This window comes from Falco punctatus (genome assembly GCF_963210335.1).
Source record: "Falco punctatus genome assembly, chromosome: 13".
Taxonomy (NCBI): Eukaryota; Metazoa; Chordata; class Aves; order Falconiformes; family Falconidae; genus Falco; species Falco punctatus.
This window is the reverse complement of record NC_137593.1, coordinates 28658542-28940354: the sequence shown is the minus strand read 5'-3', so window position 1 is coordinate 28940354 and position 281813 is coordinate 28658542. Positions and strand designations below refer to the sequence as shown.

The window sequence follows — 281813 nt, the reverse complement described above, 5'->3', positions numbered from 1 at the left end:
ATGGCTGCTCCTCCCTTTCGGTGAAGTCCAACAGGTGACGTGCAGCTGCGAGGGTGTCAGTTGCTGGAGCCCCCCGACACTGTCTGTGATGCTGCTGGCGGTTTCCCAGGAGCCTGGAGATCATGATGTTTCTGGAGGTATTTACCTAAGGCTCCCAGGCTTGTTTCCCAGTGCAGCTGGTTCTTCTCCCAGTCTCTTTCCCTTTGCAGGGGTGCTCTCTGCGTTCTCTCCTTGTCGGGCAAAATGCTGGAGACAGGGCAGAGCCCGGCGTCAGTCTGGGGGTGCTTTGTGCTCTCACCCCTCGCGGAACAACTTGTTTAATTCTCTCCAGTTCTCCGTCGCAACGGGAGTGGAGGAAGCTCGTGGGAAAACATTTCTCTCTTGCTTTGCCCTGACCCGTCCGAGGCTGTGGTCCGGCTGGCGTGTGAACCGTGAGTGACCTTTCCCTTGGTGCTTCCACCCTGGAAGGAACCGCGTTTCCTGCAGGAAAACAGGGCACGCCGAGGCGCAGCCGTGGGGTCACGGTGTCTCCCGTGCCACGGGCTCCGGTGCCGGTGCCGCAGGCCGGGGCGGCCGGGAGGCTGCTCTCTTGTTGCAGCTTTTCTTTTGGTTTGTGCTTGAGACTTTGAGAGCTGTTCAGGGGGAAAAAGTGGTTTGGAGGGAACAGGAGGAGGGAGGGATGGAGGAAGCTCACTGGGTGCGAAACCCTGTGGGGATTCCCAGTCCTGTCCTACAGCCGCAGGAGCTGCAGCTGCCTGGTGGACACAGCTCCTCGTGGCTGCGTCTCCAGTTTAATCCAGGCGTGTTGCCGAGCTGGGGTGGAGCTTGGTGAGGAGCTGGAGCTTGGTGAGGAGCTGGTCAGACCAGCAGCTCCCGGCAGCTCAGTCCCTATCCCGTTACCCTACTGTTCTTAAAGCATAAATAAAAAGCCCTCAAAGCACACATCCAGTCCTTACTGGGAGGGCTGGGTGGGGGCGTGATGCTGCTTGAGAGGAAGAGGAGGGGAGCAAGCAGCAGCTTTAGGATGTTTTCAAACCCCTCTGGCTGCAGGATGTGGGGCAAGTGTGAAATGCAGGGCGCTGCCAGCTGCCCGGCGCGGGAGCAGCCCTGACGTGCGGCTGCTTTCCGGGGAGGACAGGGTGGGCCAAACACGCCAGGTGGCGCGGGGGCCCCCCTGCCCCACGGTGCCCTACCAGCGAGCGCCTTGGCTGCTGGGGAGAGGGGGTCGCGCTGGCCAGGCTTTGGTCACCCAGAGTAGCGGGCTGGGGGTGACGTGCTGTTTTCTCTGCCAGCTGCTCCTGGGCTGCAGGGAGGGAGCCAGTTCGACCCACGGGGGGCCACTCTGGTGGCACCACGTGGAGGCATCACATCAGAAGGTCTCCTGAGGCCTCCAGACCATCCAGAGCAGATATTGCCCCAGGTGAGGACACCAGAGTTCTATGGCTTCAGGACTTCCCAGCCCAGGGCAAATCTCCGCTGGCTCCAAGCATCAGATGAGTGGGTTTTGTTGGGGTTGGGCTCACGGCAGGGTTTTGGGGATGAGGAGCGGGTTTGTAATCCTTGGCCAGTCTCAGCCCTTCATGTGACCTTGAGCAACGCCATGGGAATTTTGCCCTGGTGCGGAGCTTCTGCCATCTGCTCTGGTTCACTTGGATGAGGAGTGTTTCTTTCTTTTCCTTCTTGATTTTTGTACTTAAAACTTCCTTGAAAATGGAGGAAATGAAACCACAGGGCTTTTTTGTGAGTGATATGGGAGAGTTCAGCTTCTTTCCAGAGAAGAAATGAAATTTAAGGTGAAGTCAGAAAAAACATCTCCCCAGCCATTTGTACGGGCTGGCAGGGGTCTGGGGGCCGCTTGGTCGGGCGGGTGGGGGTGACCCAGGCCGTGACGGCCCTTGGTGGGGTGCTTGGGGTGCCACAGTAACACGGTTCATCTCTTGATTGCTGCAGAAGGTCCCATTGGTGCCGGTGCCTGGGATGTGGAGCACGGACATCGCAGGGTGGTACCTGCTGATCCCACCGGACAGGTTCCTGTGGTGGGGCTCAATCTTTTCTCTGTGTTTTTTGAACCCTTTCCCAGCTAGGTAAATCCAGGCAAACATTTTTGCCCCTCAGCAGCTGGATTTGTTGAGGGTTTGGGGGTGCATGGGGACCCTGGGGGGTTACGGGACACACAGGGGGTGGAAGGGAGGTGGAGAGGAGGGGTAGGTGGTGGTGAAGGGGAAGGGGGCCTCCCTGTCCTTATTGCCTCGGAAATGTGGGTTTTTGTCCGTCTCTTCCTTAGCAGTTGTGGGAGAAGCCATTTGTGCCGACTTTTGCGTAGGGATTGGCATCGGGCAGGTCCCTGTATCCAGACTTGCACCCCAGGTGCTGGGTCTGCCGAAATCCCAAGCAGCAGCAGGAGACCCAGAGGTCTGCGGGCGGTGGGATCTGAGCGCCCTGAGTCTGTCCTAGGCAACAAGGGGCTGGGTGCCGGTGTCCCGAAGCAGGGACTGGGGACATGAGCCAAGGTCCAGGATACAACGGGAAATAACGGCACCTTCTCCTTCCTCTGCGGGAAGCTCGTCCCCTGGCTCCTGTCAAAGCCCCCGTGCCACGTGCTGGAGGCCGGCGGGGGACTTGAGGGACGCGGTGGGGACAGGTGCCGTGAGGGCAGCGCCAGCCGGCCGGTGGCCTTTCTGCGGCCCTGGCGGGGTCGGTGGCGTGGCTGCGCGAGTGAGAGCCGCCCCAGGTCACTGGCCGTGCTGCCTGAAACCCTGCGGGGGCTTCGCTGCCCGAGCTGTGCCGAGCAGTCATGGTGCCAGGGTTGTCCCCAGCGCTGGCTTGTCCCCGGGAGCAGTGGGAAGGCCAGGAGCGGCGTGACCCTTGGCGCGGGCTGCTTGCCCCGGCACCCCCCGCCTCGCCTGGCCAGCCCCCGCGGTTCCTCCTTGCTGGGGAGCTGCTGGTGAGTGCATGACCCTGGGTGCAAGTGCTGAGATCAGTAAGCGAAGTGCCTGGCTGCGCTCTCTGCCTCCATGTGACTGCCGTTTCCGTTAGCTCCTTCCGCAGAGGCTATATCGGGGCTGTACACCCGGAGGGGGTGGGAGAGAAACCAGGCGGCTCGCACCTACCCCTGGCCCCGAGGGTCCCCTGAGGTCCCCCGAGCGCAGCCGGAGGGGCTGCCGGCCGCAGGATGAGTTGCAGCAAACCCTGCGCGCCGCCCCACACGGTGAGTAACTGCCCCCCGATACCTTTGCCACGGGAAAACCCCGCCGGGGGGTTTTGGGGAGCCCCGTTTGCCAGCTTGAAGATCTGTGGTGGCCCCTGAGTTGCTAATGCCCACGCTCGCAGGAGCTGCGGCTGTGTGGGCCCGTGCCAGGGCTGGCGTGCGCCGTGGGGAGCACCCTGGGCACCCCCAGATCTCTGCATGTGGAGTCCTCCGCGGGGCTGCGGGCAGGGTGCTGCTGCCCGCGCTGCTGCCCGCGCTCCTGCCCATGCTGCCGCCAGCCCTGCAGCTGCAGGGAGCAGGGTGGAAGGATGGAGGTGCTTCTGCTGGTGGAGGCGGCCAACACTGGGCAGCAAAGGAAGGCTGAGCTGAGTGGAGGAAAGCGTGAGCTTCATCGGAGGGGCTCAGGGGCTGAAGGCCAGCCGAGGCCGCTGGATTTTGGGTGCAGTGAGGATGCAGCAGGGTCCTTCTCCTGCCGCCGTGCGTGCAGGGTGCTGCTGGAGAAAGAAGCTTGGGAGGACATAAACTGCCATGTGTCAGCTCCAGCCCAGGGAAGGGAGGCCTTATCCCCACAGATTAATAAATGCTTTTTTGATAAGACACCGGCTTATCGCTTTTGGCTCTCCCAAGGAAGGAGACAAGCCAGGAGGTTGTCCCCTGCTCCCTCTGCTGCGAGGCTCTGGCTACCTGGGTTGCCAAAAATAACCCCCAGCTTTCTTCTTCAAGCGCTGGCAGTTATGAAAACGCCGCTTGCTGAGACCTCACTGAGACCTGCTCATTTGCCTGAGGTTCAGCTTTTCCCCAGATGCAAATGCCGTCAGCTCCAGTTCCACCAAGTTAGTAATGGGGCATCTCACGCTGGGGAGCCCCCGCTCCCCCAGGACCTCTGCCAGGGACGGGTGCTGGAGGGGACTCGGTGGTGGCTGGTCAGTGTCCCTGGGGGAGGAGCGGTGTGGAGAGGAGGGATGTGAGCCCTGGTGGGGGGGAAGCCTCTGCGCAAGAGTTGCAGTTCAGGGGCGTTTGCGAGCAGCTGTGCAGCGGTGATGGTGCCTTTCCCACATGTGGGGACCGGGCTGTCACCTCCTCGTCCCTTCTCCACCCCTCCAGGTTCTCCTTGGTGGACCCCACAAGGGCTCCTGCTGGGGTGGGTGGGCTCGGTGCCAGGGCTCTACGCTGTTTCTCCATGGGCAGCTTGCAGTGGGCCAGGTCTTGTGGGGCCTGGTGGCCACCGCTATGGTATGTTGGGAGCCCAGTGCCTCTGGGGGCAACAACGGGAGCTGGGCGCTGCCCGCAGGCAGCAGCTGTGGGCAGGGGGCTGGCCATGCACAAGGGTCACCGTTGCGGTGATGGGCTCCCTGGGAAAGCCTGGCCCTTTTGGGATGAGTGATCTGCAGCTTTTGACCTTCTCACCTCTGTCTCTGTCTCCACAGGAGTGCCACCGCTGAGATGGAGGCCCTGCTCCCTGGTGTCTCCCTGCTCCTGGTCCTCCTGGCAGCGGGATGGGGAAGCGAGGCAGTCACAGCCTGGGCACCATCTCCGGGTGGCTGCGAGCTCGTAAGTCCTCTCTTGCAAACCCTGGCTCATCTTGACTGCTTGGTCCAGCCCAGCAGAGCCCGGCCGTGTCAGCATCCCCAAAGCTTCCCCCCACCCCAGCTACCAGCTTAGCTAAGGAGTGGACTGGGGTGCCAAGGCTCTAACTGTAAAGCCACCTCCTCCATCCTTACTCTGCTCCCCAAACTTCTCCCTCCTCATCTTGCCCCAGCTCCTACCTCTCAGAGCGGTGTTACATATCCACGTCTCCCTTTAGGTGTGGAGCACCATGGACTGCACTGGGAGGTGGCTGAGCTCCATCCCAGGAAATCTTCGAGGTGACACTGAGGAGCTGTTGCTTGATGACAACACTATCCAGGTTCTGGGCAATGCCTCTCTGCTCTCGTACCCCCAGCTGTGGCATCTCAGCTTGACCAGGAACCGGCTGGAGCTCATTGAGCCCGGTGCCTTCCTCAGCAGCCAAGGCCTCTGTGTGCTCTCCTTGGCAGACAACCTCCTCTTCACCAACTACTCGCTGACAGCGGCTGCTCTTTCTGCTCTGCCAGCCTTGAGGACACTGGACCTAGCTGGAAACCGCCTCACTGAGGACATGGTATCGGTTTTGGTCTGGAACCTGTCTTCCTTGGAGTCCTTGTCTGTGGCCAGGAACATCATCATGAGGCTGGACTCATCCATCTTCATGAACCTGACACAGCTGTTGGAGCTGAACTTGGAGAAGAACTACATCTTTGAGATTGACCAAGCTTTTGAAGGGCTGCAGAGGCTGCAGAGGCTCAATGTAGCTTACAACTACCTCCCGTGCGTGGTGGAGTTTGGCCTGACCCAGCTCAGGGTGCTCAATGTCAGCAACAATGTCATCGAGTGGTTTCTGGCCCTGGAAAGTGATGACTTCTTCGAGCTGGAAGTGCTGGACCTGTCCCACAACCACCTCCTTTTCTTCCCTGTGTTGCCCCGGCAGAGCAAGCTGCGCTCCTTGCTGCTGAAGAACAATGAGATGAGCTTCTACCAGCGCCTTCCCAATGGCACATCCCTGGAGAATGTTACGGTGCAGTTCCTGCTCATTGATGGCAACTCCACCAATGTCACAACGGTCAGTCTCTGGGATGAGATCTGCCACAGCAATCTCTCCTCCCTGCGCCTCCTGGACATGAGCCAGAACCAGGTCTGGTACCTGCCAGAGGGTTTCCTGGCCCAGATGCCCTCCCTTACCCACTTGAAGCTCAACCAGAACTGCCTGGAGTCATTTCACCTGTCAGAGGGGGACCCCTTAGCCACGTTGACGGAGCTGGACCTCAGCCAGAACCGGCTGGAGGAGCTGGGGGTGGAGGTGGGAAATGGGGGCATCCTGCCCAACCTGCAGCTCTTCAACCTCAGCACCAACAGGCTGAAGGTGCTTCCTCCTGGGGTTTTCACCTACACCAGGAAGATCACTACCGTGGACCTCAGCCGCAACCGAGTTGACCTCTGTCCCCAGCCAGCTGTTGCAGGCGAAGTGGAGAGCCCCCCCTGCGTGGACATCAGGGGTGTTCAGACCTTGACTCATCTCTCTTTGGCCAGCTGTGGTCTGCGGGGACTGGGTGGCCACCCTTTCCAGGGGACGTCGCTGATGCATTTGGACCTCTCTGACAACCACCAGGCACTCTCCGGGGACCTGGGGTGGCTGCAGGACCTCACTCTGACACTGCAGGTGCTGTCTCTGAGGAACACCACCCTCTCCTCCACTGCGGTGGACTTCTCTGCCTTTAACAGCCTCGTGCACTTGGACCTCTCAGGGAATTCCTTGACTGTCTTCCCCACCTCGCTGGGCATCCTGAAACTGCGCAGCCTGGACCTGCGGGACAACTGCCTCCCGGCCCTGCCGACGGACGTTGTGCAGACGCCGCTGGGGAAGAGCCTGCGGGAGGTCTACCTCAGCCGAAACCCCTACAACTGCTGCACGCTGGGCTGGTGGGACTCGCTGCAGCACGTCAAGGGGTTGCACGTCCCGGACGGACAGGAGGTGACCTGCAGCTATGCCTCCCGCACGCTGAGCCCCAGGGCACTGCCCGAGCCTGTCCGGTGGAGCTGCCGCTGGCAGACGGCTGACCTGGCGCTCCTCTACCTGGTGCTGGCTCTGCCCACCTGCCTGACGCTCCTGGTGGCCTTCGCTCTCATCTTCCTCACACTTAAGCAAAAGCTGCTGAAAATGGTGAAAAGCCGGTGTGGGGTGTCCAGCCCTTACTGATGGCTGAGGAGGAAGAAGGGCTCGCGAGTGGTGAACGCGAGCGGGTTGTCAGGATTGCAGGGTACAACCCCTCCAAGGTGGGTGAGATGGAGACTCGACGGATGGAGGACAAGGGGGTGCTGGCAGAGCTGCCGTTCCTGCTATGGATGCCCTAAGGGTACCCAAAGAGTGCAGGACCGTGTCCGGTGATGGAGCCTGGGGCTGTGGTGGGCACGCTCAGAGGACACTTCTTCAGCAGAAACCTTCAGCTGAAGCTGTCGAGAGCCGAGCAGACACAATACCAAACACCTCTCAGCCAAAGGGGCACAGACAGTTTCCCCCACCACATTTTTCCCTCTGCTTCAGGCTGTTCCTTTTATTTATTCAGCCCCGTAGCCAAGTCTCCGCCGCACAGCATTGTCTGGGGCTGCAGCCAGCCTCCGCGGGTTGCCCCGTGCTGGAGCAAGCATTGCCCGGGCGCTGCCGGGAAGGGGCTCTGCGGCTGCAGCCTCCCACCCTGCTCTTGCCAGCACGGCAGCCCCGGGAGCACCCATGTGCCTGTGCTAAGGCAGGCGCGGCCAGCGGGGCTGAAGGGCACGTTGTTGCTTGGTTAAGTCACAATCTGATTAGAAAAGACCATTAAAAACAGCCCGAGCTGCAACGATGTGAAATGATTGAAAGGCAGAGGAGAATAAATTATATCGCTGGTGATATTTTATCACTGATTTCCTTTTCTCCAGCAACTGCTGGATTAAACAGATGTAAAGGAGATAAAATACGAGCAAGCCTTCTCACTGTTGCGCAAGCCGTGCCCCGGTGGCCATGGCTCCTCGGGCCAGCCCCGCTGGCAGCACGTCCTGGCTCTGCCGCGCCAGCACTGTGCTACCTGGGGAAGTGCCGCGCTGGTCCTGGGAGGGTTTCCGTGGGTGGAAATGAGAAGTGGTGGTGGGTTGTGCCAACTCAAAAGCCCCGCTGAGAACCAGAGCACCTTTATTCCTGTGGCACTGTCAGGATTTTTCCAGTGAAACCGGTGTCTGAGTTTAACGGGAACACAGGGTGCGGGGAAGCGCGCGGCAGTGCCTGTGTGGGCACACCGACGGCTTGTCCTTGCTTGGGCTCGGAGGAGCGCGGTGCGGCGATGTGGGGTGCGCCGGGGGCTTGAGCAAAAAGGAAAAGAAACAGCATAGCTCAGACCATGCTGGACCAGCTGGCAGCACCGCTGGGGCCAAGTACTGGCTCTGGCAAGGCTCTGGAAACCCGCTGTCAAATCTGTCCCAGAAAAGGGGCTGCTCTTTGGCCCTGTTTTAGACCAAAATAGCCAAACCCAAACCGGGCCCCAGCTGGGGAATCCCTCGGCCTATTTCAGCAGTTCTTTTGCCCGTAAGCTGCGCACCCGAGGGACAAGTGACCTGTAAATACCTCCCTGCGATACCTCCCATCGGGTCTGCGCCGGCACCAGGTTCCGCAGCCGCGTTTCAATGCCTCCCTGCTGGCAGGGTGAGCAGGGTGCCCCTGTAAGCACCCCCTCCCCGGGGCTGTTTCCCCCTGCTTTGGGTGCTGGGTCCAGCCTCAGAGGGTGGATGTGTGCGCTTCCTCCACCGCCCCGGCCGCTGCTGCTTCTTCTCCTTTTGGTGGGGGGATGTGGGGTGCAGCTGTGGGTGTGCCATGTAGGTGGGAACCTGGGGGACTGGCGCTGCCTGGGGTGTGGATAAAAAGTGGGTGCTATTGCTCGTGTTGAGCCGATGTGGGGGATGCTCAATGTTCCTCCATCATGGGAGGTGTTAGTATCTTGGCATGGGGGGATGGTGCCCGGAAAGCTGAGGCTCACCTGGAGCTGGGACATGCAAGGGATGTCAGGGCAACAAGGCAAGCTTCCGCTCTCAGGGTGGCTGACGTCCCTACCAAGCTGCTCTTCATCATCTTCGCAAGGTCATGGAGATCGGGGGAGGGTCTCGGTGACTGGAGTAAGGCAAACGTTGCACCCATCCTCAGTAACGGGCAGAAGGACATCCTGGGGAGCAACAGGATGGTCACCCTCATGTTGGGAAAGCCATGGAGTATGCTTTCTTGGAGCACGTTTCTAGAAGATGGTGGCTGGGGGCAGGCAGCGTGGATTGACCAAGGGTGAGTCACGCTTGGCCAACCCGCCTGCCTCTCAGGATGACATGGATGGGTTTGTAGGCAAGGGGAGAGCAGTGGGTCCATTTACCGCAACTTCAGCCGGGCTTTCAATACTGCGTCCGACGACGGTCTGGCAGCCAAGTGAGGATGTCGCGGCCTGGATGGGTGGGCCCCCGGGTAGGTAAAAATCAGTTGGATGATCAAGCACAGAGGGTAGCAGTTAGCAGGACGCTCTACCAGGAGGCTGATGAGAAGACACGAGGGGTCTGCTCTGGGATCTGTCCTGCTGGATGTCTTTGTCCATGATCTGGAGGCGGCCGTGGAGTGCCTTTGTGTCAAGTTCACAGGTAAGTCAAATTGGGACGACCAGTTGGCACTGGGTATGGCTGCTGTCCTAAAGGACCGGGGTGGGCTCGAGGAACGGGCCAGCAGGAACCTCACGATCCAGGGAGGCGATCACCTCCCTCAGCCTGGCCTTCATTAGACCTCACGCGGTGGGGACAGCCGTGCCGGGGGAGGGGGGTGCAGGCCCCGCCAGGACGAAGCTGGGTGCGGGCTGGATGGGGAGGAGAGGTCCCTGTGGGTCCCCTCCCACCCAAGTGGGAGGTTGTTACATGCTGTTATGTTGCAATTTTTGACTGGAAGCAGAGCAAGGCACGTGCTGGAGCCCTACACACCCTTTCCGTTCCTGGGAAAGCTGAGTCAGGCTTTGTATTTTTTTAATTTTTGGCAAGCAAGGCATCAGCTTCCACTTATTTTCTGAGGACTCCCTTGGACAAACGTAAGGTCACTCATCTCCAGTGATGACAGAGTACAGCAGTTTAATTGACACCCCTTTCAGATTTTTCACAGACCTGACTCTATAATTTCAGTGTGTAGGAGAGCTCGTCCAGCCCCCAGCTTCTCTGCTATGGCATGATGTCTTATTGATAAAATGGACGTGTTTTAATTAATTTGTGGTTTCGCAAAGGAAGCCAGGAACTAAACTAGTCTCAGAAGCAATTTTCAACTCCTCTTAAGTCACCTCAGCCATCGGTTTGTTGAGGCCACTCAGCTGGGGATGAAGGCCCATCCCACTCACAGCCACCCAGGTTCAGAAAGCCAAAACCTGGGAAGCTTTTGGAGTTGCATGATTTTCTAAAGAATCCTGGACTTAGTCCTCCAGCTCTTACAAGAGGGCAGGATTCGGTTAGTACGAAGCGGTAGACAGTGGGATTAAAAACTTCAGTGGGATAAGTAAAATCTTTATTTGCAGAGATGAATTTCCCACTAACCATCAAACCTCCATTACCTGGAGGACCTTTTTGCTGTAGCTTTGCTTGTCACATCAGGTTGTCCCTTAGAATGATTCCAAGCGAGCCAGGAACTAAGCCCTGATGAGGCAGCAGGCATAAAGGTTTTGTTCTGCTCTAAAACAACCCCCAGCCTTTGTGACCTGCCCCCCTATCTGGTTTTTTTTGGCTAGTTTAAGCACATTTTTCCTGAGCTGAGCACTAACTGAGAAAGCATCGTCTAGTAAGAAGGAAGCAAAACACCTCACTTCAGCAGTCTGAAATCACTGTATTTTCAAAAGTACTTTCAAGACTAATTTTGTTTTGGTAGACATTCCATTTTTTAAATATAAGGATTTATATTTGTAAAGCTGAAGCTGGAGATTTACACATCGCTCAGGAAATGTCAGAGTAATATTCTAAATGCAATGTTGATTTATCCAGAAAGATTAAGATATATTTAACATTCCAGCAAGCAATAACAAATACCGTACTTAGACAATAAAGCTTTAACACTGCTTTCGAGACATAAATATTTAACACTTCGTTTTCTGAGAAAGCTAAATAGAAATCACAGCAAGGCAGGCTGGTGAGGTTTTCAGCCAAAGCTGACTGAAATGTAAACAAAAGAAAGATTAAATAATTCAAAATTATTTTAGGCACTCATCCATAGGAAAAGACTAAAAACACTCAATAAGTTCAGTTTCCATTTCATCAAGTTTGGCTTCTTAAACAAAGTTCACTTAAACCTGGAAGCGCTGCAGCACCTTAGGCCTTGGGTTCCCCGCAGCCAACGTAATGCGCATCAATTGCAGCAGCTGGAAACGGCGTGGAACAACATGTACGCTGGGAGGACTGTGAGACTGGTCTCTGAACTGCCCACCCAAGACATCTGTCCAGAATCAGATTTCTTCACCTGACTCCACGTCCCAGCCACAGGACTCCAGCTGTTCATCCTGTGGAAACTCAACCTCAATGTCGTAGATGAAATCCGGATCATCCTTCTTCTTTCTGTTCTTTTCAAAGAGCTCGTCCATGATGGTCTTCCTTTTGGCTAGTTCCTTGTCATCTAGTTTGTTCATATCCTCTTCTGGGTCAATGGTCGTTTCCTGCCGCAGCTTTTCCAAGCTCTCAGCCAGGCTCTCTCCTCCCAAATGGCCTTTCAGCAATCTGTACAGCTTCTGCAGCTGACGCAGCGAGACTCCTTCCAGGTAAGCCTTGTGCCGAGGGTTATTCTTCAGCTGCTCAGCAGCCATGCTGCAGTCTAAAGAGAAAGCCACTGTGAAGACTTACAGCTGCAAGCAAATCTCTTCCCAGAAACCCATCCCCTTCTCCCAAACCCTCAAAAGCGAGACCTCCAGACTTAGCAGAGCCACTCCTTGGGTTAAGATGTAGCCTTGGGCTCCTCAGGGGAGACGGTGTTGCCTCAAACCACCCCTCTCTGCAATCCCGGTGTGCTGGTAAGCAGCTAAAAATGCTGTTACCAACCAGCTGTTCCTCTCACTGTGTCTGGAGGGGTCTTGGGGAACACTGCAAGTAAATGCACCACACCTGAGAACTTGGAGAAATTCCTGACGGGCATGATACGCTGGCGAGTCTTATCCTTGCCGTCTTCTTTGTAGATCAGGATAATGGACAGGGGCTGAAAGCAGATGCCGCACTTCTTTGCAGTGTAAGTCATTACAGTTCTCGCTGCTGGCTGAAGTGCGGTCAGCTTTATCAGAGAGGTCCCCAGCAATGTCAAAGCTCGCTGAAAAACAGGAAAAGAAAAAAGGGAAAGAAAGTGTGAGTGTCTCTCAGTGCTGTTCTGTTTATCAGAATTAGAGTGATACAAGTTCAGCAAAAACACGCAGCCAGGCTGCAAGTCTCCCTGATTTCAGTGGAAGCTGAATGTGTCCCCGCACGCTCCGTGAGCTGGCTGCTGGGGCACAGTGACGCCCAGCTGCTGCTTTACATCTTTGTCACTACTCGTCCGGGAGTACATACCACACACATATTTTTTGTCCACCAGCTCAGTATCGTACTATACTAATGACACTAATAATGCTACTACTAAATGATACCTAAAAGACTTTTTGTTACATTTATTCCTTTTTTAAAGTGAAAAATGTCATAAAATAGTAAATCAATGTATTACAGTTTCTTCACAAGCAACTTTTACTGCGTATTATATCCATTGCTCTGAAAAGCCAGGAATTGCTTACCTACCAAACCCTTTTCTACTCTAACCCAGGCTTTTAACTTTATATCACCTGATAGCTCATACGAAAGCTCCAGGTGTGGCTTCAGGGAGAATCTGATTTTTCAGTAAAGATATGATGATGTGTTTTTGCTGTAAGATTATTTGAGCATATCTGGGAAAAAAAATATTCAGAAAAATGCAGATAAAATGAAAATTTGAAATGTCTTGGAACCCCACTGAAAGAGTTTCCACAAAATTAAACCTGAATGTTGCAAGAGATGCAACAAGGACAAAATTCTATTATACATACCTGTCTATTATACATATTTGCTTTGAAAGGATACAAAGTGTCCTTTATCTGTCTCTGTTGCTGTCACAAACCTGGGGATAGCGTACCCTTATTTAATATGGTAAGGGAGAACCTTGCATACATAATGTTGATGCACGTAACACTGAATTCCCCTTTTTAAAAGAAAATAAACTTAAAAGGAAGGGTACCTATTCAGTTTTTATAAAGCTTCTTTACAGTTTCAGAGTGATGTCAATACAGCACCATATCTGTAACCTACGTCATATGGGCCAAGGAGAGAGATGAGATCCAGAAATGAAGATCAAAAATAATTAAACTCCTTATTATGCAATGAAGAAAATATTAATTTTAAAGAGAGGAGATGATGTTCAACCATTTACTCCTTATCAAACTAAAATACACCATCCACCAAACTGAAAATCTGAGAATTTACAAGTGACAAATGGAAATACTCTTTACATAACACATTACCACTGGTAGAGCTTCAGCTATAAAACATTCATGAGGGCCAAGGGTGTCTTAAGATTTGAAAATGCTGAGCTGCCGCATGTGTGTGCTGAGGAACCGAGAACTTTTGCCTTACTGAAAAGGTGGAGAATGGGGATGAGCGAGGAGGAAACACTGACTGACCCACTAAACATATGGCTTTATCTATACAGACAGCAAGAACAGACCGTATAAACTAGAATTTCATCTTAAAGTAAGGACTAGTAAACTCCCAAGTATCAGCACGTCATCAGCTACTACATGAATGAGCTTAGGAAGTTAATCCATAATTATCCTTTTTACTCTTCCCTGCAGAATTCTGTCCTGCAGCAGGAGAGGAGGATGTCAGCCTGCCTGGCAGCAGCAACTTCTCTTTTCCTGCCTTAGTGCATTGAAAAATTGCATCAACCTTCAAAAGCTACTTTTAAGTTGGATTGCAAGGCCCTCCTTCTTTGTTAGAAAGATTCTCACGTAGGAAGGAGTTCAGATTTACAGTGATGTTCTCAATACTGAAAATTAACCACAACCTTTGGCTTTTAAACAGCTCTAGGAGTTGGGCAGAAAAGCAGAAGTCTCTCAAGAGCCACTTTCACTATTTTAAAACGAGAAACGATGCTTCAAACGGCACCGAAATGGCTTTTTGAAGGGTCACTGACGATCAGAGCGAGACCCGCTCCGGAGCAGCGAAGAAACCCTCGGGTAGGCGAGACAAACGCGGGAGGACGCCGCTGGGGCCGCGCACAGGAGGGGCAAGGCCTGTGTCCCCGGTAACGGCGGCTGCGGCCGGCGGCCCCGAGCGCGCAGGTGGGGCTGTGCCCCGCCACCCGGCGCCGTTAAACCCGCGTTCCTAGCGCTTGTGTCCGCCGGACGAGCCAGCCCCGGGGCCGTACGCGGCCGAGGCCCAAGCGCTGGCGGCGAGAAGGGAAGGGAGCTGAGCCCGCCCGCCCCGCACCCCCACCTCAGCTCAGCGGCGGCGCTCTCCCTCGGGGCGTTGCCACGGCGACGGCCGCGCGGCGGGCTCTGGCGCCGAAGGCCCCCGCGGGCTGCCCGCTCTGGCGCCTGCGGGACGCGGCTGCCCGGGCCCTGCCGCCGCGCACCGGGCGGGACCGGGCGGGACAGCGGCGGCGGGGCCGGGGCGGCGGGGCCCGGCGGGGCGGGTGTCGGACGTGCCCCGCGGGGTCGGGCGGCCCAGCGCCAGCCCGTGCGGAGCGGGCCCGGCATGGCGGGCGGCCCGCGGCGGGGCCGAGCGCTGCTCCGCGCCGGGCTGGCCGCGCTGCTCTGCGTCCTCCGTAAGTGCCGCGGGGGAGCTGCTCCCCGGTGGCCCGGCGGGGAAAGCGGGCCTGGGCCGCGGCGGGGGTGGCGGGGGCCCGTGCCCAGGGTGCGGCGGGCAGCTTCACCGAGCACCGGCCCCGGGGCGGCCGCACCAACGGCGACCGGCTCGGCCTGGCGCTGCGGGCCTTCGCCCCGGGAAGGCCCCGCCGTAGGTGTGCAGGGCCGGGCGCCGAGGGTCTGGGGCAGAGCCCGAGGACCCGCTCCCTGCCGCCTGCCGTGCGCGGACTGTGTGTGCGGGTTCTCTGGTGTTGCTCGGGGCTGCCCGCACGTGGGGTCCTCACCTGCTGCTCTGTAACCGCCGCCGTGTGTTCTGTGTCACCGCAGATGCTCAGGCGGCCTGTCAGGGTGCCGGCGTCACGCAGGAGCTCCTGAACGAGGGGTTTCACAGGTGAGCTGGCATCCCGGCGTGGCTTTACCTGTGAAGGACGTTCTCTTTGCATTTGTGCACAGTTGTATCAGCTCGCTGAGCTGTGATCCGCAGGGAGCTGTGATCGCTAGGCATGGCCAGGCACTAGGAATGTGTTAGCATGATGAAGGAATTAATTCTGCAAGCTATAGCAGCAGAAGAACAGGAGGCCCCTTTATAAGATCTGTGTGGAGGCCGTTGGTAGTTCTGAGAAGTTACCAAAGACATGAGACTTCATTTTGGTTGTGGATGTGGAGTCAGCGTGAGCTACATCATCCTAACCGGAGAAGGACAGCATGGCCCAACAGGGAACTGTGTTCCGAATTTGTCACACGTAGTAGGCGAGAGCTGCATCTCATCTCTGTGCACTTCAGCATATGTCTCTTGGGTTTTTGTTCCAATCTTTTGAAGTGCAGGTATGAACGTTTTCCTTTTGTTACTTGTTTGTAGGGACCTGCTGGTGAAGGTAGAACTTGGTGTGGTGGGGGAGGATGCAGGAAGATGCACAGTGGCAGCTAGAACTCGTCTTCCAGCAGGAATCTATGTGGATCCCTATGAGCTGGCATCACTGCAGCAGCACAACCTAACAAAGGTAACAACCCAGACGCTAAGACATCTGGCAGTTACTCAGATAAGGATGAATATGCTCAGCGAGTTGCAATCTGTGTTCATTATCTTGGTCGTTGAACAAAGGTGATTAATTTCTTTTCCTGGAAGGAGATGCCACACTGTATTTTCTTCTTGACATTTCATCTTATCTCTCCACTTGATCAGCATCGCTGAGTCAGGGCATTTTGTGGCATATGCTGGTGCTAGTTCTACATGTAGGCATGTGTACTGGGGAGCTGCTGCTGCTCTGCTTAGCCCTGGATGAGCAGTGATGGTGAAAGGCTGGGAAGCTGGAAGGTTAACCTCCACAGAAGAGGTGCTGCTGAGTTCTAAGTAGCGTGCTATGCATTTGGACTGAGTAGCTTTGCAGCTTTATTTTCACCACAGCTTTCCATGCTGCATTCCAGTCTTTGCTTTGCATTTTTGGTGGAGAGAAGAGAATGTGGCTTTAAGGTAATCTCCTTAGGTACTTAATGCAGTTAAAACATACGGATGCAAAGACGCTAGGCGACTTCTGCGGTTGAGATGCTTGCGGGTGCTCGTATGGCTTTGCTTATACGCATCACTAAGCCACTGCCTCTTAGGTTTGGCTGCAGGTATGGTTGCACTGTAAACTTCTCACATGTAGAAATCACTCATTGGCATTGGAGAGGGACTTGAAAAGTTATTTTGGTAAAACTTAAGGACAAAATTTCCAACTTGAGCCTCCAGCCCACAAAATTAGAAAACAGAATGAGGAATATTATTTTCCCTTATGATGCTGCAGTAGGTTACCGCAGCAGTGGCCTCTTAAATCCCAGAACCATGCACAAAATGTTCATACTTTTTTTCTCCCACATCCCTCCCTTTTTCTCTGTTTACAGGCGGTGTTAATTCCTGATGTCATTGATGTGGAGGCTCCAGAGTACTTAGCCACAGATTTTCTTCTTCTCTTGTACATGGAACCCGACCCTCGGTGTTCTCACTGTTTCAGAGCTGCCTTGCCTGTGCACGGGCGGTACCACTGGCCAGCAGAAGAGACCAGTGAAGTGCTGGTTGTTCTGAAGAGCCCAGAAGTGTTGGTCTGCTGCTGTGACAGTGAGATTCTTGTTACGTGCTCTTTTGGGGAGAAAGGAATAACTGCAGGCAATCCAGAGCTTGGAATCTAGTTCTTTATTTGTCTTCCGGAGACGGAGCTCTCAGTAGACATGTGAACATGAGGGGAAGATAGTGGCCCTGATAAAGACCATGTTGTCTTCCTCTTTGAATGCTGCTGCTGCTGCCTGACCAAAGGCAGATTATTTGTCAACAGATCTCTTGGTGTTGCACTGCTGCCATTGTACCGTTGTACTGTGGCAGGCTGTTTGGGCTCTTTCGCCTGAAAGCACTGGCAGTTGGTCTGTTTGTCACAGTCCTGGCAAGCCCTGGTTTGTTTTTTTTTTTGTTTGCTCAGGCTGCGTTTTTGCAGTGTTTCTCTTGGCAGCTGAAGCTATGCAGGACGTATTTAATATTCACAGTCATGTATTTACAGTAATCAAAGTATTCTGATGGTTTCTAACACTTTCTTTCTGCATTTCTTTTTTTAAGGGGAGAATGCAGAAAACTGTGTGCCTGAAGGTTAGAATGGCTGGAGTCTTAGACTCCTGTGAAACCAGAACCTGATGTCCGCTGACAGTATTTCAAATTACATGAACAATGAAATCCTACAACTTTGCTACAAATTGTGTTTCCTTTCACAAAACCATTCTTGCTAGCTGCCAAGTCAAATGTGCCAATGATTCTCAGCTCCTTTATCTTTGCTTGCACATTAATTGAGAGATGATTTTCTGGGGTAAACTTGGGGGCAGGGAAGACTGCCTGGTCAATTAAAAAAGGGGTGTGAAATCTTTCAGTTTTCCTGGCATGTTTACTACTTATGAGCAGGAAGACATTTTTATTAGTAGTATGAAAGCATTTAGTCCATTGGAGGGGAGTTCTTGCATGGGCTAAGAGGAGGCCAACAAACAGAAATGGAAGAATGACTTTTCTCTTCCCCCAAAACAATAATAACTGCATGGCTAAAGGTGAGGAGTCTACAGGCCAGTGATGAATTCTTTGCCCTGTTTAGGACAGAAGTGTCAGGATACCACACAGGTGAGATTCTTTCTTGGGTACCTACTGTATCAGGAAGGGAAGAGTTGCAAAGTTCGTGAAGAGCACTGTCCAGCACCACTTTGACCGTGCAGGTTAGCTGGCATGTTTTTGTCCGTGCTGTTTCACCTGTTGGCTTTCAGGGAGTGGATTCTGTCAAGCTGTTGTGGAGGAAGGATGCCTCATTTGGCAGACTCTTGCAGGCCATATGGCTTCATCCCATCTGGGTCCTGCTGATGCATTAACGTCTTCCGTAGATTCCCTGTCAGCAGAGTGTTGGAAGCCGGCTGAAGTGGAAGCTCCCTGTTCAGGCAGAGGTGTCGGGCCCTGTCAGTGGTACAGCGTAATGCACAAACCTGTGAGTTCTTATTTCTGGTGGGAATCCTAGGTTCTCTTTGAACAATTGCTGCCTTTTTTTCATTAGCAATTTGCATAGTACAGGAACTAATCAGTAAAAGACTAGTTGTGTGATTCCCCATTAGAGAGACTCCCCTCTTCCTTTCTGACAGCTTTTAATGCGGGTCATCCTGCCCTTCTGACATGCTTGTAGTCACTCTGTGTGCTCTTCCAGCCCTTTGTGATGGCTGCTCTCCACACCTTTTTTTTTCCTTAACAGTTTACTTGGAATTCTAGGATATAATTGGCACTGATCAAATTGGGAAAAGTCTACAACACAGGTGCTTCAGAGGAGTAGCAAACTGGAAAACTACTTTATGATCTAAGGGAGTGGTAAAACTGTAAAGATTGAAGGAATAACATCTTAAAAAAAAAAAAAAAGGCCACTTCTATTTGTTTGGCTGTTATCTGATTGGCTAAGTATTTTGGAAAAGGTGAAGTTTCTTTATTCTGTGTTCAAAACCAAAGAAAGTTGGATCTTTAGTGTGGTCAGCAACTGCCTTTGATACTTGAATGGGGTGCAGCAGCACAGAGATTCAGAAATAAGCTTAATTCATCTCATAACAAATCTGTTGTTTTAGTAACACACTTGCCTTCCTACATTTAAGATACCTGCAGATGCCTGGGATGCCTGCAGGTCTTGTCCAAAAACCTTTTGGAGCTTCCTGACTAACAGATGAACCAAATAGTTCTCCTTGGAGAAAACTGGCTTCTTGGTGATCTGTGGAACGCTCATTCTGACAGCTTCTTTCTTCCATGCTGTATTACATGCATATCCTCAATGGGAAGCCTATTTTAAGAGCAAAGATACAGAGGATATAAATGGCTACCATTTAAAAAGGGTAGGAGATAAATTTATTGAGCTTTGCACTGCATGGGTGGCTGGTGCTCCAGTTGCTGTGAATGGAAGGGTGATGTCACGCCTTGGTTTTGATTTCAAATCCCAGAAGAAGCCCTAGTAAAGGGCTAATTAAGTAGTAGTATGGTACCTAATCCTCTAAGTTGCAGTCAAGAAGAAATAGCTTGCTAAATGCCTGTAATCCATTTATTTTTCTTTGTAGGCCTCTGAGGAATCGATTCTGCAGGTTCCAGTGGGGCTCAGGCAACATAGCTCCTTAGTGTGTGTCGCGACTCTTCTTGCCACAGTGCTCTGTTCCAGTCTGATTCTCACAGCTGTATGCAAATATGGATACTTCTCCCCGGTGACCTCCTGAGGATAAAGAAATAGAGAATGACTGACCTCCATCGAGCAAAAATGACTGAATATTACATCAGCGTCCTAAATGAATCCTATTATACTGTTATTTATATCTTAGTAACATGCAAGGGTGCCATAATGGGTTATAGTTCCCTTGATCTAATTCTTACAAACACCTTTCATGCACCAGGAGACTGTTTTGGTGCAGTGACAATAGACAAAGCGGACGGGGGGTAGGAACAGCGCTTCAGAAAGCTGCAAGGACTGCCATGGGCAGTGTGGCAACAGTCAGGAGTGGAGCGTCTGCCTCAGATTGCCTCCCCCTGCTCCAGAGCCTGCTTTAACTACTGTGCTGCCTCTTGTACAGGTGTTTGTATTTCTTGAATTTAAAATAACGGACTCGGGGATTGGTTATTAAGGGTATGGAAAACATCTAGTCATTAAAGTTTCTGAATTTTAAGTTTGTTGTTTGGATGGGTTATGTATGAATTTGTGAAGAGACATTCTGTGTTTACCTGGGGCAGGAGAAGGCTTAAGTAATCTCTCGTGTTCTAAGTAACTGGGAGGAATTAGCTGCTCTTGGTCAAATTAGTTGAAAAGAGTTTAGAAAATCTGAAGGAAACTTTGTTCTGTTAGAAGCAGAAAGAGTAACCCTTGGAAGATGAAAGCTGTGAAAAGAGCAACTAGAAGCAAATATTTAGAAGACTTGCATTCAGCCATCAGAGCAGTTGATAAATACAAGGAAATGGAGAGGAAATTACTTAATGGAAAACCTGAGTTGCTCTGGATTGACTGGCGAGATCGGTTGCTCTTGCTAGTTGTCAGTAGGTGGCATTGTGAGTTTATGGCAACTCCTGGAGACCATTGCTGGAGAAAATAGATTTTATTTCCTATAAGCTGAGAGTAAGTTAGTAAAAGCAGGTGATTTTGGGGAGTGCGTGTGTGAGAGGGATGAATCAGAATTCTGGTGTTCATATTCTGCCCTCCTTTTGAGGGCTCTGCGTGCAGCCAAGACTTCTCATCCGCAGAGTCGGCCTTTCATCACTGTCCAGCTGTAGCTTCAGGATCCCTTGGGCATCTTTCTTCTGCTTCTGCTGGAATTCAATAGAGAGCTCATCTTGTGACTTCGCCCACGACAGGTTGGCAAGTGCTCTGACACTAGGCTCTTGTTTTCCCTGCACTGTGCTGAATGATGATGGCTGCGCCAGTACTTCATCCACTACCTCAGAGGAGTCATACGCTGCATCTGCTTGGGGGAAGGGAGAAATTACAGAGAACAATTGCAGGGCGATTTGGCGGCCTGTTTAACCACATCGGTGCAGCAGGGCCGTGGACTAGTATTGTAATGCTTGTCTCCGAGTGGGATTTTTAATTCCTGGAGTTGTTTGTTCTAGTGCTTGGTCTCTCTTACACAGGTAAGTAATTCTATGTTGCAATCTGATCCCTGGAATGGCAACGTTCCAGATTGTCTCTTGGCTCTGGCAGGTCTTTATCACTTGAAAGCTCACTTTTGGTTTTTTAACATCATTTAAGATAATACCATTTGGAAATCACAGATTGAGTTCCTTACTGAAGACAAGCTGCTTGATAGCATAGCCTAGTGAAAGGAGATGGCAATGTCCTTCGGACAAAGGAGAAAAAATATTGCAAGTGGCAAAAATACGTAAGTGGATGATTTGGAAATCTGTCCAAGTGGAGATGTGAGAAGGGAAACCCACGTTAGCAGTAAGATGCTGTAGGAGAAATGGAGGCAGGAGGGGCTTGAATTATAGGGGGCTTAGCACTGTCAGTACTGAACAGTGACTTCAGTTTAAATGCGCACTAGTCAGTTTGGCTGGCGCATGGCTCACTAAGTGTATCTAAAATTCATCAAGATCCCACTAATAAGCTTTTCAGCTGAACTTGAGTAATACTAATTAATGTAAAATATGAGAGAAATTGCAGTACTTCTCAACGGATCTTTTTAAATGGCAAATAGTGAATATTCGCTGTTTTTAAATCCATAGCACTTGTATTATAAATATAGTAGACATGTTTTTCTTTAAAAGCTGTAAATAAGTCTAATAACTATTGTAGTGTTAAGTATGAAGTGATTTGCCAGTGAACTTTCTCTCCCATACCAGAAACTACTGCTGTTAATCAAGCACTGCATTTAGCAGGCATGCCCCGATGATGTGCCAGACGCAGGGGGATGCAGCTGCCCTGGCAGGTTCAAAAGATGAGCTGTAAGGCAATCATTTCCCCGTGGAAAAATTCTGGCAGCTTTGGAGACAGAAATGAGGTGGCTGTGAGTTCTTAGCAAGAAGACATAGATGTAAGGGTTGGACACAAATATGTCCATCATTAATGTGTGCAAGGACTGAATCAGAGCATTACAAGAAAAGGGGAAGCTGCAGGCGTGTTAAAGGCCATGTTAGGAGTTGAGACTTTCTGAGTCGTGAATGAATGGGTGAACAAACCCAAATCAAAACAAAAAAACCCCACCCTAGTTTGCCTGGGGAGGGAGACAGAAGAATGGGACGGGGGATAAGGATTCTGAAAACAGCTTGGAGCAGGAGCCAAGTGGGTTTAGGGGTACAAGGCTGAAGCAGCGAGGAGAGGCAAGGTTACCTTACAGGGAAGGAAGGTAGAGCTGAGGGAATTGTGAAGGATAGAAATCTGCAGTGTTTCTTGAGAGGTACATGCAGAGATGTATTTGCAAAAGCTTGATCCTAGAAGGATTTAATAGACTTGAGTCAGAGTAGGAAAGTAACAAAGCAATATGCGAAGAGAAGCAAAGGCTATGGCCTTGGCTGCAGTAGGAAGCGGACCAGAGCAGTTTCCAGTAGCCACAGCAGGGTCACTTTGAGGTACTGGTCCTGGCAGAAAGGGGCTGAAACAAGGCAGGTCCATGGGGGCAAGTTTTCTGTGGCCATTGGCTCTGCAGTAATTCCGTGGAGAGTAAGAGACGAGACAGCCAGCAAACGCTGGCTGGAAGGTTTGATTTGTACTCCTCGTGCCAGGACCTGCACAGAGGTCTGGAGCCTTCGTGGAAGCCTGCTGCTTTCCCCCAAGGCCTTCATGAAGAGGAGCTGCCTGGTGCACATCCTTCTCCTGAAAGAAAAATCAGGTGTTGCTTCAGGCCTGGACTGGGAGGTGGGGTCCAAGGCTGCAGGACAGGTGGGTGCTTGGGGAAGTCATCTGGAAGATTAAACATGTCACAGGAATTTTGGCAAAGAGGTCTCGAGGGCACATACGCTGCTTTCTCAGCTGTGTTACTACTGCATCTCTTGGGACCTGGCGGCATCAGAGCAGTGGCTTAGGTCGCCGAGGGTAGGAGAGGCAACGTGGGAAGCGGCTGCGTGTCCAACGCATGCTGGTTGCACCGGCAGGGCCCAGCCCTGAGCCCTGTGGACTTTTGGACCTGGAAGTTGGTGGGAGAAGGGTTAATTTGTCATCAGCTGTTTTGATACAAAAAATGAGCCCCTTCCAGTACCTTCAGGGCAAGAGGAAGAGCGAGCACAGCACCGAGGAGGAACACGAAGGCGATCACCCTGGTGTGCTCACCCTTCCCCAGCCGGCTGCAGAGCGGGTAGGCTGCCCCCGCGCCACCACCTCAGGGAGCTGGGGGGGGCCTCGGGAGACCCCAGGCACCGCCTGAAGCCCCTGTGCCGTGCGAAACCGGTTTTCCTCATGAAACGAAGCGCTGAGGAAATAATCTCAGATTTAAACGCCAGAAGATGGAAGCGAGGCGGGAAGAAGAGCCAGTTCAGCCTTGGCCCCCTCTGTTGCCCTGGGGCTGCGAGCTTCTGGCCCTGCAGCTCGGTGCAGCCCACCGCCCCCCAGCAAAAGAAATCGTGCATAAAGCTCGGGCGGCGCGACCGGCAGGCAGCACGGCTGTGCCTCGGGCGGGGGGCGCGGGGGGGCCTCGGGGGAGGGGCGAAGGGCGGGGGGGGCGGAGCCCCCCGCCCCGCCGCGCTCCCCTCGGCGCAGCCGCCCACGCGCCCCCGGCGCGGCCCTTCCTGCGCGGGCGCGCTGCCCGCCGGGAGTTGTAGTCGCGTGGGCGGCGCCCCGCCCCCGCCCGCCCTCGCGGGCTGTGGCCACGCGCGGCGGTTCCGCTTCCCCCTCCGGCTCCTGCCGCCGCCGCCTCGGTGGGTCCCGCCGCCGCCGCCATTGCAGAGGCGCCGTGTGGCGGCCGCGCCCCGCTCAGCCCGCCCGTCCCCCCGAGGCGGCCGGCGCCTCCCCAGCCCGGTGAGTCCGCTCCCACCTGCCCGTCCTTTGTGGGGCCCGCCGGGCCGGGCCGGGCCTGCGGCGGGCGCGGGGCGGCGGCTCCTCACGGCGCTTCCGGCAGCGCGGGCCCGCTGGCTCCGCCGCCTCGGGCACCCAGGGCGGCCGGGCCGGCTGCGGGAGGGCGGCGCGGCGGGGCCTGAGCTCGGCCCCGGCTTTCTGCGGGCCGCGGCGGGCCCCGCCTCGCTGCCCCGCCGCCGGGAGCCCCTGCGAGGGGCCGCCGCCGCCCGCGGGCTCTCCGAGTCCTTGGGGAGCCGGTTAGAACCTCGGTAACCTCGGCGGGCGGGGAACGTCGGCGTGGATGTGGCTCTTAACGTGGGTTTTCCCGTGAGGATTTGCAGGCGCGGAAGCCGAGCGGGTGCGGGCGGCGCAGGTATCTCGGCAGGCGGGGGGCGCGCCCATGCCGTGGCTGCCGTGCCCGGGGTGCCCGTAGCCCCCCGCCTGCCGCGCCGGCTGAAAACCGTGGCTCTTCGTGCCCCTCACCTGCTTGGTTTCTTCTCCTCTCTGTGTTTTCTGCTGTAGTTTTGCTCCTGCTTTCTGTGTTTGCTCTGCCAAAGCCCTGCATTGTCTGGTTGCTTAGTGGTAAGCGGCTCGGGGAGCAGGGCGAGTGAAGGCTGTTTTAGCCCGGTATGTGCGAGCAGCTGCCCAAAAGTTGGTTTGGGAGCAGAGTGCATCAGCTGGCCTTCAAGGAGCAATGTCGTGCTTTGCCGGCAGCCAAAATACCTCGGTTCATGGGCTGCCACGGGGTGAGCAAAGTTGGTTCAGATATTGCAGTATTTTAATCATCATTATTTTGAAGGTCTTGCAACAATAGCAATGTTAGACGCAATTCAAACGCAGCGTATCATGGGTTTTTTTATCGTGTTACTTCAGTCTTTCTCTGGTTTTGCCAGTCTTTTTTTTTGGGGGGTGTGTTTTTTTATACTTAAAAAAGCAGGCATGTTCTTGTGAAAGTTTCAGATCTACTTTGCACCATGGAGTATCCTCATAATATGAGCCCTGGAGTGGTACCTCCCTAAAAAACCAGGGAATTAACTACTTTGTGATTCAGTTTCTTCATTTAGGAGATGGAGGTAATTTAACTCACGCGGACATTGTGGAGGCGGGTTGAGAAATATCCGTATGTAACCAAATGAGTTGTTCCAGTTTTATGTTACCAGAGAACTGACAAATCAGACATTTCATTATTACAGACTAATAGACTGAGATAGAAGCAACATTAGAACTATAAAAATGCAAAGCCTTTGTGTTATGAGTTTTTGAGTGGAATCATTAAGATAAGAGAAGCACTTTAAAACATTACTCAGTGAATATTTTGTAGAGGAAGGAAAAGCCTGTTCTGCAGTTCACTGGTTGGGCGTTTCAGTTCTTGAGGCCAGAACAGAAATACTTGAGAAAGACAACACAGAAGATCTGAGTTACTCCAAGTTGTATGTGAAATTTGACTTGGCTTTGTGCAGACATAGTTGTTAAAGGAAAAAAATGTTGGGCTATTAAATGGGCGATAATGCCTCTGTCTGTCTTAAACTTTTTAACACTGTGCAATGTTTTGGTGCATCCGAGGCGTGTGCTCTCTGAGCTGCTGTGTGGCAGCTTGTCAGAGGCTGATGTACTGAAATGAAATTTGTACCGAGTTACAACCTGGATGTTTGGCCAAGTTGGGGGAGTTTCTTTCCGGAGGCACCTGCTTATGTTCACCCACCTCTCTGGGATGGGTGCTGGGGAGGATGGGTGAATGCTTTGACCATGTATGGTAGGTCTAATCTTGTGCTTGTTTTAAAAGGTATCCTTTTAAAAACTCATGCAAGCTTGCACAGTTTGAGTCAGCCTTTTGGTTATGCTTAAGAGAGAAAATTACTCAAGCACCTTTGGTTTCTAAATAACTTTATAATATGTGTAAAGGGTATTATTGATGCTGCAGATTTTGTCCTTGTGGTGGTGTGGAAAGCTGTAGGGATCCAAATCTAGGTCTGTGTGTTTTATTAAGAAGAGAGAGTTCTGCTTCAGAGCTCTTGTATCAGTCTTGGGGTTTTGGTTTAGATTTGCCCCCACCTGTTCTCTGTTTTCTGCATTAGGAGGTTTCTGAGGCACTGAGAGCTTCCCTGTGAGTTTTGTGCCAGTATATTCTTGTTTCTTACAACACACACATTTATTGACATGTCTGTGCAGCAGCCACGACAATGAAAAAGCTACTTTGTTCTGAAAACAACCCCTAGTTATAGAGACGCTATTCTAGATGGCAGGGCCCAGCGATAATGCCAGCAGTGATGGAAGTCCTGGGGTCAGAAACCAGGATGCAGGCAGAAAGCTTTGAAAGCAAGTTGACTTGCCAAAGCATGCAGGAGGGAAAGGTAGCGGAGGTATCTTGGTGGGGGGAGCAAGAGGAAGGAGAGATCTTCAGCAGCCAGGCACCAGGTATTAGCATGCGTCCTATTCAACTGCATTTCTGCTGGCAGCTGAGAAAAAGCAACCGAGTTGCCAAGAGAAGGTGGTTGTTGGAGCTTTGCCTTCTTTTTCCAGAAATGCAGTAGTTGTGATCACTTCTGCTCTGTTCTTGTCAAAGCAGAGGCGCTCTCTTGGACGAGGAGAGAGACTCAGAAAGGCTGCACCAAGCTCAATTGTTATTTTGCAAGGAGACACCTCCTTCCTCAGTCTAAATCGGATTTGACTGTCCAGCCCAAGACTTTGAGAGTGTAATTGCACAATGTCCTCTTGGAGAGGTTTCTGCACCTGCTGTGGTAGTAACAGTAACTGAATGTACCTTTTGAGTTCAGTTCAACATTGCAAACACTGAGGTTACCCCTTGCCCTGTGAAGTGCAGCGCTGGTAAAGGTAACTAATGACTCGAAGCCCTTGGGTGCCAGGCTCAGCTACCGGGTTGCCTCTTGGAAACGATACAGTCCTCTTAATGCAGCGCTTGGCCCGTGCTGTGTTGATTCTGCCTCTCTGCAAGGTCAGTTTGACTGGGGAAGCGCCATGGAGGAGGCTGCATCTCCTGCAAGCTTTCCACATTCGCAGGACTTTGTTAGGCAGAAATCAGCGTGTTCTCCAGCCTTCTGGCCTAGCAAGGCCATGGGGGAAGGGGTGTAGGCATGTGTGAGCAAGAGGGGGAAGCTCTGGACTCCTGCCGTGGTGTGAGAGCAGCCGTGCTTGTGGTAGGCAGCAGCTGGGAAAGAGGGAAGGATTCCTGGGTACTTGCCTTACGGCAAAGTGCAAGAAACCCCTGGGCAAGGCACCGGTTTTGAAGGCAGTTTCCTTTTAGCAAGGAAACACTGCGGCATTCCCTGAAGGCCTAAAGATTCTTCCTGTGCTTTGCTGTTTGGAATTAGGGTGTCTTGAGACTGCCGTCCTGTAAGATTTTAGAAAGCTCTCACCTGCATTTAAATGCAGGCGGTAAGAGGTAGCGGATGGTTTCAGGTGAGAATAAGAGATCTAGTGACCTACCAAACAGGGGCCAGATGGTGAGGTGTACATTGAGCTCAAGACTTGTGAGATCTCAGAGCATGATTTTACCTAAAGTTGTGCCTTACTTTATTGGGAAAATACACACTTTAATGCTTGTATTTTGACTGATGTAGTGGACAGTGTCACTGAGAGCTGGAAACACTGGTTTTGGTCCCAGTTCTGTATCTGACTTGCCATTTTTTTAAGTTGATCATTTTTTCTGTTTTCTCAGCTGGGAATGGGGTTTAATCGGGCTTTGAAAATGTCTCACCTGGCAGGCAGGCAGAGATGTGTTAGGAACAAGCCTTAAAATTGACAAGTTTCATTTTGCTGTTTAGATACACTTTGGGTGATTAATGCTATCTGTCAATTCACAAAAAGAATTCCTTATGCTTTTGAAAGGCTGAGGTTGCAGTATACTGAAACACTTGAGAAATTGGTGAGGCTTCTTTTTTTCTTCAGGCAAGACAAGTGAATTTTGAAATTCTCTAATTCATGTATCTAATTTTTGTTCATGAATTTCAAAATGCTTTTTCAAAAATCTTTGCTTCAGCTGCTAATGATGTACTGGTGCTTAGAATTGTTTTAATGAACACACCTTACTAGGGGGAAATACAGTATTTTTAAGACTCCCAGAAAGTACTGGGTATAATAGATAGATTGTTGTTGTTTCCCTAAGATCTGTGCCCAGCGCTGGTGCAGCAATGGCAATGACAAGTTTGCTCAAAGCTGAATGCTTAAACAGCATGAGTTTGTACTGAAATACTGGATGTTGTCCTGGAAGATACATGGTTACCTGTTGCCAATAACTATACTATATTTGAATTTTTGGTCAGGGCTGTTCTCTCTGCCAATTAGCAAAAATTGTTTCCTATCTTTAAAGGAGTTATTTTGATAAGACAGGTTTAATACTCTGTAATTCTGTACTTTCATTTCGAAGAAAAGTAGCTGTAGGAAGGAACTAACATGTTAGGGCAATGGTGGCTATGATTTAGAAGTGGTGTACAATGTTAAGAAAGGGATTTAACGTCATGTGAACCAGAATGAGAGCAGCTGGCAGGTGTGTTAAGGAATGGAAATGTACTAAAAAGTGTCTCCAATTCAACTTCTAGCTTTTTTTTTCTGAGGTTTTCTGCTTCCTGTGATAGGTGCTGGTGCTGGATTATTGGGTGTGTACCCATGGGACTTTGTCAGTGTTTGTAGGGTTTCCAATTATCCAATTGCATAGGGTTTATTTTAGAAACAATTCTAATACTTTCTGCTCTGTTGTATTTGTTCTTCACTTACAATCGTTCTAGAACTGCTTTGACTAACAGAGGTATCTCTTGGGCAAGAGCAAGAAAAGGCTGTTTCTGGAAGATGCTTTTTAAAATCACCTTTGCATGTTTAAGCCCCTTTCCTCTTGAAAATGTCTCCGATAAAGTCAGAATGTGGAGGAATGAAAATATCTTTCCCCTAAGTCTGTCTATTTTAAAAGGCCCTCCTCTTATAAAGTGGTCTTCTGGGGATTTGGGCTTCAGACAGAAGCTGCCTGGGCAGTTTCTTGTGGAAATAGCTCATTGGAAGGGGCTGAATTGAAAGTACACTTCAGCTTGTGTGGTACCTGCTTTAGGGTGTAAAATAAAAACTGTGTAATAAGTTATGTTAACAATTCAAAGTGAGCAACTTTTATAATTCCAAAACATTGCTCAAAAGGTAAAAGGAGAAGAAATGTAAGAGTCTTTCAACCTTTTCTTCTGTTTTAAACAGTTTGACCAATCAGGAATTCCTAAGACAAAGAATTACACTGAATCCAGGCAAAATGTTCAAAAATGTTTATCGTAATTGAGGAAAAAAAATTCTGGCCAAATTCCAGGTGCTCTTGAAAAGGGCCTCTTTGGAATTTAGGAGGTAATGGAAAGGATCTCCCTCTCTTGCTACAGGCAGGTCACATCAGTCCCACAGCCTGGAGGCTGCCTAAAATGCCAGCAGCAAACAGTCCCTGAAGGTGTTGGAGGATGAAGGACCAAAGGGTGAGGACAGTCATCCACAGAGTCCCAGCTATGTGTCCATAAGCTCTTTTTGGCCGACTTACATGGAAACATTGGTCTAAATGCTCATGCTAAGGCAGTTCTCCCACTGCTGTGTTGGTGTGCTGTGAGTGTGCAGAGAGATGCTTCCTCGTTCAACAGCGGCTACTTGGTGGCATAAAAAGATGCAATTTTAGTTTTGCAGCTCATGTAGCATGGGAATACAGAATGTAGCAATGGCGTTAATGCTCAGCTTGGGCAGCTGCAAAACATTTGGATCTTGGTTGAGTCTTCTGAGCCTGGCTGACTTCCTGCATGGTCTCAGATGGCTGGTACTGTGTGTGCTTGCTTTGGGCCAGCAGGTTAATTGCAGTTCATTAAATACTTGATGTTTTATACTAGTGTTAAATAAGCTGAGTGCTCGAGATTTTCCCCAGGACATTAAGTCCACCTGCTGTGCCTGATTTAGACCAGAAATACCTGACTGTGAGGGATGCTGCTTGATTTTACACCTAGGTAGGTATGGGAGCCAGCCATTTGGGTTGGAAGGGGAGAGGAGAAGGTCATCCTCTCCCCAGACCCTGACTCCAGTGAGCTTGTGCTGTGGCATCCCTGAGCGTGGTGATCTGTGTCAGGGAACTGAACTGATGGAAAAGGAATCACTGATGTTAAACTTGGCTTGAAAATTTTGCTCAGTGATCGGACACGAGTGGCCCAGTTTATAGCTGCTGGAGAGTTGCGTGCCTGGCTTTCTGCTCCTGCTTTTTTCGCAGGTGTTTCTGAGATTTTGGAAATGTTACTTCAGGTCAAATGCAAAGCAAACAAATGGGTGTTTATTTGTAGATCTTGTCACAAAATACTAGCATTGTTTTCTGTGGCATAGAAAGTAGATTTCTGATGTTGTTAAATGATTTATTACTTAAAAAATGCCTTTTTTTTCAGTGTGTGAAACGCTAGCTGTAACTTACGAAAATGAATTGTGAGAAATGTTTGATTTTCAGAGTTGGGACATTATCACTAAGTGTGAAATACTTAGTAAAGTCTTTTCTGCTTGTCTCTGTTGTGAAGTCCAGGATTTTCAAAGCTATTTAGCAATAAGAAGAGTTAATTTTAATCTGGTGCTAACAAGCTAAGGCACTTTGATACAAATGTCCAAGCTTACAAAGTAATCTGCTGTGGTAAAGTTGGCCTTGACTGCTGCGCTCAGGAAATTCATGCGAGTACCTTCTGCATTTTGTTTCTGGCATGTTGCAAAGTGGACGGCAGAGCGGTGGGTTGAGGACAGTTTCGCAGTAACCGAAGTAGTGTTGGCAGTGCTGGCGAGTCAGTGCTGCTGTGAATGCTGCTGCTTCTGTCCAGCCCTTCTAGACCTATTTGCGGGGTTTTTATATGTGTGGTATAGTACTGGTTTGGGTTTGTTTTGGTTTTTTTGTTTGGTTGGTTTTTGGGTGGTTTGTTTTTTTTTTTTGAGGAGATTGGTGTTGAGGGTTTTGGATACAGATTATTTTTCTAGGTAGCTGTTGGAAATGGAAAATAAAAATTTAAGAGTAGTTCAGTATAGCTGGTTTGGATACTTTCATCACAAGTAGGGCTGTGTGTTTTACTGTGTGGTTGTGATGTATTTTATTTTTTTATTTATTAATAATTATTCCACTGTAAATTATTTTACTTCTAAGAGGAAAAATTCTCATTCTCCTTGGCTTGTTGTGTGTATGCTGGAAAGTCTTACAGTCTTTTTGCAGCACAAGTAAATGTACTTATGCTTGGTGAAACTGGACTGAGTATTACTTGTGGAAGAAATTAAGACACCTGGTAAACCTATATAATAGCCTGCCCACAGCAGTATTACTAGAGCTTGGAGTATCTAATGTAATAATGTTTCAGTGTCTTAAAAAAATAAATTGGAAAGAGGGTTGGAGAAAAAACTAAAAGAATGAAGGATAAGTGAAAATACCAAGAGGGAATGATTTTTATTTTTTCTTTAATTCATAGTAGTGATGCATTTCTTTTGCATTTCCAGCAAAAGAAAATTTGTATTGACACCAACAGGGTTGAAACAATATTTTTTTCCATTCCCTCATTGCTGCTAAGAGATACTTATTGGATGCATGGTTGGCACTGACTTTTATCTTGTAACACTTCAAGCATGAGTTGTTGGGGATCCTCCTTGCCCTGGATTGAAAATCAGTAGTACTTTTCTAACAGGTCTTATTTGGCTGGGTGACTGGTGATGGTTGTACTTTACTTTCTTAGCCCTTCCAAAGCCCACAGGCCAAAGTGAGATGCCAGCTTTCTAAATTTAAAACTGCACCTTCACTGGAGAAATGTCTTTCTTTCGAGGATCTTGGTCACGATTGAAAATAGATGTAAATCTTGTTCTGTGTCACTCTGATTAAATGAGCATGATTGTGTTTCCTATGCTGCTGAAATAGCTTTCTCTTCCTAACCCTTAATGGTTTTGCCATTTTGTCAAATAACTTGTCAGTAATTCTCAACATTTGGGGTCATAATTGTCCCTTTCTCTTGTTTATGTTTTTAATTTCCTAAAGGAGGTTTGGGTATCATCAGTGCTTTCTTTTTGGCTTCACGTGTGCTGCCTATGTGCTCATACATACCTGGTCAACGGAGGATGATGGGCCATTTTTCAGTGAGCAGCATGGTGATAAGACTGGTGGCAAGTGACTGCTCAGACTGATATTTTGTGGACTCTCTCTTTGTTGCCAAGTTTATTAGAGATTTTTATCTCTGTTTCACTCCGTGGAAATGGCTTACTGAAATTCACTTCCTGTTTTCTTAACAGAATTGAAAGGACCTGAGAAAATTTTCCCGTAGATGACAAGCTCTTGGAAAGTTGACCACTTCTAAAGGTATTATATTAGGGTTAACTTCTTCCATAGTTACAATAAATTTTATAAGAGGACAGTCTTCTTTTGTGTATTACAATAAAAGTGTGTTTGAATTTTCATAATCACAGAACTTGTAAGTCTTCCATGCTCATTTGTTGCAACAAAAAAGGTTTTATGCCCTCGTGCGTATGTTCAGACTTCCTGGTACCAGCAGCTAATAGTATTGTAAATTAAAAAGCAGAAGACTTGGAAGGCATAAAATTGAGCTGGGTCAGGCTATCGCTGTGTCTCACCCAAGGTACTGATTGCAGTCTGTTCTTGATGGATATCGGCTTCAGTGTAAGGACTCTCTTAAATGGCTTTTTGGAGCTGGGGTGTAGTGCAAGCCTTGCTTCAGCAGCTGTCTGCAGTACCCTGGTTTTGCAGTAGCTCCAGAGGAAGGAGTAGATTATCACAGAGTGACGCCTCCCTGATAGGTCCTTCATCGTCCTGTGATTCAGGGCTTGGCTAGGGCTGAAGATGAAGGTAACGCTGTAATGCGAGTCTTCAGTTCTTGTGTTGATGGCACAGCATGAGCAATGTCTCCCCTGACAGATTACTATCACGCATCTCTTGCAATGGAATTGGAGCCCCTCAGGTAAGTGGGGTATCTCTTATTTCTGTTGGAGTGAATAGCTTTAATTTTTTATTGGGGTGGTGTGGATGGACCTCATGGACAGAAGCCTGCATTTCACGTATGAGTTTTTGTGTCCTGTAAATCTGGTAGACTTTAGTCTTTGAGGTCTGGTCTATGTGAGTTCTGTCTCATCCTCTCAGACATCTTCAGCTGCTTTATAATTGCACAACTGTTACTGGAGGCAAGATGATAAGGTAGAATTGGGTTAGAAAACTGCATCCTTTCATATGTAAATGCCTGAGCCTCATCAGAAAAATGCATTTTCTGAAGCTTTACTCTTGTTCTGTAACATTTCACTGGAATCTTAGAATTCTGCCCATAATCTAACTCGTTCTTTACTGAACCAGTTGGTACGTAGTTATTACAGGTAGAGCTGGCAGGGAAAATGAAGTTTAAACTTCCGCAAGTGCTGCAGTACTGCAGCATCCTTGCCTAGACAGCTCAGGCCTTACAGCTTAGCTGTGATAGCTGAAATGCTAGTAGTATGAAATACCCTAAGGAAACACTTTGAGTAATAGCTTCAATAGGATCACATTTACAGTTGCTTAACATCTTGTATAAATTTAGCAATGTGATAGATGCCAAAAGACAACCTGTCACCAGTCATAGAGACCTTCACACAAATTGGCTCTCGTATGTGCTTGTGTTAAACTCCTGTCATAATTTGTACAATTACATGAGGTTTTTAAAGTCTTTTGCAACTTTAAGTTCAGTATTATGTTTTGTCAGCTGTTTAAATATTTTAACTTGACAGCTTCCTTTGGAAGCTGTTCTGCTTCAGAGGGTGCTGGTTATCATGTGTTATAATTTTTACAATCTCTTTGTCTATTCAGTTGGTAACTGTTCTTAATTTTGTATTTTTAGTTTTTAAAAAGTATTTTATTCTTGATCTATAAAATCAATTTTTGTGGTCCTGGTGCTGCAGCATAATGTATAAACAGTTGTAGACGGCTAGAGATAATTTGTGTCTAGTTTTCCATCAGTAAAGCTGGGGTAAAATAGTAAATTCTGTGAAGTATGCTAACATAAAATGGTAGGATGTATTACTTCACTTTGAAAATTTGATAAATTTGTTTAACCATTTACAGTTGGTGTTTAAACCATTGTAAATTTATTTACATGCATGTATTTTCAGGATATTTTTACCATACATTTGATTTGTGAACTGCAAGAAGTGTATGTAGTAGTACTAATAAATGGAAGTAGTCGGGGCTTTTTATCTTTTTTTTTTTTTTTTTCCCCCTCCTCCTGCTTACTGGCTTCTATAGTTGCTGTGTAGGCTTGGCAAAAACTAGTTTCCACATGAGGATATGAGGAATAAAGATGTGTTGTTTTTGACTTATGATACAATATTAAGCTTTTTTTGGCTGATTTTCTTTTTTAATATATTTTCATTTGTAGCCTGTGCACCGGTTCTAGTTGGTTTGGAATAGTTTCTTCAAGCATTTTAGATAGAAACCCATTTGAGTGCGAAGAGTGAGAGTAGTTTTACTAGGAATGACTTAAAAAAGAAAAATGAGAGCATTAATTTAAAAAACTCATTCTGGCAGCAAGTTTTTTGAATGCAAATTTTTCTTTCCAGCTTCCAAATAAGTGCCAGGCTTCCTGAAAGATATGCAGAGCATCTGCCCAAATTTCAGGGAATTTCTGCATTAAACTGTATATTCATGTGTTGCTTGTATGTGTGCAAGTAATTTTAAAGTAGAAAATCTGTAACAGCATACCAGGCAAACCAGGGTAGTATCACAAAAAAAGAGTTCTGGAGTGTGAATACGGCTGAATGATTTGCGGAGCCAGTTTCCCTCACTTGCTTTTTCCCTGAGTTGTTCTAGGTATTAGTTTGCTGTTTTTCTGTTGATGAACACAGGTCTTTGTGTCCAAAATTTTACGTGTGTTGATACCTTGAATTCATGTTGATTTGAGTTGTGACAGCTGGAGCTTGTGCTTTTCATACTGTTTATTGCTGTTTGAAATAATGGGGAAGGGATTGTCTGTGGATGCGATGACTGCAGAATTTGGTTGCATGCCCGATCTTTACCTCTCCTCATAGAGTTAAATATGCCAAGAAAATATAGACTAATCACTTGTCTCTCTTTGTATAAAATTTTAAAATCAGCAGTGTATTGAAGTTCTCTCTGAATGTGACAATATTGAAACATTTGTACAAACTAGCTGTGGGCAGAAGTTGTGAGGTTTTGTTGCGGAGCTCTGGGGTGTATTTTACTAAGATCCAATGCCATCTTACCGTCCTGAGCTGCTGTTGGTAGAGAAACACTGGGTTGACCCTTCCTGTGTTGCTTTCGCTTGGATTTTTCTTGTTTTAATAAACTGACAGCCTCATTTCCAGACTCATAGGATGCCCTGCTTCCCCCACGAGATCTATGGCTGGCTCCTGCTAACGCCTTGCAAGGAAACTAGTTTGCTGTTGTCTCCTTTTCCCAGTTTTCCTCCAAGTAACTGCAGCACTAAACACTGCTTTGTACTTTCCTGTTACCAAAAGCAGTCTGGCCATGGTGGGGGCGTTACCAGTTTGCTGATGTGGGCAGGACCCTGGTTGGGGTCGAGGGAGCCAGACCTTGCTGAACTTGCTGGTGGCAGCAGTGCTATCTACAGCTTTGGAGACGGCCGCACCTATTTATACTTTTAGGTTATTCTGGCAACAGTGAGGCCTAGAAGCTGTGTGTGTTTCTGAAAGGGCTTAAGGCTTGTACAATTTGTGCATAGTAGCCACAAACAGCTTTTTCAGCTAGTGGCAAGTGAACTTGCCTGGTGCAGAAATGGGATGCTTCAGGGAATTCCGCTCATGTAGGCGTTTGAGTGTGAAGAAATCATTGTACTTGTCTGTCATGGCACAAATGAAATACAATTTTCCCAGGTGAAATGATCTCTAGTCTTCTGTATGATGCTGCTAGAATATGCTTAGGAAATGAGTTATGTCCACTCAAGCCATCTCCGTGGGTTTTTTTTGAAAGGCCTGTTGCCATGCTCAGGTGCTGCTTGTATTTACAGGTACTGCATTTGATTTCCTGTAGACGTTGCTCTTTCTGGCTGAATTTATGTTCGGTGTGAGCATGAAGAAGTAAGCATCTCGGGCTTGGGGCTGCTCACATAGGGGTTTTGGCAAACTGTTCCAAGTGGTTGCAATCATTTAGCAGCTCGCTGTACTGGTATCCACTGGTGTGCACCATGGCTGGGAAAACCAACTTGGAAGAGGCAGAATTTCACATTTGTGACGTTTTATGCCAGGCCAGCACTGTTTGACAGCGCTGTGTGAAGAGTCAAGTGTTTGGCCCCCAGGGCTGATGAGCAGAGATGCAGTTACCATTACCGGCTAGCAGTAGCTGCAGCTGAAGCAAGCCTTGCCAGCCACTAGAGAGAAAGAAAGAGCTCTATTCTGCCCGCTTATGAAAAAGATAGCTTTTCTTGGGGAAACTATTTTTCTCTTGTTTCCCCTTCATATTTTCTCTTATTACTCCTTTTTTCCATAGCTGACACTTGACAGCTCTACCAGTGTGATGAGGGAGTGATGGATCCCTTAATCTTGGATGCTTGGCTTTTTTTTTTTTTTTTTGCCACCCTGGTACACACTGCATGTTTCCTCTTCTCTTTCCAGTTAGCCCTGGACCTCTAATCTGGATGAGTAAGCCATGGCCTTGTTTTACCATTGCCCAGTAATATTTCCGGAGGTTAAAAAAGCCTTTGCTTTCTGTTAGACTTACTGGTGATTGCTCCGCACAGCATCAGTAGCCTGGTGGTTTTAGAACTATATTGCCTTACTGAGTGGTGGTTAGCTAGGTTAAATGGCTGTGAACGCTGTTAGAAATATAAAAGTGCACCAAGCTGTATAGGTACCTCATGCAGAGTAGCCTTTATTCAAATAACTTTTGCTCTGGAATGCGTGATCCCGCCCTGCCTGTAAATGCCAAGTTTAATTAAGAGAGAATCTCAATGATGAAATGCAGACTTAATTTTTTTCTTCTTGTACACTTTCCCTACTTGCCCTTTTTTTCCCATTCTCCTTTGATCTTTAGAAAACCTCAGCTCATGAAAATAAAGGCTGAAAAGTGTCTTCTAAGTTGGTGAAATATGAGTAAGCACAAACACCTTGAATCATGGATTTGCATGTGATGTGCACGCTGCGGGCTGTCTCGTCTGTCTTTAGTTGAGTCAGATTTTTAAGTAGGTAGTGCAGGGGTAAGTAATTTCCTTGTTGAGGGTTGAATAGGCTTTTTTAAACACCTTTGAGTACGTTATCATTATGCAGCCTTGCACAATGGTTCGTTGAGGGAAAGCTGTGGCTGTGGGCTGCATAAAATGAAGCGTGGCCTGGGTTCAGCTGGTAGGCGGTAACTACCCATCCCTGCAGCGGAGGGTGGAAATGGGTCCCGCTTCATTTAATTCCTCCTCCACTGCGCTCTGCAGCCCTGCCAGGGCTGCCTCTTGGAACAAGGTGGGAATGGGCATTGCGGCTGTTGGCTCGGCTGGCTGGCTCGTTTCTGTGTGCTGCTGTCGTCAGCTGGCAATAATGACGTCATAACCTTGTCGAGTAAGTTTTCCTGCCAACCTTAGGGGAAATGGGAAATAAAGGCAGTTGGGAGGTTACTTCTGAGGCCTCTCTGCTACTGTCGTCAGTGGTGTTTGAGCTGTTTCAGAGGCGATAAAGCAGAGAAGAGGTTTCTAGTTCATTGGTGGTACAATATGCCAACACAGTTCAATAGTGCCAAATACATTTAGTGAAGCAGAGATGAATATTCAGGTGGGAGTTGATTGCTGTGAATGCTTTAAAGGGAGGAAGCGGGGATGTATCACAAGACTTGCAGGTGGCAGCAGTATATAGTGAAGCCAAGTATCAATTTGCTTGTATTTTCAATGAACTAATGTTTTTTTTATCAGGACTCTTGCGCACCTTGCTCTGGTCTGTGCCTCTTCTGATTTTTCCCTGTTGATAGTTTTTTCAGTAAGAAAAGTAGCTGATAATTGAGAAATTATCACCCTTTCCCCAATTCAAATAATAAAAAAGTTGAAAATTTGGGAGAAGTCCTTACCAGGATTTCTGGTATTGCTGATTTGGTTTGTGTGGGTTTTTTTTGCTATATATACAGACTTTGTGAATCTGATCTGCCACTTTGGAAGGCTGCCAGAACCTTAGAATTGTAACCTGCTTCACTTGTCTTGTCAATGACTATATGGAAGATGTACCCTGCATTGAGGGGTGAGGCTGGATTACCTGCAAGTATTGCGTGGTGAAGAAGCACTAGCTGGAACGTGCTTATTTGTGTTAGCTGTCCAGGGGATGACAAAATGATGCCTACCACTGGTCGCTTCTTAGACTGGGATCTGTTTTTATTTAAAAAAATGACATTTTTGCAGACTGGTTGCTCATTTTCAGTGCAAGAATTTGCACATCTGCCGAGTGCCTTAAGGAGTAAATAGTTGAATCGCTTTAGGTTGTAACGTATTTTGGCAATGGTTTTGAAGAATATTTTTCTTTAGGCAGCCCTAGCAACCCTTTCAAATACCCCATGAATATTTGCCTGCCATAAATTGGCTGATGGTAAGCACACCTCATTACAGTTTTCGAGAGATTATTCCTTCTAGTGAACAAAAGGTAGTTTCCGTTCTGGTTTTTTTTCTTCTGTTCAACCATGCTCCCACCCCCCCACTTCACTTGGCAGTTAAATGGCTGTTCTTTTTCTCTGTGCTATGTTCTCCCTTCTATTTGCATGACTCGGCAAAAATCAAAAGGCAATTGAAGGCTCGGAAAAAGGCAAATTGGAAAGAATTTAACTGGGTATGTTATATGTGTCATCCAGTCTGGTTTTGCAGAAGACTGAGGTTCTCCTATACTGTTGTTAGAGTGGGAGCATTATGCATCGCTTCTGTCACATGCAGTGGTAAAAGGAAGACAGCAAGAGAGGACCTGTTTAGAAACTTCACGGTTGTAGCCCTGCTGCTTGAAAGAGGCAAATTGGTGCTTGGTGGCTGTTAATTTTGAAAAAAAAAAAGATGCTGGCAATTTACTGGCTCCAGTAGTGGGTCAGGCTTGTGCCGAGCAGTCCGTTTGGTTAGTATGTGACCCTTTGTATATCTTTGTGAGAAATTTATGTGATCACGTATTTTTTATTGGTGTTTTCTCAACTGCATCATTTGAAGGGGGTATTTTGCTTGTTTGTGCTTGTAAATTAGGGAGATCTGTGCTTGTTGGAGTATTTTGGGTTAGTCTAGTTTCCTCTCCCCTCCCTGTAAGGGAAAGTTAAATAAAAATAACTGGTGGCTTTTGCAGGTATGTGGTTTGGCATTGACCAAACACTTTTATCTGGGATCCCCTAAAGCTGGAAAAGGGATGTTTCAGCAAGTCCCGTGGAGATTGATGCCTGCCTTTTAAGAGGTGGAAAGGCTTTGACAGCTGCATGTTGCATTAGAGCATCTGTGTGTGTTTTTAATAACTGTAGGTGGAACAGATTATACTGCTGGCTCTTGCTGGCCATTATTAAGGTTACTCTTGTTCTTGCTTTTGCACAAGTCCTTTTCTGGCAGGCAGAAGATCTCTGACTGTGTTTGCCCAGTCTGTGAGAAAGTAATTCTTCACCTGCCACTGCTGGTTTTTTTTGTGCAACTTTTCTGAGTTGAAATGAAGAGATAAGTATTTTGTCTCTGAAGGTAATCTCATACTGTTCCAGAAAACTCCTTTTTGGATTGGATTAAAAAAAATCTCATGGATCCAAATGCTTCAAGTTGGAAAGTTTTGCTTTTTGTGGAGAAGACAGCCTGAGATTTGCTGGTTCTGTGAATTTTTCAGCAGTGGTGAAATAATTTCAAGTTGATGAGCTGCTGAACTAACATGCTGTTAGGATGGGGCAGGAAGTAAGCTGTGGCTAGGTAGCACCATCTGAATAAAAAGTTGTCAGAAAGCTGCTTTCAGCTAATCCCTGGGAGGAAGTGAGCTATAATCAGTACTAAGTGAGCTAATCACAGGAAATCTATTGCTCAACAGGAGCCTGTTTAAAAAAAAAAAAAAAAAAAAGGTGAGGGGGGCGGGGAGAAAGGGGGGAAAAGAAAAATACTCAGGCAGTTGTTTAATTCTGCTTTTAGACTCCAAATCTTTTTGATCCAAGAAAATGGAATATCTGATGAAACGAGCAGCCTTGGATCACCACTTTAAAACTGCATGATACATAGATCTGTTTGCCCTCTTTTCCAGAATAATGAAGCATCAAGTCTCATCTCCTCCAGTAGAGTGTTTTTCCAGGTATTAAAAGGTGGTGGTATGGGGAGGCTGCAGACCAGCTGGCTAGCAAAACCACTGGGGGGTCAACGGACTGGGAATGAGTCAGCAGACATTTTCAACAAGAGTTTTTATAATTCAAACCCAGTGTGGCACATGACTGTTTTAAATGTCTTGTCACATGGGTCTTTTCTTGGAGCATCACACACTAGCTCTTTTATTGTATTGTTTTTAATTACTTTGTGCTTCCTTTCACTTGACATCTTCTGCCTCGGAGATTTGTTTGTGAGACACCTATTATGCTATTTTCCTCTGCTGTGGACCTGGCTGTCCCGGATGCTGCTCTTTGTGTGTGACAGATGTTGCCAGCAACACCCTACAGGGCTCCATAGGAAGACAGCAAATGACAGCTGCTGCCATACAGATTGCTGTAAGGGTAACTTTTCTCAACCCGGGTGCCCTCTGCTACAGCAGGGACAGGGAAGTGCACTTTACCATCAGGGTTTTTTTCACTTTTGATATGTTAATTTTTCTTCCTCTGTTCCTTCGGTTGGACACCAGATGCTTTTGCTGCATTGCTTTCAAGCACTGTGCCCGCTGCCCGTGTCTGGCCCAAATGTTGTGCCATTCTCTTTGCAGCAGTTCAGGTGGTGTCTCAATAAGCTTCTGCAAATGTAATGGCACATCAAGGACTATGATTTCAAAAGCAAAGTGGTTATGTTTCTTAATGCATTGTTAGCCTGAAATTACTTACTTCTGCTTTTTTAGTCAACCCTGCAAAACAGACTTAAATTTGATGTTTGTGTTGCCCCTTTGATAGTGAATGACCCGAGTAATTTTTACCTGCAGTAAACAGAACTGAGTTCAGTTTGCAGCTTTGTGAGCCCCCTGTCAGGGTATGCTCATGCAGAGGATTTGATTTATTTCACTGATGTAGTTCTGGCTCCTCGGAGGTCTGTTGCTTAAATGCAGTGCAAAGCCAGGATGTTGTATGCCAAGAGTAGGAATTTACGTATGTGTTATCACACAGCTCAGAGCTTCATGTGTTTTGTTTTGTTTTTTTTTTTTTTTTTTTCCTAAGCTGTAGTCCAATTTACTTTTGCTTTGGATCCCAGGCAGTGCAATACAGATACAGACGCAGCCTCGGCTCCTGAAATACATTAGTATCAACATCTTAAGAAGACAAATTCAACTCATTGTGATATGAGGGCTTTCTCACCAGCTGTTTAATTTGATGCACTTTCCTACCCCTGCTCTGGGCCTTACAGTACTACGCTGTGAGATTGATGTGTATGCATGCATAATGCGTATTTAAAACTGAATCTGTTCGAGTGCTCCAGGGAAAATGTGACTGTGCACTGTAGCAGATAGGAAAATTGTCTTCAGTTTAATTTTATTTCCTTTTAGTCATTCTGCAAACCAGTTTGAGAAGAAAAATGTTCATCCTTTTTTAGAAGTCAGAGGAACTAAATAGCAGCCCTGCGGTTGAGAGGGGCCTCCATGGCGAGCCCGCTGCCGAGCCAGCACACCAGCACACCGCTTCAGCTGGGACCGGAGTGCCTGGCAGCCTTGGTGTGCCGATCACGAGGGCGGTCGAGGGAGCTAGGAATGGCACACGAGCTGTACTTGGGAAGTTCTTCAGGAAGCAGCCCAGCTTTATGCTCACACAAGGGGGAATATTGGGGAGGGACAGGGGGGATGGACACCAACAAAAAAAACAACTCACAGCCAGAACATTCAGACTAATGCACTGCAGCAGCATGTGTTCCTCAGCTTTCTGAAAATGCTGCCCAATTCTCACTTTACTTTCTAGCTTGCACTCGCTGTCAGGGTTATATTGCAGGGTGTTTTCACACTGATGGCAGCAACAGGAACTGCTGTCTCTCTTCTGTGGCCTGGGTATGCTGTAGGTTATTGGGCCCTTTTCTTCCCCAAAAGGAAGAAAGCTAGTGAGCAGCAGAACTGACTCCTAGAAGATTGTTGTAAAAATGAAACTCTGAATGCAAATTGGTCACTGCAGGTCTCTGGAAGGGGCTGGGAGGAAGAGGGTGGGTTAAGCTAAACAAGGAGTTTCCCAGTGGTTGTCTTGCCACAGCCTCATGCGGAAAAAGTGGAAAGAGAAGAGCTGCACTTCTGAGGAACTTGGTCAGGTCTCCTTCTGTTGGTAGTGAGTGATTTAGGATGGCACAGACCCTGGCTGGCCGCTTGCTGCCTCTGCAGCAGAGGAGAGAATGCATTTGTTCTTCAGCTGCGGCAGTCTGTGTTATGATGATGTCTAAAGCTGCCGAGGATGAAGAGAGTACTTCCGTTTTTGCTGCCCTGGTGCAGGGCAAGAAACGTTTGGTAAAAGGAGGGAACAGCTCTTGGGAGTAGTATCATATACTGCAAATGAGGACTGAGAATCGGAGCCTTGTGGTCACCCACGCTGGTACCTGTGAGTATGTTTTGTGGAGTAAGCAGCAGAACTGTTGGGAGGAAAGCTTTTAGTTCTTTTTTGTGTCTTTTTTTTTTTTTTTTTGCGTGTAATGGGTTGCAGTACTGTCCTGTGCTGGGAATGAATCTATCTGAAGTCTGTAGTTAAGTATTGTTGGCAGTTTCACAGCTTGTCTCTGTGGTTCATTCCATTGCTTTCTAGTTCTTGTAATTAAATGTCGTGAGACTTGTGATTGTGGGGGAGATGCCAATGTGCTTGAATACATTATTATTACTGGTATTATCTTCGCTGGCAAAGATGAAACTGAATCCCTTTCCCCCGATTATGTCCTCTTCAATATGTTACCTTTGCTGCTTCAGTCATCTTTCTTTCAGATTCAGCATACTTTTATGAGGTTGCTCAAACTTAGGTTAACCATTTTAGTAAATGTCTTTCAGCCAAGCTCAAGAAAAACCCCACCATTAATTGGGTTGTCTGATTCTGTCAGAAAAATATGAACCTGACATCCCCATAGCCAATATACAGACTCCTGGCAGGCACTGGAAAAAAATGAAAATTCCCCCTGGTCCTTGCAATTCCCTGTCCAAGCCATGATTCAGCAAGGCAGCCACGTGGGTGATGGTGCAAAAGCGATTACGCCTAGCTGCTGTGAGATGAACAGGCTCCTTTTCCTCTTCGGGAGAGTGAGAGAGCAGAAAAAGGAGCTTCAGGGTATATTTGCACTCCTCTTTCCCCCCCCTTCTTTTTTTAATCCTTCCTCCAGTCGTTGCCCATAATGCCAAACCTCTGCCAGCAATTTCAAAAGTGCTTCCTGATACTGTGCAAACTTTCCCTGCAGAATGAAGACAGGGTAAGGATAAGGGGGAGGGAACTGCCCTGTTCTTCTGCACTCAGCTAAGAGTGCAGTCAGAAAGAGATTAGCTGTTTGGATTTGAACCTGAACAAAATGATTGATTTTTAACTTCCAATGATGGCTGAAGGGTTAGACTTCCATTTCCTGAAGCGGTCCGTTGTGAGTGGAGCTGTTGTAATTTATTTAAATGATTAATTCAAAGGTGCTGTGCATTGAAATGGTCCTTTCTGCAGAACAGTTTTGGATCTAGCAATTTATTTTAACAAAGGCCTTTGAAACAGCTGCTCAGAAATTATACTACTTTGTGTTATTAAATAAATCATGTCTCTTAAGTTTTTCCTAAAACCTGAGATTTTGCTAAACCACAGATTTAATGAACTTGAAGGATCTTGTTTAACTGCGAGTGACGGCGCCGGTCCCTCGGGTGGGAAGCCGATGCTGGAGCTCTTTCTGCCACTCCAGTCTGTTCTAGCAGCCCCCCAGCTCGGCTGCCTTCCTGCAGCCCCCCGGTATTGCTGCTGGGCTCTGCCGCGAGCGAGGTCAGGGGTCTTCCTGAACACCTTGGAACACTGAACAGCTGGTCAGAGCTGCAGCTCTGAGGGTTCTGCACCGATGCTGTTGTGCTGGTTTGCTGAAGTGCCTGGTTTTCTCCTGGAATGGATGAGTTTTGGATTTCCATATACTTGTGTCCAGCCTGTTGCTTAAAAGTTTCTTCTCTTGAGCACGCAGGTTGCTTAGGAGTAATTTGTTTCAGATAAGAAGCTGTAATAATGAGTATGTGATGAGCTGACTTGCACTGCTTGTGTCACTGAAAATTAATAATTTTTTCTATGCTGAGAACTTTATTTAAAAAATATATAAACAAAGGAGCAGTAAATGTTTTTTGGTTTTTTTAATTATTATTTTATTTTAAATTTGAAGCCTGATTACAGCATTGTTAATTTGATGACTGCGCTCTCCAAGGAAGCGTGTGGGGAATTAGTATGGGCTTGGAGGGCCAAGTCTGTGCTTGTCCAGTTTCAGATGCGGTTTAGTTTTTATCCTTACATCCTACTCTTGCTACTCAAGCAGCTTAAAAAAACCTGCACAGATGGAAGAAATAATAGGGTTTATATCAGAAAAATACAAAACACTGCTCATGATGTTGCTTTCTTCACAGAGTATATAATTTTGGTGTTAAAAGTTCTGTGATATGCTTATTTATCTACTATGGTTTATTTAGCCATCTAATTGTATTTCTTTGTTCAAAAGGAGGAGCACTTTCTTTTATGTCTGTTCCCATTTGGGTAGCTAAGCTCCCTATATCCTTCTCTTTTCTGAGATTTAATTAGCACAAGGGAAATGGATTATGGTCCCCTGTACTGCATCATGCCAAGCCCAACTTTAACAAGACTGAACACCATATATCTGATTTGGTGGTACAGACCAGAAGTTTGTCCATCTCCAATTGGTGGCATGCACTTTGTGCAAACAGTATGTGTTGTTAGGGGAGTGTTTGGAAATAAAATCCCTGTGGGTAGACCTGCTGTTACGTTTGCAGGGTTCTTAAATTTTTTTCCTCGTATTGCAGCGTAGATACTGGAAAATGCAGAAGATCCTATAGTTAAGTTGCAACATTTGAAAGAGCCATCAGCAAGTGAATTTGGAAGACCGTTGGAGGATGGGAATCACAGTCTGATTCACAACCATCCCTGCAGACATGTTCAAGTGTTGCAGGGCTGTTTATCGCTCCCTCATCAGACAGAGGGCTGAGGCAGGTTTGTCTAGGTGGGTGTTGCACAGCTTTGACTGCTGTTCCCCGTCAGGGTTTAGGTAGGTGGGACAGCAAGCACATGTCCAGCTTTTACTTGCACTGCCAGAACTTTGCTTTGTGCTGCTTGTGGCTCTGAAGGTATTTGAACAGAAATTACATGCTTTCACGGGCATTTATGGTGATAATTTATTTTAATCTGTCTTGAGCTTTACAACATAAAACAGTGTGCTCTTGTGCTGCTTGAATTCAGGCTGCTAGCCTGATTGGTTTTCTTTTTTTTCAGATTTTGCAGTATTCACCCACCCAGTGAAATGATAGGGAATGGCAGTCCACATGTTTTTAGTTCTGCTAAGACCATATTGTGAGTTATATGTATTGTGCTGAGGCACTGTATAGCACAATCTTTATACTTTGGAAAATCAGGTGTTGTAATTGAGAGTGCTCTGCACTGTCTTATCCTGAATTTTTTAAATGACACTGATAATGACTGCTGCAGTGGTGTGGCTGGGACAGAGTCACGCTCTGGGACTGTGACGGGCAGCTGGTAGACATCAGTAGGCCATTCATTTCCCAAACTGCTGTGAGAGGAGGAGGTCAGCACAGAGATGTGTTGGGGTAGCTCATCATTTGAGCGTATGGAGGAATGAGGGGCATATTTGTTCCTCAGCTGTCATTGAGAGGTAATTTCTATAAATCGTTCTTTGTGCTGTTTACTCTGTAGCAGAGAGGCTGCCTGTTTCTTCGTGCTCGGAAAAGAATCTCCAGGATATTATGGGGAGGGAAGAAAGACCAGTGCAGATTTTCTTGAATGTGGAATACGTCATGTAGGTACTTCATTGTGCTGTGTTCTTAGCTTTAGCAGCCACTTCTTTGTGATCTCACTCAGGTTTTTGTTAAGGACTCAGAGGCTTGTGGTAACAGTGTATTCTTTTTATAAATGAAGAAAGAGTGGCACAAAGTGGTTAAGCAATGCAAGTCACTCAGAAGTGGAATGCATCCAGTGGATCTTCGTCCCATGCTCTTTAATGCAGGCTGCGTAATTTGGGTAGAGATATTCTTAGTATGACTTAACCTGGGCAGTGTGCTGAATTATGACTTACAGGCTCTTCCTTTCTCCCCAAGATCTTGTCTGATAAATGACAAGAAGGAAAGCATCTAAGGCTTTTAAAGGTGTTTGAATTTAGAGGATGAAGCTCTTTGGGCTAGAGCTATACCTACAAGATACTGTACTTACACCCTTACACGTACTGTCCTTTTCACATATGCAACCTTTGTGGTGGTGAGCCAGATCTGGGAATCTGGCCACATTAGAACTGACTCTTCTTTTTGACTGGGTGAATTTCATCACTGGAAAAATTTGTTGCTCCATCCCACAAATGCTCCTGCTTGTGCAGGTGAATGGGCGGCCCAGAAATGGGAGTGAGAAAGGGATCCGCTTCCTTTGGTGGAGACATCAGTGTCTGCCAGTGTGGCGCTTGCAACGTTCCTCAGAGTTGAATTTGTACCTCCTTTCTCTGTTAGCCAACAGAAGAAATGCTATGTTTATGGGTTCTATGCTTTCTTCCTATGTTAAAACATATTTCTATTTCAGTGTTTTCACTAGCTATTGAGAACCATGTCTGACAACGGAGAACTGGAAGACAAACCACCAGCTCCTCCTGTCCGGATGAGCAGTACTATCTTCAGTTCAGGGGGCAAAGACCAGTTGTCTGCCAACCACAGCTTGAAACCCCTGCCCTCTGTACCAGAAGAGAGAAAACCTAGAAATAAAATCATCTCCATATTCTCTAGCACTGAAAAAGGTAAGATGCCTCTATTTTCCAAGGTTACTACTTGCATTCCTTACGCATATTTCTAAAATTTGGTAGTGCTTTAGACGTTTGAGTCCAGCCTGTCCAAGTGTAGGGGATTGGAGGAAGTGTTGAAAGTTGGATATGTGTGTTCAATGAGCTGAGATGTTCTTTCTGTTTGCACTGTAATGTTTGAAGATGAAATGCTAAGTACGAAAAACTAAATAGCTTGCTGAGGAAAACCACCACCTATTGCTTCTCATGTTTGCTGCCCAGTTGAAAGTAATGCATTTCCAAACAACCCTAATAAATATTTGTGATTCCTGGGTATTGTGTTACTTACCATTTTGCTACGCTAAATTCAGATAGCTAGTTTAAACAGCATCCAGCTGTTTTGGAAGTTGTGTCATGGTTGATTTTAACCATTTATGTGGTTTTCTTGAGGAGAAAAAAAGGTAATAAAGAAATAGTGGTGAGGGTGGAGTGTGCATGAAGGAGGATTGAGAAAAATTAATTCCTTCTGTGTGTGTAACTGCACTGCTAGTGTTAATTACTAGTGTGGGGGGGAAAAATCTGGATTGCTGCAAACAAGGATTATTTCTGAGGAAAAAATTGCTGTAATGAAATACATGTATTTCATACATGTATATGTATATTTCATATATGAAATAGACTGTATTTGTGCTTTGTTTCTGTCCTCTTTTCTGTATGATGAATGTATGTACAGTGCTGTAGCCCTGATCCTGGTTCTCCGGGATGTCTCTATCCATGTACAGCAAAATAGTGCATAGACAGAAATATCTTCTAACATCTGGTGTGGTAAAACTGTGCAGGGAGTTACAGGCCTGACCTGAAACTGATGTGCATTTTATTAATCTCTACCGGTTAGTATTTTTGCGATTACTATTAAGATGCACAAGGTGAAGACCCTGCTGCTCTTTGAAGTCTTCTAGTTCTGCTCTTGGCTTCCTGCGCCTCGTTGCTGATGTGCTGGGCAGGACTGGTTCAGTCATGCCGACACAGGTTTGACTGTTTCAAGAGACTTTGCTCCTCTGGTTATTTATTCACTTGGCTAAGTATTTCCCCCAGGGCTGGTTTTCACTCTTGCTTCAGCTGTGTGAGCAGTCCCTCTGCAGCCATGCCTCACGCTGGAGAGAAACGCTGGCGGCAGGCTTCCCGCTGTTTGGAAGACCTGGCTTTCCACGATCTGGCAGTGTTTCTGCTCGCAACAGTGGGCGTGTTTTCCTTTTTGGAGGATGGAAGGATTTGGCCAGTGTAGCTTTTGGAAGCGTAATAGTTATTTCACGAGGTCATTTATTGTGAAATAACTGTCCATGGCTGGATTACAGCAGTGGAAGTGGGGGTCTTGTTTACTGGCATGGGTAAGCTTTAAAGTAGTAAGCCTATAAGGAGAACATGAGAAGCTACCACAGCTTGGTGGCAGCACCCCAAGAGAGAGACTCCAGGCCTCTGAGGCTGGTGAAGGTGGTGAATCTGGGTGCTGCTAGCTGGGTGCAGTGCCACATGTCTGGAGCAGGTTCTAGCTTAGCTCTTCGATACTGCAGAAACTGGTGTTTTACCATTAATGGTGTTTGTCATGGGAGGAAATGCCTAGAAATTGTTGTTGTGGGTGCTGAAAGAAAATCTTGGGGAAGGATCAAATCTGGCCACCTTCAGGCTGGAGAATGGGTTAGGAGCTGGAATGGCATTTGTCATTATGTTGCTCCATTGATGGTTCAGCAGAGCACTTGTAGCCCTTTTTTACAGACAGGGATATAATGAAGTAGAACATAAACCCCATGTGAAAGAAGGTTTTCCTTGCTCTGGATGAGTAATACTGCATAAGACTTGCTTGTGTTCTGAAACAAATTGTGAATGCAAGCGGGTGCAGTGCAGCTGGAGAGCTTTGTGACATTTTATAGCGCCTTTACTTCTCCATGACTGTTTCCTCTTTCCATCTTGACAGTGGGTTGGTTTTTTGATGAAATGGCTGGGGAGGTGGTTGAAGACTTGTCTAAAGTTGTATTGGCTCATCTGAAATTGCTTTGGAGTCCCAGTACTTAAAGATTATTGAGACCACTCTGTAAATACTCATGTGTACTAAATTGATGGAAATTAATCTGCATACTTGTTTAGCATGTGTCTTTATACCTACTGATATTTAGTGATGTAAACTAAAACCAGAAGAAATAACTTCTGTTGAGAAAAGTACATTTTAGAGAAAATGGTGTCAGTGTGTTTTCTAGATGTTAAAAAGTATTTAAGATAATGTCCTTCTGAAAAAAAGCAGAAGGTTTTACTGCATGGTAAGATAATATGGTTAGGAAAAATGGTAACTGAATTACCTAGCTGAAAGAAACTATCTGAAAGTTGTGTTTTGTCGATTAGGAAAAAACTTCTTGATTGGATGACCTGCAGCAAGGATAATGTAAACATCCAAAAAAATGGTTTTGGCCCTCAAGACTGCAGAACTGGCTGTCAAATGTAAGCAGGATATAAATGGACACAGTGGCTTTCTGGCACTAAAACGGTGGTCAGATGTTAGTTGTTTTGTTCGTTAGCATGGCTGAGAGGCACCCTTGCTAGAAATGCCAATTTAAATACTTTCTTTAAAGGAAAAAAAAAAATCTGCTGCTGGGAAGCTTTATAGAAATCCTATCTTCCTGCTTGGATTAAAAAAGTACATGTGAATTAAAAAAGTTCATGCAAAAAATTTCCCCAGCCAGTGCAAAAGTTAAGAAATTACTACCAAAATGGTAAATTCTCCTTTTCTGAAAATGAAGGGATGCCTTACAGGAAGATCTACAAGGCTACTGCAACGGAGCTGTTACTGGTTAACGTTGTTTGACTTTGTTCTGCAGATCTCTGCCCACCTGATTTTTGCAAGGTCCCTCCTGGCCAGCTCCATCGCATCTATTGCCACAGCTCTGCCCCCAGACCCCCTCATGGGAGGCTCCTCTAGTGTAGGAGGTGGCGCTGGGGGGGGGTGGGCTTCGGGGAACTCACTGCAGGTGATGGGGTTTAGCCAATGCAGAGCTTCTGCCCCAAGTCTGAGCTAGTTCTGCACTGAAATAATCATCTGTTTGAAGGGATTATTTAATGACCTAGTCATGGAGGGTCACCCCCCCACCCCCAGTTTCATTGTTTAGGATAAATGAAGCGATAGTCATCTTTGACTAGAGTACTTAATTGCCATGAATTTCCTTGGCTAGACTTCTGAAGTCAAATGAAACTGTGTGTATGTTTATGGAAAGCTTTAAAACAGTCCCCTAAAACAAGAAATGTTTGTCTTCAAGCAGAACTTGCTAAAGGAGGTGCTGTGGGGCATCACCCAGCAAGGCTGCAGCTCGGGGCAGATTTCAGTGTGGTTTCAGCTGCAGCTCAGTAACTCAAACTTAAAGTAACTCACTAAAGCTGGAGTCATCTACCTGCCGTGACCAGGCTGCTGGGAAGTGGCTGTTTCTCGCTTTGCGTACAGAGGTCGGCTGGTGGGAAGTGAGGGATGCTTGAGGATGGGTTTGCCATGCAGGAGGGTATGTGAAGCACCTGGAGTGACACCTTGCTGAATGCCTGTGGCTTCATTTGGGGAAGAGTTTAACTGTATTTGAGGCACTTTCTTAATCAGTTCTCCAATTCGCCAAATCCTTCTGAAGGACCGAGTCTCCCCACTCCTGGGAACATACGCTGCTGTCTCTGCAGGGCCCAGGGGCTGCATTTTAGATTGACTTGCTGTTTCAAACGAGCATTGCCCTTTACTAAAGGGGTGCCCATTTAAAGACAGAGCTGTGTTGCAAACCTAATCGGAGGTTGAAAAGCAGCGTGGCCTCACAGTGGCCTTGTTCGAAGAGCCTCGAGTATGTCCTGCCAACACATGACTCACGGGACTTGCCTCTTGACTGAAGAGTTGCTCGTGTTCGTTTGAAGTGCTGCTCAGATCAGCTGTTCCTGTGGGCAGAGGAGTGATTTTTAGTCTCCTTGCCTAGCCTACTAATAAGATTTGTGTATTTTTGGAAGGAGTGGGTTTATTTGCGCAGCACAGGCTGGAGGGTTTGAACACCAGCTCCTGTTACCTACGTCTCGAGTGCTCCCGAACAGGAACCTTCTGGAGGAATATAACTTTTTTTTCTTCCTTCCCACCTTACTTTCACATAAATAACTGCAAGAGATTGGGAAGAAACGATTATTTCTTTAAAGTTTTCACATAAGCAAGTTTCTTCTGTCCTGTGACTGATGTTAATGGGAATGTTTGACAGTCCATTTGCTTTTTGGCTCTGACCTGTGCAGCCTTATTAAAGATATCCTGTTTATAATAGCCGTGTCTTTCCACTGCATTGTTCAGCTGGAGGCAGCCCACATGGTTTTTCACTTGTAAGTATTGTCCTCGGCTTCTTGTCCATCTCCTGCCAGCGTAGGGGGATTTCAGACAGATTCCCTGGGTCTGAGTAGCGTGATCTATGCTTGTCCCATGTTCCGTAACTTTTGGCCATGTAGTAACGAAGAGGGTGCTGCTGGTTTAGCTGCTCTTTTTCTGTACTGAAACAACATGACTTTTTATTTTTAAGGTGAATTTAAAACAAAGTAAACCCCCTTTTTTTTTGATGTACAAACATAAAATCAAGGAATCAAGTTAGATTGCAAAATGGTGTGCTGCTTTCCTTTGTGGTTATGAGCACTATGGTGTTCTTGCTGGCTCCATGCACGCTATAATAAATGCAGCTGACTCAGCTGTGTGTTCTGCGAGCCCACAGGCGTTCCCAGGATTACACATGCAGTTTTCTTGGTATCAGGTTAGACATGCTCTACAGCTCAGTGCCAGGCTTCTGCCTTTCCGCCGAGGACTGTGAGATGAGGCCTTGAGCATCATCTTTCTACCTGCAGAGCAAACGGCAAGTACACTCCTCTGGCAGGGAGGGAAAGCAGGGCTCAGGCTTTTGGCAAGAACAAGAAAACAGGTTCCTGAAACCTTCCAACTTAACTGTGGACCTTTTCTGAGTAAAGAGAACAGAATGGTGTGTTTTAGATTGGGTTAACTGAAAAATGTCTTCCATTTTTCTTTATTTTCTCTTTGTCAGGAAAAATAAAAACAAAAAAACCCCAAAAACAAAAAAAACCCAAGCCCCTGGAATTATAAACTATGTTACAAATGTAATTGAATCTAGGTTGGATTGTGCACATGGTTCTTCTCATTATCTGTTCCTGCTTCTGGTACTTATGCTGGCTTTTTTTTTTCTTTTAATTTAAATTAGGTAATTGCTCTAAGACTATAAACTTTTATCTTCATCACAGGAAGTCCTAGTTTGCATTAATTACCTTGAAATGAAGCAGTGAGGCAACTGAGTTTTAACTGTCTTTAGGGTGAACTTGAGGTTGAACTGAAGTTGTCTTCTGTGGTCTTCTTAATCCATATTAAAATGTCCTTTTTTGCATTGTAAACATTTCATATGTTTGGATTTCATATGCTCAAAAGAGCTCCTTGCACTCTGGTGCTCTTAATCTCTTGCTTGCTTGCTACCATAGTATGAATGATTTGAATGGAACAAGTTGTTGATTCTTATGTGAATCTATACCAACCTGAAAACACCAAATCACTGAGCTGCGTATGTAAAGACCTTCATCCAGTAAACAGAATAATGATTACATTAATCCTAACTGTTGTAATGCTTGGCTTGATTATATTAAACGGAGACAATAGGACTTTAAATCTTTGCTCAGTAGATCTTTGAATGTCTGTTTCAGGAAGCAAGAAGAAGGAAAAGGAAAGGCCAGAAATCTCCCCACCGTCAGATTTTGAGCACACCATCCATGTTGGCTTTGATGCTGTTACTGGAGAGTTCACTGTAAGTATCCCTGCCTTGGAGTTGTTCAGAAAACATCTGTGGGTCAGCACTGTAGTGAAGCCATTGCGATGTTTTAGAATAAAGTGCAAGTTAGTCTTTGTTTTTATCAAAAAAGATATTGTGTATTTGTACAGCATGCAGAGTAATGAGACTGTGACGTGTTAGTACTTCTGCAGTGTGAATGTCAGATTTGATGCTTTGTGTCACCTGGCAGAGCCTTCCCTGAGAAACCCTCCTCAGTTTACTTTCATTAGTGGGTAACGCTGGTTCTGTTGAGTGCTTTTGTATTCCCATTCCTGGCTTAATACACCTGAAAGAGGTGGTGTCATGGGCACAGAGATGTGTGGTGTGCATGTATGGCTCCCCATTAAACCCCATCCTGCTTGGTCATGTGTTCAAGGCTGCGTGTGTTATGCTTTTTGTAGAAAAAAGAAATCTGTTCTGCTTTTTAAAAAATCTTCAAAATACTAGAAGGATGCTTAAAGCAGCCTTTTTTTTTTTTTTTTTTTTCAGGGAATGCCAGAGCAATGGGCTCGGTTGCTTCAGACCTCAAATATCACGAAGCTAGAACAGAAGAAAAACCCCCAGGCGGTACTAGATGTGCTGAAATTCTATGACTCCAAAGACACAGCAAAACAGAAGTATCTGAGTTTTTCTGCTCCAGGTGAGATCCAAGTGTGTGCAAGGCACATTGCAGAGGAGTTGGGTGTTTGGAACGGTCTTTCTCTCTTTCAGAATAATAAATCAGATTCAAATGCTGAAAGAGCAAGCTATTTTTCAATGAGGAACAAATATTTGAAGATGCATTTAAAACTTAATGGAAACTGGCATTGTCCAGTTAATTTCCTTTTTTAAGTGGAGAGGGAAAGAAATAGAACTGGATAATTCAAAATAGCAGTCAAAATTAACTTAATGGGCTGTGTTGATGAAGCTGGGACTCTGAGACTGCAATTGATTGGTTTCGTGCCGGAGACCTTGCTTCTCCCATCTGTGGCCAAAGTGGTTATCTGTAAATTCGATATCACCATATGGTGACATCAAAGATGCAAAATAAATCGTGGCTTCTACATTGGGAGCTATGTGGGGGGCTGAGAGAATAACTGTCGTACAAACAGATGCAGTTTTACCATGTTTTCTTCCAAATTATTTCTGGAAGTAGCTTAGTAATAAGAGTTTGTATTTCTCATCCTTGATTCAAAATACCCTTAAGGGAACATCTCAGTAAGACAGAACATGTAAGTGTGACCAGCAGTGATCAGTTTAGAAAACTATGTGTGGGTATTCAAGTGAGGTGAAGAGCAAGTTGGGGAATTAATAGTTTGTATACCCTTAGGGGAGGATTTTAGAAACTTACAGCTTCCTTCTGCATGGTCTTACAGTGCAATACTGGTTTCTTGTATTTGTGACCATGAAATTTGCTTTCTGAGAGATGGAAAAAAAAATAATCTCCAAAGCAGTCTGTGTTCTTTACTCTGTAAAGTTCACTTTTCATTATTTTTCTGATGATCTTATATGTTCTGCTATTTGTCTTATTTAGAAAAAGATGGTTTCCCGTCAGGAACACCAACGGTGAGTGTGTTTACTATTCTTTATGTATTCTTAGGTGCAAACAAGTTCAAGTCTTCTGTATTTGTTGTTATGCTGAATCTTGCAATATAAAACAAAATGAGATATTTTTTTTGTGTGGAATAAAAACATGAATTGGGGGGTCAACAGAGTATTTCACTGGAGCAGTAGTATTTTGAGTCTCATAATAAAATGTAATAGGGCACTTAAACCACTCAACCTGTCTTTTTGGTTCAACATCAAAATTCTTTTATCTTCATGTCAGGGGAGGGGAAAAAAAAAAGCATGTCTTTAACACTGTGCAGGAGATAATCTTGTGGTTTGGGTTTTTTTAACTTTGAAAATGTAGACCAATGCCAAAGGTTCAGAACCATCAACAGCTGTGGCAGATGATGACGAGGATGATGAAGAAGCTCCTCCTCCTGTTATTGCTCCACGACCAGATCACACAAAATCGGTGAGCAGCCGTAAAAATTACCGTGCAGACCTGCATTTCTCAGTATTGCAGAACGTAGTTTCTACTTCTGTTTTCTAGTGAAGTGTTATATTTGTGAAATGAACTGTTGTAAGTTTTTAGGGAAAAGTTCTGGTTTTTACTTGTTTGCTAAGAAAATGCCTAATTTCTGGATATCAGTTGGATCAGAAATCCTGAGGTTAGTGCTATTTTGTTTGTTGGCATGTGTTGAAGGTATCTAGTTATGCTTGTCCTTCAACGCAGCATACGAGGCGGCAGCTTTTTAGTTCTAAAAAGCTATAGCCAGTTTCTGTAACTTTGCACAGGACAGAGGTACAAGTGTAATGTATTTAATTTTCTTTGTTTTGTTTGATTGCAGTGTGATAGCCTTCAGCAAATATACTACCTAAACCCAAAACAATTCAGTTTTAAGACTTGAAAGCTTATTTTGCTTATTTCACTCAGTCATCAACATTGCATGAGTATAAACACTTAAGAAGTTGTTCATTAAGTTTTAGTGTAGTCATCCTGAACTACACACCTTGTTAATAGTGTCCCAGGGTTCCCACTTACTCCAGCTCATTCTTTTGGCTGTGGTAGCTGTATATTTTGCTACTCTTGCCCACTTACTCTCGCTCCAGGAGTGCAAATGTGAGTTGTGTTTTTTTTGTCAAGTGTTACTGCTTTATATTGCCCACTCGGTATGTAGACATAGAAAATGTGACAAGTCTACAGTCTGATATTTCTAGAGCAGCTGTGTATGTCTGTGAACTGCACAGGTGGAGTTAAATAAAGCTCCAAGAAAATGCCCAAAATTGGGGCAACTGGGAAATTTCTTAGTCTCGTGCTTCTTTTCATGGCAAAGCATGAAGCTTTTTTTCCTTTAGATCTTACCAGTAGTTGATCTCGCTATGAAATAGTGGTTTCTGTTGTATTAACTAGCATAGATTATAACGAATAAACAGGTAGCAAACCCACAAAACATCTCTGTGGAAGTTGGAGTTAATCCCCTAGCATCTATGTTGTTCAGGAGGTGTTTGGGTCTTTCTTTCAGAGGTTAGTAAGGTTGCCAGCATCTTGCCTTAGTGGACTTTTAACGTTTCTCAGGTCTAATTTCTGCCTCCAACATATTATGTAAAATGGTTCTTAGGGATCTTGAAGAACTGGGATTGTTTTCAACTGAAGGGCAATGATTGTAAAGAAAATGCTCAGGTAAATGGTCTCTCTTAACAGATTTATACACGGTCTGTAATTGACCCCATCCCTGCACAAGCCAGTGACACTTCTGTCGACAGTGCGACAAAATCAGGTGATAAGCAGAAAAAGAAGACCAAAATGTCGGATGAAGAGATCATGGAAAAACTGCGTAGGTGTTTTTTATTTCAGATAAACAAAAGCTTTATGACTGAGGGAGGAACGTTAAGCTTTTGCCCTCATCCTATTTTTGTGTAAGGGTTGTTTGAGTACTGTGCTTGACTAGTTTTGTGTCAGGCTGAAAGTACTACTTTCAGAAATTTTGCCAATTTAATATGCTTCAGAGCCCTATTGGATAACAAAAAATGGTAGAAGTTTTTTCTGGCTTGAAGTTCAGTTGTGCTAATGTGACCTGTATGTATAATACAACCATAATAACACAAAGTAGTTTTTGCTGTTGCTTGTTCCGTAATCATCTTGAAGATAAGTTTTTCACTGTATTAAAGTTCCTGTGCTTAAGTTGAGAACTGAATAGTTTCTGGACTTGGCTGAGCTAATGAATTTGTCGTAACCTTTGCTACAGAGAAGACTACTGTTAAATTGAGATACTAGGGGAAATAGCATGATCTGTCTCATGAAGAGTATAATCTAGTATATAGTATATATAAATAATGCTTGTCTGAAGTTGGGTCATTTGTGAGTGGAACAGTGTCAGGAAGCTTTGGCTCTTCATGTATCAGCCTTTACTACCTGAGCTGGCCCACTCTTGGAGGTACCTTGGCCAGGCCAGCTCCGCTAAGGGGGGACAGCTGGATTGACTTTTGTTTTGTTATTTTTTTTTTAGGCACTATTGTAAGCATAGGAGATCCCAAGAAAAAATACAACAGATATGAAAAAATTGGGCAGGGGTAAGTATTCAGCCCACTTTCTTTCCCAGCGAGCCAACATTAGAAGCGGTGTACTGTTCTGTCTGATACATCACGTAGCCACCGCTTACTGAAGCAGGCAGCAATGTCGCCTGTATTAAGCAGTGATAAAACGGACGGTGAAGGCTTTACATGGTGGTGGAAGTTTTGAATTGCATCTTTTAACATGAAAAGTGTCGCTCTGTAGCTTTGCTGTTGGTGCAGCTGGTACTCTCCCCTCCCAGTAAGATGCGTTCATCCGTTTTGTTCCATGACTGCGAACAGCACGAGGGCGCGCCGCGAGCCTTGCTGTGTGCTAAGCTAACAGCACTGCCATGACTAAGTTATTCTTCTAGTGGTCCTCTGAATCCTTCTGAGAAGAAAGTATATGCAAGTTGTAGCTTTCCCAGCTTTGATTATATATATGCCTAACTCCTACTGTATACTTTCCAAATAGGTCTGTGTGTGTTTGTGGGCAGGGTTCCCCTGGGGGAAAATGAAAAGTAATACCTACTACAGAAAGGGCTGCTCAGCTTACCAGATCGTGGGGAGCAGCCCAAGTTCTGGGGGCTTCGATGTCCTGGATGCAGGAGGCCTAGCTGGTGTCAGAAAAGTGTATTTGCAGTTAGTTAGCTTTGTGTTAACTGACTGGCATTTCTGTGATACCACTTATTTTTAATAGCTTTTTTTTTTTTTTTGGTACAGCTCTTGCGACATCAACATCTGACACAATTTTGTGTTTGTGGCTTGTTTGTTCATGTGCATGTTTTTTACAGAGAGGTGCAACTTGCTGTAACGTTTTTCTTCACAGGGCTTCAGGTACAGTTTTCACAGCTATTGATGTGGCAACCGGGCAGGAGGTAAGCTTTCTATGTTCATTGTAATGAAAACGCTTTCTTTGTATAAATGTTCTTCTGTAGGTGGCTGAAATGGTTTGACTAGATTTCTTTCTGTGGCTCCCATCTCTGCTATCATCTCTCAGAAGAATGTTTATCATAGTCATTTGTAACAGTGTGTGCCTTGTTCTGTAGTAATCGGATGATAAAAGCTAAAAATAGTTTTGTCTTTCCAGTGAAAAGCAGAGGGAGTGAGGTGTTCCAGAAATGGGTTTTGAAAACAGTTTATCCTTCAAGAATTGTAGGCAATGGTGTCTGGCATTTTCAGAAATAAAAGTTTGTTTTGTCTTTGTACACTTGTTCTCTAGTCCGGTCTCAGTAAAGGTGATGGACGTGCCTATCTGTATGGAAGCAGCTTGCCCCGTGTTATTCTTTGATGTATTTAGAATGCCTGCTCCACATCCTGCTCTTTGCTTTTACTCCTTGGTGTCTCCAAACCCACGCGGTGAAACTGATGACATTGGCAGTACTCTGCACGCTTGTCATCCGGTGGTCATCTCTGCTTCCTGGCACTAAAATTTCAGCAATTATTTGCTATTCTTGGAATTCAGGTTTCCTTAATTTTCCTTTAAATATCCACAAGTAGCCATCCCTTAGGTCACTGATAAGTAATTGCCCTTTCGACAGTAACCACATTCACCAGTACTGCAGTGGAGCACCACGTCTTGATAAAACGCAAGCCTTTCAGTCATCTCAGTACGTCGTCTCTTAAATTGCTTTCTACATAGCGCAGGACTTCACGTCCTCTTCCTGACTGCAGAGTCAATGTCACAGTCCAGTTCCTTTCTTAGACCTCCTCTGCATCTTGTCAGGCAGGTGGGCTGGCAGCTGGTGGCTTGCAGCCTTCATGCATTACATGGACGCGGTACTCCTCTGGCTTCCGCAGTGCTTCATGTCAGAGGGTAGAACTGGGTCTGCTCCGTGGTAAGAAGAGATGGACAAAGGAGGATTTTATTGCTGTTTTCCGCGCTCTAATGGGAGGATGTAGAGAACATGGTACTAGACTCCTCTAGAGCTATGCGGTGACAGAAGTTAACAGATAAAAACTGCCATAAGGGAAATTCTGGTTAGATATTCGAATTTTTTTTCCCTCAGAGTCAGGATGATTGAACATGGGACGGGAGCCCAGAGAGGTGGTGGAATTGTACTTGCTGAGATCTCCATGCAAAACTCAGTTGCACAAGACCCTCAGCAACCTGCTCCATGTTGGCTGTACTTTAAGCAAGGGATTGGGCAGGATGGCCTTCAGAGGTCCCCTCCAATCTGTTATTTTGTGATTCTGTGCCACAGGTTCTCTTCTTTTAATGCCTTTGGCCACATGATAATGATAATTTCTACAAGATTATATTGGTTCTTCTGTTTGGTCTTGGACTTGTGGGTAGGTTATTTTGTAAAACTCCGAACTGCCTCCTTAAAGTGTTGCAGCTAACGTAACTGGCACAATTATTCTCAATTTTAAAGTCTGGAATACTTGTCCTGCTTAGCTTATTTTCCTGGACAAGATAGGTCTTTCTCTTCCCTTCTCTCTCTGGGGTAATCATTGGCTTAATTGCTTAGAGAGGAATTCCTTTTGCCTGCCTGCGTTCGTTACACCCAAATACTAATTCAGTCAGAAAATAGAAAAACAAATTGCCATGCCTTGCATTGGAAGTCCTATGCTTTGTCTCTTAGTTGCTACACAATTCTCTTCTGCTTTAGGCCTGTTGATAGGAGATTGGGCAAGTATCTTTTTATCTCCTGAATGTTTCCGTTGCTGCCTGTTCTGGCCTTTGTTATTTTTTTGTGGATCTTTTCAGCTGCAAGAGGATGATGTTGGCTGTGGGTGCGAGTTTATGCTCATCAAGTTGCGTTCTTTTAAGTTGTATGCTAATAAATAAATATTAATTTAAGTTGTATGCTAATAAATAAATAAAAAATACAGCCGCAAGCTGTACTAAACTCCTTTAATCCTGTTACAGAATTTCTTCTAACTTTTCACTGTGTTAAGAATGACCAAAAGGTTTTGATACTCAAGTTTGAGTGATTGCTGTTTTATTTTGTCCTATTCAGGTTGCTATTAAACAGATAAACCTGCAGAAACAGCCCAAGAAGGAGTTGATTATTAATGAGATCTTGGTAATGAAGGAGCTAAAGAACCCCAACATAGTCAACTTCCTGGACAGGTAAATGCAGACATCTGGCTGATTCCTTAATCCCCAAGGTTTTCAAGAGGTTATAATTTGATATACTTACACAGACATACACTTCCTGTACCTAAAGGTCTTACAAGCAAATAAATCTGTATTTAGACTGTCATCTAAGAAAAAGAAAACAGAAAAATGGGGGGGGGGGGGGGGGGGGGGAAGAAAAAAAGTCAACTAGGGAATGGTCTTGATGAATCGGTAAGAAGGCATCTTCTGTCGTGAATGCAGTGCTACGTGTCATTTTGGGGATCAGCGGTGCACGAGCACAGTTGGGACAGTGCTTGTGTTGTGCATGAGAGATGTAGGGTGTTACGCTGCCCGTTTAGGTAGTAAGAAGCACACAGCTTTTCCTGTCAGCATTTACATTTCAGGCTACTTTCCAGAGATAACTTTCATTACTGTTTGTCTTGAAATGCTTATGAATTGTTTCATTGATCAGCTCTTAACAGTCCCTTTTCAGTTCTCGATCCCTTGATGGCAAATGGGCATGCTTTTCATTTTCTGTTTGTAGTTACCTCGTAGGAGATGAGTTGTTTGTGGTGATGGAGTATCTAGCTGGAGGCTCTCTAACAGATGTGGTCACAGAAACGTGTATGGATGAAGCACAGATTGCTGCTGTTTGCAGAGAGGTGAGTATTACAGTTGGTGGGTACAGGAATGAAGGTGCACTCCATTCCCCTAGGTTTTGTGGTACACTTAGGTTAGGAGTAATTGCAACAATTGCTGTTGGAGACATGGGCTTAGGAAGAATGAATGACACTGAGAGCAGAAATCAATCTTAAAATTGCAGAAAATAAAATTAGTTTAACTCAGAAAATTGGGGGATTTGCAAGTTGTAACACAAGAGAGCTACAGTAGTTTTTGAGCTGGGTGTTGGGGAGTGTTGGGTGATGGAGCAAATAAAGATTTTTGGCTTTGGTGCCTGGGTTACCTAGTCTTGCTGACAGTCCTAACAGAAAGATATTAATAACGTGAACTCAAGTTCAGGGAAAAGCAATGAAGAAATTTAGCAGCTGGGAAGAATGTCTTTTTAATTTTGACTAATGAAGACTATTCAAAGGCACCAAAAAGAAAACTTGAGTGTTCATATATAGGTAACATAGAAAGTAGAGATGTAATCATATTTAAAAAAAAAAAAAAAAAAAGGAAAGCATCCTGAAAGCTTATGAGTGTTTTCTAGAAGGTGGAAGAGGAACTGTGTTTGATTAAAGAGTGGAAGTGGATCTGATGAAACACGAATGGTTTAAGAAACATGTACTAAAACAAAGATGAACTTGGCGCAGACTGTCCCTTTCTCATTTTAGTAGTTTTCGTTCTGTGTGAAATCTATAGTTCTGTGACAGTTAAGCTTTCTTTATGGATTTCTCAGAGAAATAATTCTGCAGAAGACTGTAGTTGGAATAATTTTGAGATTGCAGTAAGATTTCAAATGGGAGAGTTAAAAATGTCACGACTTACCAGTAGTTTCTGCCCTGAGTCAGAATGCTGGTGTCCAGCTCAGACTTGGTTTCTTACGGCAGAAGAAGTAATTGTATTTCTGCTGTGCAGGAGAAACTTAGGCTCTTAACCCCCCCGTTGGGCTACATCAACCTGCCATCTGCTTTTGATGACTCACCCAAAGGGAGGGGATGGGAAGCAAACTTGTACATTAACGTGTATGGACAGGTAATGGTTTCCAGAGAAACTGGAGCTGGAAGCAGAGAACCCAAAGGAGCTATTTACTGTAACAGTATTTAACTTCTCAGGAAAAAGTCTAACACTGAACTATTGTACTTCATCAAAACTCTGCTGCCCAGTATATTAGATACGCTTCGTTTGGTAAATCGGTGCCACTTTGCTAAAGCAAATGAAGACATAAAAACCTCACTGGGGACTACAGCCATGCCAAGTTGCAAATGGTAAATGTTCTGCTGATACTGAAAGAGAAGAACCTTCTGGGTTTTTTCCCCTTTTATTCTCAAATAGCAAAAGTAAATTTCAGTATGTTTTTAGGCAGAAACTTAGTGTGAAAGGTTTTAATCTTAAAAACAAAACAAAAACAGTATTAGTGACTTTTGTAAGATGTTTTGCAGCCTTTTCTGTAGGAGTTCTGTGTGTGTGTTGAGAAGAAAGTCTCACCAATTCCTTCTGGTGAGACTTCAGGCTAAAAATCTCTCACTTAATTCTTCTGTAGAATTTGTGGGATGTACCAAAACTAACATCTTAGAATTTTTGGGAGCATACTGGGTGACAACTGGGAGATGTGAGGAGTTTGATTTAGGGGATAGCAGAGAAACTTACTCCATGGTTAAAAGGTTTTTGACCTCGTGAGATCTGGAGTGTATTTTTTAGCACAAGAGCTTCCTCTGCTGGTTATTTTAAATAATACCTGTTATATTTTTGCAGTCAGCATTGGATGAGGGTGTAAGCATTGCTTTTGCATTTGTGTTCACATGCACAAATTCTATTTCCATATGCTGAATTGTTGTTTGGTGTTTTTTTTTCCTCTCCCATCCAGTGCTTGCAAGCACTTGAGTTCCTACATGCCAACCAGGTCATCCACCGAGACATTAAGAGTGACAATGTGCTGTTAGGAATGGATGGATCCGTTAAACTAAGTGAGTACCAGACAATTATTTCAATGTTCTGTTTTCCTTGTCCCAGTAAACTTTGACTTGAGAGTGTAACTTGGTAGAAGGAGAGTTGGCAGGGAAAGCTGAGGTGTATTTTGATAGACTGTGAGTAACAGAAATTCGTTCTGTCTTATGAAATGTATAACTCGCAGGTGGCAGGTATGAAATTCTGAGGACCCTAAGACTGAGGCTGTGAACGTGTTAGACTAGAAGGATGTTGAAGCAAACCTGTTGCCACATGAATACGTTGCTAAATATGAACTAACTGGCACCGTACAATGAAGCAAAGATGTAAATGATTGCAAGAGAAAAGTTGCAGCTAACTGCAGTTGCTTTGTTAGTCTCTTCAGGTTGTCATGCCTTTGCTTTTGACGTTTTCCCTTTTTCATTAGAAGGTCACTAACAAGAAAATTATACATTATTAACCATTTGTATTGCTGTCTAGTCTTATGCTATGCCTGTACTGGGTCTCCTTTTCTTGGACTGACAGTGTAACACACTTTCATTAATACAATCATGAAATGACAAAAGAAACTACTTGCTTTTCAGGTAATTGTTATGCATGCATGGACTTGTGTACAGTAAGTCAGTTTCTGGTGTGTGTAAACTTGTGGGAATAAAAAAAAACATGTGAAACCACTTGAAGAAGCTGTCAGGACTGTTGAGAGCTGCATTGTCTGTCTGACTTCTTAGTATGTAGGAATGTGCAGAGCGTGAAGTGACCAAAGAGTTAAGGGATGGTGACTTTACAGTTGGATAGGAATTTGAAATGCCATGAAAATGTGTCTCGGCAATATTCCTTAGTGTAGATGGTTTGCAGTCTCATGTTGTTTATGAGATTGAGTGGGAAGAAAGATTATAAGCACCTTGATTTGCTTACCAGCATTGTTGGAGGCACTTCTTGCTTGCATAGGAGGTTTTATTTTTTGAGGGTGTGATGTGTTTGTGGACAAACTGTGTGAATTCAGAGGCTAAAGACAAGTGAATAGTTACAGTAGAAGGATGTGGCTGAGAAGAGTTAGCTGGAGAAGGCTCAAAAAAGTAAGAGCTGTCGAAGCAAAGCAGAGTGTCAAAAGGACAGGGTTAGCAGCCTGTGTAAAGAACCATCCTCCCCAGGACGCTGGGGGAGGATGAGGAGGAGGGGGAGAGAGGAGAAAACAGGAGTCAGTTGTAATGAATGGTATTGTAATCAGTGTTGAGATAAGCTCTTCTTTGGCTGTGATTATAGAGCTTCTAGCAGTCCTTTAGGATGGAGGTTGGAAGAAGTTGCACCTTCTTTTCACGCTCTTCCCCTTCTGTGGGAGGCTCTGGCCTGAGGGACACAGGTGACAGGAGAGGGAAGAGGTACCGGTCTGCCTGTCACCACTACGCACCTACACACGCTACTGGCTGGTGGAGCTGGGTTCTGCATCTTGCCTGTCTTTTCTCTCCTTGCTGGTGGCACGGTGCTGACGGCCTTGTTGGGAGGTCAGGAGACGTGCATTGGTGCTGCTTTTGGAATGAGCTGTGCTTTGAGTATGACACCTTGGTAAAGGCCAGGAAGTGCTGATGAGCAACTCGGTGACTCCTGTAGGTTTGATATTTTTTTTTTTGGTTGGTTGGTTGGTTTTGTTTTGGTTTGCAGTGTTTCGGCAAGCAGGGTGGGGGTAGTTCTTTGTTAACGTGTCCTCTTGGTACAACTTCACGCTTCCATGACTGTGGCTCTTTTGTTAGCAGCGCTTGGCATAACACTTTCAAAATCAACTCAAAATTTTTAAATTCTTTCTCTCTCTCTCTTTCTTTCTCTTTCTCTCTCTCTTAAACTTAGTGTCAATGATAAGGTAATATCTGTCTCCTGCCTTAACTGTGTTCTTATTGATGCTTTACATGCCTGGGAAGTGAGAGTGCTGCAGCTGGATAAAGTAACATGATGGAACATGCATTGCTGCTGCACCTGAAGGCTATAGGAATAGGTGACTTTTCTTGTTTTCTTGCGTGTGGTTGTTCTCTTTGGTAGTTACCTTGTGGAAAGGTTTGTTTGTCTAGGCTCCTTCTGCTGAGTGGGGTAGCATGTATCTGAAGCCTCGTTTCCCTGTCTCTGTCAGCTGTAGTACATGTATTTGATAGCCAAATTGCGTGAAATGTTGAATTCGATAGCTGCACAAATCTGTTTAGCAGGGCAGAAGCCATGGTTTGTGGATTTGTTGGGGATTTTTTGGTGGGTTTTGGTGGTGTTTTTTTTTTAGTTCAGACTGTATAACATACCATGTGTAGAACACTTGCCTTCTGTGTTCTGCTTGATTAATTTTTTTTAGCTGTTACCAGTCTGGGATTCATGAAGGAAGGACTGGACAAAATACAGTTCTTCTACAGGGTAATACTTTTGCCCGTTTTCCAGAGGACAAAAAGCCTTATCTTCATTCCATGGAATTCTGCCCTGCTTAAACACCTTCAGGTTTTGTATCTATCTTGCACATTGGATTTTGTAGTATAGAGAATGTAGTGGGGGGAGGGGGAGGAGAAACCCCCCCAAGCCTCTCTCAAGTGTAGAGGAGTAGAATATATGTGTAGTAATAGAGAAGTCTTCTAGGAAGCCCACTTACTTGGGGTGCACCAATTTAACATTTTAAAATTCTGTTATCCTACAGCCGACTTTGGTTTCTGTGCTCAGATCACCCCAGAGCAGAGCAAGCGCAGCACTATGGTTGGAACTCCCTACTGGATGGCCCCCGAGGTGGTCACACGGAAAGCGTACGGCCCTAAAGTGGATATCTGGTCACTGGGCATCATGGCCATCGAGATGGTGGAAGGAGAACCCCCGTACCTCAACGAAAACCCCCTGAGGGTAAGAAGTCCAGATGTTGCTAGAACTGTTTGCGCGTGTTTACTATATGAACGTTTTCAGTAATTGTTCATTAATAGTGTACACGTTAAAAAGAAAATGAAACAAAAACCCCAATGAGCGTCAGTAGTGCAAGGAAATTCCTCCAAAGGGAGATAGCAGTCTTGAATTTGCAGTCAGCCCTACCCTGAAGTTTTCTGTTTGGAAGATTCATACCTGCTTGTAACTAAAACATTGGACTTTGTAGTCAAGTCTTCTGTGATGGTTTAGGGAAAGTAAATCCATTACATTACAAAAAATGCTGCTTGTGTCAGAATCTGGTATTTTCTTTGCCAAGGTAAGTATCTGTTGCCAAAAGATTTTTGAAGGTTATTTTGCTACTAGCCAGAATAGGTCATGACTGTCTATAATTGTGGCGTTTTTACAGTTTTTTGTCTCGCTAGGGAGAGAAGTGGACTGCAGAGCCCTTTCTCATCTAGACTAAGGGATTACCGCTAGGCAGGTCAGTTTGGTATCTTTCAAAGATTTGGCTTGGTTATACAATATTCCTCATTTTACAGGCTTTATATTTGATAGCAACTAATGGCACACCAGAGCTACAGAACCCTGAGAAACTGTCCCCAATATTCCGGGATTTCTTGAACCGATGTTTGGAGATGGATGTAGAGAAAAGAGGATCAGCCAAAGAATTGCTACAGGTGAGAGTCACCTTCTTCTCACAGACAGACAGAGAAGCCTTGAGTAAGGTCAGCCTGTGATAAACCATAGCGTAGGCTGCACCCTTTTTTGTGTTTTCTCTGGAGTCTAGTGGGGAGGAGTTGGTAGGAACTACAGTCATCAAAGATTGTAGTACGTACTCTGAAGTCTTTCCCTCAGTAACAAAGAACCGTGCCTTTGTTCTGCTGCTGCTAAAGCATCCAGCAGTTTACAAACTGACTGTAATAGGGACATCGAAGTGAGCAGAACGCGACTGAGAGATGTTTGAGCAGGAAACCTCTTTGTAATGAATTATTGCAAAAAGGCCTAGGCTCTTCTGGGGTGAGGAGGAATGATTACTGGGCTTGAGGTGCTCTGGAGTTGTCCCTTCAGGAGCTGGGCACTGACAGCATTTGCATTGCTTTTCATACCTTGGAAAGAAAAGGGCTGGATAGGTATATGGCTTTTGCTGGCTTTTTAAACCGCCTTTCACTAATTTACTGTATTTCTCTCTTCCTGGCAGCATCCCTTCTTGAAACTGGCCAAACCTCTGTCTAGCTTGACACCACTGATCTTGGCAGCCAAAGAAGCAATGAAGAGTAACCGCTAACATTACTGCCACAGCCTTCATCCTTTTTTTGTTTGTTTGTATTTTACAAATCTTTATAATATATGACATTGTTACACCTCGGGGGGTGGGAAGGGATTTTGGTGGGGGGGAAACGTCTGCAAAAGGGAAGAAACTGTCATCCAGAAGACACCCAAAATGAATTGTGGTGACTCTAGTGATCCCTGTCTGGGGTCCAGAAGGAACTGAGGACATTTTTTTTTTTTTTTTCCTTTTTTTCCACACAGCCCAGAAATGCCACTTACTGTGCCCAGGGTTTTAAGGGTTTTTAATGACTTCACTGTAACAACTCCCATTCATTGTACCCTTCTGGGTACTTTCAATACTTGAATGACAGATTCAAGCTTTCAGAGAGCAGTACTAATTTTGCCTGCTGGTCTCTTTCACTCTCCTCTTCCTCCCCTTTACCTGTCTAGTTTCAAATCACTCTAGTAAGCTCCCATATGACTAGATTCACGGCAAGTGTGACAATGTGAAGGTACATCTTGCCCCTCATTTCCTTTACAGATTAGCTGTCGCTGTACTGTAGAATTGATAACCTGGCTACTTAAGAAATCGTAATGTGTTGAGATGTTTTTCACTTTTTAAGATGAATATGGAGAGGAGGGAAGAGAAGTATTCAGCTGTTTCTCATATGCCTGTGCTCTGGGGACTTTTAATCAAAGGTGTGGCCTCTGTGGAAACTTAATGATGGATCGAGTCTTTGGATGTTGGTTTATCGATATGTAGGTAGGGGTCAGATACTTTATTTATGATCAAATGATCAGCTATTAGTCAGGGCAAGAAAAAATTCCAGCTGTCTTCCTGTCTGCTCTGTATTTTTTCCCTGTTAGACTTGCTGGCCAGAAGCTTGAGGGATAACGTGCTTGGTGCGGTGGGTGGTTCAAAAACATGTATTGTATCTGTGCTCTGATTTGGGCTTTGGAAGTTATGCTGGTGCCTTTGACTTTTTTATTTTACATTTCCCTTCTTTGTATCAAATACATTTTTGTATATGTTGTATTTTTTTTCCCCAAGCAAATAATGCATCAACCTATGGAGTTGTCAGTTTAAGTATTAGAGCTATTTTTTCCAGTTTTGTATGTGCTCCGTTTGTACTAATGAAATCAGAAGAACGAATAATCGGATCTGAGGACACTGAAGATACATGAGATTTTAAATATGATTCAAAAAGAAGATTATGAACACCTGGAAATGCCAGAGCGCTGTTCTGAGAAGACGAAAGCTGAGGGGGGAGAACAGCGCTGTCAGACATTCGTGGGGCTTATTTGACTGGCTCATTCAAGGTTGAGGAGACATGATGTGTCACGCTGATCCTTTCTCACTAAAGACATTGTACCAACTAGAATGGCTGAAGTCAAACATGCAATGCAAGAAAAAGTGCCTCCCTCTGAAGGACAGTGAGCAACTTGAGCAGTTGAGTTCTTGGGGTGTTACCAGGGGCAAGTGTAGAAGAGCCTGCGCTGCGGCTTCTTCTAGTGCTACAGTCTATGCATTTCAACTTCCCCAACAGTTTAACGAAGAGCCGACTGTGGTGACAATGTGCCAAATGATTCTGTGAAAGAACAACCATTACTTTAGTGGGATTTTACCGCACTCCCAGTGGGGCAGGACCTGGGACAGGTAGGGTTATGGCTGCATATGGACAGAGGACCCTGAATAAATTTTTTTTTGCACACTTTTACAAACGTTGCTGGCAGAAGATAGAAGACATTTTCAGATAATTTCAGTATTTGTATAGTGATAGAGGTAACTATGTTTTGGAGACTGGTAGCCAAGGTATGACAAAACCAACTTCCAGTTGAGAGCAGCTGGCCAGAACAGTGGGGGTTGTTTGTGCCGATGGTGGAGGGGGAGTTGGGGCTGGGGTCTTGCAGCATCCGCTGCTGCGGCTCACTAGCTACTGGGAATTGGTGTGGTACCAACACGATGCCTTGTGCAGGGCACTACAGTAGCGCAGTACAGCTTGTATGCTACTCTTGCGTGGTAGTAAAAATTAATGTTGGGTAAATTATGTTAGCTGCTCCATCACAGGAATAAATCCCTCTAGCTCTAAGTGTAAGAATAGTTACAGTTTTAAATTCAAGGAAGTGTCTCATTCCAGGCAAGGAAACCTAGATGCATTTCCCAGGCAAAATGTATTACGAGCCACGGACACTGTACACGCTGTAATGGCAATGCCCCGGGTTGGGCGCGTCTGGCTCCCTGACCAAATGAAGTAGCGAGGAAGCTTGGCCGAGAAAATAGAACTGTCATACCAACGATTCCCTCTTCGTCCATTGCTGGCAGTGGACTTTGTGAAACTCCTTGTGCCAGAGTTAAACTGGGAGCTTTTCTTTCTTTCTTTCTTCTTTTTTTTTTTTTTTCCCTTATTTTTTTATGGCGCAATCTAGGCAGTAAGATACCTTGCAATAAATTTAATTGTTTTTAAATAGAAAGCCAAGAAATCTTAAGTAATTTTAACTTATTAGTTCACTTTTCTTGGTGAATGAGAACGGTTTAAAACATGTTACAAAATTTGTCCGATTTAGTCTACTTTGGAGATGATTTCCAGACTTTCAACTGTCTTGGCACACAAAACTTGGCCCAGGCCAGAGGTTACCAAAAACATACCCCAGTGCCTGGCCGGGTGACCTGGAAGGTGCTTAGCTCTGAGGCTGAGACATGCCCACCGCTCCCCCAGCAGCTTTGTTGTTGGACGGTGAGGTTCCTCTCCCCACTGCCAGGAATCGGGGTCAGAGATGGAGCTGGCAGAAGAGGAGAGCCGTGAGGAGGTTGCTGTGCCGTGCTTTTGTCTCGCAGTGTGGCGGGCATTGGTTTTCCAGTGATGTCAGCTGCATGTGTCTGCAGGAATAAAAAATGCAAGCCGTGTTTGGTTTTTTTCCCCTGATGGGAGCAGATCAGTGTCCTTACGACTTGCTGCAGGGCTGTTCGACTGCTGTGTCACTAGGGCGGGCAGACAGAGACCAGCCGGAGTTTGTGTAGATGACAAGGGAAGGATTGCATCGGAAGGTGCTGGGATTCCTGTGTGTCTCACTTTCATGTGCCAGCATGAGATCCTGAGTCAGGATCCAAGATGCGTGGGGTGGTATGAAGCGCACCATGCGTGGCGTGCTCGGCTGGGTGTGTGTGCAGCTGGGCATCTTGTGGCAGAGACACAAGTGTGCGGGGAACATGTGACTCCTGGGCTTTGCTTGGTGGTGTAGAATAAACTGGGCTTCTCATTAAAAGCAACCGTGGCGCTGGGAACGTGCACTTTGACCTGCCTTAGGTGTTAATGAGACTAATTGTAGGCTTCATCCTGGCTCTCCAGTGCAGGGAGGTGCAAAAGTGTAGCTGGAGCAGATGGGAGAGGCTGGGTCCCTTGGTTGGAGGGGTGGTGGGTGGGCTGGGGAGGAGGCAAGAAGGTTGTTAAGGGTCTCCAGCTGGGGTTAAATAATTAAATGTCTCTGGTCTGTTCTTCCCTCTGTTCCTCACGCTGTCAATGGAGATGGAAGTAGGTGCAAGCTTTCTTTTTATTTTTTTAACTGTCTTCAGATTTTAATGTTGCCTTTTGTGTAATTTAATCCCATTATGTTATTTAATTGTTACTGCAATATTAACTACTGTATTTGTTGACTTTGTTTAATAACTGTTCTTTCAGGGCTAGAAATAAACTTTTAAAAAACATTTGGGTTTTTTCCCCCCGTTCCCCATCATGAGTTTATACCTTCTAAGACAAGACTAGCTGAAAAGAGTACATGTTTAGATGTCTTAATGAGATTAACAGAATGTATTTGTTTGTAATTAAGCTTATGAATGCTTTAATTACGATGGATATAATTTTATGCTATACTAGCCTGTCCTGTTTCTTTATAAATTTTTACTACTCATCGGTGTCTGTACCAGCCTCGTGGTAGCTGCAGGCTTTCCTTGCTGCCACGCGCTGCTGGTGGGTGGCTGTGCCTCCTGCAGAGCTCCAGGTCACCGACGGGAGGAGAGCAGCTCTGAAACACCCTTTTCACCCAACGTGGAAGCAAGGATCCTCACCTTTCTTGCGAAGGGAGCAGAGCAAAGACCAGCCTAGTTCATCACGGTCACATCTTCCACCACCCGTTCGCCTTTTGGTAGTGCCTGGGGTGGGACTGATGGGCCAGTAAACTGCCATCGTGGCAATGTGATGATGTTCCGGTAACTGTTCCAAACAAGACTGCTCTATTGCACTGTGAATATCATCCAGCATTCTACATACAAACGTGTGTCTGCACAGGCTACGTGGGGAATGACCTGTCCCGATGCCCACTGCAAAGGCATGGCTCTTGGCTCTGCCCTGCCTCCGCTCATCAGCGCTGAACCAGCAGAGCTGAAGGGTCAAGGATGTAGCTCGCCTGGGCCTTGGGACGAGACTGCTGGTGCCCGCTGGCTGGCTGCAGAGAGTCGCTTGTGTTTGTCATTGCAACAGTAAAAATGCTGTGGCGTGCTGGCGTGGCAGTCTAGCTACAGGAACGGACGTCTACATGAAATTACTCTGGGGTTGAGAGCGGTTCAGTTAAGATCCGGGTCAAGTTTCCGTCTTGGTTGCGAATGTCGAGGACTCACCATGTCGTGCGTTTCCCGTGTGTTATTGGGAAATTCTCTTCCCCTTTCTTGCATGTTGTACAAGCTTTGCTCATACCACTGACAAGGGAAATGAAGAAACCACTCGTCTTCAGAAGCCTTTCCAACCAGACATGAGAATGTTGTTTTGCACAAAGCACTGTCTCTTCAGGTTAATGAATTTGTTGTAGTATCTTTTGTCTTTATATATAATTGACCCTTTATGCATTTAAACTGATGTTCTCTAACACTGCATTTAAGTGATTTTGCATTTAATTTATGGGGCGGGGGGTGTGTGGGGAAGTTGACAAGAGGAGGAAGAAGGTGCTTAGCGGAACTCCGTAGTTAGCTAGGTGTTGGTACTTGTGCTGCTGGAAGGAGAGCAGGGGTTTGGCTGAGTATGGCTTGCACAAGTTGAAAGTTGCTAGTCTTCGCTTGATAAATCCTACTAAGTCTTGTGTAAACTTGCTCATCCCTTGCGTATACTTGGCCTAGACTAGAACCAAGAGCAGCTCCATCTTTTTGGATCTGTTTATTCAAGATTGGGCATTAAAACGTACTCAAGATAGTTAAGTCGGGGGCAGCGATTTCTCCCTTTCGGGCCTGCTGTTTGCTTGCAGTGAGTTTACTGCAGAGCTGAGCACAATTATTTGGACTTCGCCAGCAATGCGCTGGTTAAAAACAGGATGGCTGAAAACTGAGCATCTTTATTTCTAATTAGTGTTTTCACAGCGGTGCCTGAAGAAAAGCATTGGGTGTCAGCACAGTTCATGGCTTGTGTGCAAGCACAGCAGTGGTCTGCAAACGCCTGCTCCCAGCTGGTTTGTTTCCCTATTTTTATAACTTGTATTTTGCTGTGAAGATTGTTTTTAATAAAAATAGCCATCTTCAGTCAGAGAGGTATGTGAAAGTGTGCTGAGCTCAGCAAAATTATTGATGTTGCCCTCCAGATGCGTGGAGGAAGCAGGTTCTTCTGAGAGCTTTTTTCCCTACTTTGAACTCCAGCCTTAAGAAGGATTTTTTATTTTTTTTTTCCCTTGAGCGGGGGGAAATACAAGTGAGAACAATGAGTTTCTGACTAATGTCTCTACCTGCAGTCTTGTTTTGAGGGAAGTGGGCAGTGCCGATGCAGCTTTTCACGCTCGCTCCCTTACTGCAATGGTGATGCTGCGTTTTCCCGTTCTGTTTGTCGGTCGGGGTCTGCAGGGGGAATATCTTCCAGCACAGCGTAATGTCATTTCAGATCCCATTTACAGATTGACCTGATTATTGAAACTGTGTGTAGGGGCTGATATGATTTTTTTTTTTTTTTTAATGGGATTTTCCCACTGGGAAGTTAATGATTGCTCATTCTCTTCAGGACACTGAAAGGCCACCAGACTTCTGCTTTGGAGAAGATGTGTTGAGTCAGTAGAGGAGAATGGGGCTGGCATAGCAGACAGTATGTCTCAATGCACAGATGTGTCTCAATGCACAGACTCCAATTTCTGGTGTTTTCTGAAGGGCTTGTGAATGATGAATCTGGCTTGGTGTAACTGCACATCAGTGGAGAAGATGCTGATGTGACCCAGGGCATCTCCCCAGGCTGCTCTGGGCCGGGGGAGGGGACAACAGATAGATGCTCTTTTCCCATACTGGGTATAGAGTGACCTTTCTAGGGACAGATGTCTCCCCTGAGTTCAAGGTTTACAGAGCCAGGGATAACCCATTTTTGTTATTTTTTCCTCACAGCGAATGCTTGTTGTAAGGATTCAGGTCTTTTCACAAAGCACAATTAACTTGAGGCTGGTGCTGGGTTTCTGCTGCCTTGTGCAGCAGCTGGTGACCGGTGGCTGCTCCTGGGAAGCTCTCAGCCCACCTCCCTGCCCAGTAAAACTCGCCTTAAATAACCTTACAGCTGTACTGGGCGCTGGCTAGTACCTCCTGTGGGTGAAAATAGCACGGTGGGGGGCAGCCGGGGAGGTTCTGCTCAGCTTTTGTTACCCTTGGGTGGCTTAGGAGAGTAATGCATGTTTTACTTAACTGGAGATGCCAGCTTGTTCCTATCCCATGGCTTAAAAAAAAAGAGAAAAAAGCAAAAAACCCAAAACATTTTAAATACCTGCATTTTAAGCAGCCCTGAAAGAAATTTGGTTTAGAAGACAACCCAGTATTTCAGCCACAGAAAAGTGGTTTTCAGTGGGAGTATCTGAATTTTTAGTCTTGTTTCCAGAAGAGCAGCCGTGCGAAGCTGCATGGGCTCATGGAGGTGTTTTGCTGTTGCAGGGGGTGAAGGTTTGCTCCAACATGGAATGTCCAGTGCGCCCTGCCTGCCACCAGCTGCTTGGCCTCTGCCACTGGTGTTATTTAATCCCATAATTATCCTCGTAAGCAACAGCTTGCAGTTCCTCTCTCCAGCCGGGGTTAAGCGTCCCACAATTACAGGATGTGCCATGGGCATAATTACAGGCGATGGATGGGAAATCGGTTTTAAAGATCTCTGAACATTTACTTCCGAAGGCCCAATTCAAACACTTGAAAAGAAGGGAAAAGTCGGTTCCTGCGGGAAGGAAGAGATGTTGGATTTTTTCCCGTTTTACCATGGGTGTCACAGTGTTTTCCCTGTCACAGCTGTGTTGGGAGGGAGGGGATGCGAATGCACTTGCTCCTTGGGCATTGGTGCGTGGCAGCTTTCCCCTGTTAAGAGTAACTAGAAACATTGGCGTCGGGGATGTTTGTTATCCCCATTTTTTGCTGATCTGCATGAACCCTGCTCAGTGGCTGAGGTGTTCTCCACAGGGAAGCTCTGGAGATGCTCTCCAGAGGGGAGCTGGAAGAAGGCTCTGGTCTGCTCGGTTCAGCTGCTTATGGGAGCGGTTGAGCTGTGGCGTGGGGGCAGCCGTGGTGTTCCTCTGTGCAAACTGCCCGTCTGTCTCCTGCGTCCCGTGAGCCAGTGGTTCTCTTCCAAGGATCCAGGGGCATCAGCCCAATGCAAGTCCCCGAACAGCTTTGTTTCTGAAGATAAAACTGAAATAGTTTATCTGCTTTTGAGAAACACAGAAGTAGGGGAGACACAAACTAATTGGATTGTGATGTTAGGTTTTTTTTAGTGGTGTGTTCTGCAGTGCCATATAGCTTGATCTGACCAGCACTTTGATGCTACCAGAAGTGAATTTTCATGAGGCCAAAAATACTAATTTTATGAGTCTCTTAAAGCATGTGTCATCTTCCTTTATTTGGGCAAGGTTGGTTGCTCATTTGAGGCGAAAGATGCACACATAGCCTGTCTTCTGGAGAGGGAAACGGGTTAAAAATGGTAAAATCATGCTATGTTTTGAGGCAGGTCAACCAAAGCCAGGGCAGTTCTGGTGGGAAGGAGGGGAGGGCTTGGACAATGGGCTGTTTGCAGCGTGGTTCCTCTCCTCACTCACGTTTCCCAAGACTTCCAAAGCAAGTGCTGCTTGTGGCGATCGCTGGGGATGTGGTACCTTCCTAAAGCCGCCCTCGGGTGGGCACTAGGTGATAGAAATGACTGTGGGAACGAAGATGAAAGGAGGGAGAGTGTTGCAGGAGGAGATGCTGAGGCTGGCTGTGACCTTTCCAGACAGCTCCAAAAGGCCCTGTTGAACCAGCGTGTTTCTGTTCCGCTGCAGCAAGGACCGTAAGAGGCTGAGCATCTCCAGTGCCTTCCAAGTGTACGCTCCGGGTTCTCACGGGCCGCTCTGCATTGCCATAGCCGGCTTGAGCTGTATTAAATGTCTCATCCCCGACTCAAGTGTGCTTCAAACCTCTCTCCTGGCAATGTCTTCTATAAATGACTGGAGAGGGATAAAATAGCGTTAATAAAAGCTGTTGGCTCCTTGCATGTGGTGGGGTGATGAAGGGAGCCTGTGTCACCCACCTGTGCAAGGGTGCAGGACCAGGCTTTGCCCCGGGCATGGTGTACCCAGCGTGGTGGTCCCAGTGCCCGGCAGCTGTTTCACAGTTTGTCCCATCACTTGTTCCCATGGCAGCGGAGCCGGTGATGAAGGAAATGCCGTTCTCCCTGTAGGGAGAGGAATTGTGGGCTCAGGGTGGGGTAACTGCTGCCGTGGAGCAGGGAAGTGACCCAGAAGACACATGAAGAATTGTTTATGCTCTGTTAACCATGAGTTCCCGATAACGCGGCATTATCCACCCCATCCCACCCTTCCTGCCATGGCCTGTGCCGCTCCTGCGTTTCCCATCACTCCATGTCCCCTTTCTTCCCGCAGACCCCAGCCATGTGGGATCCTGGGGGTCCCCAGTGACCTGCCGGAGCTGGTGCAGAGCCTGTGACCGGTGGAGCAAACACGGTGTATTTTGCCACTTGTAGCTGCTGATGGCCCTGTTGTGTATTCGGAGGCGTAACCTGATGTGTGTAGGTGTTTAGATGGTGTGGGTTTCACAAGTTTGGTAGCAACAACACCATGGGGTGGTTTTGGTGGAGCTGGGAAAGATCCTGTCCCTGATATGTGTGTTACCAGCAGGAGGAGTTGAAATGTCACTGTCACTAAAATGCCACCTGCAGACCAACGGCACATGCAATTAGTGCTACCAACAAACGAGGCGAGGTCTTCATCAAGACAAGGATAGGAAGCAGTAAGCAAGCTGGGCTTTCAGACTGGCTGAAGAGGGACTTTGCTGTGGCTGAAGGTGGCCCTGCCCCGGAGAAACATGGGCTCCTTGCCCAGGCTGCTGGCTTTCTGAGGGTCCCCTGCCTCCCAGGCTTGGGGACCGGGGCAGTAGGTCGAGATTTTTGGTGCAAAGCAGAAACAAAATGAAGGTTTTTGCTGCTTCTGGAAGACCTGAGCAGCTCCGGGGAGCTACTGCGGGTTCTTGGATGTGACTGCTGGGAGCTGGAGGCTCAGCGACCGCGTGCTGAGATAACGCCAGGACCTGCGTGCTGGACAAACACCTTGCTGGCGGGTCCAGGTGGGTGAGCGCATCAGCGCCCCGTGGCAGCAGGCATGGCCCTGCGAAGGAGGGGGCAGCACGTGCGGTGTTTCCCAAGCCTGCCGGGCTGCGCCACGTTTCCTTGCACGCAGCTCTATAAAGGGGAGGCGCAGAGGCTCTCGCTGCTCCTTCCTGGGGTTTGGTCCAGTCTCTTCCCCAGCGCAGCCTTTGCTATGGCTGGCCTGAATGTCTCCATTGCTTTTTTTTTCCTGGTGGCTGGGGTGTGCCAGGCGCTCAGGCAGCTTTCCAAGAGGCTTCTGTCTCCTGGAGCGTATGGCTGCCTTGCCAGAGAACTTGCTGGCTCGTTACAGTTGTGCGCGAGCTGCCTTGAGCTGAAGATGCTGATGGAGATCGGCCCGTGGGGTGGTGGCTTTGGCCCAGATGTGGTCCTGACCCTGCTCTTCCTCCTCTTCGCTGTTCATGGTGTCTCTTTCGATGGAGCATCCGCCAACCCGACCGTGTCTCTCCAGGAGTTCCTGCTCCTCGAGTCCAGCCTCGCAGCAACGGCCACCAAGCTGCTGGCCCAGGGCGCGGGCACGGGGGCGGGCTGGGCTGTCACCAAGCTCTACTGGTCCTGGGAGCTGACACGTTTCCACCTCATCCAGAACCTGATAGCGTCAGAGTGCAGCTCCTCTATCCACACGTCTCTGCACCACGCTGCCTTTGTGGAAGGCATCTGCTCTTTCTTTTTCCACCTTGTCCTTCTCAAGTTGCGGCAGAGTCACCCGATGTACCAGGTCCCTGTGCTGGCAGCGACTGTCACCTTCCTGACCTACACAGGTGAGCAGCACTTGCCTTTCTTTTTCTAAGCCATTTAGAAAAATACCTAATTTGTGGGGGAGTAACGGTCCCTTTTTCATCTTCCAGGACTTCATAGGTAACGATTACAAAGCCATTTATTTTCCAGTTATTTTGGAGAATAGTCATCTGAGGATGAAGACAGCAGTTCAGGATATCTAGGCAGCAGGTGGAATGTCAGCACGTGGGAAGCCATCGCTTGCCCCAAAACTGGGACCGCTCCTTGAACGTCTCCTGACGCAACCCCTTGGTCCCACACCGAGCTCTTCTGCTTCCTGCAAAGCTCCGAGCGGCAAGGGGGGGATTATTCCCCCACCTGCTGCCGTGCGCAGGCCAAGGGATGCAGCTGCCGATGCACCAGAGGCGCCGCTGGCAGCAGGAGGGGCGGCAGGAGGACCCAGCTTTATCGGCCTTTCAAAGGGTGCAAGTGAGACTGATGTCCACGCTTCTCCTCCCATGCAGCCGGGCCGTTCACGGGGGCCTTCTTCAACCCTGCCCTGGCCACAGCCACCACTTTCCACTGCTCGGGGAGCAGCTTCTGGGACTACGTCTGGGTGTACTGGCTGGGGCCCCTCGCAGGTAGGGGCTGCCCGGGGGGTACCGGCGGGCGGGGGCTGGGGGCAATGTGCAGGGCAGAAATGCCGGGTGGAGCACAGACCTCCTGGGAAGGGGCTGAACTTGGGCCTCGCCAGTGGCAAGGGTCCTTTTCTGTCCTGCTTCCCTGTCACTTGAGTCAACGCTTTGCTGTCTGGTTTTTTTTGATTCAGTTTCTATGCGGGGCACAGGCAAAACTCTCCACGAGGCCAAAGTTTGGGGGTGGGGGGGGTGAAGCAAAGGTGTTTTAGGGCAGCGATAGGCTGAGCTGTGCTGTTGAGGTTGTCCACAGCCTCAAGGTGACCGCGAGGAGCTGGGTACGTGCTGCCCTGGACGCAGGGAGGGGGGACAGGAGGCTGCTGGCGTGGTTTATGACCCTCTTGGGCCAAAACACACCTTGCTTATTACATTACAGACACAATGGTTAAACCCTCCTTGAAGTAATATAACAAGGGTCTTTAGGTGTTGGTGGGGACCTTGGTGGTGCTGGAGCTACTTTTCAGTCGTGATGGAGGTTGTGGCAAGGACCTGAAAATCACTGCTGAGCCATGGGGAGCTGCTGGATGCAGCATGCGGAAGGGGTCGGTGCTTTCATTGCAGGGATGCTCGCTGCCCTCTTCCTGTACCAAGGCAACATCCCACGACTCTTCCAGAAAAACCTCCTTTACAGTCAGAAGAGCAAATACAAGATACCCAAGGCAAGGGTGGCAGTGCACACAGAGGGTGACGAGCCGCAGCGCAAGAGAAAAGGGGAGAAGAGCAACTCTGAGCCTCGTGCCTGAGCCATGGTCGGGGCTGAGGAGGCCCCCGCAGCCCCTCTCCTGGGTTTCCCGGCCCAGAGGATTTTGCTGCTCGTCCCACCCAGCATCTGTCCTGCCTGTTCAGTCCCACCTGCAGGGTGAGATTATTTTTTTTAAGCATTGCAAAGGAATCAGCCAATCTGACCTTGCAGGATGTCTGAATCCCTGCGCTCCTTAGGGAGTAGCTTTGGAAGTCTCCCTGGAGAGCCCTAAATGTTTCAAGCCTGCATCGCTAGCTTGGGGCAGGGGCGGGGGGGAACCTAACACTTTTGCCTAAATTGGTGGTTGTCTTATATTACCAGGAGCTTACAGAAAGTCAGGACCGTGGCATGGGTAGGCTTGAGCAACTCCCAGGGTATTGCACGATGCAACGCTTGAAACACCTTGGCTGGGTCTCCTGCAGCCATAAAACCAAAGCATAAATCAGAAACCACCTTGGAAACTTAGGGTGAGGAGGAAGCAGGCTTTGAACTTTCGAGTTACTAAATGTATGTTGGTCAAAAATTGGTGTTCTTTGAGTTAAACTAAGCTCCTTGAATTGCGTAGGCTGAACCTGTCAGTTCTTGGAGAGGAATTAATAATGCTCCAGGGCAAGGGGGTTCACTGGCCACAGAAGCCCCTGCCCCATTGTGGATGTGGTGCTTAGTCTGGGTTTTGTGTGCTGTAAAGCATCAATCAGGACACAGCGCGCAGTGTCTGCGGTTAAAAAATGAGACCCAGGCAGCTGGCGCGCAGCCAGTGTGGGTGAGCAAGTGCATCCCTGGGCTCCTCTCTGTGTCTACATGAAATGTTCCTAAAGATAAAATTATGGTTTGTGGCAATAATAGTAATGATGATGATGAAAATAAATGTTGTGATTGGCATTTGGGTGAGTGATGTCATTCCTGCAAGCTCTGCAGAGGGCTATCAGCCCCATCTGATCCCTGAAAACGGGAGACACGGTGGAGATGTCCGAACTGCCTGCCCTGCCTGCTGCTTGCTCTGAAAGAGGGATGATCTGGGCGGAGACACCTGCTGGGTAAACGGGGTTCCCCCCAGGCAGTGCTGGGGGAGGGCACCCCGTGGGTGCTGCACCCTGGGGGTCTCTCCAAGGGGAAGAGCAGGAGCTGGGGTGGTCCCATGTGCAGCATCCCTGGGGCAGGCTGGATACCGAGCTGCTGCCCGAGGTCCCCCCCGCCCCTGCCGTGCCGCAGAAGGCCAGTTCCCCCATTTCGCAGAAAACAGTCAGTTTTGCAGCACCTCTCTGGGCAGGACAGTCCTGAGCTGAATACGTCCTTGATGCACCACGGCTTTTCGGAGCCGGTGCGGGGTGCGTGTGTGGGGCGGGCTGTGCTTTACATGCGAGTGGGCATGGGGGGGTGCGATGCTCGGGGTGTACGAGTGTCCCTGCCCTGGGTCACCTTGGCAGGAGCTCGGGCGGGGAAGTTCTGCTCCTGTTTACTAAGGTGCAAGCAGTGAGTAAGGAAGTGGTACCCAGCTCAGATTTTGGTTTGGTAGCTGGGTGCCAGCCCTGCTCCTCCCTGCACCCCTGCGATGTCCCCTGTGGGTTTTGGGGGGATGACTGTGGCTCACCTGTGGGATTGCCCTCTGGGGCGAACTGCAGCCCGCCCAGGGAAGAGCTGCACCTCTGCAAGCCATGTGGCCGCACTGCATCCCAACAGGAGAAGCGAGAGAAGGGACCAAGTACATGGACAAGCCTCAGAAGTGAAACTTTATGGAACAAACAACGCCCCAAAACCTGCGCAGCAAATGTCTCAGAACCAAGGCCCGCATGGTGCCCGGCTGGGTGCTCGGCACTGCTGGTCCCTCGGGCTTTTATCCTGGTTAAACCGTGAGCCAGAGACAGGGCACCCTCGGGTGGAGACCAGCACCTTTGAGGCTCCACGTGGCTGGCCAAGGGAGAGCCTGGGGTGCTCGGATCCCCTGGCAATTTTTTCTGAACCCGTTTTAGTTTGGAAATCATACTGGAAATCCTGAGATGGGGCCTTTGTTTATCCAGACTGATTTGCTGGCTCTGCTTTTGATTTGAGGATAAGCGTAGGATGTGAAAAGTGAGGTTGGCTGGCCCACCACAGCCTGTTCTTGGGGTATTTTTCCCCAGGCAGTGCGTAGGGTATTCCTACCCGCTCCAAGTGGTGGGCCAGGACGCATGGCTGCAGAGATGCTCATGAGATGTCTCCCAGACACGTGGGTATTTAACTTGCAGCCTGACACCGTGGCGTCGGCACCAGCGCTGGGGTAGGGTGCTGGTCCTACAAATGCAGCGTACGAGCGCAGGATCCGAAGGCAGTGTATAACCACAGAGGCAGGGCAAAAAAACACTGATTTTATTTTTTTTAATTTTTTTTAGAACATCCTCAGACGTTTGAGGTCTGTTTCTTGGGCTGCTGGGGAGATCGTCTACAGGGCAGATTGATGTAATTAAGTGGAACTTAATGGGAGTGACGGTGAATATCGTTATTTTTAATTAAGAAGCTGCTTTTCCAGCAGCATTAGGGCGTAGTGGAGGAGAGCTGCAGCTGGACAGACTGACTTGTTCCTAAGCTGTAAATCAAGCGTTGTGGCTCTGATTTATGGCTTTGCCCTGCACCGTCATGGCCTTCGGCACAGGGCCGAGGACTGGGGCTGCCGTCCTGGTTCTGCCCTTGCGGCTGGAGTCGGTGCCACGCAGCACAAAGCCCCGGGTGGCCTCGTCCATGGCTTTGGCCCCTGCTCAGGGGTTTTGCCCTGTTTGCTCATGACCCTGGAAGAGTCGTGTTGCATCGAGCCCCTGGGACCCCCGTGGCAGCCCGCCCCGCTCCGCAGCAGCAGCAGCTTGTAGCACCCAACATGCGCGCAGTCCTGCACAGGCAGAGGTGACCGGGGGCTCTCGGGGGCAGCACGGTCCCTGCCTGCCTGTCCCTCCCGGGGCACGAGCAGCCCCCGAGCCCAGGAGGCGGGTGCCTCACTATCCTCAGCGAGGGCAGCTGGAGAACGATGCCTGGAGGAGACAAGGAGCCTCAGTTTTGGGTGCCCGCCAGCCTCTGACGCATGGCATTGCCGTGCTGAGAGGGGGTGGGGGGGTGGGTTGGGGGGGGCTTCTGGGGAAACTGCTTCTCATAGAGAGCCCTGCTGTACTGCAGCTCCGGTGTCACCAGCCGCCGGCACATGTGCTCCATCTCCTTATCCAAGCCCTGCTTGAGGTTGTAGCCCAAGATCTTTGCGCTGCCGTGCTGCAGTGGCTGCAGGGAAGAGTCCTTGATGTCCTTCGGGGCCACGCTGCCCATCCCTTGCAGGCAGACCCTTGCCAGCTCTGCCTGCCTCTCCCGAAGCGCCTTTACTTCCCGCCGCATGCGCTCCCTGCCAATGTCTTTGTCGATCCTTTCCCAGAAGGTCCTGTTGAAGTGAGTGTAGATTTCCCAGTCCAGCCTGTTCCAGTCCTTTATCTTCTCCACAATGGTGTCTGGGAGAGGGGACTTGGTGCTGCTGTCCCTGCTGTTGAGTGGGAAGAAGACGACGCTGTCCAGGTCCCAGCAGAGCATCTCCTTCAGCAGCACCATGGACTCATCAAAGTACTCTGTGATGAGGACCAAGTCGAAGGACGCCTCAATGGCCTTTATCATGAGTTGCACCCGCTCAGCAGAGACCTCTCCATTGGGGTTGAAGCCAAAGTCGAACGTCATGAGGTTCCTGGCATAGTGACTGTCAGTTTTTGTGGGGTTGTAGTAGTGGTGGGGCTGGCTGAGGAACTCCTCCAGGCTGTGAACGCGGGAGAAAGCCGACGCGCCCTTGTAGTACACAAAGGAGGACTCCATGAGCTGCACAGGGTTCCTCAGGATGGAGAAGTAGACGGCTGAGCTGGACACCACTTTCTGCACCTGCGGAGGAGAGAAAGAAGGTTTGAGGGTGAGGCTGGGAGAAGGGACCTGCGCACAGCCCTGCGTTCCGCTGGGAAGCAGCAACGCCCGCTGGGTTTGGAGATGGTGGGTGCTGGGGAGCATTTCAGGGTGCAGCTGGTCAAAGGAGCACTTGTGCCAGCTGTGGGGACACAGGGAGAGCAGTGACCAAAGCTCCCTGTGACATGCTGTCACAGCTGGGTGGCCTGTCCAGGCTTGAGACAGGTCTTGTCCCCTTGCCTTTCCCCAGATCCGCCAGCCCTGGCATCCAGAAGGGTACATGCTGGGCACAACTGAGCTGATCTAATGTGCTTAAGGTGTTCTCCTCTTGCAGCTGGTACCCTCTGGGCCTGTCCAGGGAGCAAGACATCTCCAAGGGCCCACCAGGCAAGAACGAGATGATAGCTGCTGACTGCTACAGGTGATGTCTCCTGGCTTGTCTTGGGTCACAGCAGAATGATTTACCAAACCCGGTTACAGAAGCTCTTAGGAAATGCCCATAGCACGCAGGGTACCCAGGGGCAATCCTGTCTCTCCTGAGCTTCATCCCTGAAGGGTTTATATGCTCTGCAGGTGTCCCGCTTTGCTCCCCACAAGCCCCCTCTCTCCCTCCTGCCGCTTGCCCCTCCCAAGGCGTTGTGGCTTTGCCTGTACCTCTGGCTGCAGGAATCGCATATGGTGGCAGAGGATGTTGAACTGCCGAGGGCTCCTGGGGGAGAAGCCCTGCACGAACTTCGCCAAGAAGTGGTGCGGGTAGAAGAGCTGGTTGCCACCCCCAGTGGGGAAGGCAAAGGTGAGGTTGTGCATCTCACCGAAGCGGAAGAGGATGTTCATGACGGTGCTACTGGCGCTCTTGTGGACTTTCAGGAAAACAATGTCAGTCTTGGGCTTACACGTCTTTCCTTGGGAGAAGAGCCCTACAGCCTTCTGGCCTTCTCCAAGTGTCACCTCCCCAACCTTAGAGACTTCTGTCCACCTTGGGAAAAATCCCCTTGCCGGGTCTGTCTTGTAGAAGTCCTCTGTTTGTGGACGTTGAGCTGAATTTGGCGCAGCACGTTTAAGCAAGTTGCCCCACTGGTGGTGGGGGGAACCTGTGGCTGGAAGCTGATACTGGCTCCGTACCACCACCTGCATCGTTCCTGGTGGTGACGTTCTCCTGGGCTCCTCTGCGATCATCCTGTTTGCAAAGGCCATGAACTTGCTGGTAACAGCATCAGCATCTCCCGAAACTGTAGAGATCCTCCCAGGAAGCCTTGGAGAAGGACCCTCTCTGTTTGCTTTTCTCAGGCCGGGAAGTTGGGATTTCGGCCTCACGGATGAAAGATGGGCTTTCACCTTCTTGCTGCTCTTCACAGGCTGCCCCGTCCAGTGCTCCTCTTGGCTGCCTGGGCTGCTTTCCAGTGGAGTCTCCTGGCTGAAGTACAGCTGCATCTGAAAAACATCCTGCGCACTCTCTGTCGAAGTGGGGTCTGGCACAGCTTCCCTCTGCCAGTGCAGCAAATCGTCCTCCCACAGCAGGCTGGGGGTCTGGAGGGCATAGCTGAGCTGCTTCTGGTGACGGTCCATGGTCCGCTGCAGGGCACGCTCCAGCTCGTGCTGGCAGTTTCTGTAACAGGGAGGACGCGAGGCTCAGCTGCAGAGGATGGACGGAGCATGCAAAGAGGGCAGCTCCTCTGCAGCCCAGACCCCCGCCCTGCAGGCACCCCAGGACATGTTCCCCTGTCTTTCTTGGGGTGGGTGAAGGACTGGACCGCTGCCCCGGGAGGTTGGGGTGGGTGCGAGAAGAGAAGGAGAGGTCAGCAGTGACGTGCTAATGCCCCTGTCCCACTGCAGCATGGTGGGCTGGTGGAAAGGGGCAAAGGAAGAGGAGGCAAGGAGACAGAAGGGCGGGTGGCTTGGAGAAGCCGGGGGGAAGTTTGCAGATGACCCCAGGCTGGGAGGATGCTCAAGGGCTGTGGGGTTTTGAGGCCAACCAGGTCAAAGCCCAGAGCAGCCTGGTCTGAACCCAGGGTGGGTTCAGCTCTGGCCAGGGCGTAGGGGTTGGATGTGAGAGCCCCAGAGGGGTCCTCTCCCACCTGGATTTTCCTTCCTGTCTACAGAAGAAACTGTTGGGTGGTCTTCAGGAGGGCAGTTTTGAGCCCACCTCAGTGGTCAGCGAAAGGTTGGAGGACAAGATGCAGGTTTGCAGTCCTGTTTGGGACCTACCTGGCAGGCTGCAGCTTCTCCATGACTTGAAGCATGATCAAGAGGAGGATGAGGAGGCTGAAGAAGATCCAGAGCCGAGCTGTCTGGCACCTGTATATTGCTTTCAGATTCCTGCAAGGAAGCAGACATTTCAGACCGTTAGTAGACAGAGGAAATGTGTGTGTGAGGCAGAAGGGACAGATGCCTTGAAACTTCAAAAAAAATTTTTTTTTTTTTTAAGGTCACGCTTTCACAGGTGGAAGAGGTGCAGAGGCAGCGATAACCGACGAAACTCAGAGGCTGTGCTCAGCCTAGTGGAAATTTCCAGCTGGGATACAAATATCGCACCGAAAGGTAAACAGCGATAACTGCCAAGTCCCTTGGCTGCGCGGGGACGCCTCACCGGCACCACCTGAGCTCCCGTGGTGGCTCCCCGAGCAGCAGGAGCAGGCACTGCTGGCGTTTTTCCTGCCTTGCCCCGTCTAGAAACATCAGGACCCCATCTTTATAAACAAAGGCAACAAACTGTTTTCCCTGCTTTCCCCTCCTCTCAATGCCTACTGTTGGAGGTGACGGCCACCTGCGCAGGCTCCAGCTGGGGCTGGATGCGATGCCACCGCGGTGGCCCCAGCCGTGCCTCTCCGGCGCCTGACCTGGCGTTCGGTCTGGTTTTAGCCAAGTCTACAACAGCAGCGTGATTTCTTCAAGTCCTCAGCACTACGCTCTGGGGTTTTGGGTGGTGTGCGGGGACGTTCAGGCCATGAAAAACATCGCCACAAGACTTTATGGTTGTAGGGCTTGCAGCAAACTCCTGGTGGAGCTTGACTGTAGCCTTAAGATTAAGTGGAGCAGCTGGGCAGCTAAGCTCCCTGGAAATAAGGATTAGTTTGCATTTCATTTCTGCTGGTTTCTACCCAGGGAACCTACTGTTGCTTAACAGGAGATGATTTGTACCGAGAACCTGGTTAGATCTCCTGTTGTGGGCTCCTCCTTGGGTGGGGGTCCAGCCTGCGAGCCCCAGGTGTCTGCTCTCCCCCTCTCAGAGGCAGGGAGAGGCACAGGCTGCTTTGCTGAGCACGAAACGGAGGGTTCCGGATAGGAGGATTTAATGGAAGCAGAGATTTGGCCAGAGCTTTCTTGGAAGCCACAGACAGCTGATTGATCTGTGTCGGCATTGCCCCCTTCCTTTAGCCTCCTGCCTTGGACCAAGAGGCTGAGCCTGGGAGCGCACAGACCTGCTCATCCCGGGGCGTCTTCATCTCCCTCTTTACCTCCTACTCTCAGCAGCCGTGTGACACGTGGGAGAAGACCCGGCCTGAAGAGCTAGCAATGGTGCAAATACGGGCTGTTGGAAGCGATCACGTGCATCCCACCGGTACTGGTCGGGAGTCTGGGTTTGCTGTTGAAAAACTGGATTTTCAACAGGAACAGAAAAAGTGTCAACTGTTACAACTAACTGTAGTTTGCTTATTACAGCACCACTTCCAGTGGCTGTGCATCAGCGGGGACACTCGCGGGTACAGTTCTGCCCTGTGCTCAGAAATGTCACTTAACTGAGCTGAAACGCTTAAGCTCCTCCTGGGAGATTTTTAATGTCTAAAGTACTTGGGACTGTGAAGGCTGGGGGGTCTTTGGTCACAGCAGCGCTACTGAGGGTTCAAAAGGCACATTAATCACTTGCACGGTGAGCAAGCTAGTCGTCAGCGGCACTGCACCCCCAAAACCTGACGGCAGCCTGGGGGTATCCATGCTCATTTTCCACCTGAGGAGCAGACTGCCAAGCTCAGAGGAGAGACAGGCGGCTGGCGAACGCACGCACGGCTCACTGCCTGGCCACGCAAGCACGCCAGGAGAACCTCCTGCTGTCAAAGAATGATGGGTAGGACGAGCAACGGATCAGAAAAATGCCAAATGCTGAAGCAGTGCTTAAAATGCCAAGATGTATTAAAGGGAAAGGGTTGAAGTGGAGATTCCAGGCTGCTGCAGAGCTGCTGCAAGGCATGGTTTGTTGAAATACCCATGTGGAAGATCACTGATGGCCAGGGAGACCAAAGAGGGGAGATGGCAGTGAAGGAGGAGTTGCTTCAGGATGAAGTGATGTTGCCGGACAGAGCTCGTTGGAGACTTGATCCAACTCCTCCATCCCTCAAGGCACAGCTGATGATAAGTTTGTCTGCCTGGCCAGCCTAAGAAAAGAGGCAAGAAGGGAATGAAGAGCCAACTAATTGTGGTGATTAGTGATATACCCAAACTCTCTCTTTGGGGAGATCTGCATGAGCACCAGTAGCAAAGGCAGAACGATGCAGCGCTTCCCTGGCGAGCGGCGCTGAGGTAGGCAGCGCCCTAAGCTACTCTGGTACCTGTATTTTGTATTTGTTAATGAGTAACTGTTACGCGTGATGGAGCCCAGCTGTCCTGGCGATGGCTGAGCACCTGTCTGCCGATGGGAAGTGGGGAATGAATTCCTTGCTTCGCTTTGCTTGCGTGTGCGGCTTCTTCTTTACCTATCAAATCCGCAGGCGTAATTCTGGACTCGCTTCCACAGATCTCCCCGGTCAGTACTCAACTTTCAGCCTGTAGAGGACCTGTGGAAGATTCAGATCCTTTTGCTGATAGCAGGCTGCCTCTTTTGAGATTGCTGTTGTGTTGGTTGAACACCTAGTTGGAGAACACGCAATGTGTTGCTGGCTGCTTGGGTCTGCTAGTGTAAAACCAGAGCCCTTGGTCCCAGCTGGCTCTGGTGGGACACACGTGCCTCAAGGTGGGTGCACTGAGAGAGGGAGAGCTGTGGCAGCACTGGGGGTTTGCACTGGAGATGCCAAGAAGTTGCACCGAAGGCAGAAAAAAATCAGGACAAATGCAGCATGAGAAGACTTTGTCTTGGAGGCTGGAGCAGCTGGATGATTTGTAGCTGGACAAGGAGCCTTCAAAAGGCTTGACTGCTTTCCATGGGTGCCTCCTTCACAGCCTTCTCGCAGTTTAACATGCCAGGGTGAGATCATGGGTGTGGGTGTCTTGGTGCAGAGTTTTAAATACTTGAGATCAAAGCACCGGGAAGATGTCCAAGATGCAGTCAGAGCTGGCGGGAGTCAACGCTGCCCTGTAGGGCGGGTGGGGCTGCAAGAGCAACCCACAGAGTCTTTGGAAAAGCCTCCTGAAGAGTCCCCGCAGATCAGAGCCTGTGTGCTGTCACCTACAAAAGCGACAAAGCAGGGTGCAAAGATGGATGCAGCACCCCAAAGATGGCTTTGACTGCGAGGGCTCAGCAGCAGAGCCACAGCAGCTGAACCCTGCTGTGCTGGCTCATGGATGTAATCAAACCCATAAATGTTGGTCATTTATTTGCAAGGGATGATGCCCACAGCTGTCTCACCGCCTGCTCCTGGCAGGGGAGGGGGTGCCTGGGGTGCAGCTCGGAAGCAGGTGCTGCTTGATTGCAGCGGTGCTGCAGATGTCCCTTCCATTTTTTCCCCCCTGCCTGAGGCGGAGAGGACGACTCTGACCTGTGCCCCTTCCCCATCCAGCACAAAAATGAATGCGGCGGTGGGATGGGTCTGGGGGTGCTGGCACTTGCGGAGCCCTGCAGGGTCTCAGCCGCCTGCCGGGTGCTGCCGGCGGTGCCGAGGCTGAGCTCACCGGGCAGCTGGGCGGCAGAAAATGACTTTATTGATTTGCTGTGGCTAGATGTGCTCCAGGCAGCGAGCAGTGTTGCACGGGGGTTTCATGTGATACGTACGCCAGCGGTAGCCTGCTTCCTCTGACCATTGCATTGCAGTAAAAAAGAGAAAATGGGCACAGCGGTCCACAGGGCGCTCAGGAGAAGATAAGGTAGCGCACGCTGCCTGCCTGTGCCTACCCTTGCGACCGCGGGGTTAGGAAAGACCCCGAGCCCCCAGCGCTGCAGCTTGCTGTGTGGCAGCAGGGTGTGCAACACCCCAGATACTGCAGGCACATGTGGAAGGGATGTTCTGCCCCAAAATGCTCTCCCCCAGCAAAAGAGCACCGCTGCAAAGTCAGACCTTGCCCTTCTCTGCTCCTCGTCCATCTTCTCCAAAACAGAGGCTGTGGAACGAGCATTCATTGGGTTGGCCATGGAGAAGACTTGCACGGCGACACGTTTCTACTCCACAGGGGAGTGTGCAGAGTTGAGAGTGGTGAGCCCTCGCCTGGGATGAGGCAGGAGGGATCAGCATCCTACGTGCTCCACCAAGGTCTTTGCCACTCTTCTTCCTTTGCGGTGTCAGGCCTTACAAAAGATGCGGTTTTCCTGGCTGGCATGCAGGGAGCAGCTGCCCTTGGGGCTTCACTGGAAAAGAGATCGCCCCATCGACCCAGACCTCCCCATGTTTACGTGGAGCAGAAGCGCTCCTCTGCCCATTCCCATCATCACTTCAATCTCCAACCATTTCTCAACACAGAGTGACCTACAAGGACATGACCTCTGAGTAGGATGGGAACAGAATTTCACTGAAGGAAGTAGTATTTTACTTGAATAAATAAATCAAGAAATCCACTTACGTGATCAGATGCCTCCTGAATTTCAGCATGGTGAGCTGGAGTGCCTTGGCTGGGGAGTAGGTGGTTATCGTCGGACTGGGAGAATGGAAAGCAAACACCCGGAGCCTGACTTGTGTGCCTGTGGCCGGTGGCCCCTCCCCAGGGGGAGCGCCTGGGACGGCGAGCCTGCCACGGACCTTCCCACCCGTGCCCTGCTCTCCAGCTCCTGCCCCAGGGAGTGACCAGCTCTGCTCCGGTGAGTGGCACGTTTACGCGGCCATGGCCTTGAGGGCTGCTGGCAGCAAGCTGCCTTCTCAGACCACTGCCATGTCATGCAGAGTGGTGGGCAGGCTGTCCGGGTGCTTGTGGCCACTGTGGGGGGTGGCCGTGCCTGTTGATGTTCCTCTTTGACCCCCCATATCCTCCTGCTCTGCTCTTTGTGTTTGTCCCTTCTTGTGTCCTGCTTTTAATTCTTGACAAACCTGAGGACAGAGATGGTTTGGTCACGAGTGTTTAGCTCTTGATAATCCCCACGCTGGTACAGCCTTTAGGTCTGGGCTGCTGAGAGCCTGTGCAGGCTGGGTCACACCTGCATGGCACGGCGCTAATCCCCTCCAGTGCAGCCTGGCTCCATCCGCCCTGGGCTGGGGCCATGACAATCCCCAGCTCCCTCCTTTGCTTCCTCTCACTGTGCTCGCTGCTCCAGGCACAGCCTTTAACCATCTGCAGCTATTGCTTAACGCATCGATGTCTTGCATTTGCCATCTGCAAACTGGCCTCCCATGTTCCCCCGAGCCAGCAAAGTCCTCACCCTGCTATGCTGGGACTGTGCTGTGCCAGGATGATGATTTTGTCCCTCTTCTGTAGCTTTTCCTCCACGTCATTCTGCTTTGAGGCTCATCCCAGCATCAGCAAGACACAGCCATGGATGGCTCTGCGTGAGCAGGGGCCCTAAGCCGAGGCAGCAGGACCACATGCTTCTCGTATTTGGGCAGCAGACCCTTTGGGCTGGGGTGGAGGCTGAATGGCTGTGATGTGTGCCATGAGGACCAGTGGCTCGGGCTGGACCAGGCTCCCATGTGCCTCCTGGCACCGGTGGGGAGGCCCCTGGCAACGTGCACCTTGCCTTCACCCATGCCCATGGGTCTCAGGAAATGCCTACCAGGCAGGTAAGTGACTTCCAGCCCAGACCTTGGCTTTCCCAAGGGACAAAGGGACCCATCTTCGCCCCTTCCCAGGCGCAGGCGGGCAGGCAGCCGTTCCCCGCGCCCTGGCACAGGCAGGTGCTGCCTCTCCCCGTCCACCTCATCAAAACCACAAGTTTACTGTGGGGCTGTTGAGTTCTCCACCCATCCTGCGCACTGGCTATCTACCTGGGCTGGCAGCTTATCTGGGGGCCTGGGGCTGGGTGAGAGCCATGGGTGAGCTCGCTGTTTGCAGGGATCAAACCCCTTTGTGCTGTTGGGACTGAGGGCTGGTGTTTCTCCCCGCTCCTTCCCTCTGCCACACCATGCCCCATGCAATCTGAGATGGATACGCCTGCATGAGGTGCCATGGCGATGTGGGGTAGGTGGCTGAGGGGTCTGTGAGCATCCCCCTGCCAGAACCCTGGGGGACACACTGTAGCTGCAGGGCATGGGGCACCTGGGAGCATCCCGAAGCTCATCCATGTGGGGGTGCCCAACAGGCTGGTCCTTGCTCCTCTTTGGTTGTTTCCTCTTGCTTGATTGTCACTTGTGGGATTTGCCACCGCTCAGCTCACTTGTTTCCCTAAGGACAAGCCTGTTTGTCCATGGAGGCCTCATGGGAGTCCCATTCCGGTACGTAATCCTGGTCGGGATCTCCTGTATTCCTGTTTGCTGCCTGGCAGCCTCTTTCTTGGGCATGACTTGACGCATCTGTGGACGAGAAACTCAAAAGGCAGAGTTGTCTGCTCCTGCTGGGATACAGTGACGCGAAGCACTGCACGTGCTCTCATCTGCCTGCACGCTTCTGGAGCCGGGGGCCGCATCTGCCAGGCCCCCACAGCTCTCTTGGCTGCTTCTGTTACCGTGCAGCTGCATCCCAGAGAGGCTGGTTTGGAGCTTGACCTGGGTGGGATTGGGCTACTGTTGTGGACCAGCACCTGAGGGCCTTGGTGGAGATGGCAGTCGTCTGAGATCACACCCGGTAGTCACACTCTCCTGCAGATGCTGGAGCAGGGGTCAAGGTACAAGCACGCAAATGTGTCTTTTGCAGGCACTTGTCTTTTGCCCTCTTGAGAAGGAAAAAGTGCCCTTGCAGGATCTGTCTCTGCTCAACAGGCAGCTGTGTCCTGCTGGGGTGACCTAACAGGCTCGTAACTTTTGTGTAGGTGTGAGGACCGTCCTGATGGTGCAGGGCTGCCCCAGCTGCTGGCTGCTGAGCATGATCCTCATAGGGCCATCATGCTATGATGGTGTGTGCACCGTCCCAGCTGGGTGCACATTGGTTACCTGGCGATGGGCTGATCTCAGCAGGAGGCAGATGAAGAGCGCCAAAGGCTCCAGTTCCTTCCTGTCCCCCATCCCTGTACTCCCACTCCTGCTTAAGATGATGAGCAAGGAGACCTCAGCTTGCCTCAAGACACCCAGAACCTTGCCATTCTCATGCAACGGCTTTTCTACTTGGATTGTCTGTGGCTTGGAGGGGCTGCTGGTGGGTTTTTCACAGCATTGCTGGACAAGCTGCACCTGCACCTCTGGTCCACTTGCAAGCCTGTAATCGTGGCTGAGGTGTAGACTGCCTCTCTGGTGAGGAGCAGAGGAGGCCTGTGATCCAGATTTCCAACCCTGGGAGCTGGACCGATTGCTGGAGCAAAGGGGTTTGCAAGGGGTTGACCCTCGCTGTAACACAACAAGCTGTCTGCCTCCCTTCCTCCGCACCTTATTCCTTTTCCTGCTAGGTGGGAACTACTCCAGTACCAAAATAACCCAGCAGACAGCTGTGTGTGGGGTTTTGTTTGATCCTGCTAAAGACAGATGTTTGCCATCAACAATGCTCCTTGCTGAGCCCCAAGGCATGAACAGCCGCCTTCAGATGGGCGGCATGACAGATCTCCTTGCAAAGCTGACGATCCAGCAAGGGCTTTACAGGCAGGAGCAGCCAAGCTGTGCTCTCCTGCAAGAGCCAGTGATGCTAAGACAGTGCTGCAATAGCCAGTGTGGGAGAAAGGCCACCGCTGCTCTCTGGGACCGTGTTTTCCTTGGCTAACGAGGTGGGGAATGATGTCCCTGTGTGTGTTGGCAAGAGGGAGGCAGCTGTAGCCTGGAGGGTACAGGCAGCCAGGGAGGTGTCTTTGCAGAAAGCAAAGATGAGGGTTCTGGGGCGGATGAGGAAACTGCTTCTGGGCTTTGCCAACAGAGGTTGGACCAGCCCCTGGGGATCTCCTGGGATGGGAGTGGCCCCCAGAGGTTTTCTTAGCAGGGAATGGAGAGGGATGGAGCTCCTGCTGGAAATGGCTCCTTAGCTTTTAAAGCCAAAGCAGAACATCTGCAAAACAAATTAAAATCTTTTTGTGTCTAATGGAAGCAGTCAATGCTCCTTAAATTCCAGGTGAAGCCATTAGCTGCAGGGTGGAAACCAGACTGCTACAGAAAAGCCATATCCAGGATTAAAATTATCCTGGGAAGGGCCAGGAGTAAAAGTACTACTGCTCTCATATTAGAGGAGCCTGGAAGACCTCATGGAAGTGCTGTGATGGTGGGGCAGACCTCCAAAGAAGCCCAGCTGGTGAGAGGGGCCAAGGAGCCCTTCCACAGGGGAGGGCTGGAGGTGGCACTGGCTGCATCTGTGGGGGGAGTCCAGGTACCTGAAGCCAGAGTCTCCCGGCCTGAGACTGTTGTCCCTTTGCCTCAGGCAGGTAGCTGGACTGAGGACCTGGAAGGAGGTTGTTGCCACTGGGATAAACCAGGGAAGGCACGTCCGATGTTGGACTGGGTCACGTTCCTCACGGGATGACCACAAAGTCCTGTCTCTTACTGTCTGGTCCCCACTGTGCCTGTGCTGCCCATGCTGCCTGCCCAGGCTCCACTGGCCCAACTCTCGTCGCATGCTCACAGCATCCCACCAGGAAACCCCTAAGCCCCCCTGCCTCTTGGTTTGGGTCCTCAGCCCTAAGGTCACCCGGTGCTGCTGCCTCCTCCCACCCTGCAAGAAGCAGACGTGCTGTGGCTGAGGCTGCTCCTCAGTGCTTCGCAGCACAGCAGTACGACCTGAGCTGGCACACGGAACTGAACCTTTGAGCCATGCCACAGCTCATCGTTCTGACCCCGGCAAGAGAGGAGCACAGCGCTGTGTGCTGCGAAGCCTGGCAGTGTGTCCCTGCCCACATCCCTTCAGCAATGTTTTTCCCTCTGTCTTTATTTCCTCCCTTTTTTTTTTTTTTTTTGTTTGTTTGTGTGTGTGTGCGCGCACTTTGCTTAAGCAAGGATTTATCTTCATCATTTTCTGCCTAGACGTGGTCAGTCTGGCCGTGCCATTTGTACCCTGGCAGCCTGGAGCTCGCTGGATCTCGCAGGCAGATGAAATGGCAAGAGGTTTGTGTGTGTCTCCTCAGCAGCGAGTCAGCCCCAGATGCAGTGGCGGATTGGGGAAATCAGGGTCTGGGACATCCCAGTTTCCTAGGTCGTTCCACAAAACCCCAATGGAGAAAAACTTCAGAGAGGGGTGAGCTTTCCCCTGACCCCCAACAAACTCTTTGTGCTTTCTGTTTGCTTTTCAGACCGGTTTCCAGACAGACCTGTTCATGAAACGACCCAACGATAATTTCTAGATTACGTTCTCTGGGGGATCCAGCGCACCACGCTATCAGCTAAGTTCAAGTTTGATTTCCGTGTTGTTTTGAAATCTATCACACACCAGACCTGCCCTTCCACTGCTGGGCAGCCGCCAGTCCATTAGCGCATACCTAAGTGGGTATTTATTTAATTTTACATTTTGCAGAGTGAGTGAGGCATGCTCATTTAATTAGTTTCTGTTTAACATTTAACAGCCTGTTGTCTTAGATCTAAACCATTGGTTCAATTCATATTAGAGTCCCTCAGCAGCTCTCCCAGGACACTGAAGTCCGCTCCATGGTGACATGCCCATGGACACCAGCTCCCCCGAAAGGATGCTCAGGGCCAACGGGAGCAAGTGCGTCCAGCTGGGGAGTCAGGAGCAAAGCGTGGAGAGAGCCAAGCTCAGGACTGGTGCTGACATGCTGATGCTGCTGGGCTGTATGGAATCCCCACTGGCACGGGGACTTTGTCCCAGAGGGGACATGGCCGAGCCTGTGGCAGTGCCAGGCAGAGCTCCTCCTGGGCCTGAAGGCTGCAGAACAGCTGGATGTGCTTGGGTTTAGGTGAGAGGCGCGCCGCTGCCTCCGGCTGTATGCTTTTCGGCTTGCGCTGGGACTTTGGCCCAAGCCATGCACTTATTTGTTCTTTAATCTCAGACACCTTATCAGGAGCCTTTGAACAACCAAACACATCTCCACTCACCTTGGGAACAGGCTTTGCCGTTTCTTGTCGGTTGGTTTTGTTTCCATGCCAGAGACCTCCGAGAGATTAGAGTGACCCCTTACAGACCTGGGCTTTGTCGAAGCCTCTGAAGTCGGCAGCATCAGCAGCGCTCAGGTGCTGAGAGACTGGTGCATGTTAGGGTGGCTTTGGCATTAGTCCAGATCCCTCAAGGCCTTGTAGGATCCAGGAAAGTCCGAACAATTCCCGATGGTTGTCCGTGTCATCTTTTCCAAGCAAAGACACCAGGTTACAAGTTACTGGGAGGACTTGCCGGTCCCTCTGTAGGTGTTTGGAAGCAGAAACGAAAGTGGGCATCCCAGCTGTGAGGTGCATGGGCTCTCCTCAGCAGAAGTGGAGAGAGGGGCAGCCCCCGGGGGGGAATTCCATGCATTTTAGTTTGCTCCCATTGCCTCTTGTCCCGTCAACAGACACCACTGGGAAGAGTCTGGCTCCCTCCTCTTCATTCCCACCCATCAGATGTTTATAGACATCTATGAGGTCCCTCTGAGACTACTCTGGGCTGAGCAGCCCCAGCTCTCTCAGCCTCTCCTCGTATGAAGGATGCTTCAGACCCTTCATCGCCTTCATGGCCTTGCACTGGACGGGACAGAGAGATAAGTGCATCCCTCTCTTGCACTGGGGAGCCCAGAGCTGGACCCAGCACTGCAGATGTGGCCTCACCAGTACCGAGCAGAGCGGGAAATGGGGCTGCTGGAGCTTGCGAAGCAGTGTTTGACCTGGGGATGGCCAGAGATGTTTCTAGGACTCTCCTAGGAGTCCTGTGCATCTGCATCTGACCTGCAGGAGTGGCTAAGTGCAGGCTCTGCAGGCACCCGGTGCCTGCAACAAAACTGTGGGTTTCATATGAAGCCTGGCTAGAAAAGCAATGTTGACGGAGAGAAGCCAGGTGGAGCAGGTGTTTACAGAGCAACTGCCTTTTGAAACAAATCAGCAGGCAAACAGGGTGGGGACCTCAGGGTCTGATGCTACCTCCTATTTATGGAAAGCAGGACAGGGTGCCCAGATAAATGTCAATGCCTCACCTGGCAAAAAAAAAAAAACAAAACAGAGTGAAATCTAGGAGAGATTTTATGGTTTCTAGGAAAGCTACAGCATTGACATGTGAGTACGAAACGGCTGCCCTAAAGGCGGAGATGTGCAAGTTACCCTGGCCTCACCTCTCACCGAGCAGTATTCCCTGGGTTATGGAAGGAAGCTGAGGCTCATCATCTGAAGATGATAGCCAGGACAGGCTACTCTGCTGGGTCTCCAAGGGGAGTATCCCTTGCATACCTGCCCTGCTGACTGAGATGTCTTTGCAGGGTCATGCCACAAAGAGTGTCCTGCCTTCTGCCCCTGACAACGAGATCAGAAGGAAAATGCTGGCAGTGGTGGAGGGTGCATGGAGAGATATTGCAAAGCGTTCCCATCAGCACCCTGCAAGGAGGGCATCAGAGCAGGGTGTGTGCCATTTGATATGAATTTAACAGCCTTTTGTCTGAGATCTCCTAAAACATTGGTTCAGTTCACATTAGAGATACCCGTGGCCATGATGAAATGTCATCACTGTGTGGGTCATGGTCAGCTGGTGTTGGAGGAGGTGTCTGCAGTTAGATCAGATCTTTCTATCTTCTCTTCGTGTCTGGGAGGTGGGATTTGAAAGTTCGCTCTGCTCTCTCCAAGTCTTAGCCACGCACAAGCAAATCTCAGTTCAGTAGGAGGAAGGATGCTGAAGTCCTGGGTTTGCGGTTGTATTTTCCTGTAGATCATGACAGCAGAGCTGCCTCCTCATACACCGAGAGCGTTAGTCCTTGGGTGAGGCTCTGTTGGGTGGGAATTTGATCATGGAGTCCCATCAGCAAGGAGGAAAACTAGCGCTAGTGTCCTTCAAGGCCTTGGAGAAGACAGAGTGCCCGACAGGGAAAAGGAAAAAGCAGTGGCTATGTGGCTATGCAGAGGGATGAACTTCAAAACAGCTATCTAGAGATCTGGGAGTTCTGGGTGGGATGGAGGACCTCTGTATGTCAAAGGCAAGGGAAAGACGGAAAACATCAGCAGATCTCCTTAGACATGGCCAGCACCACGCCGTGCTGTCAGCAATGTCCATGCATTCATATTTTTGGCTCTTCTGCGGTGATTTCCATGCATCAGAAGCTGTATCTGCTTCCTCCATTCACACCCAGCCACAGCTGGATGCTGCTGAGAGCAGCCGTCCTTCCCTGCACAAGGACCTCACACTCCAGGAGCTTCCTGCTAGTGTCAAATCTTTGCTTCCCCCCTGAGAGGAGAGTCTGGCCGGCCTTGACAGCTGTCAGCTACAAAACCCACAGCGCTCATGTCCACACCACAGCTATTCTAGGTGAGGAAGGGATTAAAAACTCAGGACTTTTTACTGCTTGCCCCTGCAGGGGTCATCAAAGCAGCGTGGAAATCACGAGTAGCTGCCCAAAGAACAGGCACAGTAGAGTATTTCCTGATCAGAGCTACTTTTCATAGGAAAAAAGCCCCTGAGGTCTGCATTTTCTATCCCTGGTTGTAAGGGAGGAATTTGTTGACATGTCCAGAATGTTTTCAGGGCAAGAAAAATAATTTTCAGGCCTTGGAAGGCTGCAGAGATGCTGAGGAAGTTCATTTGCCCCTCTGGTTGCCACCAGCACATGCTGGTCTGTTCTGGCCTGGCTCCTTTGCCACCAACCTCTTCACCCCAAGAAGGAAGGGAGGACTTTTGAAATTGAAACCCCACAGAAAGGCTTTCAGGTGTTTGTGCTGGGCCCACCAGCTTCTTGGGCTGGTCCCTGGAGCTTCCACAAGGGAGTGTGTGACACCTTTGATGTATGAAAAGCTGATGCCCTGTGCCTACAACCTGCCCCGTTGCACACAAAGGTGGGGGCTCTGCTGCTTCCTCCTTTGGCCATGAGGACTCTGAACTTGAAGCTTTCCTACAAGGGGAGTTGCTCCTTTTGGAGGCCCAGTGCCTGCTGACGGATCTATTTATTTATTTATTTATTTATTTATTTATTTATTTATTTTCACTGCTTTTGCATGCGGTGGTGACGCTTTGGTGGGGGTTCATAGCTTACGTGGGGAACGTCTGCTTAGAGAGACAGCTGTAAGTCAGGCTCCTGCTGGGGCTCTCAAGCTCTTTGTCTGGTTCTGCCACAGCTCAGCTGGTATCCAGGCTGTAGACGACACTCCCATCACTTCTCACCTTCAGGACAGTGTTGACACAGCAGGTAACCAGGGCTTGAACAGTGGCCAAGCCACTCTTCTTGTCTCCAAGACCAAAAAAGCCCCACTGTACAACACTGTCAGAAGTTTATGCTTGATTACCATATGCAAGCACAATAATTAAGCTAATTCACATGCCAGTGCCCTCTGAGACACAGCAGGTGAGTTGAGGAGCAACGAGGCGAGTCGCGGAGGGAGTGTGAACCTTCATCCTCTGCAGCTGACCCGTGGCCACCTGCCCGCAAGCTGCTGCAGGCGCTGGAGCAGAGACGGAGGCGCACAATGCGGCATTGTAATCCTGCCACGGCAGCGGGTCAGGGTGGGGGGCAGGCGGCGGTGGTACTGGTGGGGAGCTGCCACCCCCGCAGGGCCAGCTCCGGCCATTGTGTTTGAGCACGGGCTGTGCAAACAGCACCGTGTGCCAGGCCACGGCTGCCGCTGCCGTTTCTTGTTGGCAGCGGCAGGTTGGAGGTTCAGAGGGACAGATCTGGGTCCAGAGTCTACGTACGTGTGAGGAGAGCTGTGACCCATCAGAGAGGCGATGGGGTCTGGGGATGGAGAGCATCGTGCTTTGGTCTCAAGAGCCAGAGCGGGTGCTCCGTGTGGACCTGCGGGGCAGGAGGAGAAGACTGAGGTGGATGCAGCAGTGAGGAAAAGGAGCACGATCCACTTGTTTCCTTCCTGCACGCTGGAGCACAGGCGCTCTGCCCCTGCACCATCTCCTTGGCTGCCTGCCTTCCTTCCTTCCTCCTGCCCTGATGTCTCTGGTGTCCTTTCTCATCTTGCCCCTGGGCCTGGAGGGCTCGCTCCCTTCCCACAGGGTCTGAGGGTGTGTTTGTTCCAGAGGGAGCAAGTGCACAACTGCTGCGCAAATGCAGCCCTGCAGAAAGCTGAGGAAGGTGGGGATGGATCTCCTTGCGTGCCATGGGTTTGGACATGGGTGTTCTACCACATCCCGTTGGTGGACTCTCCTGGATCCAGCAGAGCAAGGGTACTCCCGGTTGCACCTCTGAAGATGATGGTGGCTCAGTGAGGGGGATGGGGTACACTGTGGGTGCATGCGAAGGCACACCCCCCCGCCACGCAAAAGCTGCCTAAACCGCTCCAAATACCAGTTCTCTGCAGATGTTAAAACATCCCCTCCTCCAAAAGCCCTGGCAGAGGCTGGGGTGGGGTAGGGGTGTTTGCTGAGCAAGCAGCCGCTGTTTGCACAGAGGGGATTCATCAGGCTACAGTCTGGTTGAACTTTGTTCTGGCGATCACGTATTACAGCTTGTGCCCCCCTCACCTCCGCTGCTGCCTTGGCTTTGGATCCCTTTCTCTGCCACGGGCCAAGGGAATGACCTTGCTCTGGGCCGTTTATTTCTATCTTTGCTGCTTTATGTTTCTTCGTCATGTTTATCCTCTATATCTTCTGCAATACGCTGACCCAGGGCAGCTGGCAGGACACCTTGGAGGGGCTCCTGTCCCACCAGACACAAAGCTGGGCAGGGTCAACGCATGCTTTGGTGCCTCTCCCTGGATGCCGTAAGGAGGTGAGAGCTGATATTTAGGAAAACAAGTAATTCTCTGCAAAACAAGGCTGAGGGAAATGCAGGTGCCATGCAGTGTTGGTCACAGCGAGAAGCAGGCAGGCACAGGGTACTTATTACCACTGTTGGTACTGGTCGTGCAGCAGAGTGGGCTCTAGACATCTTTCCCCTGTTGGAGAGAAGATCTGTGTTGAAGGGAACCAAGGGGAGACGCTCGCCCCGTGAGGCTCAGCAGTTCAACCAGCTGGGAAGCAGGGAAGAATGGAATGGAAAGCGCCGCAAACAGTCTAGTGGGACGCCACCTCCCAGGAGGAGCCATCCCCTCTTCATGTCTGCTGACCTCTCTTCAAAGAAGCAATTTCTGAATAAGGAGAATGCAAGTCCAGGTTGGGAAGAAGGTAAGAGATGAGGAACTGAGCCCCAGGAAAGAGGCACTTCAGGCTGTTTGGCATCAAAAGGAGCAAAGGGAGAAGCCATACACATACATATGGCGTAAAGTGGCCTAGGACAAATTACAGACATGAGGTCAGAACCCAAGGAATGGAAGAGCTCTGCTGGTGTCTGTGCAGCTGCAGCAGTTTCCACCAGCCTTGGAGAGTCTGAAGACCAGCTCTGGAGGTGATCTGCGTGCTCCCATGTGTGGTAGCTCCAGGGAGGAGCTGGCATGATGCCCCTCTGCAACAGCTCCCGTGCCCCAGGGAATGGATATGGGTGTTCAGAGACCTTTGGGGCATCGTTGTTGCAGGATGTGTCTCTTTCCAGATGTTCCCCAGCCAGCCTGGGAGCATTATTTTCCTTTGAACAGACCAACACCAGCAGATAGCGAATAAGGCCTTTCTCCATCTTTACATTGCTCCTTAACCTTAGCTAATCTTACAGCCCATGATCTTACAGATGTAAGTCTCTGAAAAAGAGACACATGAAATGAGAGTTTGACAACTGTGAACTGGGTAAGGGCTGAGTTAAAGAAAAAAAAAGAAAAAAAAAAAGAAAAGTGGGATCCTTCCTCAAACTGGGAACCCATCTTGCCATGTGTTAGAGCTCAATGTGCAGTCCCAGGTCAAGCCATACAAGGAGACAGAGCTGCTGTTCCTGGAGACGAGGGCTGTGTCTTGTGCCCAAGATGCTGAAGTTTGCTTCTTGGCTCAGCACCCTGCTGCTGAAGATTGCAGATGCAGAAAAGTGAGTTGAGTAGACTCAACACCCTGCTGAAAACCTTCAGGAGATGATTATGCCCCAGGTTTGGGTTAGGATACTGCCCTCTGGGTCGTCCCCTCAAGCCAAGACCCTACGTGCTAGCCGTGCATGGGCTGGGACAGGAGCTGGCCCAGTTCTGAGATCTCCATCAAGGTGTCCCGGCCGGGGGGAATGTCCCTGCCACGAGAGTCCGGCTGTGGCACATCCTCTGCGTTTCCCTCCCCCACCTCTTTTATTTTTAAGCGGTCACCTGTGACCAGAAGAAATTTCACCGTGGCTGCTGGATAAATGAGCAACCTGTACTTCAGCATTTCTGAGTACCGTAGATTTAACCCTGAACTGCCTATGTCTCTCCTTAAAATCAGGACAGCTTGTCTTGCAATCGGTTAATCCTTTAATTCAGCTTTGATTGCTGAAGGTGGGAATAACCTCCCCTAGCCACTGGGCGAGTGGGTGCCCTGTCTGAGCCACATCTGTGTCCTCTACCACTGTCCATGAGACACTTTGTGCTACCTCTGCTAGAGTGGGGTGGCTTGGCCTCTGAAGATGTCTACGCCCTGGGATAACAGAGGCAGCCTAGATTTAACTTTTAGAGGGGTAAGGCAGAGCGAGAACGTCCCTTCTTTTGGCTTCTCCAATTTATTAAGTCCTCTGTCACAAACAGAGCCTGCAAGTGTTACTAATAAAAATATGCTAATGAGTAAAAAGCTAATTGCTCTTTTGGCTTCTCCTTGAGAAGCTGTTTGCTGCTGTGCTCTTAAAACCTGTGCTAGCATCCCTCATGGCAGACAAGAAAGGAGACATGGGCTGGTAGTTTCAGCTTCCCTCAGCCCATCATCATTACACAAGTCTGATGTCCTTGACTAAAGGCCAGCCTGGTCTTTTCACGGGGATTTCCCACCTCAAGGGGAATGTGTGAGAGAAACAAATAACTTGTTTGTAATAGGATCTTCATAAAGCCTTTCCTGATGTTTGTTCATGTTATTTCTTCATGGCATGTTTGTAGAAGACGGAGTTGATGTCATCTCGGGGCTGTGGGACTCCTTCGAGAGCCAGCACTCAGTAGAGACGTTTGGTTCAAGGGGAAAAACTTTACTGCTGCCTACCAAAAATAATTGCTCAGGATAAAGCGGGATGTAAATAGACTGAAGTGTGGGATCAAAGCTCTACAAGAGAGTTGGAGCTGTGTTTGCTGTGTCCTGGTCTAACCAGGAGATAATTATGCGTTCTCTCCTATGCACCAGGGTACTGCAAGGGCTGACTGTTCCCAAATGGATGGGGACCCTAGCGTGGTGGCACAGCCAGGAGGGCAGGGGACCTGTCCATCACTGTCTCCATGCATGATGAACGGGATAGCAGCTGGGGTCAGGCCAGAGTCCAGATCTCCTGGGAAGCTGGTGGTGATGAAGCAGGTCTGGGGTTGGAATCGGGTCTGGGGACAGTAGTAGGGTCAGACACAGCCTGGGGACCACCAGGCAGGTCCAAGGCTGAGAAGTCTGCCTGGGGTCTGGGGTCTGGACCAGCGGGGCCGTGGCCAGGTAGGGTAAGAGCTGTGGTTGAGTTGGGGACCGGCGCTCCTCCAGTGCTGCTCAGGCAGGGACTGATGGGCTGAGCATGAACGGGCTCCCGGAGGCTGGTCACTGGAGGCCCTCTGTGAGGCTGAAAATGAGGGAGGATGGGGCTGTAAGAGCTAGCGATGCCTTTTGGTAAGGGATGCCTTTTGCAGCGCTGCACAGATGGCTGGTGTTTCTCCAAGGCTTGCTCTCTCTTTCTGCCCTCGGCACGTGCTCTCGGTGCACTCTGGCTGTGGTGTCCATCCAGGTGTCGCGTGGCAGAAGCGTGGCAGGGCTTTCTGCCTGTGGTGGGCACCACTGGCAGATGCAGAGGATGGGAGGAGGGTGCTGGTGGTCCTCATCTGGGTGCGTGTCGAAGGGCAAAGCCTCTGGTGGAGGGGGGAACAACAGATCTCAGCTTGGGTCTTGCTGGGCTACGGATACAGCCATGCTGAGAGCCTCAGTCACTGCCAGTGACCAGACGCCCCGAGAGGAGTTTGTTTTCCTTTTCCACTGCGATTGGAAGGTCGGTGGCACCAAGCCGTTTCTCCCCATACCGCACACTTTGTCTGTAACACAGCTGAGCATTACACCTACAGAGCACTGCCGCCTGCCCCCACCTTAGGCAACTTCTAGCAAAGCATCTGAAGCAAGATGTTTTTCTGGTTCCTTCCTTATTCTTGCAACAGGGAGCTGTTAGGGCCACGTCATGCTTTAGCTGGGCTTTACCACCCGCTGGGGCACCTGCGTGAGCAGAGCGTGTGGGCAAGGGGCCGCCGGCTGCTGCTGCGGGGGCTCTGGGAGAGGGCTGCTGCGTCCTGCTGACCACCCACCCCAGAGCTCCCCCGCTGGGACCAGCCCCAGCCGGAGACACGTGCCCTGAGGCCCCCACACCTCCGCCTAGTATTTCTGCTCCTTTATCCCTACAGCTGGAAATGCTGAGAGGATTAAAATGCCATGGGAGTCTAAAAGCCCTCAGGAGGGGGTTTGAAATCTGCTCAGCTTGGCTTTTTGCTTCCCCCCTCTCTGCTCCTCCCAGAGATCTTAATAGTCCCAAGACTTTTATTATTTTCCACGTTGCAAAACAGTAATTACTGGAAAGGACAAGGTGGTTTGAGAGCCAGGGTCCAGCGGTGCCTTCGGGGCTGTGCCAGCCCCGGGGTGACCGGGGAGTGGAGCAGTGAGGACTGGAGGAGCCATTCCCCTCGGATTTTATCTTGATGAGAACATCTTGAGGAACAACCAGGAAACAAATTCCTCTGCCGCTTGGGAGGGAGAGGGGGAACTGAAAGGTTAAGCCTGCCGGCTGGGTCCTCAGAGATCCCATGGGCAGGGGAGGTCTTTCACTGATGGCATGGTGGTCACCAGCACTGGCAGGGGTTGAAAGGTCAAGGCTGCTTGTGGGGACCTTGGAGATCCCTGGGCAGGGGAGGTCTCTCACGATGGCATGGTGGTCACCAGCACTGGCAGGGGTTGAAAGGTCAAGGCTGCTTGTGGGGACCTTGGAGATCCCTGGGCAGGGGAGGTCTCTCACGATGGTATGGTGGTCACCAACAGTGGCAGGGAAGAGATGCCCTCCCTGGTCCAGGGTCCAGTATTTAGTCACTGATGTTGTACTTAGCTACTGATCTCCAAAGGGTGAGATGTTTGCATGGCTCATGACTGCTGAACTGCCAGATCTGTCTTTGAAAATCTCAAGAGCAGAAGGAAAATTAATTTAACTAGAGTTCAAAGGGTGTCCAATAAAGACTAAGCCTTGCTGTTATTCTGAAGCCTGATTTCCATTAATTCTGTTTAATGCTGCTTTAAAATTGCGAAGTGGAAGGGAATGCTGGCCAACAGATTTTTTTGGTGGTTTCAAAACAACCACTATTAATCAGCGAGGAAATGTAATGGCCGTAAGAGTGTTTAAACACGAAGGTGGCTTCAACCAGGACATATGTAACAGCATGTAGCGGTGGTGACAGTTTAAAAATTAGCTATTGTGAGGCTCCATAGATGGACAGAGGCTTGGCATTAATGATTACCATGAGTTAACTAACTGGAAAGGAGCTGAACAGCAAGTGGTAGAGTTCAGGTTGACCCACTGGTGAGCTGACCCTTTTCCTGTCTATTTAATGCTGAAATCTTGTTTCTGTCTGGAGCGGCTATCCAACAGCCGAACACAATGCCTGGGCTCAGTGGTGGGTGGCCGTGGCAGCCCAGCCAGGCTGCCTGTGGGCTGCAGAGGTGATAAGAGGTTCAGTCCCTGCTCCTTGGGCCAGATCCAGAAGCAAGAGCTGCTGCAGCAGCCAGCCAGCATTGCTCGTCCCAGGGCTCGTGCTGACAGCGCTGCTCCACAAAGCCTCACCACATGTCTTCTCTTCTTGGTGTCTCCCCTTGCTTTCTCCATTTGTGTCCTGGCTGCTGGCCTCTGCTGCCTGCTCTCACCAGCAGCTCTGTGCCCACAGCTCCTGCAAAGTCACTCTTAGTCCACCCAAACCACCAGCATCCCTCTGCAACACACGCAGGGCAGCTCCCTGAGCAAGGCTGGCTGCATCTGCCAGGAGCTTTCTTGCTTTCTTGATGTCCCCCTGCTCCTTTGGCAGCCAAAAGTGTAAGACACAGCTGGGTGTCCCTTTGGGTGGTGGGGTGGGGTGGCTGTGGCTCACCTCCAGGTGCACCTCGTGCTTCCCACTCTTGCTCCCCACTTACTGTGGGGTCTTCTTGACCAGCTCTGACACTGTTTTGTCTTGACTCTATCCCCTCTCTGGTGACCTGGGCTCTGTGACTGCAGGAGAACATCCCCACTCGCACCCCTACTCCCTTGTCCCTGGACCTGTGCACTGGGGCTCATGTGAGCCACAGCCCCCTCCTCTCCTGGAAATAAGCCCTCACCCAGCCACATCCTCTGGGGTGGTCCAGCATCTCGTTGTGGGCACATGCCCCCGTGGAAACTGTCTGGCACATCCCACGGAGCTGGACACAACCATTTTGTGGACAGCGGAGTTGTACAACTACCTGGTGCATGTCCTGGCATGGGACCTGGGGGTCCTCTGGGAGAGGAGCCAAGGGCACAGTGGCCAGAGAGGGCAGCTGGCACTCCTGCTCTTTCTTTCCCAGTTATTGGTATTTGCTGGTTTGTTCCCACAGATCTTTGCAAAACACACGGGAAGCAGGGACGAATGTTATCAGGCCCCAGCTGCTCTATTTGCAGCTTGTCTGCAGCAGCAATGATTTTCTGGCTTCTCTTCCAAAAGCCCTTCAGGAATATCACAGCTCCCAAGATTGCACAGAGTTGCTGGTAATCCTGTTAACCTTTGGGTTAATTAAGCAAGCTGGAATCCTTCGTTAGGAGGAACAGCACTAATTACATATCTGAGAGGGTAAGTTTTGCGTGGACCGTTGGCTGGCAGAGCAGAAACCACTGCTGACTTCAACAAGGCGGGTGGGGAGTTAGTGCTGGCTTGCTTGAGAGAGGATGTCAAGAAAACCTGTTTCCTCATCGATGCTGGACCAGTTGGCATTTGCTGGAGGGGGGATGTGGACAGGGAGGATGCAGGGCAGCGGCATTGTCCTGCGGAGCTGCTGTACAAGGCACAAAGGGTCAAACTGCTGGTACCTGGCTGTCAAGCTGACATTATTTTCCAACCTAAAAATGCAAACCTGTAATGGCATGGCACGGTAAGCAGCTCCGGACAAGAGGCTACAGTCTGCAGCTGGGCTTAGTGCTCTGAGCTGGGAAGAGCAGCTTAAAACTAACAGAGAGCTCTTTGTTTGCTGTGTGCGGTTTAGAAATTATGCAATACTTCGAAGCAAATATTGGTTCAAACAACACTAGCTCCCACTTTCCAGTGGCCAGTTCAGCTCATTCCAGGTAGAAAACAGCATATTGCAACACAGTCAAAACCCGACACTAAATATTTCTCCTAACGAGGGGGGAAACTGGTTTGTGGCATTTCCTGAAAAATAAACTAGCCACAATGACTCTGGAGTTGGAGCACAGCCTCAAATTTGACCCGTAGGTCCAAACAGGGGTTGAAAGCATGTTTCTGGAAAGACTGTCACAGCTATCCAGGTATCTGTCAGACCTTGGGAGCCGCAGGGAATGCCAAGCTGGTCCCGGTCCACCATCATCCACAGACAGGGTCACAGGGCTGGCACTGCCAGGGTGCAGCTTACAGCTGCTGCCAGCCCCATGCTGAGCCAGGCACCAAGGGATGAGCGATCCCCTCTTCCAGGAGAGACCTGGCATCAGGCAGGAGGCTGGGGTTCCCCCAGGTGCCAGGTAAGCCATCCCTGCAGAAGCCCCCTGATCTGTCCCTGCCCCTCCTGAACTAAGTCACAGAAGGTTTGGGTTGGAAAGGACCTTTAAAGACCATCTAGTCCATGGCCCCTGCCACGGGCAGGGACTCCCCCCACCAGCCCAGGCTGCTCCCAGCCCCGTCCAGCCTGGCCCTGGGCGCCACCAGGGATGGGGCACCCACAGCTGCTCGGGGCAGCCTGTGCCGGCGCCTCGCCGCCCTCGTTGTAATTAATTAATTTCTTCCTTATATTAATCTAAATCTCCTCTCTTACAGTTGCAAACCATTCCCCTTGTCCTGTCACTACAGACCCTGGTAAAAAGTCTCTCTCCATCTTTCTATAACCCCCCTTTATATACCAAAAGGCCACAGCAAGGTGTCCCCGGAGCCTTCTCTTCTCCAGGCTGAACACCACCACCGCTTCCAGCCTGTCTCCATAGCAGTGGCGTTGAGCCCTCTGATGATCTTTGTGCCCCTCTGAACTGGCTGTAACAAGTCCATGCCTGTCTTTTCCTGGGGACCCCAGAGCTGGATGAAGCACCCCTGGGCAGTCTCACCAGAGGGGAGCAGAGGGGCAGAATCCCCTCCCTCGGCCGCTGGCCACGCTGCTTTGGATGCAGCCCAGGATACAGTTGGCTCTCTGGGCTGCGATTGCACAGTGCAAGTTCATGTCCAGTTTGTCAGCCACCAGCATCCCCAAGTCCTTCTCCGCAGGGCTGCTCTACATCCATTCACCACCCAGCAGCATCCTCTCCCGTCTCCCGAGATGAACACCGCTGCCAGCTGAGGGCCAGCATCGGTCTGGCGTCCACCCCGGGCTATCGATAGAGGAGCAGGGGAGATGGTCTGGGAAATGGGTTCCCATTAGGCTGCTCTTCTTGCCTTCACCTGCTGCAGCGTGACCTGTGGGCCAGGCCAGGACAAGAACCTGAGCCCAGCTTTTGTGGCTGACCACGCCGACATCCTTGTTGTGGGCAGACTCCAGCCTTCTCCCAGCCGCAAACTAGAAATTCCCATTTCTAGAGGAAAACAAGCCAAGTCTCTGGACAAACCCAAAGTCCTGGTGGGTGTATATTGCCCTCTGCCCTCACCCCATCCCTCCTAGAGGTTCTATTGATTCCTTTTTTTCCTTTTCCTTTCTTTTTCAGTGCTTTTTCTCCTTAATATCTCAAGGTGATCTGGGTCCTCATCACAGTTTCCAGCCTGGTGACCCCTGGGAACAGCATTAGCTCCAAAGGCCTCTGCTGCTGGGTAGGAGCACCTCTACAGAAGTAACTGCTCCGAAGAGGTGAGTGAGATGCCTGCATCGGTACGGTGCCTTGACTGCAGCTTTCCCTCTCCCTGGTTAATGTTTCCCCACACGGACGCACAGCCAGAGCTTGGCTCCAGCCGCCGCTCAGCTGCGTTGGCTGCAGGACACGCTCTGCCGTGACGAGCAGCCAGCACTGCGATAAAGCCGAGCCCGCACAGCCGTGCCAGTTCTAACTTTATCCTAGCCCAATTACAACAAACGTCCTTTCCTTAGGCCACAACCGATGCTCCAGTCCAGCCTCACCTCAGCCACAAACCACAGCGTACACATATAGGGTTGCAGTAATTAGGGAGATTTAAAAATAAGCAATATTATTTTAACCTCAATTTTACTTAGAGTGGGGCCGAGCCCTGTTCTTTCCTTGGGCTTCAGATGTGTTTATGCATCACCAGTGACCCGTGGTTGGTCAGAGGGTGTGCTAATTTGTATTTCTTCATCATTTACTTAATTTTTAGCAGCATCCTCTTCTGAAAACAGAACAGCCATGATCTGTAGTGTTGCAATACAACGAACTTGTGATGTGTAATAATAATTCAGCTCATTTCGTGAAGATGTACACACACTATAGAAGGCTTGATGCTTCTTTCTGGATAAAGGACAAAGTCTGAGAGGCACTGGTTTAGCTCTGTCCTTTCTAGGCAAAGCTGCCCCTGCCTGCATGAGCCAGAGCATTGACCTCTTACCTCGACAGACAACAAAAAATTCCATTGTTGGTAGGAACTGGCCTTCGTGGTTCAATCTCAGCTTAGTCAGCCAGATACATGCGTTTGGGCATGGGAGGAGCCCTCTTTTTGCTCGAAAACGTGCACCCAGGCAGTGCGGTATGGATCTAATTAGAACTTGTAGAAGCATGTGCATGTGAGAGAGAGGACCCAATGAGTGAAGAGGTGTGCATTCTCTAACGCAAAATTTGGAAAAGTAGCTGTCTGATAGACATTCAGGGGAAGAATTTGGTTGCACCAATAAGTTTCTCCTTCCTGGACTCCAAAAGGAAGGCATTTTGCAGCTGGAGGCCACCCAGAATAGTCTGGTTTTTTCTATCCAAGGCTTCCCTTGATGGGATGCACTCCTCAGAAAGGAGACCTGTTGGGTCCTTTGGAGATCGAGGGCTGGACCTTCAAGCCCAGGTGGCTTAGAGGACACATCACCAATCTGCTGTGCTTCTGCCATTGGGTACCTCCAAGCCAAGCTGTGTGTTGGAAGAGTTTCCTCTCCCCAGCGCTGCTCTGCGGCAGGGTGGAACAGCAGATCATGGCTGCAGGAGGCAGAGCTACTGAAGGAGCAGCCATGAGATGGACACATACCAGGAGATGAATGGAAATCCATCACGGAGAAAGGTAGAATTTGATAGCATCAAAAGGATGTATAGAAGCTGGTCTGTATGTAGCTGGTGACGTTCCAGATGACTAGCGGCTGGACATCTGGAAATCCAGGAGGTTACTGGTAACGGCTGGGGGACAAGAGGTAAGCAGTAAAACCTATTGCAATCCAAGCCTCTTCCTTCACCCCTGGATTTGCCCTGATGCCATCTGGGAGGACAAGGGAAAGAGGTGTGGAGTGAAAACTACCCATCATGTCACAGACATCCCCTTGGCAGATACAGAGAGTGCATTGGGGATGCAGGTGTGACTTGAGGGAAGAGAAAGGAGCAGTGGGTGGTCCATGTGAAAAAGGCTGGGAACCATGTGCAGAAGGCAAGGTAGCATCGGGCTCTTCCAGCAACTGCTCTTCTGTTGCTTGGACAGATCCTTTATGTTTTCCAAACTTTCTTCTGAGCCTTTCCCCTTCATCTGTCATGTGGCAAAAATACCTTCATCTGCTCTGGATAGCATTGTAGCTACTTCATTTGTGGAGTTAAGATGTCCAGATACTTTCACCATTATTTATGTGCTCATACGTCTTTGGTGTTTCAGTGGCACTGCAATTTCTAGGCTCTCTGAGGTTATCTATTAGAAGCCACATTTTTTAACAAATCAGTAAAAAGCTATGGAAGGAGTGTGTGGGACAGCCTCCTGTGAGCCCTTGTGCCTCTTCTTCCCATGGATGGGGACATTGCTAAGGCTACTCTGAGCAATGTAAGGATTGGGAAGACCCATGGGGAGCTGGGGATGGATTTCAGTGGCATCTAATGTCTCGGTGGAGGAAGACCTTGGAGGGTTACAGTTTGCTGGAGTAAATACGAATGGGAGATCTTTTAAAAGGGAAGGAAGGCTTGTGGTAGGAGCAAGTCAGTCCCCCCGCAGTTGCAGTGTGTTTGGAGATGCTCTGGACACCACGAGTGCTGCTCTTCTGGGAAAGCAGGGGATGAAGGGATGAGGAAGAGGAACAAGCTGTGCTGAAGGAACTGCTAAAGGTGATTTTTTATAACCAGCACGGCCGTGAGTGCCTCTCACTCAGCCTGCAGGGACCTCCAGCAGCCAGTCACAGGTAGGGCAGGTGCCACAGTGGAGGTGGTCACTGTAGAAGGCCAGCAGCCCCCTTCCCTGGGTCACTTTGTAGAGCCATACCCTTCACCTGACACTGGGCTCCCACCTGCACTGAAGTCACTCTGGCCACCCCCACCCGCGCTGCATGTTGCTGCCTTGCCCTGAGACTGCTGGGAGGATGGAGAAGAGCCAGCCCAGGGAGCCTCCAGCCAACCTCCGCCAGGACCGTGCTGTGGGCAAACCCGCGGCACTGCCGTGCGGGGGCTGCAGGCGACAGGGGAGGAAGGACCTGGGCAGGGCACCCAGATCACACAGGGAGGCTGGTGTTCTTGAGGGCAAGCCTGGGAGCTGGACCTCGCTGCTGGGCTTCCTACAGCACTCTTGTAGCTTGTGTCAGGCAGACATGGTGGGCGTCCCTGCTGTCTAGGGATGCTGCTAGGTCTAGTGGGCTAGCCGATGTGGTGCAGGGGCTCTCATTTAGTGTGCACATACCAAAGTCAACCTGAAGCTGGTCTTGTAGCCTGCAGCAAAAGTTGGGACACTGAGCCAGGGACAGCATCATGAAGGCAAATCTTCATAAATTGAGCCTTGCCCCAGTTGTCCTGGCTGCAGGGAGATAAATCAGGAGTGATACAATTGGATGGAGAGGTTTTAGAGAGGAAGGGGGAGGAGGGTGACTGCTAATTTCAGCATTTCTTCCCAGGTTCATCCCAAGAACTTGGCAAAGATGCAGCGTGATGTTTCCTTCAGGCTGCAGGGCACTTACCGAGCTGTCTGGTCACTGTCATTGAGTTTCTTTGCCTGTGCAAAGAGCTTGCCAGATCATGTGTAAGGATCATTAACTGCCTTTCAACCCCATTGCCATTGCCAAGAGAGCGCGAGGGAGTGGACAGGCACTCAGGGCGCTGCAAGCCAAAGGGCGATGGGCATGAGAGCAGCAGTTACTGGCAAATGTGCAAAACTCAGGGCTGGATCCAGCAGGGACTTTCTGAGATTAGGCTGGGCAAGGCAGGGGGTGTCTAGCACAAAGAAAACAGCCTCTCCTGTGGTGTTTCAGCCCGCAGGGGAATTCAAATGTCACAACTTGGGAATTTTCCATTTGAAGCCCCTTGTAAAATGAAAAGCACCTTGCCCTGCTCTGACTCCTACCTGCAGAGGGGTTCAGTGCCAAAGTGAAAGGCTTCCTAAAAATGGGCTGACCCTGAGAGGGGGGCGATTTAGGAGCTATTGAGAAACAAGGAAGGACAAACAGTGTTAGGTCATTGCTTCTGCAAACACCGCCAGGGCTGTTCCTCTATAAAAGAGAGAGAAAGCAGTCCCAGAGCCATCACAGACCTGGAGGGGACAGTCTGTGACCAAGGCTGCTGCACCCCCTCCTCGGCACCTGACTCCCTGCTCAAGTATGAAACTCATACTCTCCACTGTGCTCTCCTTTGGGATAGTGGGTAAGTGTCTGCTGAAAGCAGTTTTGGGGGAAAGGAAGAGTCAAAGCCTCCCAGGACCCCAGGCGTTCCCCCTAGACAAGGCTGGTTTAGATGCAGCATGTGCCAGACCCGGGCAGCTGTTAAGTAGAAGCCAGGACAGAACGCGATGCTTGCTTTGGCAGCTGAGGATCTCTGTCAACAAGCATGGTGTTTTGAGCATTAATGACAGCAGGTTTTTCCTTGGGCCAGCCCGTGGAGGCTGAAGGGAGGTCTACAGCTGCCCACAGCAAGCCTCTGAGCACCCGGCTGGCAAGGAGACGGGATGCTCAGCACCCACCTCCGGAGCGGACTGCTGGGGAGAGGCTCCGCACTCCTGCTGTTGTGGGGCAAAGGGAAAAATCATCCTGCAGGCATCTGCTGTGCAGGGAGAGGAGCAAGCGTTCAGCCAGGAGGGAGAAACTAGAGCAAGAGCTGCCTGCCAAGCCTGCATGTGTGTTGGGCTAAACTTGAAGGCAGTGACAATAAAAAAGAGCTTAAATAACGACAGGATCCACACGCTCCCCCCTCTGCTCCTGTACTGCTCTGTCCTGCTGCTGCAGCTGCACTTTGCTCGGGCTCCTGTGTATTTTATGCCTAAATTGTGCTGCAGCAGAGCTGTCTCTGCTTGAAGCGATTATTTCTCTCCTCTCTCCCTGCTCACAGTTTTGGCAGGCAATGGGCAGGTAGCCACGGCAAGGAGCTTGCTGCCGTCTACACCTGACCTGGGGGCAGCTGCCTGGAAAGGGAAAGAGGGGTGCCCTGCTTGGGGTAAGCAGCAGGTGTGTCCTGACCCCCCCATCGAGTGTGGTGGTGATTAATGTCCTCTGGTGGGAAATGCTCCCTGTGTCACTGGCACTGGAATGTCTTTGAGCACCTTGAGAACATAATGATGTCTTATGAACGGTGAAGAGTCCCTCCTCCTCCCCTGCACGGAAGAAGCCAAGAGGTTGCCCAAAAGCTCTGCAGCAGAGGCCGTGGCACTTGGGCTCCCATTGCCTTCCAAGTGTTTACTGGTGCAGCTGGGCTGACTCCCTCAGGAGGTCCCCATCCAGCCACTCCCCAGGGCAGGATGGTTGCCAGCAGTAGATTAAGGTAACCATGGCTTTGTGCAGCCAAGACTTGAAAAAGGTAGATGATAGCAGTAGCAATTAAGGCTAAGGATTCTGCCTGTGGCCAAATTCAGCCCCTTCACGGGGAGGAAGGGAGGCGTCTGCTGGCAGAGTTATGGCTCAAAAATCAAAATTCTCTTTACAGAATATTTCAGAGGTGAAAGACAAAATGGAAATGGCACAGCTTAATCTGGAGATGTTTGAATGAAGTGTGCCATCAAGGGTTTGGAGGGAGCAAGCTGTGCATCCAGCCTCTTGGTCTGCGCAGTCTTGCCAGGAAGGGGCAGAGCTCGGGGGAGGTGGCCAGCACAGGCTGGCCAGGTACCGTAACTGCGAGTTTCCAGTATTTCTGGTGTTCAGGTTGCTGAAGGAGGCATGAGTTGGTGTCCACCTGAGGTCTTTCTTTGAGTCTGTGTCCACCGGAGGTCTTTGTTTTGCTCCTGTCTCCCAGAGCAGTCAGTCAGCTGCATTTACTGGTTGGGGGACTCTTAGAAGAGAGGACTGTGGTGCTGGTATGACATCTCTTGTTACTGGGTGTAGTTGGAAGAGGTGAGATATAAAGAGGCAGTTAAATATATCAAATCATTCAGCTGCCAAGGAGGTCATGTGTGGCAATGTACTGAATATAGTCTGGCCAGGTCAGAGCTGCTCTCCTGGGGGTTATTTGCAAAGGCGCTGCTTCAGTGGACCGCCTTTTCTGTCCGTTTTTGCAGTTTTGAGTCTGATTTCTGTTGAAGCATGTGGATTTGTTCTCCTACTCCTGTGGGTGTTGCTGTGAGCTTAGGCTGCTTGATCCACAATGTTGTGCAGGGCATCCGTTACCCAGGGACAGGAATGATCCTCCCGGGCGTTCCTGCAGGGGCACATGCCAGGCTAGAAAGAAATTACCTTCCTGCATGACTTAGGAGATGTGCAACAGAGGTCCTGCACCTGGCCATCACCCGAGGCCATGTGACGTGCGGAATTAGACTCTATAACTCGAAAGTTATAAAGTAGGTATGTTTATTGCGCGCAGATGCATGGGGGATCGCCCCTCCACAAGCGTGCATGCCCGAAGCGACAAACCATCTCACATTTATACAATAAAACAAATGAATATTCAATTAACGCCTATACATATTCATTACCTAAACCCGCTTACTCTCGCCTCGGTATGTTAATTAGCTTATCAGTCCTTTGCCTGGAATGTGGTGGTCTTGCAGGTTTGTAGGTGATTCATGTTCTTGTGACCATCCAGCACTCCCTCCCTCTAGATAGCATTTGAATGTCTCTCATCTTTTTCTCATTCTCTTTTAAATAGCCCCTTTGTTAGAGAAAGAAGGGCAGGCGTCTCCCCGTCTCCCCTTTTGTTAGAGGAAGAGGGGCAGGCGTCTCCTCAAAACTGTAGTTGTCTCCTCAAGGCTGTGTGCCTATGTGACCAGACACCGCACCCATGACCAGTCACCATACCCCCATTCCTTGAGCAGACATATACAATCACGATCGATGTCCGTTGTCCCCATTTCACACTATTTCTCCATACCACATGACTGCACGGAACCGGAGATCTTTTATTCACAGAGATGCTGTTTCTCTCCGATTGATGCATTTCTACCTCTCTGAAACTATTTATTTCTGCTTCTTTCTACAGCTCTGTGTTTTGCTGCTCCCCCCAAGGCAAGCATCAAATGGTGCACAATATCCTCAGCAGAAACAAACAAATGCCACAGCCTAAGGGACCACATGCAACAAGAGAGTATTGCATTGAGCTGCCTGCAGAAAGCAACGTACCTCGACTGCATAAAAGCCATTTCGGTGAGTGGGCAGAAAATATCTGTGCTGGGCACTGAGGAGGTTTCGGCAGCTCATTACACCTGGGGAAGGTTGGAGTTTCCTTTGGGTCACTGGTTGTTACCTGTGGTCCCCCTGTAGAGAAGGACTCACCCACAGGGATGCAGGAGGGACTTGGGGAAGTATTATTTCTCATGTGTTCCTGCTCTTTGTTTATTGACTGAAGTCTCTTTGCTGTTTAGAATAATGAAGCAGATGCCATCAGCTTGGATGGTGGTCAAGTTTTTGAGGCAGGCCTTGCCCCCTACAAGCTGAAGCCCATTGTTGCTGAGGTCTATGAACAAAATGGAGGTACATTTTCACGCAATATTTTTAAGCCAAGTGGTGGTGACAAACTGATAGTGCAAAGGCCACCCTTTCCACACAGAGCTGCCACATTATTTCTGTTGGGTCTTTTGTCCCCAGAAGATCCCAACAATCTTCTGTCTGAAATAGTGCCCCTGGCTTCCAGGTCCCAGAGGGGAAGGGGGGGGGGGCAGTTACACCAATATGTGAACCATCACCCATGGCCACAGAGTCACTGCAGTGGCAAGGGGCAGAGCCAGACCCCCAGTTATGACGTTAGCTGCAATGAAAGTCACTGATCCTGTGATGATGAAGTGGCCATGGGAGGAGAGCACCATGAGCAGAAAACATGGTTCTCATGAAGCACGGCATAAAAATTGTGCTGGTCCCAGAGATCTTCTGCTTTCAGTGACCTTGAACTACACAGATAAAACACTGAGCACAGAGAACCTGTGTATCTTCCTGCGCAGTCATCAAGGCAAAAAAAGGCGGAAGAGGCAACAGCAATGCAATTAGTGGTTGTGGAGGAACACACAATCGAGATTACTGAGCTAAGAGGTGCAGGCAATGCACAGCAAAAAGAAGAGAAGCATAAAAAGAGCTCTGCAGCAATCCTTTCTGATAAGAGTTAGCTCCGTTGCCCCACCTCTGCTCACTCTCTGTACCTTCCTTCGTCTCTCCTATCTTTCTCTTGGGAGCCAGACAGATGCTATTTCCCTGTTTGCATCTGTCTCGCCTCACACAATCCCACCACGTCCAAAGCTCCCAATCTCTTTTGACCTATTCCCTGGAGTTCAGCCTGTTTGTACACAATATTCAGGATCAAAGCAACACCGTGGAGTCATTCTCAGCATGGTAGCTAAGACCACCCAGATAATAAATGGAAGGCTGTGGTCTCTACTGCCCTTAAAACTCAGTCATTTATTCATACATAGCATGTGATGGACTAGATATAATTTTAAAGACTAAATGTGGAATTTCAGTCTCACAAGGCTTACATGTATGCTTCAGCGGGCAATGACATTTAAGAAAAGACTTGCCAAAAAGGCTTGCTGAAGCAACCTTACAAAACTACAGGCATGTCTAATGTCTGCCCAGGGGCAAAGCATTTTGCATGTGATTGTATTTTCAGGTCACTTACCATTCCAAATTGTAGCACTCAGCGTTGGTTCGATATTGGCAGTGTAGCTCACCCTTAAGAAAATGGGAAGATCATGAGTGTTCAAGCAAACTTGCTAATTATTTGGAAGTGCAGCACTTTATTCTCCGAAACTGGGGGGTTGTCAGGATTTGAAATGTTCCTGAGTCCTTCTTTCTCCTGCACTGCAGGCTCCACAACCAGCTACTACGCTGTGGCTGTCGTGAAGAAAGGAACAGGCTTCACGATAAATGACCTGCAGGGCAAGACCTCCTGCCACACGGGCCTGGGCAGGTCCGCTGGCTGGAACATCCCGATTGGGACACTCCTCCACCGGGGAGACATCAAGTGGGATGGCAAAGACTCCGGCTCCATTGAGCAAGGTGAGGTGGGAAACAGTGAGATCAATGAGTTGAAGTGAAGCTGGGGTGGTGGAACGCTGAAAGCGTGGTTACCCGATCTCCTGTGGAGGTCCAGAGGTGGCTTGCAGAGCAGTCAAGTCATTGACAGTCTTTGTGCATCCCCTCCCTTCCAGGTGTTTGTAAAAGTGAATTTTAGACTAACTATTGCTTCTTTCTTATCCATAGCTGTGGCCAATTTTTTCTCTGCCAGCTGTGTGCCTGGTGCCACCACTGAACAAAAACTGTGCCGTCAGTGCAAGGGGGACTCCAAAACCAAATGCTCCCGCACAGCGCCTTATTCTGGTTATTCTGGAGCTTTTCAGTGAGTGAACGTTATTTTTCCTTTGGGGAAATGTTCTAGCCCTGACACATGCACATTTTTGTTATACCAGGGAAGGCTGTGTTGCAATCAGGTGTCCTGAGGAGACTGAATTTATAGAACAACTGGGAGTGCTGCTAATTAAAGATCTGATTAGTAATAACTCACAGGCAGCTAGCGGGAGATGAGAGAGGCAAATGGGCTGTGTGGTTTTGACCAGACTTAAGAAGACACATCATTAACATTGTGCTAAGTCTAACGGGGCTTCTTGAGCGTTACTTCTCTGTCATGACATTTCCTTCCCTGCCAGCATAGCTTTTCTGGGGGGAAGACCACTGCTCAACAGTTGCAATTTGTGCTGAAGTAATCGGCTGAAACAGGAGACAGGGAGCCACAATGTCTGTTTATTTAACATCTCTTCTGTTCCTCCCACCTGCAGCTGTCTGAAAGATGGAAAAGGAGACGTGGCTTTCGTGAAACACACAACTGTTCAAGGTAGGCCTGCAAGATCATTTGTTTGTCTCCTTTCTAGTCCAACCTCTCACTGCCATTCCATCCTGCAATTAGTCTGCCCTGTGCAGGCTTTCATTCCTCTCCAGGTTTGCCCCAAACCTCTTCTTTCATCTCTAGAAACATGTTTTGCACACTGTGGACTGATTCATCCTTGTTACTGAGAAATATGATTATGGTGGGGTCCACTTTTTCTTCTTTGAGGTTCTTCTTTGAAGAAGGAAAACCTGCTTGATTTAAGTTCAGTGGTATTATCATTGGTGCTGTATCTCAAGAGCCAGCTGTAATGTAATCGCAGAGCCAACAAACACAGGGCGATCAACTGTGTAGATAATTACACTCACCCATTCCTCTAGGAGGGATTTGGGATGGAATTCAGCCCACAACAAGAGTTCATTAACTCTGCACTTCTTGGAGATGGAAGATGGCTTGGCATGCCTAGGATCTGCAGTGAGCTCAGTGGAAGCCACCAAGATGGTCATGGGGCAGGGACACTTGTCCTGCAAGGAGATGCTCAGTGGGGTGGGCTTGATCAGCCTGGGGAAGAGATGGCTTTGGGGGGGACCTCAGAGCAGCCTGCCTGTACCTACCAGGAGGCTAGCAAGGTGGAGCCAAGATCTTTGCAGAGATGGACAGTGGAAAGATGAGAAACTATAATCATAAGTTGACACAAGAGAGGTCTGGACCAGATACAAGGGGAAATTTTTTCCTCTTAAGGACATGCAAGTAGTGGCACAGGTTGCTCACAACAGCTGGGCACACTCCGTCCTTCAGGGTTTTCAAGATCCACCTGGAGCAATCCGGTTTGCCCCTGCTTTGAGTATGGGCTTGGGCCAGAGATCTTCAGAGGTCCCTTCCCACCTGAATTCTCCTGTAACCCTCTGATCTTGGACCTGGGTTCTATTTTCAGCCTTGACATTGGCTACCTACCAGCCTTCACAGACCATGCGCGGCTCCTGACCTGCTCAATTCATTTGCATGCTGTTTGTGTATCTGTTTGTATTTGTATGCGTTTGTACCTGTCTGGATGTCTAGGCACTGCTGCCACATAAATCCTCTGACTGCTGGGTTAGTTATGACAGAGGCAGAGGCACATGTATCCTTTCCGCATTCCCTTCGTATGACCACAGTGACCCCACTGCCATTGCATGCAACCTATCTTCTGCAAAGAGTTCTCCCCTGAGCCTCAGAAAAAATAAATTCCAGCTGCCCCAAGCTGGCTTTTTTTGTGCTGTCTTTGTGGTGACGCAACTCGTGGTTCTTCCCTTCCTCCAGAAAATGCCCCGGGCGAGAAGGATGATTATGAGCTCCTGTGTCTGGATGGCAGCCGTCAGCCTGTAGACAACTACAAAGACTGTCACTGGGCCAGGGTACCTGCTCATGCTGTTGTGGCTCGAGATGATAGCAAGGTTGATGATATCTGGAGCTTTCTCTCAAAAGCACAGGTATCGTCAAGCTCTCCTTCCCCTAGCATCCCCTCTTCAGCCCTCTGGTTTCGCTTGCTCTCTCCAGCTTTCCAAGAGCTTTGGTAGTTGCTGATTATTTTTCATTTGTGGCAGGAAAAATTTGGCGTGGGTACAACCAGCACCTTCCATCTCTTTGGGCCACCTGGCAAGAAGGACCCAAGCCTCAAAGACCTGCTTTTCAAAGACTCTGCTATACAGCTGAAGCGTATCCCATTGCTGATGGATTCTCAGCTCTACCTGGGCTTTGAGTATTACAGTGCCATCCAGAGCCTTCAGAAAGGTAGGCAGCCAGGAAACACTAACGTTGCGTCAGTGTGACCTGCATTGAAGAGATGATGGGATCAATGGATTTGTCTGGGCAAAAGGAACATGATTTTTTCAAACACAGACAGCATCCTCTGCAAAATATTTCCTGTGAAAGGTATTATTAAAATCACACAATCTTCACAAAACTCACATCAACAGAAGGAACCTGTTGATTCTAAAGTCAAATAACATCATCATCACACCAACAAAAGTACATAATTTACACACACTCTACCCCATGTCCCTTCACCATGATTACAACAAAAATTGCCCGTGGCTATTCAGCTGGCAGCAGAGATTGGGCACGGTCAAAACTGCTGCTAATAAACCCCATTTCTGGGATGTAAGAGGAAGGAACATCCTGGGGCACCAAGTCCAGTATTGGCCACTGGAGGGAAATGGTGCCCTTTATTTCCATCTAGAGTCACCAGGCATTTACCAACGTCCCAGCTGGCTTTCTGAGAGTCAATCACCCCACAAATGACTTCTGAAACCCACTTAAAATGTATCGTTGCTCAGAGATCTCTGTGGTAGGCTCAGCGGCTATGGCATGTATGGAAGGGGATGCATGGACTCCATGTTGTCAAAACAGGTTATTCAAACCCCACTTTATTACAGAATACAGTTACAGAAACGTAACTAGGTTGTATTTTTCCAGCTGGGTCTGGTCTTAGTCTCATGGTTGTGTGGGCTGTGAGGTCTGGAGGAATGCGGAATATGTTACAGGCAGCAATACCAAGTACTATTAACACAGGGTGGTTTAGTGGTTGCAATGTTTTAGCTAACACAAATATGGGTGAATGGCTTGCTATGCAGAAATTCTCCCTTCTGACCTATAAATTGATTTTTGAGCATCCTTCAGCTTGAGAATCATCCCTTCTATTCACACCAGCTCAGGGCTTATTAAACAAGAACGTCTTGCACCGAGCAGCAGCAGGTTGGTGTGTACAGGTGGTTTCACGGCTGAGTCCCACGCACGCAGAAAGCAGCCTGTCAGTAGCCGTGTTGTTAGCAGGGCTCCGGGCTTACCCTGGTTTTTCCTCTTCTGGTTTTACAGATCAGTTGAACTCCAACCGCAGAGAAAACAAGACACGGTGGTGTGCGGTAGGCAAGAATGAGAAGAGCAAGTGTGACCTCTGGAGTGTGGTGAGCAACGGGGATGTGGAGTGCACTGTGGCAGACAACACCAAGGACTGCATTATTAAGATCATGGTACGTTTTTTTCCTTTTCTTCTCCCTGTGAACCTTTCTGATGGAGAGCAGTGTTGCTTCTTTCAGCCTGGGACTAGACGGGGTGGAGGGGGGATAGATTTTAAAATACAATACTGGCAGCTTTGTGGGAAACACCTGTGGGCAGAAATCAACCTCATCACAGGGAAAAGTCTTGACTAGTTTTTCACTGATGAAATGTTTAAAAAAATAATTTTATTGGACAGCGTTCTTTTTTGAGGTTTCCTAAATAAAAAGCAATTTTATGGCATGAGGTAACTTTTTACTTGGAAAAGGAAGGCAAAACACAGATTTCGTAAAATGCAGAGAAAAACAGTTGCCTGTTTAGAAGTGGAGTGACTCCATAGCCTAGATGAGCATGCTGGTGGCAGCTCGGGTGGTTGGGTCGGTACCATGAAGACTGCACAACCTGAAAGGACAGGTGGGAGAAGGAAATCTGTTGGCAGGGAAGCAGGCTAGGAGAGACACATGCCTGAGCCTGCGAGTGTCTGGGGAGGAGAGCTGCTGCTGCTGGAGGTGGTTACAAGTGCACAGAAGCGATAATTTCCAAACTCCCTCTGTTTGCACCAGCAAGACCTCGTCTGTCCGTATGCTAAGGGGTGGCCTCTCATGTCTGCTTAGCCCCAAGCCCTCCTCCCTTACATCAAGCGCTTCTTTTACAATCTGATTTCTGAAAAGCTCTGGTCTGGGGACATACAGCATCATTTCACTGCTGTGCCGTTTTCATTGCAGAAAGGCGAAGCAGATGCTATCAGCTTAGACGGAGGTTTTGTCTACACTGCTGGTGTGTGTGGCTTGGTGCCAGTGATGGGAGAAAGCTATGAGGGTAAGCACAGCCTGGGCTGCCCCTCCAGCTCCAGGTGGTGGGGGACAGGCTGGTGCAAAAGCACTAGTTGCATTCTGAAATCTAGAAAGCAGCCTCAGCGCTACCTCCTGCAGAAAACACATGGTGCTCTGAGGCAGCTCTGCTCAGCGCTGCACGCCTCTTCCTTCCACAAGAGTGGAACAGCCCTGGGAGAGTGGGCATCGACAGTCAGGTCCTGTCTTCTTCATTTTAATCATGATGTCCCTGTCCTTTGGCACTGGCCTCAGTAAAACTACTCGTTTTAACTCAGAGGAGCAGATAGAGGCTGTGCTTTGTTCTGTTGATGCACAAATTGATACCTGAAATAGTCACTTCTAGAATGAAGTTTCTCCAGAAATTAGTGAGCTTGATCCTTTTTTAGATTTGCCCTATCTTTTATCTAATACCTTCTTCTTTTTCCCTCACTCAGATGACAGTCAATGCAGCAAAGCGGAAGGAGAACCAGGTAATTTCTGCCAACAGAGGGACAGAAAACAGCCCAGATGTCTATAAGTAGAAAAATATACATGCAGTCGTGAGAGGAGAATCCATGGCCAGTCTCTGCACAAAGAGCCACTGTGTCCAATGTAGATGTTAAAAATCTGGGAGGCAAATTTGGTTGACAGAGGGGAAGTCTGGGTCTGCAAGCAGATACCAAGGCAAAGCATGTGGTAGGGGCAGAGATACATGCTGTCTGGAGCACAGTCACACCATAATGGTGCCAGGGCTGCACACAGCACAGAAGGTGCTGGCTTGTAGCGTTCGGAAATTGTTCTTTGTAGAAATGGGAAGAGGGACAGGAGGGAATGTTTTTGTCCTTTGCTAAAAAGGGGATAAGAAATCAGGTGGGGATAAGAAATGATCATCTATGTCTTGCTGTAGTGTTCTCACGCATAGTCAAGCATCACAGTTTGGGGGGAGCAGGGAAATAATTTCCCAGGAGCATGGTGGGAGTGGATGCAGCACATCTGCAAACTCTTCCTTTGCCACTGCCTGGCAAATCATTTATAAGTGCAAAGTATTTCTGCTACGCTGTTCATAGGTGCCCCCTCTTAAGTGGAGCTGATGCTCTCCTAAGGGAGCACGGTGGGGTCCTTAATTCTCCTCTATTTTTTCTTCCGAAAGCATCCTACTTTGCTGTGGCTGTTGTGAAGAAAACTGGTAGCGATATCACATGGAACAATCTGCAGGGTAAGAAGTCGTGCCACACTGCTGTCGGGAGAACTGCTGGCTGGAACATCCCCATGGGCTTGATTCACAACAAGACAGGGAGCTGCAACTTCGGTGAGTTGAGTTTTGCTTCCCTTTCTTCAGGCTGGGAATCAGCTTGCAAAAAATGTTTTCCCATCCTTCATCTGATCTTCAGTTTCTTGTGCCTCAGAGATTCCCCCTTGGTGGTGGGAAATGGAGAAGACACTGTTATTCAAGGTTTCACTGAAGCAAAGTTTTGCAAAGCTGTTGCTGATTGCTTCAGAGTAAGACATGTCACGTCAGCTGCTTTGAGGGGCTTTGCTTTCCTTTCATGTCTCTCCCTTTCCCTTTGCAGCAGCCACAAAAGTATTCCCAAAAGGGGAATACAGGCTGCCCCAGGTGTAGGGGGCCTGGGGCTTGTGCAGGGTGTGGGGTGTGGGTAAAGGATGGGTTTATGAATCTCGGAAGGGAGGGGAAGGGCGCCGAACAGGGGACAGGGGCTGATCTTCATTCAAGAAACTTAAAGGGACTGACCTGACTGCCTGAGAACAGGGGGGTAAAAGCCTGCACTGGCTCTGGGGTGTTCCAGACTGTTCAGAAGATCCAACTTTCAATTGCTGAGAACCACAGTCCAACAAAAATAATTTGGAAATATTATTGACCAAGGCAAATTACGGATATAATTGTTAAAAGGAAATCTCTAACCTCAACAGGATACCAGTGTTAGTAATTTCAGCCCCAGCCCCTCCACCCTCCTGCCTGCCTTTCCTGCTGTCCCTTTTTGCCCCCGAGCTCTGGCATCACTGCCCAGTGCAGCTCTGCTGACCCACAAAGGCTGCAAGGGCTGGCGCTGGCCGAGCTGGAGTGGTTTGCAGTGGAAACCTTCTGCTTCTTATGCCGAGACAGTGCCAATTGCAACTGAGCCCTGGGCCCCGCTTCATTACGAATAATAACAAGACACGAGTTTCACAGTGGAAACTGGATGCATGCGATCTGCTGTGCACTGAATCGGGCTCCTCCTCACAGCCTGTTTCCAGCCCCCGGTGACCACAGAATACAAATTCAGTGCCACAACGTATTATTGAAAGAAAACCTAACTTTTCAGTGCAGGAAAAAGTGAGTTTTTCCTATTCCCATCTCCAGATGAATACTTCAGCGAGGGCTGTGCTCCCGGGGCTCCCATCAACTCCCGCCTCTGCCGACTGTGCCAGGGCTCTGGGCGCGTCCATCAGGAGAAATGCGTCGCCAGCAGCCACGAGAAATACTACGGATATACGGGAGCTTTCCGGTAGGTGGTGGAAACACCCGAGCTCCTCTGAAGTGCCCTGGGGCTAATCCCAGAGGTTATGGGTAGATCACATACTGCGTACAGCCTCACGTCAGTGCTGACCTTCTCTTTTTCTCCATCACACAGCTGAAGGTATATGTCTCTGTAATATCATACACACGCTATGCAGCTTTCTGCAAAACGGTGTAACATGCTCTCATTTTGTAAAACTGGTGTCCTGGTGCCTCCAGGAAAACCTGGAGAGTTTTGGCCAGGCCCGTGCCAGCGGTGCTACACTTGTAACACAAATGAGGAGTGTTAAAAGTTGGGGAGCTGCAAACAAGGCTGCCACTGGATGCTCCTCGTTAACCCTGCTGCTTGCCTTAGTTAAAATGAGCTGTTCTCTTAAAAGCGCAGACAGTAGGGGTCAGCCCCAGCGCCATCTCCTCTGCACCCACTCAATATCAGCTCAAATCTGAGTAATTCGTACTGGGGTGAATTTAAAAAGAGAATGAATCTTGTTTCATTTACATCTAATGGCAAAGAGACCCTGCTTCAGGGTTTGCGGTCCTTTCAGTGCAAGATAGGGTTTCTACAAAGCTTTTAACACACGCAGGCAGGCATTGCAGAAAGCAAAGTGAATTCTAAACCTAGCCAAACTGTTTCTTTCTGACAATAAAACAAATCAGTGAGATGTGAGAAGGATGGTTTTTTTCCAGAATGTGTTAAAAGACTGTCTCTCACATAACCTTAAAATATTCACGGCAGGGCTTCTAGACTTGGCTGTCCTCAGAGATTAATTTTACAAAATAAGACATAGTTCAGAAACAGAGCTGCGGGGAAAGGCAGATCACATCACTTGCCTTTCTTTGTACTTCCCAGGTGCCTGGTCGAGCAGGGGGACGTGGCTTTTATTAAGCATTCGATTGTCGAGGAAAACACTGATGGTATGTGGTTATCCTGTTGCACGGGTCCTGGCAGGGCTGCCTGCCCCTTTCTGCACTATTTTTGTTCCCAGAGCAGAGTGTAATAGCAAGCTTTACCTGCCCACCTTGTCAATCTCACCCCTCCTACAGGAGGAGCAGAATTCAAGCATCAGCACATGCTGTCTGCCCAGGGTGGCTCTTCCCTTGCATTTCTGCGGAGACACTTCCCCGCTATCATTTGATTTCAGCTGCACAATTATTCAGGCTGTCCCTTAACTACAGACTCCTGCCTCGACACCTTTGCACGGCACCCTAGCTCCCCACACACCTGAAAGTTAAAAGTTTCGTTCACATTTCTGAAAGCAGTGGTTGAAGTTTTCCAAGCATTTGGGAAAAAATGCAAGGAAGGAGACATAACTAAATCTCCCAGCCTCCTCTAAGAAGCTGATTAATCCCACTGACTTTTCCTGAGTTTTACTTACAGCCTCCTTTGTACATGTCAAGTCTCGAAGTGCCAGTGCCCATGCAGGCTGCAACAAATGCCTTTCTTAGGTGTTGTGAGGCTAATGTTCTTCTGCACAAGGCCTCTGAAGCTCCAAACCAATTCTCTTTAAAGGCAAAAATAAAGAAGAATGGGCCAAAAATCTGAAAATGGACCAATTTGAGTTGCTGTGCACTGATGGGCGACGGGCAAATATCATGGCTTACAGGGACTGCCACTTGGCCAAAGTTCCTACCCATGCTGTGATCACACGTCCTGAGAAAGCAAAAAGAGTCCGCGAGCTGCTGGAGAGACAAGAGGTCAGTAGTGCTGACAGTGGAAGAAATGTTCTGGGATTGTTTCTATGCAACATGTTAGCATTTTAAAGCAATGATGCTCCGAGTTTTCCAGAATTAGCACTACGTGGCAGATTTTAACTTACTGATATGAGGTGGCAGCCTTGTCCCTTAGCCTCCCCCTTCCTCCATCCCTTCCAAACTGCTCTTTTTCCTCTGCCACCTTAGCAAGCGCACCTTTAGGTAACAGCCAGATCGTAGCGGTTGCCATTGTCAACGCTATACTTGTGTGACATGAGATTATCACCTCCTCCTTGGGCTATGCTCTTGCAGGCACGTTTCAGAAACTCCCCTGGGGTACCTGGTCCGTAATCCAGCTGGGTCGGGCACAGCCCTGGGAAGACCCCCTGCACGCACAGTCTTACAGCTACTGGTGTAAACGTAACCAGGTTAAACCAGCTCTGTTTGATTTTACACTGAAAACATTAATATTTGCTCCACCGCCAGGGTCTGCTGGAAGGTGCTTGGGAAGTCCGCTCCTTTTGCTTGCAACTCGTGGTAGCGGCATAGGACTTGCTGGCAGCATCTGCCGATGGGTGCTGCATGTAGTGACATGTTAAAATGGAAAAGAGCTGTTTTGACAGTTGTGCCACAACTGTGCCTCCTGCTGAGAAATCCCTCATCTAACCACAGGGTGGAAGATGCAATCCTAAATTTCTGGAGCTGGGCTGGGGGCTCCCCAGGGTGATGGTGAAGAGCTAGGACTAAGAGCTAGGCTTGTACGAGCTGAATCTTGCCAGCGTTCTACTTTTTCCATACACTAACCTCTTTGTGGCTTTATTTCAGAACCTGTTTGGACCAAAAGGAATGGAGAAGGACAGGTTCAGTATGTTTGAGTCTCAAACCAAAGACCTTCTGTTTAAAGACATGACTAAGTGCCTGGTCAAACTCCGTGATGGAATAACGTACAAGGAATTCCTTGGGGATCAATACTATGCTTCAGTTGCCAGCCTCAATACCTGCAATCCATCAGGTAACTATACCGGCCCCAGGAAGAAGTCTGTGAATCGCATTTCTTAGCTCTGCAGGCACAGACAGTTTCTTCTGCAGCTGTCCGTTTCACTTCTTTAAAGCAAAATGAGGATAACTCATGAAGATGCCAGTATACTTCTCTAAAAGTTCCTTGGATGAACTGAAGTCTGGCATCAATGGGAATCGAAGATTTTTACTCACCTTTAGAAAATATGCACTTGGGGAAATGGTAAAAGGAATGCCTCCATCCCGTCAGTGTGTGTTCAGTGTGATCTGTGATTAAGACATTTTTTTGTGGTGCACTGAATGTATTTTCCACGTGATGACATTGTTGGCATGGCTGGGTGTGTGCTGGTGGGACAGGAGTGTTCAAAGGCAGGATCTGAACTTACCCCTGTCCTTTCCCTTTTCAGATCTCCTTCAGGTGTGCACCTTCCTTGAGGACAAGTAGTGAGATGGGAAGGACCCTTGCTGGAGGGGGAGGAAGCATCGGGCCATGACTCCCCTCATGCCCTCAGCACCGAACACCCACGTGCAGAGGGCCCTGTGCCTTCGCTTCTTTCTCTGCCTTTCCTCCTCACTCTGAAAGTGGCTGTTTGAGACTTTACCAATCTCTGCTGCCATCACAGCAAGAAATAAAATCTCAAATCTAAATGGGTGTCCTGAGATTTTTCAAAATGGTCCTTAAGCCCATTTCTTCCTCCAAACCTCTTGCCGTAGGACAGTGCCAGATATCAATGTGGCTATTGCCACTTAAGGCTATTGCTGCCCATTAGAGAAATTTGTTTCAACGTTTGCCAAAGCAAAATGAATTAAATATGCCCTAAAGTGTAATTAACAAATGTGTTGTACCATCTGTGCTTTTGCTTCGCCCAAGTTATCCCATTATGTCCCCAGCAGATAACAGTTGCCCGGTGTGATTAGGACACAGGAAGAGGGGGAATGTTTATGTCAGGGAAGGTGAAGGGCGGAGAAGGAAAAAAAAACACAAACTGAACTAAAAAAATACAGTGGTTGTAAGATGGAAGGTGTGAACAGAAACCACCCCACCTCATATATCAGCTGACTGGATTTGAGTCATTTCCACCAGGCAGTATTCTTAAAACACGTAAGTATATTGATGGGAAGAGTCCAGGCGTAGGCTTCCTGTCTGAAAAAAACCTAGGACTTACTTAGAAACGTGTGTGTTTTGGTAGTCTGTTCAATGTGCTGCTGGCCTGAGAACAAACATGTAGGTGGGCAGCCTGACTCTGATCCACGGTGAAAATAAAAAGGCAAGAGAAAAAGGCCTGCTGAGGCACTCTGCTTCAGAGGAACGGAGCCTCGGGTAACCCAGCAGGTCCCAACCCTGCTGTCAAGGCAGGCATGCAGGAGCTGCTGAGGGCAGAAGGATGTTAAGATCTTCTGGCTTTGAGGGAATGAATATTTTGATGGGCTCACACTCATGATTTTTGGATGCATACGGTATGTGTTGTGAGAAGTTCGCTAGCCTGACTGAAGATCACGTTGGAAGACAGAAATGTAGAGTGTGACAGGAAACAATGAAATTCAGTTCTTCATGTTTATGTAGGATGAAGTATACTGGACAGAGGGCTTTTTTAACCTGTTCTTAAAAACTAGCAAAGAAAGAGAGACAGTGCCTCTAAGAGCCTGCTTCTACAACTGCCTGCGGCTACAGTTAGAAAACGTTCCCCAAGCAAAGCTGCGTCATCTGTACTCTGTATCAGGTGTAAGCCCTTGTCCCACAAGTAGAAGGCATGGAAAACAGGAACCTCGCTAGAGGATCACAGAATAACTCCAGTGGGAAGGGACCTCTGGAGGGTCTCCTGTCCAAAGGGTCTTCTGCTCAAAGAAAGGGGTCAATCAGGTTGCTTAGGGCTTGACCCAGTCAGGTACCGAGAACCTCCAATGATGGCAACTCCATGACCTCCCTGGACAACCCGTCCCACTGCCTGACAGCCCTCAAGGGGAAGAAGTTTCTCTCGTGCCCACTCCGAACCTCTCTCGTTTCAGTGTGTTCCCATTGCTCCTCGTCCTGCACCGCTGTGAGAAGCCTGGCTCCGTCTCCCTGATGCCCGGCACAGATGTGGCCGTCCCTGCCACCTCCCCCAGCCCACCCCGGTGGTTCTCTGTGGAGCTTGCTATCGTTCACGGATGCCTTGCTTGAACCGGGGGTCCCAAAACCAGCCGCAGCACCTAGAGGCCGCCAATCACCCCCAGACGTTTAATCACCCCCAGATGTTGCGCCTCAAACCGAGGGCCTGGTGCTGAGCGCGGAGAGCAACCACCTCCCGGGCTCCACAGGTCCCTCCGCCCCGCGGCGCCTTGCCGTGCACTGCCCCCCCCCGCCCTCCGCGGCAGCGACAACGCGCCCCCCCGCCCGGGGCCCGGCCCCCGCCCCCCCGGCACTGCGGGAACTACGGCTCCCGGCAGCCCTTGCGCGCCCCGCCGCCCGGCAGCCCTTGCGCGCCCCGCCAGCCCCTCCCGGCAGGCCGCGGGGCCGGAAGCGGAAGTGCGGGGAACGGCGACGTGTGCGGCGGGCCGGCATGGCGGGCAGGCTGGAGCCGCACCTGGAGGCGCTGCAGCGGGAGCTGCGGGTGTCTGACCCCGCCGTGCTCTCCGTCCTCCTGGCGCTGCTCGTCGTCGCCATCACGCTTCGTGAGTTGCGGCCCGCGGGATCCCCCCCCCGCCCCCCCCACCTCTCCGGTCGCGCCCTGGGGTCTGTCGGGGGCACCGGCCGCCGGGTCGCGCCCGCTGAGGGGCCGCCGGGGCCGCCCGCTGAGCCTCGGGGCCGCCCGCTGAGCCCCGGCTCTCCCCCGCAGTGATCTGGAGGTTCGTGCAGGGCAGGAGGAGCGGCCGGAGGGCGGTGCTGCTGCTGGGCCTTTGCGACGCGGGGAAGACGCTGCTGTTCGCGCGGGTGAGCCGGGAGCCAGGGTGAGGGGGGCTCGGGGCGGCCGCGAGAGGAGCCCCAGGCCGGGGAGCTGCCCGCCGCCCTGCCACCCCTCCGGCCTCCTCCCGCGGAGGTGAAGGCACGCCAGAGGGCTTGCAGGCACACTGCCATCCTTCTTGCTGTAGCGATGCGGAGATTCAGTATATACATGGATTTTTTTTTCTTAATGAGTGTTTTTTAAAATTCTTTAGGGGGGGGAAAAAAACCTGAAACTGTTTTGTGCATGTAAATTGAAATCGGATATCTGAAGTCTGTTACTTCTTACAGACCATTTGCGTTTCTGAGTGGATGAAACACTATGTCCATGTTCCTCCAGCCTCCTTTTTCTGAAAATTACTTTTGTTTTTCACAGCTGTTGACAGGCAAATACCGTGATACCCAGACTTCAATAACCGACAGCTCTGCAGTTTATAGAGTCAGCAACGACAAGGTGAGTGGACAAGCTTTTGGCTCTGACTTGTGCGTGGTTCTTATAGCCAGCTGGTGCCTTTGTTTTTCTACTCCCTGTGCTAAACATGGCTTGATGCCTTTTGTACTGCTCGGTCTTCCCAGCTTGAAATCAATCCCTAGTTTGGTCCAAGTGTAGGATAGGATTTTTCTAGGCAGTGTACAATGAGAAAGTAGGAAAATACTGGGAGGTATTAGGGAATTCTCGTCTTGGCAGGTTGTTTTTTCATTGCTTGTCAAATTACGAAACCTTTTTGACTGAAAACCATGTTTGCGTATCATGCCTTGAAAGGTGTGTGGTATTTTTTTTCATATAGAAGAGGAAAAGGAACTTCTTTTATTAGTGGAGTAAACCCCACAGTGCTGTGGGGGACAGTGGTGTGGTTCAGAGCAGGAGGTTTGTGGTTCTGTTGTTTGGTTTATTTGCTTGACAGTAATTTCTGTTTCTCCCAAGGAAATCCAAAATTAAAAGCTTAAGCAGGCTTAAAAAGGGTCTCTAGCTGAACTTCATATGGTCTTAAAAAGGGTTTTGTTACTTTCAGCTCCTGGACTGCCACAGATAGAGTTATTTTCAATTTATGGCAATCTCTCTCATTTCAGAAGTGTTTTTCTCATGCTGAGTGCATGTGTGGCCGTGAAAGCAGGAAACTGGCAGCACATTACATGCTGGTGGGTTGTAAAAGCAGAGGGTGATTTTTATGGTTTCTCTGTGGCAATCTTCAGTGACAATAGTGATAAGAGATTAAAAACTTAGTAAAGAGAAGTGCAGGACTTGTTTTGTACTTTTCTGTGTCTAAGATTGAGCAGATAACTATTTGTAGGGGAAGAGATACTGGAATGCTGCAAGGCAGACTGCTGCTTTTCTGGTTATTTTTCATTTTTTAAAATTGTAGATGAGGTTTCCATTAAAATCCAAGAGCAGTGGGTAGGTAGGGTCTTGTGTAGTGTTCTCTTCCCTCTTGAGAGCAAGTGTTCTTCTTGAGAGCAGTGACCTGGCCCTACCTGGCCCTGTCTTGATTAGGAGCATGTGAGAGGCATTCGTTCTCTTTGAAACATCATTGCTTTGGCTGGAGGCTGCGGAAAGGGAAACATTTACAGTTTTTAATTAAAAAAGTTTCTTGCAAGGGTATTTTTGTGTTATTCCCAGCAAAGTTTGTGTATTTAGGTAGACTTGCAGTAGGGTAGATTGCACGCATGAATAGGTAACTTGATGCAGAGACTGTAGGATGAGTATTCTGTATCAGGGACTTGCAGGACAGGAGTTTGTTGTTTTGCTGTGCAGAGATCCACTTGCTGTCAGGGACCATGTGAATCTTCTGGTGCACCGAGAGGGGTGACTGATGAGCTTTGCTACTTGCACTGTGCGTGTGGTAGTTGTAGGTTGGGTATTGTGGGTGAGAAGTGGGTTGAACGTTCTCTTTTCTCTGGTCATGCGCTGTCCTCTTGGCTCTGGCGGGTGGTTTGCTGGTGTTGGCACCCTCCTTACTGAGTCCTAGCCATGAATGTCATTCCTCAGCATTTCTTTTGACTGTCAATTGTTTGGGCTGGTGGAGAGGCTGCACCTTGGGGAGTTATGTGCCTCTGTCTGGTGTGGGGATTCACTCACCCACTGCTGCTTTAACACCAGGCTAACTGGAAACCACTACCAGACTGGTTTTCCCCAGCCCACAATCACAGGTAACCCTAGATCAGGTTTAATAATACCTTCTTGCTTCTGTTCCTAGAGTGCTAACGTGACCTTAATCGACCTTCCAGGCCACGAGAGTTTGCGGCTCCAGTTCTTGGAGAGGTTCAAGGCTGCAGCCAGGTAACTTGGAGGAGATTGGCAGGGTATGAGGGGGCAGGTGTTGTTTTGCAAAGAGATAAACCAAATGATGGTGCTGGGAATGCCGTGAGTTGGGCTGGATTTGCTGTGGGGTGGTGCCCTGAGAGTCGGAGCTCTGCCATGGGGTTGTGGGCATTCATTATTGTTCTGCTTTCCCCCTTACCTGTCTGTGCAGTGCATCACGAGGCAAAGCAGCTGCAGCGGGGAGGGTAGGGGATGTGGTGTATCCCTGGGGCGGAGTGGGAAAGATTTCCTGCTGGGGCTGGACATGGGGTGTAATTCAGCCAGCACATGCTAACCTGCTCTTGGGTTGGGTGAGATCAGATTTGGAAACAAATATGTTAGCCCAGGCTGGAATACTTGGGGGGAAGATGGTTCCAGAGCTTCAGGCCCAGCCCGTGTTCTTCCCTCCAGAGCCATCGTGTTTGTGGTGGACAGTGTGGCCTTCCAGCGGGAGGTGAAGGATGTGGCAGAGTTCCTGTACCAGGTCCTGGTCGACAACACTGTGCTCAAAAATGCGCCTGCGCTGCTGATTGCTTGCAATAAGCAAGGTATTGTGTGCTGCCCTGTGGGCTGGACATTGGATTCAGTCCTGGAGTGATAGGGGTTCATGCCGTGGATGCTGAATTGCTTAGGAGTTGGGATTTCAGCAAACTGAAGGCTGGAACTTGGTTTCAAACTCTGACTACTCAGCAGGAATGTTTCTGGCAGCTGTTGGAAGAATTCTTAGGTCAGGTATGTCTTAATAGCTTTGCAGAGAAGCACCACTTGGGAGAGCTACAGCTTTTTAGACAGGTTTAAGTAAGACAGGTGGCTTTCTGCTTGGGCAGAACTGTCTGCCTGAATCTGCAGGCAGCAGAAAATACGATCAGCTTGAGTGTAATTAACTGCCCGTACACACTTGGTAGCCTCAGTGTTAAAATCGGACAGCCATTTAGCTGCCATGTTTACATGGTTTCTCTTGGTTGGACTAGCAGGAGCATCCAGTTACTGGAAAGAACTAGATTTTCAGATACCTACAACTTATAAAGTGAAGGTGTGGATCCATGTATAACTGTCTGAAGCTTTTGGGCAGTATTAGATTTGGGTTTCTTAATTATTTTGTGCTCTACTACTGGAGCTGCCTAAGGCCTTCATAGCTCCATGTGCCATAGGTTAAAAAGTGCTGTGTTGAGATCTATAATGCCCGGACAGGTGAGAGGGCTGGGCCTTGTGGGTGGGAGTCCTCTGAAGCAACTCACTGCCCAGCAAGAAGAAATTAATTCCCTACTTTATATCAGACTTTGGGTTGCTTGCTCCCATTCACACCTGCAAACCCAAAGCTCCAGCATCTCTTACCCTGGTGCAGGCACAGCTGTCTTTGTCCCAGTATCTCTTAAGGCTGAACAGTATGAGCGGGCCTTGCTGTACCTTTAGGAGGAGGAACCAAGTTTTGAATTCTGCCATAAAACCAAAGGGCTTTCTTCCTTTTCTCTCTGTAGATGTCACAATGGCAAAATCAGCAAAACTTATTCAACAGCAGCTGGAGAAAGAGCTGTAAGTATGAAATTGGATCTTAAACCCTCTGAGCTTCTCTCTCTCTTCTACTTCCTATCTCTGACCGTAGCGCTCAGTGAGTTCCCTTGAGCCACATCCAAGTTCATTGTAGAAGGGGAGCGGCCTGTTTTGTCTGTGTAGATGTAACCAAGATGAGAAAAGATTGGTCCTTGTAAAAGCATGCAAAAAAGCAGTAGGCACAAACAGTGTAATGCCTCCTGGAAGCTGTGGGTTGGAAAACAACATCCCAATCCTTTCCTAAAAGCAGCCTTCCCTAAGCTAAGCAGTACCTCCCAGGACACTGTCCTCTCTCAGGTACAGGCAGGGTTGGCTTTCGAATGTCAGACTTTCTGCAAGTGGTGTGAAGATCTCAATAGCTCTGCTCAGTTGTACTGGGGCAGGTTTTTTTGCAGGGCTGCTCAGATGCAGAAGGGCTTGGCATGCAAACCTTCACAGCTGGGAAGGGAGTGTCTAGTTTTCCTGGTCTGCTAACAGGCATGGCAGGAGCCTGTTTGTGACCCCGTGTTGGCTCTGTATCTCATACTAGGAAGAACATTAACCTGGGAAGACAAATATGTATGATCTGTTACTAATTTTAAGTTGTAAGAGCAAGTGGAAGGAGGAGAAAGTGGGTTGTAGACTTCTACAGTGTAAGCCGCCAGCTGAATGAGCTGCAGCATCAATGGCTGGCAAGTCCATCTAGGGAGGGAAGGGGCAAGTAGATGATTTATTTAAAGCTGGGTGCACAAAGATTCTGCCTGTGAGTCTTGTAGTTGGATCAAATCTTCTCTGGGAGAGACCTCTGCAGCTCTTGTGTTGCAGTGGCCTTCTCTTCCAGCATCTAGGAGAGATTTTTCCTTCCACGCACACTCAGAACTGGATGTTTTGCCCTCCTGTTGCCTGTGGGTCCTGTTTGCTGGTTTGCAGTTAGCAGCAAGGCAGTCTTGTGAGCAGTAGCAGGAGTGTAGCTCTTTGGTCTCGCAAACAAATACACGTTTGTGGAATATGACCATCTTGTTGCCAAGTGGTAACTTGTGACGTGGTTTAACCCCAGCTAGCAACTAAGTGTCACATAGCTGCTCATTTGCTCCCTCTTCCCCCGCAGTGCGATGAGAGGGAGAACTGGGAAAAGGTAAAACTTGGGGGGTGGAAATAAGAACAGTTTAATAATTGAAATGAAGTTAAAAAAACAAACTAAAACCAAAACCCCAATAATAAGTGTAATGAAGAGGAGAGAGGAATAAAACTCAAGGGGAAAAAAAACAAGTGATGCACAATACCGTTGCTCACCACCTGCTGACCAAAGCCCAGCCAGTCCTCAAGCAGCGACTGGTGACTCCTAGTCAACTCCCGCCAGTTTATGTACTGAGCGTGATGTTCTGTGGTATGGAATATCCCTTTGGCTAGTTCAGGTCAGCTGCCCTGGCTCTGCTCCCTCCCAGCTGCTTGTGCACTTGCTTGCTGGCACAGCATGGGGAACTTGAAAAGTCCTTGAGTTAAACTAGGCACTACTTAGCAACAACTAAAACATCAGTGTGTTACCAACATTATTCTCATATTAAATGCAAAAAACCAGCACTCTACCAGCTACTAAGATGAAAATTAATTTTATGTCGGCCAAAACCAGGACAACTTGGCAGTGTTAGTTTAACAGTTGGACTCTCTGATCTGAAGGGTATTTTCCAACCTAAATGATTCTGTGATCTCCTTGGCCAGTAGACGGCAGCAGTGTTATTTGTGCTGTTGCCTCTTCCAGGCTGCATACCTGACCTTTCCATTTTTAAGGGAGGAATTGGTTTCTAACTCTCCAGGAAAATAAGCATTCCTTGGTTCCAGTGTTGGGCATTTGCTGGTTATCTGTGTGTAGAAGTTGGATTTCCAGGTAGGTCGTACGCTCCCTCTTAGGCAGCGTTCTCCCTGCAGGCTAGCAGGTGGCTGCCATCCTCCTCCCTGCACTGCCATACTTGGATCTCCTGATGTGGAGAACCCAAGGAAGTGTCTGCTCTCTTACTCCTGAACTTGCACCTCTGGGCAGTGGTGTTCTTTCCCGATGCCCCATTAATTTAGCTCCTTTCTGTGAATAAGGAGTAGCTGGGGTTGTCTGAGAGCAGGCACTGCCAGGCTTTTCTATCTCTGAAGGAGATGCAGCACTCCATCCGTGAGGCTCTACTAGGCGGTCAAAGAGCCGGGAAGGGGTTGCTGATTGCATCTGTGCCTGATGCAGCCCCTTGACTTCCCTCACCTCGCTTTTGGGGGTATCTCAGCGGCAGGCAAATCACAACCCCTCTGCATCTGCAGGGCCGTTCTACCCCTCTGTGCTGCCTCTGCCTTGGATGCTGGTGCATGTGGGCAGGGAGGTCCATCCTTCCTCTCCACATGTGGCATGGAGCTGAGATGCTGCAGCAAGCTGAAGGGCAGGAGTAGTGGTGACGTTGCAGCCCGGCCCTTGGGCAGGCACTCCTTGTGGGGAGCAGTGGGGAGACTCAATCCCCCTCTCAATCCCTAGAGGTATTTCACATGCTGCAGTGGGGTGAGTGCCTGTGTGATCCCTGGTATCACAGGTGCCTCTCTCTTCCAGTTAATCTGTTAAACTAGTGCAGATCTTGAGCACTAAATCGCGTAATTGCTGGTGACTGGCATCTGCCATGGGGATATTGGGGAAATTCAGGTGAGGACATCATTGCCTGACTCTTGCTGTTGTTTATTACAAAACAAAACCTGTTTAGGCACCCTCTCCTTGAGTGGTCTTCTGTCTGTCTTGCTCTCTTGAGCCTCTCTGCACTTGTGCCTTCCAGCGGGTATGTGGAAGTGGCCAAAGCGCCTATGTCTCCCTGGGCAGAGCTATGGGACCTTCTATCCTTGGTGTAGCTGGCATCCTGCTGACACTGCTGGCTTCAAAACATCTCGGTAGCCGTGGTGTAGGTGGTATTCCCCTGGCTGACAGTTCTGGACCCTTTCTCTTCTCTGTCTGCAGCAACACCTTACGAGTGACCCGCTCCGCAGCCCCTACCAGTCTGGATGGCTCAGCCACTGGGGGCCCTGCCCAGCTGGGGAAGAAGGGCAAGGACTTCGACTTCTCCCAGCTGCCCATGAAGGTGGAATTTGTGGAGTGCAGTGCTCGGGGCAGCAAGGGAGAGGATGGAGATGCTGACTTCGAGGGCCTTGAGAAATGGCTGGCCAAGGTCGCCTGAACGGAGAAGGGCAGGACTGGAGGGAGAGACTTGGGGACTGAAAGGAAAAAGATGGTCTGAAGCACTCAAATCTCATCTTGCTGTAGAAAGAAGAAACTTAAGCTGGAAATCAGCATTGTGGTACCTTCCTCTGCTGCTTGTGGGCTTGGGAGCAACATGACACGATTGCTGGTGTGATTTCCTCTGACTGTTCACACTGCAACACTTTTTTTCCTCTCACCTGTTCCTTTGTCTTCCTCTGGGATGCTGACCCTCTGGGCTTGTGTTTCCTTAATCTTTAGGCTTTTCATTTGGTAGATGCCAAGCAAATTAGGAAGGAGTGCACTGCCAGGTGAATTTTAGAGATTGGCGTCTGCATGTTGTCTTCTGCCTTGGTTTAGCATTGTAACCCTGTTGCCTCTTGGAGGTACTGGTCACCTCCTGATTCGCACTTCTTTCTCCAGCCTCTCGCTGCTTGGGAGCACACCTCTGCAAAGTGCACAGACACTCTCTCTTGGGCAGTCATTGAGAGTATAAAAAACCTTCGTGTCTCCTACTTTCCTGTTCTTCCAATCTGGCACAGTCCCATTTTTGTGTTAGTGGAGTGGTGTATTAAATGCCAAAACCGGGCTGGCTGTTCTGCCTTTGTCACTCCAGCTGCGGCACCCGTGTCTTTGGGTGATTTCCACTGTTGGACAGTTCTTGGGAGTCTTTCTTTGACTGAGGGTTATGTCCTGAAAGCTTGTTTCATTCTGCTTCTCCTTCCCATACTTCAGGCTCTTCTGCAGACATGTATACACTTGCCAAGTGGCAGAGTTGTAGTAGGGTCTTAGCTCGAAACTATGAGTTGGTTATGTTTTTAGATTCATACCTATATTACACGTGAGATCTGGCACGACTGGCTTTCACTGTGCAGTCCCCTGCCTGTCTCCTGCTCCAGTGACTGCAGCAAGATCTTTTTCTGTGTGCAGTTGGTCAGCTGTTGTGGCAGAGCGAGAGGGAAAGCCAAGGAGTGCTAGCACATTTGTGTGATTCCTCCTCCTGAGGAAGATGCTCAATGAAGAGGGGGAATAAAGGTGATATTTCCCAGTTCTTATTTGTCTGTGGTGTTCAAAGCTGAAGTTGCTCTTCTGTGCGTGATCTCAACCATTAATCTTGTTAAAGGTTCAGGGGATGCCTGTCGGTAGCTATTTCAGTGGCTCGAGGCTGCTTGGAGTGTTGGAGGGCTCTGCTTCAGCATGTGTCTGAGTTGTTCAAGGGACTAGGCTCTCCTCCCTGTGTCTGGCCAGGAGCACTGGTTACACGAAGGGAGATCTTCCAGCAACGTTGGTGTTGATCAGGTGGGAGGCAGCAGCTGTGCTGGGGGTTCAGCTTCCCCTTCCTCAGCTGCCTTAAAACACAGTCGCCCTGGCCAGCAGCTTAATAGAGCTCTGTGCTCTGGTGGGGTGTAATTTCTGTGCAGCACCTCCATGAGGATGATTGCTCTCCATGCTGCATATTGGGAAGTCCTACGCCATATAATTTTTTCCTTTTTGTTGCTTCCCCTTTTGTTTTAGGGTAGGAGGCAGTAGCTGGCTCCTGTTAGAGCTTTTTTTTTGTCTTTTGCTGGCTCCTCTCCTCTCTGGTTTGATGTTTCCTTCATTGTTCAACTGATCTGTTGTGTCCTTTTCCTTTCTGTCGGGGGCATTCTCTGCCTCCCTGTGTAGCATTGCCAAGTGTTAGTGTTGGGAAGAGTGAGAACAGTCTTCAGCAAAGGCTTGTGCTCGTAATGAAGCCGGGCCTTATGTTTCTAGTCCTGTGAGCCCAACGGCTCTTCTGCTATCCCTGCAGGAGGTGGGGAGGGTTCTGTTTACAAAGTATGTTATATTCTCTTTTTTTCCTGCAGCCAGAATATTGCTAGAAAATGTTTGTCATGCCTTGAACTCCTTTAGCTGGAGATCCTTCCTAGGCTGCCTGCTTTGAATCCATAATGTTGAAGTGGGAATATTGCTGTTTCTTTGGGTGGTTATTCTGCTTGCAAAGGCCTGTCTCCTTGAAAAGCAGAGGCGGCACCAGCCTCTGCTGAGATAAGAGGGGAAGGTAGCATGAGGCTATGGTTGGTTTTAAGTTATTCTTAGTAAAAGTATTCCTTAAATAATTTTTTTTTGCTTAAATGTTTGTTCTCAAGTCTCACTTTAGTCTGTCTGCATTTGCCTTGACTCTTCTCAGTGGCGTCAAATCCACGTGTACTGGGGCTCTGCTGCTGCTCAACATGACGTTGGAGATCGGCCTTCCTGCTTGGTGGCCAGGTCTGTGTTGTCAAAAAACAGTCTTCTCCACATACAGGGCTTTGGGGTGTTGGCGGTTGGTGTTTTTTTTATTTGGTGTGCATTTACCGCCTTAGTGTGGATATTTGAGGCTTGATAACCACGTAGCAACCCCCCCCCAAACCAGTGACCAAAAACCTGGAGAGGAAAAAAAAAAAATAAAAAAGTACTTTGCTCAAATGCACTGGAGAGCTTGGGCCAGCTGCAGTGCGCTGTGCACAGCTGTTGGGGTTGAAGTCACAGAGCACTCGCCCTGCCGGGGGGGTGGCAGTGGCACCCTGTAGCTGGATGGAGACACCAGCTCTCCCTGCCTGAGCATGGTGTGTAGGGCAGCGTGGCTGAGCTGGGGCTGCACCCAGTGCCACTCGTGCCAGAGGACGGCGTGTGCATTGGGTTGTTGCAGAGCTGCGTGTGGGTTTTGGGCTGCGCTCCATGACTTGCCTGTTAAATATTTGGGGCTGGTTTTCCCCAGTTGCTCAGGGAAAAGGGCAGAACTGGAAAATCTGAATGTTGGGTTCCCCCCCCCCCCCAGTCAGCTTTGTGCTTTGCTTCTTGCTTTTACTTATAAACCTTGTTCCCAGCCTGTGGCTTTGTGCTGTCCTGGCAAGCTGCTCCTGAGGCTTGGCAGCCAGTGTGTTTGGATGGCTGTGGTGAGGCAGCGGGATGTGATAAACTCAGTTCCTTCTGCTCCAGCTGCCTGACCCAGAGTCAGTCACCCTGCTGCATTTACATGTCTGCAGGGATTGAGGCTTTCCTTCTCCTTTAGAGCTTTTTTGATGGATGTTTTTTGCTATGGGCTGTGCATCGCTTGTGAATTGTTCCCCTGGAAATGAAGGGTGCTTTTGGAGTGGATTGATAAGCACAGTGAGATCCAGGATAGAGGGAGCCACATGAAAGTGGAGGAGAGATTGCTGAAAGGCAAAGAAAAGCAAAAATAGTGTGGTGCCTGAACACTGGCACCCCAGTGGTGGTTTCCAAGGCTCCCAAAACCAGGTGTTGCAGCCGTGACCTTTCCTGTGCATAGAGCCATTGACTAGCCCCAGTCACCGTGACACCTTTGGGGCCAGAAGGTTCTGTGCTGGCCCCATTTGGGCCACCTCATACGCTTTTGCTGGATGACACCTCCTGGGGCTTGTCCAGCTTGATGTTACCCCTGATGGGATGGAGGTGGAGAAAGCAGAGTTAAGGAAGGTCATGTGGGTGTTAAGGGAAAACCTGCCAGGTGGAGGGGGAGTGGGAATGGGAACAGCCAGGACAAACCTTGTTTTCATAGACTTGCTGATCCAGAGCACATCCAAGGCAGCTCCCCTGCTGTCCTCTCCTGCCTCTACTCTCCTTTCCCTTTACTCCCTCTGTGACCGCTTTGCCTGACAGCCAGGTTAATTTGATCATAGCTGCTAATTTGAATCACACTCCCTAAGATGATTGATGACAAGGCCTCCATAATTGTAAGGGTTGTAAACATGCAACTAGTACTCCATTCACTATTTATTCAACCAAGCCACCTTCGGGTGGTGAGCTGTGTCTTCAACTGCACATTCATGATTGCTCTAAGAGTCCTTGTACTCCTTCCAGAGAGGTGAGTCTTCACACGGTTTCAGCTGTCCGTATCCCAGGTGGACCAACTGACATTGACAAATATAAACCACAGTAAAGGGAAAAAAAAACCAAAACCAAACAAAACCCCCAGAAGGTAGCAGCCAAAAAAAAAAAATTCTGTTCAAATCGCAAGGTTGTCACACTGCTCTGTAAAAAGGGGTGCACCTTAACCATATTGGGGGTGATTTTCTCCTCTTGGTGAGGTGAGAGAGACATTTGATATTCCTGTCTTGGAAGCAAAACAACTAGAATAACTATTGCCTTTCCCAGCAAAGGCAAATGCAACGGAACTTAGCTGTGTGCTGTGAGCATGGGTGCAGCAGGCTCATTGGCCAAGAGCATGGGGAAAAGTCATGCTGTGCCCTGCACAACGGTGGGGTCAGGACAGCAGGGGCTGAATACGTTCACCCAAGACAACTCTTCTGCTCCCCTCCTGTTCCTCCCCATCCCATCCAGGTCACCTCTCAGGCTGTGATGCTGCCCAGGAGGGGATACAGCTGCTGTGTAAGGGAGGAGGAAGGTGTGGTGCCCTGTCTGGCCCATGCTCCTTGCCCATGGGCCCTGGAGCCCCTGCCCTGCCCCTCAGTCCCTCCCTGAGCTGGGGGGGGGGTGGGGGGGTAGTGATCTCCAGCTCAGCCACGGCTGTGTCTGTGCCTGGCCGGGGACCTCACTGATCCTGACCCAACTGACATTCCAGCATCTTTTGCTGTCTCATCCCTGTGGATAGTATTGCTGCGTCTGCTGCGGTCCTCTCTGGGTGTCAAATGTGCTTCAGCAGCCGCCCCTCCTACAGGAGCCGCGGAAGAGATGTGGCCTCCTCAGATGCAGTGCGTTCACCTCGAGCCCTTTGCCCCTCCAGCACCACGGGCCTGGCGCGATGAATGTTGTGCCCTTTGCACAGCGCCGGGATCTTCAGAGAAGCTCGTGGAACAATTCCTGTGATACCGGTCAAGTGGTGTTGCCATGTCACCCTCTCCAGGTGACAGCAGGCCATCATTATCAGCGGGTGCATCTCCAGGTCCCACTGCTGCTGTTTCTGTTCTAGCAGGCTGCCTTCATCCTGCCAGGAAAGGCGGTGCAGCAGGGCAGGTGAATCTCTGCGGAGCAGATCCGGGAGGCCCTGGAGCTGCTGTTTCTCCCTTCAGATGCACCGCTGCCAGGGATATGTGCTGCACAACCCTGCCTACAGCCCCTGCCTGCAGCCCCCTGACCCCAGCCCCTGCCTGCACCCACCTGCACTGTGCCTGCAGCTGTCTGCATGCCTCCAGCCCCCTGCACTATGCCTTCAACACCAGGCCCACCCCTGCTCACAACTCCTGCCTCCAGCCCGTGCCCTCAGCTGCCTGCATCCTGCTGAAAGCAGGTCCCAGCTCCCTGCCTGAAGCCCCCTGCCCACAGCCTCTTGCCTGCTGCCTCCATCCCCATGCCTGATGCCCGCTGTACCTTGCCTGTGGCTCCCTGCCATCAGCCCCATGCATGTAGCACCCTGCCTGCTCTGTGCTGAATTGTGCAGACACCTTTTGGGTGCTGTAGGCAGCGTGCAGAGGGCTGCCCCTGGGCTGCCTGGCCCGTGAGCTGGCACAGCCTGCCTGCTCGGCACAGCCCCTCATCACTGGTGGAGCTGCAGGAGGAGTGCGTGCCCTGCGTGCCATCATTTCTTCACCTTTGCTAGCAAGGGGTGCACTCAGCATCTGCCAGGATGCAACCTGCAGGCATCCCCCAGCTTGGGGCGGGGGGAGACCAGCAAAGCACCACAGTTGGAAAAGTGACCTTTATTTAATTATAATAAAAAAAGCAACAAACCCTGACATGTTCTGCAATAAACCCCTAGTTACAGCTTTTCACAACATGTGTGCAGTGTCCACGCTGACCTCTGTGAGGGGGGGGCAGGCGGGGGGGCACAGGGCAGCCCCACAGGGTTGGCAGCCGTTTCCCCTGCTCCTGTCCCAGCTGGGCAGGCATTGCCTGGCTGGAGACGTCACGCCGGAGCAGGGACCATTGCCCACAGCAGGCACTTCTCTGGGTTGGTGGGATGGGGCTGCGCTCCAGCCCCCATCTGCCTCCTGCTCCAGCTGGTGGGGGCTACCCCTCCCCAAAGTGATGGACAAGGTGCCGCTGGAGAGCCTGGGAGAAGCCGGTGCCAGGATGGGGCTGGCATGGAGCATCCCTCGCCAGGAGCACGGCTGCAGGAGGGGAGCTCAGAGCTGCTATGGTGAACTCGCTCCCTTAGGAGGAAAAACAAACCCAAAAAAGACAAAGTACTGGCAGTGGGTAACGGGGGGTGTGGAGTCAGTCCTTGGGTGGGCTACACCAGCCCCGCTGCCTTCTCCTGCACGTTGTACTCCTTACTCCTCTTCACCTTCCAGCTGATGAGGGCGAGGAGGATGGTGCCCACCACCTTGTAGCCCACCTGCAGCCCCAGGTATCTGTCAGAAGAGTGGGGAGATGCTTTGTCTGGAGATGGCACCTCCAGCCAGCACCAGGCTGCGCCGGGGACCATCCCCATGGTTGTCCCCACCGAGGGGGGACAGGGGGACACACAGCAAGGGTACCTGTTGCGGAGGAAGTCATTGTTGTAGTAGGCGCAGAACCGGCGCTGGGTACACTGCTTTTGCCAGTAGATGCAGGAGGAATCGATGAGGGCACCAAACATGGCCGGGGCTGGCAGCCAGGCTTTGGAGAAGAGAGGATGGAGTCAGGCTGCCCACCCTGCCCTGCCTGGATGCTTTGCTTGCTGTCCCTGAGGAGGTTCAACACCTCCTGGGGCTTGGGCAAGCCTCTGAGCACCCTGCTGCCTTCCCCCAGCCTCACTGGGAGATGGACACTCACCCAGCAGCCTCATTAGTAAGAACTGGACTCCAATGGCAAATGACTTCTCATCCTGGTTCACCACCCTGCAGGGGAGAAGCCATGGGGGGTGGGGGGTGGTCAGAGCTGCCACTGGTGGCTCTGCATTTGGCCAAGCACCTTGGCCTGGTTGCACATTTGAGAGGCTCCATTGACCCCCAGCATGGGGAACCCATCATATCATGCTTCCCCCAGTGCCTTACGACCTGCCCCTGCCCACTGCTCACCGTAAAACCATCATGTAGAGGGGGTTGTGGGACAGGCAGGCTACCAGGGCAGCAAAGGAGATGAGGAATACGGCAGGAAGGAGCATGTGGGAGCAGCTGAGTGGACAGGAGCCTGTCTTGGCGAAGGACAGACCGTTCCCAGCAGGGATCAGGGAACAGTTCTTGTAGATCTGTTGGAAACATTTGGAAGAAACAAATGTAAAGCTCCCAAAGCCAAGAGCAGGGTTTTTAGTGACGCACCAGACCACATCACTTTGCAGAAGACTGACAAGAGCATCAGCTCCTATTTTAAGGCACGACCGTGGGATCCTGCAATGGGATGTGCTGCCATCCCCATTTCTCCAAGCAGACTCCCAGGGCATTGCAGCAATTCTCCCTCACACCTCAGGACTTCATCTCCAGTAGTCCTCCCCGCTTACTGCGTCAAAAAGGCTCTGCCCCGTTACTGCATTTCTCAGGTTCCTACAGCATCATTAGCTCCACCGTCACCAGTGAGCAAGGTGCGCTCTGCTTTGCAAACCCCTTGGTTTACTCACTGTTTTTTCAGGAGTGGAAGAATTAGCGGTGCTGTTTGTGCAGCCAGCGAAGCAGGGGGAGATGTACTCCACGTTGTTTTCTCCACACACTGGGTGAAAGATGTGCTCAGAGCAGTGGCACCCACTTGGCATCTTAACCTGCTGCTGGGAACTCAATGTACTGCCAAAAAGGAGGAGAAAAAAAAATTTAAAAAAAAATAAAGAACTAGGACAGGAGGAAGAAAAATCCCTCTGATTAGTTGACCAGTTTCCCCATTCCTATTCGTGCTGGGATGGCGCCAGCAGCAAGCTGGCCTTCTGCCAGACCCTGATCCCCTGCAGGTACCTTTGCAAGTGTACAGTGAATGTAGCAGTAATTATGTTATGTCTGCAAACAAGTACTCACACACTCCACACACACACACACACACACACACACACACCCCAGCCCCAAACAGTGCCCCAGCTGAAAACTAATCGGCCAAATGCCTGGAGAAACATATCTGGGCTCCATCCAGAGCTGCGCAAACAGATGTGCGAACAGCCCCAGCTGGAAACACCATTCAGACAGAAATTGGAAGCGGGCTCGTTTCCAAACAAGCCTGATGACAGTGTGAAAGTCAAGAGGACAAATCAAATTATCTGTCCTGTCTTGCCTTGCTACCCAAGGGAGTTCACCTGCTGGAGCAGCGCAGTCCGTCTCCTACGGGAAGCTGGCACCGGGGACCGACCTGCCTTTGGGCACAGTGGGATGGGGCTGGGCTCCGGTTCACCCATCCACGTAGCCCACAGCTACCTGGGGACCCAGGCAAAAGGCCTTCATGCGCTGCTGCCATTGCAGGGGGGCAGGTTTCCAAAACAGTATAAGGCAAGAGCCTCCTTTCCCATGCAAGTCCCCCCAGCAGCTCCTAGCTCCCCCAGCAAAGCCCATCAAGACTGGAGCCAAGTCAGGCAGTCAACTTGTGTGAATGCTGAGAGGCCAAGGTGCTGCTCAAAATTTAGCACTTGCAGCACCTGATCTTGAGCTGAGGGGTCTCCTCACGTCTGAAGCCTTGCTCTCATGCAGAAAGCTTGAGATGCCAGCGCCTCAGCGGGCTTCCATATGCCCCTGAGTGCGCGGTGCATGCTGTACGGAGCTCAGAGCAAAATATAAACATGTCACCCACACATGGATTGGCAGCGTGCTGTTGCTTTCCTTCACCATGGCTATTTAAGTGGGTGAAGCACAGGGACTGCCCCGTCCCTCACCCCTCCACCATACCCCTAGGACAGGAGGCTTATTGCTGGTGAGCAATGGGAAACATCTGTACGAAAGCCCCTTGCTGGCAGTGCGTTGGGAAATGAGCACGATGTACTTGACAGCAAGCCTGGGGTGGAGTCTAAATGTCATTTTCACCTTAAAAAGACATGGCAAGAAGAGCCAAAAGTTTCCAGCCAGATGAGGAACAAGGTGATGTCCAGCTGGAACAAAGGGAGCACACGAGGTGCCCATGTGTAGGGTTGATGTGGACGTGGGCACTAACGTTACTAATTTCCCCCTAGAAATCCAGAGCGCAAAATACACCCTGCTGGTTTGGTACAGAAAATCACGAATAAACGCCCTCCCAAGCTTTCTGTGCTGTATAGCGCTTAGATCTCCCCCAGGCAGTGGGACCAAGCAGCAAGCAGTAGCATGGTGATGTCTACTGCCTCTTGCCCTCCACCTGCATGTATCCCACCCCATGGGTAATTGTGCCAAGAGCTGGAGGAACAAGGAGCTGAAAACAACGCAAGTGCCTGCGTTACCTGGGGGGGTAGATCCCATCGATGCGCCCTGTGGAGCAGCCCATGAAGAAAATGGGCAAGCAGATGAGAATGGAGAAAACGAGCACCACCACAGCAAACCGGGGGATGGCCCGGAGGGAGAAGACAAAACGTTTCATGATGATTCCTCCTAAGAGCATCCCAAGTGCTGCTGCTGGCAGGTTCACAGCTCCTGCAGAAGAACGACGGCATTAGCTGGGGATCCTGCCTGCCAGTCACCTCCCTGTGGACAGGGGTTGGAGGTAGTGGATTTGACCTCATGGTGACTGGGAGAACCCAGAGACCCCACTGTTACCCAAGACAGGCCAAAACCCAAGGCAGCTGGCACCTATGAGAAACCTAAGCCTCGGAAATCTGGCTTAGAGAGATGCAAGACCAAGCATCCGAGTGGTCCAGACCCGCTTCACCCACGTGGTGGGGCTGCAAGTTTTCAATGAGAGTGGTTGCTGGCCCACGAGAGAGAGTGAACAAATGTAGACAGCAGAGTCCTGGCCCGCAGGCGTCTCAGGTCAGGGAAGTCATCACCCATCTTAAGGTGATCCCTGGGGGTCATCCGAATATCAGTTTCCCATTACTTCCTCCTGAAGGATTTCTAAAAACTGGGGAATATGGGCAGGTGGCTCCTGGCCAATGTGACACTGGAGGAATTTTACCAGTTGTGCTTAATTGTAAATGTTGCAACTAATGTACCCATGACGTTGCTGAGCTGTACAACGCTGCATTGTGTAGTTTAGCTACCAGTAGAAAAGAACCGGTCCGAAACCAAGACATGACCCAAGAGTGCTCGAAACAGGGCCAGGAGAAGAGAAGGTCACGAAAAGGAAGAGAAGAAGAAGAAGAGGAAGATGATGAGGAAGAGGATGAAGAAATGATGAAGATGTCCCAAATGACCACCAGAGGACCACCGACCCATTAGACCACACGTGCATAGTAAGCATGTAGGTATGACAAGTAGTTTTGGAATTGTAATGAATATGTTAATAATTTCTCAGAAATGTCATTAATATGTATAGGCTGGCTATATAAAGATAAACGGTGAACAAAGTCGATATGCACGTCAAGCGGAACTTCTCCCCCATGCATCTGGCACTGAAAATAAAGAATGCCTGCTTTCGAAAACTGAAAAATGAGTATGACAGAGTTTTGTCTCTGATTTTTTGGTGTCGGATGGGTATTTTTCACCCTATGGCTGCTGCTGCCTGGCTGCACTCACCTATGAGGAAGTTGGCGTAGGAGGAGGAGGCACCGTACTGCTTCTCCAGGAACTTGTTGAGGAAGGTGGCCAGACCCGCAATGACGGAGGAGAAGCTGCACTGAGCCAGCACCAGGAGGATGAAGAGGGGGTTGAGGAGCAGCCTGAGGAATATCTTTGGGAATCCTACAGGGAAACAGCAGGAAAAAACGTATTTTATCCCTGGGTTCCTCACGTCAGCAATCTGTACCGTGAAACCCCCCACCCTTAGGCTGTTCCCTGGGAGTTAGTGCAGGGGATGTCCAAGGGCACGGAAAATGAAAGGGGAGGCACCCTGATCTGGCCCGGCAGCTGGCAGGACCGTGGCCAAAGCACTGTGAGAAGCGAGGTGGAGGGCCGGCTCTGCCCACTACCCTTCCTCTCCCCCTTCCTGGACTCACAAGGAGCACTTCGCAGCCCCGGTGCATTTGTCCTCCTGGAGCAGGGCCTGTACCCTCGGGCGGTGTGACCAGAGCCGCTCCTGCAGCTGATGAGCGCCATGGGACATCGCGTCCTCCCTGCCCTTTCAGCAGAGGCAGGCTGACTCCAGGCTCCTCGGGAGCAGCCTGCTTATTTGGTCTCTAATTAGCTTGCCCCTTCTAGCAGAGTGCCCCACAGACCCGGCATCATTCCTCAAAGCCCAGTGAGAGAGAGAAGTGGGAGCTGGCAGTGCCAGGTTATGGCTGTGCTGGACGGAGAGGGAAGGAGAGAGGGTCTTTAGCTGGAAAGAAGTCATCCTAGGAGCTGGAAGAAGTCATTAAACTGGTCTCTCTCACCAGTGACCCCCCTACTCAAGCCAGTTTCAGCTACACACACACAAACCCGCAGAAGCTGCAGTGTGGTGACCTTCCCAAAGCGGCGGCCACTGGCGCCAGCACTCGGTGGCCTCTCCCGGAGCTGTGTTACACCACCCAGCACGCTCACGCCATTTACAATCCTCAAACCAACCTTCAGAAACAATTCAGGCCCCACAGACCTCTGCTCCACAGCAAGGGGAGGCTGCGTCCGCCTCCCCCACATCCTTAGGGAAGGGTGTGCTACAGCCCTGGAGGTGCTTCTGGCCCTGGCATCGCCCGCAGCGTGGTGGCCAGACCCCACGGCTCCCACGAAGCCCCTCAGCGGGGCAGTGCTGGCGTGGTGGCCTCCACCCACCCAGCGTGGCCCGGTGTCCCCCATCACCCTCGCCTTTAAGTGCCAGCCCTTTACTTTTTATAAACTCCAGCAGAGAGGTTTCGTCAGCTACCCCCTTCTCCATCTTCCTGAGCATGCCAGCCTCCGCGTTCGGGTCCTGGGGAGGGAGAGAAGAGCAGCCTGCGGTGAGGGCAGCACCCGTGCGTGGCTGGCACCGTCCCGGCAGGCAGCGAGCTCCGGAGGAGCAGGGTCTGTCCCAGATGCCTTTGACCCCCAGCCAAGCCTGAGAGTTTCCCTTCCCATTACAGCGAGGGGGTGGATTATCTCCAAAGTCACAGCTGCCCTTGAGCAGAGCTGCAAGACAAACGCTTGTCCTGCTCGGGAGGGTTTTGAGAACTTGGGAAGCTTTCCTTGCCTGAACCCTGGCAAGGCACCTCTTCTTTAATCCTGCAAAAAGTCTGACAATGGAAGTTGGAGACAGGTCGGCTCAATGATGAGTCCTCCTGCTATAATAATGAAATATTTAGGGGTTGATTTTGACCTTTAAAGAATCAATGATTAAACTATTTCAAAACAAAACAAAATGAAACTACTTTTGAAACTAACCCAGTGGGGCTTTGCTTTGAAAACACTGAATAATAATTTTGCATCTTTTAAAATTTGTTTTAATGGGAAACTTGTCCCTTTTCCGCAATTTTTCCCCCAAACAAAAGCCCATTTATCAAAGTCTTCTGCCCAGCTTTATCCCAGTGCTGTTCCTTGGGGACGCTCGGCTCCGAGCGGGGGTTGCCACCGCTGCTGCTGCTGCCGGCGTCAGGGGAGGAGGTCCTTGCAGAGGGTGTTGCAATGGGGCATTAAGATACAGCCATCACCAGCAGAACTGGGTCAGACACCCCGGGGGTGTCAAATCCCCACGGACAGACCCCTTACCAAGGAGGACAGCATGCAGGAGCCCCAAGAAGCCACCCAGCCCTCCCACTGCTCCAGGGAAGGCACAGGTCTACCCAAAGCCTTCCCAAGAGATGCTGCCAATGCAGCTAGCGGGAAGGATGTGAAGTCTGGGTTTGGTCCGCTGAGTTGTGGTGGTTCTGGCTTTCCAGCTAATGGTCAAGAAGTAAAAGGTCTCGTCCTTCGTGTGTTAGAGGCACAAAGCTCGCCCAGAAAACTTGTGAGGAGTTGTAACCACACCTGAGGAGGGTTGCTGGGCTCCCTTCCTTCCTCCCACCCCTCTCCTCCGGAGACAGGTATTCCCTCCCCGAGCGCAGCCCTGCCACCGAAATGTTCTGGCCCTCTGGAGATGAGGTCTCACCTCTCCTTTCAGCATGTACCGAGGGAAAAAGAAATAAGGAATGGATGTGAGCACCAAGCAGCCTGAGGAGATCAGCAGTCCCAGCCACCAGGCTCCGATCCACCGCTGGTCCCTCGGCGTCAGGGCCACTGTAGCTGCAAGACACAAGGACCCATCGTAAGAGCTCTGCTTCTGCACGCCTGAGGGTGAAAAGGGCAAACACCTGTGCAAACACGGACTGGTGGAGCACAAAGGGTCCGTGTGGGCACACTCCAAGGGACTCTTCACCAGCGTGGAAGAGCAAATGTCTGGAGATGGGAGGTCCCACCAGCACTGGTAGCAAGACCAGCCCTGACAGTGTTTGACCTCCCTTCCTTTGGCCAGGAACCTGCACCGCCACTCCCCATCCAAACTGTGCTGAGCCTCCCAGATGACCGTAGGATGGATTTAGTCAGCTTCGAAGTATGTTGATGGCCCAGGTTCAACTCTTCCCTGTCGAGCCAGCCAGTAAGGTGGCAGTTGTGGGGACCCAACTCCATCCTCCTCTGCCTGGGGTGTACGGTGGGCTTGGACCGCGCCGCCTGCCAGGGATGCTGAATTGAGAAAGGGACTGGGAAATGCCACAGCCCCTTTCCTGGAAAAAACTGCTCTCCCATTGTTCCTGGCTTGGTCACTCTCTGCTTGCAGAGACCAAGGGAAGGACCCGTGCTGGCAGAAGAGTGCTGCTAATGAGCCTGGTTTCCGAGTGGAAGAAACTCTGGGCGCCTTCTCCGGAAAAAGGAGGAGAAGGTGAGAGCCACTCCGTCTCCAGTACAGACATCCTTCGGCTGGGCCAAGCGATGCTCACGGGAGGTTGACAGATTGCTTGGCTTGGCATGGGGACCGCATCTCCCCATTGCCGGGACATGGTGGCTGGGAAAGGAACCAGCAGCAGTCTCCGGGTGGGAGCCCCGTGCCAGGGTGCGGCAGGAGAGGAGCCCACACCCCACTGAAACAATCGCCCCACTTCCCCAAACAGGACCACTCCACTCTGGAGCTTGAACGTCATCATGGAGCGACTGGGCAGAGACTGCTAAATCCGTCTGCCGCCGTGGGGAGCAAGCCAAGGCTTTTTGCCATTTCCTGCCCCAGTTTCATTTATTATTCTTATCAGGCACCGGACAAAAATGTCAGGCGAGCTCTGATCTCTCTAAGGAAACTCAGGAAAAGCCACATTAATGATGAAGCTGTGGAGAATTCTTCAGTGATTAAGTTACCAGAAATAATAAGCATGCACCAGATAAAGAAAATAAGCCCCGTGCTGGCACTGGCTCGGTCCCCCTCTGCAGATGCTGGTGAAGGGTGGTGGGGAGGACGACGGGCAGAATCAAGCCTTCCCGTGCACCCATCGGACAGTGGTTGCCCTGTGGTTGTCTTCATCCCTGGATGCTTCAGATGCCCCTGCTCCTCTCCACCACTGTGCCGGGGTAGTGTGCTACTTCCTCAGCATGGCAGCAGTGGGCAGACCCCAGCAGTGACCACCAGTGCTTCCGTGCAGCACCATGAGTAGGACATTGAAATGTCCCTACCACAGGGCTCTGCTTCCGTAGTGGCTCCAGGACTATCCGTAGCCTTCCTCACAGGGAGACAGAGTGAAGGAATGTGCTGGGGGTGCTATTCCAGGTTCAGGTCTTTCCAGAGGAGTGGGTTTTGTGGGTCATGGGACTGGTGGCTTCTGCCACCAGTCATCTCAGAGTGTGCTTCTGACTCACATAAGGCTTTTAGGAGGACCATCGCTACTTGAGAAATACTCACCAATATCAACTCTTCCAATATCCACAAAGAGCTGCAGCACCACGGATCCCAACAAGTATCCAAAAGCAGGGCCAAACACAGCAATGGCGAAGAGGATTGCTGAAAAAAGGGAGCAGAGAGTGCCGGTGTGAGCAGGGAATGGTAGCTTCAATGCAGATCTGGCTTTTGTCTTCCTGTGTCAGGCAGGAATGGTGTTACAACGTGCAGAGCAAAAAAACATCTTTTATCAAGCAGCAGATGGTAAGATCCCCATTGCTCAGGTGCTGAGCGTGGTGTTTAGCTAACAGCATTATGAGGAAGGCAAGCAGCTGCCTGCAGAAAAAAATCCATCTGCTCTGCTGCCATCACAGCTTTGCTGATGCACTAAAAGTTGTCAGCTACACTGTCAACATCCCTGATTCACGGTGATGAAGGGAGAAAGCAGCAGGGCAGTGGCACCCTGGACTCCTTCAGGTGATGGAGACCTTAAAAGCCTTACATCCAAGTGAAAACATTTGGTGCAAACCAGGGGAGGTGAACGATGCTGACAGCAAAAAGGCCAACAGATCACACTTGGTTCAGCTGAACTATCCTTGTTCAAAAACCAGATAACTTGGACCTAACCCGTAAGGTCAAAATGTTTCCCTTTGGCTCCTTTAGAATGAAAGGATTCAGGTTCCCTCCCTGAAAGAAACTCTTTGCACAACCTTCTTGAGATGCTGAAAGGGAGACAGTTTGCTTGAGCTGCAGTGACCATTTCTGTGCATTTTGCTGATCTGGAGCGTTTGAGCACACTGGGTATGAAAGTGCCTGACCACTGCTATGCCTCAGCTGTGCAACTATTTTAAAAACACTTTTTTTTTTTTTTTTTTTTATTAAGCAAGGCAGTGCTTTTGTTTCTGTAATATAAACCGAAGTATTGAAGGGCAGGGTCTTTAGAGAAGGAATATTTAACCTCATGCACAGACAGTAATGTTCCTTTTCACAGGAAGATGCTGAGACCTAAAATGAAACAAGACTCGAAGGGCAATGGTATTTACGTTGTATTGAGGCAATCCAGGCTCCCAGTAGCCATCCCCCTTGACACGGACATTCCATGGCCCTAAAGTGACCCCCCCATAGTATAAAGAACAAGCCAGTCCCATTTTCCTTCATCTTCAGGACCTGCCAACTTGGGGCTCCAAAGGGCACTCAGAGGTCCTGGGAACGGTGATCCCTCATCATGCGGGGAAGCCCAGGGTGCCCTGTCCCTCCTTCTGCCAGTCCAGACCATTGTACCTGAGCTGAGAAGAGCGAGTACTGGCCGCACAGGAAACGTTGGTGGTGCAGCAGCCCTTCCCAGCAGGAGCCTGGAGCAAAGCACACCTGGGTGGGTCTGGAGACCCTGCCAAGCACTCCGGTGTTTGTCCAAAGCCTGTCCTTGGGAGTCTAACTCTGAAGGCTTTCCTTCTCCATTAGGGCTTACCTTATTTTGGAACATCCGCTTTGGCCTCTTAAATCACGCTGATGCCTTTGGCTGCTTTAAAGACATTGTTCGTCACCAGGAGGAATTGAGTTTGTAAATAGCTTATGGGCTGAGCTTGAAGCTCACGTAGGCAGGCCAGTGCCAGATGGGGATTGCCATCCAGAGGACAAAAATATCTTGTAACATGGCAGCCAGCTCCTACCTCTTTGCAATGAAGCAGTCCTCCCGAGCCTGGGAGCCCCCACCGGGCACGGGCTGATCTCATGGGAGACATGCCAATCTTGAACCCTTGATCCAAACCCTGTGTTAATTGGCTCCTGCAGGCTGTCACACCTCTGGTTGAACTGTGATCAACTGATGCTCGATAAGAGCAGGAGGCAGCCTCTGAGAAGGTTTCCTTACTGCTGTTTCCCCCCATGGATGGCATAAGCTCTCACAGACGCAAGGGAGAAGACCCAGCCCATCCATCTGACCTCCTTTCCCTGATTCTTTGGCTTCCTACGACCCACAGCTTCCATATGACCCTACAGAGAAGAGCTGACCGTCAAGGGGAGAGACAGCCCAGCCTTTTAATGGGGAAGGATCGCATCTGAGTCACGCTGGCCACTCAGCCCATGTCCACAGATCATCCTCTCCAGATGAGCACCTCTACACCTCACCTCTAAGGTCCAGAGGATACACAACAACATCCAGCGATGGTCCCACTTACCAACATACAGCGGGGAATTGTTTGCTTCTGCAAAGTCGTCTACGTAGGATATTCCAAAGGGCTGGATGGGAACTGTCCCAATTCCAGCCAGCAGCTGGGCAATGACCATCATTGCCCATATGCTGCTGGCCTCCTTCTGGGGATCCTGGGTGGTGTTCGGGCACACAAACTTATTCTCTGCATAGCAGAGTTCAGCCTGGACCTGGCTTTTGTTACCTGAAAGGGAAAAATAATGAATGTTACAACGCTGGGCATGTCCCCTGCCTCCTCCCACACCAAACCTGGGAAATCACCCAGGTTTGCTGAGTAGGCACTCACTGCTGGATTTCAGATGGATTGCTCGTTTTATTTAGCAGTTCTCATCATCTTTCCCTTCCTTTGGGGTATTATACTGAGGTCAGCGTAGCAAATGACGAGGCCGTGGGTTTTATCATACTTTTAAAGACAAGCTGGCCAGAGAGGAAGGAAGCACATTAGTTTCTCCTGTGAAGGGCCAGCCTGCAGCCCAGCTCCCGCGAGCTGCATTCCAGCTGCCCGCAGAGGATAAAAAGCTCTCCTGCCAAGCTGCGGCAGCGCTGGGACCAGCCGACCCACAAAAGTCTTTGGACAGATGGTGCCAAAGCCAGTGGAAAACCCTAAATATTCACAGGTGGAAAAAGCTGGCTTTCATGCAAAATGAAGGGGTTACAGAGCAAACAGAGCGTCCTGGCCTTTCCTTGCTAGCTCTTCCCACTCCAGCTTTTGTTTTTTCTTTTTTTTTTTTCCCCCCCATTATTTGTAATTGGTTCAACATTCCTATCACCTCTTTCTTGTTAATGCAATAACTCTGGATTTTCTACACTTCTGAGCAAACAGACACAAACCAAAACCAAATATTTATCAGGTGATACGGGGTTTTCATTGGCATAGCGCGGCAGCACATTCCTAATAGTAGGTCACCACAAAAATCCTTATGTAAGTCCATTTGAAGGCACGTTGTCTACAGAGTCCACGTTGCCAGATAGAAGGAGCCTCCTTTTCTAATAAAGATCTTACCACAGCAAAAACAAAAGCCACAGAAACCTCCCATGCCAGATGGCATGCCATGGAGCGAGGCTGCTCTCGGTTCAACGAGGGTAAACCCAGCCCATGGCTGGCTTTTTGTTATCAATGGTCTTTGCTCCCTTGTGGTACCCAGCCAGTAACAGGGAGTGATGCTCTCTGGGGTGACCTGGCTGCCCTGAGCAGGACACCCTGCCCCTGAATCTCTGTTGCCAACCCTGCTCAGGAGCAGCCCACCACCTCCCAAAGCAAGGACCCTACTTCTTCACACCATCTGGACAAGGAGAGGTCTTCACCCTGCTCAAGACTGCCATGCAAACTCCAGACAGGACTGGAGTATCTTCATGGGCTGGAAATACCAGGACACGACACGCACAGCTCCATGCAGGGAGCAGGATGATACCTGCTCCTTTGACTTGTTTCCTTTGCAGTGATAGCAGCCCCTGTCCTGGGTCCAGACCAGTTCACAGCCTGAAGCAGGACTGTAAGCTCTCAGAAAACCTGGCATCTAATGGCTGACCCACTCTCCAAACCATCTGACTTGAAAAGCACAAAGACACTTGAGGCTGCATAGCAGCGAGGCAGCTGCAAGCCAGCGGAGAGTCAGTCTTCTTATTCCTGCATGAGCACTGGCACACTCAGCCCCACACTGGGCCATCATTTTTAATAATGGTTAGTGGGGTCTGGGCTTGCAGATCAACAATGGCAGTGCCAGATTTCCCAGAACTGATGTGGTAGAGCAAAGCCAGAGGATCTCTAACCCTTTGGTGGGAGCAGTGACTGTCAGGCACCTCTTGAGCATCTCTGCCCTTGCTGTGCTTTGCTCCCCATCTGGGCTTTGCATCCTATCGAGCTGCAGTGAAGACAGGACCCAACTAAAGGCAGCAACTTGCCTAAGGCCACCCAGCAGCTCTCCGGCACAGCCAAGGCTCCCTGAGCCGAGAGGATCAGGCTGCGATGCCATGCACGGGGCTCTGAGCCTTTCCAGGAGAAAGCACCTTCTAACTCCAAGTGGAAGGCTTTCCCAGGCTGGCACTGCTGCGGCCGCTGCCATCCCCCTCGGTGGCACAGGCGCAGGGGGAGCGACCTGGCACAGAGCTGAGGTGACCTGGGGTTTTCAGAGGGACCAGTCCCCAGGGGCGCTAAGGCTCATTGGCATCCCGAGGATTTAGGGCCTGAGGTCACTTTGGGAAGACCAAATCCAGCCTTGTTGTGTGATGCAGACTCTGCTGCATACCTGCATTCAGCACAGAACCTGGAGCTGTACTAGCTTGTTCCCAAAGCCCGCCCAGTTAAACCAGTAGCCCCCCTTAGCATGGGTCGTACGGCTCAGTGGCTAGAGCAAAACAGGCCCTGGGGACAGGAGACCTTAACTCTGCTGCATCACCCACATGCTCAGCAGCAGGGAAACAGCCTCACTTCTCACGCTGCAATGCCTCTGTGACTCCAGTAACGAGGATGCTCCTTCCCTTTCCAAAAGGCTTCGGGCTGCAGGTGGCCACCAGCTGGACTGCGCCCAGCCTGGGTGCTCAGCAGGACTGCGCGCCACTCTTCTCCCCTGTGCTGCACAGCTCTTGGCAGCAGGACCGAGCGACGTCTTTTGTCAAGCACAGAAGCCAGGGGAGAGGCGAAGAAGGTCGGCACCTCGCTGGTGCCATCCGAACGAGGCCGATACAGCAAGAGCTGTTCTGGCATGAATCAAGCTCAGCGCTCAGAAAAGTACAAAGCCTCAGTAGCAAGTACCGTGGAGCCATTGACTCCCCTCCGTAAATGCACCAGTGCCCCAAAAAAGCCAGAAGTGAACCGCTTTGCCCACAGTCACACGGGGCAGCAGCAGCAGAACCAGCATCTCCTGCACCCCAGGGCTTCTGCCCCCGTTTGCTGCCCCTCCAGCAGCACGCTCTGCTCGCAGCTGGTTTCACATTCTCTCCCTGGCTGGCTTTTTGGACCACTAAATGACACGCCGTTGTTGATAACAATGCTGTCATCACAGTGTTAGAGCTGCAGCTGGGGCCCTTTTGATGCTACAGAGAGCAAACCTATTGCCAGGGTGCCCAGGAGCAGGTTGGAGGGACACACCACCTGTGCGGAGAGCAGGGACACTGTGTGCCTCGCTGTCTGAAGAGACACGGGGGGGCACAGCCAGGAGAGAAGCATATTTAAAATAACAGATTAAGCTAATTACACGATTAGTTTTCAGGTATATTTTGTAGTATCCACGTGGAAGGATGTGCTCTTCCACTGAATGTGGAACCTCCTCACAAATGTTCCTGGGTTGGCGTGCCCATGTGGGGTGATGGCCCTCTCAGGGGTCCCAGCCCTACAGCAAGCTCCTTGGGCACTGGTGGGAGGGAGAGGTGTCTGGGCAGCTTGGAGAGGAGATCCTTCCTGCTGAACTTGAGGCACAGACTGCTCCCTTTGAAGGCCTCCCAGAGCATCCATGGGGAATTTAGGTACTTCAGCATGACCGCAGCACTTGGCACCTGAAACTGCAGCAGGCACGACATGCCCAGAAGAGGCAGAAGGATCCCACATGCAGTTGTTGCGTTCAGCAGGGGTTGCAAAGCTATACTGAAGTCCAGCTTAAAAGAGCAAATCTCTACCTTTAGTTTTTCCCTCCAAACGCTGCATTTAAATTGTGCGCGTGCTGGATACAGCCTGTCTTTTTTGGGTGGGCACAGGTAACCCAGCCCAGAGCAACGGGAGAAGGATTTGTGCTGGGACGGCTCATGGTGGGGAGGATGGAGGTGCTTACCGGTGCTCAGCGCGGTGTATTCGTAGGGGTCTGATAGGAAGTGGGGCAGGGTAACCAGGAACGCCCCCAGCGCCAGCAGCAGCCCCCCCATGCCGATCACCCGTGGGCGGTGAACTCGGCTGCCGAAGTAGCTGACAAAGATGATGAGGACCACGTTGCCGATCTGGAAAGGGCACAGCAAAATGGGAATGTCAGAAGACATCACGGAGGAAGTCAAGACCCTATAACTGGTCCCCAGTGGCTGTGTCTGGGTGGGTGGAGAGCTCCCTCAGGTGGTGTTTGACCCCCCCAAAAGCAGGAATGGGACAGCCCTTCACCCTGCATATTCACAGCAAGTCAGTGGTCCCTCCCCATCGAAAGCCAGCGGGACAGCTCCTGGGTGTCCATCACCCATGTGCATCCCTTGCTGTCACGGGTGACTTCACAACCTCCTGTGACCTGGCTGGGGCTTTTTCCAGCACCCACACCTGCCCCCCACCCCACAGGATATGGCATAAACTAATATTTCCCCCAAAAGCAGCAAGAAATGAAGCGTGATGCCTCCATTCCCCTGACTCTAAACAGACCCAAAGTCCAGCTTATTGCAAATGTTTGTGACTCTGGGCATTTGCAGCTGCAGGTATGATCGGTTCAAAAGCTGGGAAAACACGCAGCTTTCTCAGGCAAGTGGACGAACACCATAAAATTACCATTACATTGGCTTTGTCAGCTTGGGACCAGCTAAACATTATTTTAACCTCAGCATGTGTGGCTAAGAATTCTTTTTATTTATGTTTACATGGGCTCCTTCGTTTGTCTCTTTGTGGTTTTTGTTCTTGGAATTGCTGCAGCCATCAGTGCAAAAAGGTGGGACAGACCGGGCAGCTCAAACAGAGTTGGAGTAAAGCACAGAAAGTTCTCTCGGAAAGCAGAGGAATAAAGCTGTATCTGTTGTCTACAAGCTGCTACTCCTTAACAGCATGGCAGACATCCTGCTCCCGTCCTTTTCCCCTTTATATTCCTGCAGTAACAGCCCTGCATGACGTTTGCTTTGGTATCACTTCTCCAGGCATTAATTCTCATCAGCCTAAGTTCTCTGGTGGGTCAGGAGCATGTGGGTTACAGCTCTGAGACACTCCACAGGGCTTAATTATACCAGTTCATTATTACCAATGTTGTACTGTCCATACCGAGTCCCTTTCTTTGCATGGCTTGGACCTAGCCACAATCAGTGGGAAGTCCTTCACTGGTCTCAGTGGACTTTGAGCCAGTCTTTTTAATGCCAGATGTAGGTGCTGGTTGAGGTAAGACCTGGGCATCTACTTCCCCAAGGACCCAGGAGGATCCCCAGTGCCCAGCCTCTCGGTGGATCCCATGCAAGACCAGCTGTGGGCATGGTGGTGGGTTGCCACCAAGCACTTCCTGGTCTGTGCCACCAAAAGGAAGTCTCTGCCAGCAGGTCTTTTCCTAGCTGGCCTTGAAGAGCTACCAGGAAGGATACAATTCATGACAAGGTAAACTAGAAAACTTACTCCAGAGACAAGTGATTAGAAAGTGTTTGTGGGAAAATCCTCAGCCAGGTCAGCAATATGTCAGTGAAAGTCACTACTTTGCTGCAGGGCCATGAGGAGCTGAGACCACTGTAGAAAAGGACTAGATCTTGGAGAGACAGCTGGCCAGGGTCTCCTTTTAGAGAAAGTTTGGAATGATTCAGGCCAGGCTCTTTCCCAAAGCCAGTGAGAAACCTACGAAAATAGATACTTCTACTGGAAATTGCTCACAGAGATGTAGTTGTGTGGATACTACTCGTAATAAAAAGCTCTTCTTCACAACAGCTGTTAACTGCGATCAGTGGAGAGGAACCACACTGCATGTTTTCTGTCTCCCAGTCATGTCTCTGCTGGATGTGCATGGCATCCAAAGGTGGAGTGGACTCCTCCGAAACAACCTGCCTTCTGCAGCTGCCCTCCGAGGCCACGTCCCCACCACATACCCTACGTTCAACCTCCTGGTGTATGGTACAGCAAAAATGAGGTATGAAGAGGTTTCCAAGTGCAGAGCAACATCTGCTTCACCTAGCACGTATAGGAATGACCAAGGAAGCCCTGGATGTGAACAACCCTGAGACCCTATTCTGGGAAGGTCCCCCCCACATTCTGGCCACCCCGTGGGGCCCCTGCACAAGCTTCTCACCAGTTACCTCGTGCAAGCTGGAGATGAAACCTGAAGAGAGACTGGAGAGCCCAAAGCGCTTCTCAATGGTAGTGAGGCTGCTCTTGAAGTTGGCGCTGTAGAGGAGCTGGGAGAGCTGGAGAAGCCCATGGCACAGCACAAACACCTGCAGGCAAAACAAGTGCCATCCCGGTTAGTACCTGCTGAGTGCCCTGCTGATGTGTAACTGCTGGTGGCCTGCCCCGTGCGAGGGATTGGAGAGTCGTACGCACGTGGACTCAAGTTGGCCAACACGGCTGCACCTCTGATATGCAACAGATCTGCTGAAGGGCTCAGCCCTGGATCCATGATGAACTCAGCTTTGCAAAATGAACAATGCAGCGTCCAGAAGAGAGGACAAGGAGCACTGTTTGTTTCTTTTCTCTGCTTTACTGTTATTAAGATTCATTGGTATTTGCCCTGTGACAACCCTTGCGTGGTCCTCAAGGTTACCCCTCCAACCTGAGGAGGACCCATTGCGCTGGGAGTCGTACAGTGATGGATGAGACAGCCTTGACTTTGCATAGACTGGGTGGACGCTCCTGAGACCATGTTAGAGCCAACCAGCTGAAAGGGAGCCGTGCTGGCTTAGGCTACCTGAGACCCAGCTATTTCCAGCCGGCCCCTTGGATACGCTCAGCTGTAAAGTCAATTAACAGAACCTGCTCCAAGGGGTGTTGCAAGAAAAAGTTTAAAAAAGGCTTTAAAAGCCCCAGAGGGTAAGGATGAAATATGCACAATGTAGTCTCACTACTGGAACACCTCTGTGGTATTCTAAAAACAGCATCTTCCCCTTGAGCCAGGCTGTGAGCTGAGCCAGCAACCAACGGAGGCAGCGCTTGCCTGGAGCGGAGGGGGGAACACGGAGAGTTTGCAGGGCAGGGCAGAAGCGTGGTCAAAAGAGCCCGGGTGGCCTGGGAGAGGAAAGTGCTCTCAGCCGGGGATGCAAGAGGCAGCTCACAAGTGTCGTTTGATCTATATTTAGTCAGAAAAGTTTTCCTTTATTTTTCTTGGAATGGAATGCATCCACATGGTGCCAAAAGTATTTTAAAATCATTAAAAAAAAAAAAAAGGGGGGGGGGAGGGAGGGAAGGGGGGGAAGGTCTTTTCATTTAAATCCACAGGAAATCAAATATTTGCTCAATACCGGAAGCATGTCCCACAAAGATAACGGTGGGAAGACCAAGATGATGAATGGGGGATCAAAGGTACTGCAGGGCTGACAAATTCCTTATGTCCTTGGCTAGGAGAGCAGCAACACTCATTATTAACATTTATTTGAAATGGTGGTAGCACCCAAAGCCCTGACCCATTGTGTGGAAAGAAAAAAAAAAAACACCCACAAAGCAGAAAAAGAATGAAAATTGTCCACCCGACACAGAGGATGCACATGGTGTAGGGGGGTGGAGCACTTTTTGTGGAGTAGAGGAGGACACAGAGCCAGGTCTATCCATTGCAAGAGAATTTAGGTAGAAGAAGAGGATGGCTTCTTGGGAAGCTTCTCCTGCGAGGGAGGATAGCACCAGTCAGAAGACACAGCTAGGTATCTAAAAGCCTAAGAGATGGGAGAGATGCTGGCAAACAGCAGAAGAGAAGAGGCTGGAGGTGAAGGAGGAGAAAATTGAGCCCTGACAGTGCAAGGGCAGGTGTGGAACAACCTGGAGACCACAGAAAAGCAGAAGGAGAAAGGCAAACACCAAAAAAGAGGGAAGAAGGGTCACAGGGACCAGCATGAGCTCTCCAGCCACATCCTGAAGGGGTGTCAGCAGACAGGCTAGCACCAAGAAGGTATCTGCCACCACGGCAGCCCAACAGGAGAGGACAAAGTCCCAGGCTGGAACTTTGTGCTGACAAAAAGCCAGAGAGCAATGACATGGGGTGTAACACGGGAAACCCTCCCAGACAGGGACAAAGTGGAAGTGAAACATCTCAAAGTAAACCCTTGAAGCAGAACAAGCTCTACACCCTCCAGTCAGCAAGTCCTACAGTCAAAGCCCCATCCCAGCACATGGTCCTGCAGGTGAAAGGTGGATCCACCACCTTCATCTTCACCCAATCCTGACCTGGGATGACGGTGTAAGTAGTCCAGCCAGGCTGGTCTGGAGCAGAGAGGTGACTTCTGCACGGATGAGAAATGGAGAGGGGATCTTGTGGCCAGAGAACATTAATTTTTATTCCTGAAGCTCTGGCCAGACCCTATTGAAGTCATGCGGATAAGGAAGCACTGGTTAAACAGTGGAGGGCCGGGACCGCCCGAGATGCAGAGCAGCTGGAGGGAGAGCTCTCCCGGTGTGAGGCGTTAGCTAGAGAAGCTGTTTACCACCGGGGAGGGAAGAGGGTGGATCACCAAGGCTGAATTTAGCGCAGCAAATGTCAGCCTAATCCCAGGACAGACAGGGAGATGAGAAGGAGAGAGAGGATGCTGGTGGGGAGGGAAGATGGGCAGGAGAGGCTGCCTGACTCCCCGGAATGCTGGGGTTGGCAGGGCATGGGAAGAAGGCAGAGGCATGGAAGGACCACGGGGAGCCAGCACTGGCTGTGCTTCACGGGAGGATGGAAGGCAGGAGATGGGAGGGACAAGCTGCACTCAGAGCGGGCAGGCAGGGAGAGGTAGAGGTGGCAGGATGGCCTGAGATGGGTTTATGCGATGGTGATAACCTGGGGATGCACGAAATGGGGCCACAGATCCCGAGATGCCTGGGAGCAAGCTGGGGCTGCCTGCCCTGAGGGAAGGCAAGGTGGGAGAAATGCAGCTGGAGAGCACCGACAAGGGGAGAAGAAGATTGGCGTTGGGGTGTGACGGCTCCCCTCCTGACCACGAGTCCTCCTAATCTGGCTCCTGCGAGCAGGGTTAGCAGGGAAGCAGAGGAGCCAGGGGGGATGCTCAGGGCACCCGATCCCACCCTGCACTGCTTCTGGCACTGAGACCACACAGCACCCTCAGCCCCTGGATGCGGAGAGCCTGGACGATGGGAGGCGAAGGGCAGAGGAGATTTTTTTGTTGTTTTTTGTTTGTTTGTTTGGGAAGAAGCTGCCACCCAAAACAGTTGGAGCAAAGAAAAACAGCCTTTGCTCCAGGACTTGTGCAGCTGGAGCTCTGCTCTTCTAGACGCACTTCGGCTGTCTGGAGGTGAGAGATGTGCCTGATTTAAGACTTCTCCTGCATTCAGCAAACTCAATTCTTATTAAAATAACAACAGCCCAAACACTGAAAGCTCCGAGTGCCAATAGTTGGGAGAGGGGCTTACCTGGAGGGCTCCCCAAAAGGAACCTGGGCACCACCTGACCTTGGCACTGGCCAAGATGCTCCAGTTGGGAAAAGCAGACCTCTGGGGCTGGTGGAGATGTAGGGCACCACTCTCCCATGTCCCCTTGCAGGTCCTCACGGGTCTCTCCTATCCCCGTCCCTCTCCCCACGTGTCCCCATCCCCACATGTTCATGTTGACCACCTGCAGCCTGCTGGTCAATGGAAACCAGCGCTGACCTGCTCCCTTCCAGCTGCAGAGAGCACCAGATGTGCTGTGCTGGCACCTGCCAAGCAACCCCGGGAGGCGATGGAGCTGCTGTCATCCATCTTCCCTAACACTTAATGAAGAAAGGGTTTTTAAAGAAAAGCCAAACTCATTTGAAGGGAGTTTTTCTGACGCAAAGCTGACACAACGGCACTGAAGGCGAAGGCGTGATGGGAGGTTAAGGAGTCGGGGACACTCCCACGAATACAAAGCGCTGACCCTCCGGAGCTGATGCTCCCATCGGAGCCTGTTGTATTTTTGGAGCTGCAGGCAAGCAGGGAGCAGCGCAGAGAGGCTGAAGGCATGCGCCCACACGCACCCGCACACACCCACCAAATCCCCTCTTAATCACCCCCACGCTTCCTTCAGAGCGCCCCAGCAATCCTGACTCCAGGCTGTTTATGCAAACCACTTGACTCCGTTCCAAGACCCACCTGATTTAAAAGGGAGGCAAATGCCTGGGGGAAGGTCCCTCGCAGACACACTGCTCCCCCCCAACCCCGCTCGTGGGGACCAGCACCCCCCTGGCAATGCTTTTTCAAAAGGAAGAGAAACCCACCCTGCTGCAGGGGAGAGGGGACTGGTCCCTCCATGGCCTGACAACACTTCTCAGGTCCAAGGCGGAGAGCTGGCAGCTATCTGGTCCGTCCCAACCCAAAGCTCCTTCAGAGGAGACGTGTTCAACACATACTTGACCCGACGGGCTGGTGGGGGGCAGGCTGGGCTGCAGGCACCCCCCAGGCATGAGGACACAGCAGCAAGGCTGAGATCCTATCCTGGCACCGATATGTCCCTGTCAGATGCCAGCTATGGCCCCAGTGGCTCGTGCACTCCCAGGAGATGCCCAAGTTGGTGTTTCAGCCCTTGCAGCCACCTCAGAGGACCCACTTGCACCCTCTCCACTTCCCTGAAGCATACCAGGACTAAAATAAGGCCCTGGGAGGATCGAGGGGGTCTCCCAGCCTTGTGCTGAACCCATAAGGATGAGGAAGCCAGAGCCAAGGGGGTAAACCCATCCCTGAGGTGGCTGTTCTTGGGGTTAGAAGCTTTTGGGGTCAGAGGGAGGTTGGTGCCCTGGGGGCTGGGTGCGGGCAGCAGGTGCTTACACCACTGCCCCATGTCACGCACCAGTGAAGCTGTGTGCCCTTCCCTCGTGGCTCTCTCTTTCCAAATTCCTTATGCAAGATAGGACACTGTCATCACTGTCACTGGCCTTAGCAAACAAGCCCACACAGACTGGACTTTAAAACACCTATTATGAAAGGTGAACTGTTTTGTAAGAGGTTTTTTGGGAACCAGGCTGACAGGTCACCAAGGCAGACAATACAGTGCTGGGCAAGTGAGGTTAAATAAGAAAAAAACCCCACAACCTAACCTGAAGTGCTTGATAATCCCAGCATGCATGTGTTGGGCATGGCTCAGAGTCAAGGTCAGGTAAAAAAAAAAATTCAGGTTTCTTTTGCTTTCAGAGGAGTGAACTGCCTCTATGGAGCCTCCAGCATCCAGGAGATTCCTCCAGGTGGGAGCCTGGCTCTGCTTAGCAGGGACCAGGGGTTTGGGAAGATGCTGGTACCTGTGGCACAACCACTGCTCCCTCCTCTCTGCCACCTGGAAAAGCAGATAAAGGGTTAATTCCTTGCTCCGTTTCCACATCTTCACGCTGTGGTTGCGGCACTCATGTCCAAAGTCATCCCTCACCTCATTTCTCAGTGTCTTCAGCTTGGCAGCCCTGTCTGGAGATAGAGAAGGTGGAAATGTTGACGGTGCAGCTCAGTCTGTGAGGAGAAAGCACTGGCAGCTCCCGACTGCGGCTCTCACAAGCACACTCCGGTGCTGACCTCCAAGCCCACTGCTGCCACATGGGTGGAAAGAGCCAGGGCTTAATTTGTTAGATGGATGCAAGAGCTGCCTGGGGAGCTGCCAAGAGGAGCGTGGATTCTTGCAGAACCTATCCAGCTGCTCCCAGCTGACGGGGGACACCGAGGTAGGACTTGGCCAAAAGCAGTCGTTGCGGGAAGGCACAAAATGATTCTGGCTGGAGTAAACGTTTGGGAAGGACAGGAGTAAGGATGCTCTGCTAGCTCCTTCCCTCTGCATAGTACTGTTGGAGCTACATTTTGGGCTCTGGAGGGCCAAAGTAAAAGTGTTTGATCTTAGAGGAAAGTCATGGCCCAAAGTGGGAGACCCCAACCTGCCCACCTCTGAAAGCTTCTTCCACTTCACTCTCCTGAGCTTCCAAGGGGAAACAAGAAAGGGGAGGGCGGAACTTTAGAAAGTAACAAGAATATCCTCAAAATTTTAAATAGCCATGGAGAAGACAGGCTGTTTCTTTTAGAGCTTGAATATGCTCAGCAGTCACTACACTATGAGACCCTCCTGCAGTAGGATGGCCGAGATTGCTCAGTCCAAAAGAAATATATCAGCTGGAAATGAAAAGTATATGGGCATGTGTGGGGAAGTAAGTCTCTCCTTGGTATCTCTTTCCTACATGCAGCTGCCTAGACTTATAGATCAAAAAGCACCATGCAAGACGGAAAAAAGCAACCAACATTTCCACAAAAAGAACCAAGTATCCTGCCACACAGCACAAATCCCCACCATCCCTTAACACAAGCCTTGGAGCCTGGAGCATGGCCACTGGTAGAAGCTGGCTCCTAAATTTTATGTCTACTGCAAAAAAATAAACAAATAAAAAAAAAAAAAAGTGGTTAGGGGTTGTCTGAAGCACGCCACTGCCCAGATTAGTCACAATGATGACTGTCTGCTGCCCAGTAATCCACGCTTTTCAACTCCCGATTATCAAGTAGAAAGACGTGTTCGCTCTTTTTGCGACAAATGTACAATGGGATTTCCCTGCACATACCGCAGTGCCCTTGCACGGTCTGTGCATCCCCTGCTTTGCTCAGTTGCTGTTGAGGGAGCATCCAGGGGACATAAAAATATGCCCCTGCCTCAACACACAGGTGCCCACTGCAGATGTCAGAAGGAAAGGAGGGTTTTGGCTGCGGAGGATCGCTGAGAGCAGACCCTCAGTGTGTGAGGTGCGAGGGTTTGCTGCTTCCCAAGCTGCTGCTGAGAAAATACTCCCTCCTGCAAAAGACGATGCATATGGTTAGGCAGCCTTCTTGCTCCTTGAGGCCAGACCGAGCTGCGGGTAGGCTGTGTGCTTGGGTCTTTGCTCGTTCCTTTTTGCAAAGGTCGCTCTTCTTTACAGTGCATCAGGATCCGACCGTGATTTCTTTGAAGGCTGCTTCAGCCTGGCTTCATTTTCCCTGACCCGCAAGTGTATGTAAACACCCTCCCGCATGCTCGCAGCCCTGGCCGTGCCTCATGCTCCCTATCAGCGACACTCCTCTCCCGTTTTGCTCATGGTAATCTTATCTACGCTGACCACTCCTTCTTGTGTTTGGGCACTGAATCACCTTGCCCCTCATAAAATTATCTTGTTTCATGTCTCCTAGACCTTGATCCCACTAAACTTTCCAACCCATTTTGCTGTCTAGCTCTTGCCCATCTTTTTCCTTACCCTGCTGCTGGTGTTACTGGTGAAGGCCAGGTGGCCTCTCCCTTTCGAAACCACCAAAACCAGACATAAACACGGTGTCAGATCCATCCAGACCTAGCCTTTGCTTTCTGATACCAGCAGCACCGCTGCCAATGCTGGAAGACCCCAGCCACAGCGGGTCCTTCTCCCCATGCCACCCCACTTGTCCTAAGGACCCTGCCTGCCTCTTTGCTCCGAACACCCACCCAGCTCACCGGCTCTCCTTGCACAGTGCCCAGGGTTGGAATAGCCTTTGGTTTTCTTGCTTTAACCAATGGCCCTCATCAACAGTGACTTTCTTCTCTCGCTGCTTCCCTCTCCAAACCTACAGCCATGCTGCCTTCAGACCAGTGACTTGATGAACCTTCTATTCTTGCCCACAGCTAAATAAAGCAATTCATAATCTTTTCCAACAGGATATGAGAGCACAACTGTTACACCTCCAGGCTTCTGAAATACACTCCTCTCAGCAAATTCCTGAAGCCCCTTATAAAGGAAGGGATAAAACACTTGCTCCGATGCTGTTGGGGTGTCAGATCCCAAGGCAAGGCTCCCATTTCTTCTGCAGAAGGCATTCAGCCTCCCCAGGGTGGGGAGAGCTCCCCGCTCCCAGCCACTGCACCCCGCACGCCCCAGTATCTTCACCCTGGGATGCTTTAAAGCCTTATCACACTGAGAGCCTACAGCCTCCCCTCCCGACCTCGCTGTCCGCCCTCCCACACCATCCCTCCCCCTGCTCCAGTACAGCACCCAAATAAATCTGCCCCAAGGCTTTTGAATCTCCCCCGGGGCTCCCTCCCACTGACATCAGTGACAGTAACTCTCTGTTATCCTCCTGCTGCCTTTTGTGTGCCAGGCAGTCTGCAGGGTAAAAGCCTCCCCCTGCATGTGCTCCCAACTATCTCACACTGCTCCCCCGAGCTCTCCAACTAACTGGCTTCCAGCTGTAACCCGTCCAGCTCAGCTAAGTAACAGGACATTTACAATGCTCTCCTCATTGTCATGTTTCTGGGGATCCCAAACAAGCAATTAGCTATCAATTAAAATAGCACAAACCCACGAAAGAGACAATAAAGGTGAAGAAGCCAAAAAGATCTGAGGCACTGCAAATAGTTAATGCCTCTGAAATAATCCTTTGTCAGTGGGTGTCTGGAAGGGCAAGATGGGTGTGGATGTGATGAATGGAGACAGCAGTTAGGACTCTGGACCAGGGGACATCAGTGGGGTCCATGGACATGCGTGGGAATCAAAAAGAATAATCATCCACTTCTCCTCCACCTTTCAGACCCGTTTTGTTCCCTTAGGCTGTGAGGTCCTCGGTGTCCCCAGTGCCACCGGGTGCTAGCACCCACCTGAAGGTTGGCTTCATCTCCCATTTGCCAAGCAGCACCACCGCAACCCCTCAAAACTCCAGTGCCAGTCGGCACAACCCTGGAAGCTCTGGTGAACTTCAAAGCAGGGGGCTGTCCTTGCTCACCATCACCTATCCTCACCCCCGCTGCGGGCTTACCGAGATGCTCTAGGCTTCTCGTGGGGGACAGTGCTCAGCAGCAACCTCCCAGCCCCAAAAACTGGCCCAAAGGCCTTTTGCATTCTTCTTTCTCTCTTCAAGGTGATTCAAGCCACACAGCCAGCTTCTAGAGGGGTCGAGCAACCCCGTCACATCTGAGAGGGCACTCAAAATCCTCAGCACAACGAGCAGGTTTATTCCAGCCACAAGATACAGTGCAGACAGCAAACAGACTGTTGGCCAAGCCAGGCGGTGCCCTTAAATATCAGTGTAGACCGAGCCTTGGTGCCATTCGGTGTAATTGCTTTGTTAGCTTCAGTTGTTAATACCCACGTGTAACAGGGAGTAACTTCCACAGCGGCAACAAGGAACTGTCACCAACCACGTTCCCGCAGGGTACAGAGATCAGCTGTAAACGCCTGCTGTGTCAGAGCACGGGTACAAGCCAGTAGCCACATCCAAGGGCACTCACTGCTGCCCTGAGCGCCTGCTTCGGCACCGGTCCCCCAGCAGCACCTCCACACCACCCATCCCCAGAGTCCACACCATCCTCCCTGTCCCGCTCTTCAGATCTCTGCAGAACCATTAGAACCACTGCTTTCCACCAGGGTCTTTCCCTCTCTGATGCACATCCCTGGCACCACCATACCCCCGCACCTCCGAACCTCAGCAGCATCAGGGTGAAGAACATCCCGAGAGCGATGGGAACCAGTGCAAGGAGATGGTGGGCTCCGTCGCAGGGAACGTGGAGGAGCGAGACCACTTACACAGGAAAATAATTTGTTATTTTTAGCCCCAGCCCTGCAAAAGGCACTCTGAAAACGATCCGGGCCTGTGAGCTTTATGGATTAAATATGAGCTTCGTGATTAAGACTTGGAGCCTGCTGCAGCTTGGGGATTTTGTTGTGTTGGAAATACTGTCCCTGTCAGAAACTGCCATAGTTTATACAAGGGCGCTGTGTCTAATTTAAACCCCTTTAGAGTACCTGTCTCCGTGTGGGATGATGCCAGCAGCTTGCCACACAATTAGGTGCTGGGTGAAGACTTTATCTAATGCATTATTTGCAGCACCCATGGCTTCTTGCACAAACGAGAGCTAAAAAGCCATATAAACCCAGCTGCTTGCTTACGCCTTGCCCTCTGCTGAGCCGTTCACAACAAAACAGCGTCCCAAACCTGGAAATTCGGTTGTGGCACTTTGATTTTCTACTAATTTTGGGGGGCTGAGAGGATTGACAACTGCACACAGGCTAGTGCTTTCCTACCTTGAAGCATTTATTTTTTTAGTGTAATATATATTTGACACAAATGCGACAGCACAGGAAGGCTGAACAGGTCAGGAAAGGGTGGGGGGTGTCATTGCCTGCTAATTTATATATATTTGCTGTTAGAAACAAGAACTTAGCTCCAAGGGATGGATGTCCTGACTCCCCACCATTCTGGGTGTTACACATCATCCATCTGATGCCAACACGCATGTTTTTATAGAGCTCAAACTGTTCCTTAAGGCGTTTGCACGGTGCTGGTGTTGGGCCGTTGACTTTTTTAAACAGAAATGCTTCTTTTCACGCGTTGGTTTTCCCTTAGCACAGCTGAACTTGCACCAGCCAGGGCAAGCAGGAGGTGGGAGGTCTCTGCTGGCATCTCCAGGAATCACTTTGCATGTGTTCCCACACAGGGCTGCACCACCTCTCCCCCAAAAAACACCTCCAAGGACCCCCAGGTGGGCTCAGCAGTGGGTGCCTGGACAGACTGGGGAGCTCCAGGCTCCTGGCCCGATTGTGAAGGTGTGGCTGGAACCCCAGCAGGCACCAGACATTGGGCATTTCGAGCTGGAGCTGGTGGGTGCAGGCAGGAGCCAGGTACCTCTTGGGACAGCCAAAGCTCCTGCCGCCAGCAAAGTGACACCCCCATGTCATCTTCCGTGGCCAAATGCCCCAGGAGGTCCTGGGCACAGCCCTGACCATGTGCCCTGGGGCATGTGGGGTGCTGAGCACCCAGCCCAACTCCTGTGGCACCCACAGCCCGCAGCTGTCTATGGGATGAAGAAACGGTTTAACATTTATTTATTTGGTGGGTGGGTTTTTTTTAACCCTAAAGTCTTACATCCTGCAAAAGGCACAGCATTTGGCATTTTTTTTTCCAGTTCCAGGATATTTTCACATGCTGCCCTGTAAGTGTGCAGCTGAAGGGAGCTGTGCATATTTCCATGAAAGAGCATGAACTGCAAGGAGGGCTCTGTTCTTGGCTGTTTTCTGGTAACTTTACTCAACCCACACCATAGTCATTACTGAACCAGCCCGGAGGGGGTTAGGGACCCTTAGCACCTCCAGAAGAGGAGGGGTCAGGTCACCAGCCCCCTCCAGAGGCATGCCAGAGTAGCCCAGAGGCAGCCTTCAATTACCCAGGGTAATCTCAGACTCTCCCTCCCGAAGCTCACAGCCAAAAGAGGCCATTAAGTCACCTGCTGGAATAGCCCAGCCTGGGCAGTGGGGACCTTCAGGGATGTAGGACTGGAAGACATCATCTGGGATGATGCCTCCAGCCCTGGGATCCTCCGGGGGAAAGAGCACCCTGTTGGGAACAGCCCCATGGCACCCTTCAGCATCCCCATGGCGCCCCATGATTTGGTGACACTTTTGCTGCCCAGAAACCAGCTGCAAGCGAGCACAGCCCAAAGGGGACCAGGCAGCCCCATCCTTCACACATGGTGAGGAAAGCTGGATGGCAAATAAAACCCAAACCCATCCCGGACAGCGGTGCCCTACCCATGGCTGCACACTCCTGAAAACACGCTCAGCTGGAAAGTGCTGACAAACCCTTCCTCGCAGCAAACACACGCTCTTCTTCAGTAACACTAGTGGGAGATCACACCCCAGCCCTAAGCACGACCAGCAGCACCAGCACAAGGGGGTCCTGACAGCTGGTGGCCCTTTTCACGTGCCCAAAGCGGCTCTGCTGTGGGCAGGTGCTGTTGGGAGCCACCATTCCCCAAAACTGCAGCTGGCTGCTTCGGGTGCCAATGTGTGGAGGTGCTGCCAAGCGAGGCATGAAAATCCCCCCCACCCAGCAAAATCCTGGCCGACGCAGGCAGGTGTCCCAGGGACAGGAACCAGCGTGCGCAGCAGCCTCGGTGCCCATCCAAAAATGGGCCAAAATGTGCCACACAGGGAAAAAAAGACAGGGCGAGGGGTGGTGTAAAAGCACGATGGTTAGCAGGGTTTAAAACGTGAGAGGTGGCCAGGGTGGATGGTGTTTTCTCACGCAGGCAGTGACCTCAAGAGCCTGAAGCTCAGGCAGGGACTGGCTTTAAGATGACAGCTCTCACCTTGCTAATAGGGGCAGGTGAGTAACTGGGCAGCCAACACCAGAAAACCCACTTCAACCTGCTGAGATTTTGCTTCTGTCACTCCAAATGCCCTGCTCATCAAGGTTTTTAAAGCAAGTCAGTGTTATTATAGGGCAGTGGTGGTTTTTTTTCACACCAGGATGTGGTTAATCATTCCCCAGGCAGCAGCACACTGTGTACTGGACACCGTGGGTAAGCCCCGCAGCTCACGGAGAGCTGCCCACACAACGCTTCCACGGGGTTAACACCCACGCGCCCTGCGGGGTACCACCCCGAAACCCACCGAGTTCCCCAGACCTTCCCACGTGCCGAGCAGGATGGACCTCAGCGGTCTAATCCAGAACTGCCCGAGGAGTGGACTTTCAAATTCTGCATCTTAGCAAACACCCTTCATTTTACTGGCGGTTTGTGGGGACCTGCGGGATGGGTTGGGGTCACTCTCCGTGCAAGCATCCTCCTCCCTCCCCACTGGGGAAGCGGCACATCCCTGCCCGGCACCGCTCCTTACCTTGATGTTGCAGAAGATACTCCGGGAGCAGGTGCCAGAGCTTTTGGGGATGTCAACTGGGGATTTGCTGGCTTCAGGGTGGACTCCCATCGTGGGGGCTTTCTGGGGAGCCCCAAACAGCTGGGCTGCGTGTGGGCTCCTGTCCCTCTCCAGCCTCTCCCGCTGCTGGTCTGTGCTGAAAACCCTCCAAGCCCGCAAGTGAGCAAGGCAGCGTGAGCGCGAAGTTTTTATAAGTCTGCTCTCCGGCACGATGATGAAACCATTTCTCCTCCCTCTTTTGCTTTGTGCACCGAGGGAACTTTAAAGTCACAGGAAGCTAACGCGGCGTGCGGGGAGCAGGTGGGCGTGAGGGCTCGCCGAGCCCCGGCCAGTTTGGGCATGGGGACTGCGGCGGTGTCACGATGCTCGCCCACCCATGGGAGACACGCAGCATCCCGACCAGCTCGTCCCGGCAGCGGCTCCCCTCTGCTGCACTCACACCCGAGGCTGCAGGACGCAGCTGAGCAAGGCACAGGCACCGGCAAAGCAGCTTTCCCGCAGGGAAAACCACTGGGGTGTTAATCCAGTCCCCCCGGAGGGGTGAGAGGAGGGGGAAGCACCTCAGCAAACTGAGATTTGGCTCCCAGGTGGTGGGAGGGGAGGAAATTGAGTGGCCAGATGGAGCAATCCCTCCGAGTTATGGGGTTACAGAGGAAAAAAAATCTCCTGCTTTTCTCTCATGGAAAAAACGGCATTTGTGAAGCTCTTCAGCACTGTTTTTTTACCAGCACCTCTCCAGGGCTTTGTTTATGCAGAGCACTGATTTATTTTGCAGGCTCCTCACAGGGAGGAAAAGTGTCAGAGGGAGAAGGGCAGGTTGAGCCTGGCTGAGGGGAAACCAGCTTCAGGGATTTTGTCAAAGCTATTGCTTTTCCCTGCATAAATCAGGGCAGGGAGAGAGGTGGGAGGACCCCGCCAGAAACAGCGGAGCCCACCTTGGGGTGCCCTGAGCCTGGAGAAACCAAATCCCAGCTCCTTGAATGGTTTCCCTATAGGGGGGCTGGCGGGTCCTTATATATGCCCCAGTATGACGCCAAGGTGCCAAGCCCCGTTCTGTGGGCACCCACCAGCACCCACAGCCTGCCCGGGCACCCACCGTGGCCGCTCGCCACGAGAGGGTGCATTGTGCCCGTGGGAGAGGCTCCCTGGGCGCTCCCTGCCCCCACCTCATCCCGCGTCCCGCCAGAGGACCCCCAGGTCAGGACCTTTGGGGTCCGGTGCCAGTCTGACCAGATGTAAGGCTTGAAAGCAGTGGGGAAAATAGCGTTGCTAAGACAAGGAGAGCTGGTTTGGGCTGTCAGCTTCCCAGTTTCCTAAGCCGTTCCCAGGAGCACCGCTTGCCAGGACAGGTGGGTATCACTGGTGGCAAAAAAAAAAAGCATCCCCTTTTCCCTTCTCCCTTTTTCCACTCCCATCCCCAGATTTGCTAGATCTGGGCACAGTGTGAGGAGACCCTTTTCCCCTGACAGAGACAGCTGAGCCCTTTTATCCGCTACTCAATGGCAAAAGAGAGTTTCAGCCTCACCAACAGAAAAGCCGAAGTGAGCCAGCTCTGCTCCTCTCCCATCCTCCCCATGAGCCTGACATGCTGCTGAGCTCATTTTTCAGGCAATGCCTAACCTGCTTGCTAACAGCCCTGTCTTTTCAGTTTATTCTGCAGAGACCCGTGACGCTCACTTTGTTGTAACAACCACCTCCACGCAGCAGCAGCTGTTTCAGCCGCTAACTTCGGCTTTGCCCTACACATTTCTCTCCATGCAGCAAAATGCACCGGGGTGCCCGACAAGCCCTTGCCCTGCCTGGCCGCAGGCAGAAATGCCCCTGCCCCAATGCCCCACATCCTGGATGGGGTTGGAAACCTCCTAACCCCCAGCTGATGACCCCCCCAAGGGGAAGCAAACGGCTGCAGCGAGACGAAAGGGCATCAGGGCGCCCTGCACGCAGCTTCTGGTAAACGCCCCCACGGGCTGCGCTGTCACCATCCCACGGGGATGTGGGTCCTTGCTGGGAACTCGCCACAAGTCCCGGCTGGCCAAGGAAGGGACAGAGGCTAGGGCAGCCTCCCACGTTCTCCAAACCAAAGGACCTGGGTCCCCAGCAGCATGGTGCTCCCCAGGTCTGGCCACCCCCCAGCCAGCTCCCGCTAGATCTTGGACACGGACGGATGCCGCAGAGGGGCTGATTTGCTGGAGGGCAGGAAGAAGTCATGCTAGCAACCCATGCTGCTGTTGTATTTCTCAATCTGCAGCTCTTGCAACAGCGCTGGGGACGTCCCTGCAGGGCTGCACACCTTGCTTACCCACGCCATGCAGCGTCTTGGTCTACACTCCCATGAACAAGCTTCCAGTGAACATTTTTCCCAAGCAGGGAGCATTGCCCAAGCCTTGGCAGCTTATCTAGCTATAGTAAATAGTACAAGAAAGGCTGACAAATCTGAATTTAAAAGTCAAGTCGTGGTGGTTTCAGTTATTAAAGGCAGGCACAATTTAAGGATGCATCCAGTACCTGGTGTGCTGCAGCAGCTCCACGAGGTTCCCTGTGGCCAGCGCAGGTGCTTTGTCTCACAGCAGAAGCAAAGGGCTGTCCTGAGCAGGCTCTGGCCACCTAGATGGGACCATCAGAGAGCACTACTGACATCTCCCAAGCTTTTATCCCACTGGAAGAGAAGTTCCAGCCTTTGGACACAAATTCAGCTCTAGCTTCCTTACACCAACATCACTTTTAAAAAATTACAGACCTTAGACAACAGATTGTCCAACAGCAGTAACAAAATGAGATGCACATGAGAAAACAGGGGACTCTGCCTCTTCTTGAGGATTCTCTGATGCGTTTTCATTCCCAGAGGGTAACAGCCTTGGCAAGGAACGGTTTGGCCTGCAGATGAGTGCACAGGAGGAAAATGATTTATGGTGGTGCTGACAAGGAGAGGAGAGTTGGGTTTCAAATTTTTCTCATCGTGCTTTGTCAGGGCAATACGGTTGATGTTAAGTGCCTGGCAGGAGAGATCACACGTTGACAGGGTTTGTTTGGTTTGTTTTACACAGCTCCTGGGGCTGCATGTCTTTTTCAGCTTTGAAATGAGCTCCTCCTACAGCAGTCATGCTCTCCTGGCCAAGACATCAGCTGGAAGGAGAAGACCTTGCTGCTGCTGAGCAGGAACCAGCTACTTCAACCAGCAAAGCTGAATCAGGCCCGCAGCTCTCTATGTACACCACCAGTCCCATCCTCTACCCCACCATCTTCCCTCATCCACAACAAGCCATCAGTTGAAGCCTGCCCACCAGGTGAGTTCCCCGTGGGCAGACCAAACTTGCACCGGTGTAGCTATGCAGGAACTGAGGCAGGTCCCTTTTTGCTGCCAGGGGATGCTCACCTCGTTTGCAGAACATCAGAACCCTCAAAAGCTGCTTTTCATATGCTGGGGAGGAGAGTGGGTCAAATTCTTTCAACATGACCACAGCTCTTCTCTTTCCTCACATCCTGCTCCTTACTCCTTTCTAGCAATCAGTGGGTTGATGCTTTCATGGGGCAAGGACCAGACTAGCTCTGCTTACCACCTGGCTCCAATCTGGCATCTCAGTTTTCCTCCATGGTATCCCCAACCAATTCTTTTCAAGGATTCCTTGCCTGCTGGGCTTTAACAGGTGCTGTGTACCCACCAGCGTTGAATCATAGAATATCTCGAGTTGGAAGGGACACATAAGGATCATCAAGTCCAACTGAGACTCAACTGGGACGGTCTTCCTGGTCCCTGGGAAGACTAGATGAAGAGACACTGCATCCCAGCATGGAAGATGGTTTCCCGGTGTGCAGTGCACACACAGGAGGGGAGTCCCTGTTACGTTTGAAGCTGGATGAGCAGATCTTTCTTAAAAGAAGGTACTTCCTTCCCAGCAGCCTCCCTATCAGTGACTCAGGACTGAGACTTGGACTGCTCCAGTCAGTATTTCATTTCACACAGACCTGCTTGAAGCATCATCCATGGTGTGGAGCCAGTCAGCCCCGGTCCCTAGGGAATGATGGGCCATGGAACTCACGTTCCTGTCTTGGAGCTGGCCAAATGTAAACTGTGTGGTCAGACATCTCAAGGAACCTGGTTCCTGCGAGGTCAGATGTTATTTCCCCAGATTCAAAGGTGTGGATCCAGAAGACTCAGCTTCTTTCCAAACTCTTTGGTGGCTTCATGTGATCCAGCAATAGCAGGGAAGCCCACAGCAGCAAGCCTGTATGTCTCCCCAGTTCGGGAAATCCTCTACATTGGATAAAAGTAGAAGCTGGAGAAGAGACTGGACCTCAGGACCACCTGGCTCAGCAGAAGAAGGGAGCGAGATGTGATCCAAGCAAACTTCTGGTCTTTTCAGACATAGCAGCAATGAAGATCCTACCACCACCATCAGCCATGGGAAGAGATGTGAGGATGGACAGACACTTCGAGAGACACATGACCTTGGGAAGACCTGAGGAGGCTCTGCAAGACAGAGGAAGGGACAGAAGCAGGGTCAGAGCCCTACATACAGCTCATAAAACGAAAAGCCCTAGAGATTATTGCCCGAGATGTGCTGGGTCTCCTGCTTTGTGGGTGGTGCTGTCGCAAGCAGGATTAGGAAGGGAGCGAAAGGTGATCCTTGTATTTACTTGGGGACCTCACGCACCTTAAAAACAAACTTCCTGGAGCCACACAAGTCCCCAATTTTCACCAGCACCAGGACAGCACAAGCCTCTGCAGAAGCAAGCACAAAGCCCCCAGGCTCCTGGAGGGTTTCAGACTTGCAAGTACAAGCGTTGCTCTGGGAATGCAGATTAAAAACACCCACGTTCCCTGCCGCATTACTAGAGCCAGTCCCTGGGGTTGCAGACCAGCACGCCTAACCCTCCCCCAGAAACCCCATTTATTCTCCACAGGGCTGGTGGTTTGGCACCATGGGGGACAAGGACCAAAGGGGATGGGGTGGCAGCACGCACCAGCGGTTCCTGCAAATGCCTGTGGTTGCAAAGGAAATTACAGACCATGACAGGCTGGATTTAATTTACCAGCAACATATATTTGATCTGGAGCAGAAATACTGGTCAGAGGAAGGTACACAGCCATACCTGAAGAACAGGCTTGGCTGGCTCACAGCCCAGCCTGCTCTGGGGATGGAGAGCGAGGGCAAGGTGCTTTGCCCTCACCCACAGAGGTGGTCCAGCCCGCGGGGAAGGGGCATCGAGGTCACCACGGTAGAGCGACATGTACATAGGAGCTTTTGGGATGAGCAACACTTGAGCACCAGCACGGGACATGACACCACTTACCGTCCAGCCAAGGCCACCACCAGCCCTGCGGGGAAGCAAGCCGCACCCAGAGATTAGGAGTGAGGTCAAGGCAGGATGGGAGAGCAGGTAATTTATATTGAAGATGATGGCAGAGGTGTGTGTCAGCATTAAACCATCCCTCCCATGGTTGGCTGCCCACAACCAGCCAACTTGCAGAGGGTATTTGCGCTGGTGACTAATAAATACATTAAGCAACTCTGTTGTGCTCTTCATCCCCTACGCAAACCCAGTCAATCAAACCTCCTGCCGGGCAATGGCAGGAGAAAGGCGCGTTCTGGGGGAATAAGTGGGGAGGCAAGGGCAAGCGATGCGGGCGGCCGCTGCGCCACAGGGCTGTTGCAGAGCCTGGGAACTACGAGTCTGTGATTTTGGTGGGCTGAGTCTTCAAAAAGAGCGGAGAGTAAAGCAAAAATCACGGGAGCTTTCAAGAGTGCTATAAGTGAACAGGGTAGCGAAGGAAATGCTTTTAAACGAGCCCTGGTGCTACTTTATGTCACTTCTCTTAAACAGCCACCTTCTTTCCCTCGGCCTTTTCGGTTCTAAGTAAGTCTTGTTTGTTATGAGGCCACTTGAGTCTTGCCATCAACTGAATCCCTTTTTAAATTTAAATCCTTTTTATACCAAAGGCTCTTTGGTTAAGCTGGAGATGACTCGGTTTGGGTGGAACCAGCCAGCTTTCCTTTCTCCATCATGCCTTTTCCACTTCTCTATAACATCTCTTGGAGATGCCAGCCCCCAGGTCACATCTGGGGCCTTTTGCTCAGCAGGTTGCAGAGAAGAAACTCTGACAGTTGGTAAAAGCAGGAGGTGGGAGATTGGAATTAAGATTATTTATTCCAGCCCCTCCCCAGCTAGTCATTTGCATGACATTTGCATGCACAATAAATGCTGCCCCACCATAAACAAGAGCAATCGCAGGCATGGCAGGTGATGTGCATCACTCACTGCAACGTGGGTGCTGTGAATAGCAGGGGTCAGCACCCAGCAGGGCTGTGCCAGCAAGGACCCTGCAACCCTCACACCCTCCAGCCACCCCCGTAAAGCCTTCCTGGCACTCCCCGGGTACAGTATTCAAAGTAACCAGATGTTTGTAGTTGGGCCAGAGCCCTGGCCTTCGCTGCAGGATGTGTTCCACAAGCCCAGAACAAAGACAGTCCTTGCCTCGAAGGATTTGCAATCTAAAGCATCAGTATCCTGTAGTAAAAGCAATTAAATGAGGCAGACAAGGATCTGACTGTGCCATTCAAAGCAGAAATGTATTTCCTTGAAATTGCTTCAAGTGATCATGAGACAGTCTAATTTAACTCTGCCCACCGCCAATATACTTTACAGTTGGTAAATATTTTAGGAATGGTGCCCCTAAGCAAGGCTTGTGCAGCCTGAAAAGGCAGAGTGTCAAATATTTTTTGTAAAAATCCTTAACCCTGATTACTCCATGGGCCTACATACCCAGGAGAGACAGACTTTTCCAGGCTTCTCCTGTGCCTTGATATTGGTTGCAGGGCAAATCTGTTATTTTACACCAAAAAGGTTGCATCCAGCAGCACCAAAACCTGCCGCTGCTTGTAGGGATGTTGTTAAATCCCTGGCTGCAGGTCTGCAAAGGTGTTGTCCCAAAGGGTAAGGGTCAGATATGTGACTGAATCAGACCTTGAGCAGCTCAAGGAGGCTCCTGTCCGGCAGGACATCCCACTCCCTGGCTGCTGGCAGGTGGCACATCCCAGCACAGGGGAGAAGGTGGTGACATCTCAGCATCGCTTACCCCAACAGCTGCTCTCCGCTGGGTGCAAGCTGGAAGCGCTGGCCTCCCCAGCAAGAGCGCCAAGGGACAGCCCGTGTTTCAGCCTCCTCCTGCTGTTGTGAAGGTCCAACCGTGAGCAACGCGGCACCCTCTGATCTTGTTCACTCCTGGTGACGAGTCTCTGCTCTTTGACAGATCAACATGATGAGAGTCCCCACAAAAGCCCCAGGACGGGGTGGAAGGGCTGAGGTGGCTTTCATGGTTTCAGAGATGGGGAGACCCATGTACCCACATCTGTCACATCCCACCAGAAACCTTCACCTCCTCAAAGAGCTGATGCTTGTCAGATATATTGACCTTTTACCTTGGAAATGATTTTATTTAGCTGTTCTTTGACCTCTAAAGGACATCAGAGTGTTCTGGCAGCCACCATTCAAATGGAAATTAAAAAAACCCCAACACTTAAGTACACAAAAGCTTTTATGAATATTACTCTACTACATGAAAGGAGCTAGTCCAAACATTGTGCGGTGGTCATAGCTCTGGTTTGATCCCTCCTGAAGTTGTGGTAAGGACAGTTAAACCACAAAGTTTGGATGCTTGTCCACTTCCCTCTGGAAAAAAAGGTTAAATTAAATTAAAAGAGGATAAAAGAGAGTGAGTTCAGCACATCTCATTCTTAATATCTGGCCACAACACTGTACTCATTACCCTGCAAGTCCTGAAGCTCTGGGGACTCTTAAATGTGGAGTGAGAGTTATGTGTTTGCAAGGAACATGGTTCAGTCTCCACTAATATGCAGCAAAATATTTTTATTATACTATATATTGATTCATTTAATGACTATGGCAACAAGAGTGCCAACACAGTTGCATAATCATCCGATATTTTTTTTCCAGCTACTTCTAAGTTTCATAAAAACTCCTTGTTTGGTTTGAAATCTTCCAGATTTCCCCGATACTGTGCGAGCGTGTGCGTGTGGTTTGGCTTCGCTGCGTAAGAGGCGGCCCACTAAATAAAACAGCCTGAATTTCAATAAGCAGCAAACCAAAAACAAACCAATAAAACCTGTTCTTCTCACATTCGGCGTGAGGCAGAGGCGGCTGTGAGTAAGATGCTGAGATTTGGCAGCCACCGGCCCCCGCTGACATGTGTTTTGTAGAGCTCTACTGGAAATTGGTTTTGACAGATGCATTTTTGCATGCCCAAAGCAGTTCAGATCTCTCCATTCCCCTCCTCCTCCTCCACAGAGGCTTTCCCAGACAAGACCACTGCCTCACACTCCTGACGTCCCCACGCAAAATACCTTTGCAGGGTGCCTCTTCCCACCGGCATCGATATTTAGCGGCTAGAAGCCCAAAGTCAAGGTGAAGGCTTGGCCGTACCTTGCTGCTGGCAGCTCTGGCCCCATCCCAGGTTGCAGAAGATGACCCAGGCGTCAGCCAGGGCAGGGTGGAAAGCTGCAATGTCCGTTGTACAAAAAGCGCTGGGGACTCTCTGTTTGGAGAAGCTGGAATAAAAACAGCGACAAGGTTTTTGATCATGACAAGATCCTCTCCTAGCTCTGAATGTGCGGTAGGGAAGGGCTGATTTTGAGCTGGTATCAGCGTCAACCATTTCAAGTCAAAATGTATTTGTTTTCCTTGGAACAGGCAGGTTGAACTGGAACAATGGCTGGAACTGACACTTTGCAAGGAAAGATTTTGTTTCATCTTGAAAGGCTGAAACACCTAGAAATATTTTCCAATGGAAATGACATTTTGTTTCTGCTGATGCACATGGGAACCATCCCATTACAGTTTCCATCCTCCGCCAGCCACTCCTGCTTCAGCAGGAGGGACCCAAGGAGTCACCGAACACACCCACGGCACAGACCGAGAGTGATGGAGAGCTCATCCAGCCATCACGTCCAAGGTGACAGACAGCAATCCAAGCAGTCACCATGGGCACAGCCCATGAAAACACCCTTTTTAACGAGGAAAATGGAGGGGTGAGACATCCAGTGAGATCCGTTTTGGTCCACATGAGCAAATTATGAGGGCCATAAGACCTTGAGGGAACGCAAACAGATAAATTATTCACTTATAATCTAAATGGGCTATGAGCAAGAAAACCTACGCACTAAAATGCAACAAGACATCTCAATTCATAAAACAGGTGGAGAGCAGACCTGGGAATAATTTTTAAAGCTCTTGATTTCTACCTGATGGGAGGACACTGCCCCTTTGCATCTCCTCCACAGGCTGCCAGAGGTGGCGAGGGCAGCAGCAGGTCCCTGTGAGCGCTGTGCCCAGGGGCCCTGGTGGGAGGCTGCTGAAGGTGGGGAGATCCTTGGCTTCATTTTTGTGCAGGTACCAGAGGAGCACTGGAAAGGAGTCAAGAATCCTGTCAGTTTTCCATAAAGAAGTGGGGGCACAGGGGAATTAAAAGAGAGTAATTCGAAAATCTGAGTGCTGCTTTGTTGTAGTCTCAGTTTCTCATACCTGGAGAGCCCGAGGAACCTCAGATCTCTCCCATCTCAAATCTCCCATCTCAAATAGCCAAAAAGCCCTATTCTTGAAAAGCTTCCTCCACAGAAGAAAGTTCCAGTCTCAGATTGGCTGCAACATTTCCCTTTCACAATTTCAAAACATTTCCTTTAGATCATGGCTTTTCTAGTACTATGGGATTAGCTCACATTCCTAAACAATCATTTCAGAGCGAAGTAATCTGCCACTGTTTCCTTTCAACAATGGGTTGATGACTGAAACTTTTTTTTTTCCACATTCTAAATTAACGTGAAAAGTTTTGGGTTTGAAACAAAACGTGCCTTTTTTTTTCTTTTTTTTTTTTAATAGCCAAACAGGTTGGAAACAGGATCCTTTCTTTCCTGTTGTCCTTTATTGGGTGAGGACACCAAGCTGGGGAGATGCTCGGGGTCTATTTGCAACAAGTTCAAAACCAGCCTGGTCACGCAGCCTGCGCTCCCCTGCCTTTAGCCACCACTTCTCCCCACTTGGATGCTCTGAGCGAGCATCCCTCTGATACAGCCCTCTGAGCACGTGTGACCCCAGGGAGAGAGGGTCAGAGCTGGGGTTGCAGGAGTGGTGGACCTGAGCCTTAGTGTGCTGCAGCCCCCAGCGTGCTCATGGCGAACCAGAGACGTGAGGCAGCAGGGCTCATTTTCCTGCTTTCGTTTTCAGGTTCTAACCGCGTGACCAAGGTTTTGGCCAGCATCTGAAGTTCTCAGTACCCCTAAGAAGAAAGTGCCGTGAGTCTTCCCCGAAAACTATGCTGTCCACAATGAGTACGGTCAGGCTCCGACATCCCTCCCAGAACAGCCTGATGGAGAATGCGCTTTTGCTCCCAGACCACCTCGTGACTCGTGGACCGCTGTCTCTGCTGAAACAGGAGTGACTCACCCACCGCATCCTTGGACCAAGTCCAGCCAACGCAGTCCTCCACCTCACAGGATTCAGCACTACGAGGCCAGCTTAGATTTAACGTCAGCAGAGAAACCTGGCTATTTATAGCTGCTCCGAGGAAAGTTACGATCATTGATTGACATACAACCAGGAGAGCAGAGCATCAAGAAATAAACACATCTGGTGAAGAGCTGTCAGCTCTGGCGATCCCTGCAGCATGCCTTCACGTGTGGCTGGTGCTTGTTTCAGAGCCACCCTGTCAGATGCCTGATTGATTTCTCAGCCAGGTATGCCTCCGCCATAGCTGCTTAACTTCACCCTAGAAAACAAGACAAGTATTTATTTTTTTACAGGGCTATTTTTTACAGTAAATTGTTCTGACAGCCGTGATGGAACACTCCTACATGAAAGAGCTCCTTTGACCAAGACAGATACCATGTTCCTGATAGGGCTGAATTTTCTCGCCTTAGAAATCACTTGTTTTGAATCAGGAACATTGTGTTCCTGTACCTGACAGCTGTACCTGGACGTCAGGTAGAGGACCTGCCATGAGGTTTCAATCCCAGAGCAAAAGGCATGGCTGAGATCTCACTGGTAGGAGCTGTACTGGTTGGCTGCAGAAAGAACCTGCTCCAGCCTTCTTTGTCATCCCAACACAGAGCTGGGAACTTGAGGAACTGTAAGGGGAGGCAAGCTTCAACGTAAAAAGGATGTGGTCAACTGTGGTCCAGTGAAGATCACCCAAAGTCAACCACTTCAAGAGTGAGCTGGCAGCTCAGGGAGCAAGCTACTTTTTTTTTGTTGTTTCCCTTGGAAGTGGCATTTTATATAGTTTCCCTGCACCCTGAACAAAAGGAGAGGTACAGGAGGAGGAGGAGAAGAAATTTTCTTCTTTAGAGAAGAAACTCTCTTGAGCTCCTCACCTGAAGGGAGGACCATGCACCACCGCTGTATGGGTGGGATGGCAGAGGCCAACGCTTGCGCTGGGGTGGGTGGTCAGCATTCAGGATTGCACAGTCCTTCTGCAGTTCCCTTCTTTCTTCAGAGCTCCTCATGGACCTGGTGTTAAGGAAGAGTAGCTTCATCTGACAGGTTGGTCAATGCCTGTCAAGGACGACGGAAATACACATGGACACCAACGTGCTCTGGGGGCCAGCTGCTGAGCCCTCCACAGACAGCCTTTGGGACGATGTCAGTGGGGGCTGTCAAGCCATCCCTTCCTGAGGGCTGTCCTCCTGCCGGTGAGGAACCACTGAAGTCCACTCAGCCCAGACGCCCCTTCCTCCGTGATGCCCAAGAGACACCAGAAACCCCGCACCCTTGTGCTCCCCTCGGCCCCATGAAAGGAAAAGCCCTGACTCACACCAAACGGCGTGCTGTCCTTGAGAGCTCACCAATTTCACAGTGAGGGATCATTTCCTCAATGCCTGTTCCTGTTGTTTGACCCCTGGCTTCGCTGTTCTTTCTTTTGCAAGGGCAGCCGTTGGTCCAGGTCACACCAGTGAGAAATGTCAAACCGGTTCTGGGAACCGCTTCCCGAAACACAGCTCCCCGCATTATCTTGCACCGGCACGCTTCTGAAATGGCCTCTTGACTGGAAACATTCAACTGGGAAGAGAAACGGGTCATCCCATCCCACTCCTGCCTCCTCCCTGCTCCTTTGGGGAACCACTGGAGTAAACAGAACCCTGCCCCTCGCAGACAGGATGACCAGTGGTGGGATGGGGTTGTTCTGCATGCGGTCATCACATGATGCTCGTCTCACCACAGCACCAAAGAGCGGACAACAGTGTTCCTCGTGTGACTTTTTATTCCAAATTTTAAACAGGACACAATAAGACTTCAAAGACAAAAGTAGTGGTTTAAAGTTTAGAATAGACCGAGAGGCACCATCAACACTTCCCCTTCCAGCAACAGCGCTCCATGGCCAGGAGGAAGCAAACAAAACAGGAGAAGCAGCCAAGGGCAGCTGTAGGTTGCTGAGAAGATAGCCAAGGAAAGAAGAGATGATGATGTCTGTCCCATGGAGACTCTCCAGACAATGACTGACTCATCGCTCATAGGCGGTATCTCTGGGCTTGGGACTTCTCCCCTGCTAGACCAAGCGAGGCAGGGGCTGCAGCATAGCTGGGATAGGTGGAGCCCAGTAACTGTTCCTCTCGCATGACTCAGGCTGTAAGGCTACCTCCTCCCACCCCCAGGGGCCCTTGCATTTGGGATCTTCCAGGGACCCCAGCTGCCCTCTGATGGCTCCTGATGCCAAGAGAAGATCAAAGGCACCTGGAGACACATCTCCTTTTCCAGTCCCACCAGGAGATTTGCTCCCAGGTGACCAACGCTGACTCAGTCTGGGCACAAAAGAAGCAACAGCGGTGGGAGGGGAAGATGCCGCAAGGAATTAAGACTAAGGCAGCCCCCCTCTACGCCCACAAACAGCAACTGGGTGGAGATGTCACTTGGTCCATCCAAGCAGCAGCAAGCAGGTTCATAACTCATCCAAATGAAGAAAAACTAACTCTCGCAGAGGTGGCTGGCACTGACTGCTGGCCAGGAGCATACACTCAGATTAACATCCCAGTTGAAAGAGCAGGGGAAAGTGTCCGCTGTTTCTGGTCCATGGAGCATCAGCCGGCCACCGCATGCCCGGTGCCAGCCCTGGTGTGTGCTGAGCTCCAGCCCAGCCCCAGTCACCCACTTCTGCTCCATTCCTGCCCGCCAGGGAGGACAGCGGGGCTGTGCAGGCGAGCTCGGGGCCAGAACACACAGTGCCATTGAAAACCAGCAGCTCCCCTCCAGCCTCCTCATCCCCACCGCCTGTCAAAGGCGCTCTGCGGTTTTTCAGGGCAGCGATGGAGCCAGACAGTCAGCACTAATCCTGACCCACTCCTGGGCTGCTTCAAAACCCACGCCTTTCAGAGGAGCGCACGGCTGGTCCGCTGTGCCTGCCTTTGTCCCTGTGACGCTCAGCACAAGGTCCTAATCCCACCCAGCAGAAGAGCAATGGCCTTCAGGGCTGGGAGACACCCCAAGCAGTGGCAGGTGCTGCTGGCACAGTGCAAAGAGCTGCGGGATACAGAAGGACTGAAGAGCTGTGGCTCAAAGCTTGACCCAGGCTGGGAGGCACCGTTTTTCGTTCGGATTCAGTGCCCTGCCTTGAACAGTGCTGCCCCTCCAAGAAGTGGGGGAAGACCCAAGGACAGGCACACCTTCCAGTCTAATGCTGACTTGTCCTGTCAGCCAGGAACTCTCAGAGGAGACACCAAGGGTGCGATACAAAGCTGGGCATAAGTAGAAACCAAACGGGCCTTAACAGTTAATTAAATCTGGAGGAAAGAGGGGGAAATCTTACAGCCTGGTGTGAACACAACCCATTGAATAAGCACCTGCGATGGGTACAGGCAGCAGCTTGCCTGCGCTGCAGGTGGTGCCATCCAGACGGACAAAGCAGCTGGCCTTCCCTGCGGTGGGGTGCCCTGGCCTGCCGTGTAACGGTCAAAAAACAGATGTTTGGGAAAGTAAGTGTTATATCCCTGATACAAGAAACCGAGCATCCTCCTCACAGGTCTTCAACACAAGAGGTGTTGAAAGGGGCAGGGGTTCGAGCTGCCCTCCCCTTCTCACGGAGGACTTGGCTCCCCAGGCAAGGACCCCACGGCCGTCTCCTGCCTCCTCCAGCCCGCACCCCCAGACACAGCCCGCACTGCATCAGCGCAGGCTTGGTTCAGCCAGGATGTTTCACAAGAGAGCCCGCCAGCACTGAAACGGGAGAAATCATTCTGTAAACAGCCTGCTGTTTGCATCCCCAGCTGGAAGCTGGCCCGGGACTCCTCGTTCCGCAGCGCAGACCTCCATCGCCAGAGATAAGAGGCTCAGCCACTCGCAGAGCGCTGAGCAACAGCCAACGTCTCTCCTGGAAGAACCAGCCATGGGAACCTCATCTTCAGCACCCAAATCCCTTCGGGAGGGCAGCGGGTCATACCCCCTAACATGCCTGTGGTGAGAAAGGCATCACCCTGGCACCAGCCGCGAGAGCTGGGGGGCTGCACTTCTCCCACCTGTGTCCCTGTAGGTTGTTCCCCTCCAGGAGCCCGTGGCCACCTCCCTGGGTGCTTCTGGGTATGGCTGAGCTCTCCTGCAGGTAAAGGACAATCTTGCAGGCAGGTGCTGGGCTGGGGTCGCACTGAGCGTAGGCTGTTCCAACAGCCTCTGGAACAGTTTAAAGATGCTTAACAGGGAGGGTATGGTGCAGCTGCAGCTGCCTGGGGCCCCGCGGGTGGGTTGGGGATGCTGTGCCTTGGTTGCCAGCTTGATCTTGCAAGCACTGCTGGGTGTCGCATGTCAACAGCGGGGACATAAAGACCTGGAGTCTTATCTGGGGTTTGATTTAATATGCTTGATAAGATCCTTCTACAAGCAATTTGTCATTCATTGCACAACAATGTACCCTGGTAAATCCAGCCCCTCTCCTGCTCCTGCCATACTGGCCAGGAGCACAAGACCTCTCCGGTGGGTTTCCGTGACAGCGTTTCCCCCTGCAGCACACGGTCCCTTTCCATCTACGAGACAACACAACTTCACAGAAGCAGCATCTTCTTATGGCACAGAGAAAACCTGACATATACAGGGTGAGAAGATGGAAAGAAGCGCAGTAGCTCATTGCAGCAGAGCCTTCCCCACCGCGCAGTGCCAAGTCTCAGATGTTTCTTACCCTCTTTCGCAACCTCCACCCCAGGAAGCCTCACCTGTACTGCTGGCATTTCTCCACTCCAGGTGCCAGGTCAGGGTCTTACTTCAAGCCTCCCCAGAGTAACTCCCCTTTTTCTTGGGCCAGGTGACACTGGGACATCTCTCACCATCTCCTGCAGCCTGCGGAGTCCAAGAAGAAAGGTAAACAGGACACTCGTCAGGCTCAAACAGAGGGTGTGTGCCCTTCATCAAAAATGTCTTTGGAAAGGATGACTGGAATGCTGGTATGGTTTCCTCTGTTTGTCTGACGGGGGAATTTCCCCTTATCGCTGACAGGGTTTGGACCAGGACCAGATGAAGAGGTGGCTGTACGCTGCCAGGTTGGTTAACACAGCTGGAAGTATACATCTGGGTGCTGGGTTTTATTTACTCCCACCAATACGTGTGTACAATAAACACTCGTGAGAAGGGTGGTCCTCGGTGAGGATTCAGCACTCGTGATGGAAATCAGTGACTGCAGCAGAGACCCAAACCAAGCACGCACCCAGGTAAAAGCGGGTCCAAAGAGGCATCGTTTTGCCACCAAATTTAACTCCCCAATTAAATGGGAATGCGCTGGGCTCCAGCACAATGGAAAATAGCAGAAATGAGACCAAAAACCAGGCAGAACTTAAGGAACACAGTGTGAGTACACACATCTTGGAAACAAGTGCCACAGATGCAAAGAGAGGGATGGAAATGGAAACCAGTGACCCAGTAGCACAGCAAGTGAGAACCAAAGATCTACCACTACAGCCACGTTCATGCCAGCCTGACGGTGCAGACAGTGTAACAGACACCAGAGGGGAAATCCCATCTGTCCCCCAGCAGGACATCCCATGGGTTTCCACAACCAGGGTGGGCACCTCCCATGCCTACGTGCAGTGGGGCTCCAGCACTTTCTGGTCCTGCCTCCCAGTGGTGGCCGGTGGTGGCCTCATCCAGAAACATGATCCTGGACCCGGTTTGGCCTGACGCTGCCTGTATCCTACCCAGCTGGTCCGACTCCAGGCAAACAGAGAACGCACAGGGGGTGCACAAGGGCGTGCGCTCCTGACGTAGAGATGGAGCGATAGGGATGTCACCGTGTTTTCGGTTAAGCATTGCGCACTGGGCAATTATCATGCCTCGCTGTTTGAAATGTTCATTTCACGCGTGTCTTGAGCTTTGCCTGCCAGAGCAGAAATCCCACTAACGCCAGGCGGTTATCTGTGCTGCCACTATCACAGACCGCAGGCAAATCACCTCCCCTCCCCATCCTTCCTCCGCTTACCGAACAGGTCAGGGCCGGGAAGACGCACAGGGATGCGATAAGAAACGCCTGCACGCCGTTAGCAGGGGCGGAGATGCAGACTCCCCTGCTGCTGCTGCAAGCTTGCCTCTGCCACCAGCAGTGGCCCCAGCAGCCACGGGTCACCATAGGAATCTGGCATCCCCAAAGGACCGGGGCTGAGATGCTGCCGCCTCTAGGAAGTGAGGGACTGGAAGAAATCCCAGCATTATTTTTTGCTTTGGGAGGAAAAATGAAAACACATCATGGAGACGGGCTATTTTAAACTCACTCCAGCCTCTCTTGCCAAGTCTGGAAAGTCACTGTGTAGCCCAGAGGGTCTGGTGGTCCTTTCTTTTCTGTGGCAGATGGAAACGAGTGCGGTGCGAGTAGGATATTTTCCCTGCTTCATTGTTTTCAAGCCATTTTAGAAGCTAAGCAAATTTCCAAATAGACAAGCGGATTGGCATCACCTTAATGAGAACTAATTAAACATAATTATTTAGCCGGTTGAAAATATTTGTGCTCCACCAGGAACACCCTGCAGTTGACTATTAAAAGGCAGGAAGAAAGAACTTTTTCCAAACCAGGTTTTCACGTTGGTTACCCTGATGGCCAGAGCTTCTCACCGAGGCTTTTTGTGTGTTGTCCCTTAGAGAAATCAGGTTGGCAAAGAGTCTGTACAACCAACCTGAGCCTTGAATTTCTGGGGGTACGGACCTCCCTTCAGCACCCAGTTTTACAGTTTTAGGAAACAGGCAGGCAGGTGAGTGAGGGGTGCACCTTTTGTTGTCCCCCACCTTTTGTTTTTTCCCTGAAAGCTGCTGGATTTGGGGGTGGAGGAGGGCTGTTTTAGGGTAAATTGGTTGCTCCCAAAATGCATTCTCTGCTAGAAAAAACTCCAAAGCCAGGCAGGCATACAAACAATGCAATGGAGTAATTTTGACTAAGTCGGTAAGTCTTATCAGATGATCTCAGTTTATAGGGAAGGCCATTTCTCAGAAGCAAACGGCAAGGGAGATGTCGGCCCCTGGCCTGGAGAAATGGATGAGCGCTGAGGTAAGCTATTAGTTATTAGGAGGATTAAGCAGCTTGGTTTGCAGTGAATTCGCACTTATATACATTACTTTCCTCCTCTGCATCCCACAGCTCTGCCTCTGTTTCCCTGCAATCCCCGTTGTGACAGCAGGGACACGGCAGCATGCCACCAGCAATACTTGGTGGCCCAGGCAGCAAACGATGGGGAGATCCTCCTCACCCCTCTCTCCTTGGGATGCTTCTGCATCTCTTCCATCTGCTCAGTCGCTCTGTTTCGGGGAGCTGAATCATCCCTGAACCCTCTGCAACTCGATCAAGGGGATCTCTTGGCATCCCGCGTTCCAGACGGGCAGGGCAAGCGTGGCACGCTGGGGTCAGTGCTGGCCAGCCTGGCAGCTCCGGCAGAAGAGAGGGGAAACTGCCTGCGCACGCCCTGGGGCTGCCCAAAACGGGGGGAGCCATGAGCAGAAAGGCTGGGCTGGGTTCTCAGTGCCAGCTGTGCTCTTTCCAGAACTGAAACAACAAGAAGAAGGAATTGCATGTTGCAGAAGGACTGAGGCACGCAGGCAGAGCACACCAGTGAGCACCCCGGCCTTGGGCAGGCTTTGCCTAGCAAGACGCCTGGGACCGGTGTGAACAACAGTGAAGCCAAAACGCACGGACCCTCAGATCTCAGGCTCTGCACAGTCCACCCTCCGTGGAAAAAAATACAATTTTTAATGAAAAAAAAAAAAAAACAAACCTCCAGGTCGCCACCCCTCCGACATGCGGGGCTGGTTTGGGACAGGACCTGCTGCAGCCCCACCTTCCGTAGAGATCTCCGGCCACACCAGTCCCCTTCTCCCCAAGGCCACCTACACCCCATCCCACAGTCCTTGCAGCCACTGCCTCCCCCCGCCCGTCCCCTCTCACCCCAGGCACAGACCCCCTCTCAGGGCAACAGAAGCCAGGCAAACCATGGCTGATGCCCTCAGTTCCCTCCTTCTCTGTTCCCAGAGACTTCACAACCACCACGCACGTGTGAAGCCTCGTCTTCCTTGGCCATTGCTTAGAGCAAAGAGGTACCGCTGCCTGCGGAGGGAAGGAGCCGATGCTCCAGCCCGGGCACCCCTCTCCCCTCTCCCAGCTGCTCTCCCTCCCCAGTTGCTGCTCCGAAGGCTTTCAGCCGCCCTGACTCCCTTATTGGCTGCTGGATGAGCTTACGCAAGACTTCACGCAGGCTTGCTTCTGATGAAGCCCTATTAAAACTAGGTAAAATAACCAAAAATAATCAGGTTTCTAACTCTATTACAAAAGATAACAACTTCCAATCTGGCTGTCAAAGGCTTTCAGTCCCTTCTCCAGTCTGGCCGCAGTATCCTTGAAAGGTGAGGGAGCTCCTGAGGGAACAGCCAAGCCAAACCTCCTCCTGGGCTCTGCCCATCACCTCTGGGCAACAAGCAGCCCTTAAGCAAAACTGGCATCTTATTCCCAGTACAGACCTGCACCAGGTACCCCGCAATCTGGGGGTGCTGGCCCTCATGGCCAACCGGGCAGTTGCTAGTGGCTGGCAAAGCAGAACATCCTTTTTCCACCACACCTCAGCCGTTAGGAAGAAGCTCTCCGAACCAGGACAGGATCGACAAACAGGGACCCGGCTCCCACCGCGCACCCAGCCCAGCATCTCTTCTGAGCTGCACGCACCAGGTCCTCACCGTGGGCCCTCCATCAGCGGTGCTGCCCAGCACCGGCCACCCACCTGCTGAGGAAATCTCTCCGAGGGCAGGTGGGGCTTGGCCAGCCACCACGTGTTGCCTGCCCTGGCAAGCACCCTCCGTGCCTGTGCCCTCCATCCCAGCCACCCACCCACTCTCGACACCTCCTGTCTCCTGGGGCCAGCAAAGCAATGGGAGCTCCTTAGTGAGCAGTCGAGGGCATCTCAGAGCTTTCGGGCAGACAGCATTTCACAGAGGGGTTTAGGACCACCGGTCCCCACCAGCCACCAGGGAGATGGCATCTGCCACCGTGACTCAGAGAGAAAGCCAGATCCTGATAAGACCCGGGTGTTCAACAGCGGAAGCGATTCAGCCATCCTCCCTCCCGTGTGAGCGCCACGCCAAGCCTGGCAGCCCTCCTGGGGCAGGCGCAGGCTCAGCCCTGACCCAGGCTGGGGGCTGTTTTGGAAAGGGAACGCTCCAGAACCCCTTCAGCCTCCGCAACCCTGCCTGCACCAGCAGCAAGTTACCCTCTGCAGCGTTCAAGGGGGTCCCAAAAAATGAGCCAAAAAGAAAACCTGAAGCACAGATCCCACTTCGTAATGGGCTCACAGGGATTCAAGAGAAGACTATACAAATTCACAGAGGAAGAGGTAATTGCCACAGCTTTGCAGCTGGGGAAGAACACCATGGTCTGTGAAGAATGTCTTGGAAGGGAGCGTAGGATAAGGTGGGACAGGCAGGAGGACCTGGGTTGACCTTCCACACTTCCCCTGTGAGTAACGTGGTGGTCTCACGAGGTTGCAGCCAGGAAAAGAGGCATTAGCTGTCATTCCCATGCCAAGACCAAGTGTGCAAATACCACAACCTTGCCCCTAAAATCCAGGAGAAAGGATGTAAAAAAAAAAACAAAAACAAAACAAACCAGACCAACTGATCCCTTGCTTGCATGTGAAAACACCTATCTGATCCCATTGCCACCCTCCTCTCCTGTGCACTCCTGGTTGCACCTTTCCAACATGATCACTCAGTTCCCTGTATCATCTTCCCTGATGCTTCAGATGAGCACAGATTGCTTAAGTCATGGATAAACCACAGCACTTACCAACATCATCAGAGCAGTGGGACCAGGTCCATAGAAGCAAGCAACATCTTTTATTAATATTTCTAAACAAAACATCACCTCTCCTCTTCTCTTAAGCCTTGTCTTGCTAAAGGTGTGCATGTAACTTCCCATACGTCTTCCCAGCTTGGTTTCTAGGGAAGCTTCTTGCACACTTACGGTAATTTCCTCCTATTTGTTAATTATGCCAAGATATTCATCAAACTGTTTGCTGAACGGTCAGAACTGGTCATGGGTCTCCAAAGCAGGCTGGGCAGCTGGAGCGTGTCCTACATCCAGCATTCATCCCCCGGCTACAGAAACGTGCACGCATGAAGCCTCGGCGGGCACGTTAGCCAGAAGGTATCGCTGGGTTATTAGCTAGAAAATGTTGGGAGTGCCACTGACCCCCAGGGTGCCGGGTGAGGCACAGGGCTGGGCAAGAGAAGGTGACACACCAGAGGCTGCCATGGCCTCGTGCTGTCTTTCTTAGGGCTATGAACTCACATGCTGTTCTTCTTGATGTTTCCTTTTTTTAAGAAAAGTGATCAAAAGGAGGTTTTTTGGTGGTCAAGCGCAGTTTTTAGGTCTATGAAGAAAAACTTGGAGTTATGCAGTCTGAACGTACCCTCTGGACCAGAAACTCAAGCAAGAGAAACTCCATGCATACTTCTGGATGTCTCATTTGTTGGGGGAGGGCTGAATCACAGGATTTGACTAATCACATCGAGGAATCCAGCTTTCTACAAAAAAACGCACTATGGCACAATCACCGTTATTTTCCCTCCCAAGGAATAGTCAATATATTTCTCTGGAGATCTGAAAACTCAAATGCTTTGCTAAAACTCTTGCCTGGTGGATATCATCCAACTTTCAGTTTCCAAAGCCTCACAAATACATAGTCAGGAAGGAACACAGACCCACGCCAGTGGTGCAAACATAACGAAAAGGCAACCTAAGTCAAGTCATTAAGTAATCCGCTCCAATGGCTACTTACATGCTTTCACACTATCTAGGGGTGTGGGGCAAAAGGAAAGAAAACAACTTGGTTTGAGAAGTCAAAGCAGCAAATTACAGAGTCCTTTGGCCCTCCTGGCCATGGGCTTTCAGCTCTATGCACAGACCCAAAACGGCTTTCAGGGTTTCCACATCCCAGGTATGACCCAGGTTAAGCTTCAGGACAATTTCCACCAAGTTGCTTTCTAAGCCAGGAAAGAAAAAAAAAAAATCCCTTCAAAGCTACTTATGGTAACCCCTGGCTTCCTTCTCTTTTGTCTCCTCACTCCCCAGTTTGTTTTTATTTTTTTTAGTGAAAAACATCGAAGGGCATTAAACTAGTTCTGCCAAGCAGCCAAGCCCAGGGAGCAGAGCAGCTTGTGCCAGAGAGGTGCCTGCCACCGAGCAGCGGGGCGAGAGTAATTTCCCTTGCGGGAAGGGTTGACTGCATTGACCGAAGACCTCAAGCTGCTTGGGAGCACAAGTGCCGCGGCAGAGCGGACAGGATTTCCAGCTCAGAGAACAATTGCCATCAGGATGTGTTCTTAAGGTCACAAGTGGAAGCAGAAGCGTCAGCAGCTCAGCCTAGGAGCCGTGGTCTCCATGCCAAGACTCCCCAGAGAGCCTTTTCCAGGCTCCAAAGCTAAGCAAGGCTTTGCAAGACAGACACACAGGAGCTGGACCCAGACTGTTCCTGCAAGCAGCAACAACGGGTGCTCAGCCTTCCCCAGAGCGGCATGGGCAGTGTGGTCACCCTTTATATCTGCTGATGCATGGAGGAAGGATCAGTCCATAGCAGACCGAGGGTGTTGCTCAAACTTATTCTCCAGGAGAAACACAACAGGGCTGAGCATAAGATGGCCAATGCCAAAAGCAACTTGGGCACAGCTCCCAGGGAGTACCCTGAAATGCCCCCCTGAGGCAGGACAGCAATGTCCCACAGCTGGCACAACCTGGACAGGGCTGAACAGCTTCTTTAATGAGATTATAAAGGACGGGACAAAACCAGACCTCTGCTCTAGGCCTTGAGACAAGAACAAGAGCAGAGCAGCAGTAGAGACAACGTGCAGCTGCCCGTGCCAGCAGTCTCAGCTGGCGGGAGGGGACCAGAGGGGCAGGCGAGATGCTTACAGGGCACATACGGACCCTCAGCACGGGCAGGAGAAGGGAACCAAGGAGCGCTTCCCTGCAAGCTGAACGTGGAAGGTGGCATTTTTGCCCCCCATCAGGGATGTTGCCCAACCAGGCAGACCTGGGTGTGAGTCAGGCAGCAGCTCCCAAGGCTGGGCCATACTGCCGACGGGCGGCATCCCTCAGAGCTGTGTCCCCCCCCTCTGCATTTATTCTTCTTCTCCCCCCTCTCCCTCTGTGGTTTCAGCGCGATGTTTTTCTGCTAAGCCTGCAAGCACACGTATGCGGAGACTTGCCCATTCCTCCCCAAAAAGCCCCCAGAGCCATGGGATTGACGTCAGCCGAGCGCCAGCTGTCAAACAATGGAGATTAAGGCTTGGCAGGCAGCACCCAGCCACGCGAGCACGTGTGCCTCCCCGGGCAGGTGAGCAACATTCCCCGCCGAGCAGGAACAGGCACATTGCATCAACCCAGCTGCCTGCACCTGGACACAAGACCTAACCTGAGCTTCAGCGGGGGCCAAGTCATGCCCAGGCAGCCGATGGGGCTCGGCGGACCCCCCGTGTGTGCCCAGCAGGACGCCCCCAGGGCGAGGGCACCCCTTGCCCCGCGCAGGGCTGGGAAGCAGCAGAGCCCTGGCGCTGGTGGCTCGTGGCTCCAGCCCACGTAGAAGGTTAGCCTGCATGCCAAGAGATGCACAGTGCCAGGAACAGGCCCGGGGCACGATCCCTCCCTGTTCTGCCCAGGGCAGGGACGGAGGCGATGACATGCTGCCTCTTGCCGAGGTGTGGCTCAGCCCAAGCCAAGTCCTCGCTCCACAGAAACCTCGAGAGGTTCAGCCCCAGGGTTAGACGGGGGCTTCTCCTGGGGCAGACGGAGATCTGCAGGACACACGGTCCTGACCCGCGGCAAGAGCCTGGGCATCAGGGAGGGCATGGGACACAGCCAGGCTGGCACCGGCTTTGGGGAGCAGCTGGACCTTGGGAATGGGATGGGAGCTGCTCCTAGTTGTCATGCTTGACCATCCCATGGTCCCAGCTTTACACGCTAACCCTCCCGGTCTGGCCACTGGCACACGGTGCCTCGCTGCCAGCAGAGCTGCCAGGACCTGCCTTTTGCCAAAACAAAGGCAAGAGGACCGCAAACACAGAGGTCACCCAGCACTGCCTACGGTAACTCCCTTCCTCACCACTCGGCTCCCAGGCTGGGCTCGACCTGGACACAGCTGGGGCTGGGAGCCCTCAGCAGACAGGCAGAAACATCCCCGTAACCAGAGCTGAGCCCAAACTGAAAAGCAGAGCACCAGCCTTCCTCCCAACCAAACAAGCAAACCCAGGAGGGCACCTGAGGTTGAAGGAACACCATCTACCATGCCCAGAGATATGAACACACCAGGATTTGACAGTTCCAGCATGAACTACAAATCCTGCTGGGCTCGTGCCCTGCTTGCTGGGAAGATCTCCCAGCCTGGTGTGTCTGCAGCACAGGAGGTGTGCCCGCTCCTGCACCAGGAGCCCGCTGACGAGCTGAGTCTCGCCAGATGCACGAGGAAAGCATCTGGCTCATCCAGGCAAGACCAACATCGCTGCCTGGGGACAAGAGCACAGTGTCCAGATCCTGCCCCCTCCCCCAGGCTGGGAACCCCCAGACCCCTGGGGCAGCGGCAGGACAGCCAGGCTGCAGTGTCCCCTTGCTTGCACTGGCCAGGGCTCCCATAACTCAGGCTGCCCAAGGGAACATCCTTTGATGAGGTCCTGCCACTAACGATGGTGACACTGCGGAGTGACACAGGCTGGCCCATGCTTCCCCAGGGAGGAGGAGGAGGGGAGGGCAGTGGGGCAGAACCCAGGGCAGCTCAGCTGGACCAAATCCAGAGCATCCTGCCCCAAAGCCCCCAAAAGCTCTGAGGAAGGAGGACATGGCCTTGAAGAAGCAGCCCTGAACGCTACGGCACCCTCCCCCCTCAGGGTTTAAGGAGGCACACAGCTTGGAGGAGCCACCGGTCAGTGGCTCGCTGCTCTCCGTGAGCCGGCTAAGCTGATCTGTGGGTCTCGGGGGATGCACACCACTCCCACGCTTGCCTTCCCCAGCTCCAGGGCCCGGGACAGGTGTGGAGAGGTCAGACCCAATCCAGACGGGCCATGTTTGCTGGGGTCCCCGCCCTACAGCCCCGCTGAGGTGGGCTCCAGGAGATCTGCCGAGAGCAGAAGGCAGAGGTGCCCAGGGCAGGAGCTGCTCCAGGGCCAGCAGGCTGGGAGGGACAGCAGTATCTCATGGGCTCTGTTGACTTCTGCTCCCCAAGACCAGTCCCTGGTCTGGTGGGATTTGAGAGGCCCCTACCCTGCGATGCTGCACCTTCTCATGCCCTTCAAGCCAGACCTCCTGGCACGCTTTGCCTTTCACCCAACGTTATCACAGGGCCTGGCCCAGCATGGCCGGATGGGAGGGGAGCAGATGGCCTGTTCAAGTCCTTCCCATTTGTTCTCCCTCAAGACACACTCAAAGGAAAACCCTTGAGGTCACCGTTCTATTTTCATCAAGCAAGGGCATCTAGCACGACTTGCGTTAGGAGGGGCTGCACTGAAGGCAACACTCAAGGAGAAAGGTCTGACCGGAGGCTCAGATGGAAGAAGCAACCCAAAGTCAGGACAACCACAACTCGCCCGCCTGCATGGAGTATCTGCCCGCGGCTGATGGGATAACCCTAAATGCTCTGCACCACCTCCACCAAGAGGAACCCACACACACACACCAAACAAAACCAAACCCCCCCTAACCCCCCCGTCTCTGCCCTCTGCGACCCATCCCGGCAGACCGCTCACCAGCGGTCACGGTTCTGCCTGTGCCGGCGGAGATGGTGCTGCAGTGACTCACACACGGGCGGCCTTGCGAGCAGCTCTGCTGTGCCCCAGACACCTCAGCCTCGTGTGCACCCACAGGCCAGGCTGCCTCTGCCACCCCGCAGGCGGCGGCCCCTGGCACCGCAGCGTGCGCAGGCAGGCAGGCAGCCAAACCCCAGCCAGCTCCGCTCCCCCACCGCGCTGTCACCACCGCGCCAGATTGCTCTGCAGAGCGTTAAGCTGGCAGTTTTGACACCGCAGACCTTTGTCCTGTGCTTCTCAGTCAAGATGCTCCCAACCCATACCAGGAACAGCCCCAGGGCTTTGCTGAGAACCCATTTGAAGTGTCCGTATTCAGCCCCAGCTTCTGTAAGTGCCTGGTGGCGTGCTGCTCCTCTCCCAGGGCGCCAGTCCCACCAGCGTTACTGCGTCAGAGCTGATCTCTCCCACCAGGTTCCCCCCAGGAGGGTGGGATGGCAACAGGGATGGACAATGTCATGAGTCAACAGCCAGGCCCTCCTCTCTGCAGGAACGTCACTAGGGCTGCTGGCCTCCGAAGCGTAGGGCGGGGGGAGGACAACAGCAGAAGAGCAGAGCTGCTAACACAGCTACAGCTGCCAGCTCCTCGCCCAGCCACAGAAGTAGTGCAAAGGAACACCAGGCATCTGCTGCGGAGGTACTAGTCCACCAGCAGAGTAGCAGATGACCCACCGATAAGATGTACAAGGACACCATCGCCAGCAGCACGGCAAGGTGGGCAGCTGCCAGAATTGGCCACAAGTGAGAAAACTCATCAGGGCTGTAAGGGGGGGTTCCCAACAACAGCTACATAATGGGGGGGGGGGGGGGGGGGGGGGCGGGGAATAAAAAAATAAAAGGTGTGGGACCACCAGGCCTGCAGACCATGACACCTCTAGTGCAGGGAAGAGCAGCAGCTGCCACCAAAAGCCCAGGGCAAAATTTTCCAAAGCAAGATGCAGTGAACGGGCCAGCCCCTCGCCGAGGCAGAGCTGCAAGTAAGACCCACTGCACCACTATGCAAAGCCCAGCTCTGTCCTCCTGGCTGGGCTTTGGGTCACTGCAAGGTCCTCAGCACCCCCGCAGAGCACCCGCCCCACCACTGATGCCGAGAGAGGCCTTTCTGTGCCCGCACAGCTCCCTGGATGGGGATCCCTCCCTGTGTGAAGACAGTACAGGGAGGGACCAGACCCTTACACAGCCGTTCAGTAAACACCAGGCTCCATCCCGGGGCGCGGTGCAGACAGGTGGCAGCCAGCCACCGAAACCCCGGGGCTGTGTCACTTGGGCCGGGACCTTTGCGGCTCCCCAGCCCTCCCTGTGTGTCCTCGGTGCTATCTGAATTTCCCCAGATCCAACTCCATGCTTCCCTCATGTTGCCCACGGGGTTTGCCATCTTTAAAAAAATACATCAAGTGTACATCAACAAGTGTTTTGTGCTCACCCAAGTTTTCCTCCAACTTCTCGACTGAAGTTCTCCTGCTGGCCCCAGGAGATGGACCAATTTCAGCCCTTGCCAGGCCATACCAGCGCCACCTCCTCTGAAGCACCTGTGCAGAGCCCAAGCCTTCGCTAGACCCTCCTTCTCTAAGGGCACAGCTTTCCAGGAAAAAGCTTAACCAAAATCTGTGGTAACACTGACTTCAGCCCATTAAAAAAAAACTTTAAAAAAATCAGCATTTCCACTAAATGTACAGGGAGAGATGAAGGAAAGAGGAAGCAATACAGTTTGTTTTCATTCAGCTGGGACTTGCGCAAGAGTGATGCCTCTGTAGCTGTATAAAGCCCCCGTGCACAGCAATGTCTCCGCGCTGTGAGCTCATGCTAGCCTTATCTTTGTCAGCAAATAATGGAACTGTTGCCAAACAATTTACCATGGAGGATGTTCTGCAGCTCTCCCTTATCCCTGAGCACAGAGCGAAACCATCCCGCTGACATGAGCCCCATCTCCCTCCCGCTGGGACACCGGGAGAACACGGCATCTGGCACAGCGTGCGCCTCTCCAGGGTCACAGCAGGGAGGTCCCCCGGGCCCGGACTGGCGATGCCGTTGACATCTGCCAGCTCTTCCCAGCCCAGATCTGACCAGTCTCAGCGCTGCTAGGTGGGAGCATCCCTCTGCCCGAGGGAAAGCTGATGGCCTCTCTGCATGGCGGGGGCAGCTCAGAGAGATGCTAGGAGGGGACCACGTTTCCCACACTCCTTGCGGAGTGGGGACCACCGTGCTGCCTCCTTGCAGACTGCCCCACCAGCCCCACCGCTCTCGCAGATGTTTCTTGGGTTGTGTTCACAGCACAGGGGACTGCACCCAGCACGAGAAGCACAAAATGGTCCAGGACCCAACATGCAGAAGGTGCTGCTGCATCCTCACTGCTCTGCTCCTGATGGTCCTGGAGCGGCCCTGGATGCAGCAGCGAGGACAGGTTACCCAGTGCTGTGCTGGAAGCCTGGGGGACATTACGGAAGCAAAACCATCTCTGGGGACTCTCACATCTGTGCCAGGGGCAGAGGGTAACATAAAACAAGTTTCACTCCAGGTCGTGACAGTCCTGGGAGCTCAGAAACCAGGTGCCTTCAACCAGTAAACCCTCTTACCTGCTGTTACCTCAGATGCTGCCACCCAGGTGGTGCTTTGTTTGGCCAGGGCATGTGGCACCATTCTCCACGACCGATGGAACTTCCCTGTGGGCCACTGAAGGTATACCAGCTGCTCCCACCTCTCTCCAAGACCTGCCCAAGATTCAGACTGGTGAGCAAGCTGTTTTGTTTAGGAGGCCCTTACCATACAGGTTACAGCTCCCATCCCTTTATTTTCTTTAGGCCGACCTCTGAGCATCACTAGCGCTTCCTTCTCTGACCATGTTAGCCACCTGCCTTTGTTTAAACAAGCAAGGTAACGCGGCTTTGCAGGGCTGGAGCCTGCCAGGCTGCCATGTGCCTCCCAAAGGGACAGCTGCTTGGCAGAAACTGCAAAGGGGAAGCAAGTGCTGAAGATATCAAGCAAGTTCATTTGCCTTTGGTGGCACTAATCCCTCTGCAGCAGGACCAGGATGAAGCCCAGCAGGACAAAAGTGCCCTGCGTGGCCCCAGGGCAGCACAGGGCACAAGGTACACAAGGACCTGGGTATCCCTTGCTCCTGCCTGCTGCCCTCCCCAAAGAAAGCCAAAGGGCTTCAAAAATTTTAGATCTCTTGGCAGGGGAATGACACATGACGCTAAGGGCCCACACAAGCAAAAAGCATTTACAGCTTATTTGACATATTTGCGTGGCTCAATTACAAAATAATTTATCCCAAAAGATCCCTAATGAAGCAAATCATGGGGTGGGATGCCCACAGCCAAATCTTGCAAAGGATTCACAGAGTCACAGAGAAAAAGACAAGGAAAAGACATTGCTCTACAGCACCTCCCATCAGCCCTGCAGGATTCACACATCAGCTCCCTGCTGTACCCCTTGCTGGGTAACGTGTGTTCACAGAGGGGTGGGAGAAGGGGGAACCCTGTCCAGCCTTTTCTCCCCCTCCTTCACCTTTAGGGACCACTTGGAGCATCACCTGCCTACAGGCACAGCTGGGGAACAAGGGCTTTGCTTTACAAGGCACAGGGATGCTGCAGGGCATCCCTTTCCCATGGCACGTGCTCAGCTCAGCCCTCACCACTGGCAGCAGCACAGCAAGCCTGAAGCATCCTAGGGGTGGATTTCCCAAAGGAGGAACTCCTGAAGCAGCTCCAAACGCGGCCTGACAGCAGAAATCCCCTGAGGGGAGAGCTTCAGGACAAACCACCCCCCTCCCAGGACATGTAATCCCCAAGGATAAGCATCATCTGCTGCTAGCAAGGAGACACACAGATGCTTCTCCTCCTGTGGCTTTTGAGTTACACCTTGCAGCTCCTGGAAAGGCTGTAGGGTTTTGCAACAACAGACAGACACACCAGCTGAACGAAGTGGGTGGCCTGAGCAAGTGTCTTGCACGGGGAAAGAATGAAAATTTGAGATTGGGAAATTAAAACATTCAAGACAAAAAAAAAAACACAACACCTCAAGTCCAAGCAATTAATCAACACTTAAAACCACTTCCTCCACCAAATGGTATCAAAAGATTACAGTATTTTTGCAGTTGAACACTGAGCAGCAACAATTTCCTGATTTCCTGTACTAGTGCTGTCCAAGCAACTGGGGCGAAGCTGAAGGATTTACGTGTTACTGGTATCTACTCCACGTGTGACTGAAAACACTTTTCCTCCAACATGGAAAAAAAAAATTAAAGACTTTTTATGCCAGGGTGAAAATAAGACATCTCCCCTGTTAGAGCCCATTTGCTTTCCAATTTTCAGTTCTTCAGGGCTAGAAACCTGCTGCAGTACCTTGAGATATGTTCACGTAAGGACAGGACTCCAAACCTTGGGATTTTAAAGAAAGCAGGATTTGAAGAAATGCTAAGAATGGTAATTTGGCAGTTTTATGCTTTGTAGCTTCCCCTCTGCTCTTGCAGAGCTCACAGGGACGCTGTGCTGGGCTGTCATGGGCAGTAACACCAGTTCACCAAATGTGGGCTCTTGTCCCTGGAGCAACCTGGCCGTGCAGGGACAGGAGAGCCAGGAAACCCTCAGGCTTCTGAGCCTTAGAGACCTGCTAGGCATCCCCGTCAGATGAAAGCAGCCCAAATTCACTTTTAAAGCAGTAAAAAGAGATGCTGCTCCTGGCTGAGGAGCAAGCAGTGGGTTTCTGCCCGGGCCGGCACAGCAGGATGAACACGGACGAGGTGCTGTGCACACACCAGCCAGATACCAGCTTTGGGCACAGCCCAGCCACAGGCTTTTGGCCGGACAGCTGGGGAGCCCGGGGCCTGCACCAGCACAGGACAACATACAGCTGCTCCACACCACTGCTGACTACGGGGGTCCAACCACCAGGGCTCCTGCTGCACCCAGCTGGAGGCACATCTTCACCGATGCCAGCAGAGCAAGGGGACGAACGGTTTCTGCTCCAGGGAGCTGAAGAAAATGTGAGCCCATCACCAGTTAAAGTCAGATGAACTTTGCCAGGATGCAGGAACAAGATAAAACAGAAGTGGCAGCACTCAAGCTTCCTGCAGCTACACAGCATCTCATCAACGACTTGCAAAGAGGAAATATATTCATGGGAGGGATGACTGCCTAACGCGCCCTCCACCCACCTCTCTTTCCTATGGTTCCAAATTCCCCTGCTGGGATTCAGCGTCTATTGCGCAGACATGTTGAGAAATACGATATAATCCACTAAAACTGAAACACCAAACTGGTCTGTTCCAAAGCAAGCAGAGGTTTAGGGAGGGGATAGTGGTAAAAACATTACTGCTTTTTTAGTGATCACTATGTAAGGACAGAAATCAGAGGTTCTATAGGCAACCATGTAGTCTGGTACCACACTCAGAAGCGCCTAAGAATAAATGTAAAAATTGTTTTAATTAACTTAATTTTTTTCTTAAAGCTCACAGATTTCAAGATTAGAGAAACACACCCAGAGTGGCTCTCGCTATCCAAAGGAACAAAGGACCTTTGAAAGAGTTATGTGTTTCTATAGACTCAGAGACAATATCCACAAGTCCCTTCTTGTTTCAAAACTTAGAGCTCTGCATGTACAACCAAGGTCATTAAGCTTTTTATTATTGTTGAAAGTGTTTTGTTTTGTTTTTAACTTGTTTGGGAGTCATACTTAAGCTTTCCAATACAGATAATTGTTCATGATGAGATGCACTCATTACATGAGTGTTACACAAGGAAAAAGGGCAATCCTAACGCAGCTCTGCAACCAGGTGTTAGAAACAGCGTTTTAGTTTATCCCCAAAGACGTCGTGTACTTCCAGTGCTCCACGAAAACATCAGGCCACTCCTCAGCAGGAAACAGTGTGAGGTGTTGTGCAGAAAGGATCGGGGGCGGGGGGTGGGGGGTGGGGGGAGGGGGAAAGGCATCACATTTGCTTACCCTGCTAGGTAAATCTCCAGTTCAACCGCACCAGGAACTGTGTGCACATCTACGGCCCCCAGCCCTTGCAAAATGGGCAACTTAGATATCCAGAGCTCTTCGCACTCAAGAGGGGGCCATGCTCACAGCCTCCTATGCTACAGCTGCTCCAGGGCAAAGGAAATTAGAAGGCAAGTTCAGAGCAAAAAAGAACAAAACAAAAAAACCCAACAGAAAAAGATAATTCTTCACTCAATAGCTGAGCTGCAGAGCTCCTCGCTCCAGAATGTTGGGGATGTTAAACACACACAGGGTTTCAAGAGAAGATTGGACAAGAGAAATTAATGTCTTAGTAAACAGAAGTGTCATTTGGCTTGGAAAAATCATGCAAGCTGGAAAGGGCTGGATGCTGCAAGAGGTCTCAAAAGGATGTGTTGCACAAGCCTGCCCTGCTCTTCCTCCTCTCCATACATCTGCTTTGACCAGGGTTGGGGAGAAAACCAGGACCCTTGATCTGCCCCAGTATGGCTGTTCTGAAATCTCTAACTGGGGCGGTAATTTTTAACATACAAGGGAATGGGACTGTATTCCTTAACTTCCTACAAGGAACAGAACAACAGCCTTAACTTCAACATTTGCCCGAGACAAATACCAAAACTGTTAACAGGTCAGAGTGGAAAGGTGAATTTTTATCACTGAGTTCTCCCAAAAGAATCAGCCTTTTGCCAAGACTCCGTGCACAGCCTGGCAGGGTTGATAGATTTGTTTACTAAAGCCAAACAATAAAAAGAAGATGTTCCAAGGAAAGCATCAAAGCATCTGAAGAGGTGAGCTGGCACAACCCCCACTGGGAGGGTGGAAAAGACACGGCCCCACCAGCACCATCACTGAATTAAAATGCAAATTCATGCAGCAAATACAACACTAAGCATCTCCTCTGCAGGTCCACGAATCACGCTGGGGGTCCACTGTCACAACTGGAAGAAACAGTCTGCTACAGAGACGGTCCTAGCCTAAGTGAGCACACGTCTTAAGGTTTGTGACATCAATGTGAGGGCAGTTTGTTCTGACCCAGGGAAGCCCTGTGTTTCTAGGAAGAAGTGCTCACGTTGCTCCCAAGTACGCCCTTCTGGCTGAGTCTTTGGAGAGCACAACCAAAAAGCCAAGGCCCAAGCTGCGTGCACAGTCAGATGTTCTGCAAAGCTGGCACTGCGGAGAGAGAGACTGGGCAGCAGCCAACAGCATCCCAAGCTGCATCAGTGCAGAGGAGGCAAGCACACATCACCACAGATTCCCCGAGGCACAAGAACTCCCTGCAGAAACCCAAAATTGGCTCTGACATACAATAAAACTGTTTTCCCCAAATGCTGAGCAGAGCTGGAATTAACAGCTTTTTCCAGAACCCACGTTGTCATATTCCAACACTGCCAAAACAAAGCTAGGAACAGTCTCTGCAGAGAGGACCAAGATATCCCTGTTTAAAACAACATCGGAGAAGGAAAGGTGACTGACCTGAAGTAGCCTGACATTTAACCTGTGCCCCAAGAACAACAGCTACAAGCAGCTGAGATTGCTGCTGGACAGACTGACCCTGAGCGCCTCTTCTGATGGAGATGGCTGTGATTCACACCGAGCTGCTGCAATCCCCCTCTGCAAACGGCATTTTCTGAGACCAGCTGGACCCGTAACTCAGCTGCCAGCGTCATCCTGCCTGGAGAGAGGACCAACTCAGATGAAAATAGTTTTACTAGCAAGTTTGTCAACAGGTTTTCATCATCCCAGTGTGTTGTTATAACAAGCTCAAGGGCAACTGTCTGTCATCTCGAGTCCCTCTAATAACCCGCTCCTTTGTTTTGGAAGCAAAATTTGGTAGTTAATTTACGATGGCACCCTATGGAAGGGCCACTTGGAGATGCAGTACAGGTTTCCCCCTCCAGCTACTCCCAAAGAAGCCATCAGCAATTCCCTCTTCACATTTTTTTCGCCCCTGTGCCATTACCAATTAACTAGTAACCCTGACTAGAAGCTGGGAGCAACTACTGGTTTTCTTCTTTTTTTCCTTTGCACAACACCCCTGTGACACAGGCTGGTGCTTTCTGAAGGGGAAACCAAGGTCTCAGGAGTTTGAGGGAGCTCTTTAATGTGGCAGAAGTGTGGAACAGAGCAGTTAAATGAATCTAGGTGTCTAAACCACGTGTTCTGTCATTTTTCTCCCCTCTGCCCTTTTGCCGAAGGCAGACACTGATTTCTACTGTTTCCCATCCCTGAGTAGCAATTTCATTGCTGATGCCCTTTGCTATGTCAGCTCTACCCTTAGACGTTGGCTGTACCGTCCAGGCTGCCTTGATACCCCACCATCCCCCCCTGCTCTTATAACCCTTCAGCAAGGCAGCCTCAACCACACGTTTCTTTATTATGTAAAATGAAATAATTTTTACACAACCTTGCCCTTAGTGACTGATGCTTCTTGGGAGCCTGAATATTGCAACACAGGGAACACGGCTTGTCCATCAGCTGCCAGCACTTTGTTCCTTCTCAAAATCCTCCTCTTCAAAGAAAACTGAAGGTTTAAAGCTAGCGAAACTAAAACCAGCGCTACTCTGCCTGAAACCCTGCCTCAGGGCTCAGGAAGCAGACACCACCAGTCTGAGCACAATGAAGCACACAACACGTGCGTCACGAGCGGGGCCGGAGGGGTGCTGCTCTCCTCCCGGGCAGCGGCAGCCCTGCCTCCCCCCTGCCCGCACCTCCCGGCTGCAGATGCTCCCAGTTCGGGGAAGGGCACCCTGCTGCTTGCTCCCAGTGCCCCTGCTGCTCCCAGTGCCCCTGCTGCTCCCAGTGCCCACCGCTGTGGCCCCACCGCAGCACCACCGAAGGCTTCCACTCTCGTGGAAGCAGCGATACCCACGCGGGAGTGTGATGTGCCCCCGAACGTCAGGAATACCCCGACCTGCCTTCACCTGTTGACGGCAAACCCCTGCCAGCTGAACCGGGCCTGCAGGGCCTGGATTTTAGCCCTCTGGCCAGCCCTCAGCCAGGCACGGAGTCCTGCAAACAGAACCTCGGGGCATGTTACCTTCTTGACAGTCCCTTTTTCATTAAATTGCTTTTGTTTTTACGCAGTTCCGCTTTTCAAACTTAACCGCCAGTTCAGTTTGGGTTTTCAGTTGTGGGATTTTTCTACTGCTTGTTCCCCACCCCCGGGCCTTTGCTCTTTCGTACCAGCGAGGGCTCCAGACACAAGCGCCGTTTGGTGGCTGGTACACAGCAGCTCCCCAGGAATTTCACAGCTGGTCCTATGCGTGTCCAGGACCAAGATGAACTGGTTTCTTTCTGGGGGGTGTCCTGTCCAGCTGCTCCATGAAAACAGCAGCTTATGCATCAAAAGAGAAACTCCACACGTGATATTTACCCAACACAACAGACTGAAGCCTCCTGTCACACCAACAGACCTGTTCTCCCCTGAAACTTGACTATCTCACTGCTGCTTGTATCATCATCCTTCACTCACCATGCCCAGCAGATCAATATTCTCTCCCAAAGCCCGCATGCTGTCTCCTCACCTCCAGGCTTACTCCTAAATGTTCTGACATTTCTGCAAAGACAAGGGTAGTCGGTCCACTTTCCTATTCCTTTTAGCCCTTTTTCAGTCAAACACTATCATTCAGTCTGTTCTTCAGCGCTTCCCAGGGAGGCGTTGCCAACATCTGTCCCATCTGCCTCACTAAGGACAGACAATTCAATTTCTTTTTCCTCCCAGAGCATGAATCACCCCCAGCACGGCACTTTTCCTGTCTGTGGGTTTCTCTTAGCTCAAAAACAAAGCTTGGAGGGCAGTTTTATGTAAGTCTCACAGCTCAGCTCCATTTTGATCAAGAGGAAGGCCATCACCGAGGGGCAGCCTGCTTCTCTGCAGGCAAGGGGGGTTTGAAGAACCAAGAAGTGCCCACGGAAGCGTCAGACCAAGGCTGCCAGGCCAGAGGTGCAGGACACAGGGTCTGGGCATGCGGCTGAACAGCCCTAAGCAGGGCCTCTAGGACCAGGTAAGCTTGAAGACAGCTTTTACATGTTAGCCACAGCATTTGACTTGCATTCTCCACAGGCTATCACATCTCAAGCATGTCCAGAAAAGATTCCTACTTGCTTTCGCCTGGGTTTTGCAGCAGAAATGCACTCAGCACCTGGGGCTTCACCTTCCCACCACTTCTCTGAGTCTATTCCAGAGGCTGAAGCACCACAGACATATTGAGGGCACCCCATAACCTTCATCCCTAACCCTCATGCTTAGAGTAATCAGCGTTGGCTGGGCAAGCAAGCCTGGGGCCTGCACAGAAAGTGGCTTTTAAAAAAAGCATTAAAATACTGAAAATGCATCTTTGGAAGGTGTTGGACAGCTCCGAGATGATCCCCGAGCGGTCAGACTCTGCTACAGGTCTCTCCCCCTCCAGCTGCACGATGCCACAACTTCTGCAGCTTTCAGCCTGCCAGGTCAGAGACAGCCCCGACCTGCGTGCCAGGGGGCTACCGAAACGCAAGGGGGCTTTCACCACCATCTAAAGAGGGGATCTGAGGAGGAAGGGGAGCCCATTCCTGTGTCTGCAGGCAAGAAGGATTCCATCAGAAGCAAGCCTTCCAGCTGGAGGACAGGATGGATACAGGGGACATGGCTGCACACCAAGTGACTTCCATCAGGCAAGGTGACAGGGAGACACATCCTCACAACAGCTGCAGTATGTCTCTGGACATAGGTTTTCGCATACATCAGGACACAGGTCCAAGGCATTTCTGTTATCTGGAGGATTAAATGAACTCATCCGCTTCAGTACTTCCCTTACAAACTACGGTTTCCACAAGATTAATCTTGTCTCACTAAGGAGCCCAAGCTCTCGGGTGGGGGGATCGCTCGCAGCCAGCGCCAGGGTTTCTGGTTGCTTGCTCAGTGTTTTGGCTCCACAGGGATGCAAGGCATAGAAAGAGTTCCTGCATCCTGGAGGGTTAAACCCAGAGAAAACCCAGCTTGTCGGGCCAAAAGCTATGGGGACAGTAACACAACAGGAGGCAAGAAAAGAGGCTGATCTAAAACTTATTACGCAAAAGAACTAGAATGAACTAAAATGAAGTGCATCTCATTTCAGTGGGAGAAAAAAAGGTGGAAGCTGAGTCTACAGATGAGACTGAGCTGAAGAAAAGGCTGGGGCGCAGGAGGGAAGGAGAGAAGGAGACAGGGTTATTTGATGCATCCAGCCTCTCCCACCCTAGGAATGCACAGAAGCCGACAGCTGAATCAGAAATACACTTGGGGTAATTATTTTGTTTAACTCTGCATATTTCTTGTGTTTCTTAGTGGAAAAATGTTTTGATTTGAAGCTTTTGTAAAAGCTGACATGTCTGGCTGCTTCAGCTGCTGTGCAGCCCTGAAAAGAGGATCTGCTATCTGGAGCATCAGAGTCTGAGTGAGAGCTGGTCCTTGAGTTGGTGAGCCACACTTGTTTATGCAACTGAGAACAGTTTCTGTGCCATGAAAGGAACGAGACAGAGCTAACGCTATTGCCTTTTCCAGCCAAGGGAAGCATGACAGCAAATGGTTTATAAAGGGAGACAGTGCAATCAAGGGAGCCCTCAGCTGCTGCAGTTCTGGTGGCGCTGGAGGACACCAAGATAAGCCAGCACGAGAGAGCACATACCAAGCTTTCTCAGGTCCTAAACCTAGTATACTCAGCCCCAACCAGGCCAATAACTGACCCCAAAACCCACTGAATCTCACAACCAAACCTCGCCTTCTGCTACAGAGCTACTGCACAGCAACACAAGCCGCCTCTTTTTATAAAACTGGCAATAACTGACAGCAGCACTATACTGGACATGTTGCTCCAAGGCAAGATACAGTTAGAGATCAGGACAGGCAAGGTTCACTCCTTACAGGAATGAGATGAGCCATCAGAATAAAGCACGTTCCCTCCACCCCCAAAATATTCCCTCCCTGTAATGCCATTTCAATCTAATATTTGCAAGGCGGCACCCCACAGAGAAGGTACATTCCCCACATCCTTACCAGGGAGGAAGCAGCAATTACCAAAAGCATCACCATGTGGAGCACACAAATGGCTGCAGGGATGTCCTTATCTGGTTGTAAGAACCTGGATGCGCAAGGGTGGCAAAGCCTCACTCCCCCAGCAGCAGCACTGCAGATTTCAGCTGCCAGATCCGCTCCTTATCCGGCACTCTGTGGCTCTGGTAAGCTATTTGCATCAAACCTCATTCCTATCGGTTCTCAGCAGGCTGCTAGCCTCAGGAAGCAGCCCGCCCTTTTTCATATTTTAATCAGATTTCATAGAATCATAGAATTCCTTCTATTTCTTCAAATGGTTTCTCACTAAAATGCCTGTGCTGAGATCAAAGGCCACTGCTGGACTCACCTCGCATCCTGCGATAACAACTCGTCAACACTAAGAGTTCACTTGACAAACAGAGATTTCTTATGCTAAGTTCACACAGCCTTGAACACACAGGGTCCTTGGGTCACAGATCATTTGCACTACAAGTCACATACCATGCTGAAAAAATACAGCATGTGTTAGCCAGAAAACACACCAACTTCTGGGCTGCTTCCCAGAACACTACAGCAAGGCTCGCACAAACACCCATCACGCACGTTCATTTTCCTGTGTGTCAAGTGAGCGGGTTTTTAACACTGGCATTTGGGTTTGTGTGTGGCGTGTGTATCTGGCTGCTTTCAAAGGTAAGCATTTCAGAGCTGGCATCACGGGACTTGAGGACTGAAATGGAGAAGACAGCCAAATTTACACCTGGCCCCAAGTACGCAGATTTACCTGCAAGGAATGTACTCATGCAATGTGAGGTTGATGCACTCATACCACTCCTTTCACAGAGGACTACTTTTTTTTTTTTTCTTTTTTTGTGTTTCTAATCCTCCTTTTCTTCAAAATTATTCATATCCATCAGCTACCACAAAAATGCTCAAAACTCAATACCATTACAGAAATTCCACAGTCTCGGCAATATTTCCACTTTCTTCTGAAAAGCACCAGCTGACTCAAGCCCTTTCCATATTTGCAGTTTAGAGCACACCACATGCGTGTCTTTCCAGAGCAAACAGTTGAAAGCCTTCTCACAAATCCTAGCCCAAAGGCTGTCAAACACTTTGGGGTGGGGTGCCAAGTTTTAATGCCAAACTCCAGGGAAAAAAAATAATAATTAAACTTCAATAAAACAAGGTCACCTCTAGTAGAAACAAATGGCACCATCTTCACATGCTCATTTTGCCATGCCAGTCTCACCCTTTGCTGAAAACGGTATCAATTACAGCGGGAAACAGAAGGACAACCTGAACATGAAGGCTGGCCAAGAAAGCCAAGAAGAGCGCTTTGATCCTCCAAGACATCTCTTGAGTTACACGGAAAAATTGCCCATGGAGCAGCCATTCCCTCAGCATTGCTTTCCAGGTGCCATTCACACCCCTAATTCAGCACCCCCACAGCTCTCAACTCACCACTGCTGAGGAGTTCATTGCCTGCTCTCAGGCTTCTCTCTTACCATTTTTTCTCTCCATGATTTGATCCCCTCCTTCACTCCGGAGCCCCACTGCATCAGAAGCCCTTCCAACCAACTCTGACCTCTGCCTTCGAAGGGAGTCCCATGACACCCTGCACTTCAGCAATCTTCTCAGTAAGCCACCCAACTTAATGTTCAACACCTCTTGCCTTTCACCTCTTCCTGTCTACTTTTTTCTCCCAGCATCACTCTCCCAAGAAAAAAAAAAAAAAACGGGGACCCACAATCTTCCCCGTTTTCTCTCCTTCCTGTAACCACAGCTTTCTGTTCTTGACTTGCCTACCATTCGAGCTCCACCTGGCTCTCCCAGTGGTCACTCCCACACAGCCTCCTTTACTGGTCTCCTCTGGCTTTTCCTTAATACAGGAGCAGTATAATTTCCAAAACCCACCTTTAGCACACACGGTTTGCTCATTTTTGTCTTTAAGCCCACCAAAGACAGCTACCGACAGCTGCTTCCCCAGCCCTCTGCACAACACCTCCCATTCACTTTCAACATTGACACTCCAACTGAAATGGCTCTTGCAGAAGTCTCCAGTGACATTATTTTACAGAGAATTCACAGCAAGGAGCTATCACGCTCCAGAGGGCTGGGAACAGAGAGGACTGATATATCCTCAGCCTGTTATTTTCCCCAGAAGTATGATTAGGGCTTTCTCAGCTGGTTTTTTCCCCTTTAACTCCTGTTTCCTGGCTCTCCCACATACAAAACATCTTTTCTATACGTCAGGTCCAAGGCTGTACCTCTCCACCAGCGCCTGTTACCTCCTATTCGAAGTCAGACATGTGGAAAAAAAGATCGAAGAAAGACTATTTGATATGTTTAGTATGGCCAAAACAGCCACTCTTCTTTCACCCTTTTCTTGTCAACACAAAACACACCTCCACCCTAGTCTGCCAGTGGGGCTTATAAGCCTGAGGACTATCATCAACGTGCCCTTGATGCCTCTCCAGCATGAAAGAGTGCCATGAGTGTTTATTTGTATTCAGGCAGCAGGTACCAATCAAACCAAACTCCAACACTGAAATTTTTCTCTGTAGTTTAAGAGAAGAAGCTACTGATAATATCCTCCTTCCATAAAGTCTGTATTTTCAATCTTCTACTCAAATGACCGGCTCAAGAGCTTTCCTAAAAGGCCATGGAGCTAAGATATACCACATGCAGCAGCAAAGCAAAGAAAAATGCCAGCATGAAAGCTATTTGCAATCTTAGGTACGATAAATTATTGGCAAGGCATCTACTTGAGGTAGCTCTGCTATCGGCAAAATGCCCGTCTTAGCTTTAACCCCTGTGGGTGAAGCATGTTCAAATGACAGCAGAATTTCCCAAACGGATAGCTTTATACTTTGAACGCCACACTAAACCACTTCTCAGTTTCCACTGATGCATACACTCATCTGGGAGCAGACGAGAAAGACTATCGAAGGGAAAGCTGATGGAGTCTACCATTCCCACAGCTCACCCCGAATTGCAGTACATCCCTAACCCACCTTAAGACCGTAGTGGTTAGATGTCACTTCAGATACCTATCAGATGTGAACGGATTTTGCAAGATACACACCTTGTATGCACATGGCTCTACCCTGTGAAGCACATACAAATACCATTTTCACCCTGGGCTGTTTTCCAATCTCAAGTACATCTTACAGCTATGACCTTTGTAGATCCCGTTATAACACTGACCTAGATATGACATAACACTGCCACTGATAGCTTTAACAACCAAGTCATCGTAGACAAGTACTGACGTTGGGTAGTTCCCCTGGGTCAGAAAGGAAAGCGACCACAGAAGTCCACACAACCAGCCTTGCTGCTACCCTCAAACTCAGTGACTCCAGAGCCAACCAAATGAAACCGGTTTCAGTTCATTCAAGCAAACACAGCCCATCAAAACATGCCCAAACTTGAGGCAGAAGGAAAATTTCCTTCGAGGATAAAGCAAGACTTGGTTCACTAGCCACAGATAACTAAAGCTGAAATACAGACAGGAAAGCTCCTGCACTTTGAGGGACACTCCATTTTAGCTCAGCAATGCAAAGGGGCAGCCTGCAAGACTGTAAACAGACCGCACAAAGTTCTGCTTCACATGATACTGATCAGAATTAAAAGTCTTCAGCAAGGTTCAGAACTCTGGAAAGAACAAAAGCTGCACATCCGCATGACAGCCAAATCCAGGCAGACAACACAGCCAAATCCAGCTGCTCGTACTTGCAGACCAGAGTCTTCTAAAATGCTGCGATCGCTACAGAGCCTGTCAGGGCAAGGATCCCAAGCACGCAGTTGCACAAACACTTGAGGCTACACATGCTTTACTCCAAAGATGGCATGAGACAAAAAGCAATTTTTCACATTTCACGCTGTGCTGAAGTGCAACCCACCTCACGGAGCCACCACATAGAGGACATAACCTACAGTTCACTTGGAGAACTGGAAGTTACTCTACAAGAAAACTTTGCTATATACAGAATATGAAAGTTACTGAGGCTGAATCAATGGATCACCACACATCTTCCTGAAATACCTTGTTCAGTCCTCTTCAGCAATGTTCAACTCAAAATAAGCTGGGGTGGAATGGATGCTTGTGTTAAAGGTGGCAGCAGGACAATATAACAAGTCTCAGGCACTAGTTCTGCAGGGAGGGAGGCCCGCAATCCACCTTGTCTTCATGTCAACTCCAGCCCAACCACCACCACCACCAATCTGCACGTTCAATACACTGGGCAACGTGAGGGACCAAGCTTTCACATTAGATGTAATAGAAAAACATTCTTTACTCTGCAAGTGTCTTTACAAATATATATTTATATATTTAAGCCCATTTCAGGCCATAAAAGCCCATAAAAAACAACCAGTACCTTTTTGAACAAGAGAAACTGCGATCCAGAAGTCTGAGGTGAAAGACTCCCACACAAGGGCTGCTTTGGCGCTTCTCTGAAGGCCTCTATTAGCACATAAAACCATCTTAAAAATCACATCAGCCTTTTATCTGAAAGGAGGGGCACCATTTTTACCCCACCTTTTCTACTCTCTGTATGAGGTAAACTGGAATCACTTTTACATAATCACTTACTGCTTTGAAAAGGAGATATTGTATCCTGAAGACCAGCTTTTCCAGAAAACATTTGTGAATGGGTTAAAAAAGTAAGATGCCGCTTGTGGATCTAACCACAATGTGCTGTTGTCTCAAAATAGAAGAAGTTGATACTAAAAAGCTATTCCAGATACACACAAGTACAAACACTAGAGCTGGTCAGAAATATTCAGTTTCAACATTTTAAAAAGCAGGGAAATTTTTCTGCAGTGTGGCTTCTGCATTAATTTCCCCTATCCTCACTTTTCTACCAGTTCCATATACCCTTCAAAAGAATCATGTGTCTGTTGTAAGAGTGCAAAGTCCATCCAAATCTTGTGTTTTAAGTTCACTATCACTACACTTTAAAAATCCTGATGGCAAATAAAAAGGTCTCAATTTAACTTAGCAAAAGTGATATCTAGAAAATATTCAACATCAAGAGGTCTTACAAAAAACTTCAGACTACTAAGGCATTCTAAGGCACAGTTTTTGGAAGAAGTGCTTTCTCCCTTTGGTGTTGCTTTATACACATCACGTGTGTGAGTCCAAGTGATGCATGGAGCTGCAGACGTATGCCGTGCCTCCTCCCAATCAGGGAATTAAATCTTCTGCAGTTTCAGACGTAGGCTCCCAATGCTGCATGAAATTCAGTTAGACATTGCACCAGCTGCTGAAACTTGGGTCTTTCTTCAGGATCTAGGGCCCAACAGCAGGCCATCACAGCAAACCTGGAAGACATGGGAAGGTAAGCTAGGAGACCACAGTCCCAACCTGCAAGCGAAAAACAGCATTCCCAAAGAGCGGTGGGGCATGGAGTCACATCCCGCTGGCGCCGGGCACACGGGGGGTTCCCCAGGGCTCAGCGCCGGGGCCCGTCCTGCTGCGTGTCTGCACCGCCGGGCTGGGCGAGGGGAGCGAGTGCCCCCTCAGTCAGGGCAGGGGGCACCCAGCTGGGGGGAGCTGAGCTGCTGGGGGGCGGGGGGCTCTGCAGGGGGGCTGGGCAGGCCGGGCCGAGGGGCCGAGGCCAGCGGGTGAGGGTCGGCAGGGCTCAGCACCGGGCCCTGCCCGTGGGGCACAGCGGCCCCCGGCAGCGCTACAGGCTGGGGCAGGGGGCTGGGAAGGGCCCAGCGGGACAGGGCCTGGGGGGGCTGGCTGGGCGGGAGCCCCCCGTGTGCCCAGGTGGCCAAGGCGGCCAGCAGCGGCCTGGCTCGTGTCCCAGGCAGTGTGGCCAGCAGGGCCGGGGCAGTGCCCGTCCCCCTGCGCTCGGCACCGGTGCGGCCGCCCCTCGACTCCTGGGCTCAGGGTTGGGCCCCTCACGGCCAGAGGGACATGGAGGGGCTGGAGCGTGTCCGGAGACGGGAACGGGGCTGGGGAAGGGTCCAGAGCACAAGCGCTGTGAGGGGCGGCTGAGGGAGCTGGGGAGGTTTAGTCTGGCAAGGAAGATGCTCAGGGGAGACCTTATCGCTCTCTACAACTACTAGGAGGAGGTTGTAGGCAGGTGAGGTTGGTCTCTTCTCCCAGATAAGAAGTGACAGGAGAAGAGGAAATGGCCTCAAGCTTCACCAGGGAAGGTTTAGATCGGATACCGGGGAAAAAGTCTTCACTGAAAGGGTGGTCAAGCATCAGAACACGTTGCCCAGGGACATGGTAGAATCACCATCCCTGGTAATGTTTAACGAACACACAGATGTGGTGCTTAGGGACATGGTTTAGTGGTGGACTTGGCAGTCCTGGGTTAACAGTCGGACTTGATGATCTTAAAGGTCTTTTCCAACCTAAATGACTCTAGGATTTGCCACTAGAAAAACTGCTGACTGGAGAGAGAGAAAAGGAAGCCTGTATCTTCTGATTCGCTATGCTGTACGACTCCTCCAGAAGGCAGATACCTGGGATGATCAATAATGTGCTGTGATTGGAAGTGCTGGTTTGATTTAATATACAAGTCAGAGCCAACCCCGGAGGAAGCAACACATAGTTCATCAGAAATTGCTCAACTATTGTAAAAGTACAGTTCAGTGTGTTTCTGCCGTAGGTTTATGGGAAGGGGATGTGGAAGAACATGCGAGGCAGTAAGTAGCACCTGTGCACTTGCATCCTCCTATACCATGAGGATTATGAATAAACACCTCAAGCCCTACCATTTAACTCCACTACACTTCTCCATATTCTTGCTGAGAGAATGGAGATTCCCTCTGCCTACAAACCTCATGGCTTCCGACACTGCAGCCCCACAAACACCAAGCTGAAAACCTCCGGCCCCTTTGCCTCCCTCCTCCCATTATCAACCCCATTTCCTTATTTTGGCACATAGGAGAAGAGCTGGGTCAGGATAAGGCTGGCTAACATGCTGATTACAAAACAGGTATTTTATCTGCTCTCCAAAAACATGCACTTACAGTTCATCAGGGCAGTTGATTGGCTGAGCTATTCGATAGCCATCCTTTAAATAAGCGGCCATCTCAAAGGGGTCGATATCGACATACGGAGTCTGTCCTAAAGTCATCAGCTCCCACAGCGTTACTCCAAAGGCCCACTAAAAAGACAGAGCATGCAGCATTAAAACAACATGCTGAATTTTGAGCACTCCTTCAGGAGTTCCACAGAATCAGTCATAAATAAGACTACACAGAGAAAGAAAGCTTTACATAAATGCTATATATATCCAAGTTCAACATGACAACGCTTTGTCTTTGAATAGAGACAATTAAGAATCACAGAACAGGTGTTGTGTTGAACTAAAATTAAACTCTGTGCACTAAGATTTAAATTTAAAAAAAAAATCATGTGTTTACTGCATTTTTCTAGTATGACATTTCAAAACACTTGCATCTAAGGAATATTAAGCACTAAACCACTGTTCTAAAAAAATTAACAATTTTATATTGCATTTTACCTCTTCTACTACTACACCAAATTCCTCAAAAAAGGTCTGTGAGATTCAAAGCTTCAGAAGAGTAGATTGAATGAAACCATCTTTTTTAAATCAAAGTAATCTGTAAATTTTGAGTCAGAATTATATTTTGCTCACAAGTAGGACTCAGGGGAAAAATAAAGATTTCATCTAAATAAATCTGACAGCTGGACCAGCATTTAACACATTCAGCCGGCAATACTTGCCAAAAGGAGCTTAAGATGATGAAAAAAGTAAATCAATGAATTCACACGCAAGCAACGTACAAGTACAGTGATTTACTAGCTGGTATCAAGAGGCCCAAGAGAGAAAACATAGATGGTGGTGATACTGCACACTGATGAGTCACTGCTGAAGTTACAAACGCTGCAAACATAATGATTTATTACAAAGGGGCAGAATTCAGCAAGCCTCGAAAGATTCTTGGTTTTAAACAAAAGAAATCCTGGCCCCTGGCCCCTGGCCCCTGCCCCCCTCCCCGCCACGAGCCTTAAGGGATGCTGCCAGTGGCCACCGATGGGAAGCTCAGAGCTGGAGAACTGCAGGAGCCCAGATGCAGCCCCACTCTGAACAGCCATCTATCAGCAGTGTGGTGCTAAGGGGAGGACATCCTTTTTATTTGCAGTTAAGAAAAATGCCGAGGGACAAGTGGTGGTGCACCTAGAACATGAGAACGAAGGGCAATTCAAGCAAAACTACTTTGAGAATATAGCTATTGCGACTGCCATAAGTAGCTGCATGAACACTACATAAGGAGATGCAGAGCTTCATGTCCAACAGAGGGGAAAAAAGAATTAAAATTCAACAGGAATCCTGTTTTGTTTTTCTACGCTTTGGCTGACTGGTAAGTATTGGCAGAGGAAAGGCACATTAGGAAAGTTTCAAGCCAGCAAAACCACTTTAAAGAAATGCATCCAAAAAGCAAGCCTAGAACACATGCCAGTTGCATCTTAACAGACACCACCTAAATTGTTTTTAACAGATTTTTATCACCGATAAGTTACGTGCAATTGATAACTAGATTTGGTCCTAGCAAGCAGACAAAAACATATTACATCACATTTGTGAAAAGTATCCTGGTAAATGCAAAGACAAGGATAGTATTTTCCACATCCAAAAACACAGTCTGTTTTTGCACACTGCAAAACTCATACAGTTCTTAATTTCGCATATGTAGCTATGTATTGGAAGCTGAGTTGCATTTATCCCTATATAATGCAAAAAGGAGTTCTGTGTTAAAATCATGAGAAATGTAAGTTGAAGCACACTAGAGTTTTCTGAAACTGTTATGATGCTGAGGTTCCTTTATCTTAATAAAAGTCTGCATTTCACTGCCAGCGTTATGTAAGTTTTCATTTCCAAGTTCAGTATTACAAATAGGGAACACTTTTGGGTTCTCAATTTAAAAAATAAAAAAGAGAGCGCAAGTAAGAATAAGAAAATCAACATTTATGTGACCTCATTTAGTACTATAAAACATGATTTTACAGGCAACTTCTATTTCCTGTTCTATGTTCAAGTTTGGTGTAACACAGAACTCTACACATTTTCCAGTGAGTACAGAAGTATTTCTGGAGCAAAGCTGACTCCTTTCCCATCTTCCTTTTTTTTTTTTTTTTTTTTTTTTTTAATGTGGCTTGAGCACTAGTACAGAGACCACAGCAATGAGGAAAAAAAACCAACAAGGACTCTCAAGAGATTTTCTAAACTAGCACATTTTAGGGTGCAGATTACAATCTCTGGATGTAACCATGTTAAGGAAAGTATCATTACCAGAAAATACCCCCTTCGCAGGAAGACACAGATAAGTGCAAGTGGTTTACCATTAATTAGCGCTCTAATTGCCACCGGTTGATTTTAAAGGACAAGCTCTTGTAAGCACAAGAACAGTCCATTCCGATGTGTAGGAAGCTGAGCAAGCATGGCAGAAGGTGCACTGACTACGCTCAGACACACCAAGGCAGGAAAGGGAGGGTGGAACCAGGAGAAGGCTACTCCAAGAATACAGTAAGAATCCATCAGCATGCAGGGATGGAGTCTGGAAAACCAAAGCTCGGAGTTAAACTACCAAGAAAAGCCCATAGGAGGAAAACATTTAGGCTGCACTAAAGCCAAGCCTATCAGATGGGATGCATCCAAGAATGCTGAGGGAGCAGGCTGAAGTCATTGCAACACTGCTTTCATCATCTTTGAAAGGGTACCACAGCTGGTGGAGGTTCCTGACAACCGGAAAAAAGGCACTCTATTGAAGAGATGGGCTCCAGGGAACTACGGGCCAGGTAGTCTACCATCAGCTCCTGCTCGCGTCAGGGAGCACATCATCCTGGAAGTCACCTCCATGCATACAGAGCACAAAGGTGTCCAGGAAGAGCCAAAGTAGATTTATCGAGAGGAAACTGTGCCTGACTAACCCAACTAGTTCTTTGAGAAGACAGACTTAGTGGACACAAGGTGAGCAACAGATGTTCACCCTGACTTCAGCAAGGCCCTTAACATCATCTTTCATAAGCATCCTTACAGCCAAATTAGTGAGATGTTGGCATTAAATGCTGTACTCAAATTGCTGTTACCAGCAGTAGTCATCCAACTAGCAGCCAGTTACTAATCGCATGGCTCAGGAATCAATACTGTTTTATCTTCAGCAACAACCTGGGCTCTCAGGAAGTTCATGGATGACACCAACCTGGGCAAAGTGGCTGACAGGCTGGAAGACAGCATTCTGCAGAAAGACCTCAAGAAGCTGTAGAAATGGGCTGACAGGAACCTCTAAGTTCAAGGAAAGCAAATGCAAAGCCCTGCATCTGGGACGGCATAGCTCCACGCACCAGGCCTGGCTGGGGCTGACCACCTACAAAAGGGCTTTGCAGAAAAGGACCTGGGGGTCCTGGGAGACAAAGTTGAACACAGCAGCAGCATGCCCTTGAAGCAAAAAAGCCACCTGCATTCCAGGTTGTATTAGCATGTGTGTAGTCAGCAGGTCAAGGCAAGAAATTCCTTCCCTCTTTATCTGTGAGACTGCAACTGAAATACTCTGTTGTAGACTCTGGATCACGCTGATTCCAATAGCGGACATGTCCCAGTAGAGATCACCCACTGAATTTAACTGCCTTTTCTGCTAACACTACTGAGGAGAACAGGGTGCAACAGACAATTTTGCCATGCAAGAAGGGCCTGCTTGAGCTTTGAACTATCTGCCACAAGCAGCAAATGAGGGAATCAGATGTATAGATGCTGTTCTGGACAAATCACTGTTATCTAGTCAGTGCCATGATTCCCCAATAGCTGAAAAAAAGGGCAGGGAGGCGAGTGGGGGGATGGTGAGGAATCAACAAAATACAATTTACAAAGTGTAAGAGGGGAAAAAAACCCAAAACCAACTTACCACGTCACTAGCACTGGAAAATTCGTTATTAACCAGGCTTTCCAGAGCCATCCATCTAACTGGTCTGTTTTCATTATCTCCCAGGCAATGGTAGTCCATAGGAAACAGGTCTCGAGATAGCGCGTTGTCTGTAATCTTAACCTGAAGTGCATCGTCAATGCTAATTTCAAAGAACAGAAGTATTTAGCAAACTTGGCATTACATTTTACAGAAAATATTTATACTCAACCTGAAGTTTCAGACTCAGAATTTAATTGGGGAATGCTAATCACACTATCAACATTTCAAAGGACTAGCGTTCTTACAGATGGAAGACACGCTTACTCTGTGATTATCAAATATTATCAAAGAACGTATTTATTTGGTGTTAACAGACAAGCGCTAGAAAAACCATTCTTAAATTAAATAAAATCAAACATTTACAAGTGCAAAAAAAATACAGTTAAAGCAAACAAACTCACTTAAATTATTTCTGCTCCCTTGAAGTTCTCCTATCAGGTCAATTAAACAAATTTTAGCTGTAATATCTGTGTGGCAATAATGAACCAAAGATTTAAGCAAAACAAGATCTAGTAATATCTTGTTAAAGCAACCAATATTATTTGTGGCCTAAAAGCTTGTCTCTAATCAAGCAGTCTGGTAAGATACTATTTATTCTCCTCAACATGATTCATTCTGACTGTTGTCAGAAACAGGATACTGGCTAAGGGAAACTTAGTTTTAGTCAACAAAAGATGACTCAAAAAAAGCACACGGAGCCTACTCATTTTTCTCCCCTCTGTGATGTTAATTCATATTCTACTGAACTTAAGTGTGTAATAAAGTTCAATATTCTCATAAACAGCTGACTTCAAAAATATGGGTAAGATGCAGGCTTTAACATCTTATGACAAAACCCCAAATATTTGGGTCAATGGAACTGTAACAAAATGCCATTTGCTGCCTTTTCATCTTGTCAATTATTTATTTTGATGAGAAAAAATAGAAATGCTCAGTTTGTGTGTTTTCTGCTTCACTATCTCAAGTACCTTCTTATTTATCCCATTTCTATGCATTTTCAGGACAGTTCATTGGACTCAAAATTTATAGACCAGGAAATTTCCATATCTAATCACTCTTCAGAGTTCAGAGAAATTCCTAGACCAGTCTATAAATGAATACAATACAAAGGGTAATTTCCCAGTGTGCCACGGGCACATGAGACCCAAACTATTTCCTCCCATAACAAGCCTGCTAAGACCACTGCAATCCTGGCTCTCTTCCCAAAATTAGGGCACAGGTGCATAGGTCTGACACACTTGATATCAATTCCTTCCAGCCTTTCACCTCACAGGAACAGACCTGGGGAACAAAGGGGTGCAGATGAACCAAAGCCCTTCAAGGGATCCTGGCTACTGACACCCCCTTTCTCTTGATAAACCTAATGCTTGCCCAGGATTTCTTGTACTGCAGCACAGATGAGCAGATGCACAGCTCCTGCCTGCATTTCCCACGGAGAAGGAGCACCTGGTGCACTATGAATTGATTTTTATTGCTAGTACTCCAGATCACATGTATGGCAATAAATTGAAAGCTGAACTTTGCCACAGGAAGGCAAGGACTCAGGCAGTCTGGACTGCCGACCCTTTGCACAGCAAGGGCACTAGGCTATTGATTTGCTGCACAGAAATGAGAGCCTGTCGCAAGGTAATTTCCCTGGAGCACTGTAAGATCTTTGTCTCCTGCAGTACCACTTCTTCATCAACATGTCCACCAGAGAGGAAAAGAAATAGGAACTGGGGAGAGTGTCTCTCAGAAACTGTCAAACTGAGCACTCTATGTAGTGCAAGAGCCAGGAAAGATTCTGCTGGACCATCTTGTTCAGAAGCACAAGGGACGGCTTCAGTGTGGATCTCAGTGCTCCCTCTGTCCCAGCTTTGCTACACCGCCAGTGCCTGGTGCCAGCAGTGCCAGTGTAACAGGTGCGGTACTGCATGAGTGCTTAAGTGTCTCCCAGCTTTTTTCTCTTCGCCTCCCAGCTGCAGCATCAGGAGCTTTGCTGGCCCTGGCTGGGATCTTTGAAGAACTGGCCCAAAGGCTGCACCTCAGAGGATAGAGTGTCTTTGTAGACAGAAACACAAGGGACAGAAGTTGCAGCAGTACCAACTCCTGACAGCCCTGAAGGGCTTGGCAGGGAAGTCAGGAGCAGAATCTATCCTGGTGTGGGAAACGTGACTCATTTTCCTGTTAACTGCTGAGCCAGACATGCAGAGCTCTAACAGACACCAGCAGCATGGCCCCAAGGCGGACCATAAACTAGAAGTGTGTGCTGTCCATGAAAAGTGCAGGGATAGAAACTGGGCTTCCACTTCAAGGACTATGTGGGAAGAACCAAAGCAAACCCCCGTCAAAAACAGGTTCAACAGCCATGCCTTGAAGATACTGGAGGAACTGAAGCCTTCAGGCTCCTAGGAGTCATTCCCAAGGAAATACGGAGGCAAATAAGGAAAAACACATTCACAAAGGTGGCAAAAAGTTGAAAGAGATGGAAGCCAAAGAACAGGAACTGAGACAGTAATCCACTCACTCCTTCCCAGGCAACTGGGGAACCTGAAGGTTCGGGAGCGTGCTCCAGTCTTTACACCCTTGCTCTGGCAAAAGACAGGACCTGAGAAAACCCCACAGGTGCTGCTAAGGGAAAAATCCTCTCAGATCACATGCCCCAAGGTCATCAAGAAGATGCAGGCAGCAAGTATGAGAAATGAAATAGTTAATAATATTTTCATAAAACAGACAAGAAGAATTGAGCAGATAACTAGACCATGAGGCACTTTATTTTCTCCCCAAAAAATAAATGAAGCATCATAACTGAAGGAATGCAAGACATGCATTCATTCCACGTGATACAATGACGATGCACTGTTTCATAAATGAAATTTTTCATGACAAAGCAGAGCTTATCAAATCTCAACATCACCTCTAATATTAGTCAATTTCAGGTTAAAGACTTTATCAGTAGTTCAGTTACTTCATTAGAAGGTACTTGTACTACACAGCTCTAGGGTATAACCCAGAGGTTGCTTCTTTCTGCTTTTCTTTCATTGCTAGTTCAGTAACAAACTGGTGCACGTCCTTGGGTGGTGGCACAGAAGAAGTGTCTCTCCAAACGAGGAACTTGAATTCAAGGCTTCAAGCATGGCCTTGAATTCTAAAAACTAACTTACTCAAATTATGATGTTATCTGCAGATACCATAGAACTACTCAGGACTAACTGCCCCTTTTGATATTTTCACATGTTTAGTTAAGTTTAAGCAGAAGGCTGTATTTTCTGGTTCCCCTTATTAGGTATTAAAGCAGATGGAGAATGAGCACAGCTGGTGGTCTCCAAGTGATTTAGTTTATAGAAAGCCACCGAACGCATCAGTCCCTACATTTTGAGGGTGTACATCAGTCAGAAGATGATCTCAAACCCTACTTTGGCATTCCTACCGTTACAAAGTGCATTCATATCTAGCCATCATTTGACCACTAAGAAAGCTACCAACGAACAAAGTCATTAAGCCATTTTTTAAGAAAAAATTAAGAAAAACAACTTCATACAAAAATCTAACCACTGATAAAATGCCAAAGATAATCCATGTTTTTATTAAAGCTTAAGGGAAGCTTTAATATTTTTCAAGCCTTTGAAAGAGTGACAGGCAAAACCTAACAGAAGTATTTAGAATGAGGATGTTCTGCTTCCTTGAAAACCATGCTTTCCGGTTCACCTTATTTTTAGAGGAAAACAGAATACTTACACACAGTTTCTAGCAGCCAGGTCTTTGTGAATGACCTCCCGTCTGGCCAAATAACTCATTCCACAGGCAATCTGAATAGCCATATGTACAAGATCCTGCTGGGAAATTGCCTGCAAGAGCACAGAACAATCACTGCAAAACTGCCAGCCCAGCACCTGCAAGGTTAGTGTTTTCATTGTATCCTACTACCCTCTCCCCTCACCTTCAGCAGCTGATGCTTTCTAGTAGCTACAGACACTAGCACCTGTTGAAAACTTATGAAGTCTCTTTATTCTAAATTTTTTTTTTTACATACTAGTGGCAAATTTTTCCAATGTACAACTGCCTCACTGCTACACAGCTTTTCCTTTGATTAGCGGTGAACATAGGCAAAACCGGTCAATTTTATCCTCCTTATCACATTTTTTCAGTTTGTTTCCCTGGGAACCAACTCATTTTCAGGCAGCAGAGCACAAACAGCAGTCAAAATTCTTGTTGCTGTCTACTGCTGAAAACTAGTATCAAAGGCTGTTGCTCCATCTACTTTTACAACTTCACAGTCCTATACAAACTAAACCCTTGCATCTATACCTTGGGTTCCCTCTTCCATTTCTACAGTGTTTCAGAAACATCAGTATGCAGGTGGACACACTGAAGCTTCAAGACTGGGATTAAAAGAAACCAATTAAAACAGTAATTAACTGGTTTCTTCATTAACAGGTTGTTATTAAGAACAATAGCCAGGTGTTATTTCAGAAAACTTGAGAGTTTGCTTTAGGTGTTTGTAGAAAAGTTCCATCTTAGAAGTAGTATCTAGGACACCAAATGTCCCATTTTTTGGTAGCTAAATACACTCGTACCTAGTTACTAAGAGGCAACTCCTGTGTTATGTGATACAGATTATAAATAGTGTTTCCACCTAAATTCTTGGAAAGGGATATTGGTGCGATGCAAAGATATTTATAACTCAGATTAAGCAGCAAAACAAGTTGAAAGATCCTAGCATCTTATCAGAACTTGTAAATTAACAGAGGTAAGTGGCTCTTGCCAGTTTGAAATCTGGTACATAACATGAATAAGGGACAAATGCTGACCTCAGGAAACAAGATTTCATTTTGTCTAGAGACAGAAGTCAAAAGAAGGTGAAGCTGAAGAAAAGACAAGGTAATCCCAGTAAGAGGGATACTTTTACTACATATATACATCCATCACTAAACACGTATTCAGATTTTTAAAAGTAAGCAAAGTATGTTCTCATCTAGGAATATTTTCTTTCTCACTTCATGAAATATATTCAACAGGTTCCATTTAAACACAGTAAAGCTATGCATGCTAAAGAGCACCCACAGCAGTAAAAAGTAAAACAGTTAAATAAATCCAGTTATTTTACTTCATAGCAAATTTACAGCAGGACATTAAAAGTTTAACACAAGTGCTTTATGCTTACTATAAAAATTAAAAACTACAGTAAAGAGATAATCTATTAACTATACCAAAAATAACCATCAGTAAATCTGAAATTTCTCCATAGTTTTCCTCCGTATATTCTAACTTAAATCCACAATCATAAACTATTTTCTCCAATATTTTTTTAAGATGTAGTGACGTACCATACTATTGTAATCAGAGTTTAACTCAGCTTCATGCCCTCTGAACATGTGTGATAAATACAGCCAAGAATGTTTTCCTTGTACGAGTCAAGACAAACACTTGCTAGGGAACCTGCTTGCCAATTCTCTCATTGTCACAACAGCTGAATAGCACAACTATTTATTTTAAGGCACATACACAGATGACAAACCAAGTCTAAGTTTAATGGGCAAGAAGTCACAGATTTCTGAGTGTACCTGAGGATTGTTGGCCTCTACCAGCTTGCACTGTCGCAAGAATAGTTTAAGATTCCCCCAGTTCATGTATGGCAGCAGCACCATTGGTTTCTCTCCCTCTTCTATACAGACGTGAGTGATAGGTAGCAGATTCCTGGAAGACAAGGAGGGCAATTCCCGATTTTACGAAACTGATATTTCTTAAGAATCTTCTAGATCCCCAAACATAGCAAGTAAAAGTAATTCAGCACTGAGGAAAAGCATTTACTCTTGCATTATGAGCTGCAGAGCACAAGGTCTCCAAACAACTGAAGCCCTAGAATTTTTTTTATTTTTTATTTTTTATTTTTTTTTTTTTAAGGTCAGATATTTGAGCACTCTCCTGTTAGGAAGAATGCTCCAAACTTTGCTGCTTGGTATAAAAGTTTCTGTGAATACAGGTTATCATTTATATTAACCACATATATATAATCATTTATATATCCTCAACTTGAAAGTGTATCATTCTAAATGCAACTATAGGTACAAAATATATAGCCCCATTACAGTTTTTTTAAAAAAGGCAAAACATCATGTTTGATTTACTTCAAAATGACAGAGCAGAAAATTTTAGGTTTGAATCAACTAAACATTAAATTGCACTCAAAGCACAAAAGTATCTCAGGAGTTTTATCATAGGTCTTTTAGAATCACAGATCATTTAGGTTGGAAAAGACCTTTAAGATCACCAAGTCCAACTATAAGCCTATAACTGTCAACTCCACCACTGAACCACTTTAAAGGTCCCTTCCAACCCTCCTTAAGGCTCAGAATAACCCCCATACAGTAGAGCTGCTAAACATCTTACTATAATATCACCATATATATTTGTAGAAGCTTGAAAGAAGTTTCATGGAAAATTGAAACTATATGCAACTTTTTTAAAAAAAGTTTATCCTTCTATTGAAAACCTATTAGTAGTCTCCAATGAGTTATAATGATTTTTAAAAGGGAACTTTGAAATTTCCTGTTCTTACCTGAAGACATTCAACAGTCAGGTGTCACATCCATGAGCTCTACCTTTGACCAACATAAAGGTCCCAGCTTTACAGGCAGTGTGCAAAAGAAAAGCTTTTTGGACTATTTAAGGAGTTTGACTTGTAAAAGGGAGGATTAACAGCTTATTTTGAATGACAGGAGGGGGGGCTGTTTCGTTTTGTTTTGATTTGAAGTATGTTTCCCTAAGAACCTGCTAGTCCTTCTAATACAATGATGTATTTTAGGCCTTACCTTAATCATAACTACTCTTAAAAAAGCAAGGCACTGTATAACTAATAATTCTGCTTGAACTGTTTTCACTTCCTTCACATTACCAGTAAAAAAAGATCATTTACCAGTCCAGGGAGTTGATGAGCACAGGTTTCTCCTTACTTGCATCCTTGCCAGTAACGAAGAAGTTTCAGCCTTTAATCCAAGCTGCAAAACTGCCACTACCTCAAGCTGCTTAGGGCATCAACTTAAAAAATTTAAGCCATCACCCAAAAAAACCCATGCCATTAATTCTTAAGGAATAAATCCCATCAGTGATGTTATGATGCCATATCAAGACAATACGTGCGCAAGAGTCCTAAAAAGCATTTCCTTGTGTTCATGTAGCACAGTACCTAATCACCATACTTGTGTCATGTAGAAAGTTATGAACAAAACAGACTGGTAAGTTAGCTAAACTGACAATGAACCTGCATACATACTTACTCTCGTCATCACTAAGACCCCACCACACTTAAGAACTAGCCTGTGCTAGAACCAGCATAAACCAGTACATAACTGTAGCACCTTTTTCTGTAACAACTAAGAACATACAGAAGAAATATCTACCCACATTTCACTGTGAGGACTGGAACACCAAAGACTTTCCCCATTTTCCCCACACACTCCCACCATTAGATTTTACAGACTGCGTAGCTAGGAAAAAAGCTTACAAGCACTCTTTGCAATAAGAAGCATATAAAGAATTCTGTATTAAAGTTGCACAAAAATTGTTTCAGCTCTTTATGGCTTAAAAAAAGATTTCAAACATACAAAATGTTGAATTCTGAAACAATTGTTTCCTTTCCCCCTAGGGAGCTTTAAGGACAATTATTTCAGCTCACACAGATACAGTTCTGTCTATAAACACTGCTTAGCTTACCTGTGATGAAGCCCTCTGAGTTTACAGCTTTCAGTCAGCATCATTGTCACCTGTACCTCTGAGGCTTGATCTAATTAAAAAAAAAAAAAAAGAAAGAAAGAAACTGCAGATATAACTTTGGAAACAAATCAACATATTAATTAAAATTTGGTCCAGATTTCCAAGTCAGTTAGGTTCATTTGAGCACAAACAGAACTTGTTTGCCTACTTTTCTAAAATGGAATTTAAAAAACCCCAAATGAGTAAGCCAAGTTCTAGGGCATATTTCTGCTTAAACAAATCAGGTGAAGCCAAAAAAGGAAATAAAACACACTACAGGTGCTGACAGACTTGAACTTCTGCTACCTCCTGACAGCTTCTGGGCAGGCACGAACTGCCTGCGCTGCAGCATGGACCACATCCTGACACAGGGCCAGTGCTCCTGGAAGAAGGGGAGCATGCCATGCATTTCCCAACAGTGCAGATGTGCTCAGAAGATGCCGGTTTGTTCCTGAATTACCAGTATAGGCTTCTGCAGTTTACTTCTACATAGATGGAGACCATTTATTTCTAGATTTACTTATTTACTTGTTCTCCACTTGACACTTGGCAGCCTTAAAATTGTTTGCTGTTCTCTTCCCCACCTTTCAAAAGAAAAGTAGAATCACTGCTGCAGCTAAAATTCAAGCATCTGTGGTGACTCCAGTAACCCACAGCAATCACAACATCTACTGGGCACAAGTGTTGCCTGTAACCCCTTCCTCACAAGGAATTTTGTTTGGCTCCCTGCCTCTGGTGGCAAGAAGGAACAGTGAAGCTTAATGCAAGGTGAATCAGAGCCCTCACAATCCCACCCTCCTCATATCTGGGTGCATTTTCCATCCTTCCTTTGTGCTAGAACTAGTACCGGTGTGCCTAGGCAGCAAACTGCCTCACAGGAGAGAGCCCAGCAAAGGCCCATCAGCTTTCCTTGCTGCATTAGGATGAATTTACGTATAATAGACAAATCACACCAACGTTTTACTGCCCTGGGAGGAAGAAGAGAACTCATTTGCTCTTTTCGCTTCTTCACGGTCTTACCCTCCTCCCTATACCAGCTCTGCCACCCTTTCCTAACCGAACTTTAACCCTGCAAAAGAAAATATGAATTTTGACTGAGTTAAGAGCCAATGTGGTCAGCGCAGGTGAGCACAAGGTGGGGAAAGAAAGCACAAAGGCCAGAGGGAGAGCATGGTCTCCCCACCATGGCAATGGCAAGCTCTAACCATACTACACAAACTGGCATTTAGCTTTCCAGATCTGCTGGAAGTGAAGACAGCTTCAGGCACGCAGGTCCTGCCTGAGGAGGGTTCATCAAAAGAAATCACGCAACTCAAGAAACTGTGAGCTTCATCAGATGGATTGAGAAGGTTCCCCTTAACCAGAGAAAGGAATGATATCCCAAGGCAAACTACTCCAAAGGCTGCTTACCACCCTGGCTCAAGAGAAATTAAGGAGGCGGCATGCCTTCCTGAATGCATACACGCACTAAAAAAGGAGGAGATTGGGAAATAGCAGTTATAAATGCAGAAACAGGTCCCAGCCAGAGGCACTGAACCCTGAGCATGCTTGGAAACCCCTAAGAAGCATCGCTGCCTAGACCCTGTACAAGCTGGAAGGACAGAGACCACCAAAAGCCAAAACACGGTGCTCTACAGAAGTCCAGACAGAGAGGTGCCACTATATTAGTGGCAATTATGGCTGCAATATATTATGCAATGCATCAAAACAGTGCATTTCCTTGTATTTGATAACAAGTACATATGGGGGGGGGGGGGGGGGAGGGTACGAACAGGTTCTTGCAGTGCAGGAGGCACTTAAGTAATGGTTAGCTGAAGCCTCTAGTTTGCACTCCAACAGAGGCATGAGAAACAGCAGGTCCTACCTACTGTGCAGCAATAGCACTCGAGTGTTTCATATTTGATGAATTTGATACATAGGAGAGACTTCAAAAAGCTTGTAAACAAGAAACAAGATACTGTATTAAAATGAAGTTATATAGGCATGAATGGCTGAAGCATCCAACTTATAAAGGGCAAGAAGCATTAAAAATAGGGGTGTAAAAACATATTATAAGAAGTTAGAAGAACTGCCAGCAGGCTACTAGTACACGGCTTCAGGTTTAAATACATTGACTACTAGAACTGAAAGTCCACAAGCTCTTCAACCCAGCACATAATGAAGGGAGGAAACAGATTAGTAGATCTGAGTTTAAGCTCTTTGGCCCTGTGCTCGCGTAACTGGTTTGCTTTTAGTTATAAGAGCCACCATGCAATAATTTGAAGCTCTAAATCAAAGATTATTTAAGACTGGCTTTAAAATCTACGGAACAAGTTAACCTGGTTTGGACAATGCACCTATTCATCCCTTCACGCTAACACTGGGAGAGATTACACTCTTCTGCTGTTGCCTTTCCCTTTCCATCACACAGAGTGTTTTTCAGCAAGTCACTGTTACGTTTCATTATTATTTTTTTCAGCTCAGAGACACTACACTGTAGTTGTTGAGCACCCAAAAGCATGATTGACTCCCATTCAAGTATATACGGAAATCAAAATCTTATCTTGTGAAACAGTCCCAGCATCCGTATTGTGTTTTCTTATCAATATTATTTCCTTGTTTTCTGTATGGAAAAAACTTACACAACACCAACAAATTCAACATATTCAGAACAAACAATAGCAGTACAAGGCTAATCTTCCTCTAACTTAGACCAGTGCCAATTTAGAACCACCACACAATCTGATTATTGTGCTTCTGTACTAGATATAATTCAAAACAGAATATAAATCACCACTTTGAGTAATTTAGTCAAAAGTGGGTAAAAAAGGCATCAAAATAATGCTACGGCAACAGTCCCCACTGCAATCAGACTTCCTTTTAAGGCCATTTTATTTAGTTACACATCAAAAAGTACATGTAAACAAACTATGTCACATTTGGTACATTATAACCACTTTTCAAACATCCAACAGACAGGTTTTCATAGATTAGGAAGACTGTGACTTTGGTAATATTTTTATTTTTAAATAATTTTTTTAAAATTATTATTATTTAATTAATTTTAAATAAAAAACTGAGGAATCTGACCATCCTGCACTGAAAACCCTTAAAAGCAATCCAGAAAAACCACAGCATTTCTGGCTTCGATATCACAAACAGGCAGTCCCAGAGCAAAGCCAGTGACAGCCATGACCCAGCAATTCCAGCTCGGTGAGACTTTTTCCAAGGACATATTAAGGTGAATCCCACAAATTTCATTTTCCTGCCTGGGCCAAAGTGTAATCCTGTGCTGACACCATATATCAATCTCTAAGCATTACACATAAGCACACACACGTGGGCACTTTATTCACAGAATTGTTTGTATAGCCACACAAAACGAGACCTGAGGAATGATCTTGTCAAACACACAAGAAGGCCCACAGGCTTTTGTGGTTCATTTTTTCTGTACTGGATCCATGAAGTCATTTGATACGAACACAGCCACACAGCTAATGAGGGGGGAATAGGGGGGAATAGGGAGAAAGCCTCCCACAGAGCCAGAAACCTCTTCAATGAGAGCAGCACCTTGAAGCCATGACAGAGGAGGTCATAGTCTCCCACATATTAAATCAGAAAAACAAGCCCAAGTTTAAGTCAAACACTCCAGAGCAAGGTAACAAGGACTTGTTGCACAACTTTTTCAAAGCCCTAAAAAAGCTAAACTTCCCTCTGAGATACCAACACTATTTGTGATTAAGAATACATCAGTGGAGAACAACTCACACAGCTGCAGCCTGATGATCATGAGGTGTAACCAGGTCAGTACTACTTAGCCCTGAAAAACTGTCATATATTTTTCACAAGGCTATCACACACCAACAGCTGAGTACCTGAACAGCAAAGACTTGAGGTCACATGAGCGAAGAGAAGGATTTAATACCCAGTAGTATTTCTAGATGTTCAACTAGGACTAAAAAAGGTCCAACTTTCAGCAAGTGCTTAAAAACAAAACTACTTGAGATGGATGTAAACTCATTCCAGAACTAGGAAGATGCTTTTAAAGCACTGGTTTTACCCTTTCTGTGCCAAGAACCTGGCTGTGAAAGTCTACCCTAAGGCACAGAGAAGAACAAGCTAGGATTTCAAGAAGCCTTGATACTGCTGCAAGTTTATCTCATGATATTATGTTATTTGTATATAGCGAGGCACAATGGGGCTCTTGGCACTACTATTTTTATGTGGAGAGATTAGCTTTTATATAATTCTGGCAAGTGTTACATGTGCTGAGGCCCTTCCTGGTTCATGGGAAGAAAGAGCACCTATTCGATTCTTTCCAACTTCTCAAAGTCCATCTACAAAACTGCATTTTACAGTCCTTCCTCATCAAAACTCACCAGTCACATGAATCACTGCAACACTACCGTGAAAAAAAAAATCTCTTAAGATGTTTTGCTATGACACTAACATTGCAGCAATATGATTGCTCCAAGACTGGGCACTCATAACAACTGCAGAGCATCATGTTCTACGTTCACTAGGTGGTAGTTTATCAGAAAAGAGTCACTCCACCTCTCAAATTACTTACCAGAGATGAAAAGCAGCAATTACCTGGATATTGCAGTGGGTTACCGATTAGTTGGATGGCTTTCAAGAATAACATTTTAAGTCAGACCTCCTAGAATCTCAAAATAGCAAAGCACAGCACTTAAAGACTTTAGATTGTAGCACAGTCACTGAAATCTGTTTCTTCAGACAGAAGACAAAGCAGAATCTTAAAAGCAATATAACCAAAAGTTTCAACACTGGAGTCGTTCCAGAGCCCTTTCACAGCCTACTATGGGCAGTAACACACAGCAATTTCTTTCAGCACTCCTATCAGAAGCAGCTCCACAAACACTATAGCTAGGAAGTCTAAGGCTTCCAACAAACACATTTCCCAATAGAAACATTCAAAAAGCTGTTTTACCCAGAACCTTCTCACCTTTGGACCATTTGTAACATCTTGTTCCCACGCAAACTTCCTTCCATCTCACATTACAAGCTAATATGCCCTAACATCAGAATATTTATACAATCCATTTTCTATATGGCTACCTGTTTTCACGAAGCTTGTATTACCCTTATTATCTTTCAGACCTATGAGCTTTGCCAAATACGCTGTGACAAAGTCCACAAGCTCAAGTTATTGAAGGGTGAAAAGCACAGAGGCAGGCACAATGGTCACAGACTGTGTCCACAGGAACTGAGGTGTAGTACTACAACTACCCTAAATGTTCCGCTTCAGGTAAGAAATGCTCCTAGTACCAACACATCCTTTTTAATTACAGCTACTTCAGCACAGCAATTAATTACATACAATTCCTCCCGAGGCAGAATTCAATCCCAGTTCAAAGAGAATACATGCCTGAATACTGCTTTAACCCTTCTACACAGTCTTTGGGTTTTTTGGAAGAAATTCAACCCTTAAAGACTACCCCCAGTTCATGCCTGTTGTGTATGACATTTTTAACGCTGCTAGCAGCCATTCTTCAGAACTTTCCTTCAATACAAGGACGAACTGCTTACGGAATGCAAGTAGCCACAATCCAGTCTGCTTTTTCATAATTAGAAAGTAAAGTAAATATACAAAAATATTTATGCTTTAAAACTTCAAGAAGCCCCAACAGTTAGACAGTGAAAAGTTACTGTGGAAGCCAGTAGCGCATCTGCCTACCACAGAAGCAAAGGAAAACCACCTTGCTCCTGTTTGGCAGCTCTACTGCATATGCAAGTCTAGATAGATGCAGAGGCATTTGGGTAATAGCTATACTTTCATACATTAACCGCTATCTCTTTACAAGGCATCCATGCATCCTACGAAATTCAGATCTCCTATATGTCAAGAGTTACATAACATAAATAACAACGTAAGGTTTACAACATAAGACACTATGCTCAGTCTTGTTAAAATTTCAATAGAGCAGGATTTCTCCTCCAATCTTAATATCAAGGCTATTTATAATGAAATGTTTGTTTCCACACCACAATCGCAAAAGCTTATTTTCCACAGCAAGGCAGTTCAAATCAAAGCCTAAATTTGGTAACTGATTCAACATGACATTGCTAAAACAGGGAATGCTGTTCAGGTTTTCCTACATTACAAATGCACACGCAATTTTAAATCACAGAGAAGGGCAGAGAGAAGCATGGTTTGGGAATACTACTATTTCCCTACATAACAATACCACCAGAATCTAAGTAGCGGCAGTGAATAGCAACAAGTATAAGGCTCTTTGCTTAGTAATCCATTTAACTTAAAACAAAGCCAGAAGCACAGGTAAATGTCAAGTGAAACTGGGGAAGAGAGAAATTGCTGATTTAACGTTTCTAAGTCTATCTAAAGGGCAGCAGCTAGTAAAATTGAAATACAGGTAGTGATTTTAATTAAGTAAATGGAAGCGTACTGTAGATTAGTTTTTCCTCCTGCAAAAGCATAAGGAATAGTGTATCTTTAAATTATGGACACCAACCTCTGAAAGCTGCTACACAATAATTTTTTTGATGTATAAGGTACTATTTTAGGTGTCTCAGGGTATTTTCTTCATGAGCCATGACTGACAAATACAATGCATCTCTAAGCTGGTATTCAGAAATGTGCTACTTTACCCTAATTCTTTACATTTAAGTATCTTCCTTTATGAAGACACTTAAGAATTTAGCTGAGAATTGAAGCAGCTCTTTTCTTGAAAACTTTTTTTGTCATCAACCTTCTTCTACAGAACCAGGATCCTGTACTCTTGATAGTGGAAGGTTAAATACTTTTAACAATTAACTTACAATACTGTACATTTAAGTCATGAACTTAAAACTTATAAATATTTTCACAAGGCAGCGCTTTTAAGAATGAGCTGCCCAGAATAATAAATTCAATGCAATTTAAACTGGTACCTTGGGAACAACAGTGTATACTCCAGGTTGTGGTATTCTGTATTTCTAACACAAACAAGAAGCCCTTCAACTAGGTTAACACAAAGCTTATTATACACACTTCAGTCACCTAAGAATGCCTAAGGCTTTGCAAAGCAGGGGAAAGCTAAAGTTCTCAGGATCTCTGCTCTTACACCTCCTAACTGTGCTGAAGTCCTCAGGGGTCACCAGCTTGCACTTGGCCTGGTTCTTAAGCTGGCGAAAACAGACACCACATGAATGAAGGCAGTAACAGGTCTGCACACTATGGACAGATAAGTCTCACTTGTTTTAACAAACATTTAACATCAACTAGGCTTCCTCATATCTACAACTCAGCACAAACCCACACTGCAAAGTGCATGTTTTGGCTCACAGTAGAAAAGTCCTGTGTACTACAAATACTCTGAGGGCAGCTGCAGTCCTGAGATGTACCAGATGAATTCATGGTAAGGTCCTTCTCCCAAGCTTTCATTACAGCACCATGATCTATAGTCTATGTGGGTGTACTTTGAGCATCTCCTCTTAACTAGATTAACAATAAATAAAATTTTTTAAAAGTATAAGTTACAGGTAGCCAAGAATGCTGAAAGAGTTCTTTAGTGACTTACGATGACATGAACAAAACTCAAAGCTTTGTTAAAGTTGGTAAAATGATGAACTCTTAAGAGTTAATCTTCCCTCACATTATGACTTTGTTTCCAGTGCTTTTCATGGGTGGTTTGTTTTTAAACACTCTTTTCTTGTATGTAAGAAAAAAAAATCTTAAGTGGTTACAAAATTAAATGGAAGCAGTCAGATTATCCTGAACAGCACCATTAGTTGTTTTTAACAAAAACATACCTTGGCCAGACCATACTAAATGAGTCAGGGCTCTGCACAGCTCAAACTCACCGCGTATGTTCCTGGAATAACACAATTCCATTTGTTCTGCAAATAATTTTCTCCTTCACAGGAAAAGCACCATTACACAACGTGTTCTTTAAATCAAACGTGAAAATGGTGTGTTTTCTTCCTCTTCTACCATAAGAGGATCTAAAAGATTCACAGGGAAGTCTGCTTCACACCATATAAAGGCAGAAGAGATCTATCAATCACTGGCAAGATACACAACACCAGCTTTGAGAAACATGCCAACCCAGACACTTCCCAAAGTTGAAGGTGATTGGAAACCTCCTACTGGAAAGGAATGTGAAACATTATAACTAAATAAAACAGTTCTACCATAGAGCAAGAAACACAATGGAGAAAGCAAATGCCAGCTAAGTCTCTCAACTTTCTAACAAAGAACTTAATTCAGGTTGTGTTGATCACAGAGTCCAATATCCCGAATACAGTACACACATTTTTGTTCCTACTGCTAATGAGACATACATCCTTATCTTCATGAACGTCCACTTAAAGCAAGAACAAAGGCAAATTATCCACAGCAAAGTCTAAATGTGAAAGAAGGTAAAACTTACGATGATGACTAGCAAATTAACACAGAGAAACTAAACTGCAAACAGAGAAGAACAACTAGATAACCAACATAAAGGATCTACAGGAAGTATGAACAAGTGCCATCTTTTACCCAAGGCTTATGATCTTTGTACTCTCAAAGTTATTAGACCTTCCAGAAAGCTACTTCTAATTTTGCCAACTGATACCCACTTTTTCCTTTTAAGCTCTCCTCTTTGGCACAGAGCACCACACGTAATGGAAGACTCAGGCATCCAGAAGCACTCTGAAGTGTTAGATGATATAGCATTAAAAAAAAAAAACCAACAGTATAAATTAATGTATTTCATGAACATGCAGGTAGAAGCTTTGTCACTACCCAGGGCATGTTACAACTTTCCTCTGGAGTGCACTACAGTTAGGTGAAAGAAAAAAACTCTTCCAGGGATCTGGAGCGAACTTCTGGCACGCTGGGATGAATTCTGCCTTCACACTGTATCTTTATAGAAGATGTGGTGCTCAGATTTCAACAGAAGCATCTCCAACTTTTCAGTCATATCAGTTTACAAGCTATGGAACAAGTAATCACGGAATCAGTTGAAAAGTACTTGAATGACTCAGGAACAGTTCAGATGAAAGATCCCAAACAATTCTGTGGCATAGGAGAAACTAGTCAAATAATGCTAAACTAGCAACTTCCAATCTATTTGCCTCCTGCAATGATGTTGCTTTATTAGGATCAAACTCGCTCTTTGAGAGTCTGACCTAACAGGTCAATCCCAGCTTGAGAAAATGGGAAATACAATACATTCCCAGAAACTAATCTCACACTCTCTGAATGGCCTCTTTCACTTAAAAGAGTTTCTCTGGACAAAGGTAAGCAGGTCCAGACTTTCTCAGTTCTTACCTATTACCAATTCCTTTAATAGCAGATCACTTCAGAAGGGAGAATAAGTATTAAGTCCAGAAAAATCAAGGCTTCTTGATTTCAGTTAGCACTCTTCTGTGTTTATAGTAATGCTCAACACCTTACCAAAGGGCTAGAAAATGTCAGGGAAGGAAAGTGGGAAGGGATGCTGCACTTACTGCCATAACCAGTCAACCATCTTTGCTTTTTGATCCTCTAGGGAAAAGGATCAACCCCAGCGGGAGGTAACTAGATAGGAAAGGAGCAAACTGAGAAGGCTACAAACACACTCCTCTCAGGGTGGGAAATACTCACACACCTAACTATTGTCTGATAAGCCTGTCAGCCACAACTTCCATCTTCTCCAGAATACGAAATGGGAGAACTGACATAACCCATCCTGAAAGGTTATGGATCCTATAATACATTAGCAACTGAAGGAGGAACACAAGAAAGAAGAGACTCATTATGATAGGCACCTGCTGTTTTATCTATGGCATGACCTTTCTTCACAGATTTTCCCAATGAGCGATTTTTCTCTCATTTATCTCTCTGAATTCATCAAATTCAGAAACCATTACTTGAATGGCACAATAACCCTTGACACCTTTCCCAGTACAAGCAAAGGTCATCTAAGAGCCAGCATACATGTGCTGCCCATGGCACAAGGAAGCCTTCCAGTGCCATGTATACTACTTGTTGGGCCTTCTGAGGCACGTCCCGTGGATAAACATTACCCCACTAGCTTCACCACCCTGCACAATGCAACCCCGCCATGATCAGCAGCTTGCAATGGTAACACCCAACACAAAGCCACTTGCATGCCAGTACACCGGTGTTATGCTGCAGGGGTGAAGGCATTGATCTGGTGACACAGTAGACAATAGCACCAAGGTCATGTCTAGACAAAGCTCCCAGGTTGAGGGGAGGGGATTCTCCACCTCTATTCTGCCCTCATGAGACCCCACCTGGAGTACTGCACCCAGCTCTGGGGTCCCTAGCACGAGAAAAACACGGACCTGTTAGAGCTGGTCAAGAGGAGGGCTGTGAGAGTGAGCCGAGGGCTGGGAACACCTCTGGTATGGAGAAACGCTGAGAGCGCTCAGGTTGTTCAGCCTAGTGAAGAAAACACTCCAAAGAGACCGTACAGCAGCCTTTCAATACTGAAAGGGAAAGGGGGGCTTACAACAAAGACTGAGAGAGACTTTTTTTTTTATCATGGCCTGTAGTAACAAGACAAGGGGTAACAGCTTTAAACTGAAAGAGGGCAGATTTAGATTGGACTTAAGGAAGGGTTTGGGTTGTTTCCGTTGGGGGGCATTGGGTTGGTTTTGTTTGGGGTTTTTTGTTTGTTTTTTTAAGATGAGGGTGGTGAGGCACTGGCACAGGTTGCCCGGGGAAACTGTGGATGCCCCATCACTGGAAGTGTTCAAGGTCAGGTTGGATGGAGCTTTCAGGAACCATATCTAGTGAAAGATGTCCCTACCCATGGCAAGGCAGTTGGACTCCATGGTCTTTAAAGGTCCCTTCCAACCCAAGTGATTATGATTCTAATATGAAATTCTAGTTTGGGCACAAGTGTACTGATCATATTTGCCATGTCTAAGTGTTCTCCTTCCAAAGGGTTTCTTCTATTGGCAATACCAGCTTTAAAGCCACAGCAACCACCCTAATGTCAGAACAACATCACAAGTTTCTCAGGCTCTGATCCTGGTAAGAAAGAGGTGGTTTTCCACTCAAGAAGGTTATTCTTCTTCACAGCATCTGCCGAAATAATTTTAGTTCACATTATCTGAAACAACCCACACTCCTTCCCCATGATTTTCTGTCATTCAGGGTACCACTGGACTTTATTTTATTAATTTCAGAGTGTACAAGACAGTTCTGGAGCAGCTCTTTTTTTTTTTTTTTTTTTTTAATTTGGGGGGAGGAGGGGATAACTTGGCTATACAGACAAAGCCTTTTTACCTTGTTTCTCCCTTCCATGGCCCTCAGCTCCTTTCTTGCCTTCAGCAACAGAGATACTTAAGTCAGTTTAATAGTTCTCATATCCATCTCACTTTTGTGGTCCTGCCCTACTCCTATGTTTGTGCCAAAGCAGCAGTGTGTGTGGTCACAAAATGAACAAGATCAAGGAAAAAGTCTGGTTAAGAGAATTTTTGCAGGGTTGTGGGTTTTTTTCCCAAGCAGATTAGATTCCCAACTTATTACATGACCCAGCTGCACACACAGCTATCACAGCCAGGGTATGAAGATCAGGCTGCTTAATATTAGCACTGCAAATGAAACGCTCTAAGAAGTGGGGATGTTTACAGTTATTTTCCTAGCAACGTTCTGCAGCCCAAACCAGTATTATTTCACAGGCAAGTGTCCCGCAAAATCTATTATAAGCTTTGTCCATATAGATCCTTTTTAAAGCTGAAAAATTCCCTACAGACAACAATTACATGAATACCATTACTCCCTTAAGACCATCCTCCAGTTCCACTGCAGCCAGAAAATCCTTCCCTTGCAAAGGGAAGGCTAGAGAAATCAAGACATGCACTGTGTCAAAGATAAAAGCCACTGCAAGGGAGAAATGCAGCTTTAAGAGTGGAGTGAAAACCCCACTCTGGTAAAGCAGTTAGATAAATGGTGATGGGAAGCAGCTAAATTAAGATCTGTTTTCACAAATGTTATCTTGTCATTTAATCCAGTGCTATAAAAAGCAAGCATGCTTGAGTAGTGCTGGACGGATGTCAAATTGCCCTAGCTCACGATCATTTTGGGGCTCACAAGAGCTCTAGCATTCGTTGACTCTGAATTGGGGCAGAGAACCACCAAATATCACAGTGAAGGGGAGCACAGATTAAGGTAATACTGGTGAACAATGCCCAGGTTAGACTGCCTCATCAGGAGCACCAGGCTCACATGATAAGGGATAAGTCTTTGGGGAACTGTCAATAAAATCAAAATGACAGAGCTGTTAAGCAAGGAGGAGCAACAGAGAAGGACAGAATTCAGACAAGTTGGCAAAATAATGGGAAGAAGCATACTTAGCATACTTTTTGGGGTGGTGGTTTTTTTTTTTTAATAGAGGACTCTCCTTTGCTTCTTGCTAGGAGTCACTACAGGAAAATACTTGCCTTTATATAAGGGGACCATTACTTTCGTTAAGGCTGTGACTACTTCTGCAGACACTGTTCTACTACTACCATGCTAAATGTTAGCTACCAACATCTTCCAAAGGGGACAGCATATCTACTTTTCACAAGTCCCCCCCTGGACTCAACAGGGAGAAGTGCTACAGAATGAAAGCGCGCCATCTCAGAGGCACTCCTGAAGAAATAATGCAAGTGTCTTGTGACTACAAGAGTTAACTGTCCCTCTGAATCTAGGAATGCCCACGAGGATGTGCAAGAGAAAAGTGCAGGAAAAGTGAGAGCAGCAAATCCTCATTGTTCAGCCCTCCGTGAATCACGTTAGCAGAAACACAAACAGCTGTTCCAGAGCCCAGATCACGCTCTGCTGGCCGACTCGATGCCCAGACAGGTTACCCTGCTGCTGCCCAGAGCACAGGTCACTGTCATACCCCTCCACGTTAAGAGTTCAGCCATGCCAGACAGATTAGGAGGTAAGGATTTGTTAGGCAGCAAAGGAGGCTAATTTCACACTGCCTATGTTGATTACACACAGCTGGGACCTGGCTCATAGTAGAAGCTGGACCTTTTAAACTCAACATATTTTGTTGGAGTGGCAGGTATCGTATCAGGCACTGACCTGTCTTTACAGCCAAAGCACGCCATCCTGCTAAGCCTGCATCAAGAACAACGTGCAGCTAAAGTATGCAACAGCATCCACCCCAAACTGCCACTCCAGACTGTTTCAAGAAATAGGGACTCCTTTTTTTTCAGCTATTTTTACTCCAAACCAGGTTGTCTAAGAAATTCCTTCCCTTGAAGTGAACGTGAATCATCTCCTAAGTGGCTTTCCACAAAGAAACATACCAAGAATAATAAAAGCTTGCTTTCTTAAAGCAATATGTTTTTCTTAAAAATGGCACAGAATAAATAGGTAGCAGAATAAATTCAACAACAACAAAATATAGCAGCTTCACTAATTCCCACCTTCTTTAAAATGAGTATATTTAAGAATTACTAGCCAAGCAAAGAAACATTAAAACAAGTTGAAATTCTTATAGAACCTATTTTTTTAAGGAAGAATTAAAAGTTGTAGAATGAAAAAACAAAGGCAATAATACACCCAATTGAAATGACAAAAATAACTACTGAAGCAACTACTGTACAGGGAATTTAGCAGAACTGTTGTGAACTACTAGAAAACTTACAATTATGAGTGTAGGAGAAGGGATATATGTAATATGGTTTTCATCTATAATTACCTTGTTGTTTCTTAAGTCTACCAGCCATGATTTAAATCGCTTCAACAACATGTTTCTTCCGCAAAGCTGGTGTATTTGTATAAATTAAGTTCTAAGTGATAATTCTCATGCCTCAGTAGCAAAGTCTAAAAATGGCAGAAACTATGCCTTATTTTTTGTACAGCCAGCATGTTTTTAGATTTTTAAGAAGAGTTTTGCAGGTGCCTTTTTCAGCAACTCACAGGGGAAAGGGCTGTGGATGGAAAGAATAATGACATGCTAGAGGAAAAAAAAAAAGCCAAATATAATTTTTACTTATAAGAATAAGCTAAAGTATTCCAGACACACCAATTGAAGGCACTGGTGGAGAACACATGCATTTTTCTTCCATATAAGATTTCCGTTCTCTCTGGCTGAAGGCACATCCAAATTGTTTTTGCTTTTTAAGAAGTAGCCATTTTCATATTTTGGAGAGGGAGGGGTTTGTTTTTAAAGATAGTTTTGATACACTCAGCATGCACCACAATCCACACAACGGGATATAAAACCACTACTTTATGTAAACATACCTTTAACAGTTTTGACAAAAACTTGCTTCTCTTTACTGGGGTCTTTTTCTTCTATAAGAATCCCATGGAAAATGCGCCCAAATGTGCCTATTAAGAGAACATACAATTAGTATGTATTATGTGGTTAAAACACACTGGTAACATTATCAGAATTTCCTATCTATTAAGAAAACACCACCTTAAAACCTATCAGCCACAGCAGAAAGTTAGGAACAACGGCAGTTAAAGCAGAAGTCCTGAATGCCCTATTAATGCAACAATATATAACCTAACCACCTGTTCAGCATGAGATGGACTCACAACTATATGCAGTAAACGCTGAAAGGTTTAGGTAACTAGAACTTAGAGGGGCAACTGTGAGAGAGTGAACTAGTGACAGCAGCAGAAACCAGTTAAATTAAGCATCAATACTGATGAGGGGTCTATTTGTGGCAGTTCAGTCTTTGTCAGCTGTCTGCACTAAACACTCTAGCTCCATCCTCTTCTCATCCAGCCAGTCTGGAATTCTCCAGTCAAAACATTTCTCACAAAGATGAATTTTTTTTGCAATGGTCAGGAGGAAATACTGGTTTCAGCCAACCAGTACATATGGAGCAGTTTGAAATAAACAGTATCACATTGTTCAATTATTTCACCTCAGTTGGAAGGTGTTGGGTTTGTTCGGGGTCTTTTTGTCTCCAGCATTTTTCCATTCACAAAATTTTAACGATGCTGTTTGCAGGAGGAGGAGCTACATTAACAGCTGGAGTAAGAATGATTGCAGTATGGCAACACACACTTTTTATAAAAGTCAGGTTGACAACGCTTTTCTGTCACACTATTACCATGGCACCAATTGTGTGCCTCATCTTCATGCAGTCTATTCGCATGTTACATCCCTTTCCCGTTGATTTGTCCTGTCTGATTAGGTTGAAAGATCTTTGATAGGATTGCCTTAGCCTGGTCGTGCATCTTCTGGCATGCAGTGCGGGTCTCATTATGGTTTTAAATACTTAGCAGGGACAGTACAACACTTATATCACCTATCCTAGGACTGCAAGTAAACCCTGCAAGGCTGGGGTCTTCAAATTGTAATCTCACTAAGCAGGAATTTAACCAAGGAGACTGCAAGGCAACCATAAATATACAGCATGAATTATTTCACAGTAAACTAACACCCCCCCCCCCCCCCCCATCTTGGCTCTTGAAGACATCAAAAAAGTGCCTTAAATACCTGTTTCCAGTATAGAGATAGACATAAAAATCAAAGGGAAGATAGCATCTTGTACTGAAACATGTTAGGGTATCAAGCTACCCATTTGTAAGCGCTGGAATTAAAGAGAATGTGGAAGCATGTAACAGCAGGTATGGCTAGAACGTAATTTTACACGATCCATTATCTCAACATACCAAGACTGTAACATAGCGTGTCTGTATGGTCCACCATTTGGCGTTTTGTTTTCAGGGCTGTGTGGGTTTTTTTGTTGGGTTGGTTGGGTTTTTGTGGTTTTGTTGTTTTGGGGTTTGTTTTTGTGTTTTTTAAACAGCACCCTGAAAGACTCCCACCTTAGCAGGAAGTGTACGTCACTGGTGTGCTATAACTTTCAGACACAGTACCATGAACATGCTACTTCTGCCTTGCTCTCCACTGAGCTTTTTTGCAAATTAAGCTGTTTGTATTCCAGACTGGACATTTAAGCTATTTCCCTGTTTCACTAGAAAACAGTAAAGGTCCATTTACTGTTAACATCTGTTCCATTTGCTAAACCATAGCTATTCCATTAGAACCCTTTTTTTCTTTGACACCTACATTTTTGCCTTACATCTGTTACAGCATGAGCTTGAAGCAGGTTCAGAATCACATGCTGTATTGCTGGGCTTGCACAAAAGGCCCCTACAGATCCCTCTTCCTTTGCACACTCTCACACCTGGTGCTTTGCATTTTCCAGCTGGTTACACCACAGCGGAACCAAAATCTCCTAAATTATTAAAATGTTAAATAAGCTAGCTACATTATGGAAAGTTTATACTTGAAGTTTATAATGACCCTCTGACCAAAATCTACAAACTGTTTAAGATCCATTGGCAGCACTTTGGTACTGCCGAAGATTTTATGCAGACATTTCTATTAGTTGCTTCTTCCTCTCTGAAACTCTTTTGTCCTTAGATGACAGAGGCTCAACTCTGCTATGATCATGAACTAAAACTGATGACTGTTCATCAGGCTCTGTCTTCTAGTCCTCTGACTAACTTCTAAAGATTCCAACAGACTCAAAAAATAGCTGAGGCCAAGAAACAAGATCCCATTATTAACTGGGTCCACAATGCATTTGACAGCTGTTTAAGCCGCATTTCACACAACAGGGCAGCTCCAGCACTCAGTGCTAAATGGCTGAAGTATAGCTGTGGCACTGAGTCACTTCTAGTCATCGGATGACTCCTAACATCACAGCTACAGGCAGCAGACAGCACAAAGGAACACAATGCGTATCCAGCGTGCAAAGGAAGCTTTTTGCAGAACCAACATTGGAGCTGAGCACAAAGCTACCTCCTTAGAGATTTAGAGACATACATTAAATGGGGAGTGTTAGTATCCTCCCATTGTTCTACAGACAGTAACGCAAAGCATTTAGCAGCTCTACCTCCAAAGGATGAGTATCTCTGATCTCCAGCTATGGAAATTTTGATTTCTCATGAGGCTCAGGGAACACAGACTTGAAGTTCAGCAGTAAAGATTAATGACAAACACCCCAAAATATTTAAGCTCATTTCCCAAATTCAGCATCAACAGGATGCAAATTGTGCATCAACACGCACAATGAATGTTGTGCATGAACATTTCCAAAGTAAACATTAAACAAGACAAAAGTATCAGGTAATCTCTGAATTTTTCATATCAGAGCTGTAAATATTGCATCTGCTAATTAGATTTCCAAAGAAGCGATCAAATTGTGATTATGAGTTTAGACAGCTGAGGTTTTTCTGGGCTTTGTGGTTTTGTTTAATTTGATTGTTTTTTGGGTTTTTTTTTGGTACAGTGAAGCTCTCCTGCAGTAACTCACCCAAGTAAGTTACTTTGCCACTTAAAGCCCTAACTGATTACCTCATTCCTTAGCCATCTAACCCTTTCCTTTATTTAAAAGACCAGATTATTACGACAGACAAGCTGAATGATTTACTGAACACAATTAGTCGCTCCCCCGTTCTAATGAATTCTGGAACCTGCTTTCCCCACCCCCACACACCCCAAACGCAAACATCATTCATCATTCTCCTCCAAAGCTATGAAGATCAGAAACGTCATCCACGATTAGTTTCAGAAAAACCTAGCTGTAACTATAACTATATATATATATACACCACGTTACAGCAGCAAGTGGCTGAGTCTTGTAAATACCTTCTTGGAGCACATCTTTTAGAGTTATCCTCTCCCTGGAGATGGCTATGTCCTTCACTTTGGCTTTTGCTTCCATTAGAGTGACGCTTTTAAGATCATTCTTCTCTATCCGTAATGTAGGATAACCTGAGGAGCCAGCAGAGCCAAACAAACCAATATAAATACCCTTATAATGAGAACACAAGCACATTGCCTCACCTCAGCACCACCTACAGGTATAAAGACATGCAAGCAGCATGTACTTTAAAAGATTATGTATTAATCTTAAAAAGATTATAGTATTTAACAACAGAAAACACAAGAGAAGTCAAGTGTGAACATAATTATCTGCAGGGGAAAAAAAAAATCACGCAGGAATTCTGTGGAGTGTCGCACAATCAAGACTCATTATTAACAACAAGTTAACAAAACTCCTTACGTACTGAAGCCAATTAACACAACGCTGCACTGCCCTTAACAAGGAAATGAAGACCTCGGTCAGAGACTGCCAGAAGACTTGGAGTGAGGAGGATGCCTTACCGCAGCAGGACATAACCAAAACTACCAGTGCCCTCTTCTGGTACTTCTCGATATCTAGAGACCCTAATGTAGTCAGAAAAGCCTGAATATTTTTGTGCAAGTTTAAGAATTATTAGAGAAATCTTGAGAATTACTGTCATAATATTTAAATTAAGGAGGAAAACAAAATCACTGAAAACAAAGTTAATATGACTGTGGAAGGACTAAGAATGCTCTTCAAGTTTATTTTATGCATCCAACCTTTTTTCTTCTTCTATTTGTTTTCACCATTTCCTCTGCAACAGGGGTGTCCCAAAAAAAGGTAAGAGACACTCTGAAACAATGAGGACTGAACACAGCAAACAGGTGCCATGTGGCATAGTGGTTACCACTCTTGTCAGGGTGAGGAGGGTTTAATCATCACTATGGGCTTGGTCTTCTCCCCTTTTGTCAGAGGCTCAGCTAAGGAGTTTCCAGGGATCATATTCAAATTAATCAAATGGCGGTCACTTAGAGGGCAAACCCAAAAACCCGAGGTTGACAGGACATCAGCAGCACAACATGATCTGGGATAAGAGATGGAAAATAAAAAAGCTGGGGGATGACTTCAGGTGTCAAGAGGGAAAACCAGCTCAAAAATCAGTTGCATGCTAAGGTAGGTCTCTTCCAAACTCTGTGGAAGTGTTCTTATTTATATATATATGTGTGTATACATTTTTTAATATTTATATATGTATATACAGATATATATTTATATTAATCCTTCTACTAAATAAATTTTAAAGGCAGCTCTTTGAAAGGGAAAAAATGAACTAATGACAAAAAAGATCTATTTTTTTTTTTCAGGGGATATTGTACAGCTTAGAAGGCAGGCAAAACTTTCCCAAAGTTACAGTCCATTCTTAGGCTAACACCTGCTTCCATGCCTGGGAAGAAAACAGGAAAACACAGCAGGGATGAACAGTAATCATGACATTTCTGCAGTGCTGCCTCAGGAATTGGGATCATCAGTACCACTACTAAGTGCAAGCAGAAGACAATGGGAGAGATTTTTGGGTCTTATTGGCTGCTTTTTAGCAAAAAAAAAAAAAAAAAAAAAAAAAAGAAGGATTTAATCATTGCATTTATCTAGCTCAAAATAACAGATCTATCTTGGGTTTTCTACTCATTAGATTGCTGAACAAAGTCACTTCAGCTAATTAATGCAAAACTCAATGATCTTAAAGGTCTTTTCCAACCTAAATGATTCTATGATTCTATGATTCTGTTGAGCATTACAGAACAGAAAAATCACTGGTGGCAGCAGATGAAAACAGGAATCATTTAATTTGTACTTCTGACAAGGTCAGGAGTGCCAGGGTACTAGTATTCCAGTCTGGTAGTTCCCACCCTGAGAAAAACAGCAATTTGAACTTAACAGAGAGATAGTTTGTTCCTCTGGCTGGGCTTCCCCGTTTTTCTCACTCTGTAACATAAACCCTTACCTCACTTCAGATCTTTTAACGCAGGCTCTCCAGCAGCTACTCAAGCCAGTTGAGTTTGGGCTAAGTCCTACCCTCCTCCATTGCTCAGCCATGTAGACCTGTACCCTCCCAAGCACCAACCTTGGTGCTCATACAGTTAGGCTACAAGCCAGTTCAGAGACCCGAGTCTACCAAAAACCCATCACTCTACAAAAGAAGTCAGTTTTTGCCTGGTTCAGCAGAAAAGAAAGGCTCATGGTCAGTCCAATGAGACTCAACTGTCAAGGAACTGGGCAACCCAAGTGTCTCCCTGCGCTGCCTGGCTTCCCTACAGTCTGAACAGTCCCTTCCCTGGAGCGATGCTAGAGCAGACAGACAATAATTAGAGGAGCAAACATTCCACACATAATAAATACCTTCAGCAGTTACAGAATTAACACTGAACACAGCTAGTATCTGGTACCAGATCAGTCTATCAGAGTATATAAACCACTGCCACCCTTCCTTTTAATTCACTCTCTTTTTTACTATTTCATGTTCTTTGAAGCAAACTGTAAATAAAATGATATAATGAATGTATCATCCTTGTAAAGCTTTTTTGCCCATTCATTTCCATTGCACATTGCAGCAATGAGATGAAAAGAATAACACAATCATCAGTAATACATATGATGACATCACTTGCTTTGTTGTCCACTCAGGAACTGATCCTAGGGCTAGGTGGACACTTCCACTTGCTGTTATCTCTTCCAGTTCTATACCACCCTCTGCTTGGACACCATAAGGCAGCTTCTTTCCAGTGTTAAGCAAACAGATGCTGCACAGATACTGGTGAAGCCTTTCTGCCTGACTGATCTGTGTGTAGGGAGAATACCCTGTCAGATAAAACGCAGTATCATGCTCATATGATGACTGCTGGGCCCCAGAACTTAAGGAGGCTTCAATCTTGACTATGGCATGGCTGGATAAAACCACACAGCACATTAACTCGAGGTGCAAACTGACAGAGCCAGATTATTTATTCTCTTCTACTTGATACTGAATTGGTGTGACCCCTATCAACAAATACTCCAGCTGTGTCCAAGAGTGTCTGTTGCAAAGGTCCGTAATTAGATTAACACTTACTGGTTACTGGCGTTGCATTATTCGGTGTGTCAGCGCGCAAGTACTGTGTCGTCTGTGTGGAAGGCTGGGATAACCCTTGTGAGCTACTGCTGTCACTAATGCTGTTTTAAAAGAAAATTGGACACAGACATGACTGCTTGTCACTGTAATGAATTCAAAGTTAAATAATCAAAGTTAAAACCAGAACATTTTCCAAGCTAGATTTTGAAAGAATGGCATTTTTGAAGTCTCTCACACATTAAAACGTATTTCAGGTTAACTCAAAAATCTTGGCACTTCTGTTATTTAAGCATGAACAACTTCCTCCTATTTGCTTTGCAGAATTTGCTCCATTTGCCAGTGCTTCTCCCCCACATTTGAAAAATCAAGGTGACAAAACATTTATGGCAAGAACCACTCTGTCATACCAGAAGCAAAAAACCTGTTATGTCCCAGGGAAGACTTATATGCATTTATTTCATGGTACTAACATCCTGTTGAGAATCAATGACTACAACAGTTTGAAAGCAGTAGTCTCAGCCAAACCGAGAGGCACCTGTAACACTCCGCAAAGCTTAACCAGGTTTTTCAGCCAGAGTGATCTCCTCTTGCTTGCTCTGGGCATGCCAACTGCTAGCTCCATCTGCTGCCCTTTAGCTCCTGTGCTGGTGCAAATATCAAAAAGGTATTCCCTAGTTCACTGTTGCAAACGGCCGTTTGCCCTGTACCACTGTACCTCTCTCAGCTCTCTGTTACAGACCAAACTGCCTTAGCCTACTTTGTCATTCCTCCCTCTAAGAATACCTGTTGCTCCTTCCAGGGCCACTTACAATGTGCTTTTGAGATATTTTGTTTGAGTAGAAGGACCATAGCTGCACATAGTATTCAAGAGACGGGGAAACCATAGCTTAAACCACAGCAGGATGTTTTATCTTATCCTCAGACAGAATCCTACAAAAAAGTAGTTGTAGCTGTAACAGCCTAAAAACAGGTGAGAAAGTGCAGGCAAGGCAGTTATTTGTCACTACCTCAGATGGCAAGGCCAGGAAAAGCTTTTTTTGATGTCCCTCCCAAACACACACAATCATCCCCGCCTTCTTTGGAACTCAAAAGCTTCTCCACTACTGCTGACTGCATTGGGAGAACAAAGAAGAGATTGGGTTTGGGTATAACCCTCTGCCTTGGCAAATGATCAACATTCCATTTGCTTCTTGGGCTGCTATTGAGCACTGACCAAGCAGTACTAGCCAACCTTGTAGCATTTTTAGACATGCTTGGCGATGCCCTTAAGGACCACTGATAGCTCTGAAGCAAGACTTCATTTAAAAGAAAAGAAAGCCAAGTCAGCTCTTCCACACTGTACCATAATCACAGGTGCACCTGCTGAATTTTTTCTTTAGAACAGAATCTACTAATTCTCATAACACAAATGTCAGGCTTACTGATTTATAGCTGGCCTCAATCTCTCTCTGGAAACCTTTTCTAAAGTTCTTCCCACATTCACTCTCTTCCAGGTGTAGGGTTCCAGCACAGTTTTTAGCATGCAATTAAAAGCTGCAGTTGGTGGCCTAACTACTCCACTTTAAATTCCTTCAGAGTTTTTGAATGAATATTCTCTGGTACCTGCAACTTACTACTGCTTCCTTTAACTGTTCACACTATTGCATCTACAAGCTGCTTCAATACGATCCACTCCTCAGTGAGTTCCCCAGAAAGAAGCGTCCTGGCATGGTCACTGCATTAAACACTCATGCGGAACTTGCATTTCATTTCCCTGCTATGGCTGCAAACTCCTTTTGTAACTTGATCACCTACTAGCCCTACAGATTTCTTTGGCTGGCTTCCTGCTGCAGGCAAGTTTGAAAAAGGAATTATTCCTTTTATGCCTGTTGCAAGTTTGACAAACTACCTTTTTGGTTGGCTTCATTCCATTTTTTAGGTTTAACTTGCTCATGTTTATGAGCTTTCTTAGTTTTCTCACTTGCATACTATGTCAGCTTTTTGAATGGTGCCTCCTTGCTTTTAATAACCTCCATTACCCCACTGTCAAGCCATGCCAACTTTCTTTGGCACTTTTTCAAGCGCCTTTGATAGGAGGCATGCAAGCATTCGCTCTGAACTTTGAATACAACGTTCTTAAATAGTCCATGTGCAGCCTGTAAACTCAGCTGCCTGGCTTCAGTTTCTATTTAACAGCCTTCCTAATTTTTATTTAGTTCTGGTTTTTGAAATTAAGAGCAACAGCAGTGGGTTTTTCAGCCTCTGTTGCTCCTGGGAGGTCGTTAACCCTAATGATGTTATCTTCGATTCAGAACCCCTTTAGATCAACGTTTTGGAGCTTGTTATTCAAAACCAAATCAAAAGTTGTTTCTTCTCTCACGAATGTCTTGACTAGATGCTACAACAAGCAGTCACTGATCATATGTAATGCTAGTGCCTAACACTGAGGTTAAATTCTGAACCAGTTTCTCAACCAAGCAGGAAACATCACCTCGCAGTCTCTTCGTTGGCTCCTGTGCACACCACCCGTTTGGAAAACAAAACTCCACAGATCCTGATTTTCAGGCACATTTTGCCTCTGTTACACCTTTGCTACCATACTAGTTGACTACAGCTCTTACCCAGGAGCCCGTCCAAGGCTTTGCCAGGTCAGGCACCTTTGGGCTCAAAAAACCAAGTCATCCCATTGCTCTCTGAAGAACTAAATCTGCACAAATACCACAAAAATTATCAGGCGGCCATATACCGATTTAGAGCAAAGTCTTTAATACCTGCAAACCACAAAGTATTAACATCAGATTAATTTTTAGCTTGTATCTCCTCAGAAATCAAGTACAGTGGAGTGGATGAAGGGACATTTGATCACACTGCTAGGCTAAGAGTCTCTCAAAAACTCATAGATGACGCTATTCACACACTCTATAAACATAATGCTTTTCCTTTCTGAATTAAAGCAAGCTGCACATCTCTTAACACCTATTTATTAAAAACCCTTAGTAGACAGGCACAAGTGAATTGAGGAAAGCTGGCAAGTCATTTGGTTAGATCACCAGGCCTTGAGAAGGCCTTACTACTTAGTACACCGACATCCCCCAAAAACCAAGTGGTCTGGGGACACCAGAGGAGTGAACGGCAGAAAGAAAAACAGAAAGAAACAAAACAGATGAATGGATAGAGGGGAAGTTAAAAGATAGAGGTACTCTGAGAGACTGCAGGCAGGAACAGAAATGGTTCGAAATATGCTTTCAACACAGGTGACCACCCACAGGACTGTTTTCCAAAGTATTCAGTTTCAAAACTGGCTGTTTCTGAACAGTTGCATCTGACACAGCCTGTTCGCACAGCCTCAGCGGAGCCTCCACCTGCGTTTTCTGCCTCCCTTCCACCTTGGTGTTTAATCCCCACTCAGCTGACCACACTGCCCTTGGGTTCATCTTACAAGTCCTCTTCACAAGCACGTGCCAACTTGGTTTGCCTGGATTGAAAATACATTTGGAAGAACACCGCATTTTCTGCTTTATAGCCAACCAGTGGTAATCCCCAGACTTAACCCTAAGGCCAAATACTGGTAAATCAGTCAAAATAGAGAAGACTGAAATTCTATCTCTTGTAGAAGTCAGTAATAAACAAATACTTTCAGTGAGGCCAGGCATCTATCAAATCTTTCTTCAGTCCTGACAATCCCTGTAGATCTGATTCTGCCCAAATTTCTTCACTGTGTGTCCTCCACACAACTATTCTGGCAAAAACCCAACAGCCACAACCCTCCCACCCCACAAATCGCAGAGCACCTGCGACTGCTGCCTTTCTGCACTATAGCGCTTACCACAACTCTACAATGGTAGTAATTGCTACAGCTTGACATCAAAAGAGCAAATACTACAGAATGCTCATTTTGCGACCAGAACTCCTACAAATCTGAGTAAACATGTTCCAGAAATGCACTTGAAATGCTTGAATACATACCTGTCATCCAACTCTATCCTTTTCATGCTGTGGAGATGCAAGACAGCTAGTATTATGGCCACCAGGAATATAACAGCACAGCATACACCTACACTGATATAAAACACACGGGTAGAAGTGGTGGGAGCGGCATTGACAGGATCAACTGAAATAGAGAGGTGAAAAGTTAATGAACTTTTCTCAGAAAAAATCCAAATCAAAAAAAAAAGAAAACAAAAAACCCCAAACAAACCACAAAACAAACAACATTTTGCTAGTTCCCAGCAGGCTGACATGTCAGGAGGGCAGTGCTGCTGTCCCCAGACTTGCCCCTGGTGTCTGCCACCCAGGTCTGGCAGAGCAGGGAACAGCAGCTGGCCGGCAGAAGTGACCCCAGAAGAGTGGCCACCACAGCTCCTGCTGCAGCAAAGGAGGGCAAGGCCCAGCAAGCCACCCTATGCCTCCATTTATTCACTGAGACAAAGGGAAGGTTCCTACTGAAGGATAAAAGCCAGCCAGGACCCTCCTAAAATGCTCTAAAAGGGACTTGTTAGTCCTGCCAGTTCTACCTCGCACAACCCCTCAACCCTCCTCCATGGCTCCCGTGCTGCAAACACAGTAGGAGCACGGACAAACCTTGCCTCCAGCTCAGCTGAGCCCCAGCGCAGCAAGTGGCACAGACTTGCTTGTTGGGGCTGGAAGAGCAGGAGTCACCTGCACTCCAGGACACACACCGATACAGTAAATAAAATGAGATTAATACCTAGATGGAGTGTGATAGTGTGCTTAGTCACTGACTGAATGTACCAGAGCACACAACATCAGCTTCCCCTCCTGATTTTAGGGTATGATGGGTGGATTACAGCCCCCTGACCTGAATTGTAATGCAGCAGTGTTAACAGGGCAGTTAATCCTCCTTTTTTGAAAAAGAAATCTCAACTGCAGCGCATTTTAGGGCAGAATTCTGCAGTTGCAGCTGGGCAGCAGAGGGCTGCCTGCTGCACTAGCCCTGAGCTGGTGCTAACCAGCAGCGTGCGCAGCGGGACTGGAGGCAGGAAGAGGCAGTAGCCCCAGCCAGCCCCAATTTTAAATCATGCACCGTGGAGAACAATTGCCCTGGAAGAGACAGCAGGTGGTAGAGAGAAAACAGCAATGCGCTCCACTGCTTTCCAAAAGCGTCCTGGCAAAAACGTTTACATTTTGGAGTACTGCAGAGGCAGAGCACAGTCGGTAGTATTTTCAGCTAGAGAAGGAATGACTAAAAGGAACTACCTCATCCTATTCATTCAATACTGGCAATTTTAAAGCAGCAAATTGGACAGGTCCTAAAGTCAAGAAAATAGATCACAGTCATGTACAGAAACCAGAGCACCTACCTAAGATGTGATTAAAAAAAAAAAAGTTGTTAGGAGACTTGGAATAGGGCTTTTTCCCCTTCAATAGTATATATACCCAGTTAAAAGAATTAATTACAAACAACTCCACTAAAATACTGGGTATAGTACAGACTACCTGGGGAACATTTTCATAGGGAAAGCTGTGGAAACCGAAAGAACATCGGAAGTTTTTCATTTTTATACCCAAAGCTGTACACTCGGAATTACTTACAGATAGCCTTGCTGCTGTTTTTATCAGATGTCGGAGATTTTGCTTCTGGTTCAAGCTCTAAACAGATGAGAGAAAACCATTAAGTCTGGTATACATTTATTACTGTAGCCCTTCACAGGAAGTCAATTGCCTTATTTATGGAAAAACAAGTCTGCTTTTCCAAATAGGTGAGCTGACTTAAAGACTATAGTTATCTCTAGATTTCCGTTTTGAATACCTAACCGCTGTATAATAAAATCACACTTAAGACACATGGGTCAGATATATTTCACCACTGACAGACATGTCCATTGAGGCCGTGCTTGAACCTACCGAATCCACCTACCTCAAAAAACCCTCCAGCTCATCCACCAAAGCCCAAAGCAGCAGACAGCAAAAAGAGGAGATGCAGGGTATGTGAGTGTATGCTAAGACACTAAACAACAAAGACCTCACAGAATCACTTACTACAGTATAGAAAATAACTTCTTGAATGTTCAGTCAATACTACCCTGACCTTTTGGAAGAAATTCTGGCTCCAGAACTTATCCTAGGAAGAAGTTAGAGTGCTGCCATGGGCACTCTTCCTTCTCAACTGATGCTACAGTTATGAGTCTTTTGAAAGTGAAGGATGAAAAAGGTAATGCCTATTTAAATACCCATAAATAATGAACAAAAGGCATGAGGAAAATACTCAGGTTCCTGTGTGAAAGTAGTCCTTAAGGAAGATTTATCCCCCTTCTAAAGTGACCAGACTCATCACAACCCAAAAGGAGCAGTGGGAACGCAGGCTGTGGAGGTTACTTCACATGAATCTCACTGAGGTTCACACACAGCTGAGGCACCGCAGTGGACTTCCGTGGCTGTGAAGGCGCAGACCCACTTGCACAGCCCCCTTCTTGCTTCCAGCTATGAAGAACTGCTTCCTCCCCAGCACAGCCTCTTCCAACTCCTTAGTACACCCATTCAGCCTGATAAACTTGTGAAAAAAGTAATCTGGCGGAAGGGAGGGAAAAAAAAGTATCTGGGTTTTTCCTCCTTATTTTCCCCTTTTTTAAACTTTAAGAGGAACTATTAAGAATGCCTTAAGCAAAACCGCTAGCAAGTTCCTGCATACTGTTAACTTATGCATTAAATGAAATCAGAAATCCTCAGATGCTCTATACCAATCAACACACATCAAAAAAAGTCATTGACATTTTTATGAACCCACACAAACATGGTCTTTGTAAGAATCACTTCTGCATAATTTAGGAAGTGGTTCACTCACACACCCAGATAACTGTGCGGTGCCTAAGGAAACCTCTTCCGCACATTCAGCAGCACAATAAGGTATGAATGCATAAGCAGTGCCGATTTCCCCCACTTAGAACATTTTAAAAAGTACCTAGGAAAACATGACGGTAAAAATGTCAACATTAGCAGCAAGACCTCCATTTTCACTAGAGATAGACTTCAAATTAAGACTGGTCTTCCTGTACCATCCATGCATGAAACATGATTATCACATGTGCTAAAACAGCCAGGCTAGCTCTTTCACTCACACCTTGCAGAAGTTCATCCTTAGACTTCCATACCTCAGAGCAGTGACAAACCTGCCTCCAAAAAGCCAACTACTGTCCTCAAATGCTCCAAGTAAACTGAATAGAGCCAGGAGAAGCATGTAAATAGAAAGGTGGCCATCCTCAAATGCTGCCTGAGAACAGAACACCACAGCCATTTTTAAGGAGGGTACAGTTCTTGGCATTCTCCAAAATAATTTTCTTCTGATGCCTACGAAAATACTTCTAGGAAGCAGCAACAGGAGATAGCAACAATCCAAGAATAAGTTGGGCTTGCAGATTCCCAAGGCAAAACACAGAAGAGTCCATCGGGGCTTTCTCGAAGTCTGCATTAGGTATGAGGATCACTTTGTACTCCAAGTCTGAAAGACGAACACCTGCTTACATTTACTAATAGCCAATTTTTAGTTTATCACACTTTATAAACTAAGTAGATTTTGATGGTAATTCTTAGATCAATTTCAATATTCATGAGAGTGCTGCAGTTTTGAGTAAACTAGTTCCTTCCAAGCACAACAGGGAAAATGCTTTTTGCTACATATGTCAAAAGGTCAGTCAATGCAGCAGAATGCTTGGGGAATTGCTTCATCCATCAGCTTCTGCTTTTACCAAACGGCCCCATTCATCTCTGAAAGGCAAAATGTTACCTGGTTTCTTCCCATCCTTTCCGACATTTACTCTCAGGAACTGTTACTCCTGTCCTGGATCATATACCTTAACACTCCTTTTTCCTAAGATACTTGAACAGTAAAAGCTTTTTAGTATTTGAAACAATGTCTTACTTTTGTAGCACATTTTCCTTCGTTTGAAATTTAAAACTGTGATGTTTTTTGATGAATTAATTGTCAAGTTGAGCTGCATTAGTATTGTGACCTCAGAGTCAAGTCTGCCAGTGCAGGAGAGTTCAACACGGAACACTGCAAACAGAGAACATATCAGCATTACAATTAACTTCAAGCACTTTTCAGACATTGTGGTGAAATAACATTTAAACAATAAGAGTCTTTTCAAATTATGTTTATAATGTACATTTTTTAAGAACCTGCTATTAAGAAATGCTATTCTAGTCTTCAATGCCTTGTCATTTCAGACAAGCATTAAAGGGCACATAGTTTAAATTAATATGAGTTATATTAAAAGTTTACAGATTACTAAAACTGTAATTGTGGATAAATGACTGGCAGTCATCCATTAGTTAGAGTGCCGTCACAAGAGAAACCTCAGTTATCACAGAAAACCAGAAAATTTAGTTTTGCAGTTTTACTCATTGCTTTTTCAAGTGCTATGAAGATTAACTTTCTTCACAACCACTGGGTTTAAATATTTTGGTCTGTGCAAATCTGACTGGAATCAACACTTAAAACTAATATGACATTATTTAGTTTCCAGTTTATATACCAGTACTATTTATGCCAACAGAGCAGACATAACAAGCCTAATTCCCCAGTGCCTACTTTCACAAAGAAGTGGTACACAACCAAAACATCAATATATTTTATTGCCCCTTGAGTATCTAAAAGAGCACAAGACAGTGAGGAATCACACTTGAACAAGCATGAATGATGATCATTTGCACATTTTCTGAAAAAGATGCAACTGTATCCAGTATAAATTCTATGGAGGAGCTGGCATAGACACAAAATAGTTTTCTCAGTCTTAAACTTACCATAAACACTTTAATGTATTAACTCCCACACATCCTGAAATGTCATCTTTATAAGCTAGAGAAATTAAAAGGTGTGGATTTTAAAATCCATGCAATTGTTGTTTATTATTGTTGAAAAGAGAATGGGAACCTTGTGTGTGCACTTACACATCAAAAATCATGTTTCCCTTCCAGGAAAATTTCTGTGCTCCAATAAACAAGGGGAAAAAATTATTATCTCAGACTAGTCGTCTCACTGTAGAATACCCTTTTAGCAATGTCGTAACTGTTGCAGAAGGCCTGTAAACATATTATGTTTACTAGAGAAAAATTATGCTCTTACACAGCACTACACACATCCTGGAAAAAACAAAGTACCACCAGAAATCAGTATTAGTATCAGCACTAGCTGTGCACTTTTGGAGGGTGGGGACTTTACCTGAAAGGCTGCGAGGAACTTCTCCTTGTAGAGAAATGTTGGCCTGGGGCATAGCCATAGCCATGGGATTATCTACCTGAAATCCCAGTTTATACTCAACCTGTAACGACAGTTGGGAGACAGAAAACACGTAAGAAATCTCTACAGTAGTAAAAAGAAATGCTGCATACCTTTTCATAATTCCTCTTGAAATTAAAGAAAAAACCTGTATCTTATTTTCAAAGAATGCTGGTAATTTTAGGTGTCCATATCCAAAGTTTCTTGTATAAAGTCTAAATATCAGACTTCTGTGACAGTTCAGTTTAAGAAATCCAAAATAGAAGCCAGTCTTGAAATCATTCTTGAAAATTTGGGGCAGAATTTAAAGTGCTGTATTAAAAAAAAAAAAAAAACCCAAACCCACACACCACAAACCTCACTTGCTTTAAACTTACTTGTTTGAAAGGCAGTTTGTGAAAACCATAGGAATTAAAAAAAAAAATCTCATCCTCTAGTCAGTTTTATAAACTACACAGACAAAATTCTTACAAAGTTTATTCAACTATAGTCAAGATTTTGTTTCCACTTAAGAAGCTGATTCTGCAAATATTCATTCAAGAAAAGTACAGGATCTATTGTCATAAGCTCCTGTTGGAAATTCATACTATCCCTCCACACTCAGTTAAAGGAATTTGGTTGGACTTTCTTTGCCCCATTAGTTTCTCCGCCACCCCTCCAACACATAATAGGATACAGTTATGTTATCAATTTATTCTTCAGTCAAGATCCCAAGGGCAGAAATATAACCCAGTTTCTGAGCTCCTATAAACTGCACTACACCCATCCTACAAAGTTAGCACAATGTCAAACAGTGCAATCACAATAATGGAATCGGGACTACAAGCTCAAAAATTCCTATTCAAAATTCACAGGCAGGCCAAAGGAAACTCAGGATAAGGACAGTGATGCAGGTAGTTCATGGCTGAAGTTGTAACAAGGAAAATCCTTCAAAGTTCTTACTCAAATGGCAAGTGACTGAACTGCCTGTGAAGGAAGAATACAGTGTCAAGTAGAAAGGGCTGGCTTGCACTCTACCCAATGTCTCTGCAGGCCAAAATTCACCTCTTGTAAGAAGTTATACCTCAAAAAGAACACTGGTAGAAGGGATCTTCAGAAATTGCATTGGTGGGGTTGTTAAATATTACTGTTCCTACTGCAGTCTTCCCTACCTAAAAACAAAAGAATAACCATCCCTCAACTACTTTTTTTTTTTTTTAAATAATATCTGCCAGAGACTAAACACATCGGTTCATATACAAAAATAAATTGTTAAGCAACTGGAAATCCTTCAAAATGTAAGAGCATACGCAATCTTTATGACAGCTGTTGCTGCATGCTCCAGCCATGGCGATTAAGTGAAATAAAAATCCCTTCCCATTTAACCGGGGCTCGGTAATAACATACTACACACTACTTTTATAGGTTCTTCTCGTCTCCAGACATATGTTTCTAGAAAACTCTGAAACATGATAGCTCTACATTTCATTTCCAGAGGCTTCAATTCATAGTTGCCCCTCCTGTGTGTTCAACGCACCACCAGAAGTGATTCCACTGCCAGTAGCTTGTTTGTATATACATGTAGCTTGCCAGAAGCAAGTATAAAATACTCCAAAAGTAGTGCTTAACCTTTCTAAAACAAGAAAGGAACAGTTTGGATATATATCATCTTGACTTATTGCCTGCAACCATATATAAATAATTCTTTAGCACCTAGCATATGCTAATTTTGCAAAGAAAAAAGCCATTACGTTACAATAGTGAGTATTCACTAAGCAATACAGATCATGCATCAAGTACTCAAACACAGAAGTTATACCTGCTTACCTTGGATTTAGCATGCCAGCTGAAGTGAAGATTATTGGTCTCACTGGGTATTAAAAGATTGAAGGACAATGCATAGTGATTAACCACGTCATTCCTCACATAAGACAACTCTGCATCAAGACCTGCAATGAGAAAGAAAAGAGTAAGATGAGGAAGAACAGGACCAGCAGTAACACACTGGAAGAAACAACTCTCAGTGCCACCAGCTTCACTCACATTTGAATGTTTAAGCAAATACTTCCTCAAGTTCATAAATTCAATCGCAGGTTTGGAAATCAAGGCTCATGCGCATCAGCATTAAGCAAAGTGCTTCAAGTTCTTAGAAAGCAACAATTTCAGAGAGATGCCACAACCTAACAAACAGGTAAAACCTGGAATGTAATGGAAGGAAATATGACTTTTCATGCAGTTCTCCAGAAGAATCATTACCGACCCTCCTGAATGCACCCCTGTCTGCTGCTGGGCATCAACAGGTCTAGTTTTGGTCTTATTTACAACTGTGTACAGTCTAAACAAATTGCTTAGGATTATCTAAGCTTGTTAATTGCAGGTAATTCTTCTTGGAATAGCTCACTTTGGAGCCTGAGTCACATAAACTTTATGGAATTGACTTCAAGGTAATATAGATCAAACAAAAAGCACGCAGTGAGAGAAGGAATGACATTTGTACACCAATATTTTGTGTCTACCCTTTGCCTTCTAAACATTTTAATAAACTTAAGAGAATTGAAAGACCCACAAAAACATTTATTACAGAGCACTTAGGTGCATTTTTGCAAGACATACTCTAATATAACAAATACTAAAGCTGCCATTATCTTTTGCAGCACACATTCCAACATCACACTAAATGCAGGGTAGGACCCTAAGGGTGGCACTGGGTGTCATCAGCAATTAGTGGTAAAGTAAGCACTACAAGTTAACCCCCTTCCTATAAAATTAATCCCAACTCTGTATCCTCAGGACAAAACTGTACTGTATTTGTAATCAGTACCATTATTTCTTGTTTCATACAACTTTTCCTCCGTTGCTCCCAGTTAAATGTTATCCAGGCTCAGCAATACAGCAACACACTAAGAGGACAGACACATGTGCACACTCCAAGCAAAAGCTACACAGAGGGAACTGAGTCCAATTAAAGTATTCACAGTACAACTGGGAATGGAAATACTGGAGCTATTTTTATTATGGCTAGAAAGTCAAGAAAACTGGACAGGTAGGACTCCAAGATGACAGTATTTAAGGCATGCTGAAGTTATTCCAAGAATCTAGGGAATCATGAAAGTTTATTGGTTTGGGTTTTTTTTAAGAAAGAGACAAAAAATATCAAAAGATAACTATTGAACTGTCTGGACAATCTGCATTTGAAGGGAGAATTAACTTGAGAGAAATAATTCCTCCTGTTCGGTGCGCTGATCTGTGCCCAGTTTTTGCAAAGTGACAAGTGTTCTCTTATTCCACAACGTGATTTAATCCACCTTGTTTTCACAAGATATTGAAATGCAGTCAAGACATTTCTCTTCACTGTTGTGGCTGTTAACCACTTTTACTTCCCACTGGCTCATTAGTGTCCTGAAACTTAATCACAACGCAAGAGTATATAACCACAGATACTGGGGAGTGGCAAGTGGGAGAACCCTAGAGACTGGATGCATAAAAGGAATCAACAGAACGGAGTAATCCCAGGAACAAATGCTCTCAAACAAGATCTTGAAATAGAAAAAGACACAGGTGATGCCTTAAGTGCTGAATGTAATCAGCCTGAGACAGTATATATAAAAAAGTTAAACCTTTCTACTCCAATTTGTCTGTTTCCACTCAATAGGTGGCAAATGCAAAAGCGTATCCACCAGCAAAATAGGAAGGAGGAAGCACACGCACACACACCTTGAAACAAAATCAAACTTTAAAAAATACATAAAACCGCAAACATCCAGAATAGCTTGCCTAGATAATTTTGGCTTGCTTATACATGAAATCTATCTCAGAAAACATGGAAGGAACATGGAGAAGAGCTCACAACCATCAGACAATTACCATTAGATCCAACCAAGAAGATGGGCATAAACTTACTGAACAAAGTATTGAAATCAAACCCAGGAAGTACAAATTACTAAAAAAAAAAATCAGGAGGACAAAAGGATTTGCAGGTAAAACAATGAAAGTGTAGCAAGGGAACTGCTTTTGGAATAAATAAAAACTTGTCTTGCTGATAAATGGTCACACCAGTGATTAGAGGTTGACAAAAGCAACATTTCAGAACTTGTAACACCATGAGATTTTCAAGGTGATAACCCTTGATTTACTATAAACTTTGCAAAGAAACTAGTCATAGAAATCAAATGGGTACACAGCAATAAAACTGCCTGTTATAAAAACTGGCCTTTATAAAAGTCACGTAAAATGCAATCTTAATTCAAGTTGTCAAGCATAAATATCTTGGTGTAAAATACCATCTCAAGGTGTACAAAATCCAATTACCCTACAGAAGATCAGTCAAATCTTTAAGTTTTAACAGTGTTACAACACTGAGCAATTTGATTATATAGACCACTAACGTTTTAATGCCTGTACTGTCATAAAAAACTACACATTAACAGGCGATACTAATTATATGAATTTCAATAGCATCATGGTAAAGCAGCATGAGAATCAATGTCAAGTTTTATTGCTTAAAAAATTATGCTCTAACTAAAAGACTGGCATATAAAAATAATTTAAGAGGTTTTGTACCTCTTAACTCATAAAAAAGGCAGAATTGCCAGGCTTAGTACCCTGTTTCTACTAGAGGTCTACAGAAAACACTCAGGGAAGAATATAAAACCAAAGTAAATACACAGTGACACTTTACCAGTAGATCCCATGTGCTTCTAGTGCTAGTTTAAGAAGCTTGTGATACAGAAATGGGCAGCATCTTCCAACAGCTTCTCACTAGATTTTTTTCTTCTATGAAATTGGACAAATGCTTTCTCAAACCCTTGAATCCAATAGACACGTATTTGGGAAATGTCAGCATTTCAATACTGCCTGGTATTTTTTTTCATGTAAGTTTATCAACAGTTAAAATACTTCCTCTGTAGCACATCTTTTCCCATCTGTGAACTACAGACAAAATTTGATGTGCCATGCACAGCTAAGAACCTCTGTCCACATTAGACAAGCAAGCTCCCATCTCCCTATCTCCAATTCATTGCAGTATGGGTTTGCTTCCAGATCATCCTTCCATCCCTAATTTTGCAGCCCCTCACTGCCTCCCCTACTTCAACCTTGAATTCCTGAAGCACTTTGCCTATATAATTTATCTCGATGAGGCCAGCAAAAGACACCAAAATTGCAGTTGAACCTGCCAGTCAAAAAAAGCACCTTGCCTGTGCTCCAGGCAGGCAGGCAGGCAGGCAGGATGATGTGTTCTGCCTGACACAAAGGAGCCCAGGTGCCAACTGCCAACGATGCTGGGAGCTGCACCATGTCCCAGCCACAAGGGTGGGCACCAGGAAGGTACGTACAGGTAGGCAAATCACACAGGGCACTGTGGCAAACAGTGGTGGAAGCCAGAGCCATAGCTCGCTCACTCAGCTGCGTGATCAGAGTATTCTTGATGCAGGCTGCTAGTGCTTTACTCACTCCATTCCTGGGCTTCTTCCGTTTTGTAAGTCTTCTGCTTAGAGGAAGAGAAGATTTCCCTATACCCACAGAAACTGCCTGGGCAATACTGCAGCACCATGCGCACTCCAGAGCTCCACAGCGGATGGACTTCAGACTTCCACAGTTAGCAGGTTTTAGCCGAGATCAGGTATGCTTTTTTCAATGCCATATGGGTTGCACAGGTTAAATTCTCAGCAACAAAAACCATGGCACAGCCGGCCAGGCTCCAGCACCCCTGCACTGCTGAGGACAGAGGACAAAGATACCACTGCAAACATGCCAGGCAGATCACATCCAGCACCCCTGTTCCCACAAGTTCGGATCAAGAGGACGACAATCAACCTCAGTGAAACATCAAACATGCTCAGTTACATTCACTGTCAAACAGGTTCAGTTATGTTCTCTGAGGACTGGCTGTGACCTACCTCTATTCAATCAGGTATTTTGTTCCTTGTTATCTACACACTTTAAAAAAAAAAAAAAAAAAAAAAACCAAAAAAAAAAAACAACACACACACAATGAAGCTGTGCCTCCTGCTTCAATTTCCAGACTGGTTAAGTGCTATTATTAGCTCTCTCCAGAGTAGACATTAGAAGTGGTTAGGGAGTTTTCAGAAAACACTATAGGCTTCATTACCATGACAGTTTAAGTCAAACTCAAAATTGCTTTAATTCTGCATTCACTATGCATTTTCCTCAGACATGCGTACTTATACCTGCTTTGCAGCATTCCTTATTTAAACCTTCAGCAAGCCAAGTTCAAGAAGTCAAGCTGGCACTACGCAGGGGAAAAAAAAAGCAGGGGAACACTCCTCAGTTTAACTCCCTGAATCAGTGAGGATGATGTGGAACACCCCACATGGAGGGCAAGACTGCAGCAGCACTAACTTAAATGAAGCTTATACTAAAATAGTACTGTTACCATATCCAAATAGTCTAGGCTTTAATTCAAAGCGTGCTTTGGGCATAGGTGGCTTTGCAAGATGGTATCAAATTAAGCAAGTTGCTGTCAATAAACAGCCTAAACCAGCAACCTCTTTTTTTTTTTTACCTTTTTTTAAACATGTAAATGTCTTTCAAAGACAGTAGCAGCGTAACATGTAGCTAGCCTATGTCACAGGTTGCTGAGGAAAAGAAGGTAAGAAACAAGGTTAGTTTTCCCCGTTGTTTCAGATTTCAGGAATGCATAGTAAACTACTAAACTACTATACTAAAACCTGACTGGGGGGGGAGAATGTAATTCTGCAAGATGTTGGGTTCCTCCTAAGGTGTTGAACACTTTTGCCACGTCACACTTTAAGTTGGGCAAATACACCACCATCCTGGAACAAACCCAAATTAGTATGTAATGTTTTATGTCATATATGGAATGATCAAAGCAGAAAACAGGGGGCTCAAGAAGAAAAACACCAATGCATTACAAACAGCTAGAGAGAATAGGCAGCTCTTCAATAGCCATTTTTGAGGCAAAGCAATAAAACAAAGAAAGGGGCAGAGAACCTTACACAGAAATATGGAAACCCTGATGTGTTACATAAACTATAAAGGAGGAAAAGAAGTTCTTCAGAAATGCTTCTGTTGGTTTAAGCAGTATATTGGCGATCAACGATGAACAGTTTTAAAACACCGGCTGCAGTTTTGCTTTGGCAAGCCTCCTTAAACAAATCCATATGCAGACAATGCGTAACGCTAAAGGATCTAGTTTCTCATTACTTGGACTTGACTAACCTACACCAACCCGTGCGAAAACAGTAAGACCAACGCTTTGCTTTGATTTCAAGGCAAAACCGCCACCCCTTTACCCAAGCAGTCCCTAAATCTCATTATTAACTTCCACATCTTTGTATCTCCCACCATTGGGCATAAACTTCAAAGAATAAATTAAAGTTGAACACAAACAAAAAGGTAAATTTAAGCAGCACCACAGAGAAAGTCTGTCATTCTTTGCACTGTTTAACATAACAAAACATCTGAAGAAGCTCAGAAAGGAAGGAGAAAGGCTAATGTTCATTCTCAAATGCAAAAGATGGTGGGCAGCCCTTGTGTTCATGACAAAATTGAATCATGTCAGTCTACCAGCCTAACAAAACACTTCTTTTCAAATGTCCTTGTTCAAATGCAGTCTAGCTTCAACTTTTTTTTTCCCCCCTTCCTAAGCACAACATACAAAAGAAACTTGCCTCTACCAGCATGGGAAAAATTATTCTTATGAAGCAATTCTATCCTACAACATGCACTCGTAATAATACATTCTTCTTAAAGACAATGACAGTGTTGAGAAGTCTGTTACCTGGAGTTACACATCATTACTTAATTACTTCAAATCATCATTCTGGCAGATTTTGTCTAAAATCAAGAGACAGAAAATGAATGTGCAACGTAAGAGTCAGATGAGATCACTATTAGGCTAGGGCTAATATTTGTATTACAAAAATTAGTATTTCATTAAGAGCAGTCTGGTAACGATAGCTGACATAATGGACTGTCCCAGCTCCTACCCAACCCTCTGGTAGATTCCTGTCTGTGTACAGGAATGACTGAAATTAATGCCTGGTTTCTTAATAGTGTGCAATTTGAAAGAGTTTCTTCACAGGCAGCCGAGAAATCTCTGCAGTGCAAATTCAAACCACTACAGCCCTCACACAGCAAGACACTCCTGCTGACTCACAGCCACTGAAATAATTTCAGAGGTACACAGTTAAACAAGTCATTTTCTGAACAAATAAAATATTTATATAAAGAAGTTTATGTGCTCCAGAGAATGATGCCTCCACTCCTCATCTGGGGTTAGCTCTCTGGCCAGACCAGAAGCTTCCACTCCAGTGTGACCATCCACGTGAAAGAGTATGAACCTCAAGCTTCAAAATCTTCACCACCATCTACTTCCCAAGTCTGAGCAATCTACCCCACAAACACACCAGATTCTCCCAGCACAGGACTATTTACCATGTCAAAGAAAGCGCACCATAAATCTGAAATACTGACTAAATCCTAAGCTTTCCTAATTTTTGCAACAGAATCTGCAAGCACGCGCTGCAAAAATTCTATTTTCATACCATCAGTCTAAGCACAAGGAAACATGGCTGAAGAATTAAAAATCAGCTCTTGACTACTGCAACTTTTCTTCAGGGTAAAGAGACCACCTTCCCAGAGCAAGCCACCTTAGTTTGACTAGATTTAATCAGTTCACTTCAACAATCAGCTTACACAGGGCTGAAACTACAACTGTGATGAGTTAAATGAGGAAATCAAATACAAACTGACCCACATGGATCAATTTCATTTAGAAAACAGAAAACTATTGGAAATGTAATACTAAACATCTCCGTATATATACACACACAAAAGACTTTCTATCCTGTTTGTACATATCCAGTATATATGACAATGGAATTGAACTTTCCTTTAATCAAACAAGTAACAGATTAGAGCCTTCTACTTCCATTTTTACTTAAGTTTTCCACAACACTCCAGCCTGCTAGTTAGAGCTGCTGGGTCAGGAATTTGGGCTGAAATATTTGCTCTTAAATATATTACAAGCCACAAGTCTCTCAAAAAGGCAACTGATGAAAAATAGCACAGGAAAAAAAGTTAAATCTTGAGTAACACAGAGATGATGAAGAAACAGCTTTTCACTCTCATAACACATGTCAAAGGATGTTGCTCAGTGTCAAGCTTGAAAGCCAAAACAGAAGGCACAAATCCATCAATACTCACTAATACACCTATTCCCTTCTCCTTGGAAACATCTCCTCCCTGATGTTGAACAGTCCCTCTGCTCACCACCCACCTCACACTTAGGGGAGGGGGAAAAAAAAAAACAAACCACAACACAAAGACAAAAGATTCTTCCATTTTGGGGGGCAACTTCCTACCTCTACATATGAAGTTCTTCATTGCCTACACGCGTCTCTCTCACCAGAGCACTCTCCAATCCACTTCCCTAAACTTCAGTCTATGCTTTGCTAGAAAGAAGCATCTTATAACACAGTACCATAAACCTTGAAAAGAAAAGCCACATCATCGAGCGCATGGAAAACTGACGAGAAATAAAAATCACAGCTTGACACATGACCAAAGCATACAGAAACACACAAACTCTTAGTGCAATTCCACCAGCATTAGCTTGTTAACGTAACACATACTGATTGGCAACACTCCAGAATCAAATCCACTCTCACCTCCACGGAAACCTCTCCCGCCAGAGACTGATGCCTCATTGCTAATAGCACAGTTGCTTTGTTAACTCACCTAACTCTACCCAGCAGTAGCAGGGAGCATATGGACTGCGGTTATTTACACAAATGGCTTTGTTACCTGTGCAGAGTTAACTTTTCACAAGCTGGAGATGGAATGCAATACACAAGGCATTCAATTTGAGGAAATACTCAACATAACTTCAAGGCAATGACTTTGTCCTTGAAAGCCAACCAAGACTCCCTAGCAGGAAATCTTAGTAGGAAGCTTCCCAATGTCTAGCAAACAAGACTAAAAACTTGGCTGAGAGCTCTCATTATATCCTCATCAATCTTCACTGACAGATCACCCACAATTCACCTTACTGATACTGTTAAATACAATTTGCAAGTACAATACCACAGGCAAACAGGATTTTCTCACTCAAAGGCGTTTCTGAAAGTCACAGAGCAGACTTCTTCCTTTCTAAAGGAAGAGGCTTCCCCCAGGAGACTGCACTCGCTGAAGTGAAAGCATAAGGAACTCTGCAATATTTAACTCAATCCATACTAAATAGACAACAGTCATTATGAGGATGCAACTGCTTACCCTTTTGTTTGTCTCTGAACAGCAGCAACAATTACATTTCAACAGTCTGCCTGCTTATTCTTCTCTCCTTCACCTACAGAAATAATCTTCACTTTTCCGATAGGTTATAAAGACCACTGTGAAAATGCTTAGAAGATTATACTCTCCTTAATGGGGATTAAAACAAAAACCAAACCACAAATCTTACCTCAAAGCAGAATACAAGTAAACTCTGCTCCTGAGAACACCTTCTAACTGAAATTTGCCCATTTGAAACAAAAAACAACAAAAAAAAAAATCACACCAAAAAAACCCTCGTAAAACTTCCCAACAAAACCAGCAGTCACTTTGCTATTAATAGCCAGAAAAATGCATGTAAGTTACTTGAAGAGCTGATGCCAACGGAAGGATGCAGCAGAGATGCACAAGGCATACATGAAGGTAGAAGAAAATTAGTGCCAGTGACCTGAACAGCAAGCAAGGGGAAATGGGACAGATGGGATAGGAATGGTGCAAATACAGTATTGGAGGCAACTGAGAGGGAAATCTATAATATAAAAAAATAAAACGAAATAAAACTAACTATAATGACCAAATTAAACAACTTTATTCTTAGCACACAGAATATTTATGAAATGAAAATTTAATTTATGAATAATGGTAAATTTAACTTACCAGTAATGCAAATGTCTCAATTATTGTAACAAAGTTTGATGCATCTTTTGAATTAGAATGAAAGTAAACACTGAGAATACAAAGCAAAAAGAAAAGTTCCATCCACACGAACAGCAGTTGCCCAGGAGCACACATCTCAAAATAACTTCAGACCAAAACCTCACAAAGGTTTTGAACTGAACTACTGTAATCTTCCCAGCCAAAACTCAATCACCTAACAAAGGCATCAAACCTCATTTGGACTCGTGAATAATATGCATTTGCTGTATTTTAGTGTCACCCACTCGCAGAAGTTGTGCCACTTCATTTTCTTTAATTTCTTTTTTTCCCCCCAGTTATAGTAAAGCACCCACGCGTAGATTCAGTTATCCCTGTCAGCAAGACGATAAGGTACAACAGCCTAAGTCACTTTTAGAACGGTGTCCCTGCCAATGGCCATGACTATTTCTGTAACAAGTACCCAACTGAGTACAAATTAAAAAAACAAAAGCTTTTAAAAAAGACACACACCTCCTCCCTGTAAGAGACTGCCCACCTTCGAGAACCACCACTGACACAGCAGATGTTTATCTCAGCATTGTTACAGCAGGAAGCCAACACCACTGCCATAGCAGAGGTTTATCTCAACAATGTTATGGCAGGAAACCCACCGACTGACCACAGAGCAACTGGTGGAGCTCATAATGAGAAATTTAATCAAATGCTTGCACATGCACCCAGACAAGGGGCTTGGAGACCCCCCGAGGACCACCTGAGGTACTGGGCATGCACACCACAGCCAGGTGGAAGGTGTGGTTAAGCAGAACAGCTTGGGACAACCCTATAAAAGAACGGAATCAACCAACATCAGATGGAACATTCCCCCACCAGACGTGGAAATGAATCAGACTGTCGGGATGCTGCACCTCCAGGGTGGTAGCTATTGCTGTGAACTTCTTCATTCTTGCCTCTTTTTTTCCTTCCTTTTTCTCTTTGTGTCTTGCTTTCTCCTTTGCATTTGCAAACCTGTTGTCAGGCAAATAAAGTTCCCTGGCGCTTGACTCCATTTTGAGTCTAATTCCGTTCCCAAGAACACAAGCAAAACCTCGCTCAGGTCTTGGACCGGCACGCGACACTCCCTCAATGTACCAGACCTCTCAGTCTCGAAACTCATGATTCCAGTTCTGTGACCGACGGGACTGCTGAAGGGATAATGCACCCTTCGCATCTGTTGAGACACTTTGGTGCAAACAATTAGTGAAACTAATTGTTTAATGCAAAACCAAGTTCCACACAAACTAAAATAGGTTTGTTCACTTCTATGGCAATCTCTTTACACAGTAAAGCCACAAAGCTTAATATTTTTCTTTTATTAGGAAGTATTCTACAAGGCCATCAATTAACTTCATAAAGGCTAAAACAGTTTTGAGAGGATAACCATCTTTATCAACCTGCTCAGCTTCACTGGTACCACTGGCATTATGTATTCTGAGCGGCTGCAGCTTTTCAAGCCTACTAAGCAGCAGCTCCAATGCTTACATTACTGCTCTTATCTTTCCCAAGCAACATGGTGAAATCAATATACTGGTTAATTTAATTACGGCTATTCAAGACTCGGTAAGTGGCATTGAAATTCTAAAGCATCACATTAGTTTCATGCTGTTGCTTCTGCTCCCAGATCTCCAAAGCAGTCAGTGCAAATATGTGAGTTATCCGCTTGAAAGAAGGACAAAGGCAGAGATGGAAGAGAAATAATGCGTTTGAAGCCTCTACCATCACGCCCTTTGTACCGCCACAAGGCATTTTCGGAGAGTGTTAGCATTCATTCTTACATGGGATCTGCTGGCGCTGCTGCCATTCGGAGGGGGTGGGGGAAGGAAAAAAACCTCAATTCATCAGGCACAACTCATTAAATGCACTTCACCCTTTACACACTCCCTGCTTTCACAGTTGAGGCCTCAAGTACAATTTTAATACTGCACACTAAGTTACTGTAGGAACAGCCTCTAACTAAAGACCCTTCCGCTGCAAGAAAAGTAGGAGCCTCAGCGATCTTTTGAGTCTGGATAGTTTTGTGTAGGAATTGGTCATCAAGCAATCCCATCTTGCTAGAGCTCAGAACAACTGTGAACCACAATACATTTGGAATTTGTCTAATTAATTCAGCTTCTTCAGTATCCAAACACTGAATAGCAGAAGGGGAGGAGAAAAACACAAAACTTCCCCCACATACTTCACCTTTTAAAGTACCCACGCAGCAGAGTGTACAGTATTGCTGCCGCCACAGCCCCCACTCCAAGGAAAACTCCACCCTGGGATTTTTCATGCCTGTGAGCATGATCCTTATCTCTCGTGTTTCCCTCAGCCCAGGTAGTGCTTAGGAGCAGTTTCAGACCCTGCCTTCCTCCCAGTACTGGTGAGCCTTCTCTTGCTGGCTTTTTTCATGCATGCAGGGAGCTCTGTACCTCCATTTCCTCTCTCTTGTTCCTATTCTGTCCATGCACTGGAGGGGGAAAGAGCATGTATTCAGAGAGGCCAAACAATCGACAGTGATAAATAAGATGCCACCAAACAGAACACAGGTACACAGGTGTAAAATCACAGCAATGAGAAATGCAGCTTTGGGATTCCCCTCCTCTCCATCAGGGCAGCCTCTAGTCTCACAGGTCAGATTTCTTCCAAGTTCCTGACACACAAATGTTACAAGAGCCACAAACATTTATCGCCAGACAGACCTTGGCCTCTCGGGAGCCGAAATGGCTGCTTCCTCCCAGGCCTGAGCGCAGAGAGCTGCAAGAGGAAGCCAAGCTGCCTGCTGCCCATGCAGTCCCTCCTGAACCGCCAATCTGCAGAAGCAAACTGTTTTCTCTGGGTAGGGTTCAGACAGAGCCCCCAGCATTTTCAAATCCCAACACAAACTGGTGTGACAGAACAGCCACAGAAATCAACTACCCATCTCAGCAATGCTGAGCAGATCAACACACACAAGGACTAAAGTATTTCCCAGACTTCCCTCTCAATGGCAGTCACACAGAAGTTATTTGAAAGCAATCCTAACCCAGGCTAGAAGCTGCCTCCACTGGTATCACTCCCAATGGCCTTCCACAGGCTGTTTCAAACTTCTAGAAGCATGTTCTTCTGCCAGTTTGCAAGCATTACAAATATTGCAGTGGGTTTGTATGTCTGCACCCATCTCCAAAAGAACAGCTATCCACATGCCATTTGAACTTTGAAAATTAAAAGTGAGGTCATAGAATGGAAAAGGGCAGAGGAACCCCAAATGCAGCTTGTTCTCATAAACCTCAAAACAATATTGACATGAACCATGGTACTCTAAACCAGACGGACAAGCATCCAAGCATCCTGAAAAGCTCCAAAACAAAAACAGATTGCTCAACAACATGATGCAAAGAACTTGTCACAAAGTGCTGCAGCTAGCAAGCAGCCAGATGTTGCTGCATGCGCCCTCCAAATGCTTCTATTCCTCCAAAGCAAACTTAAGGGACACTCGCCTGCAATACTAAAAAGCCCATCTAAAAACCATCAGTCATGGACAATCATTAGGCTAAAGGGCTTTACAGGGCAAGGTAATAAAATAACTATCCTAAAAAGAGCACTTCCACTTAAGTGGAACAAATCAGAGTATTTTCAGGCCATCATCAGAAATTCAGTTCTGTTACAGTGCATGGCATCTGTCAAAATTAGAAGCTTGCTTTCCATCCAGCATTGCACGCCTATGGTATGCTTTAATTTTAAGTCCCTTTCAAATGGTAAAATGAAGCATCAACATGCAGGGTTTTGCATTTCTGCAAAGACAGGCGTGTGGACCATAATGCTTATTTTTGCATACAACATGCCAACAGCTACTGTTCTTCAGAGTCAAGCACTTAAAAGCTAGAAAATCAGTATTTAAGAACACGTATACAACAGAACCAGATTCTGAACTGTCAGTCACATACCACACAGACACTTGCTTCAAGACCTTAGGGTACACAAACATCTGCTTCTTAGTGGACATTCATCTTCCTGCAATTACACAGAGGCTCTCTGCTGTATTTTTTCTGGCCTAAAGAGGCACCATGTACAACCCCCTGTAACTTACTCATCTCATGTGGAAATTTATCTTGGGTGCTGCTAACAAAACTCGCTTGGAACACAGCACTAGCTCACTGATGGTGCTCTGCATTGTGATGCTCTCAAAGACAGACATGAGTAGGCTTTTAACATGGCTCTGAAGCATTTCAAGAATCAGAAGAAAGAAATACTTCAACCTTTCAATAATTTGAACACCAAGCTCACCCCTGCAAACTGATTTTCAGCTCCCCTTCATAACAGGGACAACTAACCATGCAACAGACAAAGGAAAAAGAGGATTTCCAGTCACTATAAACTCAGTGCAAGTACCATAAAGCACTTTTGACGTGAACTCCTGTTGATAACTCCTCAAAATAGTGATATTAAGAAAGCTGTTTCACAGTGTAAACTGAAAACATCCTAATTAAGATCAACTGCTGCAGTAAGTAGACCTTTAGCCTCCATCTAAAATATCCAAAACTGCATTTTGCCTGTAATCCACCAAGGCTCTGCTCAGTCCTTCTGAAAGCACACCTGGAGTACTGGCTCCAGTGCTGCGTTTTCCAATACAAGAGACATGGAACTACTGGGGAGAATCCAGCAAAGGACCACAAAGACTACTAAAGGGACTGGAGCATCTCTCCTATGAGAAGAGGCTCAGAAAGCTGAGGCTGTTCAGCCTGAAGAAGAGATGGCTCAGGGGGATCTCATCAATGCATATAAATACCTGAAGGTGTGTATACAAAGATGACAAATCCAGGCTCTTCTCAGCAGTGCCCAGTGACAAGACCAGTGACAGGCTACAAACTGGAACACAGGAGGGTCTGTCTGAACATCAGGAAAAACTCATACTGTGAGGGTGACCAAGCACTAGCTCAGGTTGCCCGCTGAGGTGGTGGAGTCTCCATCCTTGGAGATCTTCAAAAGCTTCTAGACACAGTGCTAGACAACCAGCTGTAGGTGGTCCTGCTTGAGCAGGGGGTTAGGCCAGAGGACCTCCAGAGGTCCCTGCCAGCCCCAACCATTCTGTAAGTCAGCAGTACAATTTAAAAACAAAACCCCAATCCTCTGTTATAATAGGTTTTGCATCAGGTTCACATCTTACAATCAGACAACTCATTTTAGTAAGCTGCACACTGGCTTCAAGTGAAATTCTAGGACACCTAAGAAGTTGTCACATAAATGTTAAATCTGTAATTAAGCAAGATGCAAATATAAAACCAACAGAAGACAGCATTCAATACGTTTACTCAGAAGAAACTAGGCCAAAGAATACTAAGTTTGCAAACTCAATGCAAACATCCTAGGACTTCTGACTCTCCCACAATACTAATTTACCCCACCCACCACCATCCCAATATGTATGCATTATGACAGCCCTTTGTTACATGTTAACATGGTATCTTTTCCCCCATGGGACCAAAGTCTCATTTAGCATTCAAGCTAGACCTGTCTCTAAAAAGAGCCAGAGCCACATGATGAGGAAGGCTATCCACAAGACCAATTTCACACCTGAAAGGTATGTAGTCCAAGGAAAAAAAAAAAAGCCTTGCAAGAACAGAAAGGATTGTCCTTGCTGCTTAAGCATCTTGTTGCTGCTGTAAACAATTATGTGCTATCTCTTGAATGCTACAACAGAACTGCCTGCAATGCAAGAAAAACCTGTTTAAGCCAAGTTTTCCCATGCAGCTGTTGATTCTGGTCCTTGTACTCAGAGGGTATAACCCAGGTCTTCCTGTGAGGCTAAGCTGCAGAACGGCCGGCAACTCACAGCTGAAGGTCTAGGAGATACACCGTGAATGCATGAAGTGCTAAATAATGCTATGTACTTTAAATAGACCAGATCAAATCCTTAATTATTAAAAGCTAGCTACCTAATATTAATGGCTATTTTTTACTTTTTTCTCCAAACCTTAACTCATTACCTGCAAAGCAGGGATACACATGCCTTTATATCACAGGATCCTGTGAAAAGCCACTCAGTGGAGCATTTCAACATTATAGACAAACACCATGTTCTGATTTCACAGGAAAATCTAAATGGAAATCACTAAATCAAGTACAGACCTTCTACTAAGTAATTCATCACCAATTTAACACCACCTCCCCTGCATGCTTAGCATCACAGGAAGGTCACTGGAAAACCATGATACGATCACAGGTAGCTTTATCATGTCTATATAGTTAGTGACTCTGTAAGACCAACACTACTTTCTTCACGTTTATGTGCAGGCCCAAAAGAGATTCTCCATATGAACCAGCTCCAAAAAGCTATGGATTGCAGCGCTGTGTTTACAGACACCCCTAAAACGGGTTGCAGTGCTCGGGATGTCTCTCCCCAGCAAGGTAACCTTCCTCCTCCCCGACTCTCCATCACTCTGTACCTCACCTCTACTCTCACTCAAGCACCTCTGGCTCCTGCTACCATCGCTGAAGTCATTTCAACCAAGTCCCCTTGACTAACTCCTCTCTTTCTACCTCCATCCCTTCTATCGCTGAAACCTGCCTGGTGCAAGTGGAATCTAACACATTCAAGTATGTGAAAGCCACAATTATTTTTCCCCCCAAAGGCTTATAGTTTGGATGGCTGTGAACATTTTCCACAGGAACAGCAAGAGATACTGCTGACGGAGACACTATCTGCCTGCCATATAGCAAGTCCTGCTTTCAGACCATGAGAACTCTGTAGCTTTTCAAGATACAAATCCATCTCACACAACAAGACAAGCCAGTTTACTCTAGTTTTCTTCTCTGTAAAGTTCTGAAGGTTTCAAAACAATTCCTCCTAAGGCAGACACATGGTCAGAATCACATAGCCTAACGGTGGAAGCTTGGCATAAGCATACAGAAAAGCAGCGGGCAGTTTTCACTATAAATCATAGTATCTGTCCTGCCTCCATGCCACAGAAACAACAGCAGCCACAAATAATCTTAAACAAGTCACTATTTCATTTACAAGAGCCACAACCTAATTAAAAACACAGACCATGGTTCCATAAGACACTGAACTCTGGTTTTGAGGAAAGCAGTACTGCTATGCTCCACTGAACTGGTTCAGCCTCACTGGTGGAGAGACCACACGTGGGTACAGCCCTGCAGACCCTGCCCCAGACCCTGTGGATGCTCCAGTTTTGCATGGAGAACACCACTGCATCACTGTCTATGGCCAATTCAGCAGACTCACCATTGTGCACTTACATTTGTTCCAAATCAAATTTGTGACCTAAAGATGTATGGGGACAATATTAAGAAGCAGAAAGACACACCACAGGCTGTAGTAACTCCATGTAACATTTGGGTTTCCAAGCACTTCAGAAAGTCTTAAGTATTTTCTGTTCAACCACAGCAAGACAGTAGCAGTGAAAGAAATGAGCTTCTATGTTTATATTAGCAGCTTCGCTGAACCTAACAGTTGGCTTCACAAGCAACGTCATTTTCCTATCTGCTGTGAATGTCTACCCTAGCATCCCCTGAACCATGGCTTTTTTCAAATGAGTTAGAGAAGCTGAATCATCTCCCTGCTCTTCAAAAGTTCACACACACCTATAGGATCACTTAAACCATAAACTTGCTCATACATAAACACAGTTCAGATACTACAAAACTGAACATTTTAAAATAGCTTGTTTTGTTTTCAGAACTGTGAAGAACTGGAATAAACCTGTCTGTCCCTTTGGACTTTCTTCTGCCAGAGGAATACATAAAGCAAGCTGAGATCTGATTGCCTGTGCCTAGATGCCTTGCCAAACTACACCTTACCCACAACAGCTAGTATGTGTAAATACCCCTAAAATTCAATTTCATGCCAATGACGCAAGGTGGATCCTAAAAGTTTAGTTTACAACATACTGGTAGTGATCTGAATCCCACCAACTGAAAAAAAAATGCCAGTTTATCTCCACATTAGACTCCAGTTTATCCACAAGCCTTTGGAGTCACAGAAGCAAGAACAGATCATTAAGCATCAGATACTTAAAAGCAATATAAAACAGCTCCAGACAGCTTGAATAATAAATTACTTCAACCCACACTGGCAATAGACACCCATAAGGGAGGTCACGGGATGTAATTTAACTTCAAAAGTAATAGTAACAACAGATCTTCCCTCCTCAATTGTTACTTCATGATGAATAATTATGCTAGTGGATCATGGAAGTCTGAGCAAATCCAACTAACACAGATTTCAGGTGCTAGAGTCAGGATAGCTCAAACTTTACCATTCACTACATTCAAGATGAAATACTTGTTTAGAAAATCGCCTAAACAGCAAGCCTGATATTTTTATCCTCTATCTGTAACAGAGCATCTGGCAGCAAGCACATGCAATGTAAAAATGACGGCAGCAGAACGCTAATCACCAGAGCAAGCCATAAGGGAAAGAATGTTTACGGTGTTATTAAATCCCTAGGTCCCCTGACTTTGGTCAGCTACGTGCTTACAGAGTTCAACTTAACTGGTGATATTTTTGTCTATTTGATGCAAATAAAGTCTTTCACTGCTCATTTTTCAGTTTATGGAAACACAGGACACTTGCTGAAAAACAAATCACTGGAGATACCAATATATTTGTTTTGAGACTCCAGTCACCAACTCTAAATAAGAGCCTAACCAAGCCAAAGCCTACAGAAAACAAATCTTTCTTTAAAATCAGAGACTCTCCAAGCACAAAACTACTGCGAAAGCCTTCTGCAGCGGGCCAGATGGGGGACTTCATGAACTGCCTCCAAGTACTTGCGCAGCAATTGTCAGCCTGCCTAGAAATTAAGATTCCTTTCACACACACACCCCGAATTATTGCCAAGTCTCCTCTCTGCCCTCTGAGTGTCACTTGCCTCGCTAATTAAATCACAGGCCTGAACTCACCTCTTCCAGGGCTTACCCTGCTCCCACGGGGCACCATCCCCAGTCACTTGAACCTAGGGAACCCCCCACCATCAGGGTAAAGCCCAGGGCTCTTTTCTCCCCCCAACCACACACACACAAGGCAGCACAGAAGCTTTCCTGAGCCCTCAGACCCCTCCATTCTCCCCACGGCCCTCTGCTCCCCCAGCCCTACAGAATCCCACCTGGATCCCCAGATTCACCCAACCCCACTCCAGTCCCGCGGCCCCCCATCCTCTCCTGAACCCCAGGGCCTTCATCCCCACTCACAGCCCTCTCCATCGTCCCCTGCACCCCAGACCTGCCCTTGCGACAGTCCCACAGACATCCCCATTCCTCTTGGAACGCCACAGCCACCACCCCTACCCTCCACTCCCACCGGCCCCAAGCCATCCCCACCACAGCCCCACAGACCCCCCATTCCCTTCCAGACCCCCCATCCCCTTCCAGACCCCCAAACCCCACAGAACTTCCCTCATCGCCTCCTGAGCGCCCTGACCCCCAACACCACCCATCCCCAGAGCCCCCATCCCCTTCCAGACCCCCAAACTCCACAGCACTCCCCTCATCGCCTTCTGGGCACCCCGACCCGCAACAGCACCTCAGCCCCACAGACAGCCCCGCAAGCCCCTGGCTCCACAGGCCGCCCCCGCGGCCCCCACCCCGCAGACGGCCCCGCCGCCGGCCCCAGCCCACCTTCCCGCCGGGCCCGGCGCGGCCGCGGCCCCGGCCCGCACTCACCGATCAGCCGGCGCACCTCCTCCTCGCTCAGGTAGAGGCTGAGGCTGGGCCCGGGGCCGGCGGGGGGCCAGTCCGGGGGCCCCGCGGCGTGCGGGCCGGAGCTGGGGCCGGCCTGGCCCTCGGCGCCGGCGGGCAGCAGCAGCAGCAGCGGCAGCAGGCGGAGGAGATGGCGGCGCTGGCCCCGCACCCGGCACCACCACGACGACGGCGGCCGCCGCCGCCGCCTCCCCGCGCCCGCCTCCCCCGGCGCCGAAAGGGGCCGGCCCCGCCGCCGGCGGCCCCCGCCCCGGCGCCCCGGCACCATCGCTCCGCGGGGAGGCAGGCAGGCAGGCAGGCAGGGCCGGCGGTGGGGGGGGGGAAGGCCGGGAGGGGACCCCCCCGCCCCGCCGAACCCCTCACACGCCGCGGCCGCCAGCCCCCGCCCCGCCGCTCATGGCTGCGCGCGCCCGACGCCGCCGCTGGCGCCGCGCGCGCCCCGCCCCCGCGCACGCGCACGGCGCGGCCACCGGCAGCCCCGCGGCCTCCTGAGGGGAGGGGGCGAGCGGGGGGAGCGCCGCGGCCCGGCAGCGCGCCCTCCGCCTCCTCCGCCTGCTCCGCCTGGGCTGCCGGCTCCTCGGGCCCTGCCCTCCAGCCCCCCGGCCTGCCTGGCCACCTGCCGGCTGGGCCCGGGCGGCTCCTCCACACGGCGGGGAGCGCTCGGCCAAAACATCCCGGCGGAAGATCTCCTGAAGTCACTGACCGGAAAGTTACCCAGCTGGAAATACCTCCGGAATACCAGCGCTTTAAGAAAATTTCCTTTTTTGGTGATTGTTTTTAAGGCTCAGTGTAGCGATGTTGTGTTTAATGCTCTAATTGCTTTTTGCTTGTCTTTGGGCGCTCGGGCAGCAGCAGCGTTGCCGAGGGCTGTGCCGGAGGAGGGCCCTGGGTCCGCCAGGGATGGGTATGGCCTCCCCGCCAAGCCCCTGCTGCTGCAGGGGTCCCAGAGTAAAACCCAAACTGTAAACACGTCTGCTGTGCCGTACCAAGTGCCAGCAGCGGCGCTGCATGGCAGCTGATGTATTTTGTAAGAACGCTATGATAATCAAGTCAAACGATGAAAGCAATGTTAAATTCCAACATAAGACTTTGAATCAACTATACAAACATCCCTGACCTTTTCCCGAAATCCTTTTCTGCACAGAATTTCAGAAGTATGTGTTTCCGTTGCAGTCTGGCACAAAACCCCGTTCCAAGATGTCCACCTTTCCCCTGAAACGCAAAACCTCTGGTGCTATCAGCTCGGCAAGTGGATCTTGTTTTTCTGAACTGACATTTCACCTAAATGCGCCCGGTCCCTCACCCCTCCGGGCTGATGATGGAAGAGCCGCCTCCATCGTCACCTTCCTACCTGCTTTCGGGTCTGGCTGCTTTCCAGCTCCTCTGGACTCCCCAAAGAGCAGTAACCGTGTCAGTCTTTGCAAATTCATCGCTGGCAGCTGCCTGCTTGATTGAGATCTTCAGCAGATGTGTCACAATACTCAGTTATGACCATTAAATCAGTTAATAGCTTTGAATAATACACTCTCTTCCGACCTGCCAGGGGGAATTTAGTACCTACGTGGGTGACCATGACAGGAGGATAGTGCAGGCTAATTGGCCACGGAGGGGTTTTAATCAGTGAGTCTTTCAGCTCGTAACCGTAAGAGAAAGCGCATAGGAGGTTCTGCTCTTCAAATCACTGTGGTGAAAGAGAAATTGCTCGCACACCTCCCCACAATAAGCATCACTTACTTAGCAATACGAGGCATAAAAAAAATAGAACAGCAAACTGAAAAAAATAAAATGGCAAACTGAAAATGGAGTTGCAAATTACATGCGAGTCTTTAATTGTGTGGATGTGGACCAGCCTGAACAGCGCTGGTTACTGAGGGCAAGCCCTCCATACCACAGGTTCTCCACAGACCATTTCCTCAGCCTCTAAACCCAGAGGCTGGGCATGTGTGTTTATTTGCTGTTCAGACATAGTCTAAACTTCAGACTCTGGGTATTTTCTAATGCACCTCACTTAGAGACTCATAGACAGACAGGCAACTTGCGGTGTCTGATGTGATCAAAACCAAAACCGAGGCTCATCTTTGGCTTAGGGTTCCTGAGCTGCTTGATAAAGTCATTGCAAAAGCATTCACAAAACTAATGCACTAAAGAAGCATGAATTTGCACCAAGCTCTGTTTGAGAAATGCGGAGAATACAAAATCAGAATACAAAACAAAATTGTTTCAGCAACAGTCCTCATTTAGTCTCTGAAACAAAAGACTCTGTTCACAGCAGCAATAACTAACCATGCTTCAAGTTGTGAGAACGTGAGAACAGAAGGCTGTTAACATCCTAATAGTGTATCACTGAAAGATAACTAGTGCAGTGTTACTCTGCACTTGCGGTGTGTTCTCGGCCAGAGCCACACTCACCTGGGTTTCAACAGTGTGCCCCCTGACAGGCTTGCCTGGAGACCAAGCAAAATATTAGTAGCCTTCTCCAGTGAAGTTAGCAGGCAGCCTACATGCTGAGATGCTGCCAAAGCCACCTGAGTGTAGCTGAGGATTTATCACTTTGAGAAGGCCCTGCTTCACTCACTGTCTTTTTGGTGCAAATGAGGGAACAGCAAGAGATTGCTGCTGCTCTCTGGAGGTAGAATGAGCCCAGAGAGACTGAAAAATGTGGTGCAGGCACCATGCAAACAGCTCTATTTTTCCACGGGCTTGTCAAAGACATGACAGAAGAGACAGGAAAACACAGGCTATAAAACAGCCTGTAACAGTGACAGCACCCATAGGAAGCCCCACATGGTGGCGGTGCCCCAGTTCCCCCCATAACCCATTTCTGGACTGCCATTCTTCATTAGGAACAAGGGGACAAGATCTGTACAGCCATCCTGTCCACTGATAACATTACTTTAACCTTAACCTCGGTCATCCCTGCCTTGGACACATGGATTCAGCAGAAATGTAATATTCAGCAGAAGGACCCATGCTAGATCATTTTGCTGCATTTCTTTTTAGTGAGTATGTAACTTGCCTCCTGGAAGTCACTGGCGGATTTTAACAAAAGGTCACCAAAACCACATAAACCAAATGCAAATAAACACATTCTTAGGATGCATCTGCCAGCCTGCACACAGACACTTTTAGGGCTAAAGTCATTGCTGGTGTGTCTGGTCTGTTATGCCTGTGAAGCTGATTGCTTGCTGAGCCCTGAAGTTATAATTAAAATGCAGTCTGCTACACTTAGAAGAATAATTGGGGGTATTAGAAGCCAAATAGGAGGTTTCACGGACATCAAGAAACACATTGTTTGAAAAAGGTGAAAAATGCAACTCACAGGCCAGCTTAAATGCTAAAGATCTTCTGTTGATTTTTTTGGCTGCACAGACTATTTTTGGCAGGATCGAGTTCATGGTCTTTCACAACCATTCTGGGTAAGATTATATTGCAAGAGATACACAGAGTCTCTCCATGGAAAGCTGCTAGCAATAGCTGTGAATTCACAGCACTCGTATGGAAAAGTTTTGCTTGGCTAGGCAGTGGGATGCATCATTGCTTGTGCTCTGAGCATGACTGTATCAGCGTTTACCACCACTGTGTCCCAAGAGGCACGGAAGAGCTGGTATTCATTTCTGGATGTAAAACAAATCTGCAAAAGCAAATAGCTGACAATTAATGGCACTGATGAGAATTTGATACATTAGGATCTCATGGAAGACATACGATACAGGGATATTTACGTGGGTGCTGGAAGATGGGAGAGAGGGCTTTGGTAATGACTGCTCCATGTCCAGACTTGCTTGCACATGCTGCTGCAATAAAGGGTGGCTTTTCCCACCTCCTTTTTACAATTGTAAATGACTGTGTAACGTTCCCTTTAGAGGAGAACCGGCCCCTTCACGTAGACACAGGAATGAAGTCCTTCTGCCTCTTTCAATCAGTCTTCCAACATTTTTGCCTTCAAACAGTTTCTCTTTTTTGCAAGTACCGGGTGACCTCAGCACCTGGATGGCTTCCAACAAAACTGCACATTGGTTACATGGTGCACAAGCCTTCACCTCATTGCTTGCACAAAGGCAGAGGCCAGCTAGGCTTCTCCACAGAAGTGCTGTGGAGCTTTGGCTTTGCTCATGGACAGTCATTAGAAATGGGCAAAAGGGATTTCAGATTTAGGAGACCATGGAAAAGACATCACAGCTGAGCCTGTGTAAGCACTAGGCTTCCTAAGCTCTTCAGTATTTATCTTCTCAGGCAACTCCTAAA

General features: G+C 48.3%; 10 protein-coding genes across 27 annotated transcripts in view; 6 read left to right on the top strand and 4 right to left on the bottom strand.

Annotated features, from left to right (window-relative positions):
- Nucleotides 1-7677, top strand: part of NRROS (negative regulator of reactive oxygen species) — a 20058-nt gene extending 12381 nt beyond the window's left edge. For 2 of the 6 annotated variants that reach the window (XM_080410396.1, XM_080410394.1), the window contains 4 exons: nt 1-3208; nt 3932-4041; nt 4636-4759; nt 5013-7677. The exon at nt 1-3208 is cut by the window's left edge. In XM_080410396.1, coding sequence (XP_080266522.1) covers nt 4652-4759; nt 5013-6980 — 2076 coding nt within the window. In that variant the 5' untranslated portion in view covers nt 1-3208; nt 3932-4041; nt 4636-4651 and the 3' untranslated portion in view covers nt 6981-7677. Of the gene's footprint in view, nt 3209-3835; nt 4042-4635; nt 4760-5012 lie in introns of those variants that run through there. The other 4 variants (XM_080410395.1, XM_080410397.1, XR_013931837.1 and 1 more) reach the window with 4 other exon arrangements.
- A 3086-nt stretch (nt 7678-10763) lies between these two features.
- Nucleotides 10764-15101, bottom strand: CEP19 (centrosomal protein 19; the record flags this gene model as incomplete). Of its 4 annotated transcripts, none has more annotated exons than XM_080410444.1 (3): nt 10764-11615; nt 11903-12101; nt 14943-15101. In XM_080410444.1, the coding sequence occupies 3 exons, from the start codon at nt 15099-15101 to the stop codon at nt 11254-11256; spliced, it is 720 nt and encodes a 239-aa protein (XP_080266570.1). In that variant the 3' UTR covers nt 10764-11253. The 4 variants fall into 4 exon arrangements, with proteins under 4 accessions (XP_080266570.1, XP_080266572.1, XP_080266571.1 ...); XM_080410446.1 differs by lacking the exon at nt 14943-15101 and adding an exon at nt 14288-14386; XM_080410445.1 differs by lacking the exon at nt 14943-15101 and adding an exon at nt 14282-14342.
- A 180-nt stretch (nt 15102-15281) lies between these two features.
- Nucleotides 15282-19839, top strand: PIGX (phosphatidylinositol glycan anchor biosynthesis class X). Its single transcript, XM_080410451.1, has 5 exons — nt 15282-15408; nt 15518-15659; nt 16540-16753; nt 18043-18143; nt 19243-19839. The coding sequence occupies exons 1-5, from the start codon at nt 15317-15319 to the stop codon at nt 19393-19395; spliced, it is 702 nt and encodes a 233-aa protein (XP_080266577.1). The 5' UTR covers nt 15282-15316; the 3' UTR covers nt 19396-19839.
- A 3603-nt stretch (nt 19840-23442) lies between these two features.
- Nucleotides 23443-71297, top strand: PAK2 (p21 (RAC1) activated kinase 2). Of its 5 annotated transcripts, none has more exons than XM_080410414.1 (16): nt 23443-23609; nt 31899-31965; nt 46477-46687; nt 52412-52512; nt 53026-53176; nt 54050-54081; nt 54428-54535; nt 55766-55898; nt 56571-56634; nt 57443-57491; nt 59577-59689; nt 60222-60339; nt 62208-62307; nt 64950-65146; nt 65704-65841; nt 66363-71297. In XM_080410414.1, exons 3-16 carry the CDS (start codon nt 46501-46503, stop codon nt 66447-66449), a joined length of 1578 nt encoding a protein of 525 aa, XP_080266540.1. In that variant the 5' UTR covers nt 23443-23609; nt 31899-31965; nt 46477-46500; the 3' UTR covers nt 66450-71297. The 5 variants fall into 5 exon arrangements, with proteins under 5 accessions (XP_080266540.1, XP_080266542.1, XP_080266541.1 ...); XM_080410415.1 differs by lacking the exon at nt 23443-23609 and adding an exon at nt 23869-24018; XM_080410416.1 differs by lacking the exon at nt 31899-31965.
- Nucleotides 71298-71458: 161 nt separating this feature from the next.
- LOC308072900 (aquaporin-12-like) lies at nt 71459-79665 on the top strand. Its single transcript, XM_080410458.1, has 3 exons — nt 71459-76775; nt 77256-77372; nt 77988-79665. The coding sequence occupies exons 1-3, from the start codon at nt 76010-76012 to the stop codon at nt 78167-78169; spliced, it is 1065 nt and encodes a 354-aa protein (XP_080266584.1). The 5' UTR covers nt 71459-76009; the 3' UTR covers nt 78170-79665.
- Nucleotides 79666-79680: 15 nt separating this feature from the next.
- Nucleotides 79681-110969, bottom strand: LOC308072319 (uncharacterized protein). Its single transcript, XM_080408979.1, has 2 exons — nt 82645-110969; nt 79681-82365 (listed from the first exon to the last, which is right to left on the bottom strand). Exons 1-2 carry the CDS (start codon nt 83626-83628, stop codon nt 81187-81189), a joined length of 2163 nt encoding a protein of 720 aa, XP_080265105.1. The 5' UTR covers nt 83629-110969; the 3' UTR covers nt 79681-81186.
- Nucleotides 110970-111081: 112 nt separating this feature from the next.
- TF (transferrin) lies at nt 111082-126544 on the top strand. Its single transcript, XM_080410361.1, has 17 exons — nt 111082-111241; nt 113999-114162; nt 114381-114489; nt 115813-116004; nt 116209-116344; nt 116781-116836; nt 118127-118296; nt 118411-118597; nt 119681-119835; nt 120586-120679; nt 121128-121163; nt 121823-121981; nt 123032-123176; nt 124038-124102; nt 124698-124882; nt 125705-125891; nt 126304-126544. The coding sequence occupies exons 1-17, from the start codon at nt 111199-111201 to the stop codon at nt 126339-126341; spliced, it is 2121 nt and encodes a 706-aa protein (XP_080266487.1). The 5' UTR covers nt 111082-111198; the 3' UTR covers nt 126342-126544.
- A 1844-nt stretch (nt 126545-128388) lies between these two features.
- On the top strand, nt 128389-137971 carry SRPRB (SRP receptor subunit beta). Its single transcript, XM_080410376.1, has 7 exons — nt 128389-128548; nt 128713-128807; nt 129193-129270; nt 131012-131094; nt 131527-131663; nt 132594-132648; nt 135623-137971. The coding sequence occupies exons 1-7, from the start codon at nt 128437-128439 to the stop codon at nt 135837-135839; spliced, it is 777 nt and encodes a 258-aa protein (XP_080266502.1). The 5' UTR covers nt 128389-128436; the 3' UTR covers nt 135840-137971.
- Nucleotides 137972-141480: 3509 nt separating this feature from the next.
- Nucleotides 141481-212569, bottom strand: SLCO2A1 (solute carrier organic anion transporter family member 2A1). Of its 5 annotated transcripts, none has more exons than XM_080410371.1 (17): nt 205327-212569; nt 186362-186485; nt 179601-186230; nt 171123-178829; nt 158688-158825; nt 156509-156671; nt 152713-152928; nt 150560-150658; nt 148787-148920; nt 147553-147634; nt 146329-146493; nt 145098-145287; nt 143334-143493; nt 142798-142967; nt 142553-142617; nt 142276-142396; nt 141481-142149 (listed from the first exon to the last, which is right to left on the bottom strand). In XM_080410371.1, exons 4-17 carry the CDS (start codon nt 171210-171212, stop codon nt 142029-142031), a joined length of 1914 nt encoding a protein of 637 aa, XP_080266497.1. In that variant the 5' UTR covers nt 171213-178829; nt 179601-186230; nt 186362-186485; nt 205327-212569; the 3' UTR covers nt 141481-142028. The 5 variants fall into 5 exon arrangements, with proteins under 5 accessions (XP_080266497.1, XP_080266499.1, XP_080266495.1 ...); XM_080410373.1 differs by having other exon boundaries at nt 179601-179725; nt 208429-212569; XM_080410369.1 differs by having other exon boundaries at nt 179601-186485; nt 205888-212569.
- A 162-nt stretch (nt 212570-212731) lies between these two features.
- On the bottom strand, nt 212732-277994 carry RYK (receptor like tyrosine kinase). Of its 2 annotated transcripts, none has more exons than XM_080410374.1 (15): nt 277533-277994; nt 258774-258895; nt 256911-257010; nt 255609-255743; nt 253286-253342; nt 251699-251843; nt 247754-247854; nt 244668-244802; nt 241292-241378; nt 227068-227137; nt 224919-225051; nt 223093-223202; nt 219316-219475; nt 215419-215555; nt 212732-213750 (listed from the first exon to the last, which is right to left on the bottom strand). In XM_080410374.1, the coding sequence occupies exons 1-15, from the start codon at nt 277834-277836 to the stop codon at nt 213639-213641; spliced, it is 1908 nt and encodes a 635-aa protein (XP_080266500.1). In that variant the 5' UTR covers nt 277837-277994; the 3' UTR covers nt 212732-213638. The 2 variants fall into 2 exon arrangements, with proteins under 2 accessions (XP_080266500.1, XP_080266501.1); XM_080410375.1 differs by having other exon boundaries at nt 244668-244793.
- Nucleotides 277995-281813: the final 3819 nt, after the last annotated feature.

Bases quoted from the DNA above. Each gene is read 5' to 3' on its own strand.
- PIGX (XM_080410451.1), top strand. From the start codon at position 15,317: ATGTGGAGTCAGCGTGAGCTACATCATCCTAACCGGAGAAGGACAGCA. The intron at 16,754-18,042 runs GTGAGATTCTTG...CGTCTTCCGTAG, and splicing joins GTTGGTCTGCTGCTGTGACA to ATTCCCTGTCAGCAGAGTGT. The intron at 18,144-19,242 runs GTGAGTTCTTAT...TTTTCTTTGTAG, and splicing joins ACAGCGTAATGCACAAACCT to GCCTCTGAGGAATCGATTCT.
- PAK2 (XM_080410416.1), top strand. From the start codon at position 46,501: ATGTCTGACAACGGAGAACTGGAAGACAAACCACCAGCTCCTCCTGTC. The intron at 54,536-55,765 runs GTGAGCAGCCGT...CTCTCTTAACAG, and splicing joins GACCAGATCACACAAAATCG to ATTTATACACGGTCTGTAAT. The intron at 60,340-62,207 runs GTGAGTATTACA...TCTCCCATCCAG, and splicing joins TTGCTGCTGTTTGCAGAGAG to TGCTTGCAAGCACTTGAGTT.
- LOC308072900 (XM_080410458.1), top strand. From the start codon at position 76,010: ATGGCCCTGCGAAGGAGGGGGCAGCACGTGCGGTGTTTCCCAAGCCTG. The intron at 76,776-77,255 runs GTGAGCAGCACT...CCTCCCATGCAG, and splicing joins CACCTTCCTGACCTACACAG to CCGGGCCGTTCACGGGGGCC. The intron at 77,373-77,987 runs GTAGGGGCTGCC...CTTTCATTGCAG, and splicing joins CTGGCTGGGGCCCCTCGCAG to GGATGCTCGCTGCCCTCTTC.
- LOC308072319 (XM_080408979.1), bottom strand. From the start codon at position 83,628: ATGGACCGTCACCAGAAGCAGCTCAGCTATGCCCTCCAGACCCCCAGC. The intron at 82,366-82,644 runs GCGGGACACCTG...TAAGCACATTAG, and splicing joins GGGGGCTTGTGGGGAGCAAA to ATCAGCTCAGTTGTGCCCAG.
- TF (XM_080410361.1), top strand. From the start codon at position 111,199: ATGAAACTCATACTCTCCACTGTGCTCTCCTTTGGGATAGTGG. The intron at 111,242-113,998 runs GTAAGTGTCTGC...TTCTTTCTACAG, and splicing joins GCTCTCCTTTGGGATAGTGG to CTCTGTGTTTTGCTGCTCCC. The intron at 114,490-115,812 runs GTACATTTTCAC...CCTGCACTGCAG, and splicing joins GGTCTATGAACAAAATGGAG to GCTCCACAACCAGCTACTAC.
- SRPRB (XM_080410376.1), top strand. From the start codon at position 128,437: ATGGCGGGCAGGCTGGAGCCGCACCTGGAGGCGCTGCAGCGGGAGCTG. The intron at 131,095-131,526 runs GTAACTTGGAGG...TCTTCCCTCCAG, and splicing joins AGGTTCAAGGCTGCAGCCAG to AGCCATCGTGTTTGTGGTGG. The intron at 131,664-132,593 runs GTATTGTGTGCT...TTCTCTCTGTAG, and splicing joins GATTGCTTGCAATAAGCAAG to ATGTCACAATGGCAAAATCA.
- SLCO2A1 (XM_080410371.1), bottom strand. From the start codon at position 171,212: ATGGGAGTCCACCCTGAAGCCAGCAAATCCCCAGTTGACATCCCCAAA. The intron at 143,494-145,097 runs GTAACGCAGGCA...CCTTTTTGGCAG, and splicing joins GATGGGATCTACCCCCCCAG to TACATTGAGTTCCCAGCAGC. The intron at 142,150-142,275 runs GTACCCTTGCTG...CTCTTCTGACAG, and splicing joins AATGACTTCCTCCGCAACAG to ATACCTGGGGCTGCAGGTGG.
- RYK (XM_080410374.1), bottom strand. From the start codon at position 277,836: ATGGTGCCGGGGCGCCGGGGCGGGGGCCGCCGGCGGCGGGGCCGGCCC. The intron at 257,011-258,773 runs GTAAGCAGGTAT...CTGTCGTTACAG, and splicing joins GCTGGCATGCTAAATCCAAG to GTTGAGTATAAACTGGGATT. The intron at 225,052-227,067 runs GTAAGCTAAGCA...CTTGTCTTCCAG, and splicing joins CTCAGAGGGCTTCATCACAG to GAATCTGCTACCTATCACTC.